This window comes from Hyperoodon ampullatus (genome assembly GCF_949752795.1).
Source record: "Hyperoodon ampullatus genome assembly, chromosome: 12".
Classification (NCBI taxonomy): domain Eukaryota; kingdom Metazoa; phylum Chordata; class Mammalia; order Artiodactyla; family Ziphiidae; genus Hyperoodon; species Hyperoodon ampullatus.
Window position 1 is genome coordinate 4577867 of NC_136925.1, and position 288358 is coordinate 4866224.

The 288358-nt window shown below is 36.2% G+C and overlaps 2 protein-coding genes across 3 annotated transcripts; one reads left to right on the top strand and one right to left on the bottom strand.

Annotated features, from left to right (window-relative positions):
• Positions 1 to 36981: 36981 nt before the first annotated feature.
• On the top strand, positions 36982 to 159264 carry PHIP (PHIP subunit of CUL4-Ring ligase complex; the record flags this gene model as incomplete). Its single annotated transcript, XM_079716072.1, has 40 exons — positions 36982 to 37021; positions 37137 to 37195; positions 37342 to 37371; positions 37561 to 37620; positions 51506 to 51656; positions 51754 to 51852; positions 71419 to 71579; positions 84418 to 84639; positions 85142 to 85242; positions 89284 to 89354; positions 90806 to 90906; positions 91003 to 91043; positions 91823 to 91921; positions 92704 to 92857; positions 93294 to 93428; positions 104905 to 105033; positions 106441 to 106666; positions 110510 to 110647; positions 111397 to 111580; positions 115433 to 115550; positions 120237 to 120377; positions 123061 to 123137; positions 125761 to 125992; positions 130263 to 130382; positions 131827 to 131934; positions 132509 to 132633; positions 132764 to 132846; positions 136031 to 136142; positions 136322 to 136383; positions 138800 to 138955; positions 140019 to 140139; positions 143752 to 143877; positions 147249 to 147318; positions 147657 to 147710; positions 147975 to 148124; positions 152179 to 152331; positions 152924 to 153087; positions 153543 to 153802; positions 154338 to 154535; positions 158627 to 159264. The coding sequence occupies 40 exons, from the start codon at positions 36982 to 36984 to the stop codon at positions 159262 to 159264; spliced, it is 5469 nt and encodes a 1822-aa protein (XP_079572198.1).
• Positions 159265 to 201560: 42296 nt separating this feature from the next.
• IRAK1BP1 (interleukin 1 receptor associated kinase 1 binding protein 1) lies at positions 201561 to 241150 on the bottom strand (the record flags this gene model as incomplete). Of its 2 annotated transcripts, XM_079716173.1 has the most annotated exons (4): positions 201561 to 202009; positions 202117 to 202247; positions 225658 to 225723; positions 240836 to 241150. In XM_079716173.1, 4 exons carry the CDS (start codon positions 241148 to 241150, stop codon positions 201739 to 201741), a joined length of 783 nt encoding a protein of 260 aa, XP_079572299.1. In that variant the 3' UTR covers positions 201561 to 201738. The 2 variants fall into 2 exon arrangements, with proteins under 2 accessions (XP_079572299.1, XP_079572300.1); XM_079716174.1 differs by lacking the exon at positions 225658 to 225723.
• Between the last annotated feature and the right edge of the window lie 47208 nt (positions 241151 to 288358).

Sequence of the window (288358 nt, forward strand, 5' to 3'; positions counted from 1 at the left end):
GTTTTCTGTTATCTCTTCTTTCCAGCTTCCAAAATGTTGTCATTAATGTCGTCTCTTTTGCTCTTTTTGTCTTTGCGACTCCATGGGCTTAAAATACAGTCATTAACTGCTATTTGGTGGAGTTTGAAGAAAGTGCTGAAGGAAATGCATGTGTTCAATCCTCCATCTTCACTTAGAAGATTCAGAGTGTAAAAGGAATATATTTATGAGAAAATGATATTCAAGCTGAAACCTGAAAGCAGTGAGGAAGTAAGCCATGTAGCCATCTAAAAAAAGAGCATTCCAGATGGAGGCAGTTGCAAGTGAGAAAGGTCCTAACGTGGGAGTGTGCTTAATGTGCTCAAGGAACAGCAAGGAAGCTACTGTTGCTGGAGCAGAATTGAGAGGTAGGATGGAGAGGGAAGACGATTAGCAAAGGAGGCTAGAGAGATGGCAAGGGGCCGGATCATTTATTGGAGGCCATGGTATGAATTCTGAATTTTATTCAGAATGAAGTGGGAAGGCCTTGGATGATTTTAAGCAGACAATATTAAATTATGTTTTAAATAAATCACTGTGGCTGCTGTACAATATCCTGTGGGGAGATGAAGGCAGAAACAGAGACATCAATTAGGAGTGTATCGGCAAGAGATGATAATGACTTGAGCTAGAATGTTGGCCATTTTTGTGGTGAGAAGTGGTAGGATTCTGGATATGCTTTGAAGTTAGTTAGAGCCAATAGAATTTTACTGTTGGATTAGGCAACAGAAGAGTTAAGCATATTCCAAGGTTTTTGACTTGAACAAATGGAATTATAGTGTCACTGAAATGGAGATGGCTATAGGTGGATAAATATTTGGGGGGTTGAGGTCAGGGGGACAGGAGCTCAGTTGGACATGTTAAATTTGAGATAACTCTTATACAACCAAATGGTGATGTCAAGTGGCTGCTGGATACCAGTATAGGGTTTGAGGGAGCAGTCAGGTGGAAGATACTGATTAAGGCTCATCAGTGTATGAATAGTATTTAAAGCCACAAGACTTGATTAGATCAACAAGGGAGGGAGTACGGATAGAAAAAGTGAAGAGCTTCAATGATTGAGATCTGAGAGGTTCCACATTTACTGACTGTGAAGGTGAGCAAGAACTCATTGAGGAGACAGAGGAAAGAGCAGCCAGTGAGACAGGAGAACGAAGAGAGGATGGAGCCTGGAGGAGAAATGAAGGTGTTTCAAGAAGCAAGTAATGGACTCTGTTAAATCTGCTAAGAAGTTGAATAATATGAAGTCTGAAAAATGATCATTTGATGAACAGTGTGGAGGTTACTGATGACCCTGACAAGAATAATTTCAGTGGAACTGAGGGAGTGGAAGCTTAAGTAGAGTGCTGCAGATGCTGACTGATGACACAGGAGAGACCGGTGTTACCTTTTGGAGCAATGCTCATAATTAGGCAAGAAAGACGGGATCCAGAGTTTAAATGGAGATGGTGGGCTTAGGTGGAAGACCAGACAGTTCATCCATAGTAGTTGGGGGAAGGGCAGAAAGGGTCATTTTAAGTAGGTTGGCAGATGTATCCAGAGGCATGAAAACTCACTTTTCATTGAACTAGAAAGCAAGGTAATGATTAGATGAGAAGACAAGAATGGAGAAGTAATGGAGGTTAGACACTGCCCGGCCCGCAGAGCTGAGGTGTCAGTGCAGCCATTTCTCACTAGGCACTCTGATCTGAAGTGCTGGGTGTGAGGCCTCTGCATGAAGCACCCTGTGAACAAGTGAAACTAGATGAAGCACAAAGAAAAAGAAAAAACAAAAGGGGGACCTTCAAGATGGCGGAGGAGTAAGACATAGAGATCACCTTCCTCCCCACAAATATATCAAAAATACATCTACATGTGGAACAACTCCTACAGAAAACTTACTGAATGCTGGCAGAAGACCTCACACTTCCCCAAAGGCAAGAAAATCTGCACATACCTGGCTGCATGGCTGACAGGGTCTTGGTGCTCTGGCCTGGTGTCAGGCCTGAGCCTCTAACGTAGGAGAGCTGAATTCAGGACATTGGACCACCAGAGACCTCCCGGCCACACATGATATCAATCGGCAAGAGCTCTCCCAGAGATCTGTCTCAGCGCTAAGACCGAGCTCCACCCAACGGCCAGCAAGCTCCAGTGCTGGATGCCCCATGCCAAACAACTAGCAAGACAGGAACACAACCCCACCCATTAGCAGAGAGGCTATCTAAAGTCATATTAAGTTCACAGACACCCCAAAACACACCACCAGACGCAGCACTGCCCACCAGAAAGATAAGATCAAGCCCCACCCAAGAACACAGGCACCAGTCCCCTCCACCAGGAAGCCTACACAACCCACTGAACCAACCTCACCCACTGGGGGCAGACACCAAAAACAATAGGAACTATGAACCTGCAGCCTGAGAAAAGGAGACCCCAAACACAGTAAGTTAAACAAAATGAGAAGACAGAGAAATATGCAGCAGATGAAGGAGCAAGGTAAAAACCCACCAGACCAAACAAATGAAGAGGAAATAGGCACTCTACCTGAAAAAGAATTCAGAGTAATGATAGTAAAGATGATCCAAAATCTTGGAAACAGAATGGAGAAAATATAAGAAACGTTTAACAAGGACCTAGAAGAACTAAAGAGCAAACAAACAATGATGAACAACACAATAAATGAAATTAAAAATTCTCTAGAAGGAACCAATAGCAGAATAACTGAGGCAGAAGAACGGATAAGTGAGGTGGAAGATAAAATAGTGGAAATAACTACTGCAGAGCAGAATAAAGAAAAAAGAATGAAAAGAACTGAAGACAGTCTCAGAGGCCTCTGGGACAACATTAAACGCACCAACATTCAAATTATAGGGATCCCAGAAGAAAAGAAAAAGAAAGGGATGGAGAAAATATTTGAAGAGATTACTGTCGAAAACTTCCCTGACATAAGAAAGGAAATAGTCAAGTCCAGGAAGTGCAGGGAGTCCCATATAGGAAAAATCTACAGAGAAACATGCCAAAACATATATTAATCAAACTATCAAAAATTAAATACAAAGAAAAAATATTGAAAGCAGCAAGGGAAAAGCAGCAAATAACATACAAGGGAATCCCCATAAAGTTAACAGCTGATCTTTCAGTAGAAACTCTGCAAGCCAGAAGACAGTGGCAGGACATATTTAAAGTGATGCAAGAGAAAAATATACAACCAAGATTACTCTACCCAGCAAGAATCTCATTCAGATTCGATGGAAAAATTAAAATCTGTACAGATAAGCAAACGTTAAAGAGAATTCAGCACCACCAAACCAGCATTACAACAAATGCTAAAGGAACTTCTCTAGGCAGGAAACACAGAGAAGGAAAGGACCTACAAAAACAAAAACAAAACAATTAAGAAAATGGTAATAGGAACATATATATCGATAATTATCTTAAATGTAAATGGATTAAATGCTCCAACCAAAAGACATAGACTGGCTGAATGGATACAAAAACAAGACCTATATATATGCTGTCTACAAGACACCCACTTCAGACCTAGGGACACATACAGACTGAAAGTGAGGGGATGGAAAAAGATTTTCCATGCAAATGGAAATCAAAAGAAAGCTGGAGTAGCAATTCTCATATCAGACAAAATAGACTTTAAAATAAAGACTATTACAAGAGACAAAGAAGGACACTACATAATAATCAAGGGATCAATCAAAGAAGAAGATATAACAATTGTAAATATTTATGCACCCAACATAGGAGCACCTCAATACCTAAGGCAAATGCTAACAGCCAAAAAAGGGGAAATTGACAGTAACACAATAATAGTAGGGGACTTGAACACCCCACTTTCACCAATGGACAGATCATCCAAAATGAAAATAAATAAAGAAACACAAGCTTTAAATGACACGTTAGACAAGATTGACTTAATTGATATTTATAGGACATTCCATCCAAAAACAACAGAATACAATTTCTTCCCAAGTGCTCATGGAACATTCTCCAGGTTAGACCATATCTTGGGTCACAAGTCAAGCCTTGGTAAATTTAAGAAAATTGAAATCATATCAAGTATCATTTCTGACCACAATGCTATGAGACTAGATTATCAATTACAGGAAAAAAGTCTGTAAAAAATACAAACACATGGAGGCTAAACAATACACTACTCAATAACCAAGAGATCACTGAAGAAATCAAAGAGAAACAAATGACAATGAAAACACGGTGAACCAAAACCTATGGGATGCAGCAAAAGCAGTTCTAAGAGGGAAGTTTATAACAATACAATCCTACTTCAAGAAACAAGAAAAATCTCAGATAAACAACCTAGCCTTACACCTAAAGCAATTAGAGAAAGAAGAACAAAAAATCCCCAAAGTTAGCAGAAGGAAAGAAGTCATAAAGATCAGATCAGAAATACTTGAAAAATAAATGAAGGGAACAATAGCAAGATCAATAAAACTAAAAGCTGGTTCTTTGAGAAGATAAGCAACATTGATAAACCATTAGCCAGACTCATCAAGAAAAAAAGGGACTCGAGTCAAATCAACAGAATTAGAAATGTAAAAGGAGAAGTAACAACTGACACTGCAGAAATACAAAGAATCATGAGAGATTACTACAAGCAACTATATGCCAATAAAATGGATAACCTGGAAGAAATGGACAAGTTCTTAGAAAAGCACAACCTTCCAAGACTGAACCAGGAAGAAATAGAAAATATAAACAGACCACTCACTAGCACTGAAATTGAAACTGTGATTAAAAATCTTCCAACAAACAAAAGCCCAGGACCAGATGGCTTCACAGGCGAATTCTAGCAAACATTTAGAGAAGAGCTAACACCTATCCTTCTCAAACTCTTCCAAAATACAGCAGAGGGAGAAACATTCCCAAACTCATTCTACAAGGCCACCATCACCCTGATACCAAAACCAGACAAAGATGTCACAAAAAAAGAAAACTACAGGCCAATATCACTGATGAATACAGATGCAAAAATCCTCAAAAAAATACTAGCCAACAGAATCCAACAGCACATTAAAAGGATCATACACCATGATCAAGTGGGGTTTATCCCAGGAATGCAAGGATTCTTCAATATATGCAAATCAATCAATGTGATACACCATATTAACAAATTGAAGGATAAAAACCATATGATAATCTCCATAGATGCAGAAAAAGCTTTCAACAAATTCAACACCCATTTATGATAAAAACTCTCCAGAAAGTAGGCATACCGGGAACCTACCTCAACGTATTAAAGGCCATATATGACAAACCCACAGCAAACATCATTCTCAATGGTGAAAAACTGAAACCATTTCCTCTAAGATGAGGAACAAGACAAGGTTGTCCACTCTCACCACTATTATTCAACATAGTTTTGGAAGTTTAGCCACAGCAATCAGAGAAGAAAAAGAAATAAAAGGAATCCAAATCAGAAAAGAAGTAAAACTGTCACTGTTTGCAGATGATGTGATACTATACATAGAGAATCCTAAAGACTCTACCAGAAAACTACTAGAGCTAATTAATGAATATGGTAAAGTAGCAGGATACAAAATTAATGCACAGAGATCTCTTGCAAAATATACAAGTAGCTCATGCAGCTCAGTATCAAAAAAAAACCAAACCAATCCAAAAATAGGCAGAAGACGTAAACAGACATTTCTCCAAAGACGATATACAGATTGCCAAAAAACACATGAAAGGATACTCAACATCACTAATCATTAGAGAAATGCAAATCAAAACCACAATGAGGTATCACCTCACACCAGTCAAAATGGCCATCATCAAAAAATCTACAAACAATAAATGCTGGAGAGGGTGTGGAGAAAAAGAAACCCTCTTGCACTGCTGGTGGGAATGTAAATTGATACAATCACTATGGAGAACAGTATGGAGGTTCCTTAAAAAACTAAAAATAGAACTACACTACGACACAGCAATCCCACTACTGGGCATATACCCTGAGAAAACCATAATTCAAAAAGTGTCATGTACCACAATGTTCATTGCAGCTCTATTTACAATAGCCAGGACATGGAAGCAACGTAAGTGTCCATCAACAGATGAATGGATAAAGAAGATGTGGCACATATATACAGTGGAATATTAGCGATAAAAAGAAACGAAACTGAACTATTTGTAGTGAGGTTGATGGACCTAGAGTCTGTCATACAGAGTGAAGCAAGTCAGAAAGAGAAAAACAAATACCATATGCTAACACATATATATGGAATCTAAAAAAAAATAATGGTTCTGATGAACCTAGGGGCAAGACAGGAATAAAGACGCAGACATGGGAAATGGACTTGAGGACATGGGGAGGGGGAAGAGTAAGCTGGGACGAAGTCAGAGAGTGGCATTGACATATATGCACTACCAAACGTAAAATAGCTAGCTAGTGGGAAGCAGCTGCATAGCACAGGGAGACCAGCTCGGTGCTTTGTGACCACCTAGAGGCATGGGATAGGGAGGGTGAGAGGGAGATGCAAGGGGGAGGGGATATGGGGATATATGTCTACTTATAGCTGATTCACTGTGTTATACAGCAGAAATGAACACAACATTTTAAAGGAATTATACTCCAATAAAGATGTTAAGAAAAAAAAAAGAAGTAATGGTGGTTAAAGGAGAGATAAGAACGTGTAAAATGTTTACCGAGGAGAGCAGGACGGTGAATTATCTAGGAAATTATAGTAGGATTGCATGGCAGGACAAAGGCCCACTTGAAGTTTGAGGTCCTGAAGTGAGATCAGTCAGCTTGTGCATGTGCTTTTTCTCCATCCATGTTTCATTGCTCAGGTGCAGATGAAGAGTCAATGGAGATATATTCACCAGGTTTGAGGTTTTGCCAGGCAAATTTGATGGAGAGGTGCAAGGGAGCTGAAGGTGTGGCAATGTGGTGGTTATACAGTGATGTGCCATCTCAGCAAATGCACTCTTAATTGCTTGGTTGCTCTATACTAAGACATAGGAGTCAACTTTGATTTTTCCCTTTTTTCATTCCCCACAACCATTCCATCAGCAGATCCTATTGTTACTTCCAGTATATATCTGGCATCTATCACTTTTTCTCAATCCCCATGGTCAGCACCTTGGTTTAGCCACTTGCCTCCTTTCTGTGCCAGGGTCTTGGCTGTCTAACTGGTCTACCTGCCTCATTTCTTACTACCCAGCAATCCATCCTCTACACGGCAGCCAGAGTCACCTTCTAAGATCTTCATCAGATTATACAGTCCCTTATTGCAGCCTTTAGTGACTTCCCACTGGACTTCTGTTTTAATCCAAATGGTGGCCACCAGGGTCTTTGCTCCTCTGCCCAGTTCTCCAGCCTCTTCTAGAGCTGCTTTCTCTGATGGCTGCTCTATTCCAGCCACACTGGCCTCATCTCTGGTCCTCAAACATGCACACTCTTTTTGTCTCAGATTGATGAAAATTTCTCACTCTACCTGAAATGCTCTTCCTCTGACTCATTTATTGGTCACTTTTACTCATTCTTCAAGTCTCAGATCTAATCATAACTTTCTCAGAGAAGACTTCCCTGAGCTTCATATTAAAAGCTATTTTACCCATGATGTATCACATCACCCCATTTGTTTTAGAGCCTTACACATCTGAAATCATGTTTATACATTTGTTCACCTGCACACCCCAACTAGAATGAGGTCACAGACTCCGTCTCTTTACTCTCCTGCCTAGTCTTAGAGCAGTGGTTCTCAAACTTATTCATCTCAGGGAATTTACACTCTTAAAAAGCATTCAGGAACCTGAGCAGCTTTAGTATATGTGAGTTACATCTATTATTATCTACTATATACCAGAAATTAAAGCTGATAAATTTAGAAAATATTTACGTATTTTATTCCTTTATTTTAAAACAATAATACAAGGGGGAGGAGATATGGGGATATATGTATATGTATAGCTGATTCACTTTGTTATAAAGCAGAAACTAACACACCATTGTAAAGCAATTATACTCCAATAAGGATGTTAAAAATAAATAAATAAATTATAATAAATCTATTACATGTTAACACAAATAACATTTTTATGAAAATAACATTTTATAATTCTATTTTCTAGAACAGAAAAAATTGTGAGAAGAGTGGTATTATTCTTCATTTTTGCAAATATCTTTAATGTCTGGTTTAAGAAAAGAAAAGTGGATTCTCATATCTCTTTCTGCATTCAATCTGTTGTGATACATTGTTTTGGTTGAAATATATGAAGAAAATCTGTCCTTACACTGACATGTAATTGGAAAGGGAAGAATATTTTACAGACTTTTCAGATACCTGTGTACAGATCTTCCTCAGCTTACAATGGGGTTATGACCTGATGAACCCATCGTAAATCGAAAATATCATAAATCGAAGATGCATTTACTACACCTGACCTATCAAACATCATAGTTTAGCCTGGCCCACCTTAGATGTGGGCAGAACACTTACAGTAGCCCACAGTTGAGCATAATCATCTAACACAAAGCATATTTTATAATAAAGTTTGAATACCTCATGTAATTTATTGAATACTGTACTGAAAGTGAAAAATGGAATGGTTGTCTGGGTACAGAATGGTTGTAAATGTATTGATTGTTTGCCCTGATGATCATGTGGCTGACTAGGAGCTGCAGCTGCCCAGCCTATCTAGAGAGTTATTATAGGGCATATCACTGGCCCAGGAAAAGATAAAAATCCAAACTTCAAAGTACAGTTTCTACTTGTGTATCACTTTGCACCATCATAAAGTTGAGAAATTGTAAGTTGAACCATCAAAAGTTGGGGACCATCTGTATATGTTTAAAGAAGTTCCTTAAAGGCTAGTTGCAACATGGAATCTGAAATCATATCAATTAAATTTTCCACTGTGCACTGAAATTCATTGGTCTATTTTGAAAGTTGAACGGATCAGTGCCTTTGCATGGTTTTGTAACTTCATGCATTTGTCATTTGGTAACTAGTTTATGCAGATTTTTCAAATGTTGACACATTTTATTAGGCAATATAAAAAAAAAACACATTTTTTCTAATCTCATCAGAAAAGTCTTTAAATATTGGGAAGTCATCAAGCCCATGGTGGTGGATAAAAATTCTACCAAACTCTGATTTTTATTTGGAAGTTTTAGTTTTTTACTAGCATCATCTACTGCTTCTTTTCAAATGAAATACTCACTTTTTGCATTTTTGAGAAAATATTTGCCAAATGCCCAATTCTGATAATCGTAGATTGTCAGCCATTTTTTCAATTATTAATGATGTTCCATGAAAAAACTAATTCAGTTTTTAAATAACAGCAAAAGTCCTTTTCCTCAAGATGACCATTGTACTTCAGTATGCATACTTTCCATTTTATCACAAAATATTAAAAAACATCTTCAAGGGTTAGATCTGACAAAATTAATAATTTTATTGCCTCAGCAAGGAGATTCTTAATATAACTGGTGTTTTTTAATTTTTTCACTATGAATGCATGTTAGTGAAGAACACAATGACTGTTGCACAGTTTTGTGCTACTGCCTTGATTCATGCTAAGACTCCAGCAGTTTTACCCACTATTGCTTTTGTACCATCCATGTAAATGTAAACAGAGTGCAAAAAGCAAATAAATCTTAGAATTGTTATGAATATAATCTTATCTCACAGACATCTTGGAAGGGTCTCAGGGACATAGGGATCCACAGATCATACCAGAACACATGATACCAGATCACATAATGGTAGGAAGTTTTAATAAAAATTTTTAATATAAATGAGGGACTCGATAATTCTACTAGAGTCCATTATTATTGGTTCAGCAACTCTTTATTCTAAAAATAATTAGGCCTTAGAATTTATCATTTTTGAGGCATTTTATAAGGGAAAAAATAAGAAATCATTTAATCAAAAGTACCCATCAAGGACTTCCCTGGTGGCGCAGTGGTTAAGAAGCCGTCTGCCAATGCAGTGGACACGGGTTTGATCCCTGGGAAGATCCCACATGCCACGGAGCAACTAAGCCCGTGTGCCACAACTACTGAGCCTGCACTCTAGAGCCCGCAAGCCACAACTACTGAGCCTGTATGCCACAACTACTGAAGCCCGTGCACCTAGAGCCCAAGCTCCAAAACAAGAGAAGCCACAGCAATGAGAAGCCCGCGCATCACAATGAAAAGAATCCCCTGCTCACCGCAACTAGAGAAAGCCCGCGCACAGCAGTGAAGACCCAACACAGCCAAAAATAAATAAATAAATAAATATATTTAAAAATATATTTTTTAAAAAGTACATATCAATATCTATCTTTACATGGAGCTGTGTAGACAGTGCACAGATGAAGTTAAACAGACTTTGTCTTGAGGCGTTTATAAACACTACAGACATAAAGGGCATAAACAGGGCCAGTAGTGAACATGTACATTAAATTAGTTAATAATGCCAATTTGTAGAGGGATAACTACATATTAGATGAGATATTAATGCTTTAGCCCTCAAAGGAGAAAATTTTAAACTCTACCAAATGGCATTAAGGATCTGAATAAATGGAGATCTACCCATGCATATAGATGGAGTGACTTGACACTCTCCCTGAATTACTCTCCCTGAATTACTCTCAGTCCCAATCCAAATGTCAGTTGTAACAGACAAATAGATGAATGGAATAGACATAAGAATAGATAAAGAAATAATAGCTATAGCTATACTATTGTATAAAGGGAACTCCTAGAATCAACAAGACTGAAAACCCTAGAGAGATGGAAATATATATGAATAAATAACAAGTATATTATCTCAGTAAGTAAAGAAGAAAATCAATGAGATACTACTTTACACCCATCAGACAAGGGAAAATTGCCCAGTTCTATAATGCTAAGTGTTGATAGGGAAACAAGAATTCTTTCACACTTGAACACTGCCATTTTGGAGGACAATCTGGCACAGCAGTTGCACATATACCAATTATGTATGATTATCCAATCACACTCCTAAAGGAAAAAAGGGAGAATCCTTACCAGAAAAAGCATGTAAAAGAATATGTTTTTCACAACATTGTGGAAGCAGGGAACTGGAAACAACCTCGTTGTCCACCACTAGAAGAAGAAAGCGGTGGGTGCACGTTCCTGAAGATGACACAGCAGTTAGAAACAGCATCTTGATTGTGTTGATGGTTTCATGGGTATATGCATATGCCCAAACTTATCAAATTGTAGACTTTATATATGTACAGTCTATTTTATGTCAATTACACCTTAATAAAGATGAAAAGAAATATATGGATTAGAAATGATAAGCCTCCTTCACTCTTCCCCACCCATAATAAACCTCTTGGGAGATTATTAGGGTGTCAACTCATAATTCTTAAATTTGCTATAAAGGTAAAGAATCCAGCATTTAACTAGACATTTCTGCACAAACTGTATTTGAAGGTAATCAAATAGTTGGTGAAAGAAAGTTCTTTATAGAAAATCACAACTAATAAATGCAATAGGAGAAAAGAATTATAAAATACCTATTTTCCATCCTACACTGAAATAATAGATCTATAGAAAACTATCATCAATGGTCTCTAAACCATGAGGGGAGAGGTGGATGAGGAACTTATCATAATTGGCAAGTCAGGCCAACATCATCTGAATGCACTGATTAATCTAACCAAAGGAATATCATGTGCCTCCCATTATGTTACACTAGGAAATACATGGTACTATTCATGAAGTATTCTTACCAAGAAAACAAACAAACAAATGAATCAAATCAAGCCTTTAAATCTAACCACTAGGTTAAACAAGAAACATTTAAAATGATACCTCAAGGACACAATCAGCCAAAAGACAAAATGTGGGAAATTATTTAGAAGAAATAATCCAGTTTCTACAAAGAATGAAATATATATTAAAAAAAGTGGGGTGGAGGGTTGTCAAAAAAAAAAGAAAGAAAGAAACAGCGTAGCTCGTAGAAACATAATGCTTGGTGAAAATGGAAGAAAAAGAGTGAGATATATTTATGTAAGTTTAAAGTGTATACACACAAAATGACACTACATATTTCCAAAGATGCATTTACACTTAAGAGTATACATTAAACACATCAGAGCAGTTACCTGTTGGGGAGGGGAGGATGGGAGTGAGGAGTTTGATAATAGGAGGAAATCCATTTAAAATTGCTTTTTTGCCTTGCCTAAATCAATGATGATACTGTGCCATGAACCAAAGAATAAGATTAATTCACCCTCTACATGTATCCCTCCCTCCTCTAAAAAAGACACAAAAGAAAACTATATATATCATAGGATGGTAACAAATTCACATAGTCTGCATATTTGGACAAGGATAATTAGAAAAACCTACCAATTTTATGATTAATCAGGAAAATTAGCCAGAGAGCTGTAGAATTCTTGAGAGCTGAAAGAAGATCTCAGTAAAAGCTTTTCTAGTTCCCGGATTGCCAGTATATCTCTTGCCTGACCATACCAAATTGATTTGTGTCTATTCTTCTTTGGAAAAGTCATCAACAAAGGAGACTCCACATCTTCTAATAGCCTGTTTTAATATTTAACAAACAACCCTCTCAGGAAATTCCTTCTTATCTCTGTACTGTATTTTCACAGTTACTTTCCAGTTAGTTCTCAGAGAAGAAGGATGAAAGTTGGTCTACATTTTCCTTATGATAATGCCTCATGTATTAGGAGGTATTATGGTCTCCAGACTAATTAATTCCAACTCCTTCTACCTGTCCTCTTGGGTCTTATTTATTCACCACTTTAATCATATTATTAAACTACTCCGAACTTCTCCACTTCACAGCATCCTCAAGGTAAGGAGACATAAACTGAATGCAATACTAACTCCACGATGGCCCAATGTGTGACTAATTGAGAGAGAAATTATTTCCAACTATTGCTACCAGGAATCCTTAAAGATAATAACTAGTGGCTGGGAGATCTCATCAACCTTTTTCTTTATGCATTTTAATTATAACAATTCCTTACATGTATAAATGTTATTCCTACAAAGAACTGTCTAATTTGACCTTCCAACAACTCTATAATGACAGGAAAGATGTCACGATTCTCACTGCATAGATGAGTAATGTAAAGTGCAAAGAGGTTAAAGTAATTTGCCTGAGGTCACTGAGCTCTTAGGTGTTGGAGGTAGGACTTCTGATTCTAAGCATCTAGGAAGCAAGCTTGATTTCAAGCCTGTGAAGAGCTTGAATGGGAGGCAGTACAGAGCAAGAGAAAGAATATTAATTTGTTGCCAGAGGACTTGGATTGAGACTCCAGCTCTGCCACTGGCAATGGTGTGACCAAACAGGGATAATAATAGGGTTGATGTGAACATTATGGTTAAGGCATAATGCACTCTATAAACTTTTTGTTTGTTTGGTTTTATAAATTTATGTACTTATTTATTTTTGGCTGCATTGGGTCTTGATTGCTGCACGTGGGCTTTACTCTAGTTGCGGCTAGCGGGGGCTACTCTTCGTTGCGGTGTGCAGGCTTCTCATTGCAGTGGCTTCTCTTGTGGAGCATAGGCTCTAGGCGCGCGGGCTTCAGTAATTGTGGCATGCGGGCTCATTAGTTGTGGCTCGTGGGCTCTAGAGTGCAGGCTTGGTAGTTGTGGCACATGGGCTTAGTTGCTCTGCGGCATGTGGGATCTTCCCGGGCCAGGGATCAAAACTGTGTCCCCTGCATTGGCAGGCAGATTCTTAACCACTGTGCCACAAGGAAGTCTCTAAACTTTGATTTTTCATGTTTTCTTTGTTCTGATGATTTGAATACATCTGCTTTAAGAAGCTATTCCAAAATAACTTTCCTTTTCTTCTTTTTAAGAAGTTATTCCAAGGTAATTTTCCTTTTCTTCTCTGCTCCTGCATCACCAGTTTAATTCTTCTTGAAAATATGTTTTTTTGATGTTATCAGTTGTTTGGTTTTTCTTCCCCTTGCACCTGGAGCAACATTCCCTTGCTCCTCTTGTATTTTAGATATTTATTAACAAAATTGGGAAATAAGAAACACATTCACTCTGACACTTTTGTCCTTCCTTAGATTACATAATCAGCCTCAAAATATTAATCGACTATGGACAAAAAGTGAAAAGCAATAGATATTTGTGCTCCCTTATATTTGTGGGTTTTGAAGCAGTAGAAGAGGGAGCAAATGACCGCAGGCATTAAGGGAAAAATAATTAATATCATGTAACTTATGCAAGTCGGATGACTCTTTAAACCTTTAAAAGTTAGTGCTGGAGAGCAAAATCTCAGAATGTGTCAATGATCCACTACTGCAACACTTGTAATTGTAGTAGTTATACACCAGATTTTCCCACCTAGAGTGTCACAAAGTCTTCACAATTATAAACAATGCGTAAACTTTATTTCTTGCTATGTAGGGAATTTCTGGAAGTATCTGATTAACACTCCACTTCTAGAAAAGTCCCTCTTTTCATCCACATAATTAATTGGTCCAGGGCCTCTGTCCATCTTTCCAAAGTTTCCAGAGAGTCAGTGATTACTGACTTACTTATGATTCGGTTGTTCAATACTTCCTTGGATTACATGAGCCAGTTTATTTTTTCTTTTGCCTTAATGTGGTAAAAACTGATACCTCTCTCACCATCCAACTAATATCTGCTACAACTAATGTTTACATGGTTGAGGTGCTGTCTGTCAGATGGGATGCTGAGCTGAGCTGGTCATGTGGAAATGTGTAGAATAGAAAGTAACATTAAGCTGGCAACAAAGAAAAAATCATGCAGCATGGGAACATGTAAAAACTTTACCTAGTGAGTATTAAAGAGTACACAGTCAGGGCATCAGCAACATAGTACTGAAAGAACCATCAAGTGAACTGTCTGATAACTGTCTCTGCTTTTATAGACACTGTGAGATATTATTATACAGTTGCCATTGATTGTGTTGTAATTGTTGCTCACTTTAGCTTTGCTTCAAGTCTTTAACTGTTTCAATGTGCTGCCATAGCTAATATTAAAAAGTGTGACAGGAAAATAGAAGGTATGAGGACTCAGACTGACATACAAAGTAGAAAAGAAAGAAGTTGAAACATACCATATTTTCTCAGTCCTAGTCTTTTCTCTCTTCACATATAATGTGTCTAGAGTTGGAATGTATTTTACAGTGATAATTTCTTAAAACCCGCCAGTCATCAGGGAAGAAAAAAAAAAGTACGTTGTCTTGTCATTGTCTGCGTATGTGCAAACCTGTGTTTCGAAGGAATCTGTTCAACTTGTTATTTACTATTGAATTTTAAGTTAAATGGGGATCTTTTTGTGAAGTGAAAGCCTTTCACTAAAGCATTGGACATTTATCTGTCAAAAGCTCCCAGATGGCTTCTAAGAGAGGTAACTTTTCATTTACATAAAAACCCTGTGATTTTACTGAAATAGAAAGTGCAGGAAAAACACTGGTATTCCTCAACATGCCTATAAATTCTCCTGTCAAGTCTTAAGATGTTAAAGAGGTAAAGGTTTGAGCACGAACTATGAAGTGTAGTGGGTCACCAATGCAGACCTCTTAGATGTCAGCCATGCAGAAGATTTACCCTCAAATTCTGATTTGCTGCTGAAAGAAAAAATATATATACATGTAAATATGTGGATAAAAGAATGATATTATTGGCAAGTTAAAATAAACTATTTTCATTTAATATAGTTTTTTTCCCCCTTGAAAGCTACTGTAAAATGGGTGAGGTGGCAACTTATAATTTGAGGGATTCATGTATTTTTTTCTGTGTTTCTAACAGATTGCTAGTTGTGACTCGAGTATCTGTTTTTCAAATACATGGGTCTAAAAAAAAATGTGGTTGAAATAAATACACCCAGCTCCAATTGTAATTGCTTAACAAATAATTTTATTCTCTTCATCTTCTAAAACTTCCAGGGCATCATTAGTTAATATACACTGAAGCTTGAAGGTTTTGTAAGTTTCTACTACCATATTTTTTAAATTATCTTTTTTAGAAAAATTTAGAAAAGTTTTTATGAGAGGTTTTGACCAGGAAGTTTACTGAAAACAATTGGTGATGATTAAATGTTTCATTGCCGCTTTAGGAATTCTTTTTAAGCTCTCACAGAGATTGGAATTAATTGGGATTGAAACAAGAATTAATCTCCAGCCTCAAAACATTTGAATGACCTGGCTCTGAAAAAAAACTGAAAACTGTATACTTACTTTGAGGCTAGTGATAACTGAGATGGAGGAATCATTAGTAAGGCAAATAGTAAATATAGCTGGCCATGCACTGGGTCTTATATACCCTTGCTTTTCTTTCAGTATCAATGGACCTGACTGTGAATATTTAAGTGATCTTTAGCTCAGAGTTGCAAAAGTGTTGAGACTTTTTACTTTAGAATCTCTCACTTAATTGAATTCTATAGCCTATCTAGAATCTGTGGTCTATGTCAAGAATACATAGCTTTCTTAGATCTTTCATATTCTTGTTTTATGAATATGTGTCTGATGTTAATGTTAATACACCCTTTTGTAAAGCAAATTTCATTATGTAAAGATGTTTAATTTTTTTTTAAGTAATTGAATACCTTTGTTTATCAGGGCCCTAGTAGAAAGCAGTGTGGATTATTGTAGCTTGATACTAACAGATCAGATTCAGTGCCTTTGATCAGCTTGAATTTCCACAGGGATGGATTTTAAAATAGTCTCCATATCATGCTAAGATACTGCAACTTGTCGCTTTTGCCACCTGTGCCACCAACTGCCCACAATTGTTCGAGGGAAGCCACATGCAAGCATGACCAGACTTCATTATCTTTATCATTGTTATTATAGTCCATAAGTTAAGAGAATACATTCAAAGCATTTCCTACAATCATATATTACCTTTGAGATTACAATTGCTTGTATTAGATTTAGCTGTTTTTCAGCTGCCACATTTTATATCAATATTGCATAGGTAAATGATCATTTCCTTCTAGGGAGAAAAATACTTTACCCAACACAATGGGTACAATGGACAAACTTAAATAATGATTTAAATTAATAACTATAGAAAGAACATATACGAAAGGTGGGTTTTCATTTACAAAAAAAGACTTGGTATTTTTTAAAAAATCAATATTTACTCATTATATTTATAAAATTTTTTAAAATGTAGTTCTTACCAAAAAAAAAAAAAAAAGACAGAGAGAGAAAGGGACTTAGTAGAAAAACTCAGAATATATAGCTCTATTTATTATATTGGATAATTGGCAAGTAAGATATATCCTCAAATATTAATGCAGAAGATGCTTCAGTGATCAAAGAAAGCACTTCCCTCTTTAAATAAATTTTATTTTGGTATATTACTGACTCTGTTGTTATGGATGAACTGCTTTTTAGATATACACTGCTTAATTCTTGAATTGAAGAAACCGAAATGAGAAACTGCCAAAGGGAGAACTGAGTATAAGGTGAGTCTGAGACATGACAGGAAAATAAAAAGATGAACGGATGATGGAAAATATTTTTAAAGTATGACTTCATTGTTAATGATTCTTTTCACCAGAGGAACATTCCTAGGTATGAAAAATGAAACTAAATGGAACTTTAGATCAAAAGATGGTGCTTAATAAGCATAATTAAAAAGTAAGGAAATGGACTTTCTCATGAACATAATCTGTTTTGGAGGTTTTGATTTGTTAGAAATGACATAGAAATAATAATACTTCCCCTATATATAAATCAAGATAGAGTGAATTATTCTAGAATGATTAAAATGACTAGTCAACATCCTGAGACCTAGTGTTGCTTGACTGGAAAGAGGAAAGTAGCAAATAAATGGTTTACTGTGAGAAAGAATGATGTGACTTAAAAAAAACTTTCAAGTCTTGATAGATAATGCAATTAATCTTATCAAACTGGCTTCATGATTTAGCATAGCATTGGTAAACTTAACACCTCATTGCTTTCACTTGAAAAGTTGATGATGTGGATGGGCAACTTTTTCTTTTTTCTTTTTTAATGTGAGTTTCCTAGAAATATTTTACAGCCTTAAATAAAAGTTTTGCCTGAATATATATTTATTTATATATTTTTAACATGACAGAAAAACATAAAAACCAAATACAGGACAGTCATATTTTTTAAGGAACCAAAAGATCTGATTAGCCTGGTGTTAAACCACCAGCTATAATTTGGTATATGGCAGTTGATCATTGGGGCAAAAATGCCCACTCTGAGGCCTGAGTGATCTAGATTCCTAGTTTATCCTCAGAGGATAATTTTATGGGGATATCTTTCTCCTGTGCTTTTACAACGGGTCTGATTGTTCTGTTCTACTCTGCTATACGAGTACATGGAGAACTCATTTAAAAACTCTCTGTGTATCAAATAAAAGTTACAGATTCCACGTACAGAAAATATGAACACATATACAAACGTGTGCACACAGTTACAAGATGTTCACAGATTCCAAAGCTCTGTGTACCTGATTCCAGGTTAAGAAACTATTTTGCAATGTCACGTATACTATGAACTTGCTGTAAGCACAGCCTTTCCTCTGTCACTGAAGTCTATATAACTTCCATAATATGATAGTCTCGCCTGCCAGTAGGTAAAATTTTTGCTCGAGAATAGAACAGCAAAGAAGAGGAGCTTTGTCTGCCAGTAGTAAACTCCAGAGGGGTGCATACCAGTACACAAAAGGAATGAACAAGCCTTAAATATTAGACAGTCTGTCGTCACTGACAGCCCCACAGAAGTCAAACCTCAAATTTGTCTAAGGCTCAAAGTTTAGTTCTTGATTTTATGGTAGATTTGATAGACAAATGTATGCTTTACATAAGTAACTGTAGAATAATTTATATTTTTCTTCTTTTAAATGGTTAAAGATATATGTCTTTATGACATTCCAACAACTAAGTAACCCTAGGGACAAAAAAAAGGACACAAAAAAGAGTATGGCTGGTTTCCAAGCTTTTCTGCAAAGAATAGTGCAGTGATGAAGAAGAATTAGCCACAGCAGTTAAATCTCTTGCTTAGATTTTTTTTTTCACCATTAGAGAATGCACTCATCATACAAAGTCTTACTGTCAAATTGATCCCAATAGCTTACACTGAAGACCTTTTATGAAACTGATGGGTGAAAATTATATAAGTCAAGCACCAAGATGAATACAAAAGTGAAAAGCTTTTATCCCCCTTGGGGAAAAGTCACGGTTTTTACAGTGTCAAAGTTTTAAAATATTACTAAAAAATTAGCATAAAGTAAGAGAGGTAAGTTAGTCAAATTTGGGTGAGTTAAATATTTTAAAAGTTGAAGAATGGACTTCTGCTTTCAGCCAAGATGGAATAGTAGGGACTAGATTTACTTTCCTGACCGAAACAAATTAAAAACTGAATAAAACATATGAATCATTGGTTTTTTTGTTTGTTTGTTTTTTTGTGGAACGAGGGCCTCTTACTGTTGTGGCCTCTCCCGTTGCGGAGCGCAGGCTCCGGATGCGCAGGCTCAGTGGCCATGGCTCACAGGCCCAGCCACTCCGCGGCATGTGGGATCTTCCCGGACCGGGGCACGAACCTGTGTCCCCTGCATTGGCAGGCGGACTCTCAACCACTGCGCCACCAGGGAAGCCCTGAATCATTGGTTTTAAAGAAACTGGACATCATGAAATGAGTGATAGTGATTCTAAAAAACAGGAAACAAATGAGATGAGCACCAAGATGGTCTCAGCTTATTGCCTACAAACAGTTTCTAGATCGTAGCACAGATTAGAAGAATTCAGGTGGATACTGGGTAGTATCTCTGAGTTCAGAAAGCATAGTTGGAGTCCAGGGAGGCCAAGGCTGCTAGAGTTTGCAGGGCACAGAGGAGAGAACTTTGTAAATGGAGATATCCTACACATACAAACAAAGCTCACTCAAGAAGAAATGTATCATTTTAAAGGTCATCTATCTATTAAAGAAATGGAATTTTTATAGAGAAAACCCCAAGTCCAGATGGCTCTATTGGTGAATTCTACCCAAATATTTTTTAAAAGATAACAATCTTACAAAAGCTCTCTCAGAAAAGTAAAAAGAAAAAAAAAATACTTTCCAACTTATTCTATGAGACCAGCTTTACTCAGATATGAAAACCAGACCAAGACTTTACAGGAAGAAAACTACAGACTAATATTTTTCATAACATAGATGCAAAAATTCTCAACAAAATTTTAGTAATTTGAAGCAAAAAGTGGGTTCCAAGTGGGGTGTTTTTTCCTCAGGAATGCAAGGTTGGCTTAACATTTTAAAATCTATCAATGTAATTCATCACATTAACAGACTAAAAAGGAAAACCACATGATCATCTCAGCTGGTGCAGAAAAGCATTGAACAAAATCCACATCCATTCCTGATTTAAAAAAACAAAACAAAACCTCTCCACAAACTAGGAAAAAAGGAAATTTCCTTAATCCAATAAAGGGCATTTATGAAAAGCCCACAGCTAACATCAGACTTATTGGTGAAAGACTGAATGCTTGTTCCATAATGTCAACAACAAGGCAAGTATGTTAGCTCTCAATATCTCTATTCAACATTTCATTGGAGGCTAGGGTAAGCAAAAGAAATAAAAGGTATGGAGTTTAGAAATAAAGTAAAACTGCCTTAATTCATAGGCAACATGACTTTCCTATCAGGAAAATTTTATGGAATCACATAAAATGTTTTAGAACTACTAGAGCTTAGTGAGTTTGAAGCATACAAGATCACTATACAAAATTCAATTGTTTTTCTGTATGCTAGCAATGAAAAATTAAAAATTGAAAAAAAGTTTGACAAAGAAGCAAAGGCAATTCAGTGGAGAAAGGATTATCTTTTCAACAAATGATAATAGAAAATTTGGATATGCATGTGCAAAAAGTAAATTTGATCAGCATCTCACATCATATACAAAAATTAATTCAAAATGGATCAGAGTACTTAATAAAATCTAAAACTATACAACTTCTAGAAAAAACAGACTAGAAAATCTTGAGTTAGGCAAAGGTTTTATAGATATGATTCTAAAAGCATTGGTCTATGAAAGAAAAAATTGAGCTTCATCAAAATTCAAAATTGCTCTCCAGAAAACACTGTTAAGAGAATGAAGAGACGAGCCACAGATTGGGAAAAAATATTTGCAAATAATCATTACATATATCTCATAAAAATTTATATCCAGATATTTAGAAAAACACCTCCCAGGTCTCATTAGTAAGAAAACAAATAACACAATTTTTTAAATGGCTGAAAGATTTCAATAGACCCTCCACCAAAAAAGATATAAGGATAGGAAATAAATACAAGAATGATGCTCAATGTCATTAGTCTTTAGGGAAATGCAAATTAAAACTATAAGATACCACTCTGTGCCTATTCAAAGGTTAAAATTAAAAATAATGACCATACCAAGTTTTGTTGAGAATGTGGAGCAACTGAAACAAACAACTAAAAAAAAAAAACTAAACTAAAGTTAGGCATATCATTTTGAAACTACAGCAATCAAAGATAAAGATGCCGCAAGAAGTCGGAGGAAAAAAAAAACCTTACCTGTAAAGGAAAAGGGATTATAATTACATCTGACTTCTCCTCAGAAACCAAGTAAGAACAGGGTACAGTACAATATTTAAAGTATAAAGAGAAAAAAACTATCAACCCAGAGTTCTGTACCCTGTGAAATTGTCTTTCAAAAGTGAAGGAGAAATAAAAACTTTCTCAGATAAACTGATATTGAGGATATTTGTTGCCAGTAGACCTGCCTTTTTTTATGCTAATATATGAGTGAAATGAATGTTAGTAATGATACAAGGGACAAGAGGGAGGAATTAGGATTATTAGGATTATTTTGTTATTATAAGGTATTCACACTACCCATGAAGTAGTGTAGTTACTTGGACTTGGATTAGTGGAAAATGTATATTTCCAACTTCAGGGCAACCACTAAAAAAAATTAAAAAGATGTAAAATTGATACGCATAAAGAAAGGAGAGAAAATGGAATCACATAAAATGTTCAGTTAGAACCACAAAAGGCAGAAAAAGAGTGGAAGAAAAAAACAGGAACAAAGAACAAGGGCAACAAATAGAAGACAACAACAAATATGGTAGACATTAATCCAACTATAGCAACAGTCACTTTGAATATCAATGGTCTAGATGCACCAATTAAAAGACAGAGATAGAGTAGATCAAGAAATAAGACCTAACTATATGTTGTACACAAGAAACCCACCTTCAATATAAAGATACACATAGATTAAAAGTAAATGGATGAAGAAAAATATACCATGCTAAGGCTAATCAAAAGAAAACAGAAGGGACTTCCCTAGTGGCGCAGTGGTTAAGAATCCGCCTGCCAATGCAGGGGACACGGGTTCAAGCCCTGGTCTAGGAAGATCCCACATGCCGCGGAGCAACTAAGCCCGTGTGCCACAACTACTGAGCCTTCGCTCTAGAGCCCATGAGCCACAACTACTGAGCCCACATGCCTAGAGCCCAACACAGCCAAAAATAAATAAATAAATAAATTTATTTTAAAAAAAAGAAAGTAGGAGCAGCTGCATTAATTTCAGAGCAGACTTCAAAGCATGGAAAGTTATCAGAGACAAAGATGCGCATTACATGATGATAAAGGAGTCAATTTGCAAAAAAAAAATATCCTTAATGTGTATTTACCTAACAGCATAGTGTCAAAGTGTTAATACATGAGGCAAAATTGACAGAACTTCAAGGAGAAATAGATCCATTCACTATCACAGTTGGAGATTTGAACAGCCCTCCATCAGAAATGGACATATCAGCAGGCAGAAAATCAGAAGGATATAGCTGAACTCAACAACACCAAAAATCAACTGTGTATAATTGACACCTATATACTGCTTCATCCAACAACAGTACACTACACATTCTTCTCAAGCTCACATGGAACATTCACCAAAATAGTTCATATTATGAGCCATAAAACATACGCTAATTTAAAACAATAGAAATCAAACAATGTCTGCTCTCAGACCACAATGAAATTAAACTAGAAATCAATAACTGAAATATAACTGGAAATTCCCAAAATATGTGAAGTTTAAACAACATAAATAACATAGGAGTCAAAGAAGAAATCTCAGGAGAAATTTTAAAATATTTTGAACTAAAGGAAAATGAAACACATAACTTAAAAATTGTGAGATGCAGTGGAAGTAGTGCTTAGAGGGAAATTTATGATATTGAGTGCAGGTATTAGACAATAAAGAAGGGCTAAAATCAATAACCTAAGTTTTCACCTTAGAAAATTATAAAAAGAAGAGCAAATTAAATCCAAAGTAAGCAGAAGAAAAGAAATAATAAGAATTAGAGCAGAAATCAAGGAAACTGAAAACAGGAGTTCAGTAGAGAAAATCAACAAAATCAAAAGCTGGTTCTTCGAAAAAGATAAGACATAAATCACTAATATAAGAAATGAAAGAGAGGACATCACTATAGATCCTATAGACATTAAAAGGATAATAGAGGAATACTATGAGTAACTCTATGCTCATGAATTTGACAAACTAGATGAAATGGACCAATTCCTTGAAAGAAAATTTGCCAAAACTCATACACGAAAGAGACAATCCGACTAGGCCTATATCTAGTAAAGAAATTGAATCCATAATTAATGACTTTCCAAAACAGAAAACACCAGGCTTCACTGGTGAACTCTACCAAACATTTAAGGAAGAAATTATGCCAATGGTCTGCAATCTCTTTCCAAGAAGCAGAGAAAATACTTCCTAACTTAAAATATGAGGCCAACATTACCCTTATACCAAAACCAGACATTGTAAGAAAAGGACAGACCAGTATCCTTAATGAACACAGATGAAAAGATCTTTATGAAAATATTATTTCCTATGTACCAATAATGAACAAGTGGAATTTGAGATTAAAAACACAATACAATTTATATAGCACCCCAAAACACAAAATATATAGGTATAAATTAATAAAATATGTACATGATCTAATGAGGAAAACTACAAAATTCTAATGAAAAAAATCAAAGAACTAAGGAAATGGAGAGACATTCCATGTTTATGGACAGGAAGACTCAATATTGTCAAGCTGTCTGTCCTTCCCAACTTGATCTACAAATTCAATGCAATCCCAGTTGAAATCCCAACAGTTATTTGTGAATATTGACAAACTGATTCTAAAGTTTATACAAAGAGGCAAAAGACCCAGAATAGCCAACACAATAATGAAGGCCAAGAAATTGACACTACCCACCTTCAATACTTACCATAAAACTACAGTAATTAAAACAGTATGGTATTGGTGAAAGAATAGACAAATAGATGGATGGAACACAATGGAGAGCTCAGAACCATCTTCCCCCTACCCAGCCCTCGCAAACATAGTAAACTGATCTTTGACAAAGGAGCAAAAGCAATCCAGTGGAGCAAAGATAGTCTTTTCAACAAATGTTGCTGGAACAACTGAACTTCCACATGTAAAAAATTGAATCTAGACACAGCTCTTAGATCCTTTACTAAATTAATCAAAATGAATCATAGACCTAAATGTAAATTATAAAACCTAAAAATCTTAGATGATAACGTAAGAGGAAGTCTAGATAACCTTGAGTATGGAGATGACTTCTTAGATACAACACCAAAGGCACAATTCATGAAAGAAGTAATTGATAAGCTGGACTTCTTTACAATTACAATGTGTTTGCTCTGTGGAAGACAATGTTAAGAGAATGAAAAGACAAGCCACAGACTGGGAGAAAATATTTACAAAACACAATCTGATAAAGGATTGTTACCCAAAATATACAAAGAACTCTTAAAACTCATTAAAAAAACAACCCAATTAAAGGGCCAAAGACCTTAACGGACACCTCACCCAAGAAGATATATAGATGACAGATAGGCATATGAAAAAATGCTCAACAGTATAAGCCATCAAGTAGATGAAATTTAGAACAACAATGAGATACCACTATAAATCTATTAGCATGGCCAAAACCCAGAACACTAAGAACGCCAAATGCTGGTGAGGATGTGGAGAAACGGGAACTCTCATTCATTGATACTGGGAATGCAAAATGGTACAGCCACTTTGGAAGACAGTTTGAAGGTGTCTTACAGAACTAAATATACTCTTATTATATGATCCTGTCATTGCACTCAAAATTAATCAAAAAATTTGAAAACTTATTTCCACACAAAAGTAGGCACACAGATGTTTGTAGCAGCTTTATTCATAATTGTCAAAACTTGGAAGCAACCAAGATGTCCTTCAGTAGGTGAACAGATAAATAAATTGTGGTACATCCAGTTAATAGACTATTATTCAGTGCTTTTAAAAAATGAAATATCAAGCCACGAAAAGACATGCAGGAACCTTAAGTACATATTTACTAAGTGAAAGAAGCCAACCTGTAAAAGCTACATACTGTATGCTTCTGACTATATGACAGTCTAGGAAAGTCAAAACTATGGAGGCAGTAAAAAGATCAGTGGCTGCCAGGGGTTGGGGGTAATGGCGTTAGTGACTGTTCCAGATTAGAGGAGAGTTGAGAGTTACATTACATAAATGCAATATGAGATATCTGATTGGACTCTGGATCAAAAAAAAAAAAAAAAAAAGAGGAAGGAAGGAAGAAAGGGAGGGAGGGAGGGAAGAAGGGCAAGCTATAAAGAAGATTATTGGGACAATTGGAGAAATCTGGATATGTGTGTGTATTATATGCTATATTATAGTACTAATGTTAAATTTCCTAAGTGCGATTAATACATGTGATCCTGCAGGAGATTCCCTTTCACTTGGGAGATACATTCTGAAGAATTCAGGGGTTAACAACAGCAACAAGGTACTTGCTGGTTCTGGAAGTCTAGAATTGTTGAATAAGTTTGTGTTCATACTACTTATTTTCATCCTGACTTTATTATATTATAGCCCTTTTCAGTTTTCAAAGGTATTAATATTTTTAGTCGATTTTCTGGCAGCAAATTTTCTGTATCTTTATGTCATTTTAATTATCTTTCTTTAGATGGTTTCTAACCTCATGGCCTTATGTCTTCCTTGAGGTATGGTGACTAGAACCACAAAATATTTCTAATGCCGATGTGCAGTACCATGGATAATGCTTTCTGATACTCTTCCTTGCATAACTTTGCATTAGTGTTTGGTACAAAAGCTTTTTTGGACAATGTTTTACAGAGAATAACCTAAAATGACAATAGATCCCCTGTCTAGCAGTCCATTTTAGGTTCCTGCCATTTGATATCATTGGCTTGGCTCTTTTCTCCCTATAAAAGCTTACTATCAACTGAAAATTAATCAATTTTTATGTGTATTTGTATGCCCCATCACGCTTTAAAAATAAAACTTGACTAGCTCCAGTGTTGACTCTGGGGACAGGAGCCATTAGGTTCTGCTCTTCAGAAACTTACTAAATTCTTCCTCTGTTACTTTGTTTCTTCCTTACTAAAATTTACTCACCTATAAGTCAAATAAAACATTGATTTTATGTGTATATGTGCCTTACATCTTGGATACATACCTACCCATATACCTAAGTGTGTTTTTGGTACAAGAGGAATAACAAATTAACAGTACAGGCTGGAATGTAGTAAAAAGAACATGGGCTTTGGAACAAGACCAATGTCCCCCCGAATCCCAGTTCTGACTGGTTGAACCATGATATCTCTATGGGCATCTATGGCCTCCCAGGCTGGTTGTAAAGAGAATGCGTTACACTTAAAGTAGGTCTTCAGTCAATATTAGGCCTCCTTTTCTTCTTCCATCTGAGAAAGTATAAAAATAGTAATAACTAAACTTACTAAGCCCTTATTACGTACCTAGGCTGTGCATGAAAAGGGATTTGTGCATACTAATAGCACAAGTGTCAGGAGACTGGCTAAGAATAAGGGCTCTAGAACCAGCCTTCCTGGGTTCAATTCCTGACTTTACCAATAATTAGCTTCAGGACTCAGGACAAGTTACTTCTTTACTCTGTGCCTCAGTTCTCTCATTTTTAAAGTGGTAAGATAACAATGGTATTTTCCTTGTGAGGACTAAGTGAAATAAAATGTGTTATTACTTAACAAATTGTACTTAATATATGTTAGCTTTTGTAATAAACAGTATTATTATCTCATTCAATCCTCAGAGTAGCTCAGTGAGTTAAGTGAAATCACTTTTCTTATATTATTTGTGGGAAAATGATAAGTGAGGCAAAATAATTTGCCTAACAACACTCAGTAAAAGCCAGAAATAGGACTTGATTCTTTATCAATGATATTAACTCTCAAATTTCTCCTTATTTCTCTCCAAGCCAATTTCTTATGGGGGTTGTTTAAATAGTCTGATATAGGAACTTGTCACAAGGCTTTTTGAAAGTTTAAATATAAATTTTCTCTCTAAATCTCCTTAGTCATGCTTATTTTTCCCCTCAAACAACTCTAGTAAAACCAACAAACATCATTTCTAGTGCAGAAATCATGTTGACTCCTCCATGCTAAATTATTCTCTTTTTGCTATTCAGTTATCCTACCCTTTCACCAATAACCTCAGAAAGACTGCAAGGCTGACTGAAATTTGAAAAGGAGGGTGTGAGTTTGGATAAATCATTTAATCTTTGAAAAGGTATTTGGACTAGATAATCTCTAGGGTCCTTCCAGCTCTAATTCAGTGATCCTACATGCGGCATTGCCATAATTATGGATGTAGTAACACAGACCCTCTTTTCCACTTGCTATAGGGGCCCTGCTGATGCACTATTCCATTTATTTGATATCTTATTTACATGTAAGTTTGTTTTCCATCTGATTCTTTAGGGCACAAGATATAAGATGGAGACAAAAGATACATAAGAAAAATGTACTAAAAAAGACAAGTTAAAGTTAAGTGGCGAGGAGGGGAATGACCTAAAGTCATTCACTTTAGGTTAGGCTTTCTTTTTTTTTTTCTTTTTGTCATTATTTTGGTATTGTGTGACCTTCTTTTTTTTTTTTTTTTTTTTTTTTTTTTTTTTTTGTGGTACGCGGGCCTCTCACTGTTGTGGCCTCTCCCGTTGCGGAGCACAGGCTCCGGATGCGCAGGCTCAGCAGCCATGGCTCACGGGCCCAGCCGCTCCGCGGCATATGGGATCCTCCCAGACCGGGGCACGAACCCGTATCCCCTGCATCGGCAGGCGGACTCTCAACCACTGCGCCACCAGGGAGGCCCGTGACCTTCTTTTAGTGACCATTTTATCCACTCATTTTACATTCAAGTAATACTGTACTAAACATTCTGAAAGGGCAGAGCTGATATCCAAATATCACATGATATTCTGGTGTTTCTTTAAATACAACACCTACTTTGTTTGCTTCCTTTCAGTGGGAAAACTATCAGTGGTTCCATGGGCCTCTGCTAGCCCTGTGAAGTCATGGTGAACTGGGGTCACTGTTGGGATCCATCTTAATATACCTCCAGAAATGACCATAGTTTGTTTATCTGATAAACATATTCCAAGAAAAATACCACTGAATTTATTAAGTACCTGTTGTATATTCTGATTGTTACACATAATGGGGATACAGAAATCCAAAATTCAGAGCCTGTCCTAAAAATTCTTAGTCTAGTCAGAACAACATAAAACTATGATATACCTGAAAGCTGTGCTACAATAGCGACACACAGAAGACGTTCTGTGCTACAATAGAGGATGAACACCTAGAGGTTTGTCTTCTTGGAGGAGAGGTATACAGGGTTACTCAAAGAAGTGATGATTGGGGGTGTCTTGAAAACTGCGTCACAATTGGTCTGATTTTGAGATCAAGATTCCAGAAAGAGGGACCAGCATGTACAAAAAAATGAAAGAAAGGCATATTGGGGAAAATATTTTCATACAGGAGTTTAGAGTGTTCCTGGTCCAGTGGGTAAAGGTAAGTGTGGACAGGTTGAGGGGGTTAGATTATGAGAGATCACACATGTCATGTTAAGGATTGTCCAGGAGTTCATGATACATCACTGGATGGGGTTTACGTAGTTGAGTGGTATGATCTGATTTCTTAACAGCATACATTTCCAATTATAAGAGAACTTCTTAGAAATGGTCCCAAATGACCATATCCAGCCAATCAAGTTCCAGGGCTTAATATGGCATCTAGAATATGGTAGATGTTCTACAAATGTTTAAAATATGAGGTGGTAAATAAGTGAATGAATCAATCAATGAAAGCATTAAGCTAGTCAGAATTTGTTTCTAGACTATATGCTAAATTATTTACAGGGGTAATGATGACATTTACTTTAAAGCAAGGAAGGGGGTGGTTGGAGGATAGATAGTAGAGGATTGTCCAAATGTGGATAATTATGAATGCTGGGAATCTGGTACCTGGGGATCATACTGCCATTTTCTTTACTTTTTTTTGAATGTTTGATATTTTTCCACCACAAACAGGTATTAAAAACTTCTCCCGAGTTAAGGAGACTTGATTTCTAGACTTCAAACATTAATGTGTTGAAACATAAATATATTAGTTAAAAAGAATCAAATTTTTAAAGAATGATAATATATGTATGTAACTTTAAGAAACTAAAAGGAAAAGGAAAACCTGGAGCACCATAAAAACTTTTGGCATCAATGCAATTCTTGACCCTACGTTTGTAAATTTTCAATCTAATTTTGACTAGAGATCTTCTTGACTCAGATCTCTTCATAGTTTATACTGTAGAACTGAAACTAATCTGTCAGAAATTAGTTAAATTTTTTAAAAATATGGAAATCATACACTCATTTCAAAAGGTGTTTCCAAAAATGCTTTCACATTAATCTATATCACACTTGATTATTTCACAAAATTTTATGTTACTTTGTATTACTAAAAATAATAGTGGAATTTAATCCTGCTAGTATGTATCAAATATGAATCCTTTATACTAAAAGCAATTAGGTTAAAACACAAAAACAGTCTATAATTGCTCTTTGTTTTTAGTTCAGGAATGTGAATTCCTTGTAGTTAAAATTTGAATGGTATGTATAGCCATTGATTCATATCTCTTGTTGTCCATTCAATAAATTGTTATTGCTGCTAAATAAAGTCAGGTTTTAATAACTGATAATATCTGGAGATTGGCCAGACTATCACAGAAACCTCTGCTTTCCAGGTGTAGCCATCAGAGGGGGTCTCAGAGGCTTCAGATTAGCTCTTATCTCTACCGTCAGCCTCTAGTGAACAGGGCATCTCCATGTGTTGGACTAAAAGTACACAATGAGGGTCAAGCTGTAAGCCAGTGTTTAAATGATGATTCTTCAGCTGATGCACAGAATGCTGTAATGAGGGTACTATAGCAGTAGAAATGGCACATGGAGACAAGGGAGAGATATTAAAGGTAGACTTTGGGTCCTTGTGTCAACTCAAAAATTTTTGCCCAGGAAACAGAAAGATGGCTTCACAGAAGTAGTACAGGTCAGTGGAACTTGTGACTGAAGTTCCTGTTTCTTTTTCATATTTTAAAAAATAAATTTCTATTAAAATATTCTCTTAGTAATAAAAAGAAAAAGAAGAGGCCACATGAGAAACTGGCTGATTGAAAGGGGAAATGACCTTTGTAATTACTATCCTAATAAAAGAATGCAATATTCACAGGCATTAGGGAAAAATATCTTACCGTTGTGCCAAGGAAATTTGCCATTGTGTGTTCATCACGGATTTCTTTTTTGAACATTTTTATGGGCATGATGGGATCTGGCTCTGAAAATGAAGTGAATTTCCATCCTAAATATTTCAAAGAGGTGAAGTTATGCAGTACTGACCAGAGAGTGCTTTGAGTCAATGGCAGTCCTCTTCAGTCACTATTTAGACTGGAAACTTCACAAACTAGGGTTGGAAAGATGCATTAATTACTTCAAAAATAACTTCTAAAAAAATTAGTAATTCCTCTAACTCAGAAAATCTAATGTCTAAAGAGGCCACACTTACCTTGACTTTGGCAAAAAATATTGAAATAGGAAAAATTTTGTAACACAAAATTGTATATATACTTCACAAACAGAAAATGCTTATTGCTTGGCACTTCGTTTCTTTCCTTATGAAAAAGTAAAGGAAGGCTTTTTCTTCCCTCCTTTTCACACCAGGTATGTAAATTGTTTCTCTAGTCTTTTGTAAAATAACCAGGAGGCTGAAAATAAGAGAGGTGGAAGATTTTAGTGTGCAACAGTTTCAACTATAAGAAACGAAGAATAGATTCATCTTCATATTTTTAGAGCTTTTAGGATATATCCAAATTAATTACATATCTTAATTCCTATATTTGGTTTACCATTAGAACGAAAGTTTCAATGATGGAAGAGAAGGAAAATTTTATAGAGACACTGAAAAAACTGAAAAGGTGAGGAAGCAGGGAAAGGTGAAACTCTTATACATACACTTACCCCAAACCCCAAAACAATGAATGACAAAACAAGTATAAAGTGTAACATGTGCAAACCAGAGAGGTGAGGATGGCAAGACAAAAAGGCAACATATTTCTTCATTCTCATATGATACCACTTACTCAGTATTCTTAAGGAAGATGTTTCTTAATGATATTCAGTGACAATACTTCTAATAACTGTTGAGAGGAAATAATACATATATTCTTACCAGGACATTCCATTTAAAGGCTATATTCGTTTTTCTATAAATCACTGTCAGTTGGAAGTTTGGATAAGCATGAAAAAAATCCACTATAACCACTTAATATGCACCTTTATTTGTACGTGTTCAAATGTAAGCATGAAAACTTTGAATGCAATGGAATTTGTAGGTGTAATCTCAAAATCATATTTAAAGGTTCTCTTTTTTCTCTTAAATTTTTAACACACACATCTCATTTGAAAGATCTACTTGGTATCAATATTATTTTAAATTTTATAAATGTGTAACAGAACTCATTCTTTGGGCTAGTTAGTTAATCACCATTTCAACAAATAGGTATGAATATATCCATTGAAGGAAATAAAGCAACAGATGCATGAGTCAAGGGGATCTCTGCCAAGTATGTGTGTATATATACATATATACATAGATATAGATATATACATATATACATAGATATAGATATATATATATATAAATGAAGGCAATTTACAAATAAGGTGGTATAATGAGACATGCCTTTCTATAGGAATTTAGAAACACCATTTTTGATTACAAAGTCAGCTTAAATCTAAATTGGCTTCATTCTCAATTTTGAGTTGGATCTTACTTTTTGTACGTCTTATTCTCATATTTGAGTCTCAAGGCAGCCTTGTGGGCACTCTGGTGGTCAGATCTTATTCTTTTAAACAACCATTCTCTTTCTTCACCAACAGTGTCTGCTTTGGTGTCCCTGATTCTGATTATGTAGAAGTTCCTCACTTACTCGTCAGACAAACCTCTCCCTTTCCATGAATAAAATAATTTTTCTTCTTGGAGGTTCTCAAAGTTTATGAATTCAGGTACATATGAATGCAAGTGGCTACACTTTCTGTCCTCAAATTCCATCTTAGAATCACATTGATCATATATGCTTTATTTAATACACCATCACTAGCAACTTTTCAAGTCTCTGCATCCCTTCTCCTGAGTCTACCTTCACTTCTCCCACTGTTCCCTGTTCGATAAAGCCCACTCTCAATCCATCAGACATCATCATATAATAGAACATGCCTACAGACTTCTCCTTTAAGTTTCCTGCCATCCGGAACAGCTCTTTCTACTTCATCCACTGTGTTGCTCCAAATCTTGGGGGAATGTGTTCTAAAATTGTTTTTCTCCTTTAATCTTTGTAGCTGTACTGTGAACTCATGAAGTGATGTGTGTGTGTGTGTGTGTGTGTGTATACATGTTTTTTTTTCAATGAAGATATGTATTTCTCCTTATCATGCAAACTAAGACATTTAAAAATCTAAGCTACTAGAATAATTTAATTTGGAGGAAAAAAAGTTGAGTGGTAAATTACTAATAACATTTAAATAAGTAAGGGATTATATGATTGTTGATAACCAGCTAATCTTTGTTACAGATTAAAAGGAATGGTGCTCTATCTTCAGTAAAAAGGTTTCTCAGTGAGATATAAGGGAGACAATACAAACTGTTAAATAATGAGTTGGCTTACTAAAGTTGGTCCTCTCTATTCTTTCTGTAGCAGCCAAATAGTATATCTACTTACATGGTTCAAATCTGATATATATTCAAGCTTTGTGAAGGAAGGAGAATATGTGTGTAGAGAGGGAGAAAGTCAGACCAACATGGACAGAACCAATACTGGGGAGCAATCCAGAAGGAGGAACGTGGTGTGTAAAACAACACTCTTTCGACAATTGTATTTGGTTGTTAGGGCAGATGAGGATTAAAAAAGAAGGTGGTTTTTGAAGAAGAGTGTTTTCTACTTTTCCATTTCTACACTTTACAGGACAAAGCTTTTGCTATTCAAAAAAAAAGCATAATATCACACACACAAAAGATTTAATTTATAATCTTAAAAGTTGTAATTGTAAAGTTTTTTTGAGTTCACCATACTAGTGGGAGCAAACTAAATTTCATAAATGTGGTTGAATCTTTTTATTTATAAACTATCCTATCTTGTTCCAGAAAAAACTTGAATGGCAGCATTTGATTATTTCATTAGAATAGTAACTTATCACAATCAAGACAGACTTTCTGTTAAATGTTTATCTTGTTTCATGTGATGCCAAGTGAAGCCATGAATTTCACAGGAGCTTTTACATTTCACGAAGTTTGTAATCTCCTAGAGACTGTATTATAGAAAAACAGTAGTTGTTGGCTTTCCAAACTTTTACTAGTTTTTTAGCCTTCTAATAAAAAAAAGGTATGAAAATCTTTTTGAGTTGACATTTTATTTTTGAAGTCCATGAAAAAGTTAAAATAAACAAATAGAAAGGGATATAGATGGAATTTGAACTATCCTTACATGCAAAAGTTAGCTGAGAATGCCACTGCCCTGGGAACTAAAATTTAGGACTTCAAAGCAAGATTTTCTTCCTATTTGATATGTGCTGACTTTTTTGTGTACACATGCACAATACATGACATAATAAACCCTATAGTTAACTGATGATGTCAGATTCCAGAAATGTTTTATGTTTAAAGAAATTAAAATGTTATAAAGGAGTATTTGTCACATTTGAAGAACTTAGTAGAATTCAAATTAACATCTATTGTTAAAAACAAATAATTTATTTGGCTGAAAAGAAGTTTTAATTTTTAGCAGGTAACCTATATTTTCTTATAACAGACTGATAGTTATAAATTAGTTCAAAGGCAGGCTCACAACTATCTTCAAAGTAGGTCTTTGAAAAAGAAACTATAAACATTGTGAAAGGTTAGTCAAAATGACAGGAACATCATATTCAGAAAATTTAGAAGGAAATTTTTCCTTAAAAATTTTTTAGGAGCTAAGTACTAGTAGCATACTTAGGAAAAGCTTCTAAATGAAAAGCATATATGAGATATTCATACTAGCTTTCCATGTTTACATACTACTCACAAGATATATATAGAAAACTTTACTCAGAGTAATTTTATATTCCATGTCATAATTTGGTTTCTTTTCCTTAGCAAGGATAAACATCTATTAGTAAGAATCAGACTAATGCAAACATTTTAAAAGTCACAAAATTCTAACTATAATGTTTAGTTCCTAAGAAATCTGTTTATTTGAAGAACATCGTAATGTAAAAAAAATCACAATTATTTGAAGAATATGATACTTTTTTAAAAGTTAAGATAAAATAGAAAGCATGTGTCACGGAAATAAACAGAATTGCAAAAAGGCCTATTAAATGTCCATCTTTTCAAACCTAACCATCTAGAAGCAAGCTACTTTACCTATTATAGTTACAATGGAACTAATGTCTTTAAAAATGCAAATATTTTTAGTACTTGAAGGATTGCCATTTCAATAAATAACAATGACTCTGATAACCCTACTGCAATAGGACAAGTCATGGTAACTTCTCTTTTTAAAAAAATTTGGTTAAGATCGTTATAAAAGCAATTTTTACATCCTATGACTCCAAATAGGTTTAGGTGTTTTTTTCCTCTTTCTCACATGTACGGTGATTTCTGGCTGTTTCAGTACAAGGCATCACACCGGTGCAGTCTTGCAATGCAGCCCAAGGCAGTTGCAGCAAGTATTTCCCACTAGGAATGTAAGGCGCTAGGAGGGTACAAGGTTTGAGGAAGCAATCTAGAAAACCACAATGCAGCTTGTTGGTCCTTTCCCCATGAATAACCTTTCTAGACCAGGTCCATAAAATGCAGATAATTATCTGAATTTTTTAAGGAGACTCTTTTGTTAAATGTTAACAAAAGAACGACTATCCTAGTTCCCTTTAAAATGCAATCCTTAAAAGAAAAAAAATCAACTCTCAAGTCTTTTTGAAAAGTGCTTAAATCCTCTGGAGATAAATATCACTTGGTGTCCTTGTTTCCCAACAAATGGCTTTTTCCATTGTTTCCATTAATTTCACCCATATTCGTTTTTTAAAAAACAAGGCCCTTATCCTCATCAGCAAAAGACAGATGTATGATTTAGCATATAAAACCGGTAATTACATACTAATTTACGAAAGATTAATTTTTTTCTCTTTTCCTCAGTCTCCAAGAAGTCTTCCCGTGATCAACTGTAAACAGGAATGGTTTACACCTCAAATTAGAAGCCATTAATTAGCATGACGAAGTCAACTGCAATATACACAGATAATTTAAATTATTTAATCACCAATCACCTTGGCTAAAAGCGTACTATACTCTTTCGTTATCCTTCGGTACGTTATTGATCTGTCAGTATATTACCTCTAGATCAGTTAGAGATAAATATTAACGTTCTTTCCTTTCGCTCAGGTTTACATTATTCCTTCTTGTAAACACTTAGAAAAGCTTTAAGGTTCTTTAATCCCAAATCCCTAATTAGCCATTACTAGCCTTTTTGTAACGAGGAAAAAGAGTATCTGAAGTACAGATCAGGAGTTCGCTTTGCCCATATAACAATGAAAAACATTTTTAAAATGTACGCTTAAGGCAATGGCAGTAATAAAAGACACGAAGAGGTGGCTTCAGCAAATAACGGGCTTGCAAACGCAAGTGCTCAACAAAAAGCCCCTGAACCTCTATTGCAATATACAGCACGCCAATAAATTACACAACACTTTGCATAGGCTGCAGAAATAACGCAGGACAAGACTTACACAGATGCCAATCCGCAGCATTTATACACATGCACATGGCAAGAGAGAAACCAAACACTATCATTCAACTCGGGTAGGGTAGCGCGATCCCGAGTTTGCCCAGCGTGAGAGTGCTCTCGGCGTGTGTGTCTGTGCGCGCGCGTGAGAGTGAGACCCATCCTCGGGGCATTTCCCCTCTTTGGGCAGTTTTGCTTCATTTGTTTCCTATTTCTGCTACACAGAAACTAACTTCCATCTCAGCCCCAGCCAGCGCCGCTGAATAGAGCCTGTGCTGCGGCTCCGTGTGCGTCAGATCCCTCCGCGGAGCCGTCCCCGGCCCCCTCCCTCCCGAGGTCGGCCTCCACAGAGAAAGCGCCTTCCAGCCAACCGGCGGCTCCGGCTCCGACATCTTCGACTGGAAATAAATAAATAAATCGCACCTTCGGTCGGGGAGCCGCGGGCGGGGGTCTCGCCGCGCCGGCTGCGGGGTCGCCGGGGCCGCGGGGTCGAAGGCACTCCTTTTTCTGCGCCGGGGGCGGGGGCGCGGGCGCGGGCCGAGGACAGGCCGAGCCCGGGGCCGCGAAGGCGGCGGACTCCTTTCTGCGGCGGAGGGATCCGCAGCGGAGGCGGCGGCGGCGCCTGTAGCCGCTGCCTGAGAGTTGTTGTTTCCTCCTCCTCCTCCTCCGCCTCCGCCGCCGTTGCTTGAATGGTGGAGCCGAGGCTCGGCTCGTGAACACACAGTGACAGCTATAGGGCAGGCGGCGGCACCATCCCCGCTTCCACTCGGCGGCGGGGTGTCCCGCCGGCGGCCCCGAAGTGACCCATAAACATGTCTTGTGAGAGGAAAGGCCTCTCGGAGCTGCGATCGGGTAAGTCGGGGGGCTGCCGGGGCCGCTGGCACCGGGCGATTCCGCCCGCGGTCCCCCGCCCCCCGCCGCCCGGCCGCTCAGCCTGTGTGTCTCCCCGTCCCTCTCTCCCGCGCAGAGCTCTACTTCCTCATCGCCCGGTTCCTGGAAGATGGACCCTGTCAGCAGGCGGCTCAGGTACGGCGGCGCGCGGCGCGGGCCGGGCCGGCGCTCACCGCTCGCGGGCGTGGGGGAGGGCGGCGGCGGCGGCGGCGTTGGCGGCGGCGGCGGCGGGGCCGCGGCCCGGGGCGCGGGGCTCAGCTCTCCCCGCTTTGTTGTTGCAGGTGCTGATCCGTGAGGTGGCCGAGAAGGAGGTAAGGGCGGCGGCGGCCCGCCGCGTCCCGCCGCCGCGCGGCCGCCCCTGGGCCGCTGCGCCGCCGCCGCCGCCGCCGGGGCGCGGGGCGCGGGGCTCGGGGTCCCCGGCGGGGCGCGGGGAGGGCGGGGGAGGGGCGCGGGCGGGCCGGGGCCGGGGGCCGGGCTCACGGGGCGTCCTCTCCCCGCAGCTGCTGCCCCGGCGCACCGACTGGACCGGGAAGGAGCATCCCAGGACCTACCAGAATCTGGTGAGACATTCACGTCGCGGAGCAAAGAAACTTTTCCCCGAGTCGAATAAAAATTGAATTTCCCGCAATTTTTTTACAGAGACAAAAACTTGGCCCCAGAACCTGAAAGCTCCGAAGGCCACGGGGAGGGTTGGGAGGCCGGCGCGGGGGTTGCGGGGGGCAGTGGCCGGGGAGACCCACACCCCGGGGCCGCAGGGGCTGCCGACAATTTATTTGTGATATTTTGTTAATGTGCTAGAAATAAAGATACGTCATGAGTGTTGTGCAGTGCAAGGCCGGAGGAGGAGGGGCCGGCGCGCGCGTCCGTGCGGGCGCGGGGGCGCGCGCGAGGCGGCGGCGGCGGCGGCGCGAGGAAGGAGGGCGCGCTCGCTCGCCTGCTTGCTCTGCACGCGCGCTCGGCTCGGCTTTCTCCTGCCGCACACAATAGCTGGTGACTAACTGCTCCGAAGTGGCATTAGCATTTCACAAGCCGCCTATTCAGCCGCCGCGGAACCGTGGCAAGACGTTATTTTTTTTTCCTCTTCCGTTTCTGTGGCTTTCCTTCACCTTCAGAGCTAGGTTTTTTTGTTTTTTTTTTTTCGTCGGAGGGGTTCGGCCGGCTTGATGGTCGTTGGCCAGCGGGCGCATCTTGCATCTACGGAAGGTTTTTTCGCAGAAGTGTAAAGCGTGTAACACCCTAAAGCCAGAAGTTTAACAGGCTTTTTTTCATTTTGCTAATTTTCGCGTAGGCCCCTCGTTAAATTAAAAGCTGCTATTGGAGGCCCCTGAAGAGTTGATTTTTTTACACGTACACTTACTGTGGAGTGGCGATTGGCAAGTAAAAGTTTTTCAGTTTTACAGCGGGATGTATTTTGTTAGTCGCTTGAAAAATACCTCTCTTAATTTTGCGGGTTTCCGAATTGAGTATTTTAGTCATTTCTGAAAATTGGTTTCTGAAAGTGGTCCTGATCCCCTTGAGTATTGTGAATGGAACAGTGGGGTATTTGTATTCGGGAGTTCTGTTTTCCGTGTTAATTTCTCCTCCTCCTCTGATTTAGGTTGTACGCGTATGTGTGTGATGTGTGTGTTAAAGCAGTCACTGGGGCACATCGAGCCTTTGAAATTTATGCAGTGCATTGATTTTTCGGAGACATGTTTGCAGCTGATGTTTTAAGATAGTTATAATGTTACTTCAAGAGGGCTTCTGAAAGCATCAGGAAGTTTCAGCTAGCTTTGAACGCCTTCAGCGAGATTGAAGAAGGCATGACATGATTTTTGATGGCTCCTGTTTCATTTGCATACAGAACATCTAACTTTTGTGTCTAAATGTGTTATGATTTAGTATAGGTTGTTGGTAAGTGCTCACAGCTATTGAAATAAGCAAGCGTACTTAGGTCTAGTTAATTGACTAGAGAGTTAACAGCGCGTTCATTTCCATACTGTTAGTTTTTCAAGTACGTAGTGATTTCAACTAGTCTCATTCAGGACTTGGCTAAAATGAATGGAGTTTGAAGCAAACTCCAAGATTCAATAGCAGCAATGTTTAATTTTTAGGTTTGTAAAACTTGACAAAATCTTAAGTGGATTTCCATGTATTTCTTGTTATTTAAAGAATTATCATAAAGATTATAATATTCCATTTTTAAGAACTGGACAGACAGAACTCATCTGTGCCTCTCTTTTAACCACACTCATCTTTGCGTTTTATAAAACCCCACAAACCCCAAGTCACTGAAGGTTGCTGTGTTCTTTTTAATGTGGAAACTATTGGTAACGCTATTTTTATGTTTTTTAAATGAAGCGGCCAGTGGTATCTGGCCAAATTATGAGAATGTCTAGTCCTTGTAGGAATATCATTTTATTTTCCAATAAAAACAGGGTTACCAGTGTTTTTCAGCTTTTTTTGAGCGAGTTTCTCACCTCTCAAATATTAGTAAAATGAGTTTATATTCCTAGTCTCTTTATCAGACTTGATTTAGGATACCATAAGCAGTGTCTTTATCAGTGTGTTATTTATCAGAATCCACCTATTTTGCATGTAAGTGTTTTTTCTCGCTTAGAGTGTTTTCAGACCTTTTTACCAGAGCAGTCATGTTGGCACGCTCATGAGATAGTTAAGAATTCTCATTAGACTTCAGGGTTCTCTGGCTCATTTTCTCATTTCGTTCGTTCAGCATATTACTCACTCTGTATCAGCTGGATCCGAGGCACCATTTGAGGTACTTTCATACCCATCGAACTGTATATCTAAGTGTGTGGTATTTGGTTTAATTTTGTTTGACTTTTGGTTGACATTTAGTTAGCTCTAAAGATATTTTGGAACACTAGGTATTTAAGTATGTTTTTGTTTAATAGTAGGATTTTGAAATTTTATGGTGAGCTAGGTGAGCACATGCATAGTCTCTTGTACATCATTCTCTGTTGTCTTAATTTATTCCTAAGACTGAAAAAAAGTTTTATTTTGTGTCCTATCAAATTTAATTTACATAACGTTGGTTTGAAGATTATTTTGGTAAGCGAAGCCAAAGTAATAACTATTGTTTGTGGTTTCAGTAGTGTTTACCTCTACCTGGAAATTTTGTTGCTTACGTTAGCCGATAAGTTGGGGAACATTTTAAATGGGAGAATTCGTATGTCAAATTGAAATTTCTAGAGAACCTCAAATTACAGCTATTTAGGATGGGGTATAATATTTGTATTTGTGAGCTTAAAAACAGGCATAGATCAGCATCTGCAGTCAGGCTGCAGATAAAATCACAGTGGTTGAGTTTTGAGCAAGCAGAAAGTGGAGTTTCAAGAGCAGTTTAAAAGTTTACAGAGTTGAAATAAACGTATTGTTATTTTTTTAAGTGTCATTGGTAAAGGTATTGTTAAACAGGATTGTGGTTATTACTGTCTATCTTAAGACTTAAAACATTTTAAAAGTGGATGGAATTTGATAGGAAGTTAAAGGGTTTAAAAACTTTTTTTGGCTCAGTGGTATACGTTTAATCAGATTTTCTATTTTTAAAAAGTATGAGTTTGCTTTTAAAGTAAAAGGGCATTTTTTAAGCTTTCATTAGAATTCTTATTTTTTTAAAAGGAGTCAAGCGTAAGGAGGCAACTTTACAGAATAAGAAAACAACTAATTTTTGGACAAAGAGAAAGCTTTGTCATTTATTTCTTAGTTTGAATAGTGAAATTAGTTGGTTTATTAAGTTTCGCTCTCTAGTTGTCACCTTAAGTAGTGGCGACATAATTTAAGTTGCATATTTATGAGATCTTGAGGTGGAATTTATAAGCGTTTTTGGCCAGATTTGGGACTCTGATTACATTTCTTGCCTACGAGGCATTATTTTCCAAAACTGTGTTCTTGTTTTGCTAACCTGTTATGATATAATAATTATTATTTTTTTGTAGTGGTATTTGCTTTTTAAAAAATGATTCCACTTTATTAGAAATCTTTGTATTCAAGGGAAAGGATTGGGAATCAGGAGACTGCTGGTTGTGATCTTAGCCCTGCCTACAGTTAGCCTGCAGGTTAACCTCTGGCAAGTCAGGAATTTCTCTGGGCCCCTGTTATCTCATTCTTGTCAGATAAGCGAATTGAAATCTGATTTTTGACTAGAAGTCACAGTGCATTGTTTCTAAGAGCTCAACTTTTTCATTTTGGAGTTGCATTATCTAAAATACAGAAAAAGTAGACTTAGACAAATCATGGATTTTAGGAAATTGTATAAATGCTTCTTGTAGTGCTGTTCTTAGTTTGTAGAATGATTTCTCCTTGAAAAGATGAAGATTTTTGAGACACAACCACTTTGTAGACTACCTCTTTATAATTAATATGTTTTCACCATGGTTTAAGTACTGGTTTTCATAAATTATTGGCGGTCTTAAATTCAGAGATGAATAGGAATCATAAGTAGGATTTTCTTAAGTGTGTGTTTATTTCGAGTATGCTGATTAATGTGAAAGTTAAGGTATAAAACCTAGGAGACCAGTTTTAGAAAAAAAAAGATAACATTAAATGTTTTTGAATCAGGGATTCTCATTCTGTATTAAAGATAACATAGTACTGTCAAAATTTAACCAGTATCAGTTTTGGAGGGGGGTGGCATATAATGAATTAAATGTGTAGTAGACTTATCATTTCCTTTTTTAGTAGAGTATCAGTGAAGTAGTAAGCTTTGCTTGGTAGCCTCCATAACATGGTTTTCACGTCTCATAATCATTATAATGAAGAAAAAATGTTAGGCGTGAAGGGAATAGCACACATTGAAGGGCTGAAGTAGGCAAATCTTCATCCTTTCTTATATATGCAATTATTCTATTGATACTTATACCAGTATTTTAAAGAGTTTGAGGCATTTACAAAAATTTTAAAATAAATACCTGTTAAATTCTTAATACTCCTGAATAATTGTAAAGTGGCATGAATATAAAGGGGGAGTTGGATTATCCCCTCCCAAACTGCACAGTGGTGTTTTATGATTGTTACGAGGCAGAAAAGTACTGTTGGAGTCTGTTTCCCAATCTGTACAATGGGTTAGTAATAGCTCCTACTTTGTAAGATTATGAGAGTAAAAACTGACTGGTACAAATCAAATACTATGTAAGGGTTTGTGTTTGCTATTATCAGAACTTTAGTAGTAGTAGCAATAAAGGTTGTTCCAACTATAGCTTTCTAACACTGTATAAAAATTTAAGAAAAAACATTTTTATTTCAGAAACAAGTATGCATAACTTTCTGAATATAGTAGTTGCCGTATAAAACCGGCTGCTTAAAACTTTAGAAGGTACTAGTAGTATAGTTACTTTGTAGATTCAAGAACAAAATAATTAAGCCTAAGATACAAAGAAAAAAGTATAGTAAATATCAAAAATAAATCATTTTTAAAGCATTGTGGGTAGATTTATAGAAAAATTTTGTTGGTCTGTATAGTGATTCTAACTATGACTGTATTTGTGGAACAGTTAACATTAAGAAATGTTTGGGCGGTTGAAATATGCAGAATTGATTAGAGGATATATGAAGCTCTTTCTTTTGGTAATGATCAGATGGCACTTAGGAATATGTGAAGGGAGCTTGGCTGTTGCATCTGGTTCCTTCTGTACAGAGATTTTTGTAATTTAAAATCATCACAATAGTTTGTATTCTTTTTGGAAATAGGAGGAGATACTTTGTTTTGTAATGTGGCTTAAAGGTATTTCTGTTTTAAGCAGAGTTTTAAAAGGACCGTTTTGAATTTATTCTTAAGTGAGTATTTGGTTAAATAAATCCTATGAATGTCAGTCTTTTAGTCCATACAGAATTTCTTTGTCAGATAGACAAGTTTTTTGTTTCTTTTGTCTAGAAACTTCTGTCACCTCTTGCAGCCATTCTTCCTTTTCCTCAATTTTGTGCTTATCTATCATGTCACTACAGAATTATAGCAAATAAAATTGTATTTTACACAACTTATTTTGGACAAGTAATACCAGGTAGGTGAATTTCCTTCTTACTAGAAGTTTCCACATATAAGTTTTAGAATTCATAGAAAAATATCCCTAGTACTAAGCAAAGTGGCCATTAGTTAACAGAGTACTAAGTATATACATTTAGAATAATTTCATATTTTAATGTACTTTCCTTTCAGGAAAGAAAGTCAAGCATTAAAATGAGTGTATTAGAGGAAAAGATTTTAACAGCAAATTTGTTTAGAATATTTAAGTTGCTTTTGTAATTATCCTTAAAAGTGATAAAGACTATTATATAATAGGAACCAAATTGAAAATTCTGGAAGTTTTAAACGTGTAAAGTTTCTGTCTTGTTTGTGAGAACCTCTGTTGTTGACATGAGTGATTTGTGAAAACAAATTATTTTGGAATTAATAAATACGTTGTTGAGTATATGGAATATGGAGGAGGGTAAGCATTTTATAACAGGTTAGGGAAAATGACAGTTTTTTTTTCATTATGGCATTAGAGAATTCAGGGTACTAAAAATAAAAAATTGTGGTATTGAGCAGTGAAATACAAAAGTTTGAGAACCTTTGGTCACTACGGAGGAGGGAGACATCAGACGTGAAGCCGGTCCACCTTTAGTTATTTGCCTCACGTGCACGTACACACGTATATGCACATACACAAAAGCGGCCTTATTTAAGCTCAGGGATCACAGATAATGAAAAGGATGGTTGGATGAGAAGGTTTTGATATTAGGAAAATAGGGGTAGCAACATTGGTGTAATGCAGTTTCTGCTTTAGTTAAAACTCATTTAAATTGTAAGAGGAGTGAGATTTGTAGTATAAGGCTTAAGTAAGTTATTCATGGCAACATGGGTGATAGCAGCCTGCTGCAAAGGAAGCACATAAGGAATCCGTTTATTCTGGGCTCCAGATGGCTGTGGTCACAGTAGCATGACCCATTTGGACTCTGTCTGGATAAAGAACAGGCACATAGCCTGTCTTGGCAGAGGTTATAGTATAAATGCAAGAAATACTTACCTTTACTTGTGTCACTTGATTCTGGTTTAGTTTTGGGGTGTGGAAGTACTAAATTCTAGTCAACTTGGAGAAATATGCATTTTCTGAAACAACTTTACACTGCCGTTATATGTGTGATGTTAGTTATTTTGAGTATGGTGTTTGAAACTGAAACATTACTAAAAATGAAACTGATTGTTCTCAAGATTATTTACATTGGCATTTTAAGAATAAACAGTTTAAGAATTTTTAATCTTAAAATTAATGGACAATAACTTTTTCAACAGAATCATAGGTTTAAGTTTTAAATTATACTTTACTAAGTAAATAATGTTTTAAAGAAGATTTCTTATTGCACAGATTTTGCTTAGCAAATTTGATTTGATTTAAAAACAAAACTTCAAAATGTTATTTTAAAAAGTTAAACTTTGTCATTCTGTTGTGTTTTAAGTTATTTTTTAGAGAGCATCCTTACTTTGTGGTTAGTGGAAACCTTAATTCTGGATAGAGTTTTGGTTTTTTTTTTTAAAACAAATATAGTCAGATTGTAATGAATAAAATTTGGAGGAGCAATATTGCATTTTATTTATTTGACAAATATGTATTGATAATTGCATTGATAATTCTAACTGAATTATTATCTAAATGAATTCTTAGGTGGTTGACCGAATTCTGAATATAAGACACAGTCTTTCGAGCATGTTTATTCATAGTTATTAAGAGTAAATAGACCACCAAGATTAATTTTGAGACTTAGTAAGATTCTATATTAATTTTATTATACTCTAAGTACAAGTAAGTCATAAGCTTGTAAGGGTCCTTCTAAGAATTGTTACCCAGCTTAGAAGATTTGACTTGAAAAATGGTTACATGGGTTTTATTTAAGTTTGTAATCATAGAGCCTGTTTGACAGTGAGGGGGAAACTAAAGTTTAGAGAAGGAAACTATAGTGTTATAGAAATAACACTAAACTCAGAATCTGAAGACCTCGGTTTGATTACTGTTTCTCCTACTTTCTAAATGTGTGACCTTAACCTTTGGGCCTCAGTTTTCTTTACCTGTGAAATGAGGAAAATACTTAACCTTATTTGCTTGTGAAGATAAATAAATTTTGAGCATACTTGGCACAGAGTAAGTATTCCATATATTTTTTCTATGTGGAAAAGCTGTTACAGTTTAAAAAAATGCTCAGAAAATGTAAACTTGTTTTAAAAAGTGTAGATATAATTTAACCTGCACTTTGTAATAATGGTAACAGATTTATAAATTGTAAGTTTAGAAGTTTTAAGAATTTTAGGGGCTGGATTTTAGTAATAGGCCTTATAGAGTGATTAAACAGTGAATAGGGTTTTTAAAAATTTATGATTTTGTTTATATGCTAGAATAGACCTAAAAATAAGAACTATATTACATTAGAGCTCAGAACCATAGTAGGAAGCAGAAGCAACTAGCCTATCAAGTCTGAAAAAATTGTGAGAAAACAGATGTGGGAGATCTGAAAAACTGTTTTAGAACCAGTCAGGTGTTTGGGACCTAGGGATAAAGTGAAGAGCCTGGTCAAATCAGATCGTTTTGGTGCCAAACATTAGGTTGATCTTATTTTCATTAGGACTTCTTAATTACATCCTAGAGGAAGGACTGGCATTTCTAGGTCTCACAGGTAAATCAAGTAGTTGGAATGAATATATTGATCTACGCTCACTTTTAAAAGGTCCTTAAAAAGATATCCGAGTTTTTTTTCTCTGTTTAGGTCTAGAAGGTCAACTTTTAAAACATGTTTTTTTTTCAACATGAAAAGTCAACTTTTAAAACATTTCTTTCTGGCTCAGTTTAATGCATATGTTGAAAACTATTCAAAATGTCTAATTTATAGCTTGCTTGCCCACTGATATATACATATATTTGAGGCAGTAGGTACTTTGGAGGGGAGGTAGGGGACAGGCTGTATGATTGTGGCTCTGGAGTTCGATTGCCTTGGTTTGTCTCATCTCTGCCGTCCACTAAATGTGTGTGACCTTGGGAGGGTTGTTTTATCTTTTTGTGCCATCATTTCTTTATTAATGGGAATAATAATAGAACATACCTCTTACGGATATTAAAATCATTAACTCAGCTTTCTCATGTAAAACAACAATTACCACAAGGCCTAGCATTTACTGTGCAGCCAGTGTGTGTTAGCTATGTTAGTATTATTAATATTCATCACACGTTGCCATTTGGTCATACTTTTTATGTGTTGAATATCTTTAAGAGCTTGAAAGCAGCTCTGGTCCTGAAAAGTAATGGGCATATTAGAATTGAGAATGTCAAGTTTTGTTTTGTTTTTCCTTAATAATAGTGTATGTTCAATTACTGAGAATCCAGATATAGACATTTTTGGATAAGGGATTTTATTACAATATTGTTTTGACTTTACCTTTTAATTATTTCCTAGTAAAATAAAAGTTCATTCAGACTAAAAAGCTTAAGTTAATATTAAAACTACAGGGTTCTTAATAATTTGAAAATTAAAAATTACATATGTATAGCCATGAATGAGCTATTTTAATTTTTTAAAATTTGTTTTTGTCTTTACATTTTAAATATTGACCATAAATACATGGATTAATATTACGAAGAATAATGTTGAGAAAAAGATAGTACCAAAAAAAATTTTTATTCATTTTTTAAAATATGTATTGGGGATGTGTGTATGTATATGATGCATCTAGGAATGAAAGCTGATGGTCCCTGTTCTCATGTAGTTTACGGTAAAGTTGAGAAGAAAAACATTAAATCATTACATTGTTAAAGGTATAATCACAAACTGGTACATAAGTTAAGGAAAAGTCACCAAAGACTGTTCACCCAAGATAATGTACCTAAACTGAATAGGGTGAAGGAAAACAAAGGAAGTTCATTGAAGGGAAGATGTGAAGCAAATAGAAGAGTTGTCTGGGCAAGGGGACGTGGGGAAATGCTGAGAGTATATACCACATGGAAAAGCCTGACAGGAGAGAGTGCAGGTAAAGAACCTGAAAGAAAAGCCAGTGTGTCTAAATGTGGAAAGAAGTGGAGTCTGGAGAGTGTAGGGCTGGGAATGTGCCAGATGAGGCAGAGAAATAGTAATGGACTGTACATGTACTTCAGGGCTTGTAGACCATGTTAAGGATTTGGATCTCCAGAGAGCAAGGAAAGCCTCTGGAGTGCTTTAGGTAGAGGTGACCTGACCAGATCTCTGTTTTGGAAAGAGCATTCTAATTGCAATATAGAGAATAGATTTGAATGAGGTTGTAGAAGGCATGAGTGGATGTGGGAAAGATGGGAGTTTATAGCAAAGATGATTTGAACTTGGATTGTTATTATGGAGATAGAGATGGGTAGATGGGTTTAAGGCTAGGAAGGAAAAATTCAATTGGAGTTGGTGACTGCTTGGCTATTTAGAATGAGGTGGGAGGGAGGAATGAACAGTGTGAAAAACATGACTTCTTGATTTTAGGTTGGTTAGATGGTGTTGCCAGTCACCACGGTAGGGAACTTTTTTTGGTGGTGGGGGGTTGGCGTGAGCATCATGAGTTTACTTTCGGATATGTAGAGTTGAGGAGGCTTTGGGACGCCAAGGAGGGGAGTCTTTTAAGAAAGTCTGATGTGCAAGCCTAGGCTATAGGTACAAATTTGGGAAGCTTTGCATAAAGATTGTTCAGGGAGAGAGTATAGAGTGAGAATAAGAGAGGGTCTGGAACTGGGCTCTGGGATCTCAGACCTTAAAGAACCTCACCCTTCAATGGCTAGATAGAGAAGTCAGTTTTTTTTTTTTGCACATTTTCATATATTCATTTATCTAATAATTAAACACTTACCTGTAAGTACTATGTTAGGTACTGGGTAGACAGGTAAACAAGTTCTAATCCCGTGTGTTCTTAGGTAGGACGTGGATAAAGTAAATTGGCAATTTTAGTATAGTGCAGGGTCTTATGAACCCCAAAACAGGGCAAGATAGTGGTAGGGCCTATATGTGTTTTGGGGGGAGGGGAAGGGGATCATAGCTATCATTAGATTCCTCCTGAGGCCTAGGTATCAAAATATATTAAGAACACTCAATATGGTGTGATAAGTACTACAGAGTTCCGGGGAGTCGGGTAAAGGAATGTTTGGGAAGGAGTTTAATGTGCTGTGGAGACACAAAGGTAGAATGTCCCCAAAGAAGAGGCAGGGGCAGGTCATGGAAGACAGTGAGGCATAGACGGACATGAAGGAGAGTGAGGTGTGGAGCTGCAGGGGTAAACATTTCTAGCAGCGGGGTCAGTTTGCACAAGGTCTCAAAGCCAGAAAGCATGAGGCATTTAAGAGCTGAAATTCTCTCTCCCAACTTTAAAATGAAAGTTGATTTTGAACAATTGAAATGTACTAGATAATCAAGGAAAGATTTAGTTGGAAAAAGTGGATTCATAATATTTTATTAAAAAGATACAGTTCTGGGCTTCCCTGGTGGCGCAGTGGCTGAGAGTCCGCCTGCCGATGCAGGGGACACGGGTTCGTGCCCCGGTCCGGGAGGATCCCACGTGCCGCGGAGCGGTTGGGTCCGTGAGCCATGGCCGCTGAGCCTGCGCGTCCGGAGCCTGTGCTCCGCAACGGGAGAGGCCACAACAGTGAGAGGCCCGCGTACCGCAAAAAAAAAAAAAAAAAAAAAAAAAAAAAGATACAGTTCTGCAGTGAAGATTTTCAGGTTCACTACCTGAATTGTATTTTGCAAGAAGACCCTAAAACAGGATCATCACAAAACTAAAGTTAACAAGTAATGAACTTTCTTGTTAAACACTTTAAAAAGAATTCCGATCAATTAAAAAAAGTCACATTACAATAATTATCATGTACAAGTTTGAGAGTCGAAGGGACCCTATAAATATTGTAGACTTTTACTTTAAATTTTTAAGTAAATTATTTTAGGGAAGATTAAACTATAAATACAATTGTAAAATTTTATATTCTGCTGTAGTTTCTTCTGAATGCTTTTTCTGTTTAATCATACTAGTGCTTGAAAAAGTATGTTTTGAGTCAAGATGATGATATTTTTAGGGAAAAAAGGGTTCTGTAACTAAAGGAGTTTGTGAAATAGTGCAGTAAACAAAATTGAAAAGATATATCAAGATTTTTCAGAGGCTTTAATGTCATTGTGCTTTTGTGAATCTCCAAAGAGAAGCGTTCTCCAAAGAGACGTAGTCTGTAAAATTTGTATTAGAACTTCTTTTCCAGAAGTATTCATTCTACCAGTAATTATTGACCATCTACTATGTGCGAGACTCTTTATTATTTTAAATTATCTTTTCGAAGTGTGGCAATATGGCTACATATTGTCTCTGTGACAGTATATTATGATAAAAAGTAAGGTAGGTTCCTCTTAATTGGCTTCAGCTTAGAAGAATGAATATCAACTAATTTTTTAAAAAATATCATTCACAGTCTTTTGCAGTTAGAGTATAACAGATACTGCAAGGTGGAATGAAGTGATTTAATCCCTCACTTCCCCCCAAATCTGTCTTACCATAAGGAATTCATACTAAAATTGCCATTACTAAGTGGACTTTTCTTTTACGTTGTCATGTCTTTTTTAGGCTATTCTTGGCTATGACATTTTCTCAGACTTTCCTTGTTATTTATTTATTTATTTATTTATTTATTTTTAATTGAGGTGAAATTGACATACAACATATTTTAGTTTCAGGTGCACAACATAATGATTTGATATTTGTATATATTGTGAAATGATCACCGCCACACTAGTTAATGTCTGTCACCATACATACTTCAAGCATTTTTTTCTCATCATGAGAACTTTTAAGATCTTCTCTCTTAGCAACTTTCAATTGTGCAATACAGTATTATTACCTATAGTCACTGTGCTCTTCGTGATGGCTTGAATGTTTTATAACTGGGAAGTTTTGTACCTTTTAACTCCCTTCATCCATGGGAGTGGACGAAATGGGTAAAGGGAGTTAAAAGTTACAAGCTTCCAGTTATTTTTTAAAAAAGAATCTAAGTGAATTTGAGTAGCATTTTTCAAACTTCTTCACCTCAGCACCTCTTCACATTAGTAAAAATTATTGCAATCCCTTTGTTTATGTGGATTGTAATCTATTCATATTTACCATTTAAAAATTAAAACAAATTTTAAAATATTTTTATTCATTTAAATGTAATAAACTCATTCCGTATAAGTAAAATTTTTTTATAACATAATTATGTTCCTAAACAAATTTGTGAGAAGAGTGGTATTGTTTTACACTTTTGCGGATGTTTAGCGTCTGGCTTAATAGAAGGCAGATTCTTACACCCACATCTACATTCAGTCTGTTGGAACATCACGTGTCATGTGGCCTCTGGAAAACTCACAGTACACTCATGAGAAAATGAGAGTGAAAAAGCAAATAACATCTTCATATTATTCATAATTTTTTTAAAAAAATTTTTGGCCACACCGCGTGGCATGCAGGATCTTAGTGCCCCCGACCAGGGATTTAACCCGTGTCCCTTGCAGTGGAAGTGCGGAATCTTAACCACTGGACCGCCAGGGAAGTCCCTATTCATAATTTTTACCTGAAAAATCCCTAGGGGTCCCCAGAACACACTTTGAAAACGACTGAACTGGAATATTTCGGTACTACACTGAGAAATTTTTTGTAACTTGATAACCTAAATATAAAGTGAAAAAATAGTGTACTTTTTTTTCTAATTTAATTCTCTTTACATTATTATGCAAATATTATCTATTTCCTAAAGACTTCCAGGATGGATAATAAAAATATAGCATTTTATACCTTGGTTTTGAATGTTAGCATAAATTAAGCAGTACTTTGAAGTTGTTCCAAAAAGTGCTCAAACTTTGTAGTCGGTAGATTTATAGTCAAAACTTGTTTCATTTAACAGTTGGAATTTGGCCTTTCTCTCTGTGAGGTTTTTGGTATAAATAAATTATAAAATTCAGCATAGAAATCATGTAAGTGTTTTTAGATTTTGTAATGAGAACATGAACTATCAAGTTCCTTTAATCCTGAACTATTCTGGAGATTTTTTAAAAATAATATCAAAGATACAAAACATTTATTATACTTGTAGTTAGATGATTTTTTGTTGTTTGAAGTTTTTGAAAATTGTTAAACTGAAACATACCATTTTAGGTTATAATGCTGTAGGTTTTTTCATTGTTCAGTATTTGCTCTGACTAGCATCTGTTAATTTATAATTTGCTGTATTTAGGTTACATTAATTCTTTAGCATTTTTCCTCCTCAGTGGGTCAAATCATGGTTGGGTAGCTGTTTTATTCTGTGAGTCAAGTGGTTTCACAGAATAAATATGAACTTTTCCCCCAAGTAAAATGAAATGTTGACTAGCTAGAACAAATTACCATATTTTTTAAAGTTTATTTACTGTAAAGAATTGTATCACTTTATTTAGCAAATATTTTATATGTCTTTCACATAATAGGTGAAGTATTACAGACATTTAGCACCTGATCACTTGCTGCAAATATGTCATCGACTAGGACCTCTTCTTGAACAAGAAATTCCACAAAGTGTTCCTGGAGTACAAACTTTATTAGGAGCTGGAAGACAGTCCTTGCTACGCACAAATAAAAGTATGAAAAATTTCTATTAGAATTTAGATGTTTTTTTCCTCACTTTTCGTCTTTATGTCTTATCTTTGTATCTATTAAAAATGTATGTGTTTAATAGGCTGCAAGCATGTTGTGTGGAAAGGATCTGCTCTGGCGGCATTGCATTGTGGAAGACCACCAGAGTCACCAATTAACTATGGTAGCCCACCCAGCATTGGTGAGTTGTTTGAGTTCATTACCAAGTTGATATCCTCTCGGTAAAGAGCTTTTGAAAATAAAAATGTTTTTACTTGCTGCGAAGTCAGAGAATTTCATATTATGTACGTTAGCATTCAAAGAGGAAAAAGCTCTCAGATTTTTTTTCTTATGTTAGTAATCTATTGTGAAGAAGTCATAATAATGTGTAATTATGGATTGTATATATTGTACCTATCAAAGCTAATTAGCTCATTGGTATTTTTACAAAAAATTGTTTACTAAGATGTATATCATTAGGCTGATTTAATGGGCAACTGTTACCATAATACAGATTAGTTGTACTGATGGAAAACAAAAATAGTTTTGTTATTTTTATGAATAGTTATGTATTTTTTTGGCTTTAAAATTTCAAAGGAGGAAAACTGATGCAGATAGGTCTTCCTCTTGAAATGGCCTCTAGATTCATCCCTTTTACCTCTGCTACTAAAAGGCCCTTGTCTTTCCCGAATTACTATAGCATCCTTCAAACTAGTATTGCTTCCGGTGTCTTCTCCGTCTCTCCCTTTCAGGTCATACTGCATAACACTGTAATTTTAACCTTACTTAGCATGTCACTCTTCTCCTCAAGGTGGTGTATGAGGTAGCTTATGCTATTTTAATGGTGTTGCAGTTCCTCTACCACCAAATCTACACTTCTGATTTTCAGAGACCTTCATGTTTTAATCATAGCCTCCTCTCCTGTCTCTACCCTCCTGCCTAGCCAGAAATGTTATTCTCCCTCTTTCTTCCACCTATCCAAATTATACTTATTTCTTCCTTTTCTGGATACTTACAGTCAGTATTACTGTTTTATAATTCATCAGTATTACAGTTTTGTATAACTTTCATTTAATGTTTATATAGAATATCTTTTTCTGTTGTTTTATTTTCAACCCTTTTGTATCCTTTTATTTTCCATATCTTAAAAAATAGCGTAGAAGTTGTTTTTTAAAAATACAATATGACAAATTTTGTGTTTCATCTGGGACATTTTGTCCTTCATATTACAATTATTGATATATTTGGGTTTAAATCTAACTGTTGCTGGGAAGATGATCTCTTTTTCTCTGGTTGCTTTTAAGATTTTCTATCTCTCATTGGTTTTCTGCAGTTTGCCTGTGCTGTCTTAGTGTCAATTTTTTCTATTTATCAAGCTTGAGATTTATTAGGCTTCTAGAATCTGTAATGTCTTTTGTTGGCATTGGAAAATTGTCAGCCATTATCTTTTAAAATATCATGTCTGCTTCATTCTCTGTTCTCTCCTCTGGGACTCCAGTTAAACAGATGCTAGACTTTCCCACTTTTTCTTCTCTCTTAACCCCTCTTTTACGATTTACATCTTTTTGTCTCTGATGCATTCTGGATAGTTTTCTCTAACCTGTTTTCCAAAGGTATGCTATGTTTGTATGGTGGGTAATCATGGATGATTTTTTTTTTAAAACATACAATTGTCCTGGTTAAATAATGATTTCTGTATAGTCTTACTATAACGAACAACTATTAAAACAACAAAGGATTTGAGACACTAGAGTTTATTTTCACTTGGAACATTATGCTAGGAGGTTGAACAGTTTTCTTGAAAGAAGGGGAAGGTAAATTTAATAGGAGCTTCCCCTCTAGGGAAAAGTTTATCCTCTTTATGAAAAAATGCATATAGTAAGGGGAATATGTTACGTTGTTCTTTCAACACATTGTCAAGCAGCCCTGTGGTAGGCAATGAAAGTGCAAAAATGGTTGATAGTAAATAACTTCCCTCTTAACATTTGCTATGTGAGTTCTCTGTTCCAGTCACTACTCTAACCATTTTCCATTTATTTTCTTTTTTAAAACCTTAAATGGTCTGTAGGTAGGAAATATTCTTACTTTACAGAGAAGGAAATTGAGGCACGAAAAGGTTTGGTGACTTGACCAGGGTTACACATTTAGTGAGTCGTGAAGCCACAGTGACTCCCATTATGCTATGCCTTATTCTCAGTTAGCTAATAGTAACACTTGGCTACTCAAGAAAGTTGGTATTAGTCACTTTTTGGAAAAAGATACCAAATATTTATAAAGTCAGATAAAAAATTTTAGGCCAGGTCATTAATGGTCAGATCAGTAAATATTGCTGACATGGATATAGGGGATGTAAATATGGCAAAAATATCTTGAGTATTGTGTCACATCAGAGTGACACAACTGGTATATTGAGGTGATGTATTGAGGTAATAGAATTAATTACGAAGCAGGTAATTGTACCTTTCTGAAAGAGTTTTATTTCATTTTTAAAGTTTATGATAAATTTTCTTCCCATTCAAATGTTCAGGAAAATGTTCTTTATATTTAAAAAAACACCTGTACTAGAATGCCAATTTTACCTGCTTTCTTTTTTTGTACTCACACATAGTTTTTGACATCTCTAAAGAGAAGCTGGACTAATCAAAACGACTCTACTTATTAATAGTTATAGTTTAGTGTCGTGTCTTGTCAGTTCACCTTGGTGACAATCTTGGATGTCCTGTCATTGCTATAAAAGTGTGACTAGGGCTTCCCTGGTGGCGCAGTGGTTGAGAGTCCGCCTGCTGATGCAGGGGACGCGGGTTCGTGCCCCAGTCCGGGAAGATCCCACATGCCGTGGAGCGGCTAGGCCCGTGAGCCATGGCCGCTGAGCCTGTGCGTCCGGAACCTGTGCTCCGCAACGGGAGAGGCCACAACAGTGAGAGGCCCGCGTACCGCAAAAAAAAAAAAAAAAAAAATGTGACTAGATGGTAATGGAAAGAAAAATTCAGTAGGCTTTTTGGCAGGATAGTTTGCCTGCATAGTGATACAGTGTATCATTTCAAGTTATCACAGAGTATGAGTCAGAAGATTTTTTTTTTTTTTTAATATGAATGTTCGTATCTTATTTTGTTGATTCCTCTGCCATTTTCTGTCTGGCTACCTCTAAAAATTTTCCTTGCTCTTTCCTTGGTCAATTTAGTATTACCAAGGATCAATGTAAATAAGAAAAAAACCTTAGCTTTGTAGTTTTTCATAAAATATGGGTTGAAATGTTTAATGTAGATTCAGATATTTAAGTTTTGATACATTTGGGAAATAGGGTTTTGTTTTTTTGTTTAACAAACTTTTAATTTTGAAATAAGAGATTAGTTGCTGAAAAGTTGCACAAAGAGCTCCTGTATACCCCTTATGCAGTTTTCCCTAATGTTATAGACCTATATTACCTGGTATTTCTTAAAACTACTCCACCAACATTGGTATGTTATTATTAACTAAACGCCAGACCTTATTCGTATCTCACCACATTTTTCCACTAATTACCTTTCCTTGTTCCAGGATCCAGTCCAGGATACCATACTGCACTTAGGGTTTGCTCAGTTTTTTAAATTGAACTTTTTGTTGTAACTCAGAAGATCATTTAAGTTCAGGGTGATGGTAAATTAGATTTTCCTTTCTTAGATTTTTTTTCCAGTAAGGCCTATATATTCTGTTCCAGTCTTTTGAATCTGTTTTCCATTACCATGGCTATAGCCACATGTTGGGCCTTGGTACTTTTTGCCTGGAGCTCTACGTCATTCATTCACTTACCAAGTAAATATTGAGTCCCTACATTATATCTGGTACTGGGTTAGATCTGGAGTTGCAGGATAAAGAAGAACATGGCCTGTGCTTTCCTAGAACTTAGAGATGACCTGATCTCCTGCCTCCAGTCTTGTTCCTCTACCCTAGGATTTAGCTTTAAACCAGGGTTTCTTAACCTCAGCACTGTTTACACTTTGGGCCACATAATTCTTTTTTGTAATGGGCTGTCTTGTGCATTGTAGGATGTTTATCAGCATCCCTGCCTGTATCCATTAAATGCTAGTAGCAATTCCTTTCCTGAAATCTTGACAACCAAAAATGTCTCCACATATTCCCAAATGACCCTGGGGTAAAATTGCCTCCAGTTGAGAACCACTGCTGTGAACTTTATAAAATGTAAATGTGGTCATGTCATGCCTCCTTTTCCCCAGTGACTTTGAATAGTCTCGACTCTGTAATGTGGCTCACAAAACTGACCTTTTCCCACTTTTTCCTCACCTATACTTTGTGCTATAGCTTTGTATAACTATTGGGCAGTTCTTAAAGTCAGCCATTTCTCTTGATCCCTTTCTCTCTGCAATGTCCCTCATTCTATGAACAGTTATCTATTCATCCTTTAAAACCTAACTGTAACCAGGTAGGATTAAGTGCTTATACAAATCTCTACTGTAGCGTTTATCACATAGGCATGGCTATTTATTTCCCTTTTTTCTCCTACTATACTGTTAGGTTCTGGAGGTTGGAAATTATGTTTTAGTGCTCCGTATACACCCAACGCCTCAGCATTAGGAAGTAGTAAATAAAGAGGCACTAGGTAATGGATGCAATTGGTGAACTGCAGTGGGACAAGAAAAGTTCAGAAGTGGTAGGGGGTAAAAAACAATAGGTGGTTGGAAGAAGAGCGACTTGGTCCAAGGATAGCTTTGAGGTAAGCAAAACCCCCGGACACTGATTTTTAGGAAATCAAGGTTTATTCGTGAACTGGATTATTGATTCATTACACTTGGAATATTAAAACCCATACCTGTATAATTTCAAAACCAACTCTTGAGTTTATCTCAGTGCTTTCTTATCGTTTTGTTTTGTTACCTGTTTATAAATCCTGACTACTTTGTACCTCCTATTATTTGACGTAAATTGTGAAAATTGAACTGGAATTCAGTCTCAGGGCAGGAGAACCAAAGTGGTTGGCTCCTTTCCTTTACAACCTCCTTTAATAATGTTTTTTAAAGCAAAAAACCCAAAAGATACTATTAGTCCGTTGTTATCACTAGTTTCTAACAATTTTCTGTGGAAGATTTGTGAATGTGTACTTGGCATGGCCACGTTTATTTTCAAAGGTACTAACAGATCTCTGGTACTGCCCTTTCTTACCTCCTTACCCATATTATGCCTGTTTTCAGATATAGTTTATTCTGTATTTATTTGCCTGTGATAAACAACCCTACTTCAATAGTAAGTGACATGGTGGGGGGAGAAAATAGGAAAGGAGATACCTAGATACATTAAGTCTGTTTTTAAAGTTAAATGTGGAGATTCATTTAATGCATGTTTATCTTGTGGAAAAGATTGTATTAAATTAAAGCAGTCATTTGCTAATTGCCTTGTTTGCACGGTTTTTAGGTTTACCATGTTAGCAAAGTAAACTTTTTGTCTCTAGATTTTCCAGTTTTCATCTTCTATGTTGTTTTGCCTAGATACTTCCATATGTTTGTTATTTTACTTGTTGCTTCTGCAGCACGGTTGCAGTCTTGGTGAGTGGAAGTAAGGAGTATTAGGGAACCTGCTTCTTAAAAATGTATGCGTGTAAGGAAACAGCTTTGCCTTGAAAAACAGCTTTACTACACAAACATCCAATCAATGCTAAGAAGCCTATACAGTAGTTCCCCTTTATCCATGGTGGGTGTGTTCGAAACCCTCCAGTGGTTACATGAAACCGCAGGTAGTACCCATCCCTATATATGCTGTGTTTTTTCCTATACATACATACCTGATAAAGTTCAATTTATAAATTAAGCACAGTAAGAGATTAGCAACAATAACTAATGATAAAATAGAACAATTACAACAATAAACAGTTGACCCTTGAACAGTGCAGGGGTTAGGGGCTCTGGCTCCTCCAGCCCCTGCAATTACATAATACTATAGTAAATATTTATTGAAAAAATCCTAATATAAGTGAATCCATGTTGTTCAGTGGTCACCTATAATGTAATGAGTTTTGTGAATGTGGTCTCTCTTTCTCAAAGTATCTTATTGTACAAATTTAATGCCTTTTTTTTAACCTCAACCAAGCACTTCTCACACAGTGTGGCTATAATTTTTGTGGTTTGAAGTGCAACAGCAAAACTAGCACAAATTTCTTTTTCCTTCTTCACGATTTCATGGATAGAATATTGTTACTGTAGATTTTAGCAACCTCAGCATAGGATTTTTTCTTTCTTTCTTTTTTTTGCCCACGCCACTTGGGTTTGCAGGATCTTAGCTCCCCCCGATGAACCCAGGCCCCGACAGTGAGAGCACCGAGTCCTAACCACTGGACTGCCAGGGAATTCCCAGGATTTTTTTGTTTTTCTTTCCTTACTCACTTGAGAATTTTCACCTTTTCACTTAAAGGAAGCACTTTACAGCTTCTCTTTGGCTTATCTGAATTGCCTGCATTACTACTCTTGCGCTTTAAGCCATTAATAGTAAAATAAGGGATACTTGAACATAAACACTGCAATACCAGGGACAGTCGATCTGATAGCCCACATGATCAGATAACTCAAATGGTTACTAAGTGACTAAATGGCCAGGGTATTCTGGGTAAAGGGATGATTACATCCTGGGTAGCATGGACCTGGAGGGCAAAAAGTTTTTCATCACGCTACTCAAAGTGGTGTGCAATTTAACACTTAGGAATTGTTTATTTCAGGAATTTTCCATTTAATATTTTCGGACCGTGATTGACTACAGGTAACTAAAACCATGGAAAGAGAAACCATGAATAAGGGGGGACTACCGTACATTAAAAGGAGTTTTAAAGCTTGTCCACATTTCTGGTTTTCTCTGAGGAAAGTAGTTTGAACAAAGACAGCAAATATTCACTTAAAATTAGGTATAAATCTTGACTCTGCTCAACATGTGTGGCCTTAGGCAAATTGTTTAACTTTTCAGCCTCTCAACCTTCTCTTCTGTAAAACGGAGATAATATCTACCATATCCAGTTATTTGGAGGCTTAAATGAGTTAGCAAAGTGAGGCACAAAGCAGGTAACAATAAATGTTACTTTCTGCCCTTTCTTTCTGCAATTATCATTTAGCAAAATGAATTATTTTGCTGATAAGTCTTGAGTACGTTTTTAAAGAGAAGGTTCTTTTCCCTTCTCATTTTCACTGTTATATTTTGCCATATTTCCAATATTGTATTTGACTTACTCTGCAACTGCTAATTTCTTAACATATCTGGCACTGGGCTAGGATCTGGAGTTGCAGGGTTAATTTTTTACTTATGTGGCTATATTTCTTGCAAAACTATTAGATTGTTTTATGTTATTATAAACCTTTGAGCTTCAGCGTATAATGTCTAATTTAATATTTGGCATATAATTCAGTAAATCATAAGATTCTAATCATCTGTGGTCTCTTTCCTGTTCATTTATTCTTTCCCTAGTATTCTCTATTCAGTCTTGTTCCTTTTCCTGCCTTCTGTACGATCCATACGTTAATCCTTAGTTAGGTGTTCTACTCATCACTTATTTGAATATGTTTATTTCAATCTGTTATTTTCTCAGTAATCATTTTTTCTTCCATAACTCATTTTCTTCTGTGATTTTAGTCTTCTGCTTTTCTAGTTATATAGTTTTATAATTTGTGTTGTTCTTTAACAATTTCTGACTTAGCTATATATGTATACATATTTTGGGGGGTGGGTGGGAGAGGGTCTTGGTTTTTGTTTTTTAATCTGTCCCTTGGATGATACGCATTTATTTACATTTGTTTTCCTGACTACTTTTAGGGTCTGGAGGGTAGAGGTTATGTTTTATTGTTCTTTATAGACCCAGCTCATCAGCATTCGTAAATATTAAATGAAGAGGCAGTATGTAATTGCTGTAATTGATGAACTGGGGTAGAAGAAGAAAAGTTAATGACATTCAGGTTTTCACTTGTCACAGGTTTTTGTTTTGTTAACTCTCTTCTCCCTACCCACTCCCCTGCCCACCTCTTCTTTGCTTCCTAAGAACAGGTAGCTGTGAGAGACTACTAAAATGTATTTGCATTTTTGGTTTTTAAGGGAAATAAAGCTAATGTTTATTATGCCAAAATACCAAATATATAAAATAGACATTATTATTTACATTTTTTTCTTTTGCTTAAATTTCTTTTCAAATTATGATTGACCAAAAAAGGGAAGGCACTTTGAAGAATGACAGTTTCCTTGGGTGAGTTTAAATTGTTGCTCTTGTAGCTGTGTTTTATTTTCTTCTGTAAATCGTAAGGTGAAATTTGTTTTTAGGTTATAGATGTGATGAGAGGTCTTCTCCCCCCAACCCCCACCCCCCCTTGTGATGTGTCTGGCAAGTAATTTCAGTAGTAATTAGGAAGCACTGGCCATTGCCTTTTTTAGTTTGCATCATATATTTTTCCAGATTGATTATTGGGTTTGATGTTAAATTTCACAGCTCTATAAGTGAAGCAAGTTGTTATATTTTCTTCATAAAGTCTCTGTTTATTTTGAATTCCTTCAGGGAACCTTTGAAGTTAAGCATTAAACATCTTCCTAGACATCTTGAAAACTGGGAAGTCCATGATTAAGCTGAGTAGATATTTACATAAACAACAGCAATTTGTTCAGCTCCTTAGGGGAGATGTAGGTGAAAAATGATCTCCCACAAAAGTCTTTAAAATAAAAGAAAAACTGTTCAGTAAAATTTGCATTTATAACATCTGAAGATTTGACTGTTTAAGGACAGTAAGTATAGATGTTAGTACATAGTACCTTTGAGTTTACAAAACATTTTGTTTTATTTGCTTTTCACAGTAACTCTGCAAGATACCCCTACTTTATTAATGAGAAAACTGAAACGTAAGAGAGGTGGTAACTAACTGAGTTATATCCCTGGTTATTTTGTTTCTGATCTTATACATTGAACTTTATATCACATTTATATAGCACCTTTTTACCTGTTCTGTGAAATTCTTTTTTTTTTTTTTTAATTGCGGTACGCGGGGCCTCTCACTGCTGTGGCCTCTCCCGCTGCGGAGCACAGGCTCCGGACGCGCAGGCTCAGCGGCCACGGCTCACGGGCCCAGCCGCTCCGCGGCACGTGGGATCTTCCCGGACCGGGGCACGAACCCGTGTCCCCTGCATCGGCAGGCGGACTCTCAACCACTGCGCCACCAGGGAAGCCCTGTGAAATTCTTTATCCATTAGTCTTGTTACCATCTGTGTCCATTTGTTGATTTGGGATAGGAGCCTTTTGAATTATGCCCCAGTATAAGAACTCTAGAAACAATAAAACATGGTGTGTTCTCTCAAGTTTATATCTTGCCAGATAAATACTTAAATTTGAGAGAAAATAGTTCCATGAGAAAACCTTTGTAATCTTGTTGGCGCACTGATTTAAGTTTCTCTAAAATGAAATTTTGTTTTTGGAACCCTCTGATTTCTTTTGTAAAATCACCTTCTGCTTTTATTTATATACCTTCTGAACTGTTCTCTTTGTAGTCAAGAGATAAAACTGCAGTTACACCAAAGCAAATCTTTTACTATATTACTCCCACTTCTTTCTCCCTAAAAAACTTCAACTTATTGTCCTTGGGAAATAGCCCAAAATGCCTGGCATAGCTTAGAAAGCACTGTGCAGTCCGCCTTTGACCTTCTTGGTCTCTCCCTTTGACGCTTGCCCCTTTGTGCTCTGTGTGCTTGTCACACCTGACTTCTTTATGTAGCTTGAGTGTTATGCTCTTTGCAGCCTCAGACCATTGCACATGCTTTTCCCTTCACCTAGGTAGAATATTCTCCCCTCCCACCAACATTCTCTGGCTGTTCATTTTTCCGGTCTTAGTTTAAATGTCAGTGTTTTAGAGAAGTCTACCCTGACTCCCTGATATCCTCCTGCCCTATGTGTTTAGGACCCTCTGCTGTATATTTCAAGATTTCCCTGTACTTTCTATTTGATGACACTTATCATTGTTATAAGTCCTTGTTTCATGTCTTTCTTCCCTGCTAAACTGCAATCTCCATGACGGTAAGTTCTGTCTTTTCTTCTTCTGTTATATCCTTTAGCTCATACTTGGCCCATATAGGTGCTCTATAAATGTTTGTTGACTCAAAATTGAATGATTAAAATGTTTGGGGAGAAAAAAAAATGTTTGGGGAGAAAAAAACAAAACTAACTTTTTAAAAAATGAATTTTTATTGAAGTAACTATTAAAATATTTTAAAATATTTGAAACTGAAAATACTATACCATTGTAGTATTTTCTGTATCATCACACTAGTTTCCAGGAAAGAAAGGAGGAGGAAGAATAATACAAATCACGCAATTGTAAAATTCTAGTAAATTACCATCCTAGTAATTGTAATGTCTGTTCTTTTGTTTGGTTTGGTTTTTTAGTGCTTATTTTGGTATTTGGTTTATGATATTTTTTGCTTAACTCTTGAAATCATTTTTTCACTTTCTGTATTTTATTTCAGTTACTATTTGAGTTCTCCTTTTCGGACATTATTCTTATTTGTGATACCCGCTAAATCTTAAGAAACACGGTGTCTTTCAAATGGGAGTTACAGCTAAACATTGAATTGAATATGTAGAGATTCGGAGGGCAGCTACTGTGCATACTAATTATTTTAGATACAGTTGTAAAATAAGGAGAGAGGCTCTCTTGGGTGTTATGTCACCCAGGTAATTATTTCCCTTTACTCTTGCATTCTCTCTTGCCTCCCCCCCCTTTTTTGTTGTGGACAGAAAAGCTAATTACAGGATTTTCCTTCAAATGTTGCAACCCCTTGTACTTTAAAGTTGGGACTTCTGTTCATTATAGTTACTGTTACAACATTTTATTTGTCTTGTTCATATGTTGCTTGTTACTAGTTACTGGTGTAGTATGATAAGGAGACCAGATGGTGCTGTAGAAATAAACCAACCTGTGTTGAATTATTTCCCAGATTATCTCTGGCCCTCAAATTATGAATATTTGGTTGTAATTTCCTACTAATATCTATATTAGTAACCCCAGAAGAATTATTGTGGCGAACTTTTCAGTTGTGGCTCTAAAGAGAATTAAATGTTAGAAGTTCCTCCTTATATGATTCCTTCCCAAATAAAATTGAACCTAAACTACTTTGACATCTTTTACTTTAAAAACTTAATGGGAAAGATTTTAGAAACAGAACTTATAAACAAAATTGATGGCCCTTTGTATTTTATGGCTTTTGAATCAGACTAGATGTGAATTCTTTGTAGCATGTCTTCAGTCCATTGTCAGATAGGCAATGGTTATTCTCTGTAGTGTAGTATACATTCAAATACTTTGATATACTTAGTCTTTAGGGTTTCTTTTTTTATGATTAAATGAGTTTAAATTCCTTGCATCTTTATCCCTGGACCTGTTTTTATCAGTCTTGAATTTAAGTTAATCTCCTTAGACAGTTCATATTTTTCATATTGCTCTTTTGACCTCCTCGAGGTAGATTGAGCTATACTTTATTTAATAAAAAATTAATCAGGATGTATATATGCTCAATACAGAAAACTTGGAAAATAGAACAGCTCAAAAATTAACCAGTCTCACTGGTTGTCTGTTATTAATACTTTTGCATGTTTCCTCTCAGTCTTTTTTTCTAATATTTGTCTACCTAGCCAGCATGGTAAGAGTGCACTCTTTGGAATCAAACAGCCTGAATTCAAACCTGGGCTTCACCTCTGGGAAAGTTACGTTTTGTCCTTCAGTTCCGTTATTGGTAAGGAATATCCCCAGTAAGGGGATAATACTAGTAGCCGTGTTAAAAGATGTGTGAGGATTAAATGAGAATATATGTAAAGTTCCTTGAACAGTGCCTGGCATGTAGTAAAGCACTCAGTAAATATTAGCTGTTATTTTCCAGATCTGCTACACATCATAATAGTTTTCCACAGCTTTTTTTTCTCCCCACCACAAGCACAGCAGATAAAACTTTTTTTCTATCAGATTCTTGAAGTCCCAGTAAGAACCTCTCTCTCTAGCTTCAGTCCCTGGTGACTTTTGTCTTCCTTTATATGCATTTTCTCAAGATACGTGATTCTTGGCTTTAGCATAAGTTCTTTTTTAGAAAATTATGTAGCTGTTTTTTGTGATCTGCACGGTTGCATCATCTCCTTTTCATTCCAACATTTTTGTGATTCTTTAAAAAAATAAAATTTTATGTAATTTCATGCGTTAGCAAATACCTTATACCACACAATACTTTATTTAATGGAAATCACCAACACCATATAGAGACAACTTTTTGGACTTGTAGTGAATTTGGAGGTTATTTCTATAGAAATTGCCCTCTGAGTGCCTGATCGTGGATATATGTAGCATTATTTTGTTGGGAAAACTAATTATTGTCTAAAGAGGTAAATCATTTTGGAATTTGTTTTCACATGGTCTTGCTTACCTGTTTATCATTATTTTTGTACAGGCATGCCTCAGAGATATTACGGGTTGGGTTCTAGACCACCGTGATAAAGTGAATATCACAATAAAGCAAGTCACACAAATTTTTTGTTTTCCCAATGCATATAAAAAGTTATGTTTACTCTGTACTGTAGTCTATTAATCGTGCAGTAGCATTATGTCTAAAAAAAAATGTCGATGTCTTAGAAAATAATGCTGTTGGAAAAATGGTGCCAGTAGACTTGCTCAATGCAGGGTTGCCACAAACCTTCAATTTGTAAACAAATAAAATGCAGCAGTATCTGCAAAGAGCAATAAAGCAAAGCACAGTAAAATGTTTGTAGTTCACTTAAGTTTAGTTCTGTAGGTTTCCAAAGTTTGGAGAGCTTTTATTAACACAGATTGTGGAGATTAAAATAAAATCTAGGTACTGATTATCCAGAATCCACTCTATCTTTTTTTTTTTTTTTTGCGGTACGCGGGCCTCTTACTGTTGTGGCCTCTCCTGTTGCGGAGCACAGGCTCCGGACGCGTAGGCTCAGCGGCCATGGCTCACGGGCCCAGCCGCTCTGCGGCATGTGGGATCTTCCCGGACCGGGGCACGAACCCGCGTCCCCTGCATTGGCAGGTGGACCCTCAACCACTGCGCCACCAGGGAAGCCCCACTCTCTTTTATACTTTAATTTAGGAATTGTTTATATGGTTATTAATTATAAGTTACAACTACTTTTGCATTTTATTTACAGAAACTCTGGGAGCTTTCCAGGTGTTTTCTTTAACCAGAATCAGAGAATAAAATTGGTCAAAATATAGTACAAAAATGAATCTAATGAAAACATTTTTTAAAAAAATCTTCTAGTAAAATACTCTGATGTTTCCTATCTGAGTACCCTTTTTTCTGTTATCAGAAAAGGGTCTAGGTTCACCTTCTGAAATTACATACTCTTTCTTCTTTTTGCCTCCCCATTTAATTCTTCTACTGCCACAAACATTAATTCTCCAGGTTTTGGCGTCTACAGCCACATGCCTCTCCTTGCATTCATTATGCTGCCAGCAGGGCTCTGCTTTCATGTGCTGACAAAAGTTGTAGGCACTAGTCCTGGGCCCTGCAGTTCTGATTGTTAAGGCGAACAGCTTTCCTACACTGGTCTAGATATTGTATAGCATGTTATGTTGTTCGTAAGAGTTAAAACAACAACAGCAAAAAACCCTAACTTGTGCATTTTTGTTAATTCATAGTAATTTTAGTATTTTTTCCCAATTTATCTTTTTTAACAATGGCTAATTTTGATCTTGGGTAATTTATTGCAGTTGCACCATGTGCCCTTGTCAATTTTTATTGATTGATTGATTGATTGGCCACGCCATGCGGCTTGTGGAATTTTAGCTCCCCGACCAGGGATTGAACCTGGGCCCTCAGCAGTGAGAGATTGGAGTCCTAATCACTGGGCCGCCAGGGAATTCCTCTGTTTTTTAAAGTACTTAGCAGGATGGTCTTGGAGGGTACTATGCTAAGTGAAGTAAATCAGAGAAAGACAGATACTGTGTGATGTCACTTATATGTGGAATCTAAAATAATTGAACAAACTAGTGAATATAACAAAAAAAAAGTACACTCACAGAATAAACTAGTGGTTACCAGTGGGGAGAGGGAGGGGGAGGGGCAATGTAGGGGTAAGGAATTAAGAGGTACAAGCTTATGCATAAAGTAAGTTATAGGATATATTGTACAACACAGGGAATATAGCCAATATTCATGATAACTATTAAATGGAGTATAGCCTTTAAAAATTGTGAATCACTATATTGTACACTTGTGACATATAATATTGCATAACAAGTATACTTCAACTTTAAAAAATGGAAGAGGGGCTTCCCTGGTGGCGCAGTGGTTGGGAGTCCGCCTGCCGATGCAGGGGATGCGGGTTCGTGCCCCGGTCTGGGAGGATCCCGCATGCCGCGGAGCGGCTGGGCCCGTGAGCCGTGGCCGCTGAGCCTGCGCGTCCGGAGCCTGTGCTCCGCAGCGGGAGGGGCCACAGCAGTGAGAGGCCCGCGTACCACAAAAAAAAAAAAAAAAAAAAAAAAATGGAAGAAAAAAAAGTACCTGTCAGAAGGAGGAAACCTTTTGGAGGGAGGTGATAGTATTTCTGCTTTAGTTCTTTCTTATTTGCAGAGATTTTGTCACATATTTTTCTAATATGCTCAAAAATGTAATCACTAAGGTTATTGCAGATGCTCTTTTCTGGCAGCTACCCATTTTTTCCCCCATGAAACTTGGTTCAAGTGATACAGATTTGTATAGTGAGGAAAACTGAAGTAAATCTGCTTATGTTTATCTTTTTCTAAAATCATCTGCAGTGAAAACTTCGGTCCAGCTATAGGACCAAAGTACCGTGTTCCTGGATAGACAGGTGTCAGTTGTTTATAAGTGAATGAAATTAAACTTATATTTCCAACAAATTAGTTTTTTTTTTAAACTTTTCAGTAGTCTTCAAATTAGATAATAATAAGTCAGGAGTAAGATTTTTTAAAAGGACACAAGAAGAATAGCCAGATAAAAGCTAAAATGCCATTAATTATAAATTAAAAATTTTGGCACTGGCATATAAATAGACATGCCATCAGCAACCTAGCACAGAAATATATATAAGATAATTTAATAGAATAGAGAAGGATTAGTTAGTGAAAAGACTGGAACAGATAGTTGATTAGGGGAATCTTTAGAGACTCACCCAGTAACATACTAAAACTCCAAATACATTAAGTAGTTAAGTGAGAAATTTAAACCACAAAAAAGTAAAAGTAAATGGGTATTTATTGTACTATTGGCTGATAGAAGAACCTTCATATTAAAGTACTAGAACAAGTTACAGAAGAAAAGAAAAATATTGATAGAATTGGCTATATAAGTGTGAAATCGTGAGATGTCACAGAATAGCATAATATGAAAACCAAGTATATTTGTGGAAAATGTTTCTGGAAGTATAACTTGAGAAATCGAAGTAGAGAGAGAATAACTTGCTTAAAATCTGCACAGTGTCAAATTTAAATACAAGTCTGTCAAACTTAAAGCCTAGCTTTTATTTCATTAAGGAATATGGCGTAGCTATTAAAATGCTGTTTATGAGGGAAGTCTCTGCAAAATTTTATGTGACTGCTTTAGGTGGTAGAGTTACGTATACTTTATGTTCTTATTTTCTACATTGAGTATGCATTAGTATTATGATTAAAGACATAAATCAATTCTTGAAAAATAATTTGGTGTGAACTAGGAAGAAATGGCTTATGGGGGAATTTTATTTATCATTTTATTACCTAGAATGTATCCACAGAAGCAATAGTTAAGACCCTACTGGCTAGATATATCTAGTTATATACAGTAGTTACATCTAACTTTAAGAAATCATGGGCCTTTTGTTAATCTTCAGTAATCAGTTCTATAGACTTGTGCACATAGACTTTGTTTCAAAGACTGTTCTGAGTGATTTGCTACAAATGACACTGTTCACAATTTTGCTCCTTTTCTCTCTTCAGAGAGAGTGATACTTCAAATGGATAACAGTGATTTCTGGAAGTTTTATTTCACTTTACTGGTCTGTTCCCTCAGAAGACATTGAGTAAATATTTTTACGTATCCCTTTGCCTCCAAATTAAGTAAATTTAGCAGGGCAGTTGAAATGAAGAACTGTTTCAAGATACTTTGAATCTATAATCTGTCCAATAAAGAAATCCATTTTTGTTTTATTTCCTAAACCAAATTGTTTTATTGATGTGTAATTAATTTATTAAATCCACCAACTATATATTATCAACAAAGTGCCAGCCACCATTGTCAGCTTTTGGGCTAATCAAAGAACAAAGCAGATAAAAAATCCTGCCCATGTGGAGCTTATTATGTTGAAGTGGGAGGAGGCAGGAAATAAACAGTGAACATAATTAGCAAATAAAAGGTGATAAGTGATGGGAAAAGAACAAATACTAAGCTACATAGAGGGGGATCAAGAGTAATGGGTGGTGGTAGGGGGTGGGTTGTAATTTTCAAGAGGCTGATCAGGTTCTGCTTCATTGAAGTGACATTCTTCTGAGGACAGATTTGAAGGAGGTCAAGGAGTTAGCTATATGTGGGAAGAGTTTTCTGGCCGGGGGAACAGCGGATGCAAAGACCCCAAGTCAGGAGCATACCTGATGTGTTGGAAGAATGGGGGAGATTAGAATGGTTGGAGCAGACCAAGTAAAGGGGTCAGAGAGGTGTAATGGGGGACAAGATTATACAGGGTCTTGGTAGGCTGATGCATAAGGAATTTGGTGTTTATTCTGAATCAAGTGAAGAACATTGCAGTTTTGAACACAGGAGTGATACTATAGGGCAACCGGTTAGGTCGCTTTTAAAATTAAACATTTTAAGTTTAAAATTAAGATTCACTCCTTAATAGAGGAGATGACATTTAAAGTGGCCCTGGAGGGTAAGAAAGAATTTGCCAAGTGAAGAAGGTAGAGATTTGCTTTGGCAGGCTTAATTTAACAATATTTCACATCACCATACTTACGAAAATAAATGTACTTTTAAACCAAAGTCATACATGTTACTTGATATAAGGTTAAAAGTGTAATAATGTCATATAAAGAACTTATTCCTTTATGACCTCTTATATCTCTTTAACCATGCTCGTTTTAAAAATTGATGTTCTAGTTTAATAAAATTTAAGGAGTTCCTATAATCCAAGAGACATTTCCTTTTCACTCAAAAATCCAATTAGTCTATTAAGAGTTTCTTTTGAAAGTAAATGATTGCCATTTGCCTTTCTGCCATAAAATTGTAAATTTAATTGAACCATCTTGTGTTTCTTATTATTAACTGAGATTCATTTATATACTTTTTTATTTAAAAGGCTCTACACTCAGTTGTAGGAAATACGAATAAGACAGAATTTCTGCCCTTAAGGTACTTAAGATCTGGTAGGGGAGATAAGACATTATGCAAATGGTATAGCAAAAGAAAATGTGAGTTCATTGAATGGGAGTCCTACAACATCCTCCTCTCTTCCTTTATAAAAATTCTCTACCTATTTGACCTGGTCAGGGCATCTTCAAATCCAGTCTCCTCAGTTGAAATTCAACTGTTGAACCATACTTATATTTTCTTCTCTAAATCCCTGTATCAAGTTTGAACCACCAACTTATTACCTGGGAACTCTACATACTATATGTCATATCTTTTAGTACTGTTGTACAAGTTTGTAAATTGGTTGGGAGCAAGGACTCTGCTAGGTACCTGTTCCCTTAGGATGCAGTCATAGTATAGATATCTAGTAGTTAATTGGTAACCAAATATAACATAGAGTAGCGTGGAATATAGTTTTAACTATAAATGTATTTCACTTAATGTTTCTGAAAAGTTTTACTTGAAACGTTGACTGTAAAGTAACTTTTTGAAAGGGATGTTCTTTTTCTCTGTCGATTCTTAAAATGAAAATAAAGATTTAATCCGAGTTTAGGTAAAGATTCAGTAAAAACTATGTTTAAGAGAGTAGTAACATTTTCTCTTGAAGGAAGTATTTTTTGCTTTATCAACCCTGAATTATAAATAGTCTTTATAACAAATTCATCTAAAAAATTCTGACGTATGTAAAAGTGCCTGATCATCATTAAAATAATGGTTTTGATTTGGTGGTTATCTCCAATAATCATTTTTATTCCTGAACAGTGTTAAATATTTTTTTAAAATTTGACATTTTGAGAATTTTGTAAATTTTGTATGGAGGGAGTTAAACTACGTCTTGGTAATGCAGCAGTGTCAACATTTGTGTTACATGTCATCACTTATTTTCTTATAAAACAGACAATAAGTGAGATGTCATTGATCCTTAGTGTTTGGATAAGATCATTTGAGTTCTCGTTTGGCAGGACAGTTGATGCCTGTGGTTTTGTGTGATCTTTGCTCCAAATCAGTTTGGAGCCAAAGCACAGGAGGATGTCTTTCACCAGGCCATTTCTATGCATAAGCAAAAATATATCAGGGTTTATTAGAAACTTATTGAATCACTGTTATTATATAACTAGTTTAAGCCTAAATATGCTAATTAACAACTTTCAACATTTGTCTTAGATATTGCAGATGTTGAAATAGATTGTATCATAAGACTTGTATGCTAACAGCAAGAGATGTACTCTATCAGAATATGAAATGATTGATGTAGTAAAAGAACATATAAGCATAATGTAATTATTCCTTGAATTATTATTGCTTTAGAACCTGCAAAGTATTCTTCTACGTATCTCCTCACCAGTCCCCAAGATTTCCCTTTTTGCTTGCAAATGTAGTGTAAGCCAAACATTTATTGTCTGTGAATAAAATAATAAACACTGAGATTCTTTATGATACGTCTGAGATATTCGTATTTCATCAACTTTAGGGCATAATTGTAGGCTCTAAACCTAGGTTAAATAGTACTTTGTACATATATTTAGTTTTCTTTGGGACTAAATTTAAGTGAGAAACTAGTGTTTATTCTGTCCAATGTAGATGGCAGTCACAGTCAAAAAAAGCCTTGTATTTAAAGATAATCTACAGGTGAATAATGTGCCTGCAGATCAGTCAACATGTATTTATTGAGTGCCTTCTTTGTCTATAATTATTGGTATAAAAAATAAGTACAGTAGTAATTTAGGTGGAAAAGAACATTTTGGGCTGGAGTCAGCATCTCAGGCTTTGGGACAGAAGATAAATTTCAGTCATGTCTTGAAAGATGGTTGAAATGGGTGAGGTGAAAAGAGAGAGCTCTAGGTTCTAGAAAACGAATCATTATGCAAGTCTTTGGCAAGATCCCCAGTTTAATTATTTTTTTAAATAATGCAACAGATTACTCCTCTGTCTTCATTTGTTGCAGAGTTTTTAAAAACATCATTCAGTATGTCATATTTAGAGTGTTCACGAATTGCTGGTTGATGAAAAGTAAAAATCACTGGATCCAGTTTTAACTGCTTTTGTAAGAAAACCTATCTCATAGGGGCCTTTGAAAGAAATAATGTCATATAAAGTGATTGGTTTTTAAAGAGCACTAGCCAGAGAGTATAGTCTGAGTTTTAATCCTAGCTTCATGCCTTACTTTGTGACTTCAGACAGGTCGTTTAACTGAATTTTCTTGTTTGTAAAGTGAAGATAATAGTGCCTGACTTATTTCAGGTGAAATAATGGGCTCTTACTGACTATTTTGAAGACTTTTAACTAGGAGCCGTATACCTTAGAAAGCATCTTTATTTTTACCAACATATGAGAAACTGAAATATGTGAATTCATAAAAGAGGATGATTAAGAAAATTAATTTCTGAATTATACTTATTTCCCCCCGTTTTCTTGGTAGCGGATACTTTGTTTTCAAGGAAGCTGAATGGAAAATACAGGCTTGAGCGACTGGTTCCCACTGCAGTGTATCAGCACATGAAAATGCATAAAAGAATTCTTGGACACTTGTCGTCTGTGTACTGTGTAACTTTTGATCGAACTGGCAGACGGATATTTACTGTAAGTAGTTTTTGAAGTATTATCTTAATTCATATATGGAATTGCAGAGAAACATTGCTTAAAGTTGAACTTTGAAATAAAACCTTTGTTTTTTCTTTTAATGAAAAACTAGAAATTCAGGTAAATTAGCTTACTGTAACAAGGTTTTACTTAAGGTTGGACTTCAAGTTTGGAACATTCTTGAAAGACATGTTGTAGCACAGTCACAGTTATATTATGGTCCTCATGGATAAGTGTAATTCCCAGCATTATATGAAATAATGCAGTGTGACCTTTTTAAAAATGTCATACAGTAGTTTTAATTCTAAACCAAGGACATTTCACCCAAAGTGTGTTAAGCAAATTAGGGGAGTCTGAGAAATTTCCCTTAAAGCAGTGATAGAAAAAATTCTGAGCATATGTAACATTTTCTCCTTTTACCTTTTATCCTTAGCACCTCATTCTTCAGTGTATCTCATGTGTTCAGAGTCTCTTAGGTTTGTTACTGTTTCTTTTATTAACTTGTTGAACAGAGAAAACAGCTTTTCAGCTTTAAGGGAGAAAATTGCTTTTGGAAATATTTCAATTTATTTTTAGGTGCCTTAACTATTATATCCACTAAGGGTAATACTACACCATTATGATCGTACTTACCATTAAATACTACTTATATTAAATACTCTGCTGAACGTATGCACGCATTCACAGGATTCCTAATTTTAAATGGGAAATGGAAGTTAACATGGAAATTCCTATCTCAGTCTTCGAAGAGAGCAGCTGTGAATTTTATAGTCACAACAATTATAGATTCCTCTTTTAAGTAAATATGCTTGTAAACTGAGATTTATTTATGTCTACTTTCTCTCCTTTACCCGTTCACCCAGTCCTCTATAAAACAGCTAAATGGCAGGGTGTGGGAAAGGATTTCCATACATATCTTTTCCCCGGTTCTAGAATCCACTTCAGGCGTTCGCAGATTATTTCCTACGTTAGTATTCTCCCTTTCACCTTCTCTTTTATCTCTGCTGTTCTCTATGAAGCAGAATAAAACTGAAATTTAAAAAATTTTCTGATGGGTTATTGTTTTTAGAGTGGGGAATAGTTATCCCTGTATTGGCTAAAGTCCTTGATATACCTGCAACAGTAATTTGCTCTCAGATGGTAATGGAAAATTACTTACAGCCTTTTTGAGTTCAGTATATTATCATTTAAATTTAGCTCTCAAAACAAAGTAAATTTGGCGTCTCTAATGTTTAAAAGAATTCTTTCAAAAATAATAATAAATTGAAAGAATGAGAGAGACACGTTACATTGTGTTTATACTTCATTTTGGTGAGTATTAAGTTATGCCGTTGCACTGAGATTATAAAAAATATATAACTTCTTAATTAATTTTTGATGTCTGTACTTGGTACAAGGTACTTACCTTGTGGGAATTCCTTCTTTGAAAATGAGAGGGATGGTAAGCATTTGATTGTCGTACTTTATGAAGCACTGTGTATGTGTTGATTTGAATTAGACACATAATCTCCTACAACTTTTTGAGGGAAAAATGCAGTGAGACAATACACTGTTGCTGGCTCATGAATTTAGTAGAGTAATAGGCATAGAGTTGGGCGAGCGCTCTGAACCAGGGGTTAGTAAACCACTTCCCGTGGGTCAAATCCAGCTTGCCACTTTTTTTTTGTAAATAAAATTTTATTCAAACACAGCCACGCTCAGTGGTTGCCTTTGTACCACAACAGCAGAGTTGAGTAGTTATGACAGAGACTGTATGGCCTGCAGAGCCTAAGATAATTGTTATCTGGTCCTGTACAGAAAAAAATTGCAGCCCTTGTTCTAGATATTTAATTCCTACTTTTAAGAGCATTGAATGATATGTGAAGAGGGAAGCGATTTTCTGATTGTTTTCCTTTAGTTGAAGATACATAAATAAAGGCAGAAAATTATCACTGTACTATTTTATATGGTCTTATCAAGAGTCTAAAAATGTTGATGTTTTATGTATGTGATATAATTTGCTAATTGTGCCAAACTTATAGTCTCATTTGTAATTTTTTACCAGTGATTTGCAGTTACAGATTCCAAAATGTTGCCTTGTGACAAGAAATGCAAAGATATGAGATCACTGTTGCTTAAAATTTCTTTGTATTTTTATGATTATCACCTCGAGTTAGAGTACATATGTGTTTACTATTCATGTTATTTTATTCCACTGGGAACACATTAGCCACTAACTAATGCTTTGAAAACCAATCTTGAAAACTGATAGGATAAGACTTTAGGATAGTAGATTATGACCGAACAATGAAAGATTCCTGTGAGAGAGTGACACACTGTTGTTATTTATTGGAATAACATTTCAGTAATGGACAGCTCAGTATTTCCTTTTTATGTATTCGGTATCTGAAGACGTTGCACACTTATTATTAAGTCCTAGTGTTAGATATATTTGAAAGCTTTTTCCAAGGGACTCATTCCAAGGGACTTTTGAGTCCTTTCTGGGTAGGCACAGCTAGAGGCAGTATAGTCCTGTGGTTAAGAGCATCAGCTTTGGCATTAGGGGGCTCTTAGTTCAACTCACAGCTTTACCACTTCCTAGCAGTGCAGCTTACAAAGATTACCTCACCCTTTTAATCTACAGTGTTCTCAGCTGTTAAAAAAAGAAGAAGGGAAATAGATAATAGTAGTACCAATCCCACAGGATTTTTGTGGGATTGCATGAAATGATGCATGCAGTTAGTATAGAACAAGATAATACAGGAAGCAGTTATTAAGTTTCACTTGCTGCTTTTAATTTTATAGATGGATTTAAATGAATTCTTTCCATTTTATTTTCTTACCTAACTAAAATCTTATTTATAAATGATATACAAGATTGAAATCATTGTGATTGATAAGTGAGATTCTGTGTTAGGAAAATTTTCCAGTATTTTGGACTAGAATATTTTAGTAATGGACATTTCCCAGTATAATAATGAGAAGAACCCAGGGAGGAAGGTAGCATAATTACCAAGTCAGACTGCTCCCTAATTCTTTCTCTTTCTTAGTTTTCTAAATTTTTTTTACTTGATTTCAGAATCATTGCGTCAAATAATATTTACCAAAGAAAAGCAGAATTAATGAATTCTCTCAGTAGTAAGCCATTCACTCATAAAAGTATGTTGAGAACCATACAAAAAGATTTCCCCTCTTTTTTCAGAAACATAAAATGTACCTCTTAAAATTAAGGCAAAAGAGCATAAACTGTTTATATAAATTCAGTAATTTATAATAAAGACTATGAGTTTATGCACTCCTTTAATGAACTTCAGTCTTTTAGGAGGCGGACACTGCTCTAAAAGCTTAGGATGTAGAAATGACAGACCTAGTATCTGCCACTGGAGAGTTCACAGAGAGTCAACACACAATATTGATACAGTGTGATAAGCTTGCTAGAGGCAGCACAAGATGCTGAGGTGTACTATAGGAGAGAGGTACCTAATTCAGTGTGTGGTAGGAGATGGTAAGAGAAGCTTCCTAGAGAAGTGCCACCTCAACTGAGCTAGGTATTCCAGAGTTAGGGAAAGGCATTTACAGTCACTGGGAGAACGTTATCATGCAGTCGTGTATTACTGGACATGGCAAAGAATAAATATGGACCACTGCTAAGCAAGAGCTAGAGATGTTGTTGGAGGACGAAATCATTAAGATTCTTTTGTGACCTGAAGGGATGTCTTTCCTGAGGGCCTGGAGCAAAAGTGATGGACTTAGACAGAAGAGGGAGCAGAACTTCTCTTTTTAATGATCTCTTTGGCATTATTGTAGAGGATGGATTGAAACTAAGTCTTTATACGGAGGTATTGGTGAAAAGGTTCTAGCAGTGATCCATGAAAGATTCACAGTGGAAGTAGGGATGGAATTAACAGATTAAAAATAGAATCTCTAGGATTTAAAAGGTTCATTTGAATGTAGGGAGGAATTGAGAGGGAATAGTATGGAATGACATGTTTTTTAACTTGTGTGACTGGTTAGAAAGTCATGTCACTTACTGTGGTAAGGATTTAAGTGGAGAAGTTTGTGAAGGTTGGGACATGTTGAATTTGAGATACTTATATAGATTGCCAAGTAGAAATGCTCAACAGGTTGTGGGAGCTCAGGAGAGAGATCTAGGCTAGAAGATTGAACTGGGGAATCGTTGAATATGGAAATTGATTTTTTTACCTCATATGTGTAATGTACAAAGGCTGAAACTTCAACTTTAAAGCAAACTAAAGAGGAGAGGAGTCAATAATTAAGACTGAGAAAGAGCTGCCTAAGAGGCCGGGAGAAAAATAGAAAAAGAAGCGGTGTCTTAAAAGCCAAAGGATTAGTATTTCATGAAAGGTAGAAAAACCTAAAGTAAAATTAGTAAAATTAGAACTGAAAGGCATCTTTTGGATTTGGCAAGGCTATTCATGAACTTAAGAAAAAATGTTTTATTTTAGTTTTAGGGGTAGAAGTGAGATTGCAATGCACAAAGGAAGGATTGGGAATTGAAGAATTAGAGACGGTATAGATTAATCTTTCAAAACTTGACAATTAAAAAAATAAGCTATTTTCTGAATGTGGTGTATTACCACTGAACATACTTTTATTGTATTGTATTGTCCTCTGTGTTGCAGTGAATTTGTTTAGAGGTCTGTCTCTATTAAGTTGTGAGCTTCCTAACAAAGCCTTTTTCTTAAACCTTTTTAGGTCTGCAGTGCTTTACGGAGTGTCTGGTGCATACAGTAGGCAAACAACAAAAAGATGAATGAATGAACCAGTCAGTTAGAGATACAGAATTGAATAATGTCCTTTCTTGTAAGAAACTTCTGTTAGGGAAGATATATACAAAAATGTCTGTAAGACGAATTCCCTTCTTCTACTGTGCTTCATTTACACTGGTCTTTTTCTGTGTTTCAAACTCGCAAAGCCCATTTATGGCTTAGAGCCTTTGTACTAGCTATTCCTTTTGCCTGGAATTGTCTTCTCCAAAATATTCCTGTGGCTGATTCCTTTTTTAGCAGCTCTGTTCAAACACTGCTTTCTTAGAGACTTTTCCCTGACTACCTTCCTTCCTCATACTCCATCATTGTCTATCACATTACCTTACTATATTTTTCTTATAATATCTGTCACTGTCTGAAACTCTTATTTTTTAAAATTAGCTTTTATTGTATTTTCTTACTAATAAGCTCCATGAGGACGGATAGGACCTTGACTGAGTTGTTTATGACCACTGATTAAAGTAGGCATCCGTGAGTTATACTGATGTAAATAAGTAAATAAACAATTAAGTGAGAAAGAAGGGAAAACTCCTATTTACAGTGGAATGCCAACTGATAATTGTAGAAAGAATGGTGGTTTGGCGACTATCATAGTGGTGGTTGATTCATTTGTGCGTCATTGCCGGAGGCTAAGACTGGTAGATGCTGGTTTGAAGATCTTAGCATAATCTTGTATGTCCCCCAAGATACCAAGTTAATTAATTAAAAGGGGAAAAAGTGCAACTTTGCAGGGGAGAAACATGGGAAACATTAACAAGACAAAGTTACTAACTTTCCTAGTGGCGGGATGGGTTGACATTGTGCGTCCTTGGAAGTGGTACACTGAGGACAACACAGCGTCTTGTCTGTGGGGCTCCTGCCAAGACAGGATGATCTGGGTCTGGTCATTACTGAACATTGGACAGACTGAGGTTCAGGGTCATCCTATAGATGTAAGGTCTGTATTCTTTATTAACTTCTGAGGACATGAAACACAGAGAAAGCCTCAGGGAAATACTCCAGATTGAAGAGACTTAAGTGACAATGCAACTAAAATTTAACATGTTGCTGTATGGGGTCCTAGGCCAAAAAGGAAAAGGGAACGTTATTAGGATAGTTGACAAAATTTGAATGGGGCCTGTGGATTGGATGGCAGGTTTATCAATATTGATTTCCCAACTTAGGTAGACGTGTGTCTTTGTTTTAGAGGAATGCACACTGGGATATTTAGAAGTGACGGGGCGTCAAGTCTGCAGCCTACTATTAAATGGTGCAGAAAAAGACTAATGGGCAGGTGTGTGTGTGTGTGTTATATGGAGAGAAAGGAAAGAAAGGTGGTGATGGAGCTGATGCAGTGAATTGTTAATAGTTGATGAATCTGAGTATGGAAGACATTGGTACTGCTCTTGAAACTTCTGTAAGTTTGAAATGCAAAATTACTTTTTAAAAGTACATGGGAGGTAGCGTAGGGATGATACTGTATATTCAGTAAGTTTGGTAGTAATGGAAAGGAGAGCTAGAGTACAGTAATTTATAGGAAGGTAAATTTTTGAAAAACTGGGTCAAGAGTTACAATGAACAGATTCTGCTTTTCAAAGTGAAATATTTTACCTGATAAGAGTCTTGGTTAGGGACTGGGACTGGGTTCTAGAGGTGAGTGATCAAACCTGGTGATAAGAAAGAGTGATGAATGGGGGAAAAGGATTGCTGATTAGCCTTAGCCTTCCAAATAAACAGGAGTTATGAATTTGCAGTGTTGCAGATTTAGTGTCCTTGTCTTCTTTTCCATAACGGTACTTGGCATCTGGGAGCAGGATAAGATCAAGTGATGATTACATTGATACAAGGTTAGTCATTGGTGGTTTAGGTGGGCAAGGGAGTGAGAAAATTTGGCGTGTGTTGAAATGATTGACGCTGGAGTTTAGGGTAATTTGTAAGGGAAATGAAATAGGGGTCTGATAGATGGGTAAGAAAGAAAATCAATAGCCTCTTCTTGAAAAAAACATTGAACTAAATTTAAATTACAAGCACTTTTAGCTGCCTGAATAGGCTACTTTTTAGTTTGAAAAGAAAATGACATTATAGTATGCATAACCATATACACGGTGTTTTTAACATTTAATTCTGTTTGTTCTAATGACATCAAGAGGTGAAATCTGATTCATAAGCTGTGCAGCAGTAGCGAGAAATGAGAATTCTCTTTGTTGATTCTGCCAAGGACTGCCAAATTCTCCAAGACACTGTAAGATTAAAAATCACCTAATTTATCTTTATGTCAAAGTAGTAATCTTTGGTTGGTCTCTTCAATTGATGCTTCTCTTTTAGCAGGGAAAGCTTTACAGATCTACTTTTTAATTTTAAGGTCGTCTGAGCAGAATCAACCTGCTGTACTGTTTCCAAATGTGTGCAGTTTTCTGCTCACAGAAGTCCACAATTCTTTGTCACTTACTGTTCCATCCTGTAAAGTAGTTTTCTTCATCATGAATGGTTCACATAGTTGTTACCTCTAATCTTCTAGCTGTAGTTTAAATAAATAAATACATATATACATAAATAGTTCAATTAAGCTCTTTAAAACTTGTCTTCCAGAAACTTTAAATTTGACCTTAGGTTCTGCTTTAGTTTTTACATAGAATTTAAGTGATTGAGGAAGGCCCTGTGTCTGAAGTTGTTTCATAAAATTTTCATATCAATAGGTAGGACGTTTTTTGTAGATTTTAAGGAGCATTTTAATACCCAAGCGCATGACAAAGTAGAAAGCCATGTCACAGAGACCTGTCGAACTTCCTTTACCAGAATACCAAAAGCAGATGTATACAATACATTTATTGCCTGGGCTTATCTATAGAGAATGTCAGTGTTTGTTTTTATTTATCTGAAGTTTGCCTCTCACACTTTATTTTGAAGAAACTTTGAGTTTCCAAAAGGGATTCACAAAATAGGAACCTCTTTTAGATAGACATAAAATGAGAATTACCTGCAGTGTAAGAGATCTAGTTGTACGCTGGAAGGAAGGGTCATTAGTGCCACCAGTCTACTTAAAAGTATTAAAGAAATAATGATTCCAGAGTAAATGTCTGATTCAGTTTCCTTCCTGTTGTCCTAAGCTACAGAGTATGTTGATAGTTTTAAAGGCACTTGCCTTAATCATTTTGTGTGTGTGTGGCTTTAGGTGTGGCTGTGGAATAAGAAAATTTATAGGATACTTTAAATTTGTAAGTTTAGGCAAATCTAAATTTGTTTAAGTTCCACCCTTTATCAAGCCTTTTCACAAATAATATCTACATTGTTGTTTATTCAGGATAGAGATAAGGTGCTCTTTCAGCTTGGCTTTATCTTTGCATTGATGAGATGTCTTGACATTTAAGAGAAAGCAGTGTAAATTTGATATATCTCATTTGTTTGGGGATTTATGTAAGCTAAAGCTACTTGTTCTTTTTGTTATCTTTATACTAGGTTGGATGTAAACAGACAAATGATAACATATTAATGAGTACTCTTTCATGGTAATTATGACAATTTTACATGATTGAAAAGTGAAACTAATGATCCACTACTGTCTTATATTTGCTTGGCATTAACCACTAGCTTAATATTATAATTTGATTAAAAAATGAATTCCATAAAAGCATCTTCAGTTTTCACCCGTTCGTGTATTTCTTAAAACTTATCGTGGCAAAATATTATAGTGACTATGCCTTGTCTGCTTAAAATTCTTCAGTAGCTTCCTCACCAGGTTAAATTCACACTCCCTAACAGGCATTTAAAACCCCTACCTTCTATTACCTTCCTCAGATAAAACCTTTCCAGCTTAATTTTTGTTTCTAGTTTCCCACGTATACTTCGTACTCCCAACTTTTCTCACCTTGCCAAATCCCCAGTCCTAGCAGCAACATCTAGATGTTACTGAAAATAAATGAATACTTCGTTTTCCCCTAGGCATTAGAACTTTGCTTAAAAAACTTGTCAGTTGAGATTTTTTTTCTAAAATCATGCTATCTAATTTTAGCAGGAAGTTCACTGTTGCTTCCAGGTTTTTTCCCTTTTTCTTGTTGCTCTTAAAATTCCACCACATTTTCAAACTTTGCTCACCTTTTTTTGGTTCCTTCTTTGTTTCCCCCTTCTCCACTTGAAGGAAATAATCTTCAGATATTTGTCTTACTTGCTAAGGTTAGAATCATCTCATTTCTTCGCTGCTTGCTTTAAAATTGCTATCTCCACCATACCTCTTCCCCCTTCATGCAGCCTAGGAGCCTATATGTCCCTCCTACCAAGGCTGACCCCTGTGCCTGTGTTGTCCATCACTTTCTTTTCACCATTTAAATAACATTACTTTTGCTTTAATGTCCGTACTGTCTTTAATGTTTTGATTGAAAACTTATAATGTCCTACTCTTTGGTTTATTATTGACTTTACTAACATTTGAGGTAGGCTTCTGGGAAGAAAGATCATTTGTTCAAATTCTCTGCATTTTGGTCTTTTTAAAAAGAGTAGTTTTATCAAAGTTTAGTTCATCCTTCCACATTCAACTTAAACACATTTATGGTGCTTTAAAAAATGTTTTTCCAGTAAATTTGATTTTTCTTCTTGTCTGCAGTCCTTTTCAAACAATTATTTATGTGTACTTGTATTTCTGATAGTCATTTTAAAAGAATTTAGTTGAATTTTGTCAAATCATATTTAGTTTCACATTTCCATAAAAACAGATGAATGATCACAAGTAATGAATGATGAAATAGAAGTTGCCTGAGGATGCTTTAGGGTTTGGTTTGAAATTCTGCCAGGAGTTCTGTGAGCAGGGATAAGGGCTGGGGACAGTATACTACTTTATATCATAGAAGAGGATAGTGAAGAGAGTGAAAGTACGATGAAAAATCTCTCTCCTGCAATTTAATGGAAGAAAAGAAAGGTTAGTTGGGATACTACACACTAGGGGGAATTGTGTACAGTGGGGTTTTTTTAAAACAAAAAAGTTTTGGTTTTTGGTTTTGTGGGGGTTTTTTAGTACTTGTCTACATAAAGCAGAATTATAACGTAATATTAAATTAGTGAACTTAATAAACTCAATGAGAATATAGTGGAACTTTTTGTTCAATTTTAATTAGTGAAAAGTCACTGGAAGCTGAGTTTAGATAACAGGTTGCCCCTGTCCTTTTCATTAAAAGCTGGCATTTTGGTCAAAAAGATGTGTGGGTTTTGTTTGTTTGTTTGTTTGTTTTTTCTGTTAACATGGAAAATATGTGATACACCTTCTATAGTAGAATATACAGCAGACTCTTAATTCAGATACATAAGAAATAATGAGATGACATGATTTTACTCTTTTCATATATTCTGCCTGTATTAGCATACTTAAAATTTTATTTTGTGAATGTAGGTCAGAGGCAAATATTGCCTTAGTTTTTAGAAGGTAAGCAAATGAAGTGAATAAATTGACTTAATTTGTGGAATTTAGAGAAATTGAGGGTTGAATAAATGTTTTAAATCCTTTTTTGGTTGTCCAACAAGTACCTAGTGCACTTCCTTGTGCCAGGTGGTATTGTAGACCAGCTTTCTGGAAATCACAGTCTACACACAGGCTCCTTCTTCATTTCCCACAGTTGGCAGGGATGTAATCCTCATCCTTTTTGTTCCCCCAAATACCTGTTGTAGCCATCTCTTCTGATCCTTCTCTTCTATAATAACAATATTACCATTCTCTCCTGCCTGTACTATTTTAACAACTTTCAGCTGGTCTCCTACTTTCTCGCCTGATTCATACTGATTCCGGGATGATCTTTGGAAAACAAATCTGATCCTGATATTCACCTGCTTGATCACCTTAAGTGATCCCTACTACATACCATATTCCTTAGTATCCCATAAAAGGTCCTTCACAGTTTTTCCCTGACTTCATCCTCTTACCTTCACCTCACACTTTAAGTTAGCTTACAGACTACTTGTAGTTCCCTGAACTTCTCACATTTTCATGCCTTTGATCATACTTTTCTCTCTAGTTGCCATCTGGAATATTTGTTCTTTTTAAAATAATAAGAATATTATTAAAGTAAGAATAAGAATACTACCAGCAACAGAGGCAGTAATAGTAGATAGTCCACATATATATATAAATACGTGTATATATAGCTTTTACTCTATGCCAGGCGCTCCGCCTTCATTTACTCATTTATTTTTTGCGACAACCCTATGAGGTAGGTGTAGATTAGAAGAATGAGGCAAAGAGGGTACATATAACTCTTCCGAGGTCAAATGTGTAGGAAGTGGTTGCACCAGGTCCCATTCTCTCGCTTAATGGAATTCTAGATACGGTTGGATTTACTTCTACCTTTTTACTATGAGTTTCTGTTCGTCCCATCTCTTTTTTGTTCTTCTGCTTCTCTTTTACTGACTTGTGTTAGAGAGACATTTTTGATGTAATTTTAAATTCTTTTATTGATCTTTTAACCATTTTTTTCTTGACCTCTAGAGTCTGTGCTCTTAAGCTACTACATTGTATTGACTGTCCAAGCATCACTGCTTCTGGATTCCTTTCCAGATTCTACCTCTCCACGTTTGAGGAGAAACAAACTGCTCTCCTTTTAGATCTCTACTGATTAACAGTATAGGACTTAGGACATGTTATTGCATTTATATTCATCTGCCTTGCTTCTTAAGGACAGGAATACTATGTCTTTATTCATCACCCTTGAATCTCCAGTGTTTGGCACATATTTAATTGCAAGGCAAATGGATAAATGAATGCATGAATCACTGAATTTTAAAAAGGAACCTTGGAGATCATCCAATTTAACTTCCTTATTTTATAGATGAAGAGCCTGAGATTAAGTGAACGTGATGGGAATACCAGATTTTAATGTGAATAATTCACCAAAGTTAAGTTTTATTACTAGTCTTCAGTGGTTGGTAACCCATTTAATTTGCTTCAAAGGTCAGTCAGAAGACCTGGTTTTACAGTTAATTGAGAGTGCTCTAGGTAGTGTTGGCAGAGTGTGGTTTAAGGTACAGCATTTAACATATTCTGTTAATACTGTGTTTGTGATCATTTATATGTCATGTCTGTCATCAGTATGAAGCAGATACTTCTCTGTGTCACTTGCTTTTGTAGATCCTCTAAATACTTTCTAATATCAGATAAAATTGTGTGTGTGTGTGTGTATTTTTTTAACAAATTAGATTGGAAGATGGTAAAGAATTCTAACCTACAACCTTTGCAATTTTTTGATAAATTTTGAATCTGGGGAATGGCTATATGAGGTTAATGGTAATATTCTCTACTTTTTGTGTGTTTAAAACTTTTTAATAAACACTAGGAGAAAATAGGGAGAGGTTGGTAAAAGAGTAAACTTTGAGCTATAGGATGAATAGGGAAAATTAGAGAAGAAAAAAAAAGTCAAAGGTCTTACTGCTGCATTGGCTAAGTGAAAGTGAAATGTTTATTTGTAAATATAGGAATTCATAGGAAACTCTGTATTATTTACATTTTCTTCCTGAGCTTATGCTGCTGTAGCAAGCAAGTAATGTATGTATTTTTATTGACTTCATACAGATAAAATTAATTTTTTTCTTATAACTGACGGGTGATTTTATATGTAATGTATTTAGCTGAGGATCAGTGATGGGAAACTCATATGTATTATAGATTTTGGCTTCTTAGGAGAAAAAGCTTCAAATAAGCTTCCTTTCATTTTTATATTAACATAGATAGGATTAGTCACTGTTGTGTATTACATTTGTTTTGCAGTTATAATTTTGTTATTTTAGATGTTCAGATTCTTTTACAAGGTTCTGTATAGAGGCTACCATATAGGTAGTGGGTAGGGGGGACCATAGGTAAATGTTAGCTATTGCTAACATCCTACGTTTCCTGTTAGATGATGGGCACACGAGTATTCTTTATAAGTGAATAATTTAATAAAATAAAGAGTCTTATGTAGAGGAAAATTTGTAACACAAGTATTTAACACTTTTTAGTACTTAAAATTATAATTTTTGGGAAGTGGATGTAACAGATATGATTTTTTAAATCTGTGTTAAGAATTCCAGTTAAAATTTACAGAGTTAATTCTATTAATATCCATTTTCATTTTAAGGGTTCTGATGACTGTCTTGTGAAAATCTGGGCAACAGATGATGGGAGATTATTAGCTACTTTAAGAGGCCATGCTGCTGAAATATCAGACATGGCTGTAAACTATGAGAATACCATGATAGCAGCTGGAAGTTGTGATAAAATGATCCGAGTCTGGTGTCTGCGAACATGTGCGCCTTTGGCTGTTCTTCAGGGCCACAGTGCATCTATAACGTCACTACAGGTAATCGTTTTAATCTCTGCAAAATCCTCGTTGGTTATAATTTAAAGTAAATTTTTTTTTTTTTTTTTGCGTTATGTGGGCCTCTCACTGTTGTGGCCTCTCCCGTTGCGGAGCACAGGCTCCGGACGCACAGGCCCAGCGGCCATGGCTCACGGGCCCAGCCGCTCCGCGGCATGTGGGATCTTCCCAGACCGGGGCACGAACCCGTGTCCCCTGCATCGGCAGGCGGACTCTCAACCACTGCGCCACCAGGGAAGCCCTAAAGTAAATTTTAAGAAGTCACTTTTATAATCCATTGTATAAAGCCAACTAAAATGAAAAAAGGAGTATTTCTCTTTTCTTTATAAATACATGGACTTTAAATAACATGGTAGCCGTGACCTTTGTCAATTCTGAGTGTTCTCTAACTGTTAGTGTTAGTTGCTGTTTGTATGGTCAAGATGGGTTTATTATCTGGACTGTGTTACTCTTCTTGTAAAAAATTTTTTTCTTTGTTTTTCAGTTCTCACCATTGTGCAGTGGCTCAAAGAGATATCTATCTTCTACTGGGGCAGATGGCACTATTTGTTTTTGGCTGTGGGATGCTGGAACCCTTAAAATAAAGTCAGTTGCTCTTCTATTTCATAGAATAAATGTGTATAATTTAATGGTTAAAATCACAAAAGTATGAAGTAGTCAACAATAGGAATAATTTTACTTTTTTTTCTCCTTGAGTAAGTAACAAACTCATTTTGTCTCTTCACTGACCTCTTTCATTTTTATGCTTTTCTTTTTGTTTTCATGCTTTAAAGAAAGATTTTTGTTAACATGTTTATTTCTTTTTTCTCTTATCTTTTTTCCTAGCCCTAGCTCTTTCAGAATATACCTGTCTTATTACCACTTCTGTTTTCTATGCTGCAGTTACATATCAGTAACTCCTTTTGGTACTGAGAACATAATCTTCAGAGTTCCTAGTTCTGTAGAAGAATTGTAATTATTTCTGTTATCGCATCTATAGACTGGATTTTATTGTAGACTAGGGAAATTTAGGAAAATGGAATCATTAAATTTTCACTAAACTACATCAAGGTAGATAGATGCACCCTTCCCTCTGCCCCATAACAGCATTTTGCATTTGTGCTTTCACCTATAATAATATCTTGGTTTATCAAAATAAGTTGTCTGGACAATATTATGTTTAGATTAAGGACACTGAGGCAAAGAAAAGTTAAACAACTTTCCCAGAGTTAAAAGTTTTTAAAAATGGCAAGGCCAGGACTGTAACATTTCCCTGCCCTCTGGTTCTGTGCTGTGTCATGCCACCTCTCAAGTGGATATAGTGGGAGAAGTGCTGTATTTACCCCATGGAAATCTGTGAATGAGGAGGTAGTGCATACAGTGATTCCATAGTGTTGAAATGACCATCTCTGAGCTCTCAGGGTAAAAAGTCATTCAGATTAGATATATCTCAATAATTGTCTCTGACATCTGTTTATAAACTATCAACCCAAGTTGAGTTATTTAATAAAATAATTTGTGCATGTCTTTGTTATTTCGAAACAGTAATGTTTAGATAAACCTCATATGTGTGAACATTCCTGAATAGTGCCTCTTATGGCAGGGCATTTAGGGGGCTGTGGCAGCATGGGTAGCATAATACAGCAAACTATACTTCTTTTGCAGAAAGGATTGTGATCAAAGACTTGGTTCTTGGGAGAAAGCAAGCTGATTTCACTTTAGTTGCATTCTTAATATTTAGAATAGTAAAGGCTTTCCGTAGGCATTTAGATAAAAGTTGAAATGAAATGTTTCACTCGTGTATGGACAATAGCGGTAGTTAATTTTTTTCTCCTTTGAGTATTCTTTACCTCCTTATGGATCTGATTTTGATACCTTCGTCTTTTCCTGTCTTGTTTTTGAAGAAAAAGTGATCAGCAATTTTCGAATCAGCATAGGAAGAAAAAATGTGTTTACAAAATTAAGCTCTCACTTTGTGCTTCTAGAGGATTACATTTCTAAGTACAGTAATATTTATTTGGAAGTGAGAAGTGATGTATTCCATATAAGTGATTTTTTTCAGAACCTTTATGTAGATTCACTCATAAACCCACTACCCTAACAATTTTTTTCACATAATTTTAATAGCTACATTATATTCCATTGAGCTGTTCCATACTTTGCTTAGTGATTTTCCTATTTTTGGACGTAAAAGTTTTTTCTAGTTACTTATAAGTAATATTCTTTTCTATTTGTTATTATAATTGTCCCATGAAAACTTTTAGGTTGAGTTCAGACATAAGAGTAAGAGTAATTTTCCTCACACGCAGACTTTGAGATGCCCGTTTTCCTTTCTTTATGTATACATGGTTGATAACTGCCGAAAAAATGTGGCCTTAATTACAAATCAGAGGCAAAAATTGTATTGAACGGTAATGCTTTTGAATAATCTTTGGGGTAAGTGACTTCAGCAACCCAGTCTGCATTAATTGAAAGAATCAGCTCTATCAGTAAATGAAATCTGTTTTGGAAACCCAAATCTCTTAATAAATTCACTTTTATATAGGGTTTATGTGTATGGTAACAACTCCCACTCGTAAAGACGCTGCTTCTTAGATGAGTAATTTGAGTGGCTGGTTGACTCGAAAACTGGCTCAAGAGATCTCTGAGTAGGAGGAAGGTGTCCAAGCCTAGACAGATGTGAGAAAAGAATTGGAATCCTAAAATGTGCAAATGATAATAATGATTACAAATTCTTATTAAGCACTTAGTCTGTCAAGTCTAGTATTAGGCACTCTATAACTGTTATCTCATTAATTCTTATGACACCCCTATGAGGAAGGTATAATTATTATCTTCAGGACAGATAGGAGAGAAAACTGAGGCAAGTACTGGAAGTGCACTGTCAGGACCTCCTCTTAACCACTAGGCCAAACCAAATAGCAGTTATTTCTTGATGGACCATCTTGAACTGGTTGAACCTAATTAAAATACTAACAATGCTAATAATAATTTACTGAGTGTGCTGGGCACAGAACTAAGCACTTTATGTGCATTAAACTCATCTAATTCTCTCTGGGACTCTGAGATACGTTCTCATGTTTACCCCCCCGCCCCATTTTACAGATTAGAAGACTGAGGTACAGAAACGTTAACTTGCCTAAGGTCACACAGATAAGTGGCAAAACTGGGAACTGAACTCAGAGAGTCTTGAGTTCTAGGCCTTGTCTTGAAATATTTCCTCAAATGTACATTTAAAAATAAATATGTGTACCTGCTTATCTGTTTTTTTCTCTTTAAAAATACTAACATTCGTTTGAAATGACAATCTCATGATTGTATGATTATTTGCATGTTCTGGTTATGAGTGCTAACTGGTTGTTTGGCACATGTATGAGCAGTTGTGCCAAAACTTAATAAAAACGCACCTCCACAGTCTACAAGGAACTAATGGAAGTAGTGCATTTAGTTGCCTTCATAGTTTCAGATAAATTTACTTAGAGTTAATTTTCCTCTGAATAAATGTTTAGGTTTTAAGAGTGTTTTAGTAAGTTTCTCTTTCTCCATATCAGTTATGCTCAGGTGTATCAGAGCCTGTGAATATTAAGAAAATTTACAAATTTATTTTTAAAAATTTTAGAAAATACTTTTTGTTGTGTTCTATTGTTCAGAATATATAATGGAGAGATCAGAAGTATTTTGTACTTTTTTTCCCTAAATGACCACAAGACTGAAACCGTTCTGTGTTCAATAGTTGTGGATTGTGAAAGTTATGCAGTGCACTCTGGTTGAAGGCTCTGATTATTTTTTAGTTCTCTCTCCTAATATTCTGAGGAAAAACTTGGTCAAAGTATATGTTAAGAAGGGCTTTAAATATGATCACTGTATTGGAACATTACTTATACATTGTACATATATTGGAGCTGGTATGGGTAAAATCTGTAATTTAATTTTCTTTAGTATAGTTGGCACTAAGCATTAATGTCAATAGCATTAATATAAAACATATAATCTGTAATATAATTATACAATTAATGTAAGTATAGTTGAGTGTGACCTATTTTCTATAGATCACTATTTTAAATGAGCATTATAGTTGATGTGAGAGTCAAATAGTCTTCAGATTTTCACTAGAATGTAAGATTCTTAATTTTTGGAGTCTTAAAGGGCATATTTTATAGAAAGTAAACAGAGGGAGATGTTTAATTAACACTGTCTAATATTGAAAAAGTTTATTGATTGATGGTGTATATATGCCAATGAGACAGCACCTATTTTGCTAGTTTGTTCATGTTTACAAATGACCTGTATTTCCTTATATATTTGTGCATTGCTATTCTGCTGTGTGAAACTGAGAACCTGTTAAATTGGATTAGATGATTAGAAGTGAGTGTAACCAATAACTACATGCCAGGTGTGACAGTGGCTTTGTTTCATGTGTGGATGGATTGTTGTATAATCAGGAGCTCCTGCAAAATCTGTATCTGAAGTTTCCACAAGATCCTGCTGATCATGACACATAATGATGTTGAACTTGTTTTTAGGAAGGGAGCCCTCTGTTGCTTCTTATTTAATTTTGTCCTTCTGTAGTTATTTTTTGAGACAGCTGAGTTCTGGTGTTGCTGGTCCCTTTGAGATATTTTTAATTGGTTATTTTTTGTATTACAGTCCGAGACCTGCAAAATTTACAGAGCGCCCTCGGCCTGGAGTTCAAATGATCTGTTCTTCTTTTAGTGCTGGTAAGATTTTTTTTCTTCCTAATTCTCCACTTAAAGTTGTATAAGTTGTATTCCCCACTTAAAGGGTTCTAGTGGAACACATAAAATTTTGGAAAATACTTACTGTTGTAATATAAATCATATTCTCATGCGCATACCAGGGGATGATCGTAAATTAGTTTATAAGTATTTGAACTTTGCTCGAGTTTAGCTTATATACTTATTTGATTGAGTGTATAAATGATTAAGATTTTTCGTTAAGAAGACCATAATTCTTTGGTAGGAGGGATAAAATAGTTTCAGAATTGACTGTTAAAGAATAAATCTTTGAATAATTATCTCTTTGAAAGAATAAATCTTTGAATAGTTATCTTTTTGAAAGAAAAGCATTTTTAAATCTGTTTTATATTTTTATGGATTTTGGAGGCACACATAGCTAAGTAAAATAGGTTGATAGGTATTTGTACATCTTTATTAATTACTTTGCTCCAGATTATTCTTATTCGCTCTTTAAAAAGTAGCGGTATAGCAATGCTAAGATTCCAATTATGTTTTGAGTTTATGTAACAGCATTTTGAATGGATATTAGAGTCTTTTTAAACAAATTATGATCCAGAGATTTTAAGCAAATTGATGAGAAAATGAAACACGAATTAATATTCCTAATACCAGTTCCTTCCACGTTTATTTCCGGTTTTACCTTTTCTTTTCCTTTCGTAATTGTGGAGAGCCGTAGTACCTGAGATAAGAGATTGCAAACTGAGGACATGAATCTATTTTTGCCATACTAATATCTAAACATCTGTGATTACTAGCTTCTAGATTTCCACTGCTACTGCCATGAGGACAGTTTTACTTCTAGTAGTAACATAATTATGGGCACTACATATGCTTCAGAGTACTCTAGATGCAATTATATATAGCACTATCTTCAGCACTATGGGAGGGTATTGATTCCAAGAGGGAGTAAATTGCATATACAAATAACTGTAATGCAGAGTAGAATGTATTTGCTACAAGACAAAGTCTGAGTGAGAGGTCAGAGGAGAGCAGGCTTATTTGATTGCAAGTCTGTAAAGCCTGTAGTGAAGGCACTGGGCCCTAAAAATTTGATAGGATTTTAACAGATGGGAAATGAGGCAAGAGAGGGATTTCAGCAGAATTAAAAGACATGTTTTCTAGTAACGGTGACTGATAATTTTAACGTGATTATGTAGTTACTTGGTGAAATCATTTGTTAGAAGAAAGCTTCTATAAATATTGAAAAATTCTTCCCAGGCAAAGCTTATGTTAGCAAACTTTCTTAATTTCAGGTTAGATGTATTATATACATTAGGATAAGTATGAAGAGTTTTAGAATGAAATATTAGTCATTCAACATATATTATGATAATGTTGCTTGCATTTATTATTTAATTCCCAGAGATTCTGACATTGTGTCTTACTCATAAATGTTTGGTGTTATTCCTCAGGTGGAATGTTTCTGGCCACAGGGAGCACAGATCATATTATTAGGGTTTATTTTTTTGGATCAGGTCAGCCCGAGAAAATATCAGAATTGGAGTTTCATACTGTAAGTATTGCTGAAAAGAGTTAGATGAGTACAATTTAAATGAGTCTAACGGTTTATATTCAGGATTCTCTTTTTTGTTCATCTGTTTATATATAGGACAAAGTTGACAGTATCCAGTTTTCCAACACTAGTAACAGGTAAAATAATTATTTTTGTTTGTCAAATTTAATTCCAGTTTTTAAATTATGAAATAAAGACAATTCTTATGGTCAGGTTTTAGTTAGATTTGTATATTAGCCACCTCAAATAAAGATCTTGACTAGTTATAATGAAAAGTCAATATAGCCTTCACATGCCTGTGAACACATCTTTATGTTTTATCTGTAATAATGTTAGTTTATTTGGCCACTGTTTTTTTAATAATAGGGACTTTTATCCACCCCACATATTTTCTATACATATCAAAGTGTAAAGAAACTTAGTAGAGATTGGAAATGTATCATAATGTAATATTTGAGGCAGAACTGTTTTTTGGATGATAAGCTTAGATGACATTGTATAAGTTTTCTCATGTTCTTGTTTTAAATTAAAAAAAAGAGATTTCTACGCCTGATTAGAATGAGTCAGATTCTTTAATGTTGAAAGGAAAATCTGTGTTTTTCCATTGGAAAATATCAATTCTCTTTCTAAGGTAATAAATAGTGGCCTTGAATCACTTTTGAATGTTATTTGTGAGACCTAGCTGTGCACATTAGAATGTGTATATGTATCTAAAATTTTTAAAGCCCATGAAGTTTCAGAAATTCTTAGATTCGCAGAGAATATCAGATAGAGTAATTTCTATTATATTAGAATGCTGTGTAAGTAAAGATGAATACTGTCTTTTTTAGCATTTTTAAAAACATAGCTCTGTTGGAAAGTGCATTTTGGTAGAGCACATATGATTTTTTTATTTGGGGGGTGGGCTCCTTTGCAGGTTTGTAAGTGGCAGTCGTGATGGGACAGCACGTATTTGGCAATTTAAACGAAGAGAATGGAAGAGTATTTTGCTGGATATGGCTACTCGTCCAGCGGGGTAAGAGATCAAATTTGAAATATTACGTAGATATAGCTAGAACATTTAAAGTTGTAAAACTATATTACAGGTTGGTGTGACTCTCAGCCTATAGATGTATGTATCATAAACCATGTTAAAATGATTACTTTTCTGTAACAACTAGAGGTGCTTTTGGAGATGAAGATGTTGATTTTTATAAAATGAATCTTTGCCCTGTTTGAGAAGACCTGCTGCATTAATGATTCCTTTCAGTTCAGTTTTGTTAAGAGGAGGATGATAGTACTGTAAGAAGAGCTGCGAGTTTTACTAGTTTTTTCAGAAAGCAGAACATATTATAATGCTCCGTCTGATACAGGGATGATGTGGTATATCCACTGGTTGTCTCCAGCCAAGAGAAATTATACTACACGTTGTAACTGTTATTTTGGTTTTAATATTTTATCATTTTTCTCTGTTTGTACTTGTGTGTAGTAGTCTCGGATGGGAGAGCAAAGTAGTTAGCAGGGCATGACAGCAACAGTAAAAGATGGCGAGTGAGCAGCATGGCACAGAGTTCCTGGATCCAGAAAGAGTTAAAGCCAGTACTATTTCCTCAAGGTCCTCTATTGCTAAGGACTTAGGAGCACTGGGATCCCTGACTTCGTGCAGTGATTTTTGCCATCGTTCTTTGTTGGTTCAACAATAGTTAGTTATCCATGTTAATAAATGTAACCTATAAGAAAATACATTTAGGTTTTTGTCATATTGGTATTGTAATAAATAATATCAGTGTAAACAAATACTGCCTCCATCACTTTCAGCCAAAACCTTCAAGGGATAGAAGATAAAATCACAAAAATGAAAGTAACTATGGTAGCATGGGATCGGCATGACAATACAGTTATAACTGCAGTTAATAACATGACTCTGAAAGTTTGGAATTCTTACACCGGTCAACTAATTCATGTCCTGATGGTGAGGAAAAAAGACTAATTTTTATTTGGTATAAACTGAAGCTGATTGTAGAATAGAATATTTTCATTAAGAAATAAAGTCTTTTATATTATCTGAGATCTCTTACTTGTTGGCTGGGTAACAGGTCTTTGTGGGAGAATGGAAATAATTTTAAAATGCACTTAAACAGGTTTGCCTTAGAAATATACAACTTGCTATTTTTTTAGTATGTAGGGCCGGATCAGTAAATAATATTCTCAGGTTTCATCAAATGATAGCAAATCCCTGGACAGTGATACTAGCTCAGCTTTGTTATTATACATCGATAAATTTGAAGATTTTTACCACTTTAATAATTCTTAAAACTCATATTTTAGAAATGTTGTCCTGTTGGTGTTTGAGTTTTGTTTTTGTCTTTTAATATTTGTAATGCTTTGCCACTTAAAAAATATTTCAGGGTCATGAAGATGAGGTATTTGTTCTTGAGCCACACCCGTTCGATCCAAGAGTTCTCTTTTCTGCTGGTCATGATGGAAACGTGATAGTGTGGGATCTGGCAAGAGGCGTCAAAATTCGATCTTATTTCAATATGGTAATTATCAGTCTCTTCATTTTATGGCTGTTAAAGACCTGGGGAGTTCTTGACACAGGTCCCCTGCATATCACAAAGGAAATCCATTTAAGAAACGGCTCAGACATTGTTTCCACTTTAAGTTTTAAAAAAGAGTTACTATTTATTCCATACTTCTATTGAGATACTAAATTTAAAAGAAAATTGATGTGTGTGTTACAATACTTGTATATTGTGATAACTAGTTTAGTTTTTAAAATACTTTTAATAGTGAAACTTTGATGAGAAACTCACAAGTATGAAAAGACAATATAGAGAAGAAAAATGTTTGGAAAACCATGTGAAGAAATCATAAATAAATATTTATATTGTGTTATTGTATTTCATCAGCAGTCCTCCAGTGCAACAGAATTTGATTCAAATATATCCATTTTAAAATTAAAGCCAAAGCAACAGATATTCTTGCCTTTTATCAAGTTATGGTATGTTAGGTATTTATTTGGGTTAAGCCCTTTTCCCTCCACATTTTGTTTCTTGTATAGATACTTAGCATATTTTGCTGAGTATTTGAATTGCAGTGGTTTAATATCACAGACAATTCGTGCAGTGTTTCCACTCTAACTACTGTATGAAGGCAAAAGCGCTCCGCTCCTCAAATGCTGCTGTTGTGTATCTAGGCATACTTTTTTTGTCTACTTCCTATATATCAGGGCTGCCTTTCAACAAAGAAAACAAAAAGGAAGGCATGTGTTTCTACTATTACAGCATTTTTAAATTAAAAAAAAATCAATTATAAAAACCTCTAGTAATAAATCATAAAGCAATACAATGAATAGTGTGTGGCCAGAATTATTTTGCAAAAAAACTATTTGACAAAAAACAAAAGTCATTTGTAAAATATAATGGCTTGTGAAAAATTTCATAAAAGTGACACTACTTGATTGATAATCATAATAAAGTGACTTCTATGTAGTAAGCAAGCAGAATATAAAAGGAATTTTTATTAGTGAAGAAATAAACTTTAGCTGTTGTCGTGGATATGCCTTAGTATACATAAGGTAAGATACAATTGGTCAAATTCTTATTTTTCTAAAAAGACAGTGTTAATTATTTGGGGTACAGGTGTTACTGATAGATGGATTTCCTTAGTGATTATGTGTATAGAGAAGAATTTTTAAAAAGCGAATATTTAAATATGCTCGTAAAGAATTTTTTCTTTTCTCCTCCTCTGTCCTTGCATTTCTGATTTGCTTCTTTTTGGAACATCTCTGCTGAATAAGAAAATAAGTCATATCTCAGTTTGGCTTTATAGCTTCAAAAGAACACAGATGGCGGGCTATACATGTTAGTTTCATATTTTCAAAGGTCATTGATGTATTAGTAGAGTGTTTGGAGGGAAAGTGTTCTCTCATACTTGAATATTGCTTTCACCTTTAAGTTATAAAGGTGAATTTTTCCTCATCAGGTAAGTTGATCACACTAATATTCCACATATCAGTAGATATAAAAATTGCAGCACCTTGAGATTGAAGTGACTTGCTCTTAGACCAATAAAAATTAGTGATATAACCAGGAGTAGAAGTCAGCCATATTATGTTGTATGCTCTTTGAAATTAGGTAAGGGATTAGTTACATTACTGCCTTAAAAAGTATTATTTGCTTAATAAGAGTTTTAGATAAAGCTATTTTCCTGTTCTTTCTATGAATAAGAGAGAGGAAAGACTCTAAAGGGTGGAAGAAACCAATTTTTGTAATAGTAGAACTGGATGGTATCTATTGAATCTTCAAACTGTGAGAAAAACAAAACATAGACTAAAAAGGATTAAAAATATATCTTGCATTTAAAAAGCTGGAACATAAGCTACCCCTCATCACATTAAAATATAGATACTCACTTTAATTTTTTGCATGCTTTTTAATAGCTTCCAAAATCCTTCTACTTCAAAAATACTCAATACCTCATTTGGGTCTCATGAAAACCTTGTAATATAATTAGGGTAGATTTTATTGTTACTGGTTTTATGAATGGAGAAACTGTATAGAGATGAAGTGATTTGCCCAGGTTTACGTAAATCACAAAGCTATCATACGGGCATTTGGGGTTTAAACCCATGATTTTTGTCCCCTGCTAATGTGTTCTTAATGCTATCTCTAGTTGTGGTTGGTCATTACATAGCTAATTCCCCAGCTGTGTCCAGTTAGTGATATGTCCAGGAGGAAATTGTTTTCATGATGATAGTAACTTTGAGTAGATCTTTTGAGATCTTATTATGTAGCTTGATGATTTTTCTGTCTCTTAATTTACAAGTTGCCGAAGTGCCCTACTTTTTGCTCTTCACTCCTTTGTTCATTTCATTTTTTTTTTTAATCTATAGGCAGATAGAAGATAAAGCATCCAGCATTGCTATTAAGAAAATAAAAACCATTTGAGGGAGAAGTAGAAGCTTGTGTTCATTGTCTGCTATCATGAGTGTTGAGTTTTGGCTATAGTTATAACTATTTAGCTGTGTGTAGCTAATCAGTAAGTTTTTGAGTTACTAAAATAACAGAAGTTGATCAACTACAAATTCAATCCATGATATTAAATTGTACTAGTAATCATAAGTTCAATTTAATAAGTACCTTTCGATCACCATGTAGAGGGATTTGTTATAGTATCTTGGATGATTTAAAGATGAATAATTCTAGTGGAATATACCCCATTTCTAGACTAGAAACTGTAAAAGTTTACACAAAGTATTGAGATTAAGTAATATTTCATTTGAGTTTTTAGACTGAAGCTTATAAGTATTGAATAAATTCACTATTACACCTATGGCCAGAAAATAAGGAATGTAAACTGTACCTTTAAAAGAGCAAAAATTCTATATACAAATTCTTAAAAATACAGGTTTTTATCAAGTGTATTTTGAGAGTACTGCTTTAATATTAGTCTTTTTATGATAATTGAATTTTCTACTTGAAATTTATAATGCTTTGCGAAAAGTAATGAAACCATGTAACAAATAATTATTTTATGTTAATCAGCATTTTACTGCACTTTCCTTACCTATTACAGAAATTAAAAATCTTTAAAAAAATTTTTAGAATAAAAAATATATCTTCAGTGGTTTCAAAGGTTGAATGTTTTAAAAGTCCATGTTTGACGTATGGTAATTGCATTTTAATAGATTTATTAATAAAGTTAATAAATTTTAAAATATTTTGAAACATTAACATTTTATTGTAGTATGGTGCGTGATATTCATCATTCAGATAAATTTTCTAATTCCTTTTTTCTTTTTCCTGTATCAAGTACAGTTTTTAAAATATTTTAGCACCACCTAAATCTGTAAACAGATTAAAAGATTTAAGATTGAGAGTTGAGATAAAAATATTTAATTTCTTATATGCTTACATAATCCCCTAATTCATTTCATTTCAAAATCTTATAAATTCTCAACTTGCTGGTAGTGTTGTCTAGAAAAACTGATGGGGTTATTTTCCTCATTTTTATTGCTAGCTTTCCTCTTAATAGAGGATCTGAATGATTAAAGCAGTTGGGGGTGGGTGCTCGGTTTGTTTTTGTTACTTGCAAGAAGTGTATGATGAGATGATATAACTCAGGGTATCAAATGGGATAGACAATACATGCTCCTTGCACTCCCCTGCCCCTCTGCTGTTTCACCTTTAACTAAAAATAAAATAACGTAAAATTTCAAAAGCATTTGTTGGAAAAGCATAATATGTAAGGTGGAAGGCTCGAGCCTTTCTTTCCTTTTCTTTTAATGAACCAGAGAAAGAAGCTAAAGAGAATATTGTAGAGAACGTTGTGAACATAAGATAACTTTATTGTTTTAAAAAACCTAAATTCTAGGCCTTAAGCTTTACTTATTTACATTCGTCTACTAACTCCGTCAATTATTCATGTTTCAGCTGAATAGATCCTATATAGCTTGAGTATTCAGGGCAAAAGTTGAGTATTTGGGGATATTTTATTGAAGACTGATAGTGTATATTAAGAATATTTCAAACTATTGACGTATAGTTGAGCAAGCCCATGTTCTGTCTTTGGATGTGACAGGAGGTATCTTGTTTTGATAAAGAGTTGTTCTAAATTCTAGTTTAAAGGCTGTAAACTCCTATTAAATGCTAAGAGGCAGATAAATTATTTCACAGAATAACTTGAAAATGTGTGCAAACTCTCTGAACTAAAGTTGAGGGTTTTTGTGTTATATTCCCCATTCCCCCAAAAGAGGTAGGCAAGTTTAGAAGTTTAATACAACCATAAATGTTCCTAAAATACAAAGTTGTTTTTTATAGCCTTTTTTCCCCTTTAAATTATCACAGTACAGCTAAGTTTTAACTACAAGTTTAATGAAATGAGTATTAACTTAATTTGAAAAGATATGAAAAGTGACTTTGAAATTTCTTAGTACTATGCCATTTTATTATTAGGTAGAAAATAAAGATGTTTGGAGTGGGATTTGTAGCTTTCCTCGTGTCTCTGGCACTTTTGCTTTATCTTTTCTGCTCTCTTTTCTCTATTTCTATTGTTCTAGCCGTGTCTGTCTGTCTGTCTCTTTCTCTCCATATCGTTCTATTTCTGTAATGTTATTCAAAGCTCTAGTTTGTTGCCTTTTGTCTGGTTTTGATTTTAATTGAAGAGTACAGTGTCTCTGGCTAGAAAGCAATTCTACTGAATTTGATTTTTGCTTTGCTTTTGTTGTTTCATGGGTAAATTCCAAATAACAGTTTTCATTTATTTAATTAAAATTTCCTTATTTTTTATAATTGTTAACCTTTCTTTTACTTGAGATTTTAAAAAAATGTTCCAGTGTCCACTAATCCAGAACAATATATTTCTCCTTGCAACGTTCCAAACAAGCAGAGGCTGCCAATCCACCACTCAGAATTTTTGCACATGCATACTTCTGACATTAACATGTTCTCAGTGTGACCTCTAGTTTAGTTTTGGACAGTTGTAGCTGCATGTATCTAGGAAAGGGAGAAAGAAGCTCAAAATAGGTATATCTTGTATCGTGTTCTCTTGTGAATCAAGATTTCAAGACCTTTCTTTCTCTTCCTCTCTCTTCCTCCATCTTTCTCTTTCCTTTTTTCTTTTTCTTTCTCTCCTTCCTTCCCTCTTTCGTTCCTTCCCTTTTATCTCATTACCTATCTATCATCATCTAACAAGATGTCATATACCTGCACTCTGTTTGTTAAAAGGATTTTTCTGATGCTTCCATTCTTTGTTTCAGCCTCTCTGCATAAGAAATTACCTTCAGTCTTCTGATTATAAACTTCAGTTATTGTCATTTTCTTTCAGGTTTCTGGGGTTCTTTAGATTCTGTCTCTTTCTCATCTATATCTTGATATCAAAAACATATCTTAATATTTGCTACGAATGTGAGCTTGTCATACTATATTATATTTGGTGAATTACTTTTTTTCATGTAGTAATTTTGACATGTTCCATGAGTTGCTATCACAAGGATATTTTGAGATTTGATAGTTATAAGGGAAAGTATGTAAAATTACAGAATGTAAACATGCAGGTGAAAACATTTTGATTAGCAGATACTTGAGTGATTTTGTACATAAACACAGAATATGGGAAGAGTAAGATGTGGTCCTTTTTTTGTTTTTGTTTTTAATCCAGCTTGCAGTTAAGTTGGGGAGATAAAATATACCTGAAAAGATAAGTATGGCTAAATAGCTTGAAATGGTAGTGTGGCATATGAGAAAAGATAATTGGTATATCTAAAGATGTAAGGATAACTTCAGGGCGGATGGTCAGAGAAGGAAGAATTGGAATTATGCCTTGAAAGATAAATAACAATTGTGTCAGAAGATAATTTTATAAGTAAGAGGAATATTATATAAATAGCCAAATAAGAAATGTTAAGGCATGTTCATAGAGTAATTTGGAAAGTTTTTCTGGAATAGACTTTGAAAAATGGGTGATAAAATGAAAAACATAAATTGAAGTGGCTTGTTGGTGCCCTCAAATTACTTGTAAACATAAAGAATAGCTAACCTAGTGGGGGTTTTGGTGAATTACTTTATATTCTAGAAACTTAAGAGAAAAATATTTTGGTTGCCAGTGATAGTGTTTCAGGTATGAAATTGGATAGGTGGGGGAGATCTGCTTTCATCAGTGAAATCATGATGAAACATTGTAGCGACAGGTAGTAAATTTGTGAAAGCAAAACATACATAGGACTTGGTGTTCTGTGATGACAGAAGGATTAGAGCTAGAGAGTGACAGAAAATTTAATAAATGTGTTAAGAGTATTGAGCCTAGGTGATCTTGACAACAGTGATCCTTTTAATGGAAATATGAGAGATGTGAAAGAAAACGGATTTTTTAAATATGTTTATTGTGACGTAGTGTTGGACTTTTTGTGGAAATGGACAGCCAGCACTTGGAGATAGACTACTTGGAGAGGCTAGTTGTAGAGAGAAAGAAATGTAGTCTTCCGTGTAGAAAGATGTCTACCTCCTCATGGAGATAGAGAGGACAGTGTAGAGGGCTTAAAACCAAACATTTAGAAATATAGTTGACCTTTGAACAACATTGGCTTGAGTTGTGCAGGTCCACTTACATGCAGATTTTTTCAGTAGTAAATACTGTAGTACTACCCAGTCCACGGTTGGTTGAATCCATGGGATGCAGACCGTGGATACAGAGGAACTGCGTATATATGGAGGGCTGGCTACATAGTTATATGTGGATTTTTGACTGTGCAAAGGGTTGGCGCCCCTAACCTCCTTCATTGTTTAAGGGTCAACCTTAGTCATGTTTAGCAGAATGGAGAAGAGATTACAATCTCCAGAAAGTGTGTTGGGAAGACACCATGCTATGTCAGAGAGGCCAAAGGAGGAGAATCAGTTTCAAGGAGGACTTGATTAATAGTATTACTTCCCTCAGAGAAATCAAAATATGGGTAAACAAAATGGTGTTAAATTTGAAGATGAGTTATTTATTTTAGTAATACATTTTTCTTTTGATGAACGTTAGAGTTGATTCTTCAGAATCACTTTTATATATCTGCTGGTTTTATTAAGTCAGTTACAACAGTTTACTTTTTTATATAAACTTATTTATCTTGGCACCATTTATTTTAAATAGCTATCTTTAATTCATATGTAATAATGTTACCATTAATTAAAGAATTTTCAATGTTAAAGTAAACATTTATTTAGGAATAATCTTTTAAAGTAACTTGATGACACCTGGACTGTTGGAGTGTGGATAGCTTCCCTTAAGATATATTCTTGGTTTACACTGTTACTATAGTAGTAATTAGAAGGTGACCTAAGCATACTTTAATCATAGGTATGACAGTGTCTATCTCCAGTTTCTAGTGTACATTCTTAATTAAGTTTATTTTCCCCTAGGTTGATAAGCTTTAAAGGTTCTTTATACATAAGGAAGACTTTCTGAGGGTAATTCTTAGCATAAATTTAGTTTCTCAGCTCTTTTATTCTTGGGATATGAATCTATCCCATAAAATTATTAGGATATTTTGAAAGGTTCCTAATTTGAAATTGTGGAGTATTTTCTAGGTGAGATACTTACTCCCTTCTAATCAATGGTGTATTTTAAAAAATGAATGAGACCCCAAAATTGACTGTGGTCATAGACGTGGAATAATTCCATAAAAGGATGATTCTGCCTAAGAAAACCAATATTTTTAAGCATCCTGATTTGTGTTGAGTTCCTTTAGGAGTACATACTTCTCATATTCATCTCTGTGTGTTCCTCACAATTGATGTTATCTAGACCTATAATTTTAGTTTGCATTCTGGTGCTTTTAGCATACCTCATTTTCAGATTGTCCAGCTCTTCCAAAAAAGGCTTCCTGAATATTAGGTGTTAGGATTTTAGAAGTGGGTAGGACTCTAGTGATCATTTAAATGACCTTTATCATTTCCCAGAGATATTAAGTGATTTACCCATTACTAGAGGAGAGGTCTCTTCAGTCTTAGGCGTCACCCTTCTGTCTCCTTTAATTATTCATCTTTCTACTTCACAAGAATTATATTAGAAGTTGTAGATTGTATTCTGCCTTGAAAAGGGTACTAGTATTCTTCATTAAATATGACAATTCTATCATCACCAGAGCTCTTAATGCGTAAGTTTTTGCATTGATTTAATTTTTTCCAAGTTCAGTGTAAACTTCTAAACTAACAAGATTGTGCTGCTCATTTCTTGGAAATATTTCTAGAATTCTTTAGTCAGTATGAGAATTTTCCTACAAAGGAGTCATTATTTTAACTTGTCTGGTCTTTTCATCTCTTACTTTAAAAAACAAAACGAAATAACCTTATCATAGTCGCTGAATGTATTTTTCTATTTTCTTTTAACTCCTATTCTTGAGATTTTTACACTTATTAGTGAATATTACCTCATGGGTTTTCTCAGCTTTCTTTACTGTGGTTTAGCAAGTATGAGTTTTATTTTGTGGTCTTTGTTTACATATGTCCCAAATAATGTTTAGCAAGCATACTTGATATTATTAGGGGAATAATTCATCTAAAATTCACTGATTTTGAAAATTTGTTATTATTCATTTCTTTCTGTTTTTAAACTTACTAGAGCATGCTATAAGTACTAGCATAAGTTATGTACAATGTTAAATTCTATGTTGACTTTCTGTTGAGCATTTAATTTTATGATAGGTTCATATACCTTTTTATCTAAATGTATTTTTTAATTGAAGTGTAGTTGATACATAATATATATAGGTTCATATAACTTTAATATGAATAGAAAGGATACTTTCTTTTAGTTTTTGAACGTAAATCTCATTGCTTTCTAGTTATACATGCATATTCAAATAGTGCCTTCATTATTAAATTTTTTCTTTAAGAATTCTTAGTCATAAATATTCTGACCCTTGTTTAAGAAGATGAAATCCTTTTCAGAGAGAAGTATTTAACTATCTTTAATGGTTGGCTTAGTTAATTATCGCATAAATCATAAAAATAGCTAGGGTATATTTAGCTATATAGGAAAGTAAAATATTTTCCTACTTTGTATCAACTGGAAAGGCTAGACAGCATTTTGTAGTTAGGGCTGTTTATTATCTGAGGAGCTTTTTCTGAAGATAAATTTGGCATTTTACATAGTAAGGTTATGGGCACCTTTTCTAATTGGTTTGTAAGTAAAGCAGATCCATTGTCTTCCTTAATGAATAGTTAATCCAAATAATGTACTTTTGAAATACACTTTCATATTCTCCATATAAAAGTCACTCTGGAGTTAATACAGATGGCTTATACCAAGAGAATTTGTACCATCCTGCCATATTCACAGTGGCATGTGTTATTGTATAGCAACACAGTGATCTTCAATAGGATTGCTATTTTTTCTTTGCTTTTTTAGAGCTTTAGAAGTTCTGCCTCTCCCAAGTATTCTCTCAGAGATCTTCTACTAACTGTAAATGTGGCAACATTGGTAGGTAGCATGGGTATAGGGTTGATTAATTCTCACCACCACTCCCCCCCGCCACCTCCCCAAAAGAAGAATGTAGAGCAAGATTGTCTAAACATTATATAAAGGATACCATGCTTATGAACATCCATCAGACATACTTTGGCATTGCTGAGTCAGACTCTCAGATCTCTTCCTCTGTTCTACCATATACTTAGAATTGTAAACTTAGAATAGTATTACAGTTCTGGGAGCATTTATTATATTAGATTTATAAAGTAGTTGGGGTTTTGTTTTGTTTTGTTTTTTTCTCTGTCTTTTGTGAAATTTTGAGTGAACTGAGGTAAATAAAACATCTAACAACACATGGCCAAGACACTTTTAATTCTTTGGTCTTGAGTTTTTTATGTAAAATTCTATATAGAGCTAAACTTTGTTCGTGTGATTAGGTATTATAACAGTTCATGTAACTTTTTATTTCCCTAGACAACACTGAAAAATAGAGATGTGAATCCTGACATTTCTGCTTATATTCTTTCATTTTTGGAAAATACAAAGCTATATAGCTACTAATGCCCTTAGGTTAATCTGGAGAAGTAGTTCTGTTCTTTCTTATTTTTGAATAGTTTTAAAGTAGACTTGGAATCAGTTCCTTTTCTCTGTTATCTTATCCTCCAACTTTCTTCACAACCAAGAAATGATCCTGTTTCACTTACTCGGTTTCTTGCTTTTATGTTATGTCTTTTAGTGTATTAGACGTTAGAGTACTTCACCAGTTTTCTTTCATGTGATTAAATTTTAAGGAAAGTTATTCTTATTTCTTTTCCATTATTACCATTCAAAACAGCATTAATAAACACCTGTGTGCTCATTACTTCTTTTCAACAAGCCAAAGGAAAAATTAGTTTTCTTTTTGAGGTAATCCCATTTGTGGTACTATATAAACTTCTTAGGCAGAGCCCTTTCTTTTAGAACAACATTTTCTCTTTTGACCAAAATGCAAACCTTCCTTGAGAAATCAACTATTCTTCAAAATTTTAATTTCACTTCTGTACTTGGTGAACTGTACATTCATCCCTGTGCCATATTTTTAACACTAAAGAAAGAAAATTACCACTTCTCTCTTTTCCAAGCATTTACTGGGATATTGAGATATTACTAATAAAACCAATTTGTTCTAGATCAGTGGATACCGGAACAGAGAGGAGGTATTTCTTACCTGATAATGTGTGTGTGTTCCGATTCTGCTAATCCAGAAATCCAGTCACATTTGTTGAAAATCATCCTTAGTTGTTATTTGTTAGGGAGTCAACTCCCTATTTTAGTTGTTTTCTGAAATTCAGTCCCTAGTTGTGCTTTAGATAGGGTAGAATTTTTACCTCTTTCAGAACACTGCTAAAGAAGTTTTCAACTGGAACATAGTCTGAAGAAGCACTGAGAGCAAAAAAATTCAGAGTGGTGATTGGCCACCTCTGTTTGATTGACAGGTTGCAGGGAGAAACCCATTCGTTCTGGATTAATGGAACTGGAAAACAGAAAACAATTATCAGGTAAAAAAAACCTTTTCTTTAACCTTTGAAATTCATCATTTAAAAAATGAGTCAGACCATCAAGGGAATTTATTACCAAAAAGAAAAAGTTAGTGTCTTGTGAGCAGTGATCTCTGGCTATTACTTCAAGAGTTACCAAAAAATTGCTACAGTTACTCCACATTGTCAGCCTTTGCTGAAAGGGCTTGATTAAATGCAGATGAGATGGACTGTAAGGTGCAATTCCATTTTAAATCCGGGTTACAGACATGAAGCAGAACTATGGGTGGGGGAGAATGGTGGTGTTTTATTTCCTGACTTGTGTCTGGTCTATGGATAAAGATAATACGTTGTTTTTCAAGGCTTTTAATCTGGCACTTTCATGAATATTCACAAATTTTGTTACTGTACTGTGTTTGTTATATCTTCACTTCATGAGGCTATATACTTACATATCTTTTATCATAGAATTTTAGTAACAATAGTGACCAGCCAGTTCTTTATATTTTAATGGCAGTTTTCTGATTGTTGGTTAAATACGTTTCAGATTGAAGGCCAAGGACATGGTGCAGTATTTGACTGCAAATGCTCTCCTGATGGGCAGCATTTTGCATGCACAGACTCTCATGGACATCTTTTAATTTTTGGCTTTGGCTCCAGTAGCAAATATGACAAGGTAGAGTACGATGACTGTATATCTACTCCTTATAGTTGTTTGTTTGTTTGTTTGGTTTTAAATCCATAGATGTTTAGGGGTTGTATTTTGGGGAGGGAAGTGATAATAATCTTTATATTTCAGAAGAAATAACCTTTTACTTAGCCCGCTAGAAAGGTCTAGATTGCAGTTCTTAGGTTGGGGTATATAAGATGGGTGTTGGAGATGTCCATAGAGGGATTCATTGAAATTCTGTAAAATGTTTTACTTATATGGAGAATATGCATTTGTCTGGGGTACAATTCTGTGGCTTTTATGTGGTTCTCAAAAAAAATGTATGGCCTACTGTGATGGTAGTTAATATTTTTAAATATTCAAGACCCTGTGTGAGATTAGTGACTAAAAGATTTAAATTGTTTATCTGTGGTAGAGTTGTTTAAAAGGTTGTCATAGTAAAAACTGAAGCGTTCAGGTTTAAGAAATTCCAAATTAAATGATAAAATTTAAAGTTACAGATGTGTCAGGTATGAGTTCATGTTAATTTTTATATTCAGAAATTTTAGAGAAAATGCTTATTCTCTTAGAAAATCTGTCGTTAATTTTTTATATTATTATTATATAAACCATGCTTACTGTATACTTACGGATTTTCTTAAATTGTATGAGTGGTTTCATTAAAGAGTTTAATTCAGAGAATAAATTGATTTCTCATTGCAAAGTGCTAAAACAAATAATTACCATATTTAGTAATTTCAAAGATAAGATAAAGCATGATAGCCCTGGGAAAGTAAAAGTACTGCTGAAAGATTCATGCCTAGATTTAATTTTACCATTTAATTTGAAATTATGTAACTTATTTTCAATGTTTTTTTAATTTTTTTATGAATACAGTCTCTATTCCAGGGAAACTTTAAAGCAGCTACTTTTTTTTTTTCTTAGTATCTTCATTGGAGTATAATTGCTTTACAATGGTGTGTTAGTTTCTGCTTTATAACAAAGTGAATCAGTTATACATATACATACATCCCCATATCTCTTCCCTCTTGCATCTGCCTCCCTCCCACCCTCCCTATCCCACCCCTCTAGGTGGTCACAAAGCACCAAGCTGATCTCCCTGTGCTATGTGGCTGCTTCCCACTAGCTATCTACCTTACGTTTGGTAGTGTATATATGTCCATGCCACTCTCTCACTTTGTTCCAGCTTACCCTTCCCCCTCCCCGTATCCTCAAGTCAAAGCAGCTACTTTTCTAATCGTAAAATTTAATGTAGAACATACAAAGATTTATTTACAATTAATTCAAGAAAATAATATTCTTTTATATTGTTGTTTAATACCATGATTTATATTAAAATGTTTACCTTCCATTAGAAATCTATAATGATAAATTTTTCTTTGTCCATTCTTTTATGGGCCTTTCTTTTTATAGATAGCAGATCAAATGTTCTTTCACAGTGATTATCGGCCCCTTATCCGTGATGCCAACAATTTTGTATTAGATGAACAGACTCAGCAAGCACCTCATCTCATGCCGCCGCCTTTTTTGGTCGATGTCGATGGTAACCCTCATCCATCAAGATATCAGAGATTAGTTCCTGGTCGTGAAAATTGCAGGGAGGAGCAACTCATCCCTCAGATGGGGGTAACTTCCTCAGGTATATGCTCATTTTAATTCCATGCTAAATTTTCCTTTTCCTATTGAAACTTATAAAATTGATAATTGGGTAGAACTTTGTTTTTAATTGTTTTGAACAGATGAGAAGTAAAATGATTTTTATACTTCTTTAAAGTTCTTTGAATAATGCTTAAGTATTGCAAGACAGTTAAGAAGCATTGGAGGTTTAAAGCAATAATTTTCATCTATATCTATTTATAACCTTCTGAGGACTAATAGGGTAAGTCTATATTTGGTATGAGATGAGTCAGTTCATTTATTTATTCATTCAGTAACATACATTGTGAATCTCCTCTGTCGCTGACACTTGCTAAGCTGTGGTATTCAGCAGTGAAGTAAACAAATGCAATTCTTGCTCTCGTGGAGTGAGTTAGATTAGTAAACAGTTACAAACAAATACATAGTTAAAAATTATGAATAATTATTAAAGCAAATAATAGTATGATGTGAGAGAGAGAATAAGACTAGATAGCCTAGGGGACTTCCCTGGTGGTCCCGTGGCTAAGACTCTGCGCTCCCAATGCAGGGGGCCTGGGTTCAATCCCTGGTCAGGGAACTAGATCCCACATGCCACAACTAAGAGTTCGCATGTGGCAACTGAAAGCTCCTGCGTACGACAAACGGAGATCCCATCCCGCATGCTGCAACTAAGACCTGGCACAGCCAGATAAATAAATAAATATTAAAAATAAATCAGTAAAAGACTAGATAGCCTGTTCACGTTAACAATTGTTTTAAGAAGTGATCAACTTTTAAAAGTTTAAGAAAAGTTAAGATAGGAATGAAAAGTGTTGCTGTTTTGGAGGGTGAAAGTTGAATTAGTTGAAGAATCGAATGGGAGTTGAAATGGAGACAAGGTCTACAGGCTTCTTCCCTGCTTTTGGCAAGAAGAACAGCACTAATTTATTAAGTGAAAATAAATGGAAGGACTGTAAAGAAAGTTAAACCAGTTTTGCAGTTATGAATCTTTGTTATATTTTAGACTAGAAAAATGTTTATGAAAATAGTTTAGGTTCTTGACTAGCATAAATGGACAAAACTTCTAAGTAGATATGAAAGACATATATGGGATGTAATATATAATGAGTTAACTTTTAAATAATGAATTTAGAATCTGTAAGCAGCACAGAAAAATCAATCATCTCTTATTTTCTTAAAGGATTGGGCATGTGAAATTATAATAAAGACTCTAGAGTATGTGAAACTAAAATGTTTCAGTACGTGGACACAGCATGAACTCAATCTAAGAAAAGGCAGGATTTGAGAAATCTAGGCAGGCATTAGAGACTAGAGAATTCACAGTTGTTAGAGAAGTCTTGGTCATAGGACTGAAATTAAGATAAATGTCTTCATTCCCTTAGTGGGGAACTGGCAAGAATCAGGTCTTTCCCAGGCTTCAGTCAGGTACCTAGGCTGGGATTTCAGGCACAGGGAAATAAGAAAATGACTCATTTATTAAAATATCAGTGCTACTTAATTATCGTGATTATTCTTCCCTTCATTTAACAGTTTTTAAAGGGCTTTCATAAATAACACTCATTTAATCCTTTTATCTGTGGTATCCCAATTCTAAAAATTGAAAAAATGAAAATTTAACAACATTATGTCTTGTTCAAGTTAAAGTACACGGAATTGTAGGGACTCAAATCCAGCTCTGACTCCCAGTCCATTGTTCTTTCTTCCATGCCAAGCTGCCCTTAGAGTAACAACTGGACTTGATCTTGAAAATGAAATAGACACCAGTTATAGTACTGGGCTACAAGAGAACCCAGAGCAATAATTATGGCTTCAGAGTGAGTCACAGAATTTTTAAGTGTTCTAGTAGCTCACAGAATTCAGGGTAAATATCATTTCCTTCATTATTTTAGACTTGCCAGGTACAAAAATAGAACAAAAGAAAAATACTTTTTGAAAAAAACTTTAGCATCATTTCTAATTATGTTTCTATTTGCAAATCTAGATCTGTAGTAAAATTTATTTGGGGAAATAGAGTTAGGTAAACATACACGTTGGATATTGTAATAAGTTGCTTTGAGTGCAGTTTTGTTATATCTGCACTGAACAATACACTTTAAATGTTTTCTCAGTTGTAAACTTGAGCTATGTCAGATTCAAACATGAGATGTTTTCTCACCAGTATACCAGGAAAGAGGCATCCATAGGCATTTTAATTTTTACCTCTGTTCACTTTTACCACTTTCTAGCTTTGTGACCTTGGTCAAGTTATTTTATCTCATTGAATTTTAGTTTTCTCTTATAAAATGAAATAACCTTATGTGCTTAATACATGTAATTTCCTCTTTTCTTATACCTTCATACTACTACTACTTCATTTCAGAATATACTTTGTATCTTACTAACCCACTCTAAAAGTCTGATCTCATCAAGTCTTTGCTTACGTTCCCACACACCCGATATTAATTGCTGTTTTCTCTCCTCTTGTGGCAATGCCTTTCATATATCTCATAACATACATTTTCTTATTTGTTCAGCAGGATTGAGCATCTTTATATGCCTAGCATTGTTCTAGATTTAGAATTAGAATATTAAGATGGATAAGAAAATTCATGCTTTTGAAGAACTAAGTAGTGGGCTTCCTTTCTATATTGGGCTGAGTACTAAGGTATGTACACAGTCAGTCCTCCGTATTCCTGGATTCAGCATCTGTGGAGTCAACCAACCCCGTATAGAATATATTCGGGAAGAAAACTCCAGAAAGTTCCAAAAAGCTGAACTTGAATTTGCTACTTGCAGGGAACTATTTACATAGCATTTACATTGTATTAGGTGTTTCAGGGGTAGTCTGGAAAGATTTCACATAGGAAATACGGAGATGCCATTTCTCTTGGTGCTTGAAGGATGTTAGCATTTATCACATTTGTACTTGAAGTGGTCAAAAGCTCCAAAGCATAAAGGCGTATATCCTATTACGAGAGTAAAAGAGTCAGGTAGTCTCATATCACTGGTGTGGGTGAGAATTGATGTTGGAAAAGCAGGATGGGTTAAAATACACCAAGTTCCTCCCTACTTCAGAGCTTTTGTACCAGCTCTTACCTTCTGTCCAGAGTGTATTCTAGCTCTTCACATGGGTGACTATTTCTTCTTTTTCTTCAAGTCTCACTCAAATGCTTCCTTTTCAAAGTGGGCTTCTTTGACTTTTCTGACTCACCATAGGTAGTTCCCATTTCTCTCCTTCCCCGTTTTCTCTATCTCATCACCTTCTTTATGTTGACAACATTTTTTCCCAATCTTCATTTGTGTATGGGTTTATCATTCAATTTCCCCATTAGAATGTTAACTCCCTGATGGTCAGGGACCGTGATGTATCTCGTTCACCACTGGATCCTCAGTTTCTTGGCGTAGTTCCTAATACATAATGGGCACTCAAGAATTTGTTGAATGAAGCAGTAAAGCTTTTTGAGAAAGTGGGTAATCAGATTGGCCTTTTTTAAAAGAAGATCTAAGATGAAATCCTTCTTTTGCCACTTACTAGATATATGACTTTGAATAGTTATTTTGATTTTCTTATCTATAAAGTAGAATTAATAATACCTATGGGATTGTGGTATTGTAATGATCATATGAGTACCTGAATCATGGTAAACACTAAGTAAAAGTTATGTCATCATCATCATCCTTATTTTTAATGAAGATTGAAGGGGGCATGTTTCCTTTTTTTTTTTTTCCCTCTCTCTCCCATCATTCACAGTTGCTCATTTTAGGTCTTTTACTCAAGCAAAATTTATGTTTAATTCTGGACTCAAAGTGAGGTTGATAAGTAATATGGTTTGAAATATCCTTAGCATTTTTGTGGTTCACATAGGACTGAACCAAGTTTTAAGTCAGCAAGCAAACCAGGAGATCAGCCCACTGGACAGTATGATTCAAAGACTACAACAGGAGCAAGACCTGAGACGTTCTGGTGAAGCAGGTATCAGTAATACCAGCCGTTTAAGTAGAGGTAAGCAGTGATTCTTAAGTGAAATATTTTAAAAATTGAAGCAGTCTAAACCTACAGCAGTAGAGAAGCGATTAAACAAATATGGTAAATCCATTACGTGAAATATTAGGCTGCCAAAATGATCATGTTTTTGAAGAATATTTAATGACCTAAAAAAATATTCTTAATATAAGGTTTCAAACTATGGACAATGAGTTTTTTAATGTATATATTCTTCCAAATTTCCTATAATAAACATGAATAATTGAGAAAAATGTTAAAAATAAATTTATTCAATAGTTTATGGAATACATTCAAAGCCACATTCTCAAACATCTCACCATCCTTATTGTTGTATATTATTAAACTTTAGAGAAAATTTAAAGCAAATTTATGAACCATAAATGTCCTTGGGTTTGTGTCTGTTTTTGCTTCTTATATAGTTTTCCCAAAAAATACACAGTGGGCAATTTGTTTTTAAGTAATATTAGGTTTTACATCTTTGGAGCTTAATGGTCCATAGTCATGATTCATTAACTTATCTAGTCAACTGAATAACCATGTTCTGTTTTCATTAAGCTTTTGCTTGTGGTTTAGCTCCTAATTTGGTGATGTGATTATTTGCCACAGCACTATGAAGTTTCACGTGGAGGATAGTATGGATTTTTCCCCCCTGGTGTGTGTGTGTGTGTGTGTGTGTGTGTTTTCTGTTAGAAGCTAATGGAGAAGTGTCTCTAAATAGAACTTACTGTATTAATTTTTTAACTTAGGCTCTACAAGTTCTACCTCAGAGGTTCATTCACCACCTAATGTAGGACTAAGGCGTAGTGGTCAAATCGAAGGTGTACGGCAAATGCATAGTAATGCACCAAGAAGTGAAATAGCCACAGAGCGGGATCTTGTAGCTTGGAGTCGAAGGGTGGTAGTACCTGAGTTATCAGCTGGTGTAGCCAGGTAAGGAAGGGGAATTATGAATCGTTATGTACCACAGTTGTTTGTATTCATTTTGAATTACAGTCTTCAGAGCACCTTTTTAGCTCTAATTTGTTTTAATTTTTTTTTTTTGACAGTACATAGTGTTTTATTCAATTGGGTCTTGATACCTAAGTGTGACTCTTTTTTTTTGGAGTATAATTGCTTTACAGTGGTGTGTTAATTTGTTTTAAATTTATCTGCAGAGCTAATGTTTTAAACTATTCATGACTCTGGAGAAAAGTTAAATTTCAGTATATGTCCCTTTCTAGGATGATTCATATAAATGATATGGGGGGAGTGTTAAGGTGAATGGGGGGGGAATTATAAACTTGGCTTGAACAAATATGAGATTTTACTGAGTAGCATATTTAAATCTTAGTTTGCCTTGTTTAACTGTATCTTAAAACACATTCATAGTTTGTTGTAATTTAGTTTTTTGTGGATTTTACTAATCATTCACACCACATCATTCAGAGGCATAGTGAAAATACATTATATTTTTTATCAGTAATAGATTATATAAATATTTTTAAATCTTTTTTATACTTAAAAGTATACATATGTAAATTAAAAAGTATTGATTTTATGTAATCCTATTCTCAAGGTCATTGCTATGAGGGACGTTTATATTCAATTCCTTTTGATTCTTTATTAATGAAATACTCATGAATGAGGTCCATATGAGCCCCAACTAATACTGACTATATATTATAATACTGTACTATAACAAAAAACATAGGAAGATCAAATTTGATTTTAGGATTTCCTAGTTCTTAAAAGATAAGAGTAATTATATAATTAAAAATATTTGTAATCTGAATGTTTATATATATTATGCTTTTTTGATTGGACCACACCCAAATTTGTGTTAGGTTTTAGGATTATACACCTAAAGCTTGAATTTGAACCATAACTTTATCTGATGACAAATATACCCAGATGTTCTTTAGCTGTGTTCCTGTCTACTTTTTAATTCTATTGTTAAGGTTTGAAGAGGGTGCAATAAATAATACCCATCATTTTAAAAATAGTTCTGAAGGAGTAAAAAATAACACAAAAGAGTAAGACAGGAAATGAGCATATTTTATTATTCATACGGCTGTGAAGAACATGACTTTTATCTGCATGAATGAGTGCTTCCTAATACTGAACCCCAGCGAAAGGTACCACTGGGCCATGGTATTTCTCCCCACGTGAGGCAGCTGGTTTGCTTCTTTAAAGTGCAGAGAAGAATGTATACATGGACAGGGCATAGAACTGGGCCATGCTAAGCTGGATTTTCCTTCTAGAGCATCCTAATTAATTAGTTCACTCCTCCTCCCCTAGAGAAGAATGAGTAAGGAGGTGAAAAGAGTCCAGGAGTGGGTTGCTCGTTGGTGGTGGAGGTCCCTGCACACGGAACAGTGGGGAAGATTTGTTTCTCTCCAGATATTCGTCACCTTTTTATCTCTTTTCTTTGAGCTTGACCATTGAGAGTATGGTCCAGCGAGGCTGTGGCCATTACTTCAAAGGGTATTCGGCCTTCCTGGAGCTTTGCATTAAAATTAAATCCAATCCCATAACCAACAAAGGATTAATATCTATTATATATAAAGAACTCTCAAAACTCAGCAGTAAACAAAACAATCCAATTAGAAAATTGGGCAAAAGCTATGAACAGACATTTCATCAAAGAGTATATAGAGATGGCAAATAAGCACGTGAAAAGATACTCAACATCATTAGCCATTAGTGAAATGCAAATTAAAACTTCAGTGAAATAATCTGTACCTATCAGAATGGCTGAAATACAGTGACAGCACCAAATGCTGGGAAGGGTGTGGAGAAACTGGATCCCTCATGCATTGCTGGTGGGAATGTAAAATGGTGCAGCCACTCCGGAAAACAGTTTGGCATTTTTTTTAAAACCTAAACATAAGACTATCATATGATCCATTGAGTGCACTGTTTGGGGATTTATCCCAAAGAAATTAAACTTATTTTCACACAAAAACCTGTACACAAATGTATAACAGCTTTATTCGTAATAGCCAAAACCTAGAAACAACCCAGATGTCCTTCAGTGGGTGTATGATTAAACAAACTATGGTATATCCACACCATAGAATAAGACTGCATTAAACAGGAACAACCTGTTGATACACAACTTGATTGAATCTTCAGGGAATTATGGTGAGCAACCAGTCTCAAAGGTTATGTATTAATCCATTTATGGACTACTCTTGAAATGACAAAAGTGTAGAGATGGAGAACAGATTAGTGGTTGCTAGACATTGTGAAGAGAAAGGGCTGAGGAGGAAGAGAGGAAGGTGGATATGATCATTAAAAGGGCACCGCAAGGGATCTTTGTGGTAATGGAAATGTTCTTTCTGTATCTTCACTGGGGCAATGGATACACAAACGTACACATGTGATAAACTTGGAGAGAACTAAATACACACACAAACACACACACATGAGTGGAAGTAAAACTGGGGAGTTCTGAATATCAGCGGGTAGTATCAATATCCAGATCCAGGTTATGATGTTGTACTATAGTTTTGCAAGATATTACCATTGGGGGAAGCTAGGTAAAGGATACAAGGAACCTCTTTGTATTATTTCTTAGAACTGTATGTGAACCTACAGTTATCTCAATAAAAAAGTTTAATTAAAAAAACAAATTAAGAACAAACGAAATTAAATCCAAGGGCATTCTTTTCACAAGATTCAAGTTCAACCAAACATAAAATAGATAGCTAGTGGGAAGCAGCCACATAGCACAGGGAGATCAGCTCGGTGCTTTGTGACCACCTAGAGGGGTGGGATAGGGAGGGTGGGAGGGAGAGAGATGCAAGAGGGAAGAGATATGGGAACATATGTATATGTATAACTGATTCACTTTGTTATAAAGCAGAAACTAACATACCATTGTAAAGCAATTATACTCCAATAAAGATGTAAAAAAAAAAAAAAAGATTCAAGTTCACTCATTTCCATTGAGAATCATGACCAGCCACATTAGAGATTCTGCAATTAAGCATAAAATGACAACATTGATATACCCAAGTAATAAAATATCAACATTATAGAGCTCTTCCAGGTTCGAATATTAACTCCCTTCCAACTGTGATATCTCCAGGGAAAAATTAAAGTTCAAAGATTAAATACCCTTCCAGTTCAAAAACTTTAAAGTTTTAAGGAATTAAAAAATTTTTAAGAATTCTCTTGTCCTTGTGAGTTCAGGTTCCATGAAATTAAAGTTGACAGTTAATGTTCCTCAAAACTTCTGTTGCTCAAATTCAGCTTGGTATCTGGATAGAGTTGAAGTTTTTTCAGTGGCTGAAGCCTGACCTGCCTTTCACTGGAGAGAATGTAGTTCTTTCAGGGCTTCGGGAGTTAATGTTAGTTCTACCTCAAGGGTCTGTTGTGCCTTTATTATTATTTTTTTAAATTCCAGCTATCTGTATGGCACATAAGGTTATCACAGCATAAGCCCAACACTGACATAATTTTTGAAGAATAAATAAATTCTGTTTTTAATCCTTGGAGCAGTTACCTTAGGAGTAACCGTGTTCCCAGATCCTAAAACTTTATTTGCCAAAGACTATAGTAGAGACGGTAGTATCTAGTTCAAGTGGACGGAGTCTGTCTTTCTAGTATTCCAGTCATTTAGTGCTCAATGTCCAGAGCTCACAATCTATGAAATTAAACTCAGAAATCTTTATCACATGCCTCATCTGAAAAGAAGGCATCAGGAGTAACATCCCCTCTCTGATACCTAACATTCCCTTTGGGGAGAAATCAGTTATAAACATTACAGATTATATGTGGCTTTTAATTCTCTTTCAGTAGGCAAGAAGAATGGAGAACTGCAAAGGGAGAAGAAGAAATAAAGACATACAGATCAGAAGAGAAAAGAAAACACTTCACAGTTCCAAAAGAGAATAAAATGCCCACTGTCTCAAAGGTAAATAGTAATTACTTTGATGTTTAATATTTGCTTCATAAGTACAGTGACCATTTTGTAATTAAAGGCCTTTTTGTAATTAAACATGTTAATATTGTGGACAGGATATTTAACTAATGAAATAAAGTTAACATAGCTAATTCTTGATTATCTTTGGATTATCTTTAAATCTTTAATATTACATTTCCTACTTTTTAGCATACGTTTTCCCCAAATGCCAATTGTAATATGCCTGTTAAATCTAATAAATTACACCTTAAGCCTAAGCAAGATCTTTTGTTTAGTTCTGCCATTGGTGGCACACTGTAAAACAGTGTTCTGGTTTTGTTTTTTGTCCTACACATTTTTTTTTTTTAACTGTTTTGCACCTATTTGTTATTGCAGGAAATTAAGTCAGCTCTGCTGCTATAAATAATAGTTCTCATTTTCTCCATTAAGATAGGTAAATTGTCCCTACTAGTTTGCCCTGTTGGTTTTTCTGTCATCCTACTCTGGAAAAACTTTTCAGTCCAGTGGATTTCAACTGTTATGCCCTAATCTGGGAGAGATATGTACTTAACCTTCTTGAGTGTCAAGGGTTGACTGGTCTCTAGACCCAGCTTTGTGCTCCTTCCTCTTACTTGAGTTCCTCAGACCTTCTAAAGTAGTTTCCTGTATTACAGCTCCCTTTTCTGTTTTGTGACTCTTCGAAGGACTCAAGTAGTCCTTTGCTATTATTTTATGTTTTCCTTACTAAGGGTATCATACCTTGGCATCAGTAGGACCCTACACTGCTACAGTTTCTGTTGTTATAATCAGAAATAATCTTCTCTTTTTTAGGTTTTTGTTGTTGTTGTTGTTGGTTGTTTTTTTCATGGTGGCTGGAAAGCATACCCTTTTTTTGGTATCCTTTGCTCTGAATCCAAGGATGTGGGGACATAATTCATATAATGATTGTGAGCTTGTATTGCTACCACTTTTATGGATGGAATATGGTAATATCTGTAAAAATTAAAAGGATGTGCTTATCTTTTAATCCAGTAGTGGTACTTTGAAGACTATTTTTTTAGAAAGAAAAGAATTGATGTGAATGTATATATGTGTGTGTGTGCATGCAGATATTTATAGTGTCTCTGGTGGCAAAAACTGGAATAACTTTAGTGTTTATTGGTGGACAAAAGGTAGGATGTCATGACATATATATACCCATGGAATACTCTACAGCTTTTTAAAGAAATGAGTTAGAACTCACTCCATTGCCTTGGAGAAACGTTCATGATGTATTTGTTAAGTGAAAAAAAGCAAGTGGGACAGTAGTGTTTATAACACTACTGTATTGCAGTATTATAGGTCTTGAGGTACACAGCCCCATCCCCCCACACACATACAGAATCTTTTTTATGAGACAGGGCAAGACCTAGATTTTTTCTTTTTCCCTCCCTTCCCAAGTGCCACCCAATACACTTGGGAAACCAGAGCCAAACATATTCAGATACTCAACACAGCATATTATTCTGAGAGAGATAAGAGAGGGTATTAGAAACATGATGTAGCAGCAAGCTGTTTTGGAGAGGGTTCTGTTGGAGAGATTGGGATGAAACGTCTTTGAAATGGAGAACTCGATGGATGGGTTGAATAGAGGAATACAAAACACTGAAAAATAAGTTAACAAGCTGGAATGTCAAGTTGAAGAACTCTTCAGAATGCATCAACAAGGGATAAAATGATGGAGAGTATGAGGGAAATGTGAAAAACATGTATGTGTATGTTTATGTAATGTGTATGTTGTATATACACATATATACACAGAGATTAGAAGTACATAGAAAAAAAAAGCTTTATTTGGTAAGAGTCTTCAAAGAAGAAAAAATATACAGAGGGAGAAAAGAGTTGGAAAAATGATCCAGAATTTCCTAGAATTAATCTCTAGCTGAGCAAATGCATAGTGTGCCAACTAGAATAAGGAAAAGAATAATACAAAATTAAAAAATTTAAAACCTCAATTAAGCACATTATAGTGAGATTTGAAAATATCTAAAACAGAGAGTATTCTGAAAGTTTCTGTAGAGAAGAAGGGAACCACATGAACTTGAACTTGACTAATACTAGACCTTTTCTTTGTTGTTAACAAAATGGATTCCACTGAGCGCCCTACAGCTAGAAGAGTTAAGAGGAAATTAAAGAATCAACACCCACAGGAAAATTGTCTGCAACCCCAACACAGTAGTGTTTATGCTGATTTCCTACTGGAATGGTCACAGCATGCTGGGGCCAAGTGCTAACATGCCTTGGTTCAAGGGATGGAAAGTCACCTGTAAAGATGGCAGTGCCAGTGGAACCATGCGGCTTAAAGCTCGGAATGGTATCCTGCCACCGACTTGTCTAATGGGCAACCCCTTGGTGCCTGCCCCTCCAGGTAGTATTGGTACTGTCCCTGTGGGCCAGTGGAGACTGGGGTTCTCAAATCTGGCATGTGATCACCTTTGCTCCAGTCGTCATTACAACTGAAGTTTAAAAAAAAAATAGTCTGTTGAAGTGCACATGAAGCCTTGGGTGAAGCTCTTCTGAGACAATGTAGACCTCAGTGTCAAGAACGTGTCTGTTAGAGCTGCTAGCCATAGTAGCTTTGTGGTTCCTGACAGCAAGAATAACCCATGAATGATGGAAGCAGCCGGCTTCACAGCTCAAATGATTATCCTGAGCCATCCAAGCTAAGTCAGTGCTGGCTATGCACCCGTTCTGGATTGTACCACAGCTCAGCTCACACAGCTTGCAAGGTTGCTGACCTGAAGGAGAAGATTGGTCACTGTTCTGGGAAGGGGCTTCTGGAAGATGGCCTCAAATTCTTGAAAGGTGGTGGTGCTGCCTGCCACTGTTGATAGGTTCCTGGCAAGCCCCCTTGTGTGTTGAGAGCTCCTCTGACTGTCGCTTTGCTGTTCGTGACATGAGGTGAGATAACCGGGAGAGAACGTCCTCCTTCCTGGCTGCAGTGATCCTAAGGGTCCTCACTTCCCTCTTGCCAAGAAAACAAAAAGATCTTTGGAGTCATTGAAAAGATTCTCTCCATCAATCATTCTCTGCATTATCCCTGGATACCAAGTTCACATCTCATAGAATATGGGGAAACTTGGGCTCTCCAAGTATTTCACAATAACTCCTCTATCTTTTCTGCCATATAGTTATTGTGCCACATCTTGCTTACTTGAAAAAACCCAGTGCCTTGCCGAGTACTGTGATATGATCCAATTTTATGCATATGATGGGGACAGATGTTTCTCTGATGCAAATGGAAATTCAGAATTAGGTATTCCTTTCCTTAAATTAGAGTTGGGATCTTGACTCGGTGTCATCAGATCAGTGGACAAGAGGGCAGCTGGAGCTGGCAAGGTCACCACGTCTGCCCAGAAAGTTCAGAAGGCTAAATGAATAGTATCGCCAGTACTGGGCACCCCAGTCTTAACCAGTGGTGGAAGAACTGTCTCAGGACTGTTTGTCTTGATCAGCCATTTAAGCTTAATAGTAAAAGACTGATTGATAACAATGCATCATAAAACCTTGAAGAAACAGAATATTTTGTGGACCGTTTGTTTTTCTGTATGTGGCAGTTTTAACTTACTAGTTTTTAAATCAGTACTTTTTAATGGAAACAACTTGACCAGAAATCTGTCACAGAATTTTGAGATCCATTAAAACAAAGTTAATGAGAAAGAAAAAAAAGAAAGTGAGGATATAACTATAGGTTCAAAGGACTCAGGATATAACTAATAGGTTCAAACTTATTTTCTGTCCACACTTTAAAGATAGTGCTCCTTTTTCTTATTGTATGATTTATTGCATGATATGTTGTATGTATAAGTCTGATGTCAGTCTCTTTTTTCAAAGGCAATTTTTAGTATTTTCCTTCTATTTTTTTTATATTCACAAGTTGTTTTTTTTTTTTTTCAGGTGTAAATTCTTCTGTTTGTTGAGTTTTTTCCATCTCTGTAACCATGTTGGACTATCAGTTATTTTGATCAGTCTTAGTTGTTTTCTCATCTGCTGCAGAAGACTTTTTTTTCTCACATTTGCCTGCAGCAGAAGAGAGAGCTAGTCACCTGGTATCCAAGTCTCATAGTGATTGGTTAGCTTTGTGATCACCATTTTGTTTTCTAGTTTGCCTCTGCCTTATTATATATGCCTCACAGTCTGTGGTCCTCTTTCTTATATCTGTTCTATAGGTTTGGCGTAGGTACAGGAGAGTTCAGTGGTAGGCTTAGTCTGTTATTATGAATCCTCATCAGAAAAAAAAGTTTTTATAACGTATCAATCAGCAAGTGAATTTCAACATATCGTAAACCTGTGTTTTAGCTTAATGTTAAGATATTTGAGCTGGTACTATAGTCTAGTCTACTTATGGGATATCTTAAATACGAATGGGTTTTTTATCATTAAAAAATACAACTTTTAGGGCTTCCCTGGTGGCGCAGTGGTTGAGAGTCCGCCTGCCGATGCAGGGGACGCCGGTTTGTGCCCCGGTCCGGGAAGATCCCACATGCCGCAGAGCGGCTGGGCCCGTGAGCCTGTACGTCCGGAGCCTGTGCTCCGCAACAGGAGAGGCCACGACAGTGAGGCCCGCGTACCGCAAAAAAAAAAAAAAAAAAAACAACCTTTAAAGTAAAAGGCGTTCTTTAAGCATACTCTAAATAAATTTAATTTACTTTTTTCCAGAATCATACTCATGAACATTTTCTGGATCTTGGAGAATCCAAAAAGCAGCAAGCAAACCAACACAATTATCGTACGAGATCTGCATTGGAAGAGACTCCCAGACCTTCAGAAGAGATAGAAAATGGCACTAGTTCTTCAGATGTGAGAGCTCAGCACATTCATAGATTTCTGTTTCCATTTTTGCTTGTTTTTTTTAATGTAACTTTTATTCTTTGCATTCATTGTTATATTTATAGATGTAGCTCAAACATGGTTTGTCTAGGTCTTAAAATGATAGTGATAGTTGAAGGACCGTAGTGTGTATTCTGGGCATGGCACAGATGTTCATAACCTCAAGTCCACAAAACAAATGCATGTGAATTAATTATTCCCATTTTGAGGGCTCTGAAGTTCAAAGATGTTTAGATTACACATTTACCTAACTATTAAATGGTAGAGCAGGGACTAAACCCACGTTCCTTTCACTCCAAAGCCAAGTTTTTGAAATGGTACCATGAAGCTCTAGTCTGTAACTATAACTGATCAATAGACATTTGACAATTTTGGTTAGTTTTTAATCTCTGTACCAATTTATAGCTTTCTCAATGTAAATTTTTAAAATATTCCTTATGTACAATTATTTCCATAAATATCATTGTCCCTACTAAATTATATATTCTTTCAGCAAAGGGAATCCATTTGCAGTCACAAATCAGTCTTATTTAGCAATTACAATGGTCTTCCTTCCCCTGTCCCACTCTCCCTATTACCCCTTCACTCACAGTTAAGTCAGAGACTCTGTGATCTGAGATGTTGACAGCTACACATTTTTGAAGTCATGTTACGTTTTGCAGTGTTAGACATGTGTGGGGATTCTCCACATATATTCTCTATGGACAGGGCAATATTAGCACAAACCGAGAGTATTCTAACCATAATTTAAAAGTTAGTCTCCAGTGTTTTCAGGTCCTTGTATGGCCAGAACAAAATGATACGTTCAATCTGGCAAAAAAGATAAAATATACTCATTATATAAACTTGATACATTAACAATTTAGATATGCCACAGAATGTAAAATATATGTGTGCTATTTATTTGCATTATAAAATATTTATTTTTGAAAGATTTATAGTATTACTCTTAAATACTAAGTTTCTATAATATTTTAAAAATATTCAGCTCAAAATGTATTTCCAGGTATGTCTGTTACGTAAGAAAATTCTACCAATTCTTTGATTTGTCTTCAAAACTAATTTATTTATGCCTTAAATTTGTAGAGGAGAATAATAAGAAAAGAATATCACCTTTGGCACAATATATTAGTTAAAAATGAAAGGATCCGGGCTTCCCTGGTGGCGCAGTGGTTGAGAGTCTGCCTGCCGATGCAGGGGACATGGGTTCGTGCCCCTGTCCGGGAAGATCCCACATGCCGCGGAGCGGCTGGGCCCGTGAGCCATGGCCCCGCTGAGCCTGCGCGTCCGGGGCCTGTGCCCCGCAACGGGAGAGGCCACAACAGTGAGAGGCCCGCGTACCGCAAAAAAAAAAAAAAAAAAAAAAAGAAAGAAAGAAAGAAAGAATCTTGGGTTTTTGGTTCAAATAATTTGTACTTCCATATAGTACCTTTTTATTTTGTATTTAGAATGTAGAATTATGTTTCTGTTCTCCCCCTTTAAAGAAGTAATATACTAAGAGTGGGAATAATCAGATCACTTGTTTAGATTTTTTTTTCAGTTATATTGAGCAAAGGTTAAATTTGCTAAATAAAATTTACTCTGGATTTTGATCTTTTCATATTTGCCTAGTTTTCAAAGCCCTGTGGAATAGTTATGTAATACATTCTTCATTTTTAAGCCATCAAAACAGGAAAAATTTTCTCCCCAAGATATAACATTTAATTAGGGAAAAAAAAACATTTCATTATCCTGCAAAAAATGATCTGGATGTGCCCAGCAGTTAATGACACTGAACCAGTTCTTGTGTAGAGTGGGTCTAAGCTTTGAAGTAAAATGACAGGAGTTCAGAATAGGCTTTGCTGCTTATTAATTGTTCTGCCTTGGGTAAATTTCTTAGCCTGTTTAAGCTTTAGTTTCGTTTATTTAAATGACTCATTCTTATCACCAGCACTGTTTGTCTAGATCAAATGGGATGATATATACAAAGTGCTTAGAACAGTTTCTGATGTATACTGAAAGCTTAATTAATGTGAGCTGGTATTTTTATTGGAGCAAGATTTTGTGACCAAAAAAAAAAAAAAATACCAATTATTATAAAGAAAATGGCTTCACAGGTAGTATCCTGTGTTAACCAGTGAATATTTACTAAAGAGAAATCGGAGTGTTTGGGTAGTTTTTAATCCTCTCCATTTGTATAAAATAATACCTGAGTTGGAATATCCTTTTTTTATATGATAAAGCTATTTTAATAATAATAATAATAAAAACATAAAAGTTCCTAAATTTAAGTTTCTCAATGCATCTATAGAAAAAGAAAACTTAAATTTTAAAAAAGGCCCAAGAAGTAAAGTTGATATCAAATATTAATTTGGTATCACCCAGTCTAGAAGATGTGTTATGAGGCTTTTTAAAAAAATGTTAATCCACCCAAGAGATGGCTCTGAATCCAGTATTAATAAGTATTTTATCTTTGGCTACACTTAATATTTGGATACATTCAATAATTTTTGTATAAAAATATGAGACCTGTGTTTTACAACTAACTTAAATCAGGTTTTAATATAAATATCCTAGTATGATTCATACTATTAGATATCACTGATATTTTCTGTAATCATAGAATGTTATTCTGTAAAGCTATACAATAAAATATGTATTAACTATCTCTTAGGAAGGTGAAGTTGTTGCTGTCAGTGGTGGAACGTCTGAAGAGGAAGAGAGAGCATGGCATAGTGATGGCAGTTCTAGGTAATTTAATGAATTTTTATTCTTCCAAATGTAATGTAAATTCTTTGGAAAGCTGCCTTGATTCTTAATGTTAAATTCTTTTCTATCAGAAACATATTTCAGAGTCCCTTTGGGTTTAAAATTGATCTTTCTTCAGAGTTTTTTTGTAGTTGTCCAAAATTTAGATTTCCTTTGACATGTTTTCTCTAGTAGAAAAAAATTTTTGGATATTGTAACTGGATCTACAAAATGATGCTTTTAACTTTTTCTTAGTTGATATTTTATCTTCTGAATGCTGTTATATTTGTAATACTGAACCACAAGCTAGCTTCATTACTGGCTTTGAGAAATACTTATGCATTAAATCATGAAAGTAATGCAATTTTGTAGAAGTAACTGTCTTTTTTAATGGAATTTGTTGAATGCTAATAATATTTTCTTCCAGCAATGAGAATAAACTTTCCCTTTTTCCTGTTGTTCCCACCCCATTTGATCACGTAAGCGAGGATTCCTTCAGCTCCTTCTACTTACTGGTGATTCACATTGTTACAGGGCTTAATGGCCTTGGCTGACCTTGTGAGGTCTCAGTAGCAAGAAGTAGAGCCTTTGGGAATGGTAATTATGTTTAGCCCCTGATACTTATTCCCTGGCAGCACTAGCTCTTAAAATTGCCAAAGAAACCAAGAGGCTGTATTTAAGAATTCTTCACCTCTTTTTGTCATGGACTTTCCTATTTCCACAGTAGTTGCTCCCAGTAATGATATGCAAGTGTTCATTGTTATGTCTGGTGGTTTTCTGTATTTGAAACAAGACAGTAGAAGAAAAACTCACTTTCTTTTGGCTCAGCAGTGGAAATAGAGTATAGGCATATATTGGTGATATCTCAGGTTTGACTCCAGACCACCACAATGAAGAGAATATTGCAGTAAAGCAAGTCACACGAATTTTTGTTTTCCCAGTGCATATAAAAGTTATGTTTACTCTATACTGTAGTCTGTTAGGTGTGCAGTGGCATTACGTCTAAAAAAAATAATTAAACATTTTAAAACAGCATGAATCTGAAAATAATACTATTGGGAAAGTGGCACCGATAGACTTGTTCAGTGCAGAGTTGCAACAAACCTTCAATTTGTAAAAAAACACAGTGTCTATGAAGCACAGTAAAAACAAGGTATGCCTGTATCTCAAACCATGAAACAACATAGAGGTTCTTGTTTTGAAAAAGCAGTGTTGGCTTCAGCAGTTGGGGAAATTGTTGTAAAGTACATAGACCTCTGGGGTTTGTAGTCCGTGCTGGTGGCAGCAGATTTTCTGTAAGAGCTGAGTGCTCCAGAGAGTAACAACAGTGAGTATTTGGCGAGTGCCATTTACAGTGACCATGGCTGGGGTTAGAGTAAATAAATGTTCCTAAGTTGAGGATAGCCTAGGTGGCTATTTGCCCTGAAGATGTGTTCCCACATATCCAGAGTAGTGTCAGAAAATATTTTTTATTTAAGTTCTTCAAAATCATTTTAAGCTTTAAAATGAAGTCATGAAATCATACTAGAAAACACCTTAATTATTTGATTCTTATCTGTGATGATTATTCTTAGGGAGATAATGGGTAAATTACCCATAAAGGACACTCGGACCAGAGGGACAAGGTAGTAGCATAAAACTCCAGAAAAATATGCCTTCAGTGTTATCAGCAATGTGTTTAGAGGAGTGAGGATATACATCAGTAAATCTAGACAACCTGATTATTGATTTTAACACAGGATAATTTAGATTCCATTAAGGTAATTATATTTATAAAGCTATAAAATCAAGTAATGAAATATTCTCATGTACTAAAATTAAAACAGAAGATAACATAATTGGATTCTTTATTTTGCAGCATCAGTTTAGTAAAACTTAGGTCTGTTGAAGGTAAACTGAAAAGAAAGCTTGAGTTTCCAGTGAGATACAGCCAATGGCAAACACGATTGGTAGTGATACATAAAATATTAGGCCTGTAAAATATCAGGCCTGTATTTTTCTGAATCTTACTTTGCTTTGAAGCATAAGATACACCTAGGGTGTACACTGGAGATGCCGTGCAAAGTTGGCAGGCACAGTCTTCCCGCTGGGTAGGAGGACTTCTGGCCCTGCCAATTCAGTATCTAGCTACCATGAAGGCACCAGGGCTCTACCATGGTCGTTCCCGTGTCAAGGGGCCCACCTCCCCTCAAAAAGGAATCCCTATGCTTCTTCCTCAGTGACAGTACCTCCTATGCTATCTCGGGCTATCTTTCTGTTGTTGCTAGAACTGAGGAAAGTGACGCTGTGCTCCTCATTTTTTTATACTCCACAATATTTTGAACAAATGCAGCACTCAGAAATCTGTATGTTTGCTAAAATCATAGAAGGTACTTAAATTCATTGTTTAACTAGCACTACAACCTTATTTATCTTAAAATTTTTTGGAGGTACTTAAGTAAATTAAGTCTACAGACTTTTAAGAAACTATTTAGAAGGTGAGTTGAAAGTTAGGAAATATTTTTAGTTCATTTAATATGTACTGTTCTGTCATTACTTTTTATGATGATCTTTCTTTACATTTGCATACAACAAAGTCTTAAAGTGTATCTTATCTGTATTTTTTAAATCTCTTCTTTCCTTCTAGTGACTACTCCAGTGATTATTCTGACTGGACAGCAGATGCAGGAATTAATCTGCAGCCACCAAAGAAAATTCCTAAGCATAAAACCAAGAAAGCAGAAAGCAGTTCAGATGAAGAAGAAGAATCTGAAAAACAGAAGCAAAAACAGATTAAAAAGGAAAGAAAGAAAGTAAATGAAGAAAAAGATGGACCAGTATCACCAAAGAAAAAGAAGCCCAAAGAAAGAAAACAAAAGGTTGATTTATATATATATATGTTTTCTATAAAAACAAAGCATGCATTTTAAAAGTGCAGCTGATGAACATAAACATTTTTCAGGTGTACCAGCAAGTAATAGAAAAAACTCAGAAGTACGCAGTAGTAAAATAAAATATATTAAGATCTCTTTAGTTTCCTCAAGTTTTTAAATGTTTAGCATGTGAGAGTATTTACTTGTAGAATTACCATATTGTAAATATTGAGCATTTAATCGTATAACATGAGCAGATATTTTTCTTGAGACTCCAGTGGGATTTGTTTATTTATGTAAAAAAATAATGCTACAAAACACACAGTTTATTAGTCTTTTAATTGCCTTTACTTTTCAACCATCCTTACTGTTACTGCTGAAAATACTGTTGTGGTAACAAGCCTTCATTAATTTACAAAGCATGTGAGCCATCACTAGTCCTTAGGTCGGTAGTACTGGTTTGATTACTACATCTTTAGTCTGTGGATACTTTGAGACAGATCAGAGAAAGCAAGAGATGAATGTTATGTGAATAAGATCTGTTAGCTGTTACGGAGTCGGAATTCTTTAAAAACAAGAACTGTTTAAATTTTGCTCTAAAGTAAATGAAGTGCAAGGGACACGTTTTGTATTCCCCAGAAGATTGTAAGTTCGAGGCACATTTGGTTAAACAAATGGAAGATTTTTTTAAAACCTCTGCCATTTTTGGAATCAAATAGAAGTTGTTATCTGTAGAATTAAATACTAGGGAGTTGGTAGGGTCTCTATCTTTAGAGAGCTTTGAAAAATTTTAGGACTACTTCTGTCTTAAGTGTTTATTTTTTCTTCATCCATTGAGCGCTTGTTTGTTTCAGCTTTATAATTATGGATTACTTTAATCTGCATTCCTCAGCCTACTATCCTTTTTGTCACCTCCTTTGCCTTTGTCTAGGGGATATTTACCAAAGAGAATACCACACATTAGCCACAATATTTCTCTTCTTCCTTGTCAGTGATGATAAATGTAGGCTGACCCATTATTTTACATAGTAGACAGATAAAACCGATTTAGCCATGTATCTGGCTAATGGGGTAAACTTTTTTTTCATCTCAAGACAGTTTTGATGAACTTTTGAGGTTTGCAGTGTTACCTCACATAATTCTTTTGTCCCAGGAGTGCAGTCTACTTCACCTGGTCCCCTTTTATTTGATGATTATCCATAAACTAATACCTCAGGCTCCTTCACACATGCTACATTTGGATCCACTGTTACTGTTCGGCATATTTTCATTTCACTGTTTTGCTTAAAGTATTACCCCAGGGTCTGTCTGCCACTAAATTTATGTGGGACAGATTTTAAATAGCATAAGGTTAGGATGTTACAGGCTACTCCCTGTAATTTGGTTTTTGTTCACATGGTTTGTTGTTAGCCTATCAGTGAATCTAACAGTAGATAGAACTGTTCTTATTCCTTAGTCATCTTATCTCAAGTAAACACAATATTTCCCTTCTTACGCATAGAGTTGTAGAGCTGAAAAGTAACTGAGACATCATTAATTAGTTGGTATTTATTGCGTCTATGAAAAAATGAAAATATTTTCCATATGATTGTTTGAAGTAAGCAAAGAAAAAAAAAAAACCCAGTTAGGCAAATACAGAAAATGCTTATTAAAAAATAGAATTCTCGAGAGATACAGTAAAGTTATCTCAGATATTATCTGACATATATCCCTTATTCTGTTAGGAGCTCTGGAAATCAGAGCGATGAATTTTTATCTAGTGCCTGCAGTTTATAAAGCAATACAGTGGATAAAAAGAAGTGTAAGATGTAGTACTTGCTCCAGAAACAATGTGTGACTAACAAGTTGTTTGAATCCCGCCCCCCCCAAAAATAGAATAAATATCACATGATAAAATATGTTTGATTGGCAAAGTAATTTTATAGATAATAACTCAGAAACCAAATGGGGCCATCTTATCTTAGAGTTTCACATAAGCTTTCCAGAAGAAATAAGATTTTAGGTGGGCCTAGAAGAATATCCATGGATAGAAAGGAAATAAATCAGTTAACCTGTATCTCCAAAATTAAAGAAATCGCAATTCATGAGGCTGGAAATTTAGAGACATGTTAATGCATTTTATCCCCTAAGTGGTTGTAAGTACTAACTGACAGAAATCTACTATAACCAAAACTTCTAGGTTCCCCAAGAATTGTTGAGGAATTGTCATAATGTTTATCATAATGATTCTTGTCTATGCCACAGTCTTACAGTTATAAATATGATTACTTCTATTTAATATCCAACTTACCTGGCTTCAGGTAAGAGTTGTTAGCTATCCTAATCGACATTCTGGGAAGAAATGTTTGCCTTAGTATATTAATAGTTCATATTGAGGCTGGAATAAGTAATTTTTAGACTTTTCCTACCTTTTTTCCTTTTTACTAAGTCAAAGGAAACCTTTTTTCAAACACTTTAACTGAACACCTCATCATATGTAAGACTGATACGATCTGTGGATCTTACTCTGTGATGTGCTCAGTGCATAACAGTAGTGGCTACTCAGTAACTACGTGTAGACAAAATAACTGTTCACATGTCATGTGGCTTAACATCTTAAAACTAACACAGAGCAAAATTTATTTTCTAAGCTTTCCCCTCTAACGTACTGCACTTCAGCCTTCCTCATCTCAGCAGTGACAACTCCAGTTGTTTACACCAAAACCCTGTAATTCTCCTTTTTCTCTCATTCCACATTCAGTCCATCAGGGAATTATTATCATGGCTCTGTCTTCTAAATACATTCAGCACTTGACTGTTTTCACCACTTTTGCTATCATGCTAGTGTCAGCTACTGTGAACTCTCACTTGTATTACGGCAGTACCCTTCCATCTCACTTCCTGCTTCTACCCTCATCCCCCTAGGCTCTGTTTTCTAAAGCAGGGATCAACAAACTTTTTCTGTAGAGGGCCAGCTACTCCACCATTGTAGCCTAAAAGCAGCCCTAGACAATACATAAACGAATGGGTATGGCTTTGTTCCAATAAAATTTGATTTATAAAAGAAGATAGTGGGCTAGACTTGGACCATGAACCATAATTTGCAGATGCCTGCTCTGATGCATCCAGAGTGATCCTTTTAAAATATGTCAGATCCTATCACTCTTCTGCCTAAAATTCTCCAATGGATCCATCTCACAAATAGTAAATGCCAAAGTCTTTTACTCCTCCCTTATTCTCCAGGGAGAGTTCTCCTGATGTGCTTAACTGAGAAAAACAAAGGTGGTTAATAGGAAGAAGAGTTAATAGGAAAATGAGTATTAAGTAGCAACTATAGCATACCTGCTGCAGATGGTGTTCTCGACACCCATTATGACCGTTTTTCTTTTCATGAACTTTCATTAACTCACAGTGATAACTACCTTATAACCAACTTCTCTTTTTTTTAACAAACGCAAGAGAATAAAATTTAGCAATCTTAGTTTACAAACACTGAACCAAAACATTTTTAATCAGCTGCATGAAGTTTCTGTCTCTACTTACATACGTTAGGTTTCAGCTCTTAGAAAGTCCATTTTTCCAGAGTCTAAGGTAACAATATCCAGACTATGATGGCCACCTGTAGGTGACCAGAAAATTTTAACTTTTTCTCAAAGGCCTAGTCACAAAAGTAAGAGACCTGGCTTGACAGCATTCTGTTTGGAAAAAAAAAAAAAATCTGAAAAAAAAAATTTTTTTTAGAAGCTTGTGTGTGAAATGGCTACTTTAAAAGGAGTAAAGGAATGTTCTTGGGCTACGTGGAAGTATAATGCCCAGCCCTTGGAAACAGTTAGCCTTCTGTATCTTGGCACTGGTCAGCCCATATGAGAATATCTTACTTAGTTCTTACTAACACGCTTATGACTAGGATTTTTTTAAATAAAATCTCGAATATGCTTCGGTCTGTTACATGGAGTGTTTATGAAACTGATAGGATTTTGAGAGGAAAGAAAGGTGACAGAGCTTATACTTTGGTGTTTTGGGGAATATCTTGTCACCTAGTTTTGTTTTGAATATTGTCTGTAGAGCTTTGGTTTATCTAGTTCTTTTTTTATGGAGTGATTTGGAGAAATCGAATATAACTATACTGCCACTGCTGCCATCTTCCCAGAGTAAGGTTTTTAATGCTTAATATACATTTTTGTACAAAGATCCCTTCCCCTTTTATTTTTTAAACTACCTTCGTAGTTATTTTAAAGGGCAGATTGATGGATTAATGCTTTCATGATAATATTACTTTACATTGTTTTACACTTAGAGATTGGCTGTGGGAGAACTAACGGAAAACGGTTTGACGTTAGAAGAATGGTTACCTTCAACATGGATTACAGATACTCTCCCCCGAAGATGTCCATTTGTGCCACAAATGGGTGATGAGGTATTTTTTAACTTCTAAAAAATATCCTTTGTTTCATTCAAGTAACTTTAAATACTTTTTATAGCTCTTGAAACAGAACTCTAGAAAATTGCAGCAGTTTTATAAAGTATCTCATTTTACATATTTGTAGCTGTATGTGGAAAAAGGAAAATTAGGAGGAAAGCTTTACTGATAATCTTTTTTGAGGCTACTGTAAAAATTGCAATAGCAAATTAAATACTGTAAGAGAACAGAGGTTTCGTTGACATTTTAAAAACTAATACATATTTTTTAATAAGAGGATTTTATGGCCAGTTTTCTTTTTCCTAAATTAAAATATATTTATATGGTAAAGGAAAAACAAAATTCAGCCTTTTATTTTTATTTAATTTTATTTCATATATGTATTTTATTTAAATAACTATAATATTCATAATATGTTTCTTAGATCTTAAAAAAATCTATTATATTCGAAATATCATTTCATTTTTAAGAAAATATGGTTGGCCATCATTTTGGACTATGTTCTTGTGAATTTGAAATGAAAATGTAAGATTAGACCAAACTTTTCCACTCAGAAGTTCATGTCTCCTTGTTTTATGCATCAATGTTAAGAGGCAGCGTTATCTGGTGTTCAGTAGATTCATAGTAATAAGTTAGGAATTCAAATAGAGGCTTCTTTAGCGGAGCACTCTAACAGTAGAAGGTGACAGGTGGCAGTTGACAGTTTTAAAAAAAAAAAGGAAAACAAAAACTTTTTAATGCAGGAGTAATAAGTAGCTCTAAAGTTCCAGGCAGCTGGAGCAATAATGATATTAATGAATAGAATGAATGTGTGTAAGCTAATGGGTATCGCAAAATATTGCTAAGAACTTAATAGCATTTTTTGAAATTCCAGCAGCATTTTTTAACAAGCTCAACTATTTATCGTGGGAAGAACACTTGGGGTCAGACTGCTGTATTCACATCCCGGTTCTCTAGGGTGGTAGTCAGGAGTCACTTAAATTTGACCTCCATAAATGAGTATAAATATATGCCTTGTTCTCCTTATAATGATAAAATATATGTGAAAATATATTTTTCATTTTAAAGTTTCCTGCATTTGTACAAACTGCTTGCTATAAAGGTAGGTGAATAATCAACTAAACATGACCCCTAGTTACAACTTACTTTATTATGCAACATAAATTAACTTATTTTGAATCCAAAAATAAAATGGTGAAACCAAAAAGCCAAAAAGTAACTGCTTATCCTAACCTCTTAATGTTATTTAGAACACTATGGTTATGATTAAGTGACAGTAGGACAGCTTGAGGAAAAGAAGGGGAAAAAAAACCCAAAATATTAGAATTTCTTTTAGTTTAAGGGACATTAAATTCTCTATGCAGTTTCAGCTGATACCGTGTATCTTGTGTCAAAGGAAACACATTCAAGTTTTAAAATTGTGACTTTATTTACTTTTTAGGTTTATTATTTCCGACAAGGACATGAAGCATATGTTGAAATGGCCCGGAAAAATAAAATTTATAGTATCAATCCCAAAAAACAGCCATGGCATAAAATGGAACTACGGGTATGGTGTTTATAATTTAATAGTCCAGAAAGATGTGATGATAGAGGAAATTGTATTGAGTGTTACTATTTTCACTATAAGAAACTGTATCATGAAGATACCTTTTTTAATTGAAACAATCTGGGGAGTAGAAGGTGTTTAATTTCTAAAGAAACATAAGATTGAATTTATATATTCCAGTAGTTTATAAGTTGGGAATAAAATGTAATTATGGTGAGAACTGGACAATATTAACATCTAAGGCAAACTTCATCTTTGTAAATTTCGAAGTATTTCTAGGTTTATCAGCAGTAGTTTAAAATTATTTCCATGTCCTTGGAACTGTGTTAGAAAACTCCTATTTCAATAAAGTTTTCCTTTTTCTTTCTTTTTTTTCTTTATTTTGTTTTCTCTTTTTTTAATTGAGATATAACTTGCATCCTATAAAGTACACCGATAAGTACACAGCTCAGTGGATTTTTACATATACATACAGAGTAATCACCTAGATCAATATTAAAATGGATAACTTTTTTTATTATGTTTAGCAGTTTATTTTGTGAAGATGGCTTCCTATTTTCTGTATCTTCCTCAGGAACAAGAACTGATGAAAATAGTTGGCATAAAGTATGAAGTGGGATTGCCTACCCTTTGCTGCCTTAAACTTGCTTTTCTGGATCCTGATACTGGTAAACTGACCGGTGGATCATTTACCATGAAGTAAGGACTGTTGAAAGAGGCAATAGTTTCTTAGTATTGTAGATTATTTTTCAAGATCCAGATAAATTTGAACGCCTTTTAGATATTTGTAAGTATATGACCTAATCAGTTTGTTTCTCTTTGTACTTAGGTACCATGATATGCCTGATGTTATAGATTTCCTAGTCTTGAGACAACAATTTGACGATGCAAAATATAGGCGGTGGAATATAGGTGGGTAATTTATTTAGAAGCTGTAATGTTTGCTTTATCTAATAAGTAACTTACTATTTTTCATAATTTAGGTAAAGATAATCAGAAATCTTGCCATTTGCAGGAATGTTAATAAGAGAGTAAGATATTGTGTCAGGAAGTTATTTATTTATTTTTAAGAATGAAAATACTTTTAATTTAGATGATGCTGAAATTCCAGACATTTTCTCTCTTGTATTTCTTAACTATGTATAAAATTGTTTACAGCTATTCCTTCTGCTGTTTTATGTGCTGAATTAAATTTTTATCCAAAGGAATTAGTGACAGAATTCAAACTTGAAGCAAAAGCAGTCTTCCAGTTCAAAATGTTTAATAATTTGGACTGGGACTAAAACTGAACTGACATTTTTCTTTTATTGGTTAACTCTGTTAAAATTAAAGCTAATATTGTAATCAAGACTCAAAAAAAACTTCTAAAATCCTTAGAAGTCTCCAGGCATTTAAGGTGCATTAATTTATGTACAGATGGATGTGCTATTTTCTAGAGTACTCCTTTTAAAAATTCCAAACAGGGCCACTCTGTCATCTTGGAGTAGACTCTGGTGCCTATATGGCTTATTTGGTTTGAAAAAGCACATCAGTTGACGTGGCATTTCATCCCTCTACCAGTGCCATTGGAAGGCCTTTGTGTGGTGATTGTTGTCTCTTGTTTGGTCTTGGTAAACGTAGAAATTTACATGTGTGCTGTAAAAAGAAAAATTATGGAAATGCAAGTCATTAAAATTAGGGACATGCAAGTTACAGAAAAAAATTTACATCCCATGTACCCGTTTCTCTGGAAGCTTTGAAAGATGTGTTCCATCAAATAAGGGAGTAAAGAAAAAGACACGGAATCTCCGCAGGAGACAGGAAATTCAGAACAGGAAAGCACTAAAAGGAATTCCAAAATAACAGTCAACAGAAGTCTCAGGATAGCATCTGTTTAGCAAGTCTGTAAAACGAACAGTCCAGAAAACATTGTCCTCTAAGAGTGAAATCATCAGGGACAAAAAAGTGAAACGGATAAATTGTATAAGATGTTTGACTTTGTGGGAAATTATATATTGAAGAGTGTTTTATAGTTTGAGCTATTAGAGAATGTGGGAAGACATAAATTCAGAGAAAACCAACCATAAGAAAATGAAGCAATTATACAAAATTATATAGGAAAGGAATTGTGTGCTATTTGGCTCATTAGCAAACAATATTTATACAGTGTAGTCATGACAGGAAATCTGAATATGGATTAAATAAAATGCACATACCCTTTATATACAGTTATATGGAGAGAGACCAATATTTAATGTCTAAAATTGAAGAGTGAAGAAATAGCTATATACTCATATTTAGAAAACCGTAAGTAAATTCAAGAAGAAAGAGTTAAAAGTTCTTGCTTTTAGATGTAAGCCTTTGGTACATATGATTTTTAAAATTATTTACATGGGGGCCTCCCTGGTGGCGCAGTGGTTGAGAGTCCGCCTGCCGATGCAGGGGATACGGGTTCGTGCCCCGGTCTGGGAGGATCCCATATGCCGCGGAGCGGCTGGGCCCGTGAGCCATGGCTGCTGAACCTGCGCATCCGGAGCCTGTGCTCCGCAACGGGAGAGGCCACAACAGTGAGAGGCCCGCGTACCACAAAAAAAAAAAAAAAAAAAAAAAAAAAAAAATTATTTACATGTGTTAGTTGATAAGATCAATTTCATCTCTTATTTTTGAGGACATGCATCCGCCAGTAAATTGGCGGAACAAATATTAGCAGTCAGAGTCCAGGAGAACATTCTAGAAATGCACTGACAACCTAAGCAAAGAAATACGGCAAGTATTGGACAAATCAGAGAGATATTTCAAATGGATGTACATCAGAATGTTCTCATTTGGATCTTATCATTTTTCTCCCCTAAATTTATACATTACTGTTTCTTCTAAAGTTAATACTAGTTAGTCTTCTATTTCTGAAGATATTTACATGTATCTACCAACTGCCATTTAAAATTACATCAATAATAATTACTTCAGCTTGTCCTCAGGTATGTTTAAGGCTTGCTCTGTTAGACTGTTCCTTGCTTAACTTTATTGTCATTAGCCTGCAGTATCGCTCATTGTGGTCAGGCACACATTATCCAGTTCCAGTTCTTCCTCTTTAGCGTACTGTCATCAGTCTGGGTACAATAGGATTGTAAGAAATAGCTTTGTGAAACTCATTATTATGTTTACTGTAAGGTGTCGGAGGTGTCAATAATGCTGTTTATTAAATTATATATTAACTTCTCACTAAGGGTAGTGTCACTAATATGCATCTGAGGAGCAATTAGAGACTCATAGTCTAGTAATAGATCATGTTTCCCTCTTAACATTGGCTGTTAGAATGCTTGAATTTGAATCTAAATTTGATCCCAGTGTGTACCCACTCAGAGTATATATATACACATATATATAACTCAACAACATGCAATTGTGTTCTGTTAATTTAGCCTGACTCCAGCTTTCTTTTGTGTCATTAAATTTCTTTTTTTTTTTTTAATTCATTTTATGCTATATAGTTGGCCCTCTGGATCCATGGGTTCTGCCTCCACAGATTCAACCAATCTTGGATCAAAACTATTACAAAGATTAGTTGTTTTTGTTTCTTTTTTATTTGTTTCTATAGGAAAGGGAAAGTGAGTGTATAGATGAGTGTTAGTAACTTAAGGGTGATTGAGTCAAAGGAAAGAAGGTTGGATTGTTGTTGTTTGGTTTGTTTTTAGGCTGGACTCTTAATTGTTGGTTAGAGGAACTTCCCTACAGAAAGTAAGAAATTAAAGATAGACTATAAATATTTTTTGGGAAGAAGTTATCTGTGTTTTTATTTGAATGAAAAATTTGTGCGTAGTCCTAATGATGTGCTAGATTGGTAAAAATGTTTAAGATAAGAGTGAATTTCTCTTACCATAATAAAATGTAAAAAATGGTGCTGAAAAGTCAGTCACACTTCATGTGTGCTTATTAAATAACTTATTCCCTCAGTATTGCTGATTTTATTTATTTACTTATTTATTTTGGAGTGTGTAGGTTATTTTTCATAGGTCTTTTAAAATCATACAGGCAATTTAAGTATCTTAAAGGAAAGAGGAGTAACAACAGCAGTGTTTCATTTCAGAGTAATGAGATGGCTTTTATTCTTGTCCAGGTGACCGTTTCAGATCAGTCATAGATGATGCCTGGTGGTTTGGAACAATTGAAAGCCAGGAGCCTCTTCAACCTGAGTACCCTGATAGTTTGTTTCAGTGTTATAATGTTTGGTAAGGAAGTATTATATTTTTGTTCAGCCTAACTTGTTTTGAATGTTTTCCCCGTCTGTTAATAAAATGATAAAGATACTACTTTTAAACACTGAAGTAATTATTTTTACAATGTGATTTTATTAAAATTGCAATGCAATGTTTAGATTTTTTAATATAAAGGTTTTCCTTCCTTTAAGCTGGGACAATGGAGATACAGAAAAGATGAGTCCTTGGGATATGGAGCTTATACCTAACAATGGTAAGTGTATGTTAAGCTTTTTGCGTCTGTATTATGGAATTAATTTCTTAACTAAAAATCTGATTTGCTAACTTGCAACTACAAAGAGTTCTTAATGAAGACCAAGTAGAAAATATTCATTCCACAAATATTTATTACACACCTATTATTGACCCTGGAGGTAGGGGAGGCATAACAGTGAAAAAAATTAGACATAATCCTTGCCCACTTGGAATTTGTAGTTTAACAGAGAAGGCTGAAATTAATTACAGCAAAATATGATACTGATTTGCTAATTATTATCCACTCTAGAACAGGGGTCCCCAACCCCCGGGCAGCAGACCGCTACTGGTCCGCGGCCTGTTAGGAACCGGGCCGCACAGCAGGAGGTGAGCGGCGGGTGAGGACCGAAGCTTCATCTGCCGCTCCCCATCGCTCGCATCACCACCTGAGCCATATCCCAGTCCCACCCCCAACCCCCAACCCCCACCTCCCATCCATGGAAAAATTGTCTTCTATGAAACTGGTCCCTGGTGCCGAAAAGTTTGGGGACCGCTGCTCTAGAAGATGAGCACTTGGGATCAAAGATATTTTTGTAACTCCAGCAGAATACATAGAATACAGTGTAATACTGAGAGTTCAGGCTTTTGAGTAAGACTTAGATTCCTATCCTAGCTCTGCTGTCTTTTATCTATGTCATCTTGACAAGTTCCTTTAAATCTCAAAACTCCAGATTCTTAGGATTCAGCTTTTGAAACTATGTAAACTAATACTTTCCTTATAGGGCTGCTATTAGAATTAAATGATATCATATGTGTAAAGTGCTGATTATAGAGCCTGACACATGTAAGGGCTCAATGAGTAGGTAATTATAATTAATAATAATAACCATCATCTTGCATATGGCCTGATGCATTGCCTTAGGATTTGGGAGTTAGCCTTAGGCAGTGAGTATGACATCTTCCTGGAACTGAGAAAAGACCAATGTGGCTGAAGCCTGGAGATTGCATTTTCTTTCTATTTCATTGTCCATGTTTGTTTCAGTTTTAAAAAAATACAACACACATAATTGTGTATGCCTAAAAGGGTTTAAAGGGATATATACCAGATTATTAATAATGATCATTTATAAAGGGTGGAGATATGAGGACTTCCACAAATTATCTTTTACATTATTCTGTATTGTTTGATTTTTTAATAGTATGTTACTTTTACTATCATGTAAGAATAAAGATTTTAAAAAACAAAAAGAAAAAAAAGCCTGACTTGTAACATAGTAGAAATAATCATTTATAAATGGAGCTCCTCACTAGTTATTGTATTCTAAAAAAGCAGAGAAAAGACAATGTGGGAAAAGTAAACCCAATCTGGTAAATCTTAGAAATGAGAAAATGGTCATGCTGATTTTGTTCAAAACTAGTACTTTCTAGAAATTATCACTTTGAGATACCAATATCAATAATGTCTTTTTCATCTCATTGCTAAATTAGAGCTGTTTAAAATATCTTAATCAACTTGTAAATGTGTTACATGGCTTATCTTCTGGTTTTATTTCCTTTGTGAAGGTTTGAATTTGAAGTCACATCAGACTATTGTGAATATGAGAGAAATGAAGCTAATCGATGTTGTAATGCTTGGGGTATTTCTTGAAATGAATTAGTGACAGTAATATACTGCTTGTCTCCTACCTGAATATATTGCTATGTGGAGGGGGTGGTTTTTGTTCCTTTTGGATACACGTACATAGGCCCTTATAGAGTTTAGTTACATTTTGGGAGGAGGAGAAATTTTGTAAACTAATAGTAGCATATTTCGAAATGTTTCTCTCATGAAGTCTAGTTCAAAGAAAAAATTGCTTGGCAGATTTGTAGATTTTATGTCACCACCCCCCACTAAAGATTCTGTTAAAGATTCAGGCATGCAGAAAGCATACCTTCATCATTTAAGAGCAAAAAGCATAAGAATCATCTGTCAGTGTTCATAATTCTCTCTGTTCCCACATTTTAAAAAACTGAGCCTTTGATTGAAGCATTTCTGAAAGAATACCACTTTTGCTCAGTTTCACCTGTGCGTTTTATCAAAGTAAACATGGAGATTATACATTATGAAATGATTCAGAAAACTTTTAAATTTGCATCATTTTATAGGAATACTTTCTCCTTCACCTGTAACTGATAATAGAACAAGTTGTCAGGTATAATTTTGGAGAAGTAATTATATGCTCATCTAGAGAATTATGAAATTAATGTTTTAAAGAATAAATTTTATTGACCCTTGAAACATACTTTCCTTTAATGAAAATAAAGAGTATACTTGCCAAACATTTACAAAATTATACTTTAATTTTATAACAATATTAACTCTGATTTCTAAAGGTAACCTAAATATTAATAAATTACCACATATTTTCACTAAATCTTCTTTCTTTCTATTTCAGCTGTATTTCCTGAAGAACTAGGTACCAGTGTTCCTTTAACTGATGTTGAATGCAGATCATTGATCTATAAGCCTCTTGATGGTGAATGGGGTTCCAATCCCAGGGATGAAGAATGTGAAAGAATTGTTACAGGAATAAACCAGTTGATGACACTAGGTAAATAATAATAACACATGAATATAGATAGAAGATGTTGCCAGAAAGCAAAGGAAAGGAAAAATACTATTATTCAAGCAAAACTTTTTTCCATAATATCATGTCATTGTTTTCAAACATTTTTAAGTGGTATTTTTTTTTCAATGCAATTTTACACAGGGCTTAAATATCTAAAACAGTTATAAATGAGACTGCTCTAGCTGAATTTCAGAGTGAGGGACCCCAGAAACACCAGGGGTACCGTTGAAAAACCTAGATCCTCCAGAACCTAATTTTAACATCCTTGACATACTCAAGCTGACATGATGTGACTTGAAAGAGGAGGGCTGAAAGCTGAATTATATGGGTAACTGTACCAGTTTTCCTCTTAACTTGATATACGTATACACAATAGAATATTTGTAAAGGGAAGGGAGAGGGTATATGAACTGCTTTGCTTTATTAAAAAAAAAAAAGAAAAAGAACAATGACCACAAAGCATGATTATCTGAACTTTTGGTGCCCAAAATAACTCTAAACTAGTGTGGTGGTTTGTATTATCCTAGACTTCCAGTAAGGAATGAGCTTTAAAGAGTCTAAGGGAGAAATTAACATGAATAAGAGCTGAAGATATTGGAGACACATGTTGGATGATATTTTCATCTGAAGTCTTTTAAAATATGGGCAACACTTAATTATTGTCTCAGATACTATCTTAGGTAATTTTAGTAATTATGTCAAAACAGTTACTGTCAAACACATAACATAGATTCAGGAATGGCCTGGTTTTAATTTTAGAAATACATGTAGATGTTCTTTAATAAGTCAGTTTTATATATTGTCTGTCATCTCTTTTCTTCTAAGGAATCCATAAATAAATACTCCTAGAATTTTGCAGTATAAATGTAGACATAATAAAAAGTGAGACTGTGTGTTAGCTAAACTGTATGTATTTTCTATCAGAAGATAGTGGTAGACTAATGGTTATGTGGATTAGAACTTAAGGCTTAATTCAAACAGAATTTTGAAGTATTTTAAGTAATACAAAAATAAATTTATAAACGTATTTGTTTGTTTATCTTAGATATTGCTTCAGCATTTGTGGCTCCTGTGGATCTGCAAGCCTATCCCATGTATTGCACTGTGGTGGCATATCCAACGGATTTAAGTACAATTAAACAAAGACTGGAAAACAGGTTTTACAGGTTAGAACCATTTGCTGTAGCTACTACCAAAAGAAAGCTAAGTGATTCTTTCACCATTTTACTGATCCTCTCTAGCTGTGTTTCTCAAACTTCAATGTGCACGCAAATCACCTTGGGGATCTTGTTAAAATGTAGGATCTGGTAGTAGGTTTAGAGTAGGACCTGAGATTGCGTTTCTAGCAAGTTCCCAGTGATGCTGGTGCTGCTGGTCTATAGACCACACTTAGAAACAAATATGAATTGATGGTCACTGTCTTTGTAGTGTATTTTATGAAACAATCCAACATATTTTATTTTCTCCTAGATATCCCATTGAAATATTTGTTCATGGATTGTTTTCATAGAATAATGTTAAAAATTGTTCTCTTATTTATTTAGCTTATGAATACTTCTGAAAAATGAAATTAGGAAAATTTGGGGTACTTTTTATAGTTGTAGCTTAGTTTGAAATATAACTAGAGTTTTAAAAAGCTGTAATTGCAGTTAATTTGCATATGCTGGTTAACAATTTTGGTAAACATTGAGTTCTAATGTTGGGCAGGCTTTGTAGGTTTATTGCCTAAAATGTCTTTTCAAAAAGTGAGGTTAAGGGCTTCCCTGGTGGCGCAGTGGTTGAGGGTCCGCCTGCTGATGCAGGGGACACAGGTTTGTGCCCTGGTCCGGGAAGATCCCACATGCCACAGAGTGGCTTGGCCCGTGAGCCATGGCCGCTGAGCCTGCGCATCCGGAGCCTGTGCTCCGCAACGGGAGAGGCCACAGCAGTGAGAGGCCCATGTAATGCAAAAAAAAAAAAAAAAAAAAAAAAAAAAGTGAGGTTAAGTCCATTGTTTTCACATAATGAAATCAGACTTTTAGCTTTCACATTTCTTATGACTTTTGCTTATTAGCAGGCCAACAACATTTTAACTTAAATAATAATTGCATTAAAACTTTATTTTTGTGACCAGTTTTATGGTACTGCAGTTCTTTACACTACTATTTATTTTAACTTAGGGAAGTTTGTTTTTGTTTTTGTTTTTTTGCGGTACGCGGGCCTCTCACTGTTGTGGCCTCTCCCGTTGCGGAGCACAGGCTTCGGACGCGCAGGCTCAGCGGCCATGGCTCACGGGCCCAGCCGCTCCACGGCATGTGGGACCTTCCTGGACTGGGACACGAACCCGTGTCCCCTGCATCGCAGGCAGACTCTCAACCACTGTGCCACAAGGGAAGCCCCTTAGGGAAGTTTTTAATCATATTTTGTATTCATATTTTTCTGTGTAAAATGTGCCTTTAGTTCTTTTTAATACTTAAATTATAATTCTAATTTGATACTGTGTGTACCTGGCACTGAAAACACCATTTGTTATTCCTTACTGACTAGGGTAGGGTTTCTCAACAAAAGCATTACTGACATTTAGGGATGGAAAATTCTTCATTATGAGGGGCTGTCCTTTGTCTCTACCCTTAAGTGCCAATAGCAGTCCCTAGTTGTAAAAACCAAAAATGTCTCTAGACATTGCCAAATGTCTCCTGCTGGGCAGAGTCACTTCACCGAGAAACACTTGGAATAAAGAAAACTAAGGCATTGGACTTTACGTTCTGATCTCGTTAGGTATTTCTGCTGCTGCTTTATTAATATTTGTCAAAAGCATTGAGATGAGGAGGAAATCACCTGTGATATGTGCCTCCCAGCCATCTTCCTCTCAAAGCACACTTCTTTAAGTAAATCATTTTCAACATTACACGTTAAAGGTTTAAGACAGGAAATGGAGAAGAAATTCTTAACTATATCCTTATTTCTCTCTAAGCCCCTAAGTTGTTAAACCTTAGGAGTTACACCCCGTGCTTCAGAGATGGAACAAGACGTGGGAGGATAAAAGGGAGAGAGAATTTTTTTCTACACAGTAGTAGTTGGACTACATCTAGATAGATGAACTTCTGCCATCTCTCACCATTGTTAAAAATATACTTTCTCATAGAAATACTGCTCCACATGAGAATTGCTAAGGTGTACTGTATTTCAATATACATTACAGCTTAATTAGGCTTTTTGGCATTAGCCTAGCTTAGCTAACTTAACCAACTTAGGAAAAAAATCTTTTGGAACAGAGTCCTTACATAAATTAGAAACTGCTTGATTTTTAACTAAATAATGTAGTTGTAGACCTGAGTTATGTTCTTATTTCATAATAATGATGCCTTCATGTGCTATTTCACTGTTGTGAGCTTTTTTGCTTCTCCTCTACTCATTGGCTTCAGACTTCTTACAGTTTGTAGTTTTCCTCTTTGATACTTCTAGTTCAGTCTTAAACCACTGTCAGTTTGCCCTACTGATATTAAATCCTCATGCCTTATCTTACACACAGCTTCTATAGGGTACTGTGAAAATGGCCTGTGATTCTTTTGTTAGAATGAGCCTTGTAAATGCTATTGGAAATGCACAGAAGCTTTTCTGTATGCTTCTGTATCCACAATTATATATAATTATTTTAAAATTCCATATAATTGTTTTCTCTTCACAAATCAGTAACATTTCCTGAGTATTTTCTTCCTTATCATTTTAAGTTGGATGATATTCTAGAATCTGCCTTTGGATTTTTCTTTAGTTACTGAAATAAAATAATAAAACACCAAAATTTTAGTACATTTGATTCTTGAACAGCATGGGTTTGAACTGCACGGGTCCACTTATACACGGATTTTTTTTTCAATAAATACGTACCTGTAGTACTACATGATCCATGGTTGATTAAATCCATGGATGTGGAACCTCGGATACGAAGAGCCAACTCTAAAGTTGTATTCGGATTTTAGACTTCAAGGAGGGCCAGTGCCCCTAACTCCTCCATTGTTCAGGGATCAACTGCATTGTCAATTTAGCGTAAAAAAAAAATTAATTTTCATTTCGTTAGGTTTCTTAGTAAACTAACATGTTCACCATATTTTTATATTTTTGTATCTCATGAGCAAGCTGTTAGTTAGCTTTTCATTTTTATGGTACGCGGGCCTCTCACTGTTTTGGCCTCTCCCATTGCGGAGCACAGGCTCTGGACGCGCAGGCTCAGCGGCCATGGCTCACGGGCCCAGCCGCTCTGCGGCATGTGGGATCTTCCCGGACCGGAGCACGAACCCGTGTCCCCTGCATCGGCAGGTGGACTCTCAACCACTGCGCCACCAGGGAAGCCCAGCTTTTCATTTTTAAATGTCATTTGATTACCAGTAATAGAATTAGATTGAAATTGCTTGGTTTCCTTTTTTAAGTAAAAGCAGATATGCTTATTACCAAAAAATGACACCATACATGAAAGGAATATGTAAAGCAAAAACTAAAACTCCACTGTTTCCCTCCTCCTGCTACTCTCCTTATAGTCTTTCTCCCTAAAAGAAGGCCCTGTTGATAGACTAATGTGTCAAATCCAGACATCTTCTATGCCAGTACATAACGTTGCTACTCTTTCCCCCTCCCAACACAAATGACGTTCTATTTTTTTGAAAACAGCTTTTTAAGGTGTGAGTTTTGTAATTGATTTAAGACTGCAAATAAAGAGTCTGAATGTCTTGGTTTTAAAATGTGTGTATGTATTTCTAAGTATAAAGAGATTAATAAGACTTCTGCATTTTGTTTGTTTAAAGGCGGATTTCTTCCTTAATGTGGGAAGTTCGGTATATAGAGCATAATACACGAACATTTAATGAGCCTGGAAGCCCTATTGTGAAATCTGCTAAATTTGTGACTGATCTTCTTCTACATTTTATAAAGTGAGTATTTTTCCACACTTAATTATATTACTATAACAATTAATGGCAGTATTTTAAAATGTAAAATGCCAAAACATAGAATACAATCATTTTTTATTATACATCATGTCACGTGCTGTGCTATAAGCATAATTCAACTCAAAATAGGAAGCGTATGTCTGTCTAAAGAAGCAGCGTTTAGTTTACTGGCTGATAATAATTACAGAGTCAAAGAGATTGTGTTACAGTTGTGTTCTGCAATTCAAGTAAGAAAATATGGATCTTTCTCTAAATCCAATGTTCGATAATAATAATAATAGCAAGCTTTTACTGAACGTATAATATTTTACCTAGGGCCTCCCTGGTGGCGCAGTGGTTGAGAGTCCGCCTGCCGATGCAGGGGATACGGGTTCGTGCCCCGGTCTGGGAGGATCCCATGTGCCGCGGAGCGGCTGGGCCCGTGAACCATGGCCGCTGGGCCTGCGCGTCCGGAGCCTGTGCTCCACAACGGGAGAGGCCACAACAGTGAGAGGCCCGCATACCGCAAAAAAAAAAAAAAAAATATTTTACCTAAATTAGCTCTTCTAAGTCAGATAAAAATCTTACAGGTGTGAGAGATCATTATCTGGAATTTACAGTTAAGGAAATTTAATCTTTTAGAGGTTAACTTGTTTAATTTTCACAGTAAATGAGTGTCTGCCATTTGATTTGAGAACCTTTCACCTTAACATTGTATTGCCCCTATCACGTTTATGAACAAGTATTCAGATACGTCAGCAGGAAACTGAATTTAACTTTCAAGGTTTTTCTTCTTCAAAGTCAAGTTTACTTCCTCATTCATTAATCCCATACCAAGAGTGATGATAACTACAACTTCTTAAGACAGCAGGACTTTTACTTCCTTGTCTTAGGGATTTTATGCATTCATAGAATGAATTGAGTCTTCTAAATTGAAGCCAGAGGAATGAATCATATGTATATTTTCTACAAAATACAGCTCTGAATTCATACTAAGTTTATTTATATTGGATAATTTTTTCTCATTAAGAGGAGAATTGGGTATTTTATAATTTAAGTATTCACCTGTTATCAGCTTTCATTTTTACATGAAGGGATTATTGAGGCTTTTTTTTTTTTTTAAACATCTCCAGCTTCATTCTCATTACTCAGCATAATCATAGGGTCCCTTTTCTTGGTATTAGGTGAGTTTGTTTTTGTTTGTTTTGCTAAGGAATGTAGGTAATTGCAATATAAAAAAACCACCAAAGAAAATTCATAAGATAAACTTTATGCCCTTCCTCGACCTTATTTCTCTAAAGAAAGCTGTTGCCTTCCAAGTAGTTTCGGGGCTGTTATTGCTAAGCTTTTGCTGCTTTTCAGTAAAATTGATAATCAAGAATTAATAATCAAGATAATAAAAATTAGTTATCCTCAGAAAACTATTTATATAACTTGGTTGTAAAAGTTTATAGTATCTTAACTATAAAGTTTTTAATCTGTAATTTTGTGTGTTTTATATATGTTATGTACGTCTATTTTTCCAAAGAGATAGGAATCAATAGAATCACATGATAGAGTAAATTCATATTTTAGTGAAATAATTTAGATGAAACAATTATTTTTACATTTGGAATAATCTGTGAAATTGTATTTGTTTCAAATAGTTATTTTGAAATGCCTTATAAGAACAGATTAAAATAAAATAATAAAGCATTTACATTGTATATATCTAAAAGTAAATCCCTGGCATTTTTTAGAGGTATACAATTTGTTAAGACCCATTTTTAGCTAGTGTTACTTTTCAAGATGTCTAGTATGTCTTGAAATTTTGGTAATGGTACGTTTTAATTGAGTTATTTGGCCAAATTTCAAGCAATAGGTGTATACAAAGTGTTGTAATAGATACTTGGAGATAGAAAGAAATGCATAATTATCCTCTTAAATACAGTTTTGTAGGGTAGATAAATCTGTAACTATAATATAAGGAAAAAGTAAAAGGAGTTTGTATGAACGTTTACATGAGGGATAGGGTCACTTCTGGTTATAAGGGTGGGATTTCAGGTACAGGGAGAAGTATGTTAAGATGTTCTGGACAAGGTAGATACTGATTCAGAAGTTAGATGAAAGGAAAGCAATTCCAGGGATGAGGAATGGCATGATGGAGGAAGGTAAAGATTTGTTAAGGGAATCGAGTAACTGAAATCAGGTGAAGTAGAGAGTACATGAGCAGAAGTAATAGGGATACAGTGTGCTAAACTCGAGTTTGGACCATATCGTGGAGGGCCTCGAATGCTGACCTGAGGAACTAAAAATATGAGCACAGGGAGCAAGGAGCTATCGAAAATATTTGTACATGAGAATAGCATGGTGCTTGCTATGCCTTAAGAATATTAATTTGACTGCAGTGTCTAATGTTAACAGATAGGAGACAAAAGGCAAGGGACTGTTGAAAATTTTTTAACATGAGAATAACATGATGCAAATTGCCTTAAAAATATTAAACTGACTGCAGATTGACTTCTACAGCTGACCGAGTAAGAGGTGATGGAGGCTTAATTTATGGAAGTGAGAAAGAGGCAGATGCCAAGAGATTTTGAAGGTAGAGTCACAGAACTTGTCCAGTGATTGGGTTTACAAGGAGGAGGCAAGGGAAGGAATAGTGAAAAGCCCTGCATTACTGTAAGGAGGGTTGGAAAAAAGAAAGTTAAAAAGAAAAGGGAGAAAGAGCGGAAAACAACAGTTAGTGTTAGACGTGCAGAATTTTAGGTGGTGTCAGGAATCTCAGGAGAAGAGTCAGACCAAATTATAGGAACTTGGAGTTCATTAACACAGATGAACTGCAGATATATAAGATTATCTGGTCAAAAGGTATAGAAGATGGCTAAGGACAAAATTTTACGGAATGCCTACATGTAAGAGTAAAAGGAAGAAGGAATTAGAAGACAGGAGATATACTAGCTATTCCTTGTAGACTGAAGAATGAAGGAAGGCATTCCAGGCACAGTAGTGAACTTATAGAAGATGGCTAAGGACAAAATTTTACGGAATGCCTACATTTAAGAGTAAAAGGAAGAAGGAATTAGAAGACAGGAGATATACTAGCTATTCCTTGTAGACTGAAGAATGAAGGAAGGCATTCCAGGCACAGTAATGAACGGAGGAAAACCTGGGAGATGGGAATTGGGCTTGGTGTAATGAAATAGGCCAGAGTGGAAGCTTCACATAGAATGGAGGGGCAGGGGCAGATGTGTGTGCATAGGGTTTTGGAGTCAACTGATGAATAAGCCTTCAGCTTCAAGTTTTATCTTAAAATCTTGTTTTACTAACAGGTTTAAAGGACAAAAATCTCATGACTCCCGTGTCTTGTATACTAACATTTCTTTGTTATTTAGGGATCAGACTTGTTATAACATAATTCCACTCTACAATTCAATGAAGAAGAAAGTTTTGTCTGACTCTGAGGTATTTAATATTTCATTATGATTATTACTACATTGGTTATGTTCCATATATAAAAAGAAATTTACACATGGTAGTTTTCAGGTAAATACTGTTATGAAAATTATCTTTGCCTAATGTTGTTGCTAACTTTTTTTAAAAAAATGATTCAGAATTGTTATAGTTATGATTTTTTTTAAACGGTGGGTGGAGGGAGACTTTTTCATGAGTCAGTAAAGTGTTCCAGCATCATATATACTATGGGTTTTCCAAAATGTAAAGGAGATAATTGGTATTAAAAAACTATAGAATATGGTGAAACCTAGAATATTTTATGAATCTGATACATTCTTGCTTCAAAGGAAGAAGAAAAAGAAGACACTGATGTGCCAGGAACTTCTACCCGGAAAAGGAAGGTACTAAGTTCTTTGTTTTAACAGAAGTGCTTTATATGAATTAAAATGTATTAAGCATTTTTTTACTCTTACTATTTTTAAAGACAGATTAAGTATTAACTTCCAAATCAGTTTCCGTCACAACAATGCATGGTTTTCAGAGCTAGGTGAATGATGTTTTCTTTTATTTGAATCACTGTATATTACCTAATTGTCCAAGATTAAAAATAAAAATTTTATTATATGTATTATTTTATTAATATTATTTAAACATTTTAATTTTAGGACCATCAGCCTAGAAGAAGATTACGTAACAGAGCACAGTCTTATGATATTCAAGCATGGAAGAAACAGTGTCAAGAATTGTTAAATCTCATATTTCAGTGTGAAGATTCTGAGCCTTTCCGTCAGCCAGTAGATCTTCTTGAATATCCAGTAAGTATTTTTTTTAATGTGTTTGCACATAGCTTTTTTTATTATTATTATTTATTTGTTTGTTTGTTTTTGGCTGCGTTGGGTCTTCGTTGCTGCACGCAGGCTTTCTCTAGTTGCGGCAGGCAGGGACTACTCTTCGTTGCAGGGTGCAGGTTCTCATTCTCTTGTTGTGAAGCACCAGCTCTAGGTGTGCAGGCTCAGTAGTTGTGGCTCATGGGCTCTAGAGCACAGGCTCAGTAGTTGTGGCGCATGGGCTTAGTTGCTCCTCATCATGTGGGGTCTTCCCAGGCCAGGGCTCGAGAGCCCGTGTCCCCTGCATTGGCAGGCGGATTCTTAACCACTGCGCCACCAGGGAAGTCCCCCAGTAAGTATTTTTGAAAATACTTTCTTTATTTGTCAGTTTGATTTTGATATATATATAAATGCATATATATCTCTTATACATGACAGTTTACTATTTATTTTTATGATTATAGTTTATTTCTTTTTTATTTCATACACCTTCTCATTATCCATTTGGCTACACAGAGCATCTAAATTGAACAGTGTGGTAAAAAAAGAAGTAACCCTGAACTAAGACTCCAAAGAATTGGGTTATTGTCCCAGCTCTGCCTCTTACCAGTTCTGCAGTTTCGAGCAAGTTATTCAGTTTTCATATCTGAGTATATATTTACTATTTTCTTTTCCACACTAATACTGTGAATTTACTATGGAAATTATTTAGGAAGCAAGAATAATTATACCTGTCTCTAACCTTTCTTACAGGGTTATAGAAGTGGAATGAGAATATTACTAGTTATTTATTAAACATTAAAAGTTTTTACACTGAAGCACTATATATAAATGTAAGGTGGCACTACTATATATGTAGGTTATGCCAATTTATGATCTTTATGGAATTCATGGTAAAAAATTTGAGTAAACATGTTACAAGTATTTATTTTTGCGTGAAGTCTTAGCAATCTAAATTTCACTTCAAGTGATTTTTTTTATTCCTTTTTCCAGTTACTAAAGATTGTATATCAGATAACATTCATGGTTTCAAATTAAAATTAAACGTTTTATAAGAGATCATGACCTGGATGTGGTATCACCAAAGTCTTTATTATCTGTTTCTTTATGTATGTGTTCTAATTTGCAATGAAAATAGAGAAATTTCATCAATAGATAAATATCATAAATGACTTGTCATTTTAAAAATCAAGAAACATGTAATCTTAAATGTAGAAGATAAATCTTTAATTCCAGCAATGTGATAAACTGGTCTAATTCAAACCCTACCATCCAAAAAACCTCTTAGAAGAACTGAGCTAATGCTAAAGTGCTCTGGTTTTCATTTCTCTTTGTTTTTGAAACGTGTGGATTTCCCTTTGTTTCTTGCAAGCCCAAGTATGTATTTTTTAATCTCTAAGTCCAGGAGTCTTCACTGGAAAATTCTACCAGATGTTTAAAGAACTAACACAAATTCTACACAGTCTCTTCCTCAAGATAAAGAATGCTTCTACACTGATTCTATGAAGCCAGTGTTACCCTGATGTCAAAACCAGACAAAACTACAAAAGAAGAAAGTGCAAAAATTCTTAGTATCAGCAAATAGAATTCAGCAATATATGAAAATGATTTTGTACCCTGACCAAGTGGGTTTTTTCCCAGGGATATAAGGCTGGTTCAGTATTCAGAAATCAGTCAATATGTCAATAATTCATTGCTAAAGAAGAAAAATCACATGATCATATCAGTGCAGAAAAGGCATTTGACAGAATTCAGTACTCATTTCTTTTAAGAATGTACATGTTGGGTATGGTGTGGTAATCATTGTGGCCACAGGAGGAAACAAGAATGAGTCTTGGAAGAAAGAAATTTATTACACTTACAGGTCCCAGAGAGGGGTTAACCAAATACCACTTAGGGCCACAGGGGAAAGCACAGGGTCTTAGTCACGCTGCAGAAGACAGGAGCAGGGGCTTCCCTGGTGGTGCAATGGTTAAGAATCAGCATGCCAAAGCAGGGTACACAGGTCTGATCCCTGGTCCCGGAAGATCCCACATGCCGTGGAGCAACTAGCCCGTGTGCCACAACTACTGAGCCTGCGCTCTAGAGCTCGCAAGCCACAACTACTGAAGCCCGCACACATAGAGCCCGTGCTTCGCAACAAGAGAAGCCACCACAGTGAGAAGCCCGCGCACCACAACGAAGAGTAGCCCCCACTCGCCACAACTAGAGAAAACCCTCGCACAGCAACGAAGACCCAACACAGCCAGAAAAAACAGGAGCAGAGGACAAGCTTAGGCCAGAGCCTTTACTGAGGTTTGCATGAGAAAGTCAAGGCAGGGCATAGTCAACAGCTTAAGATTGGCTACCTTGAATTACTCCAGTTGGTTTTGGGGCATAGGGGTGGTCTCTGGTTGTCTGATACCTGACCCTGGGATGATTCAGGGCAGAGGAAATACTGGCTTGGTGTGTGAGGGTTGCTTAAGGACATGGTTGGTTTGCATGTGAAAGTTGTATTCCCAGCACAACCCTTTGCCATCTCTAAGAATTGCCTAGCCCTTGGGAGGGGGCAGTCTCTCCTTAGGTCAGTTTGGTCCCCAAAATGCCACAGTTTCAAGAATAAAAAAATAAGAAAATTAATATAGTTGGCCCTGTGCTGAATGGATGCCAAAAAGACAAATACATAATCTAAGAGAACAGAACACCATTAATAATAAAAACAGACTTAAGAAAACTAAGAATAAAGGGGATCTTCCGTAACTTGGTAAAGAACATCTGTTTAAAAACCTATAGCTAGGGCTTCCCTGGTGGTGCAGTGGTTGAGAGTCCGCCTGCCGATGCAGGGGGGACAGGTTTGTGCCCCGGTCCAGGAGGATCCCACATGCCGTGGAGCGGCTGGGCCCATGAGTCATGGCTGCTGAGCCTGCGCGTCCGGAGCCTGTGCTCCGCAACGGGAGAGGCCGCAACAGTGAGAGGCCCGCGTACCACAAAAAAAAACAAAAAACAAAAAAAAAACCTATAGCTAACATCATGCTTAATCATGAAAAACTGAATGCTTTCCCCCTAAGATCAGGAGTGGAGTAAAAATGTCCATCCTCACAGCTGCTATTTAACATAGTACTGCAAATTCTAGCCAGTGCAACAAGACAAGAAAAGGAAATAAAGGGCATTGCAGATTGTTATGGAAGAAATAAAACTGTCCCTATTTGTCAAAGGCAGTAATACTGTTTGCTTTATGGTCAAACATATTTGATCATAATTTAAACTTGATGGGGCAAAGTCAAGTTATTGTATTCTGAAAAATACAGTTACATACTCTGGGGCTATGGAAAAGGTATAGTATTATTTACTCCTTTAAAGATACCATATTTGGATCATTTTATACTATTCTGTTGCTTTTTTCTCCTTTCATTTGCCTGTTTTTATTGCTTTATTTTATACACAATTGATGAGGTGGAGACTTTGGGTGACTGCACTTTTCTTCTGTGGAATGGAGTGCAAAGGCTTTGTGACAGATATTTACATTCATAATTCTTGATTACTACAAAGTTCCCAATTATAGTACTTGTAGTACTGAAGTTGAGGTTACTAGAGCTCAGGCCTTCACATACATGGGATGTTAACATATTTTTATTGTTTTTATCTCTTAATTTTAAAGGTACAACTATGTTTCAGTGAATTAGCAGCCTTTAGAGTTCATGGGTAGTATAAAGTTTTGGGTTTTTTATATCAAACTTGTAGTTGTGGAACTGAGTTTTTTCGATATTCTTTTAATCTCCTTTTTCGAACACAACTCTACCCTTTACCTCTTTCTGAAGGAAAAAAAAAGCAGAATTTATAGGTGCTTGAATGAGAGAAATCCTGTGTTGATTGCAGTAAAAGGTAGGGGACATGAAAAAAGTAAAAATGACTTGGGGAAAAAAGGGAGCCTTGATGAGGGAAACAAGGAATGATTATTAATAGTTCTAGGACTTGCAGTCATCACAGAAATTGAATGTGAATCCCTGTTATGAGAAGTAATGCATTATTATATTATTAATATGACCTGTTTTCCCTCTCTTAGGACTACAGAGACATCATTGACACTCCAATGGATTTTGCTACCGTTAGAGAGACTTTAGAGGCTGGGAATTATGAGTCACCAATGGAGTTATGTAAAGATGTCAGACTTATTTTTAGTAATTCCAAAGCATATACACCAAGCAAAAGATCAAGGGTATATAATTGAATTGCTTTCTTTTCTGTTTAAATGAAATGAAATTAGTAGAAAAGTATGTTGAGTAACTAAATGCTGCTTTTATTTAAAATTTAAAGCAAAATTGACAAACTTTCTATTAGGTTCTTAATGGTATTCTAGTAGAAAAAAGAACTCACATGTTTCTGTTTTATTCCTTCTATGAAAAAACACTAATGTCACTAATATTTAGGAATGGTTACTTTTCTTGAAGGTAGTGTAGTTGAATAGACATCATGTACACATTGTCCTGATATGTGTTAGAGGTACGTGTGCTTAACTTTTCCAGCTGTTTTCTGCATTAGTGGAAAGGAGCATTTTTTTCCATATAATGCTCATATGAGTCATAAAAATGAGTAAAACTGTAAATATCATTTACCTTTCTTTGTCCAAGAAATACAAAAATAATTTAATTGTAATAATGTTTCAGTTTTAGCCTTTGTCAAAAGAGATTGAGAAAATGCAGTGTTTTAAATTCTAAAAACTTTTTGTTAGAAAAATATTTAAATTATTATCTCAAAGGAACAGGCATTTCCTTTCAGGAATGTTTGAACAGTTCTTTTTCTTTCCATAGATTTACAGCATGAGTTTGCGCCTGTCCGCTTTCTTTGAAGAACACATTAGTTCAGTTTTATCGGATTATAAATCTGCCCTTCGTTTTCATAAAAGAAATACAATAACCAAAAGGAGGAGGAAAAGAAATAGAAGCAGCTCTGTTTCCAGTAGTGCTGCATCAAGGTATTTGATTTCTTTTAAATATCATCAACTGATCTATAACTTTGTCATCTAAATGATAGAACTTGGTGTTTTTTAATACTTCCTTTACTATTCCCTATATTGCAGAATGATATATTTGACATGCAAGTTCCTATGATGTGGAGGATTTTTAATCTTTTAACTAAAGCTATACTAGTGTAAGTGCTTAAATTCAAACTGCTAAATCTGTACAGTAAAACAGCATTTTTAGGATAGTGATGGCATCATGCTTTCTGTCATATAACTATAGCATTTACAGCGATCCTTCACTAAATATTCACTTTTCAAAGGCTCACAACCATATGAAATCCACTACAAATCTCATATTTTAACATATTTCATAACAGTACAAATATTGAATCCAACAGTATTATAAAACTGTTTTATTCATCCACATAGAGCAATAAGAATGACTAATGATACTATTTTATTTACAGCCCTGAACGGAAAAAAAGGATCTTAAAACCCCAGTTAAAGTCAGATATTGCTACCTCTCCATTCTCTGCACCTACACGATCAATACCACCAAGGCACAGTGCTGCTCAGATAAATGGTAAAACGGAATCCAGTTCTGTAGTTCGAACCAGAAGCAATCGAGTGGCTGTAGATCCAGTTACCAGTGAGCAACCATCCACTTCTTCAGCAGCGAAGACTTTTATTTCGAAAGCGAACACATCTGCAGTGCCAGGGAAAACAAGTAAGAATCAGCTACAGTTTCTAAATTGAAATATTTATAACGACTTTTGTAATTTAAGCATTTACTTTGCCAAATGGAATATATTGGATTTAGTAAATTCCATCAGACACTGTTGGTTTTGCTTTTTTATATTGTTTTTGCACGTTTTTCTTTTAATTTTTTTTTTTTTTTTTTTGATAAGGAAAAGAACAGTTGAGGTTTAGGAGTGTCAATATAGGATAATGCTCAAAAATGGCAACTCTGATCCAAACTGCCTAAATTTAAATCGTAGAACCCAGACTTGCTAGCAGTTTGCCAGCACTTCCCTTCATAATCTTGCAGTGACTGGACAGCTTCTGAAAGGTCTGAAACTATTATGTACGCCTTTTTCCTTTTTGAAAGTAGATTTCTTACGGAAGCTTTAAGCATCCCCCAGGTTTTGTCCTGTTGGCTAATTCAAACAATTCACTTTAGAAGTAATCCCAACCTTCTTGCTTGTTTTTTAAGGTTAAATAATTTAACTCTTAGCTTTTAATCTTTTGTATGTGTGTTTTAGTTCTAGAGAATTCCGTGAAACATTCCAAAACCTTGAGTACTCTTTCAAGTCCTGGTCAGTCCAATTTTAGTCATGCCACTAGGAATAATTCTACAAAAGAAAACATGGAAAAAGAAAAGCCAGTCAAACGTAAAATGAAATCGTCTGTGCTCTCAAAGACATCCGCTCTCTCGAAGTCATCAGCTGTCATCGAGCAAGGTACCGTAGATCTTACAAATGGTGGTTCTATTGAAGATAATATTTATATCCACTTTTTAGGTTGCTCATTTAAAAGTCACACATTCTGTATTAGTTGATAAATTTATTGAGACATCTTTTGATTTGTGCCAAAAGCAAACTGTATTGTTACTAAATTTTAGAAGCCAAGAAAAACTTGCCCTATGAAAAATAAAAGCATTTTCTGTCCTATGAAAAATAAAAGCATATTCTAAAATCACAGGCTTTTAATGATATAAATTTAGTAGTTTTTAACTTCAGTATTACAAAACCTACAAAAGTATATCCAAGAAGTTTAAATAAAGTTGAATTTAGTTAACCCAGTATAGCACTTCTTTAGAAAAATTTGAGTTGTTTTTATATCACAAAATTCAACACACTGACCTTTAAATTCATTAGGATTGTCTATAGCCAGATATCTATTCTAGCATACAACTTTTGACCCCTTAGAGTTATGCTTCCAGAGTTCTTTTGTCTTCAGATTTTCATTGTAAAAGTTTTCTGTTTGAAAGATGAAGAAAGTAACTGATGAAATACACCCTACGACATGTTAAAATAATTACGGCTTCTTGACAGCAGACATCTCAAGAATAAGCATTTTTCGTCATGACTTCCAGAGTGTGTCTAGACCATTTCCTTTTCAGTATTCCCCCCAGAAACCTCTCACAATTTAATTTTTCTACTGAAACAACCTCATTTTGACTAATGATATTGGGATCTTCCCACCTCTATAAGTTTAAAATCATCATCCAAATCTACTTATTTCTTTCTGCCTCCTTAACATCTCTGAGATCCATTTCCTCCTCTCCATTCTTACTTCCGTGGACTGTCGCACTCTCCTAACTGGTCTCCCTGCCTCAGTTCTCAACTCTACCTTATTCAGTCCATCTTCCACACTTCAGTCAAAGTGACCTTTCTGATCACGTGCACACAGACACACACACACACAGAGAATTAAGATCCTTCCCTGCCTTCGAATCATACATGGAATCAGAGTTTAATGTTTTTGCCTGTTACACAAGACTCTTCATCGCTTGGCTGTTGTCTAACATTCAGCTGTCCTTACTTTTCTGGCTCCCTTTTATGTCCCAGCCATCCTAAACCACTTGGAAGTCCCTAAATATTGTTGTCCTTTCTTCCTTCTTCGGAATTTCTTTTTTCCTACTAGTTTAATAGTTTCCAGTTCATTGCCTTTTGTGGCCCTTATAATGTTGATAGAACTATTCTTTTTTTATGTTGTCTATCTCCAGTAGAATCTGAACTCCTGTGCTTGCCCATGCTCATTTTTTAATTGCCTATACTTAGTATATAGTGGACAATCAGTGTTTGAATAAGTAAGTAAATAATTTTGTATGTGATTGTTTTACATTTTTATATTTGCTTCCTTTCTGAACTGAATTCAAAGTTTTGAATGGTATATTGGCCTTGCTTCTGTTAGTCCTGAATCCTAGGGAAATCAAATGTATATAGAGAATTGGTTCTAGCATTATGATAGGGGAGGTCCAATAGCCAATTTGATTCATAGTTTTTGAGTATTACAAATACATAGGAATACCAGTGCAGTATAGAAATATAATAAGCTACTATGTAACTCATTAATGATGACTTATCATATAAATATTGGTACTTGAATTAACTATTAGAAACAAGAGCAGTGCTGTGCAATTGAAATATAATACAAGCCACGTATGTTCTAGTAGCTACATGTAGTAACAGCAAACAGGTGAAATTATCAGTTTTAATACTGTATTTTATTTACTCCTTTATATCCAAAATATTATTTCAGTGTGTCATCAGTGTTTCAAAATGTACACTGCTTCATATTCAAATTTAAACTTAATTACAAATTCATTTCCTCAACTGCTTAGTTACATTTCAAGTGCTCAGTGACCGTGTGGTTAGTAGTGACCTCATTGGATAGTACAGGTCCAGATGAGTGATTTTTAAAACTTTTTAACTCTTGAACTCCTTTTTAAAAGAACTGCATTAGTTCTGAACCTTTTTAGGTTACATATTGCTTTGTAAAGTTGGCCAACCCTGTAGTTTTTTTCCCTAAAAAAATGCACATAGGCATATCCACACAAAATTTGGACCATTTCAAGGAGCCCCTGGAGTGGAGTCCTTGAAGCCAGTCTGTAGAACTTTTGTAGGGTATATGAACTGGATATTTATTTGCCAGTAGTCTTAATGTAAAACAAATTAAAAGATGCACAGAATCTTACAGAATCCTCAGGCAGGTTAAGGGTAATTGTTTGTTAGAAAATACTTTTACTACTTTATGCACACACACGTTTCTCCCCTGCGCCCCTCCCCTCGTCATTATTCAAAACCACTAATCTGAAGAAAGTCATTTGTACTGTGGGGTCAGGAAATGAGGGCTTTGCCTTCTTCCTCTGCTGTTGGCTCAGAGACTCCTTCTCTGAGTCTCTTGACAGTTATTTCCTGAAGTTTGCAAAGCACTGTACAGTTCAAGCCCAAGACATTATGAAGAAGCATTCTCTTTAACAGCACTTTCCATCTCTTTATGGATTTCCTGTAAAATACTGCATTGCAGATCTCCCACCACAACCAAAACAAAAAACTTCAGAATTTTGGAGGAAAAAGAGTTAGTGGTGGGCTTCCCTGGTGCGCAGTGGTTGAGAGTCAGCCTGCCGATGCAGGGGACGCGGGTTCGTGCCCCGGTCTGGAAGGATCCCACATGCCGCGGAGCGGCTGGGCCCGTGAGCCATGGCCGTTGAGCCTGCGCGTCCAGAGCCTGTGCTCCGCAACGGGGAGGCCACATCAGTGAGAGGCCCGCGTACCGCAAAAAAAAAAAAAAAAAGTTAGTGGTAATGCGTGTTTGTCACCTTTTTCGTCATCTGAAAGGGTAATAGCTTTTTTTTTTCTTTTTAAACCATAGAAAGGCAGTTCATCATGATGTCCAGATCCTACAGATTTAGAATTTGATCTTAAGAATTTTTTTTATTTTTTAATAAAGCGTAATGGTCTTTATCATGGAGTTTGTTATAATGGGATTTTAATCCTGATAATAGTTGCACACATAGTGGATTTGATTGATACATGCAGCCAGTATTGCTTATGATTAAAAATCAGTCATTTGCCATTCAGTTACATACGGAGATAGGACTGTTCCAAAAAGAGCCTGTGAAGAAAACTGCCATTTAGTTGTTTTTTTAACCCTTTTTAAAAAATTCTGTGACCAAGAGTAACTTATTTCTACTGTTGTAAAAAGGATAGATGAAGAATATCAAAGCCATGGTAGTGTTGATGGAGAACAACGGTTATGAATTATTCCAGTAGATGTACTTCCAAACCTCTTGCATAGGAGTTAGTAGGAAAGGAGATCCTTTTTACTTCTGAGGAACATAAGGAAATATTTAGACTATGAATTCTTCTCTGATATCAGAAAGGTCATGATCATCATCACATCCAAGAGAGGATTAAATAAGAGAATCATTCCAGTCTTGATAGCCCCTTTTTCCTCCATCCATAATAGAAAAAAATGATTAGAGGAAAGTAGAGGGGGATGATAATGCTTATTTATTCCGATTACCAAGTTTAAAGGTCATGGATTTTATGCTAAGATTATTTTCCATGATGGAGCTGCTTGAAGGTAGGAAGACAGGAAAATTCTGTGTTAATGAGGGAAACAAAGGGCTTTGTGGTGGTGAAGTTCCATACGAGTAAACAGGGTCATTTTGTGTAATGAAAACAACGCTCATACGTTAGGATGTATAGTAAAGGTAGTAGGAATAAGAAACCTTGGCTAATCCCAGCTCTATCATAATTTACAGTATTAACTTAGACAAGTAATTTATTTGCTCTGAGTTTCATTTCCCTCTTGTCAAGTCATCAGTGACTTCATTAAGGATGCTTCTCTTCTGTGAGTTTTAAATAGAAGATAAATAATATCATTAAACTGTTAGCCTTTTGTCAGTTCTTTTTCTCATATTAGTTAAAAAAAATTTGGATTATGTCATTATGTATAACTATAGCAGTGGACTTATTGACTGGTTTGAGGGTCAAATAAAAAAGCAGTTCCGTATATTAAGTGCACTGTTGTTCCCTTTCAGCAGATTGTAAAAACAATGCTCTTGTACCTGGAAGCATTCAAGTAAATGGCCACGGAGGGCAGCCATCTAAGCTTGTGAAGAGAGGACCTGGAAGGAAACCTAAGGTGGATGTTAATACCAGCAGTGGTGAAGTTACACACAAGAAGAGGGGTAGGAAGCCCAAAAAGCTACAGTATGCAAAGCCCGAAGATTCGGAGCAAAATAGCATGCATCCCATCAGAGATGAAGTAGTTCCTTCTTCAACCTGCAATTTTCTTTCTGAAACTAATATTGTAAAGGAGGATTTGTTACAGAAAAAGAGTCGTGGAGGCAGAAAACCCAAAAGGAAGATGAAGACACAAAAACTAGACTCAGATCTCATAGTTCCTACAAGTGTTAAAATGCTAAGGAGAAGTAACCGAAAAAAGACAGACGATCCCCTGGATGAGGAAGAAGAGTTTGAGGAACTTAAAGGCTCTGAACCTCACATGAGAACTAGAAACCAAGGTCGAAGGACAGCCTTCTATAACGAGGATGACTCTGAAGAGGAGCAAAGGCAGCTGTTGTTTGAAGACACTTCTTTGACTTTTGGAACTTCTAGTAGAGGACGAGTCCGAAAGTTGACTGAAAAAGCAAAAGCTAACTTAATTGGTTGGTAACTTGCATCAAAATATTTTACTTCAAAATCTATAAAGCAGGTACAGTTAAGGAGTATGTAGAACTATGCCTTCTGCTTCCTTGCTGCTATGACGGATTAGGGAATGTTATGATTTGATTTGCAAAAAAAAACAAACAAGACACTTCACTTCTTTAAATGAATATATATATATATATAAATATATACATATATATTTTAAATGTTTGCTATTTATTGCCCTTAGATAGGTTATGCATTTCAACATTCATTTCATTTACTGTTCAAAACAAAGGAAATTGAGGCTCTATAATGAATTCCCAATTTATTTCTGAAGAAGACAGTTCTGCTATACTCTTAAGGAGCATAATATTCCTAGTGATAGAGCATTTTATGTTAAAATGAATTATTTTTGACCAAGCCAGGTACATTTCTGTTGATACAGAAGTCTTGTCCCTAGGAGAACAGATGTTACCAGAGTAGCAGTAAATTAAGAAATGTGTTTCCTCTAAAGATAAATATAAAATTCCCACCATTTGATACCCTGAAAAGTTTAATTTTAATTATAGAATGTTCATCTACAAAGAATCTAGAGGAGGCTTTTGCTGTATTCCATTTCTGCCAAACTTAAGAGAAAATGTACTGATGAAAAGGAAACATATCCACATTGGAAAACATTTGACTGTCTAATTTTTCAGACCTTGATTCTTATGTCAATCACTCAATCTCTGTTTATTGTGCCAAAGACTGAGAATCAGTGCAGTGGAAAGCCTGTTTTTGACTGTCAGGACAGCATACACTTTTTCAATATTGGAAAGGCTATATATTATTCTAAAGAGCAAGTTATTAAAGAGTTATGCTGAGGTGTATCTTTTTTTGGTACTAATAGTAGAAAATAATGCACTGGTGGGTCCTTTGACAGAGATGTTTTAGAGAAAATGTTTAAGTGGTTAAAGGATTCAAGGAAAATACAGGAAAAAGGTATGGGATTTGATGTTTACTTGTTAATCCGGATTAATGTCATTTCTAAACTTTAGACATATCTAATAGGCTAAAATGACTTACAAAGAAATGTGTCTGTGTGTGTATGTGTATATATTGATAAATGGGTATAATTAAATATATATACAAACACATACTTATATACTATTACCCAGGTATAAATTCTTTTTTCAGGATTTTTTAGATAGTGGTAGAATAAAAATAATTTTAAAATGTCATACTTTATAGTTTAATTTTAAGGGGAAGATTGGTTATTTTCAATTATTAAAGGTTTAAAAATAGGCCAAATCACTTTTTATGCAATCATGTTTTATACAGTGGTCTCATTGCACATTGTGTTTTTTCTGCACTTTTTACGGTATCCTTATCACGCTGGTATGTCAGTATACACCCTAAAGAAAAATTCCATTTAATGATTGTGCCTTGTATTCTATTATTTTTTGCATCATTAGTAAAATTAAGTTGTCTATTGTAAATGATAACTATATGACTTAGGAGAATGTATTGCTATATGTACTGCTATGGAAAAGGAAAGCAGTTATTTATTTGTTTATGGTACAGTTAGTTATTTTATACCTTAAAAACCAACATAAATACCATTTCTATTGTTTAAAGATTATTGTCCATTTTTTTAAAAGTTTAAAGAATGTAGTATTTTGTGAGGACTGGTATGGTACAAAAATGTAGCCAAAATTTTCAGATACTACATTTTTAAAAAGCGAGGTTGGGGAATATATGTATCAGCATGACCCTGATATAGAAAAATAAAGTCTTTAATTGAACCTTGGCAAAATACATTACATAATTATTTCTATAATATTTCTGGTAGGGATAAATGTTAGCTGTCATTTGTCTTGAAAAAGGATGGAAAGTGATGCATTTGGGCTTTTTAGATTGTTTGTAACTAAATTTGTACAGAAATCCTCCTATGAAATTAAGTAAACCATTTTCCAGATCTTAACTGGATTGCTGTGATTTTGCAGTTGAAAATAATTTCAAAATTTTCAGGTTTTTTGTATATTTATTTTTTTCTAACAAATATATTTAACTATATAATTAAAATTCAGTAGTTAAACTCTTCATAATGCAGAAATGGATGGCTTGGTTGTATAGTAAAATGAGTCTCTCAGTTACACCAGTATTGAAAATAATAGTGTGTATGTTTGAAATTTAAGTCATTAATTTGTTGCTTTTGAAGGCAGTCTATTTGAAACATGTAATTTCCTGATGTTATCTGCATTGTGTTAGAAAATAAGACTATAAAATCCATTTTTGTAAAAAAAAAAGTATGTGTACAGTTTTAAGGTGTGTACAGGAAAAGGAAGAGCGTACACAGTCTTAAGAGTGAAATATACCGCTAGTAGGGTGTATTAATTCTAACTCGAGCAAAAAAATGAGTATTTACTATCTTACCTGCAACAAGTAAATGTATTATTCCTGTTCTAAAGACACTATATATTTATGACCTTATTTGGATATTATTAGACACTGGTTACTTAGTAAGGCAGAAATGACTTGGATCAGATTCTTTGTAATTGAAACACTTAAAAATGTTATTAGTAATAACCAGATATATCTAGATTTTAGTTTTTATAATTTAGCTTCTATACGTTGCAAAAGTTGCATTGAGAAATTTAAGTCATCACCATAGTTTTGTTCTGTTTTACCACTTGGAAAATATCTTCTTTGAGACAGTAACACCGTATATATACTGTTTATAGGTCAAAAGGAAATGTTGGCAGTTGTTTTAGGTGAGCAATAAAAGAATTTTAAGTTTCCTGAAAGTTTCAGAAATATAACTTGTTATTACGTTCGTAGAAAATGTAAATCAATTTATGTATTTTTAAGTACCTAGCCCTAATATTCTCTCCCTCCACCCCAACATTCTCGAGTCCCAATCAAATCTTATAAAATTACAAAATGTTGCAAATGAGCAGATTAAACAGTCTAATTACAATCTCGTAACTCTGGGCAGTAGACATACTTCTTAAAAATGTTATTCTTTGCAATCTGCTATTATGGCATTGGACTGTTCTCTGCATATATTCATGAACTAAAGATTTGGCCTTGCTTTCATTGTTTTTATTATTGTACAACATCACAAATTTGAAGACTATTTGGTAGCATTGTAACAACGATCTTCCTCCTTAAGTAGAATAATTGTATAGAATATTTGTGAGCATGTTTAGGTCACATCTGAGACACGAAGTTTGGTTGAATCTAGTATCACTTGGAAATGAAGTATGTAATATACACTGATCAGCAAAAAGATCCTTGTGCAGCATGTATGTTAACATCTAGAACTGTCCCTTATCTGCAGTACAGTAGATTAATCAGACATTTTAACAAAAGTATTCAAATAACATTTTTACCTTATATGATATTAGCAACATTTACATGTTTTGAAATATGATTTGTAATATAAATTAGTTTCTCCAGTTTATAGCATTTAATTCTAGCATTCCATTTTATACATGCAAACATACCTCTCTCTCAGATGTCAACTGGAAGCAATTTTGACTGTTTTCTACCTAATGAAAACAAATTGTTATTCTGAATGTTTTTGTCCACCTGAAATTTACTGTTGAATAGGTTGAAAGGACCAAGATACTTGAGTGTTTAAAAGGGCTATAAGTGTTCTCATATGCAGGAAATATATGATTTTAAGAGTCATAATAGGGGAAGTACTTTTATGTTCTGTGAATTACACCTATATTTACTTGTTTTGGTTTTGTTTTTAAACAGGTTGAGAAGTGGTTTAGTTAAGCCTAGGCAACAATTTATTTTACTACTAAAGTCAGAAAATATACCTTTTCTTCACTTCCCTCCTTGCAGTTCCCCTCATTTCCCAAATTTCCAAGTGATTTGAACTAAATACTACATTTACTAAGAAGCTATTTTTGTTCTTAATTATACTGAGCTAAGGACTCCAGATGGAAGGTCATTTTGTACTATGTACAATACCCAAGAAGAGGTCACATTGAGTCAGAAGACTGTAAGTACCGCTTTTGACGCTCCAGATATAAACCTTGTACACACTGTAGTAAAACAATTAGAAAATATTATGAGCTATAAATATTATTTTTAGTTTTGGTAGCTCTGTGTTGAAATACTTTTTTAATGCAGATAAAATCATCAGGAAATTAACCTTATATGGCACAAACCAAATACATCATAGTGGGTGGCTATGAGTTTCTACATTTAAGGAGCTAAGAAAATAGGTTTGAGATGACATATAGTACACACACCTATGAGGCAGATGCACACACGTTACTGTTAAGATTGTACGTGTTGACTGATCACGATGAAAGGCTACAAATTGCGACAAAATACAAAGTTACATTTTTGGACCATATTAAAACTGCAAGAAGATGGGGTCTTATTTAAAGATCTTTTAGAAAACTTAAATCCTGTCACACGATATTTAGACGTGTAGAATGTAGCTCAATTTTAAAAAGTAACTGACCTAGAGAGTTAATGTTGAAACTGACACATTTGCAAATTAAAATGCTTATTTTGTACAGAAAACAATGTTAAACACAAGCAAATCTGTTGTATGTAATAAGTAACAGAGTTTAAAAACAAATTATTTAGCTTTATTGAAATTTTGGTTTTTTTCTTTCTGGAAACCTGGAGTATCATGTTATAAACGGCAGTCTCACACCAGAATAGCAGTGCCCTTTGTTTTTGTACATATTGATTGGACCTTTCTTTACTGTTAGGTGGACACTTTCTATGTTAGTTTTGAAGCATAATTCTTTGAATCCTTTTATACAAACTAGAATGTATGTGTAAGAATTCCTGTCCCTGCAATGTAGTAACTACAAACTTATTTTTAAATAAATAGAAAACTTGTTTTTCTAAGCTATTTTGTAGAGCCTCATGATTTCTTTATTTTTTTTGGTAACACATAAAGCACTAAGTACATAATTTCAAGAGGTATTATGTAAATGCTGGTACATTAGTGTCTCCAATGCCCTGTCTACTTGGCAAAAAGTTAAAATACATTAGCTAATTAAAGGATTGTGGGTACCCTAATGTAATTTAATTCCAAAATAACCAAAGGTTAAAAATGTCATTTGCTTTTCAATGTGTACACTTAAAACTATATTGATTTGCTGCTATGCATAAGTTAGTTACTGTACTGGGTATAATACTTCAATATTCAGACTTTTTTCTCTAAGATATATTTCAAAGAAACAGTTTATATAAGTATTTTCTCAAAAGTGTGAAGTGAAATTTCTGGGAAAATTAAATGGAAGAATCATGAAAACGTTTCATTTGTTAAGCAGTTACACAAAACGAGATTCATAAGGCTATTGCTGTTTTTCTAGAAATTTGTTCAGATTGGTATACATTTTTATTGACATCCTGAGAATCCCAATTTTAGTATAAAGAGTGCATAAGGCTATGATAAATGAAAACTCCAATTAAGCACGTGAAATAATTTGTGAATTTGTAGCTATTAGTGATCATTTCTCCTTAAGAAATTTTGTTTAAATGACTTTGTATAAATTAAATTTCTAAGTTGAGGAAAGCAGGTAAGCATTCCCAGGTACCTTTTTTCTTTCTAAAGTATGCTGATACTAATACCTACTTTATACTTAGGAGAACCAGCAAAGAAAAAAATTATTTTTAGCAACCACTTTTTACTAGTTTCTCTTTTGTAATAACATCAACTTTATGTTCTAGGCTAAGCATTTCCATTATCTGAGAACAATAAGATTGAAAGCCACAGCTCAAAATGTCTGTTCTTTGCAGTAGAATACTTTGTATTTGTAATCTTTTTGCATTTAACATGTTTTACCATATATAGATTATTCCTTTTGGTTTTGTTTGGGGAAAAAATAGTGGAAAAGATTCATTTAAGTACCTTTCTGCCTAATATATTAGACATGTTGACAGCACACTGTAACGGGATGAACTGAGGTTGGAGTTGAGTCATTTCATCTCTGAGTTTCACTTTCCTCATCTGTAAAGTTAAAAAAATTGATTAGATAATCTGCAATGTCCAATTCAAATAATTTATTATTATTTCTCATGTGTATATTGTCTTCTGCACTCATGACTCAATCTTGGCTTTTCTATTTAGTCCCTAAAGAAAATATGCCATTTAATGTGTAGCTTTCAGGCAACCTGTGCCTTGTGGCCATGACCTGATTGTAGTTATGAGATCTTCTGAACCCTTAGTTTCAACTGTGCTGTTGCAACACACCATAAATTGTGAGTTGAGTTGAAATATTTGTTTACTGGTAATAAAAAGTACTACAGTTTGTGATTTTCCCAAGGGCCCTGTAAGGAATCTCAAAGATAGTTTTAGTGTAAAACACATCCTGAAATTTTTATTTAAGGTCCAGTCTCAGGAAAGCAAAGCCAAAAGAGTTTGAGAAAATTTAATCATGGGTGCCTGAGAATAACAGTTGGTTTCCCATTTAATTAAAAATGAAATAAAATATTGAAATATAGAAGGCAGAACTATTTTAAGAAAACTTAGATCTTTGGCAAGTGAAAAACGTTTGTTCCTTGTTTTGGTTTTTATTTTAATAAAAAGGACATTATAAAGTCAAAACAAAGCAAAGCAAATTACTCTGATGAGATATGGAGAATCTGAGCAGATTATTCAGAAGTTAAAGAGCAACTCAGTCTTCTTTCAAGCTCTGAAAACAAGATTATTGTTGTTTTTGTTTGATTATTATTGTAACAGAAAACCAAATTCTACTTTGGTATTGACATAATACTTAGCAATAAAGGTTTTACAAGCTCTTCCCTCCCCCTCTTCTTCACCTGAATAAGTGCATCAAAGGGAGGGTAACTTAAATTTTTAACCTACTTTATAGTTTCTTTTCAGGCTCTTATTCTCTCTGCTACTTGTATATACTTGTTTTTCATATTTTGGAACAAATAGACACTTCAGGACAAAACTCTTTGTCCTAGAAAAACTCATTCCATTATCCTGATATTCAGTTTTATTTCTCTGTCACTATTTGTTCTTGGTCTCAACTACCTACATGAATTACAAATTTCAACCAAAGTAACTAAATTCGATTTCAGAGAAAATTGGAAGGAAAGTAATTTGAAAACTGTCAGGTGCAAGCATTTTTGTAGAATAGCAAACTCATGAATACACATAACTTCTAAATCTTAAAATTGCAAAAATAAACATGTTCATTAAATACATGACCCAAAGATAGCCACTCATAGTATATAAATATAAGCAGATGTATATAAACTTGAAATTATCCTTAGCAATATTTCAGTATTGAATTTTATAATTAAATAGGTACCCAATGATTAACCATTAATTCCATTTAATATTAGTCCAAAGTTTTAAGTTACCTGAAGATCTTGGAAATTATGTTCAAGCTGACATACTACAGAACATAATTACTGTTACAAAAACATTTGTCAGAATTATGATTCAATTAACTTGAACACATATTTTATGTTTTTAGCTCTTCCAAATATGTAAGAGTACTGTTAGCTTATCTAGTCAGTACACCAGCATGAGAAATTTAGGGGCTTCAGATTAACTTGTCTCTTCTTGAGATAGCAGACCCAGTTCTCATTTTTAAAAAAAGCAAAATAGGGCTTCCCTGGTGGCACAGTGGTTGAGAGTCCGCCTGCCAATGCAGGGGACACGGGTTCATGCCCCGGTCTGGGAAGATCCCACATGCCGTGGAGCGGCTGGGCCCGTGAGCCACGGCCACTGAGCCTGCGCGTCCATATCCTGTGCTCCGCAATGGGAGAGGCCACAACAGTGAGAGGCCTGCATACCGCAAAAAAAAAAAAAAAAGAAAAGAAAAATATTCTTGCACTATACTCCATATTTATATAGAAAAGACAGACACTTTTTTTAAAAACCAAAGTTATTAAATAAGTTTAATTTGTCCAAAGATTCATAATTATATGAATTGAAATTCTTTAAATATTTTTGAGCTTGTTGCTTCTGTAAGACTGTTTTTAATGTCTCTTACTTAAAATACTAGAAATTTAGTTTCTCTATTTTCTGTGAATTTGGGAAATGTTAACTTTATAAAAACACATTTATCTCTATAAACCAATCAGAAGAGAGCTCCTTTGAAGTCCTTTAAGAGATGCTTCAGTTCAATTTATTAATACTTTATGGTAGTAGGAAACTGTTTCATACTTAAGAGGGTAAAGACTTTTGTTGGTTACAGACAGAAACACAGATCTTATAGCTTCATTTCTACAACTTCAGTCAGTAACAAGTCAAACATAAACGCTGTCAACTGAAAAAAAAAAAAAAAAAGCACAACCTAAAAGTTGACAGTGGTGTTTTATTCAGTGGACAAAACTGAGGACTTAACGCCTAGGACACAGGATCTCAGATAACTGAGAAACTGCTCAGAAGAGATAAGGGAGGAGTCAGAATATATAGGAGTTTTTCCAACAAAAACCAGGTAGAGCATCATAAGATTAAAGAAAACCAGACATCTCAAGTTTCAGAATGTAGTGCTTTTCTATGTATGGGAAGATGCAAGAGTCTGGGCTCACTGAAATCATTCCTTTGAGATGCACCTCAGCTATCTGGGGCCAGTATCCTGTGCTTTCTCATCCTGAGTCTCCTCAGGGTGCACCGCCGGGGTGGCTGCAGCAATCGACTGCTAGATGGGGGGGCATCCTGCCTCCACCCTGAGTTCCCTCAGGGCTCACTGCCAGGGCAGCTGTAATGTGGTGGCTTAATGGCTGCCTTTGTTTACTGATATGGCAGGTGGCATTCTTAGTTCACAGTGCTCCCTCATGATCGTAAATTCGACCAATGTTTGGGAGGCATTTCATAAACAATTTTTGTCCCATGGCACTGAGAAATTCATCCCAGATCAGGTGAAGATTTTGTTTTTCCGCACTGTGTGGCACATAGGATCTTAGATCCATGTGGGATCTTAGTTCCCCAACCAGGGATCAAACCCAGGCCCCCTGCATTGGAAGGTGGAATCTTAACCACTGGACCGCTGGGGAAGTCCCCAAAGTTTTTGTTGATATGCCATTCCAGGGGCTAATTTCTGGATTAGGCCTGGTTGATAATTTAAAATTCTCTGGGTGGTGGAGACATGAGGACCTGCTGTCTGCACAGCATCTGGCTGCTGGGCTTCTTCCTGTACCTCTTCTCGCTGCAAACCCCACATATCAGAAGACAGGCTGCCTAAAGTCATACTGAGCTCACAGCCACCTCAAAACACACCCCTTGGCAAGGCCCTGCCCATTAGAGGGACAAGACCCAATTTAACCCACGAGAGAGCAGGCACCTGTCCCTCCCACCAGGAAGCCTACACAAGCCCCTGGACCAACCTTGCCCACCAGGGAGCAGACACCAGAAGCAAGAACTACAAGCCTGCAGCCTGTGGAAAGGAGACCACAAACACAGAAAGTGAGACAAAAAAAGAAATATGTTGCAAATGAAGGAAAAAGATAAATACTCACAAGAACAACTAAATGAAGAGGAGATAGGCAATCTACCTGAAAAATAATTCAGAGTAATGATAATAAAGATGATTCAAAATCTCGGAAAAAGAGTGGAGGCACAGATCGAGAAAGTACAAGAAATGTTTAAAAAGGAGCTCTAGAAGATTTAGAGAACAGAGATGAACAATACAATAACTGAAATGAAATACACTAGAAGGAATCAACAGCAGAATAACTGAGGCCGAACAACGAATAAGTGAACTGGAAGACAGAGTGGTGGAAATCACTGCCACAAAACAGAATAAAGAAAAAAGAATGAAAAGAAATGGGAACAGTCTCAGAGACCTCTCAGACAATATTAAATGCACCAACATTTGCATTATAGGGATCCCAGAAGGAGAAGAGAAAGAGAAAAGTCCTGAGAAAATATTTGAAGATATAATAGCGGAAAAGTTCCCTAACATGAGAAAGGAAACACTCAAGTCCAGAAAGAGCAGAGAATCCCACACAGGATGAACCCAAGGAAGAACATGTCAATATACATATTAATCAAACTGACCAAAATTAAAGAAAAAATACTAAAAGCAACAAGGGGAGACTTCCCTGGTGGTCCAGTTGTTGGGACTCTGTGCTTCCACTGCATGAGTTCAATCCCTGGTTGGAGAACTAAGATGACACATGCCATGTGGTGCAGCCAAATAAATAATAAATAAATTTAAAATATAAAAGCAACAAGGGAAAAGCAACAAATAACATCCAAGGAAATCTCCATAATGTTATCAACTGAGTTTTCAGCAGAAACTCTGCAGGTGAGAAGGGAGTGTCACAATATATTTCAAGTGATGAAAGGGGAAAACCTACAACCAAGAATACCCAGCAAGGCTCTTATTCAGATTTGGTGGAGAAATCAAAAACTTTACAGACAACCAAAAGCTAACAGAATTCAGCACCACCAAACCAACTTCACAGAAAATGCTAAAGGAACTTCTCTAGGTGGGAAAGAGACCAACAACTTAAAACACTTCTGTATACATATAGACTGCTAAATTAAAACCTCTTGGGAACAGCAAACCCCAAAACTACAATAGATACACACAAAAAAGTAAAAGCAACACAAAACACTAAAAATGGTCCTCAAACCACAAGAAAAGATAACAAAAGAGGAAGGGAAGAAAAATGACTTACAAAAACAAACCCAAAACAATTAAGAAAATGGCAATAGAAACATACATATTGATAATTACCTTAAATGTAAATGGATTAAATGCTCCAAGCAAAAGACACAGACTGGGTGAATGGATACAAAAACAAGACTTATATATATGCTGTCTACAAGAGACCCACTTCAGACCTAGGGACACATACATACTGAAAGTGAGGGGATGGAAAAATACATTCCATGCAAATGAAAATCAAAAGAAAGCTGGAGTAGCAATATTCATATCAGAAAAAAATAGACTTTAAAATAAAGACAGTTACAAGAAACAAGGAAGGACACTATGTAATGATCAAGGGATCAATCCAAGAGGAAGATATAACAATTATAAATATATATGCTCCCAACATAGGAGCATCTCAATATATAAGGCAAATGCTAACAGCCATAAAAGGGGAAATCGACAGTAACACAATAAGAGTGGGGGATTTTACAGCACTTGCACCAATGGACAGATCATCCAGACAGAAAAGTCATAAGGAAACACAAGCCTTAAATGACATATTAGACCAGATAGACTTAACTGATATTTATAGGACATTCCATCTGAAAGCAGCAGATTACACTTTCTTCTCAAGTGCACATGGAATATTCTCCAGGATAGATCACATCTTGGGCCACAAATCAAGCCTTGGTAAATTTAAGAAAATTGAAATCATATCAAGCATCTTTTCCAACCACAATGCTATGAGATTAGAAATCAATTACAGGGGGAAGAAAACTGTAAAAAAAACACAAACACATGGAAGCTAAACAATATGTTATTAAACAACCAATGGATCACTGAAGAAATCAAAGAGGAAATCAAAAAATATCTAGAGAAAAATGACAATGAAAACACGACAATCCAAAACGTATGGGATGCAGCAAAATCAGTTCTAAGAGGGAAGTTTATAGCAATACCATTTTACCTTAGAAAACAAGAAAAATATCAAATAAACAACCTAACCTTACACCTAAAGCAACTAGAGAAAGAAGAACAAACAAAGCCTAAAGTTAGTAGAAGGAAAGAAATCATAAATATCAGAGCAGAAATAAATTGAAATAGAGACAAAGAAAACAATAGCAAAGACTAATGAAACTAAAAGCTGGTTCTTTGAGAAGATCAACAATGATAAACCTTTAGCCAGACTCATCAAGAAAAAAAGGGAGAGGACTCAAATCAATAAAATTAGAAATGAAAAAGGAGAAGTTAGAAGTGACACCACAGAAATACAAAGGATCAGAAGAGACTACTACAAGCAACTACATGCCAATAAAATGGACAACCTAAAAGAAATGGACAAATTCTTAGAAAGGTTCAAAGTTTCAGGAAGGTTTCTTTTCTATTTCAGGAAGAAATAGAAAATACAGAGAGTCAAATCAGAAGTACTGCTATTGAAACTGTGATTTAAAAAACTGCCAGCAAACAAAAGTCCAGGACCAGATGGCTTCACAGGAGAATTCTACCAAGTATTTAGCGAAGAGTTAACACCTATCCTTTACAAAATATTCCAAAAAGTTACAGAGGAAGGAACACTCTCAAGCTCATTCTATGAGGCTACCATAACCCTGATACCAAAACCAGACAAATATATCTCAAAAAAAGAAAAGTACAGGACAATATCACTGATGAACACAGATGCAAAAATCCTCAACAAAATACTAGCAAACTGAATCCAACAACACATTAAAAGGATCATACACCATGATCAAGTGGGATTTATCCCAGGGATGCAAGAATTCTTCAACATACATAAATCAATCAATATGATACACCACATTAACAAACTGAAGAATAAAAACCACATGATCATCTCAATAGATGCAGAAAAAGCTTTTGACAAAATTCAACATCCATTTATGATAAAAATTCTCCAGAAAGTGGGCATAGAGGGAACATACCTCAACATAATAAAGGCCATATATGACAAACCCACAGCAAACATCATTCTCAATGGTGAAAAACGGAGAGCATTTCCTCTAAGATCGGGAACAACAAGGATATCCACTCTCTCCTCTTTTATTCAACATAGTTTTAGAAGTCCTAGCCAGGGCAATTAGAGAGGAAAAACAAATAAAAGAATCCAAATTGGAAAAGAAGAAGTAAAACCGTCACTGTTTGCAGATGACATGATACTATACATAGAAAACCCTAAAGATGCTACCAGAAAATGACTAGAGCTCATCAATGAATTCAGTAAAGTTTCAGGATACAAAATTAATACACAAAAATATCTTGCATTCGTATACATTAACAATGAAAGATCAGAAATAGAAATTAAGGAAACAATCCGATTTACCATCCCAATAAAAAGAATAAAATACCTAGGAATAAATCTACCTAAGGATGCAAAAGACCTATACTCAGAAAGCTATAAGATGGTGGTGGAAGAAATAAAAGATGACACAACAGTTGGAGAGATATACCATGTTCTTGGATCGGAAGAATCAATATTGTGAAAATGACTATACTACCTAAAGTAATCAGTAGATACAATGCAATCCCTATCAAATTACCAATAGCATTTTTCACAGAACTAGAACAAAAAAATTTACAATTTGTATGGAAATACAAAAGACCCTGAATACCCAAGGCAATCTTAAGAAAAACGGAGCTGGAGGAATCAGGCTCTCTGGTTTCAGACTATATTACAAAGCTACAGTAGTCAAAACAGTATGGTACTGGCACAAAAACAGAAGTATAGATCAATGGAACAGGATAGAAAGCTCAGAGATAAACCCATGCACCTATGATTACCTAGTCTATGACAAAGGAGGCAAGAATATACAATGGGGAAAAGACAGTCTCTTCAATAAGTGGTGCTGGGAAAACTGAACAGCTACATGTAAAAGAATGAATTAGAACATTCTCTAACACCATACACAAAAATAAGCTCAAAATGGGTTAACGACCTTTAGGTCGTAAGACTGGATACTATAAAACTCATAGAGGAAAACATAAGTTTTGGTTAAAAAGGTTTTAAACACAATAGGATCATAGGACACTGTGAAACAATACTTATTCATTTAATCAAAATAATAAAAAGATTTCAAAAATCAACTACAAATCACTTAAGGGCATGGAAGCTCAATCTGTTATCAAATAGGAGCACTCAAGAAACTTTGTTCTCTTAAACAAGAGAGAAATCAAATTCCAGTCTTTTACTAGCTTACTTTTAACAAGATCCATTTACTAATTTAAATTCAATCTAAATTTAGCTAATCCTGACCATGCTTAAAACTTTCTCAGAGTCCCTTTCCACAACCTTCCATCATTTTCTGTAACCATTAGTTTGTCCCTTATTTTTCCATCCAAAAACAAACAGCTCTAAACTTACTTTTTTTTCCCTTAATAAAATGCAATTCCGTTCCTCATACCTTCTTTACTGAAGACACACATCCTACTTTCCTACTGTATACTGAAATGTTTCCTTATTATTTCTATTAGCTTTAATTACATGTTTAAATTAGAATCTTCAACTCTTACAAACCTTAATTTCTAGTGAAAACTAAGAAGCAAGCAATTATTAACTCTTTTACATTAGCATTCTGTAGATTGTGAACATAATACCAGTGACAATTTCTAAAAACATTTGCTTTCTTATAGAGAGCACCTCAGGATAGCACCAAACATATTCATTAATAATCTGAAATACCTTTAGTTTCTCTGTTTAGTAATTGATGTCTCAGTATTTTATATTTTTGGGAAATGATCTAGCTATTCAATAAACTTCCATCATTTAACTTAAATTAGTGTAACTCTAGAATTTTAAGTTACCAAGTATCTGGAGAGATCATTTTAAGTAGACATTTTAAAAACATAATTATTTTTAAAGAGTTCACCCAAAAGCTCTTCTTATTTGCATTTAATTTACTTATAAGAATTTTACATATTAAACTGGGGTAAATAGAGCAGACTTGTTTGGCCTTTAATGTTGGGGACCAGTAGGGGATCCCTTTTGGCTCATTTAACCTTAGGTACTGTATGTAATATCAAAACCTTGGTTTTTTAATCCCATAAGTGTTCATTTTATTTAACCCATTTCAAATAATCATCTAAAGATTTCTTTATCCGTTTGGGATAAATCATTTTAAAATTTCTACATTGTTGGGAAAAAATATCTAGGCTTTCCTTACTTTTTTTCCTGTTAACATTAATTATTTTAATGTTTTTATTAGCATCTGTAATACCCATTGAGGGAAAGCAAAGACTGCAAGTAAAGCTTCCCAAACCAGTTTTTTTTAATTTGTGTTAAACTAAGGAAGTTCTTAGGTTAACCATTAGATTTCTTTTTTCCACCTTTAATTTGATTTTTTATAAGTACCAATAAAGCTGCTGTTTATAGTGAGAGCTCTTTAAACATTTACAAATTTAGAAGTTTCTCCAATTTAAAGGATCCATCATCTGGCTATTAATGAGATATATATTCATAGTGATTCAAACCAATAGGAGGCAAGAGCCTTCCCCATAAGAGAGTGGGGAGGATACCACCTAAATAAAACCCAGAAAGTTTACTCCCCAAAATAATATGGCAGAGGTCAAGGTTTCAATACACACACACACACACACACACACACACACACACACACACACACAAGATCAGGTAGAACATTTATATCTCAAAGACACAGGAGGAGAAAGGCAAGTTCCCCTTACAAGGCTTTTGTTTAAGGTCAGAATTCTGAAAAGATATTTTTATCAAACTGGCTTTCTAAATTTAACTGTATATGCAATAAAAGAGCCCCCTTATTTTCAGGGTGAGATTTCCTTTAATTTCCAATTAAGTAAGTACTCGAAAGTCTTGTACGTACATAAATTTGGCTGGGGTATTAATTGGAGGCTGGCAATATGTCGCTCCTTTTTCTTTTGTTTTGAAAGTTTTATTCCCCATTCAGAGGTTGGTTTGTCAAAATAAAATCGCTAGTGTAGTCAATTCAAGGGAAAAGAAGGGCCAGTCTTCCCTTTAATAACTCAGTCCAACCCTACTCAGTGTTTAACTTAGGAAAGTGTTCCCAGTCCTTCAACTGAGGATAAACCCACTCAGTGTCTAAATTGAGTGAAATCTTCCCAGTGCCTTTCACTGAGGATAACCCAGGTACGTCTTCTTGAAACTAAGTTTCAAAGATAACCTACTCCTCCAGAGAGGAGTTTAACACCACCAAATAAAACTTAGGATTACCAACCAATAATGGGAGATGCTAGAACCAGGACAAACTCACCCAAATTTGTCTGGACTCTCCGAGGAGGTGGATGGGCACAAGAGGCCTCTGCTGGTACCAAGGCTCTGGATCCCCGTAGAGTTCAGGCAAAGGGGAGAAGTCCTCTCTGAGTCCCTTCATAATTAGTCACCAAAACCTTTGACCGAAAAAAATGCACAACCTAAAAGTTGAGTTATGTTTTATTCAGTGGACAAAATTGAGGACTTAAGCCCTGGACACTGCATCTCAGATAATTCTGAGAGACTGCTCGGAAGAGACAAGCGGGGAGCCTGGATATATAGGAGTTTTTGCAACAAAAGACCAGGTAGTCGGAACATCAAAAGATTACTGTTCGTTAAACAAAACCAGATACCTTATGCATCAGAAGATGCAAGGGTCTGGCCTCACTGAAATCATTCCTTTTACATGCATGTCAGCTATCTGGGGCCAGTATCATGTGTTTTCTCATCCTGAGACTCCTTAGGATACGCCATCTGGGGTGGCTGCAGCAGTTGACTGCTAGATGGCAGGCATTCTTTGTTTCCATCCTGAGTTCCCTCAGGGCTCACTGCGAGGGCCCCTGCAATGTGGTGTCTAAAAAAATTGCAGTTGTGTGTTTTGACTGGTCTAGTGGCTCCTGGAAGGATCAGGTCAGGGGCTTACCTTTGTTTCAGCTACCTTTGAACTTTCACAGGGCTGAAGTGGGCCCCTGGGTGGCGTTTGTCAAAAGGATTTAAAGAAAAATGTACTAACCACAGCTGCCTGAAGCAAGGCAGAACAGATGGGGTAAGCAGCAGGCAGACTGAAAAGCTTGGAAGGAAGATAATACATGGGAGAATAAAGGCTTTGAAAAACTTCTATGTATACTAGATGGTCTAGGAGGCAATATGCATGCCAGGGCTGCATGCACGCTCAGAAAGGACCTGAGAAGATGCTAAACTTTCACCTGTGTCTGACCTTTAGGCTCCTCACAACAGAAAGTAAAGGCTATGGCAGAATTGTAAACAGGCCGCCTAAATCATGAGTCCATGTCCCAACACAAAGCTAATCTGGGAGGTACATCTTCTGGGGAGAGTGAGGGCCCTAATTGTCTAAGAAAATCCGTTAGATCAACAGCTGACCCCTAAAGTAATGGAACGGAGACTTCGGTGGCTACACATGACAAGGAATACAGTCTTTACAAAAATAGTTTTAAAAACTAACTAAACAAACAACTATGACATTCAACAAACAGAAACAAAAAGCCCCGGGGGCTGGGGGGAAGAATCTGATTTCCAGTTACTAGATTAGAATATTCAAAATGTCCAATTTTCAACAAAAATTGAGGCATGAAAAGTAAGAAAATATGGCCCATTCACAGGAAAATAAAATTGCTGGGTTAGATACAAAACTGGTAAATGTTTAATAGAGCAATATCACAACTTTGTAGTTATGTTTTCCATTGAACAGAAATGTTATTTAACTCTATTGGACAAAATCTAAAAGTTAACCTGTAACTTCACTTAACGTGAAATCTTTAAGCAAAATCTTAAAAGTCATATGAAAAGGACTTCATATACTCAGCTGAAACTCCCACACCCAAAGACTTGTGAAACGAATAATTTCATCAAGCTTTCTGGTGTTCTCATAATATAAGGACACCCCTATTAAACCATGGAGGCCATATTTATCCCAGAGAAATAATGAACATATATGGCCACTTTGCTCCTGGTTACAAGCTGTATCCTAAAGACTCTGAGGCCCCAGTTTTGTTTTTTCAGATGAGTCACTAATTTTGCTAATCCCCATGGCAAACTATTTCCTCTTTAACTTTAACCAGTCCCCTCACTTATTAAGACCACTTGAAAGATCATCTGGAATATATTTCTCTTATCATTATTATGAAGGAACCAATTGAATGCTAATAAGTTCTCATAGTGGTCAGAGTAGCCATATTGTTTTACAAAATAAGCGATATTAGTTATTTCACTGGACACCAAGTTACAATAAAGTTTGCTGTATAAAAATAGTGTAAAACTTGGAGCAAATGGAACAAGTTTCTCCTCCCCCTGTTCATATATGCCATTAAATAAACAATTTTAGCTTTTCTAAACACTCTGACCATTTCTTTTCTGACTCTTTGTTCACTTAAATGTAAATTTTCTGTCCTAGCTGTCTTTGCAAACTACATGTTCTCAAGCGCCAAGCTCATGCTGCTATTAATAATGATGGTTAACATGTGGTGATTAAACCCTTGGGTCAATATACATTATTTATATATATATTAGTTCATTTAGAATGCACAACTTTGAGGTAGGTACAATTATTATTCCTATGTTAAATTAGGAGAAACTAAACACCCAGAGATTAAGTAATTTGCACCCCCTACCAAATGAATTGACTGGATTAATGAGTGATTTCCATATATGATTTATAATATTGGTTCTAAAGGCAATTCTGCCTAAGGTTGGGTCTTATTATAAAAGGCCAGTATACAGACCAGCACAAGGACCTTTTTTGGACTACCCATAATCCTTTTCTGATATCTAGGATTTAACAAACTTCACCAGTCTGGCATAGATCACTTTACTCCTGTTACCAAATCCAAGCTGGTACTGCTCGCCAGTACAGCTTGACATCAGTGTCCACTAGAACATGAGGTAAGCCTACAGATGGTGCCCATGAAATCCCCAGGAAAGGAGACAGATATATATATATATCTTCCCCCTTCTCCAACCCCAAGGTCTATGAAATGTTAAGTCCAGAAGTGTGTGGTGACAGCACCCCAAGGAAGGCCAATACGGATCGCATTAAAAAAGGGACACTGGGACACCTGATCTAAAACAATAGCCTCTGAGGCAAGAGGCCCAAAAGGGAATTCAGCCAATTCTTAAAGTTTTTGAAAACAGGACTGATTAAACAATGCAGGTCCCCATGCAACACCCCTATTCTATTCTCCTGGTCAAAAAGCCAAACTCAGTAGAGTGTCACTTTGTCCAAGACTTGAGGGTTATTAATGAAGTCGACCAAGACTTGCACCCTGTGGTACCTAATCTGTATACAGTGCTCACAGCTATTACAGGAGAGTACAGCTGCTTCTCAGTTCTGGACTTGAAAGATGTTGTTTTCTGCATTCCTATTGCAGAAGAATCACAGCAGCTGTTTGCTTTTGAATGGCAGGACCCAGAAACACTGGTAGCCCAGCAGTATTGTTGGACAGTCCTGCCTCAAGGATTTAAGAAGTCCCCTACCGTGTTTGGGGAAATGTAGGCTAGGGACCTTAGAAATTTCATATTGAATGAAGGATTCTGAGTCCTACATATGATAAATGTCTACAAGATACCATCAGAACCCTGAACTATTGTGAATATAAGGTCTCCCAGAAAAAGATCCAGATACATAAGCAACAAGTCACATATCTGGGCTTTGTCCTTTGCCAGGAACAGTGGGATATTTTGCCTGACAGAAAAAAGGTGATTGCATGCTTGGGAACACCCAAGACCCGCAGACAACCGAGGGGGTTTCTGGGAATGGCAGGATTCTGTTGGATTTGTATCCTGAACTATAGGCTCATGGTAAAGCCCCTCTATAAGCCTTTAAAAGGGACATGATCTTGAGACCCTTACTTGAACTAAAGAACACCAAATAGCTTTTGAAACAATAAAAACAAAATTAGCCTCGGCCCTGGTTTGGGGACTACCAGATTTAAAGAAACATTTCAAATTGTATGTTCATGAAAGACAAAGCATAAGTCTTGGGGTTTTAATTCAAACTCTAGGGCTAAAAATAACCCCAAGACTGCCATCAGACCTCCCCAGAGGGGCACTCAACACAAAGGAACCTGCCCCACCAACGACTGGCAAATAGACTTTACTCAAATGCCCGATATATGGACATGTTTTCAGGATGGGTGGAAGCATATGCCACCAGACAGAAAGTCTCTGAAGAGGCTAAAGCTCTCCTTAAGGAAATTATCCCCTGATTTGCATTAAGGCATTGAAACTACATTCATCCTGGAGACCGCATTCCACAGAAAAAACTGAGAAAATGAATCATACATTAAACAGGAGCATTGCTGGACTTCCCTGGTGACGCAGTGGTTGAGAGCCTGCCAATGCAGGGTACATGGGTTTGATCCCTGGTCTGGGAAGATCCCACATGCCGTGGAGCAACTAAGCCCATGTGCCACAACTACTGAGCCTGTGCTCTAGAACCCACAAGCCACAACTACTGAGCCTGCATGCCACAACTACTGAAGCCCGCGTGCCTAGAGCCCATGCTCCGCAATAAGAGATGTCACCGCAATGAGAAGCCCATGCACCGTGACGAAGAATGGCCCCTGCTCGCCGCAACTAGACAAAGCCCACGCCCAGCAACGAAGACCCAACACAGCCCAAAATAAATAAATTTATATAAAAATAAAAAGGAGCATTTCTAAAATATGTCAAAGACTAATTTAACTTGGGATAAGGCCTTGCCAGTTGCCCTGCTATGGATCAGAGTGACTCCCAGAAGCAGGCTTAAATTAAGCCCCTTTGAAATATTGTATGGTAGGCCATTCCAGGTGTCTGCCTGGGCAGGAGAACCTATAAAGTCTTTAAAAGACCTAGCAGTTGCCAATTATGTTAAAACTCTGGGCACTATACCAATCTCTGTTCATGAGTTTGCCTCCTCACATCCTTTCTGACCTGGAGACTGAGTTCTCCTGAAAACCTGGAGAGAAAAAGGGCCTGAACATCAGCTGACTGCAAGGTGGACAGGACCACATGTGGTATTACTTACCACGCTCTCATCTGTCAAGTTAGCTGGGTTGAAGCCATGGATTAAAGCAGCACCACCATCATCAGAAAATGACTCAACTCCCGAGAGGCCTGGGGAAAAATGGGCTTGTGAACGCTTTTAAGACTCAGGGTTGCTCTTTTTTATACGTATTGAGATGGTAATTTCACTGTAGCTGGAGAAGGGTCGACCTATTTAATTTTGTCCAAATAAATAGCACAGGAATTTAGTATATGTATTGGGAACTGGAACCCAAACCCCGAGATTAGAAACTAGACCACAAAATGCTCAGGGATTTCATCAGGTTAAAGTAGTTGTAGATAAAAAAAGAAAAAGGATTGTACTATCGACTAAAGATTCTAAGGAATATTTGTTGCCCCCTTTCAACAGGAAGTAGCCAGAGTAGGGTCTTCATCCCTTTTCCCACAGAATTGTGGAATGGATCACTGACAGTGGGGAATTGTAATAGGGAAGAACCTGTGTATTCTATTACTTGAGCATTCAGTTACTTGAGCATTTAATTTACAAAGGAGATCTTAGCCCCAAAGAGGGATTGGACATTCTGGCATATATGAGAAACTATGGGGCTTCCCTGGTGGCGCAGTGGTTGAGGGTCCGCCAGCCGATGCAGGGGACACAGGTTCGTGCCCTGGTCCGGGTAGATCCCACATGCCGTGGAGCGGCTGGGCCCGTGAGCCATGGCCGCTGAGCCTGCGCGTCCGGAGCCTGTGCAAAAAAAAAAAAAAAAAAAAGAAACTATGTTTCAGGGTGATGTCTATCAGAAAATTAATCAGCTCATTCCCTACTGTCAATTTTACTGGAGGCTCCTGTGGGGAAATTGAAGTTGGGCACCTCAAGCCCAAGGAAGCCCCTGGGTCTGTTCATTCATCAGAATGAGGGGCTCTTGTCTTTCTCTTTTTGTTTCTTCTTCTGTTTTAGCCCAGGGCGATCTTTTTTCCAATTCCCTTCTTCCTTACAGTGTTCCCTCCCCAGTGGGTTACTTGCCTTCCAGGAATCCAATGATGCTGCCAGAAAAGTGTCCTTTCATGTGACATCTTCTTTATTCTCTTGTTGTTCCCTGTTGAACACTTTAAAAGCAGCATCTACCAACTGATAAGGGTTCATTCCAAAAGCAGCATCTAATTGTTGCAACTTTCTCCTGATATCTGAGGCGCTTTGCCCTCCAAAAAGGTCAAATTTACCATTCTAGTATGTTCAGGGGCCTCAGGATCTGCACTAATATAATGTCTGTAGACATGATAGATCTTTTCCAAAAATTCAGAGGGGTATTCTTTTGTTTTTTGCTGAATTTCTTGAATTTTTTCAGACTCTTTTGCTTTGGTTCCCCCTTTCAAAGCCCTGCCGACTAACAAGGAGGGCTCTAATAAGGGCCTTGTTCCCTCCCTGGGGTCCCAATTTGGTTCAGCTGTGTGGACTGCCAAGTGAGCTTCAGATGTAGAGGATCCTGTCTATAAGGAGGGTTGCAACTCTTCCAATTAAAGAAGCCTGAGAAACCCAGCCAGCTGGCCGTTTACATTTAGGCCCCCTAGGAGATAACAGTGTAAGAGAAATTGGCCTGCTTTGGGAGTGGCTCCTGGCCCAAATTGGGTGCCCTGTTGGATCTTAGATGGTGGCAATAGCAGATCAGGTCCCTGTGCCCCAGAAATGAACACAGGCTTTTCTAATTGTTCCCTAGAAGGAGAGTGGAGTCCTGAGCCCCAGTGTCAGGAATTGGGGCTGGATAGGAAGGGGAGGTGGTGCAAGGGGTGGATATATTGGCCCAGCGGCCAGAGCAGCTGAGACAGTCAGCTTGGCTGGAGGAGTTAAGGTCTGAAGCAATATAGCCTCACTCTCATTCCCTTCCTTTTCTTCTTTTCCCTGATGTAACAGCACAAATGCTCGCACGTAAAGGATTTCATCATTCTTCTCCACCTCTTCACAGAATAGCTATAGAGCCATTCAAAAGCCACTGGAAAACCATAAATAGCAACTGGTCATCTCTAACCATTCGAAGTGTGCCTTTTTGCCTTGCCATCGACCAACCGGGCTGAATTCTGGGATGGGGCTTTTGTTGATTTTAGGAGCCTAGCGGAATCTTTCTTTTCTCTCTGGGAAAACAAACAAACAAGGACAGGTTTTTTGGTTTGTTTGTTTGCTTTTTGTTTTTGTCCTGTTCCTTTCCTCCATTTGACATCAGTAGAAGTTTTAAATGTCATAAAACTGACCTGGCTGTAAATGGAGAAATGTCCAAGACAAAATGAAACAAAATACCCAAAGGACAAACAGGAAACCCTAAATAAATCCTCAAGTTTGGTCTTGGGGTTTTACATATACAAACGACACAGGAGACCACAGATGACGTAATTAACACAGCAAGGCTGAGAGTACACGGTGCACAGGGTCCCAAGATAACCCTGCGTAAACCCCTTGTGGAGAACCTAAAAAGTACTGTGGCCACACAATCTTACAATAAAATATCATCTTCCACTCACTCATTAGTTCGAAGCTGTAATCAGATCACTTATCCAAAATGGGCCTCAAAGGACTTTCTTCAGGGATAGTTGAAACATTCCCCATTTTTTAAAGATACAAATACAAGACAAACAAACAAACAAAAGGCACACACAAATGCTAGCATCCAAAGAAACAAACTGGTACACAAACTGGGTAAAAGTCCAGCAACTATTTCCTCTCTGTAACAGGGTAACCTGCTGAAATTAGGGGAAAATTGGCTTATTCTGGAGAAAAAAACCCAAATGGAGCAGACACAAAGTTTCTGGCTGTACACACAGGAGTAACTTACCCTACTGCATGGAACTCGTCAGCTCCCAGGTGACAATTCTTTGCTCCCACTGCCAAGTGCTGGGGCAACTGGTGTCACTTTGGGGAATTTTGAAGGGAAGATCCACAGGACAAGTGGTCCTGGCCGCTGCTTGGGCCTTACCCCAAAATTCCCTAACTGGGGCTGGCTGGCCCTGAGTAGCAAGGCTTCTAGCTGGCTTTGCCAACATTTGTTACCAGGTCCAAGCTGGTACTGCTTGCCACAGGACAGGCCAATAAATTGAGAGACGTGTTGACATTTATCCAAGTGATACTAAGGACGAGGCAAGGAATATAGCAACTTTAGTGGCACAGCTAGCAGACCCAGCAGATGGTGGACTCACGTCTCAGAGGACCATCTTGCCTGAGTTAGAATTCAGGCTTCTTTTATACTAAAAGGGGAGGGCACAAATTCAAACATTTCCTGGTTCCCATCAGCCTCCAGATGTGATGTGTTTAGTTCTTCCTTCTTGCAGTCATTCACAGGTGGGCCTGGTCAGGATGTTTCCTGTGAGCTAAACAAAGGTATTTTAGCTTAATGCTCATCACCTGGGAGGCAGGGTTCCCAGATATGGGTCATTATGTGTAACTGAAGCATATAGGCAACATCCCTTTAGTGATTAACTTGTAATAGAATACAAATGTTCTTCACTATTACACTTAATTGAATACCCAACAGATATTTCTAGACATATGTATTAGTCCAGGTCTTCCAAGAAGTAGATGACAAGTTGGGATTAAACATACAAGGATCTGAATAAGGAAGTGCTATGAAAGAAAATTGGGAAGGAACCAGGAGAGGCTGGGAGATCCATCGGACTGCAGTGTAAGTCTGACCCCAGTGAAGCAGAAAGGGAAGTAAGGTGGGGTGAAGGCATCCCAACTGCCGTGCAGTCTAAGAAAGGTTCAGCTGGACAAATCGGAAGTCCTTGTGTCAAAGTGGCCCAGGGAAGTGTGAATCCATGGCACAAATGCAGCAATGGAATTCAGAGTGCAGCTACTGGGGCTCCGGTCTAGGTTCCCTGTAGATGGAGTTCTTCAAGCCCCATTCTCATGGCTACTGTGACATGCTTAAGAGTTTTTGGCTTTATTTTAATCATGAGGTCAATGTAACATTTCTGCTTACATGATTGCCATTGATTCTAATCGCTTGATGTATTACATTGTCACGAATGCTGACTGGCAGTCCCTGAATAATTTTCTCTGCCTGTCTCAGTTGTTTTTAATGCATGATATGCAACCCAGTATACAAGGATCCATATGATATGGCCAGAAGGAAACATGTGGAGCATGATGACAATTCTGCCAATAATAGCTAAGCTATGAAAACTGTAACTTAATTGTTAGAATTAATTGGTACCAAGAAAATGTGTTCAGCTTCTGAAGCCAAATGTCATAATCACCTGGCAAGAGAGTTTTCCATTATCACAGAGAGGTAATGGGTGATTCATTGAAAATCTTGAAAGTAGTTCTATATATGCCATATTTCACAGCAAGCTTTGTAATTGTTAGGGTTGTTGCCTTGAATTAATTTTTTACATGAAAGAAGTCATCAACCAGAAGACTGCAGACAGGCAATTTAGGCAAAATGGCTCCACTGAACATAAAACAGAAATATCAGATTCCAACTTCATAAACACAGCTTTTCAGACTGAGAAACATTATTATTATTATTATTATTTTTCACTCAGTGTGGATGCCTGCTGTGGTGTGCAAAAGCCAGACATTTTATTTTGGTAACATGAAGGCTTATAATAAATAACTTTAATGTGATGGATATTGGCAATACCAAAACTCAGATAATGGCTTATCTATAAACTTAACATTCATTTCAGTCAAAACTTTACAAGAAGCTACCCTCTGGGTCACCCTTTTCATAATTCTTGTTATTTGAGAGGAAAGTTAAGAGAGACACAATTTTCCTTGAATTTTGAGAAAAATAATTTTCTCTTACAAGTTATTAAAATTACCTAGGAGTTAGATAACAAATATATTAATTAGTTGATCTCTACTTAAATCAAGTTTCTTTTCATTTAGAAGAATGGTTAAAATGTCTTATAGTACAAATGAAATTTTACTTGGGGACATTTCATATGACTCAGGCTTTTTGGCATAGTATATAGTGTTACAGTTACAAATATAGATTTTAACTTTTGTCACTAAGGAGCAGGTAGAAAATGTCAAAAGACATCAGGTTATATCATCTGCTCACTTCCTATTTACTTCTCCCTATTTTACTTACTATTTTACCTAATGTCAGTTTTTTCCCCCCAAAATCTAAGAAATGCTATTTTTTTACTCATTTGACAGAAATCATTGAAATATTGCTAGAAAAATGAAGGGGCCATTTCATTTAACTATGTCTTAGTCATTCTCATCACTTTTTGATCTATTTTATCTTTAAACTCTATTTTATTTTTTATTTTAAATTCTTTTATTTTTCCCAGACTTATTAAAGTATAATTAACAAATAAAATTGTATATATTTAAGGTGTACAAAAGGATAGTTTGATATACACACTGTGAAATGATTACCACAAATTTACTCATACATCCATCACCTCACAGAGTTATCTTTTTTCTTTTTCTTTCTTTTTTTTTTTGGTGTGGTGAGAACAGTAAAGATCTACTCTCTTAGCAAATTTCAAGTATACAACACAATATTATTAAGTAGAATCGCCATGCTGTACGTGAGATCCCCAGAACTTATTCATCTCATAAATGAAAGTTTGTACCCTTTGACCAACCTCTCCCCATTCCCACCTCCTCCCCAGCTCCTGGAAACCACCACTCGACTGTCTGAGTTTAACTTTTTTAGATTCCACATATAATAAGTGAGATCATACAGTATTTATCTTTCTTTCTCTGTCTTATTTCACTTAGCATAATGTCCGCCAGTTTCATCCATGTTGCCGCAAATGGCAGGAATTCCTTCTTTTTGGTGGCTGAATAATATCCCCTTGTATATATGTACCATATTTGCTTTATCCATTCGTTGATGGGCACTTATGTTGTTTCCATATCTTGGCTATTGTGAATAATACTGCAATTAACATGGGGGGGGTGCAGATATCTCTTTGAGATAATAATTTCATTTCCTTTGGATATATACCGAGAAGTGGGATTTCTGGATCACGTGGTAGTTCTGTTTTTAATTTTTTGAGGAAGCTCCATATGGCTAAACTCTATTTTAAAGATGCGATCACCTCCATAGTAATAACATTTGTGCCATCCATCATGTTTCACAGTCCGTTGTATACCAGTTGTATAATGTGCTTATATAGCATGCATATACATGTGCTTGTAGAGGCATTGTGAGTTATAAACATCCAAATATCTGTGAAATCAATTGCATATACTGTATGCAAGTATATATACATGGATATCACATTTTTGTTTAACGAACAAGGAGCCTGCGTGCTCTCTAATATCTTTTATTCCTACATTTTTGGTGGCTCTTTTTTTCCTACATTCTTTGGCTGTTTCTCCATACGACTGTAATTTTGTAATACTTCCAAGATTTATTCATGTTTTACACAAGGTAGAACTCATTCATTTCCACTTACGTATAATATTTATTGTGTGAACATCACAACTGAACCATTCTGTTTGCCAGTGGACATGGTGGTAGTTTCCAGCCTTCTGTTGTTATTATCAACCCTGCTATGGGCATCATTTCCTGTGTTTGCTTCTGTCCCTGGACAACCCATCCCCTGCACTGTTGCTGGTGGGGTGTGTGTGTGTGTGTGTGTGTGTGTGTGTGTGTGTGTGTGTTCAGTAAATCCAATTCTGATGTTACTCTTTCACTTAAAAAATCCTTCAACCTAGAGGCTTAGCAGAACCACCTGGAATAATATTCCAGATGACCTGGAATGATCTCGAGATAACTCCAGTAACTGAAGCAATTCCTTTTAAGGATAAACATCCTTAAAAGAGAACGATGTTGCTCAGGAAGGTCGTTACTCCTCTGTCTTTCCGGCAGCGGAACCTACCCCGTCCCTTTGTACTGTGGCACGACAGATGCTCTAAATCTGATCAGAGGTGAAAATAAATCTCTTACCACCAAAGTTTTCCAGGAAGAATCAAAAGGAAATCTTTCTTTGGGAGGCTGTCCCAGAAAAAGCTACGATGGTGAAAAGAGCCCAGGGGAGTCAGATGTTCCTAGTCTGGAACACGCACTGCCATTTATGAACTGTAAAGTCACTCGACTTTCTGGATCTCTTTGCACATCTAAAAACAAGGCAGTTATGATTTCTGAACGGGCCTGCCTTCTAGACTGGTGCCGAGGATCAAATAAACCCTCCATTCATTCCACAAACACCTACTGCGTCTCAGTCACTGTGCTAGGTCCAGAAGCATGGATGGCCCCCTTGTTCTAAAAGACCTCACAGGCCACACAGTGATTCTCAATCATGGCTGCATACGGGCATCACCGGGAGTGTAAGTTTAAAAAATATGGATGCCTGAGCCCCCTGCGTCCTGGCCATGAGAGATGAGACACATTTCTTAAGCTCTTAGCCTATGCTGCATGTGTATGATGGGAATAACAGAAGCTACTTCATAGGGTGGTTGTAAGTATTAAATAATTCGTAACATCTGCTTAGCCCTGTGCCTGATACAAAGTAGCAGGTGATGAACTGCTGGGAGTGGGGTGGGGAAAACCGGTAACTACGTAGCTGGAGTAGTGATGTCTGCTACCATGGAGAGAAGCATGCAGGTGCTCTGAGGGTCATCTCACTCTGCTGGCTGGGATGGCAGTCCTGGAGGATGTGATGTCAGAGGCGACTTTTTAACACAAAGGTGAGTAAATTAGCCAGACAAGCCTGGTAGGCATTGGGGGTGGGGAACATCGCAGAGAAGGGAGTCTGTGGAATTCTTCTGGAGTGCGCCAGGAGGAGGAGGGATGAGATTGAGGAGAGCACAGGGGTCAGATCTTGAGGGGCCTTGAAACCGCGCAAGGGGGGTGGCCTCTAATGCTGCTGGCCACCAGGAGCCCCCAAAAGGTTTTAAGCTAGGAAGAAGGCGATCAGAGTCGCGTTTACGTTCGGTCACTGCATCCTGGCGTGGATTTGCGGTGATTTGAAGCCAGAGGAGGGTGATCAGTAGGGACGGTGGCCTGGGCTCAGGCAGCTGCAGTAGAAACGGAGTAAAAGGCCTGAGAAGAAAGGGCGAAAAAGAGGTAAAAACCACGGCCCTTGCCGGCGTTAGGAGGGTGAAGGATGCGGAGGACACGAAGGCCATCCTGACCTTTTGCGCGAACAGTGGGCAAAGCAGGGAAATGGCACGGCCTAGGGCTGGGGGTCCCAGCACGAGACGGGGGCTGTGGGTGGACTACGGCAGATCCCGCCGAGGGCCGGTGAGTCTGAAACGCCGGAGGCCTCCAGGCGCGGCGCATGGGAGCGCGAACGACCGGGCAGAGCGGGGGGTCCCAGCGCAGCGCGCCCCCAGCAGCCCTGCCCACCGAGGGCCCGCCCGGGAAGCCGACCGCGGGGGCGGAGCGCGTCGCCCCGGGGGCTGATCCCAGCCCGGGAGGGGCTCGCCCGGCACGCCGGCCGGCATCCCGGCTTCCCCGGGGGACAGGCCCGCGCCGCTGCGAGTGGATGGAGAGCCCGCGTCGCAGCGCGGGGACGCCCGGGGCGGAGCGCGGGCGGGGCCGGGGCCTCCGCTCCGAGACTGCTTGACGGTAACCGGATTGAGGCGGAACCAGGGCGAGGGCGGCTCCTTCCCTTCGCCTTGCGTCATTTTAGGTGTTTCGGGGGCGAGGAAGAAGGCGACGTGTATAATTTATTGCTCTTTTTTGGACCTGGGGAAGGGCAAGTGTTTGTCGAGGTTAGTTTTGGTTTGGTTTGTCCTTTGTCGTCTGCATCTTTCTCTCTCTTTCGTTTGATGTCATGTTTCCTCCTTTGCTATGACCCATTCTTCACGTTCTTTAGGTGTCTTGGAGCTGTTACACAACCTGTCTACCCCTGTCGATTTATGATTCTTCAAACGGTAACTATTGATTTTACCAGAAGTGGATTTTTTTTTTCTGTCAAATGTTGTCATCAAACTAACTACTTTACATGTAGTTAGTTTACTCAGGCGATTATGTTCTGATGCTGATTCATGAGCTAAATTCTGGGATTTGTATTTCTCTAGAATGTTCCATAATGCCCAGGAGTGTGGTAGGCACACAGTTGCCTTTCAATATATTCTTAATAATCTGTTCATAATGTAATTCTTTTGTAATTCTTTTGCTGTTTATTTTTATTTATCTCAAAAGATTCTGTGTTCTGATTCAACACACCATTTTACCTTAGAAGTTTTCAACACTTTTTTTTTTTTTTTGCCGTACGCGGGCCTCTCACTGTTGGGGCCTCTCCCGTTGCGGAGCACAGGCTCCGGACGCGCAGGCCCAGCGGCCGTGGCTCACGGGCCCAGCCGCTCCGCGGCATGTGGGATCTGCCCGGACCGGGGCACGAACCCGCGTCCCCTGCATCGGCAGGCGGACTCCCAACCACTGCGCCCCCAGGGAAGCCCTCAACACTTTTTAATGAAAATCTTTTATATTACTCACGTTCACTTATTTGCAGCAGCTAGTGATTAAGATAATGAAGTTATCTCAACGAATAAGTGAAGATCATTTTAATTGATCGGTCACTTTTGTATGCAGAGAGAAAGCAGTATCCTCTTCTCATTCCCCTTGTGACCTGATCAGAAAGCCCCCCACCCCCAAGCATGCCCTCATCTCCTCTCACAGATCCTGCCCTGCATCCTAACTAGCAACTCCAGTTTCTCGCATTGTGGTCTAGCAACCCCTCTCCTGAGAAACTCCTCAGGCCCATCCTTAGTATCACTCGGATAAATGTCAAGGTTGGGGCACCTGGCTTTTCAGCCTGCCTTTCAGACTCTGCATGTCCATCCTTTGTGACCCACCCAAGCCTTCTCATTCTTTTCGTTCTCTTTTCTTGTGTTGTTACTGGAAACAGGATGCAGTAATGGAAAGATGCCATTTTAAACAACCATATTATGAAAAAGAGCAAACACATAGAAATAACATCAAACATCTGGTCAGTATTTAAATTTCCAAATGTCTCCTGCTATAGTTTTGTTTAGTTTGTTTGAATCAGGATCCAAATAAGCTCCAAATAATTGGTTAATATATCTTAAGTAATTCCTAAGTTCCCCTCCATCTGGACTTCATCTCAGCCTCTGGACCACTTTCTGCTGTTACTGAAGTAAATTATTCGTTTTTTAAGGACCTTTTCCTAGAGGGTGAAATGGACTCACCAGTGATGTCTGGACTTAGAGTTGTGGAATTCCTCGGCATTTTGTATGCCTTTAAAAGCCCAGCATTTTGGCTTGGAATCAGAAAGTGGAAAAGAGCATACAGAGACAAAGCTCATTCAGCGGCATCCTTGATGTACTTTAAAAACATACACATGTGGGACTTCCCTGGTGGTCCAGTGGTTAAGAATCCGCCTTCCAATGTAGGGGACACGGGTTCAACCTCTGGTCGGGGACCTAAGATCCCATATGCCAAGGGGCAACTAAGCCCGCGCGCTTTAGAGCCTGAGCGTCACAACTAAGACCCGATGCAGCCAAGTAAATAAAAACAAAAACAGGGGCTTCCCATGTGGCGCAGTGGTTGAGAGTCCGCCTGCCGATGCAGGGGACACGGGTTCGTGCCCCGGTCCGGGAAGATCCCACATGCCGCGGAGCGGCTGGGCCCGTGAGCCATGGCCGCTGAGCCTGCGCGTCCGGAGCCTGCGCTCCGCAACGGGGGAGGCCACAACAGTGAGAGGCCTGCGTAACGCAAAGAAAGAAAAACAAAAACCAAAAACAAAAACAAAACACACACATACACACAGTGGATTTGCTGCGAGAAGCTAGGTTAGAATCTTTACATTGCAGGGATGTGCAACCCCTCAGCCAGGGGTTATTTGCCTGCTTTCCCTTCTTAAGTCAGTAGTTTTCCTCCTCTTCAATATACACTTTTCCCTCTTCCCATTTCATATTTTCTCTCTCGTCCCCAAACTGGCCTTCATGCTATCATTCTTTATAATTTTCTACCAATGCTCTAATACCAAAGACTGGCTGACCACTCATCAAAGATGCTGTAGAAGAAGTTTGGGTTTAGGTAGAAAGCGGACCCAGAGTTGACCTTTATGGTCCAGCTCTAGAGTGCATGTAAATCAGGAAACAAACCTGATGCTGGGAAAGAAATTGAAAGGAAGAAAAACCAGTCAGACCTCTGTCGGTGAAGAGTCAGCAGATGGCAGCTTAAAAATTTAGTGCACATTGTTTCTGCCCCACGACGTGTCTAAATCCAGAAGTTCTTCTGGTAGATGTACACACTGCAGTGGTAATGTAGGCACCTGCATTACACTGATCAACAACAAGTGCTAGCTAACTCAGACTGAGAATAGCCCAATTCAGCAAAAAAGTCCAAATTAGGCTATCTCAATATTTTTTTTCTGTATGTGTGTGTTCTACACATATACAAAATAAACATTCTCAGTGCCAACTTCTAACCTTTTATTGTTTTAACTGTGGGTTAAATTGGTCTTAGGAATTTCAATTTACCCTTAAGAAAGGATATTCTTTTCCTACCGAAGGAAGCTTTTCTTGCAGTCTAAGATTTCTCTTTAAACTACTTTTACCAAGTTTATCAAGTGAGCTTTTATCTGGGCTCACAAATGTAAAAAACCTGTTAAATGAACCCAAGTTTTGTGGAAAGCCGGTGCTTGAATTAGGGGAAATAAATTATGCTATTTATCATTCATTTTAAGAAGAGTAGTTGTAGCTGGGAAGAAACTTAATGACTTGGTAATGCTTCTAGTTAGCTTTCAATCCAATACCCCAAAATAAAAAGTAGTCAGTTATTGAGTTCAGAGGTAGTAATTAAAAAACCTCTAGTGTTTCATATGTAAATCTTGCTAAAGGAGTTTGCACAGTGAAGGTGAATGAACATATTTTTCTTTTTGCCTGATACACTACATAGAGAAGCATCTTGGCAGACTTCTCACTGTGGAGATTCCTGAAGTTGGTGTACTGATGGTTCTGTAGGCTGAACGCCACTAGAAACTCTACTGACTCAGGTATGCTAATGGTCCTGCTTAGAGTCTTCAGGGAATCAAAGGGTCGTACTGTACTGTAATTCTTGTATTTTCTTTCATCCTTAAAAAAAATAGCTACTGTCCTTCAGGGGAGAACTTTACACATCATTTAAGATAATATTTTGGGATTGTGGGAGCAGAAAATGGGTTACTCAACATAGTGGCTTTTGGCAAATAAAAGATATTAAACAACATGTGCACAAAAATGTTGAAAAGTAAAGTCCAAGAATAGAAATCCCTTAACACAATGATATAGTCACCCTTCTGTAAATATTAAAAAAAACCCAAAAATGAATAAAGATCAATACGCATTCTCCTTTTGTAGTGGAAGCTCTGTAATTAAATCTTCCCTACTTATCTTTTTCTTGGAGGTGGGGGATTGGGAGGGTGGCTCAATAAATTATAACACTACCTCTACTTATTGAGATTAGCACAGTACTTTTCAATAACATTTGATTGATAAGAATACTTGAAAATTGCAATTAGCTTTAAGAACAAACAGGAACTCTTCTTAAAATCTTTTTTGATAACTAGCTTGAGCATGGATGGGCAAATGGGGGCTCAAAACAATTTTGGAGAAAAATAAAGTCAGGTGGTTACCTTGGATGACAAAGTGTAACTTCTGAAAAGTATTTACTTTTTAGCTTTATCTCAAGGAAAATGAAGCAAGACTATGAGGGTAATGGAAACATGATCTTAGTCTGTTCTTTGCCCACTTTCTTTCACATGTCATTTCCCTATATAGTTGGGAAAGAAACCAGATTATTCAGTAAAAAAAGAATGTTTAGCATTCCATATACTCGAGGGTAGTTTATTCCAGCATACATGTCTTACTCTCAGCTTTTTATTGGTGTATACTCTCCTTACCTTTTGGGGAAGAGAAATTACTGAGTTACTCTCCCTATTTCAGACAGATCCTGTATGTCACATCAGTGAGGGCTGAGGTGGGGATTGCAGTCAGTTTTTTGGCCCCGCCAAATCTGGATTTTACCCTGAGTTTTCTTTTGCTTTCTTTTTCCTTTTTTTTTTTTTTTTTTTTTTGCAGTTTTGTGAACTCTTGGGACATCAGAGAACTGTAGTAAAATATTATTATAAAATCACATATCAATGCTGAATATTGGTATATAAGACTTTAGAATTCCTTTTTACTATTAGCTCAATTTTGACCCTACAGGGTGAAAATCTCCACAGTATTCCAGAGGTGACTGATTGCCCCATAAGGTATATTACACCTTTTAAAAATAGTGTGCTCATAAAAGTTTTTTTCTAAACAATAAATTTTGTCTGATGTATATTCCTTTTAAACATGTACAAAATGAGAAAAATATCCTTTGTGGAAAAGAGAAATTGGCTCTAATGAATAATGAAACTGTAATAAAACTGTAGAAAAAGACTATGTAGCTAGATTACACTTTTCTGATTAAAAAATTACATTCTTAAGATAAAATAACCTATGGTTCTGACATCTGATTTCTCACACAACAGAAAACTTACTGGGCATGATATGGAGTGTGTGTGTGTGTGTGTGTGTGTGTGTGTGTGTGTGTGTTTTATGTATTTTAATACTCTTGTTTCATGGAAGAGGTCTATTTTCTCTAACTTTTACACAGATAAACTCAACATGGCTGGATAAAAGACAAGTTCCTCTCTCAGACATGATAGCTAGACTTAGGTGATAAGAAACGTCATTTGCTATATATTAATATGCATTATGTCATTTGTTGTTTTAAAAGCATTCTATTTATTTCTTTTTAAGGCTTTGACTGTTGGAATGGTTTTAGATGGTCATCCCAGAGAATGAAGGCATGGATGACTCACGTGAAGCCCTGGTTATTAAAGACAAGGTGGGAGCATTTATAAATCTGCTTTCAAATTTTGCCTAATCTGACTCCTGATATGCACATACCCTTTCCAAAATATATTTTGAACTAAGATATCGTGTATAAAATAAAGGAAGTTAGGAATGGTCTTTTCTGACCATCTAGAAGATTCACCAGGCTTCTAGTAATCTATGTAAAACTTATTAATTCCATGTTATTCCTGAATAAATATTTTAAAGGCCGGGGAGCTAAGAGTAGGGATAATTACTTTCTATTTAAAAAGAGGAGGCAGATTCATTTTTTAAATAAATTTATTTATTTTTATTTTTGGCTGCATTGGGTCTTTGTTGCCGTGCGTGGGCTTTCTCTAGTTGCAGTGAGCGGGGGCTACTCTTTGTTGCAGTGCGTGGGCTTCTCATTGGGTGGCCTCTCTTATTGCAGAGCACGGGCTCTAGGCGCGCAGGCTTCAGTAGTTGTGGCACTTGGGCTCAGTAGTTGTGGCTCATGGGCGCTAGAGTGCAGGCTCAGTAGTTGTGGGCGCACGGGCTCAGTTGCTCTGCGGCATGTGGGATCTTCCCGGACCAGGGCTCGAACCCGTGTCCCCTGCATTGGCAGGCGGATTCTTAACCACTGCACCACCAGGGAAGCCCCTCATTTTTAAAAAAAAACTATACTGTTAGTAGTAATAGGGAAGTGGCAAAGGAGTAATCCCTTTTATTTTGATAATTTATATATCTATATATCTACATCTTTATATACAAATGTTTATAAGATTTTTCAGGTAACAGTGTAAAACCATGAATTTAAAAGCATCCAGGCCACTTGAGAATAAGAAGTGTTCTAAAAATAGTAATTGGCACAGGGCTATAACTGACCACAGACATCTAGCAAACAGAATGGTTTAAGGGATTCTACAGGTGTAAGATTATCCAAAGTTCATTTCAAACCTTGAAAATAAAAGTCATTTATTTTTGACATTTTCATGCTGATTCAATACTGATTTTTTTTTTTAATGAAAAAGAATAAGAAAAACTGTAAGAAATAATTGTAACTTGACATTTATTCGAACATTTGTCCTGGATTATTTTAGGCTTGGCTGGAAAGGGGATATATTTTGGACAGGGTATGAAAAAAGAATTATGATGCAGGTAGCAAAATATACCCTAATATAACTGTTATTAAGACTTGATAAAAGTTTTTTTAACATATAATCCACTTTTCCCCAAATAAGTCATGAAAACCTCACCATCCATGATAATTCATCTTCTCAGTGGCAAAAATGAAAAGATGTCAGGCTTTATTTGCGATATGCAGACTCAGTTAAGGGCACTTATGTGCAAGATTTTGGGCTGTTTATCTTGACTATGTATGCCTGGAGAGAGAGCATTCATGGGAAGTACCAGTTTGTTTGCGAGACAGGGTAGGAAGGGGAGAAGAGTATTCAGAATTCTTTTTTTTTTTAAGATAAAATCCTAAACAAAACTTTGATTTCTTATATGTTTTATTAATGTCAAGCATTTTAATTTTAGCTTTTGTCCCTTCTTCTTAAATGATGTTGCTTGCAAGTATAGCATTACAACTACACACATTCCTGATCATGATTTAAAAAAATTCTTCATATTCAGACTTTACATGTTTCTTTCTAGTCGTAATAAGCTCTGGCAGGTAGCAGGCTGCAAACTGCAAACTAAGCACTGAAGGAACTGCCTCCGCATATACTTCTGGGAGTGATGTGACAGCCCCTATCATGCCTGCTATCTTCCAAGAAGTTCACTATTCTCTCAACTCCCATATTCCCTTTCTGAACACATGGAGAAGCAGGAGTTGGGTGGCTCTATAGACACTGCTGGGGTTTCTGCTCTTCCTGCCATCAGGGCTGCGGTGGTGGAGTGAGGGCTAGAACCTCTCCAAGTCTCAGAGCTGCAGGTGTTCTCATAGTTATTCAGTCGTGTGGTTATTGCAGGGTTATGTTTCCAGAGTTGTCACCAAATAATATGAAAAATGATTAGTTAATATTGGACAATGAAATGTCTAATCATTTAGATAAACTTGTCTAAAGTGTTGGATTTAATGTGAGATCATCAATTCTCTATTTCTTATTCAAACGAACAGCTGAATATTTTATTTATTTATTAAAATACGTTTTATTTGTTTATTTATTTGGGTGCACTGGGTCTTAGTTGCCGCGTGCGGGATCCTCATTGCAGCGTGCGAGATCTTTTAGTTGCAGCATGCATGATCATTTTAGTTGGACATGCAGGATCTTTAGTTGCAGCATGTGTGATCTTTTAGTTGTGGCATGCGGGATCTTTTAGTTGCGGTATGCAGGATCTTTAGTTGCAGCATGCAGAATCTTTAGTTGCAGCATGAGAACTCTTAGTTGTGGCATATGGGATCTAGTTCCCTGACCAGGGATAGAACCCAGGCCCCCTGCATTGGGAGTGTGGAGTGTTAGCCACTGGACCACCAAGGAAGTCCCTGAATACTTTAAATGAATGTAACGTTTAAGAGTAGTAACATTTGGGGATGCTATGAATTCTCAACATTCCTACAGAATGAAACAAATATAGTCATTCCTCAAATATATGCCGACCTCTGTGGTTTGCAAAATTTTCAAAGGTTTCAGCTGCATATTCATAATGGATTCTTTGCAGAACACATCAGTCTGTATCACTGCATCTTTATCATTTTAGGAATAGGTACAATGAAGAAGAAATCTATGCTTTCCTTGCAGGTATTGAGCTAATGAAACATTTGCTATATTAAAATAATTTTCTATTGTATTTGATTGACATTCAACTTTAAGTTAATTATACCTCACCTCCTACGCCAATATAGAATGTAAAATTTTAGACCTTTCATTATTAGTTTAGCATAAACTAAGAAAAATTTTCTTTTGATGATATTTACGTATTTGGGCTAGACTTGATTTATCTGAATCATTATACTCACTCTTTTTTTTTTAACATCTTTATTGGAGTATAATTGCTTTACAATGGTGTGTTAGTTTCTGCTTTATAACAAAGTGAATCAGTTATACATATACACATGTTCCCATATCTCTTCCCTCCTGCGTCTCCCTCCCTCCCACCTTCGCTATCCCACTACAATAAACATGGCTGATTTGGTAAAAAGAAAAAGCATAAAAACTGTTTTTTTATGAGATACAAATTCATTATTGCTATCAAGTACAAATATAACCTTCTAAAATAGGTTTTTGAAAGTAAAATTAATGGTAATGGAAACATTCAATTTAAGCATCTGTTTATTAGAAGTTGTAAGTTAACTGAATTTATTAGATGCAGTTTTATAGCGGTTGCAGTCAGAATTTCAAAGAAAGTAACTTTCCCTGAGAGTTTGTCATGGCCTGTTGGTGAGCAATGTGTGGCAGAAGTATAATCACTCTCAGTGGTGACAGGAGGGTAGGGCAAAGGTCCTCACTTAGAGCTGATCCAGTAGAAAATGTGCAAACGCAGCATGAACCCCATGTGGTAACTGGCCACTGAGAAGACCCTCCGCAGAAGAAAACGGAACAGGATGGTCACCAACAAGGCATCTTTGCCTTAAGTTTTGCTAATGTTGCTTGTCTGGGAGAAAGGTGGTTATGTAAATAAAAACAGTGAACTAGAGCCAAAAAAACCCTAAAACAACAACTGAAAACAAAAAAACAGCCCATAACACACTCTCAGGGAAAGTTGCTTTTGAAGTTCTGACTGCAACCACTATAAAACTGCAACTAATAAATTCAGTTAAAACTTTTAATAACTAGATGTTTAAATTGAATTTGTTTCCATTACCATTAATTTTCAAAGCCTGTTATAGAAGATCATATTTGTACTTGACTGTGGAATCAGTGCCCTGCATTTCCCTTCCCCACTTCCATGTGTACCAACATTGAGGTACTCTGCTATAAATGCTATCCTTCTGATTTGGGAATAAAGCAGAATCACTGACAACCAGCTTTTCCTCCTCTTAGCCTTTTATTAGCCAGGTACTAGGAAAAGAAATGTTTAAGACATAGCCCTACCCTTGAGGAGTTCATAGTCTTGTATAGAAACTGATGAAAAATTAGGATGTCATGAATGTGATCAGTGCAAATTTTTCTGTTTGAAGTATTGGAACTATTTACCTGTTTTTGAGTCTTTTGTGCAAAATCGTTTGTAGAAGGGTAGGAGCAGAGGAAGACAGAATCTCTATATTTAAACAAATGGACACACACGCCCCCCCCCGCCACTGCCACCAGATGGCACCGTGATATTTGGAGGATTGTTTAAAAATTCAGGGATCACTGCCTTGTTTCAGGATCATTTAGATTAGTACTTTCTCCTGCCACCTAGGCTTTTAATCTCTTAGTGTGGAAACTGATTTTAGTTTTTGGTTCGCTTATTTGCCTTATTAATTGTATCAAGCATATGAAACCCTGATAAATCAAACTCTGGGTAGCAAATAATATGTTTTTGATGAGCTGTTTTGTTTTTTCACTGTTACAACAGTACCAACTTACATCTGAAGTCCAAAGCCAGCATTTGCTCATTCTGAGGTGGGCCTGGTGACCACCCATAAGTGGCACGGCTATTTGGGAGTACTTTTCGTTGGGACACTGAAGCCAGAGCTCCAGAGAGTGGCTGAAACAGAATATCCCCCTGCTAAACAGGTTATAAAAGGATGTTATTCTTTTTAATAAAATAGTACAAATAATTCCTCTTGAAAAGTATCTATTACCTCACCCTGAGAAGTGTTTGACTTGGGTAAGCCACTGTTAATTCTAGTCTTTGAACATAACTGAACATGTTAAAGTGATTTAGGCCACAGGAGATTTTATGGCTGTGAGAAACTAGGTAGCTGCAAATATCATATGAATAAAATAATAAATGTCTGTTATTTTGATTAAACCAATTTATATAGTTTTTTTCTGTAATGAATAATAATACATTTGTCTTCCACATAATTTTGTAATGTAGATAATATGTTAACTCCCACTTTTGACCTCATAATTCATGTTTTTATTGTTTTTAGGCCAGTGAGAAGAATTCCTCATTATCAAATTCTCATCAACAAGTCTGACAGAATTTGCATCTCCTAAACCTGCATTTCCAAGGAGGTCATAACAATATTTATGGAATATGAGGCACAAAATCTTCAGTTAAAAAATATTTTTCCAGGTCTTATTTACATTGAACTCAAATTAACTGTCAAATAAGAATACTGATATAAGTAAGGTAAATCACTCCTACAAAAAATGTAATCTTTAGCATGTAGCTGAATGGAAGCCTAAATTTTATCAGTAATATTCAGAAACCTTATTTTAATAGTATTTCCTTCTAAAAAGGAGCTTGGAACACAGTGGGTCTGTTTCAAATATCCTAATTAGAAAGAAATTTTCTTTGAGAAAACAACAATTACAATTTTTTGCTTTCTTGAAAGATTTTCTTTAAAAAGGGGTTCAGAAGAAAGAAATTCTGTCAGGATTAAGTTCTGGATAATCGGTTTATTCTAGCAGGCTTTGTGGCACAGGTCCCCTAAGTAGTTCATTGTGATACTCCAGTATCTGCCATGTGTCAGAAATTAACTTGCCATTAACTGACAACTAAATTTGATACCCTTAGTCTTAAAGTACACAGGATGTCATACATAAACCAGTCCACTCTTTGAAGGATTACTTCTCTTAGATGCTCTACAGAATTGTAGGACTGTCCATTTTATAGGATTTTTTTTGAGGCAACATCTTTTTTTTTTTTGTGGTATGTGGGCCTCTCACTGTTGTGGCCTCTCCCGTTGCGGAGCACAGGCTCCGGATGCGCAGGCTCAGCGGCCATGGCTCACGGGCCCAGCCGCTCCATGGCATGTGGGATCCTCCCAGACTGGGGCACGAACCCGTGTCCCCTGCATCGGCAGGCGGACTCTCAACCACTGCACCACCAGGGAAGCCCGAGGCAACATCTTTAAAAATGCCTGTAAATTCTAAAAAGTGTTTGCTAACTTAAAATTTGTTTTTAGGTATTTATTGCTAAGTTGAAAACCTTCTTTACCAAATATGATGGTACCAAAGATACAACTAAGCCATGGCTAAGAAAAATCAGCCCCCATGATTAAATTTTATTGAGTATGAACAATTTTTTTCTTGATGTACACTCAATTGTACTTTTCTACCCAACTGGATAAATAAAAGCTAAAATATAATTTATTTAACTCCTTTTGGAAATAAAACATCAACATACCTTAAACTGGTTTTCTGATAAGTTTATTTTTAATATGACTATTTAAAAATTCATCTTAATGATAGATTTGGAAAAGCCAACTTGGGTTGACAATAATCAAAGAATGCAGCTGGTGTAGTGGCTACCATTTACCAAGTAACTGCTATGTGCTAGGCATTATTCTTGTGGTCTTACAGTTATCGACTTTAATCCTTATAGTAACACTGCAGGGTAGGTATTATTAGCCTCATTTCATTGGTGAGGAAACAGAAGCTTAAAGAAATTAAAGTGCCTTGCCAAGTTTCTATAACCAGTACCTTGCTCAGCAGATATTTGAGGCCTCTGTTGGCCCTGTCACTACGCTAAGACTGAGAATGCAGCTGTGAATGAGAAAGACAAGATCTCCATTCTAAAGGAGCTTACATTCTAGTAGTAAAATCAGGATTTTAAAATAGCAGTGTTGGATTCTAAAATTTTTCTTCTTAGCTTCCAAACCCCTTCCCACCAAGGATACTACAGAAGAGATGGATTAAGCGATTTTAGTGCCACTTAAGAAAGTGAGTGGGGATGAAAACTACATACTGGAATACGTTATAGGAAAGAAACATTGGTATATGAGTGTCAAGCTATGTCAAAGGAAAAACCCTAGGGCTTAGCTGTATGGCAGGGAATGGAAAGCCTGTGCTGCATAACAGACTTGGCTTATGTAGACACAGCTGCAGATGGTGTATAATGCAATAGCAGTGATATGTACTTGCTCAGATAGCCTTAAGGATCAGTATTTTCTCAGTGTATGGCCCTGCACTGTCCAACACGGTAGCCATTACCTACTTATGGCTTTCGAGTCCTTGAAATGTGGCTAGTGCAACTAAGGAACAGAATTTTAAATTTAAAAAAAAAATTTAATTTAAAAACTGACACGTGATCTGGTTACTAGATCTTTCAAGAATGTCTGGAACAACTGGGTGTGTGAATCTATTTTTTCCGCCTATATTTTAAGAAACTTAAATACAGATCAAGTATTTCTGATGAAAATTTAGCATCTGAATTGAGATGTGCTGTAATATAAAATACACATTGGATTTTGAAAACAGTATAAAAAAGAATATAAAATATCCATTAATTATTTTAAGAATAATTACATGCTGAAATGATAATATTTTGGATATACTGGGTTAAATAAAATATTAAAATTAGCTTCAACTGTTTTTTACTTTTTTTTTTTTTGCTTTATAACAAATTTAATCAGTTATACATATACATATGTTCCCATATCCCCTCCCTTTTGCGTCTCCCTCCCACCCTCCCTATCCCACCCCTCCAGGCAGTCACAAAGCACCGAGCTGATCTCCCTGTGCTATGCAGCTGCTTCCCACTAGCTATCTACCTTACGTTTGGTAGTGTATATATGTCCATGCCGCTCTTTCACTTTGTTTTTTACTTTTTAAAAAACGTATCTACTAGGAAATTTTAAATTACATATATGGATTGCATTATATATATTTGTACTGGAGAGTGCTTGTATAATCAAAGGAGCCCTAGTGAAGAGAGTCTGGTCCATATATTATCTTTTATTTCTGTCATCAAAATATTTTCTTAGTATGTCTCATTACCCTTTTATCAAAAGTTATGTATTGCTCATCATTCTTTCTATGAATGTTAAGAATCATGTTAATAACTGTGTCAATATTTTGTCCTGTAGTAGGAATATAAAATTATTTACACATACACTTATATGATCTGTCACTATGCAAGTGTGCACATATAACACATTTATTTCCAAAGAGTATTTCCCATAGTAAGTTTTCAAAAACAGAAAGTAAACATAAGTATTCTGTGGAACTATATTCAAGGATTGACAGGCTTGAGAGAGAAACACTTTATATACTACACAATATATATATATTCAGGACAAAAGCAAACATTATAAAAAGTATAAAAATAGACAAAAAGATACAAACACAATATATTTTGGTCAGAATTTCAGATATGGTTTTTTTTCTTCTCTCTCCCCTTTACTTCAAAAGTTATAAATACTTTGGAAGCAGCATGTATTGTTGCACTTTTGATTTTTTGTTGTACAGTTAACGAACCTGAGAGTCTGGATGACTGGTGATCATCTATTTGGCCTTCCCATTCTTTCATTTCTTCTTCTTTGATTAATAAAGGTTTTCCTAGAGTTTGGCCAACAAGATTACAGACTTCTTGAGCTTTGCGCCATGCATTTTCTACAGCAACAACACAGGCTTGCCGTCTTAGGAATTAAATGCAGAGATTATTAATACAACATTCAACAAACCGCAGCGCTGAACAGTTTTGTTTAATTAGTTGATAATTAATTTAAAGATGTGCTTAACTTACCGAAGGTTCTCAATAGAACCTGGAGTATGATAGAACTGGGGTTGGCTGATGACAACAGAGCTATCTAGCTTTTCAACAAGAAAGTTACAAATATTTTGCATTTTTCCGAATTCAGTAAATGTAATGCAGACCTGTAAATGAAATGACAATTGAATTTATTTTCATGTCTGATGCATTATTTCAAATCTTTCTCTAAATGTGAGTTAAAAAAAGTAAAGCCAGGTTACAATGAGGTCATTTTATAGTATGTAACAGATATGAAAGACCTACTTGGTACTTATAACTAAGTTTTGTTATTAAATTTATTTTTGCTTATGAATTTTGTAATTTATCTAATGTTGACTTGAACATTTAAAACTTCATTTTATTTATTTATTTATTTATTTTAATTTTTTATTTTTTATTTATTTATTTTTTTTGGTGATTTTTTTTTTTTATTAGTTTCTGCTTTATAACAAAGTGAATCAGTCATACATATACATCTGTTCCCACATCCCCTCCCTCATGCATCTCCCTCCCTCCCACCCTCCCCATCCCACCCCTCCAGGCGGTCACAAAGCACCGAGCTGATCTCCCTGTGCTCTGCGGCTGCTTCCCCCTATCTATCTACCTTACGTTTGGTAGTGTATATATGTCCATGCCTCTCTTTCCCTTTGTCACAGCTTACCCTTCCCCTTCCCCATATCCTCAAGTCCATTCTCAAGTAGGTCTGTGTCTTTATTCCCGTTTTACCCCTAGGTTCTTCATGACATTTTTTTTTTTTTTAAATTCCATATATATGTGTTAGCATACGGTATTTGTCTTTCTCTTTCTGACTTACTTCACTCTGTATGACAGACTCTAGGTCTATCCACCTCATTACAAATAGCTCAGTTTCGTTTCTTTTTATGGCTGAGTAATATTCCATTGTATATATGTGCCACATCTTCTTTATCCATTCATCCGATGATGGACACTTAGGTTGTTTCCAGCTCCGGGCTATTGTGAATAGAGCTGCAATGAACATTTTGGTACATGTCTCTTTTTTGAATTATGGTTTTCTCAGGGTATATGCCTAGTAGTGGGATTGCTGGGTCATATGGTAGTTCTATTTTTAGTTTTTTAAGGAACCTCCATACTGTTCTCCATAGTGGCTGTACCAATTCACATTCCCACCAGCAGTGCAAGAGTGTTCCCTTTTCTCCACACCCTCTCCAGCATTTATTGTTTCTAGATTTCTTGATGATGGCCATTCTGACTGGTGTGAGATGATATCTCATTGTAGTTTTGATTTGCATTTCTCTAATGATTAATGATGTTGAGCATTCTTTCATGTGTTTGTTGGCAGTCTGTATATCTTCTTTGGAGAAATGCCTATTTAAGTCTTCTGCCCATTTTTGGATTGGGTTGTTTGTTTTTTTGCTATTGAGCTGCATGAGCTGTTTATAAATTTTGGAGATTAATCCTTTGTCAGTTGCTTCATTTGCAAATATTTTCTCCCATTCTGAGGGTTGTCTTTTGGTCTTGTTTATGGTTTCCTTTGCTGTGCAAAAGCTTTGAAGTTTCATTAGGTCCCATTTGTTTATCTTTGTTTTTAGTTCCATTTCTCTAGGAGGTGGGTCCAAAAGGATCTTGCTGTGATTTATGTCATAGAGTGTTCTACCTATGTTTTCCTCTAAGAGTTTGATAGTTTCTGGCCTTACATTTAGGTCTTTAATCCATTTTGAGCTTATTTTTGTGTATGGTGTTAGGGAATGATCTAATCTCATACTTTTACATGTCCCTGTCCAGTTTTCCCAGCACCACTTATTGAAGAGGCTGTCCTTTCTCCACTGTACATTCCTGCCTCCTTTATCAAAGATAAGTTGGCCATATGTGCGTGGGTTTATCTCTGGGCTTTCTATCCTGATCCACTGATCTATCTTTCTGTTTTTATGCCAGTACCACACTGTCTTAATTACTGTAGCTTTGTAGTATAGTCTGAAGTCAGGCAGCCTGATTCCTCCAGCTCCGTTTTTCGTTCTCAAGATTGCTTTGGCTATTCGGGGTCTTTTGTTTTTCCAAACAAATTTTGAAATTTTTTGTTCTACTTCTGTGAAAAATGCCAGTGGTAGTTTGATAGGGATTGCATTGAATCTGTAGATTGCTTTGGGTAGTAGAGTCATTTTCACAATATTGATTCTTCCAATCCAGGAGCATGGTATATCTCTCCATCTATTTGTATCATCTTTAATTTCTTTCATCAGTGTCTTATAATTTTCTGCATACAGGTCTTTTGTCTCCTTAGGTAGGTTTATTCCTAGATATTTTATTCTTTTTGTTGCAATGGTAAATGGGAGTGTTTTCTTGATTTCATTTTCAGATTTTTCATCATTAGTGTACAGGAATGCCAGAGATTTCTGTGCATTAATTTTGTATCCTGCTACTTTACCAAATTCATTGATTAGCTCTAGTAGTTTTTCGGTAGCATCTTTAGGATTCTCTATGTATAGTATCATGTCATCTGCAAACAGTGACAGCTTTACTTCTTCTTTTCCAATTTGGATTCCTTTTATTTCCTTTTCTTCTCTGATTGCTGTGGCTAAAACTTCCAAAACTATGTTGAACAAGAGTGGTGAGAGTGGGCAGCCTTGTCTTGTTCCTGATCTTAGTGGAAATGGTTTCAGTTTTTCACCATTGAGGACAATGTTGGCTGTGGGTTTGTCATATATGGCCTTTATTATGTTGAGGAAAGTTCCCTCTATGCCTACTTTCTGCAGGGTTTTTATCATAAATGGGTGTTGAATTTTGTCGAAAGCTTTCTCTGCATCTATTGAGATGATCATATGGTTTTTCTCCTTCAACTTGTTAATATGGTGTATCACATTGATTGATTTGCGTATATTGAAGAATCCTTGCATTCCTGGAATAAACCCCACTTGATCATGGTGTATGATCCTTTTAATGTGCTGTTGGATTCTGTTTGCTAGTATTTTGTTGAGGATTTTTGCATCTATGTTCATCAGTGATATTGGCCTGTAGTTTTCTTTCTTTGTGACATCCTTGCCTGGTTTTGGTATCAAGGTGATGGTGGCCTCGTAGAATGAGTTTGGGAGTGTTCCTTCCTCTGATATTGTTTGGAAGAGTTTGAGAAGGATGGGTGTTAGCTCTTCTCTAAATGTTTGATAGAATTCGCCTGTGAAGCCATCTGGTCCTGGGCTTTTGTTTGATGGAAGATTTTTAATCACAGTTTCAATTTCAGTGCTTGTGATTGGTCTATTCATATTTTCTATTTCTTCCTGAGTCAGTCTTGGTAGGTTGTGCATTTCTAAGAATTTGTCCATTTCTTCCAGGTTGTCCATTTTATTGGCATAGAGTTGCTTATAGTAATCTCTCATGATCTTTTGTATTTCTGCAGTGTCAGTTGTTACTTCTCCTTTTTCATTTCTAATTCTACTGATTTGAGTCTTCTCCCTTCTTTTCTTGATGAGTCTGGCTAATGGTTTGTCAATTTTGTTTATCTTCTCAAAGAACCAGCTTTTAGTTTGGTTGATCTTTGCTATCGTTTCCTTCATTTCTTTTTCATTTATTTCTGATCTGATCTTTATGATTTCTTTCCTTCTGCTAACTTTGGGGGTTTTTTGTTCTTCTTTCTCTAATTGCTTTAGGTGCAGGGTCAGGTTGTTTACTCGAAATGTTTCCTGTTTCTTAAGGTGGGATTGTATTGCTATAAACTTCCCCCTTAGAACTGCTTTTGCTGCGTCCCATAGGTTTTGGGTCGTCGTGTCTCCATTGTCATTTGTTTCTAAGTATTTCTTAATTTCCTCTTTGATTTCTTCAGTGATCACTTCATTATTGAGTAGTGTATTGTTTAGCCTCCATGTGTTTGTATTTTTTACAGATCTTTTCCTGTAATTGATGTCTAGTCTCATAGCATTGTGGTCGGAAAAGATACTTGATACAATTTCAATTTTCTTAAATTTACCAAGGTTTGATTTGTGACCCAAGATATGATCTATCCTGGAGAATGTTCCATGAGTACTTGAGAAAAATGTGTATTCTGTTGTTTTTGGGTGGAATGTCCTATAAATATCAATTAAGTCCATCTTGTTTAATGTATCACTTAAAGCTTGTGTTTCCTTATTTATTTTCATTTTGGATGATCTGTCCATTGGTGAAAGTGGGGTGTTAAAGTCCCCTACTATGATTGTGTTACTGTCGATTTCCCCTTTTATGGCTGTTAGTATTTGCCTTATGTATTGAGGTGCTCCTATGTTGGGTGCATAAATATTTACAATTGTTATATCTTCTTCTTGGATCGATCCCTTTATCGTTATGTAGTGTCCTTCTTTGTCTCTTCTAATAGTCTTTATTTTAAAGTCTATTTTGTCTGATATAAGAATTGCTACTCCAGCTTTCTTTTGATTTCCATTTGCATGGAATATCTTTTTCCATCCCCTTACTTTCAATCTGTATGTGTCTCTAGGTCTGAAGTGGGTCTCTTGTAGACAGCATATATATGGGTCTTGTTTTTGTATCCATTCAGCCACTCTGTGTCTTTTGGTGGGAGCATTTAGTCCATTTACATTTAAGGTAATTATTGATATGTATGTTCCTATTCCCATTTCCTTAATGGCTTTGGGTTCGTTATTGTAGGTATAGTCCTTCTGTTGTGTTTCTTGCCTAGAGAAGTTCCTTTAGCATTTGTTGTAAAGCTGGTTTGGTGGTGCTGAACTCTCTCAGCTTTTGCTTGTCTGTAAAGGTTTTAATTTCTCCATCAAATCTGAATGAGATCCTTGCTGGGTAGAGTAATCTTGGTTGCAGGTTTCTCTCCTTCATCACTTTAATTATGTCCTGCCACTCCCTTCTGGCTTGTAGAGTTTCTGCTGAGAGATCAGCTGTTAACCTGATGGGGATTCCCTTGTGTGTTATTTGTTGTTTTTCCCTTGCTGCTTTTAATATGATTTCTTTGTGTTTAATTTTTGACAGTTTGATTAATATGTGTCTTGGCGTATTTCTTCTTGGATTTATTCTGTATGGGACTCTCTGTGCCTCCTGGACTTGATTAACTATTTCCTTTCCCATATTAGGGAAGTTTTCAACTATAATCTCTTCAAATATTTTCTCAGTCCCTTTCTTTTTCTCTTCTTCTTCTGGAACCCCTATAATTCGAATGTTGGTGCGTTTAATGTTGTCCCAGAGGTCTCTGAGACTGTCCTCTGTTCTTTTCATTCTTTTTTCTTTATTTTTCTCTGCATCAGTTATTTCCACTATTTTATCTTCCACCTCACTTATCCGTTCTTCTGCCTCAGTTATTCTGCTATTGATCCCATCTAGAGTATTTTTCATTTCATTTATTGTGTTTTTAATCGATGCTTGATTCATCTTTAGTTCTTCTAGGTCCTTGTTAACTGTTTCTTGCATATTGTCTATTCTATTTCCAAGATTTTGGATCTGGGAAATAGAATCTTGGATCAGCTTTACTATCATTATTCTGAATTCTTTTTCAGGTAGACTGCCTATTACCTCTTCATTTGTTAGGTCTGGTAGGTTTTTATCTTGCTCCTTCACCTGCTGTGTGTTTTTCTGCTTTCTCATTTTGCTTATGTTACTGTGTTTGGGGTCTCCTTTTTGCAGGCTGCAGATTCGTAGTTCCCGTTGTTTTTGGTGTCTGTCCCCCGTGGCTAAGGTTGTTTCAGTAGGTTGTGTAGGCTTCCTGGTGGGGGGGACTAATGCCTGTGTTCTGGTGGTTGAAGCTCGATCTTGTCTTTCTGGTGGACAGGTCCACGTCTGGTGGTGTGTTTTGGGGTGCCTGTGGCCTTATTATGTTTTTAGGTATCCTCTCTGCTAATGGGTGGGGTTGTGTTCCTGCCTTGCTAGTTGCTTGGCATAGGGTGACCAGCACTGTAGCTTGCTGGTCGTTGACTGAAGCTGGGTGCTGGTGTTGAGATGGAGATCCCTGGGAGATTTTCGCTGCTTGATATTATGTGGAGCTGGGAGGTCTCTTGTGGACCCGTGTCCTGAAGTTGGCTCTCCCACTTCAGAGGCACAGCACTAACTCCTGGCTGCAGCACCAAGAGCCTTTCATCCACCCGGCTCAGAATAACAGTGAGAAAAAGTAGAAAGAAATAATTAGTAGAAGAAAGAAAGAGAGATTGAAAGAAAGGAAGAAGGGAAGTAAGGAAGGAAGGAAGGAAGAAAGAAAGAAAGGAGGGAGGGAGGAAGGATGGAAAGAAAGGAAAGAAAGGAGGGAGGGAGGGAGGAATGAAAGCAAAAGGAAGAGTGAATGGAAGAAGAGAGGGAGGGAGGGAGGAAGGAAAGAAAAAGAAAGACAGGAGGGAGGGAGGGAGGGAGGAAGGAAAGAAAAAGAAAGTGGAAAGAAGAAGGGTGGGAGGGAGGGAGGGATGGAGGAAAGAAAAAGAAAGAAGGAAAGGAGGAGCGGAGGGAGGGAGGGAGGAAGGGAAGGGAGGAAAAAAAGAAAGAGCAGGTAAAGTAAAATAGAATAAAGTATGAAATATAGTAGCGTTATTAAAATTAAAAAGTAATTATTGAAAAAAAACACGGACCGAAAGAACCCTGGAACATATGGTGGAAGCAAAGCTATACAGAGAGAATCTTACACAGAAGGTTACACATACACATTCACAAAAAGAGAGCAGGGGGAAAAATCAAAAATCTTGCTCTCCAAGTCCACCTCCTCGATTTGGGATAATTCGTTGTAATAAGAGGAAAAGGGCGAAAAGTCTGAAATCTTGCAAAGTCCACCTCCTTAATTTGAGATAATTCGTTGTAAAAAGAGGAAAAAAAAGGGGGGGAAAGTCTTAAATCTTGTCCTCAAGGTCCACTTCCTCAATTTGGGATGATTCGCTGTCCATTCATGCACTCCACAGACGCAGGGCACATCAAATGGACCGTGGAGCTTTAATCCGCTGCCTCGGAGGCTGCACAGAGAGATTTCCCTGTCTCTGCTCTCACAGCTCCCGGGTCTCAGCCTTGGACCTGGCCCCGCCTCTGCGCGTAGGTCGCCGGAGGGCGTCCGTTCTTCGCTCAGACAGGACGGGTTTAAAGGAGCCGCTGATTCGGGGGCTCTGGCTCACTCAGGCAGAGGGGAGGGAGGGGAATGCCCTCTCCTCGCGCACCAGGCAACAAAAGGGAAAAAAGTCTCTTGCCTCTCCGGTAGCTCCAGACCCTTTCCCCGGACTCCCTCCGGGCTAGCACTAACCCCTTCAGGGTCTCTTCCTGCCGCCAGCCCCAGACCTCTCCCTGCGCTCCGACTGAAAGCCGATACCCGAGCCTCAGCTCCCAGCCCCGCCCGCTCTGGCGGCCGAGCAGACAAGTCTCTCGGACTGGTGTGTGCCTGAGGGCACCGATCCTCTGTGCCAAAATCTCTCTGCTTTGCCCTCCACACCCCTGTTGCTGTGCTCTCCTCCGCTACTCCGAAGCTTTCCCCCTCCGCCACCTGCAGTCTCCGCCCTCGAAGGGGCTTGTAGTGTGTAGAAACCTTCCCTCCTTCACGGCTCCCTCCCACTGGTGCAGGTCCCGTCCATATCCTATTGTCTCTGTTTATTCTTTTTTTTCTTTTGACCTACCCAGGTATGTGGGGAGTTTCTTGCCTTTTGGGGGGTCTGAGGTCTTCTGTCAGCGTTCAGTAGGTGTTCTGTTGGAGTTGTTCCACGTGTAGATGAATTTCTGATGTATCTGTGGGGAGGAAGGTGATCTCCGCGTCTTACTCTTCCGCCATCTTCCTCCGGCTCCTAAAACTTCATTTTAAATCAGAGACTTTTTATGAAAGAGAACTGGAGGGTTTCCCCTTCAACTTTATTATTCAGCTAAATTCTAACCCTGATAAATGTTTCATGACTCTTTAGTCATCTATGCCATTAGTTAGCTTCCTGATTAGCGGTAATTACTTCATACTTCACTGCTGTCATTTGAGGTATGTTTCTTCTTCCAAAAGTTATTTTCAGATCTAGATGCAGAAGTTCATCTATTTCACTATGTCCTCTGCCTTTAAATATGTGGAAGCAGCAAAGAGAAAGAGAGGGATGAGGTAACCTCCTGAGTCATCTTATACACTGAAGAACAGTTGCCTTTAATCATAAATGTTATCCAGGGAAGACTGATGTTCTATCTGGTTTCAATATTAAGTGAATAATGTCTTTTATAATCAGTTTGTCAATTTCAAGTTTTGTTTTTTTTTTTTTTAAAGCTGACTGGGATTTTGAGTGGGATTGCAATGACTCTAAATATAGATTAAGGAAGACCTGATACCTTAATGACACTGAGTCTTCCAAATCAGGAACAAGGTATGTTTCTTCATTTATTTAGGTCTTCTTTAATTTCTCTTAGCAATATTTTGTAGTTTTCAGCATACACAGTTAAAAGATCAGATTTATCCCTAGGTATTTTATACTTTTGATGTTTATTAGTTCTAATAGTTTTTTTGTAGATTCCATTAGATTTTCTACATTGATGGTCATGCTGTCCATGAATAAGGACAATTTTACTTCTTACTTTCCAGTATGGATGCCTTTTATTTCTTTTTCATGCCTCACTGCACTGGTTAGAACTTCCAGTACAACGTTGGACAGAAGTTGTGAGAGTGGATACGTTTGTCTTGTTCCTGATTTTAGGCACAAAGCAATCAGTGTTTCATCAATAAATATGATGGTTAACTGTAGATTTTTCATAGGTTCCCTTCATCATTTTGAGGAAGTTTCCTACTATTTCTAGTTTGCTGAGAATTTTTATTAGGAATGGATGTTGGACTTTGTTAAATGTTTTTCTTCATCTATTGAGATCGTCATATGTTTCTTTCTTGTTAATATGATAAATTAGATTGACCAGTTTTTGAATGTTGAACCAACCTTTCATTCCAGGGATGAACCATACTTGGTCATTATATATTATCCTTTTTATATATCGCTGGATTTGATTTGCTGAAGTTTTGTTTATAATTTCTGCACATAAGTTTATGATGGACACTGGTCTGTAGTTTTCTTTGCTTATAATGTCCCCCCGCCCTTCCCCCCCACCCCCCGGTTTTGTTATCTTCTGGTTCCAAATAATGAGTTGGAAAGTATTCCAGCTTGTTCATTTTCTGGAAAAGTTTGTACAGAAATGGCATAAATTCTCCCTTAAATGTATGCACTTTTTAATTTCTCTTTTAACTTCTCCTTTGACTCATGGGTTATTGAGAAGTATGTTATTTAAATTTCAAATATTTCAGTTCTATCATTTTTGCCTTAAGTATTTTGAAGCTTTAATATTAAATGTATAAGTGTTTAAGACTGTTATATTCTCGATTGACCCATTTATCATTATAAAATCATCTTTATCTGGGTAATACTCTTTGCTTTGAAATCTACTCTGTCTGATATTATCATAGCCACTACAACTTTCTTTTGGTTATTTTAGCATGGTATATCTTTATGCACCCCTTTGATTTTTTTTTAAAGTCAGGTTTATTAAGGCATAACTTACAGAGAGCAAAATACACTCCTTTTAGTATACGTTCTATGAATTTTGACAGATGCATTTACTCATGTAGCCACCATTATGATCAGTCCCATCAACTTCCTCAAATTACCCTGTGCTCCCCACATCCCAGCCCCTGAAAGCCACTGATCTGTTTTTTTTTTAATAGTTGCACTTAATTTTTTTAATTTAATTTTTTATTTTTTGGACAATTTAAAAGGTTACTTTCCATGTACAGTTACTACAAAATATTGGCTCTATTCCTCATGTTGTAACTAACTCTATGTCCTTGAGCCTATCTTATACCCAAGAGTCTGTACCTCCCACTCTCCCACTCCTATATTGCCCCTGCCCCCCAACACTGGTAACCATTAGTTTGTTCTCTATATCTGTGGGTCTGCTTCTTGTTTTATTCACTAGCTTTTTATATATTTTAGACTTCACATATAAGTGATATACAGTATTTGTCTTTCTTTGTCTGACTTATTTCACTTAGCATAATGCCCTCCAAGTCCATCCATGTTGCTGCAAATGGCAAAATTTCATTCTTTTTTATGGCTCAGTAGTATTCCATTGTACACACACACACACACATATACCATAGCTTCTTTATTCATTCATCTGTTGATGGACACTTAGGTTGCCTACGTATCTTGGCAGTTACAAATAATGCTGGATGAACACTGGGGTGCATGTATCTTTTATCATTTGTAAATATTTTATCCCATTCAGTAGGTTGTCTTTTCATTTTGTCAATGGCTACCTTTGCTGTGCAAAAGCTTTTAAGTTTAATTCGGTCTCATTTGTTTATTTTTACCTTTATTTTTACTTTAGGAGACAGATCAAAAAATATTGCTGTGATTTATGTCAAAGAGTTTTCTGCCTATGTTTTCCTCTAGGAGTTTTATGGTATCCAGTCCTACATTTAGGTGTTTAATCAATTTTGAGTTTATTTTTGTACACGGTGTTAGAGAATGTTCTAATTTCATTCTTTTATATGTAGCTGCCAGTTTTCCCAGCATCACTTATTGAAGAGACTGTCTTTTTTCCACTGTATATTCTTGCCTCCTTTGTTGTAGATTAATTGACTATAAGTGCATGGGTTTATTTCTGGGCTCTCTATCCTGTTCCATTGATGTGTCTGTTTTTGTGCCAGAACCATACTATTTTGATTACTGTAGCTTTGTAGTATAGTCTGAAGTCAGGGAGCATGATTCCTCCAGCTCTGTTCCTCATTCTCAAGATTGTTTTGGCTATTGGGGATCTTCTGTGTTTCCATATAAATTTTAAAATTATTTGTTCTAGTTCTGTGAAAAATGCCATTGGTATTTTGATAGGGATTGCAATGAATCTGTAGATTGCCTTGGGTACTACAGTCATTTTCACAATATTGATTCTTCCAATTCAAGAACATGGTATATCTTTCCATCTGTTTGTGTTGTCTTCAATTTGTTTCATAACTGTCATATGGTTTTCAGAGTATAGGTGTTTTGCCTCCTTAGGTAGATTTATTCCTAGGTATTTTATTCTTTTTAATGAGATGGTAAATAGGACTGTTTCCTTAGTTCCCCTTTCTGATACGTCATTGTTAGTGTACAGAAATGCAACAGATTTCTGTGTATTAATTTTGTATCCTGCAACTTTACTAAATTAATTGATGAACTCTAGTAGTTTTCTGATGGTATCTTTAGGATTTTCTATGTATAGTATCATGTCATCTGCAAACAGTGACAGTTTTACTTCCTCCTTTCCAACATGGATTCCTTTTATTTCTTTATCTTCTCTGATTGCTGTGGCTAGGGCTTCCAAAATTATGTTGAATAAAAGTGACAAGAGTGGACATCCTTGTCTTATTCCTGATCTTAGAGGAAATGTTTTCAGCTTTTCACTGTTGAGAATGATGTTAGTGGTGGCTTTGTCATATATGGCCTTTATCATGTTGAGGTATGTTTCCTCTATGCCTGCTTTCTGGAGGGTTTTTATTATAAATGGATGTTGAATTTTATCAAAAGCTTTTCCTGCACCTATCGAGAAGGTCATGTGGTTTTTATTCTCCAATTTGTTAATGTGGTGTGTCACATGGATTGATTTGCAGATATTGAAAAATCCTTGCATCCCTGGGATAAATTCCACTTGATCATGGTATATGATCTTTTTGATGTACTGTTGGATTTGGTTTGCTAATATTTTGTTGGGGATTTTTGAATTTATGTTAATTAGTGATATTGGCCTGTTATTTTCTTTTTTTGTGTGTGGTATCTTTGTCTGGTTTTGGTATCAGAGTGATGCTAGCCTCACAGAATGAGTTCCGAAGTGTTCACTCTCTGCAATTTTTTGGAATAGTTTCAGAGGACAGGTGTTAACTCTTCTCTAAATGTTTGGTAGAATTCACCTGTGAAGCCACCTGGTCCTAGACTTTTGTTTGTTGTGAGTTTTTAAATTACCGATTCAATCTCGTTACTGTAATTGGCCTGTTTATATTTTCTATTTCTTCCTGGTTCAGTCTTGGGAGATTGTGCCTTTCTAAGAATTTGTCCATTTCTTCTAGGTTGTCCATTTTATTGGCATATAGTTGTTCATAGTAGTCTCTTATGATCCTTTGTATTTCTGTGGTGTCAGTTGTAACTTCTTTTTCATTTCTGATTTTATTTATTTGGGCCCTCTCCTTTCTTTTCTTGATGAGTGTGGCTAAAGGTTTACCAATTTTGTTTATTTTTTCAAAGAACCAGCTTTTAGTTTCATTGATCTTTTCTATTGTTTTCTTCATTTCTATTTCATTTATTCCTGCTCTCATCTTTATGATTTCTTTCCTTCTACTAACTTTGGGTTTTGTTAGTTCTTTTGCTTTAGGTGTAAGGTTAGGTTGTTTACTTGAGAGTTTTCTTGTTTACTGAGGTAAGCTTGTATTGCTGTAAACTTCCTTCTTAGAACTGCTTTTGCTGTGTCCCATAAGTTTTGGATTGTCGTGTTTTCATTTTCATTTGTCTCTAGGTATATTTTGACTTCCTCTTTGATTTCTTCGGTGATCCACTGCTTGTTTAGTAGCATACTGTTTAGCCTCCACGTTTGTGTTTTTTGCAGTTTTTCTAAATAGTTGATTTCTAGTCATATAGCATTGTGGTCAGAAAAGATGCCTGATACAATTTCAATTTTCTTAAATTTACTGAGACTTGTTTTGTGGCCTAGCATGTGATTTATCCTGGAGAATGTGCACATGGAACCATGTGCACTTGAAAAGAATGTGTATTTTGCTGCTTTCTGCTGGAATGCTCTGTATATATCAATTAAGTCCATTTGGACTAATGTGTTAGAGAAGATATAACAATTGTAAACATATATGCACTCAACATAGGAGTACCTATATATATATAAGGCAAATACTAACAGACATAAAAGGAGAAATCAATGGTAACACAATAATTGTAGGGGACTTTAAAATCCCATTTACATCAATGGACAGATCATCCAGACTGAAAATGAATAAGGAAACACAGGCCTTAAATAACACATTGATCTGTTTTTTTAAAACTTTATTTTTTTAGAGAAGTTTTAGGCACACAGTAAAGCTGACAGGAAGGAACAGAGGTTTTCCATATATACCCTTCTACCCCACACACACATAGTCCCCCCTCACCATAATCAACATTCCCCACCAGAGTGGTACATTTGTTACAATATGTGTACCTACTGGGTTGACCAAAAAGTTCTTTCAGGTTTTTCCATAACACCTTTGGCCAACCCAATACACTGACACAGCATGATGACCAGAAGTCCATAGTTTACATTAGAGTTCATTCTTGGTGTTTTATATTCAGTGGGTTTGTACAAATGTATGCTGACATGCATCTATCATTATAGTCTCATACAGAATACTCTCACTGCCCTAAAATTCCTCTGTGCACCCCCTATTCATCCCACCCTCCCCCTAACTGCTGGCAACCATTGATCCTTTTACTGTCTCCATAGTTTTGCTTCTCCCAGAATGTCATATAGTTGGAATCATACAGTTTGTAGCCTTTTCTGATTGTCTTAGTAATAGGCATTTAAGGTTCATACCTATTTTCATGCCTTGAGAGCTTATTTATTTTTAGTGCTGAATAATATTCCATTTTCTGGATGTACCAGTTTATGTATCCATTCACCTACTGAAGGACATCTTTGTTGCTTCCAAATTTTGCGATTATGAATAAAGCTGCTATAAATATCCATGTGCACATTTCTATGTGAGCATATATTTTCACCTCCTTTGGGTACATACTAAGGAGCATGATTGCTGCATCATGTGGTAGGAATATGTTTAGTTTTATAGGAAACTTTGTCTCCCAAAATGACTGCACCGTTTTGCATTCCCACCAGGAATGAGTGAGAGCTTCTCTTGTTCCACAACCTCGTCAGCATTTGGTGTTGTCAGCATTCCAGATTTTGGCCATTCTAATAAGTGTGCAGTGACATTTCATTTGTTTTAATTTGCATCTGCCTAATAACATATGATGTGGATCATCTTTTCATATGCTTACTTACCATCTATATATCTTTTTTAGTGAGGCATCTGTTAAGGTCTTTGGTTTATTTTTAATTTTTTTTCTTACTGTTGAGGTTAAGAGTTCTTTGTGTATTTTGGATAGCAGTCCTTTAAAATACGTGTGTTTTGCAAATATTTTCTCTGAGTCTGTGAATTTTCTTATTATTCTCCTGACATTGTCTTTCACAGAGCAGAAGTTTTTAACCGTAATGAAGTCCAGCTTACCAATTACCAATTATTTCTTTCATGGATCAATGCCTTTGGTGTTGTATCTACAAAGTCAGTGTGATACTCAAGGCCATCTAGGTTTTCTCATATGTTTATAGTTTTGTGTTTTACCTTTAGGTCTATGATACATTCTGAGTTAATGTTTTGAAGGGTGCAAGGTCTGTATCTAGATACTTTTTATTTTGTATGTGGATGTCTAGTTGTTCCAGCACCAATTGTTGAAAAGATGATTGTGCCCCATTGTACTGCCTTTGCTCCTTTCTCAAAAATCAGTTGATTATACAGGAGTCTATTTCTTGGCTCTCTATTCTGTTCCATTGATCTATTTGTCTATTCTTCAAACACTACTACACTATCTTGATTTCTGAAGCCTTTTAGTAAGCCTTGAAGTCAGGGAATGTCATTTCTCCAACTTTGTTCTTCTCCTTCAATACTGTATTGACTATTCTGGTTCTTTTGCATCTCCATTTAAACTTGGATCATTTTTTTTTCAATATCACCAAAATAACTTACTGGGAGTTTGGTTGGGACTGCATCAAATCTATAGATCTAGTTCAGAAGAACTGACATCCTGACCATACTGAGTCTTTCTATCCATGAACATGGAATATCTCTCCATTTATTTGGCTCTTCTTTGATCTAATTTATCAGTGTCAAAGTTTTCCTCATATAAATCTTGTACATATATGTTGTTAGATATACACCCAAGTATTTCATGTTTTGGAGTGCTATAGAAAATTGTTTTTAATTTCAAATTCTACTTGTTTATTGCTGGTATGTAGGAAATATTTTGTTGAAGATTTTTGCCTCTATATTCATGAGAGATTGGTCTGTAGTTTTCTTATCTTGTAATGCATTTCCATAGGATTTGTAGTGATGTCTCCATCTTCAGTTCTGATATTAGTAATTTGTTCTTTCTCTTTTTTTCCCCCTTTAGTTTGGCCAGAAGCTTATCAATCTTATTGATCTTTTCAGAGAACTAGCTTTTGGTTTCACTAATTTTCTCTATTGATTTCCTGTTTTCAGTTTCACTGATTTCTGCTCTAATTCTTATTATTTTTCTTCTGCTTACTTTGGACTTAATTTGCTCTTCTTTTTCTAGTTTCCTAAGGTGGAAACATTAGATTATTTATTTTAGATTTTTCTTCTTTTTACTATATGCATTCAATGTTAAAATTTCTCTCTAATCTGTTTTCACTGTATCTCACACATTTTCATTTTCATTTAGTTCTAAATATTTTAAAATTTCTCTTGAGATTTCTTCATTGACCCATGTTATTTAGAAGTGTGTTGTTTAATCTCCATGTATTTTGGGATTTTCCAATTATGTTTCTGTTATTGATTTCTAGGTTAATGCCACTGTGGTCAGAGAGCGGACATTATATGATCTATCCTTTTAAATTTGTTAAGGTATAAATTTTGGCCTAAAATGTATTTTTTGGCAGTGGGGGTGGGGGAAGTAAAGGTTTACTGCAGGGCCAAGCAATGAGAATGGGTGGCTTGTGCTCAAAAGACCCAAACTCCAAATGTGTTCTATCTTGGTGAATGCTCCATGAGAGCTTGAGAAGAAGAATACTGTTTTTGGAGGAAGTAATTTATAGATGTCCATTCTATCCAGTGAATTGATGGTACTGTTAAGTTCAACTAGGTCCTTACTGATTTTATGCCTGCTGAATCTGTCCCTTCTTGATAAAGGGAGTTGGAGACTCCAACTATGATAGTGGACTCATCTGTTTCTCCTAGCAGTTCTATTAGTTTTTGCCCCATGTAGTTGGGGAATGCACGTTAAGGAGTTTTTTTGTTTTTTTTGTTTTTTTTTTTTTGGCTGTGCCACCATGCAGCATGTGGGATCTTAGTTCCCCAACCAGGGATCGAACCCATGCCCCCTGCACTGGAAGTGCAGGGTCTTAACCACAGGACTGCCAGGGAAGTCCCCAAGGATTGTTATGGCTCTGGGAAAATTGCCCCTGTATCATTACATAATGCCCTTCTGTATCCCTGATAACTCCTTGTTATGAAGTCTGTTGTGTCTGAAATTACAATAGTGACTCTTGCTTTCTTTTGATTAGTGTTAGCATGATTAATTTTTCTCCATGGATTTACTTTTAATCTATATATGTCTTTATATTTAAAATGGATTTCTCATAGATAACATATAGTTGGGTAGTGGTTTGTTTTTTTTTTGCGGTACGGGGGCCTCTCACAGCTGTGGCCTCTCCCGTTGCGGAGCACAGGTTCTGGACGCGCAGGCTCAGCAGCCATGGCTCACGGGCCCAGCTGCTCCACGGCATGAGGGATCTTCCCGGACCGGGGCATGAACCCGTGTCCCCTGCATCGGCAGGCGGACCCTCAACCACTGCGCCACCAGGGAAGCCCTTGGGTAGTGTTTTTTGATGCAGTTTGACAATCTCTGTCTTTTAATTGCTGCGTTTAGACCACTGATGTTCAAAGCATTACCGATATAGTTGGATTAATATCCACCATATTCTTTACTGTTTATTTGTTGCCCTTGTTCCTTTTTCTAAGTTCTGTCTTCTGCCTTTTGTGATTTAAAAAAAAATTTCATTTATTTATTTATTTTGGCTGTGTTGGGTCTTCGTTGCTGTGCGTGAGCTTTCTCTAGTTGCTGCAAGTGGGGGCTATTTTTTGTTGCAGTGTGCGGGCTTCTCATTGCAGTGGCTTCTCCTGTTGCAGAGCACAGGCTCTAGGTGCACGGGTTTCAGTAGTTATGGTACACAGGCTCAGTAGATGTGGCTCATGGGCTCTAGAGCGCAGGCTCAGTAGCTGTGGCACACAGGCTTAGTTGCTCCGCGGCATGTGGGATCTTCCCGGATCAGGGCTTGAACCCATTTCCCCTGCACTGGCAAGTGGATTCTTAACCACTGTGCCACCAGGGAAGCCCTTGTGATTTTAACTGAGCATTTCATGGTTCCCTTTTTCCTCCTTTCTTAGCATATCAGTTATATATTTTTAAGCTTTTTTTAGTGGTTTCTCTAAAGTATGCAATACGTATTTACAGCTAATCCAAGTCCACTTTTAAGTAACACTATACCACTTTATGGGTTGTGTGAGTACCTTATAATAACAAAATAATCCTAATTCCTCCATCCCATCTCTTGTATCATTACTGTCATTCATCTCACTTATATATCAGCATACACAAGTATATATATAAGAAACATGCATAAGCATACAAAATTGAATATATTGTTGCTATTACTTTAAACAAACTGTTATTCACTAGATTGATTAAGAATAAGAAAAATATCTATAATACAGGGAACTCTGCTCCATATTATGTAACAACCTAAATGGGAAAAGAATTTGAAAAAGAAGAGATACATGTATATGTATAACTGAATCACTTTGCTGTACACCTGAAACTAATGCAACATTGTTAATCAACTATAGTATAAAATAAGAAGAAAAAGAATAAGAAAAATAAAAGTATTTTACCTTCACTTACTCCTTTTTTGATGTTCTTCTTTTCTTTACATAGATCCAGGTTTCTGATCTGTATTATTTTCCTTCTTTCTAAAGAACTTCTTCTAACAGTTGTTGCAAGGCAGCCTTAATGGTAACAAATTCCCTCAATTTTTGGACTTCCCTGCTGGCCTAGTGGTTAGGAGTCTGGGCTTTCACTGCAGTGGCCTTGGTTCAATCCCTGGTTGGGAAAGATCCTGCAAATTGCATGGTGCGGCCAGAAAAGAAAAAACAAAAAACAAAAAACACCCCCACCCCCCAAAGAAACAGTCTTAGTTCAAATTCCCTCAATTTTTGTCTGAGAAAGTCTTTATTTCTCCTTCAATTTTGAAGGATACTGTGTAGAGAACTCTAGGTTGGGTTTTTTTTTTCTCTCAACACTTTAAGTGTTTAACTCCACTCTCTCTTTTCTTGTATGGTTTCGGAGGAAAAGTCAAATATAATTCTTATTTTTCTTCCTCTATAGGTAAGGTGTTTTTACCTCTGGCTTCTTTCACGTTTTCTTCCTTATCTTTGATTTTTTGTAGTTTGAAAATAATAAGCTCACCAGTAGGGGTCTTTTTGGGCATTTATTGGGGAAATTCTCTGTCATTATTGCTTCAAATATTTCTTCTGCTCCTTTCTTTCTTCTCCTTCTGGTACTCTCATTATGTGTATGTTATACCTTCTATAGATGTCCCGTAGTCCTTGGATATTCTGGGTTTTTTTTCCCCCAGTCTTTCTTCTCTTTGCTTTTCAGTTTTTGAGGTTTCTATTGAGATACCCTCAAGCCTAGAGATTCTTTCCTCTACTGCATCCAGTCTACTAAAAAGCCCATCAGCATTCTTCATTTCTGTTACAGTGTTTTTGATCTCTAGTATTACTTTTTGGGTCTTAGGATTTCAATCTCTCTGCTTATGTTGCCCATCTGTTCTTTCATGGTGTCTACTTATCCATTAGAGCTCTTAGCACATTAATCATATTTGTTTTAAATTCTCAGTCTGATAGTTCCAACATCCCTACTATCTCTAGTTCTGATGCTTGCACTGTCTCATCAAACTGCATTTTTTGCCTTTTGGTGTGCCTTGTAATTTTTTCCTTGATAACTGGACATGATATATTGAGTAAAAGGAACTGCTGTAAATAAGTCTTTAGTAATGTGGTGGTAAGATATAGGGAGAGGGAAAGTGTTCTACTGTTTTATGATTCTCAGTTTTTTAGTGAGCCACTGCCTCCAGACTGAACTTCACAAGTATTTCTGAGTTGTTGTTGTTGTTGTTTTCTCCTCCTCTTTAGGTAGAAGAAGATGGCTAGAGTGGATTGGATTTCGGTATTTCCCTTCCCTCTGGTTAGTTAGGCTCTGATAATATACCAGCAGGTTAAGGTCTGCTTACCTAGTTTCTCCTGAGGACAGACTTTCTTAAGAAGAACAGAGTCCTCTGGCATATTTCAAAATGGTTCCTTTTCCCCTCCCTCTGCCAGACACACTAGGGAAGTTTTTTCACATATTCACAGTGAGAACCTAGTCGAGCATGTGGAGGTAAATCTCACAAAACTGTGGGTCCCCCTCTATGACTGGATTCTCTAGAGTTTTAATTCTCAGAGTTGTCCACACTGAGCCTCCAGGAATTTGTCAATTATAGTTCAGATTTTCCTACCCGGGCACCATTTCTGGAGGTGGTTTCTGTTGTCTCTGCTCTGGTAAGCTGTGACTCACTGTGTTTGTCTGTCTGTCTCTCCAGTTTTGGGGGTAGCAGTGTGCCCTGTATGCTCACCTCTCTTATGGATCCTAGAAGAGTTGTTGATTTTTCAGGGTTTTTTTCAGCTTTTTACTTGTTAGGATGCAGTGGTGACTTCTAAGCTCCTAACACGTAGACTAAGAAACTGAAAGTCTGCCATTACTTTTAACCAGTTGGTGCCCTCATATTTAAAGTACACTTGTTTTATGTAGCAGCTTCCCACTAGCCATCCATTTTACATTTGGTAGTGTATATATGTTAATGCTACTCTCTCACTTCATTGCTGCATAGCACAGGGAGATCAGCTCGGTGCATTGTGACCACCTAGAGGGGTGGGATAGGGAGGGTGGGAGGGAGACGCAAGATAGAGGAGATATGGGGATATATGTATATGTATAGCTGATTCACTGTGTTATACAGCAGAAACTAACACACCATTGTAAAGCAATTATACTCCAAAAAAATATAAAAAAATAAATTCTATTAATAAAAGAAAAAAAAGTACGTTTGTTGCAAGCAGCTTACAGGTGAGGTGTGTTTTTTTATACAATCTGAAATATAAGCCTTCTAATGGAGGTATTTAGAATATTTATATTTAATGTGATTATTGATATGGTATATTTAAACCTCTGATCTTGCTATACTATTTGTCTCATATTTTCTTTTTTCCCCCTCCCCATTTTCTGCCTTTTTTGGGGGGGATTGAGTATATTTTTATTATTCTATTTGATATCCTTCATTGGCTTCTTTGCTATAACTCTTGTTGTTGTAGTTAATTTAGTGTCTGCTTTAGAGTTTATAGTATATACATGTTTATCACAATCTACCTTCAGGAGATATACCATTTCATATATAAGAAACCTACAATATTATACTTCTATTTCTCCCTTCTTGACCTTCATGCTATTGCTGTTGTATGTTTTACTTTTACATATGTTAGAATTCCTAAAGTTCATCATTACCATTTTTGTTTAAACAATTATCTTCTATATAGATGTATCGATATAGAGATGATATAAGAAAAATATCATATCTACCTGTGTAGTTACCATTTTCAGTGCTCTTCATTCCTTTGTGTAGATTCCTATTCCTTTTTAGTACCATTTCATTCCACCTACCCAATTTCATTTAGCATTTCTTGTATTGCAAGTCTACAGGTAATGAATTCTTTCAGCTTTCTGAAAAAGTCTATAGTTGGCCTTTAATCTTGAGCAGTATTTTTGCTCAACACAGGGTGATAATAACAAACTATAAGATGATAGGAGAAATAGGATTTAAAAGCCCCAAGTGAGAAAGACACTTTTTTAGTTGTAATCATTGTTTATGACTGTAAGGTCAACAGAAGGGAACAATGTGATGCAAGTGCCAAAATGTTCAGGCGTGTATGTGTTATTAGAAATAAACATTCCAGAATAAGGAAGATAATCATCTTTCTCTAATATGGAATCACAATTAGGACACTATAGTTGTAGATGCTTTAGGAGGAAATTGATTAACAAAAGAGAGAGTCTGTCATATAAGAAATGACCAAAGAAACTGGGGATCCTTACACTTGGTGAAGAAAAAAGTAGCATTAATATGATACTGAACCTCAAGTATATACTTCTAAGAAAAAATATTTGTTTTGTCCTTGGAGAGGTACATAATTAAAATGGATAAGTACTAGTAAGTCAATTCTTGGTTTAATGTTAGAAAATTGTATATTGATTAGATGTCTGAAGGTGGAATTGGCCTTTTATATTCATACCTATCTATGTATAAAATATTTCACAACAAAGATGAAGAGTTAAAATTAGATGAGATAACGTATGGAAAACACCTGACACATGGAAACATGCAAGGAAAAGGAGGGGGGAAACTGGTTATACTACTTTTTCTATTTAATAGACTTTTACTGAATGCCTACTATATCCCAGGTTTTTAAAATCCCTCCAACACTGAAACTGTAACAGGAAAACAACATGAGAAGTGGAAAGAGTAGAGATATAAGAATTGCAAAGCCAAGGTTTTACTCCAACCCCAAACATACAAACACCCACCCACCCTTAAAGAACTCACTTAGATAATTTCTAACTTTCAATATCTTATCTTTAAAATAAGCTGAAGCAGCAGGGTAGGCGGGAGGTTAGAAAAAGAATCTCTGAAGTGCCTTTCGGGATGAAAATTTCAGATATTATGTGAAAAGTAATGTTCTACCATCTAATCTCAGTCTGTATATTTAAGTACCTGTGAGAATATTGGTATACATCAGATATTAGGTTTTGGTGTTCACTATAGCCATAGCCATAAAGCCACACATTGTTCTTGATGCACAGGTTGGCATACTTTATACCTCATGACCCTACCATCCTGGTCTCTGCCGATGCTGACTTAAGGGCAATCGTGTATTAGACTACACTATGTAAGAGTTCTGGCTTCTGGGGAGCCCTATACAAAATATAATCAGATTCTCTCTTAAGAAATTCAAATATAAGACATTAAAAAGGTAAGTACAGAAAAAGGACGAGGAGCAGAGTTTAGCCAAGTCCTCACTTAGCCATGTCTTACAACAAAATAAGCAGCTCGAAAGCACACTCTGTACCTGGTGGGTCAGTCACTAGAATAAATCAGTCTGAAAAACTTGCCAGTTTTCCATGAAGCCTGGTTGAATGTTTGCTGGGACTGTTCCTTTTCCTCCTAGTGTACTTACTAGTGTACCCTCACAACAAGTCACATTAACTAAGATAACCAGAGCCCATCTATGTTCACTACAACCTGAAGTCCGAACAGGTAATAACTACTGGAGGAGTGCTAGAACAGCTCCCAGTCTTTGACTTCCATAATATGGAATCTTACCAGACCACTCTTCATCCTGTTTTGAAAGGTATGTTTTGGTCCCCACTACTACAGAATACATTTGCCAAATGGAACCCTAAAATCATCATAAGATGATTAAATTTTAAGTGAAGAAATTATAAATTTATTAAAGTAAGTGTAGGGACAACAGTGTGTTGTGGAAATTACTATCTCAAGAGGTAAGAAGCCAGGATCCTAATTTCCATTCTAATTCTTTTTTTTTTTTTTTTTTTTTTTTTTTTTTTTGCGGTATGCAGGCCTCTCACTGTTGTGGCCTCTCCCGTTGCGGAGCACAGGCTCCAGACGCGCAGGCTCAGCGGCCATGGTTCACGGGCCCAGCTGCTCTGCGGCATGAGGGATCTTCCGGGACCGGGGCATGAACCCGTGTCCCCTGCATCAGCAGGCGGACTCTCAACCACTGTGCCACCAGGGAAGCCCTATTCTAATTCTTATAATATGGTCTTTGAAAAATCTGAGCCTAAGCTATCTAAGCCTAAGGTCACACCCTTAAAATTAGAAAAAATAATTTATTATCTGCCTGAAGGTAGGACTAGGTGATTTCTTGAGGTATTTTCCACCTCTAATGGCAAAGATTCTCTGATTAGATAAAACAATATTCCATTCTAATCTCATTCCTGTTTGTTTCCTGTGGCAAAGGAGGCAGCCTGACTGCCCCAATGTACCCCAAGATGTTTGGAGCCAGGAAGAGAGAGCAGTCTTGTAACCTAGCCACAAGTACATATAACATACTCTGATGTCATAAAATCCTGATCATACAATCTTTAAAGATAAGTAAAAAGCTCGACAGTTTTAGGAACTAAATGTTTTCATTAATTGAGTGTACAAAAATATTTTGTTCTTTTTAATTTGTTCTTTTTAATTTGAGTAGTTTTTATTTTTAAATAAACCTGAACAGAAAACAATAAAATTGCATTGTGAAACAAAAGAATGTTGAAAAGTCTTTCCATCCTTTATTCTATGACTATTAATTTGCTATTTATCGGAGGAGAAGAAATTTTTCTTTTGTAGTGCTTCCTGCTCACTAGATGATAACATTACTAAAATTTTATTCAGGTGGCAATTAAATGCTAATTCCCTCTGCTATTTTTATTCCATTTCAAAACGATTTCTCTTAAATCTCATTAAATTTATTTTAAAAGCTCACCCAGATATGTAACACCAAAAATGATTGAGAAAAATGATCTTTTATCAATACCATGAGAAGCATTTCTCATATACACTGAGTTTCAAGAATAAAATTAAATGCAAACTGTCCCCACAAAGTCGTGCTGTTTCCAATTATTTAATATAAGTACATACCTCTGCTTCCATGTGATAAGCATTTTCTACCCTTTGAAAATCCTTTGTCACAGTTACATTTTCTGACTGAAACAGAAGGTACAAGAGAATAATTACTAAATGGTTACTAAATGCAATTACTCTAAAACATAAAGTATAAACCTGAACTTATTAAAATCAGAATGACAAAATATGCAGAAAGAACTGGTTTGCCTGGTGTTTTAAAACTTTCCTAAAAGTAACATAAAATAAATTCAGAAACTTACACATATTTGCTGAAATTTCATCATAACTGAATTTCATCACTACACTTGTAGTAATTTTTACATTAGCTAGTACAAAAAGTATGAACTTAGGGTGCTGTATACATATATATATGAAGAATTATTTGTACATAAAGCATTCTGAATGTTGTAGGGATGTTAGAGTTTTAAAAATGTTTAATATACAAATAATACAAATTTACTGAACATATAGTACACAACTTTGGGCAAGTTACTCAACTTTTTTGAGATTTAGTTTCCACATTTATAAAATTAGGTTACACTACATGTGAGGTAGGAGGTAGACTGGCCCCAGGCTGAGCAGCTGGAGTGTGTCAGACTGAGCAATTGGAGCTTGTCTCCCTACCACACCCTGGCCCCTGACGACATTTCAAGGAAAAAGATAACAGTAGGAGCAGACAGGAACTAAGCTCCGCTGCAGTGAAAAGATAAGATGACCACATCTTTCATTCTTCAGGTCAAGGAGACCTCCCCAACTGCACGTGTACAGAAAAGTTCCTAGGGGATCAAAAAGGGAGGGGGCGCTAACCCATAATATGTTCTGCCAGTCTCCTAGAGACCCTCACACTGGAATCCATCTTGGCCAAAAGATGCGCATGCACATTAGACAGGACCCTGAGTCAGATCGGATATGGGGAACAAGCAAGATGATTGGCCAGAGGAAAAAAGACTCGGAAGATGGCCCCTACATAAGCAATTTAAACCACCCCTTTAGCGCTCTTTATTAGCGAAGATGCCTACACTCTTCTCTGAGTGTGTAGCTCTGCTTTGCTTCTGTCCTAAATAAACTGCTTTTCTTTGTGCTCTACCACACGTACTGTGCTTCTAATAAACTCTGTGTCTGCTTTACAAACTTGGTCTCTGTAAAATTCGTTTTTCAAAGAGGTCAAGAGCCAGGGCTCTACTTCTAGCCACTAACCCCTGGTGGCCTAGTGGTTAGGATTCCTGGTTTTCACCCAGGCAGCCCAGGTTCGATTCCCAGGCAAGGAACTAAGATTTTGCTTCAAGCTGCCATTCACTGCTGTTACCCCAATATCACATGGGACTGTTTTGAGGATTTAATGAAAAGTTGTAAATAAAATGCTTGACACAGAAGGCACTCAGTAAACACACATGCTATACCATTATGATATAAATATTTCCTGCAATACTGGACCCAAGCCAGTCTGTTCTTAGAAAAGTAATATTAATGCTTTTTGATTCTCTGGGTAAGTATAGGTTATATAATTCTGATTAAAAAGTTAAATTTCTTATTTACATTTCAAAAGGGTTCTAAAATTTAGTGAAATGAACTCTTGACCTACTCCCATCCTTGGGGATAGACAGAACTTATATTTTATAAATTTTTGTATCTTTAAAAATATATGCTAAATAAAGAATATTATGCCCAATAATGATTTAATTATAAGTTATTTGGTAAGGGATTTAGCTGCACCTGAATTTTAAGATATACACTAATTTCAAGCCATTATATGACCTAGAAAATTCTAAAAAGCTTTAACCTGAAAATCTGAACTTAAGTTCTAATTATAGCTCTGATGTCTGTTACCATGAAAATATTCATTTTTTATGATGAATGTAATATTTACTAATTGTGGAAAAATTACAATATGGATATAGATAAAATAAACCAGTACTTTATACACTGCTTGAAGTTGAAAACATGAAACTTGAAACAAAAAGCATTTCTGTCATTTAATATTCTCTTATGACATGCAAACATATCTTCTATTTTCTTGGATGTCTTTTTTTCATTTTTCCCCCACTTCACTTGATAAATACATATAAAAATTCTGATTAAAAAATTATTAGAGAAATAATCTTAGGAAAGTTAGCTGAAAAGAAAGTATCTTTTACTGTTGCACTTAACAATGTTATTGCTTTTATAAAAATAATATATGCTAATTAATGAATATCTAATACTAGAGAAAAGAACAAAGAAGAAAGTAATAAGTCTCTAAACCCAGTACTATTAAAATTTCAGGGCTTCCCTGGTGGCTCAGTGGTTGAGAATCCGCCTGCCGATGCAGGGGACACAGGTTCGTGGCCCGGTCCAGGAGGATCCCACATGCCGCGGAGCGGCTGGGCCCGTGAGCCGTGGCCGCTGGGCCTGCGCGTCCGGAGCCTGTGCTTCACAACGGGAGAGGCCACAGCAGTGAGAGGCCCTTGGTGTTCACTCTTGGTGTTGTATGTTCTGTGGGTTCGGACAAATGTATCATAATATGTATCCACCACTATTGTAGCAAACAGTATTTTCACCACCCTAAACATTCTCTGTGCTCTGACTCTTCATTCCTCCCTCTCTCCCAAACCCTGATCTGTTTAATGTCTCTATAGTTTGCCTTTTGTAGACATGTCATACAGTTGAAACATTACCATGTGTAGCCTTTTCAGATTGGCTTCTTTCACTCAGTAACATCCATTTAAATTTCTCCCATGTCTTTTCATGGCTTGATACCTCATTGCATTTTGGCACTGAAAAATACTCCATTGTCAGTTTATTTATCCAGTCAGATTCTGAAGGACATCTTTGTTGCTTCCAAGTTTTGGCAACTGGATTGTCTTTTCACTTTCTTAACAATTTCTTTCACAATGCAAAAGTTTTTAATTTTGATAAAGTTCAATTTACATTTTTGTTTGTTTTTTCATGGATTGTGCTTTTGGTAATATAACTAAAAAGTCATTTTCAAATCCAAGGTGACATAGATTTTCTCCTTTACTTTCTTCTTCTTTATGTTTTACATTTAGGCCTATGATCCATTTTGAACACATTTTTGTATAAGATGTGAAGTATTTGTTGAGGTTCACTTTTTGCATATGGACATTCAACTATTATGGCACCATTTGTTGAAAAGACTCTCCTAACGCTCCTGAATTGCATTTATACCCCTAGTGCTTTTCTCTCTGAGAAAGAAAAAATTCTTAGAAGCAATTTCATTTAGTTTATCCCAGTGACGCTTAAAGCAAATATGTTTAGTTTAAAAGCAATATATGTAAGATAGTTACCTTGCTTATAAATGTAGTAACATATTTAATAAACATTGAAATTCCAAATATTATAGGGAATGAGGAAATAAAAATTGCCTCTTGGCAATCAGACTGAGAAGTTCTAAGCACAATATAAACAGTTTTCAACAGGACACAGAACCAAAGTTTCTAACAGAAACTAACTGAACTGCAACAGCAAAAGTGATTAACATTCTTCCTCTGCTTGACTGCTGCCTTTACAGAAGCCAGCTCTATCCTAACTTTAATCCTCTGGGTTTCCTGTGAAAAAAGTGAATAAAATAGCCAATCACCAAACTGCCCCTTCTTCACTGATCCTTCCTTAGAACCACTCACAGCACAAGTCCAAAACCTATAAGAGGTCTCTCCTTACTCCCCCTTTTTGAAACACTCTTAAGGTCCTTTGAGATGCATTCTTGTTTGCTACATCATGCTAAATAAACCTAAATTTGTTTCACTATAGATATATTCCTGATGTGTTTAGCTGGTGGGATCCCAGACAAAGCATGAGATTTTTTTGTTTATCTATAGGGCAGTGGAGCTCAACCAGAGGGTGCTTTTGCTCCCCACAGGACATTTGCTATGTCTGGAGATATACTTGATTGTCACAATGGGCTGGGAGAGTACACTGCCGTGATGCAGTGATTAGACAAGGTGAACAAGTATCCTTGTTTACCAGGAACTGAGATTACTGAGACATGGGGCTTTCAGTTGTAAAACTGGGACAGTCCCAGGTAAACTGGGATAAGTTGGTCACCTTATAGGTAGTGGCCAGGAATGCAGCTAAAATATTCTACAATGCACAGGACAGCCCCTCCCAACAAAGAATTATCTAGTCCAAGATGTTAATAATAGTGCTGAGATTGGGAAATCCTGCCATACTGGTGATAAACTAAAAAATATTAAAATATACAAGCCTAGTCCATTAAGTTTTCCCAAGTAACCTACCGATATTTTATATTTAAATACAAAAGACAGAGTTTTAAAATACAAAAGAGTCAATATAAGAATAATTATTTAAATATATGAAAGAAGCAAGGTAACATTCTAAATAGCCATAAAAAACCCCATGTCATTATAGGAATAAACTTAAAAAGGGTAAACAAAAGAAAACCATAAAAGTTTACAGAAAAACAGCTCGAATGGACTAGGACAAATACTGTAAACTCAGCAATTCTCCTGAAATTAATATATAAACAATACAAAATATGAACAGATCTTTCATTTATAGAATGAAATGTAGAATTTTCCACTGTCTGGATTTCCTGATAACATCCCCATGGTGTCATTTAACATGTCCCTTGCAGACAGGAAACCTTTTCAGTAGAAGAGTAATGAGGGGAGAACTTGCCCTACAAATGTTCTACAAAGATGTAATAAGTTAATGTGGTTCTAACACAACAAGGTGACCAAAAGAACTAAAATAATCTGAAATAAAGAATGTCTGAATACCACAAATATAATACCAGTAACATTTCAAAACAATAGGCACAACAAACAATATGGAATCCTCATGTCTACATTCTGCCCTTACTCTCTCGGAGCAGCAACTATGTGGTTCAGGGTAAGCCCTGACAGGTCTAAGCCATTCAGGATTACACATCTAACTTGCCACAGAATTATGTTAAAAAATGGGCAGAAATCAAATCTAATCTAATTAGTGTATAGCATTTCTCTGGCCACAAAGACAAGTTGAGGTTGTCCACTTAGAGTGAACTACAGGAATTTTTATTTTTATGCGGTTGCAGGAAATAAGAATCATTGTCTTTCTCTTTATGGTACCGTATGTCATGAAAGGCTTGGGAGTGGTGCAGTCATTTTGGTATCATACAGAAAGCTGCAGGTAAAGCCAAGAGAACTACATCAAAATAGAGCCTTGACCATTGCATAAGTGAAAACCATAATACAACTTGACCATAAGGTCAAAAAAAGCAATAATATTTATTTTTAAGGGCAGTTGAGTTACATTCTTGCACATGCAGTAAGGGAAAGACAGACTTCAATAAATGATTTCGATAAATATTTTCTCCTAAATGGCTAAGTACAGCAACTTACCCATTTAGGAGAAAACAAAACCCTTTTCCTTATACCAAAATAAATTCCAAATGTAGTAAATATTTAATGTACTGTAATGGGTCCCTAAAATTTCTAGGAGATATTAATTAATGGTTTTATGGCCTCAGGCTTGGGAAGGACCCAATAAGCATTACACCAAAGTCAGAAAACATACTGAAAACATTAATGAATTTGACTAAATAAATCTTTAAAATTTTCAATGTTTAATACTGTAAACAAAGTTACAGGGCAAATATGAAATTGGGAAAATTTTTGCACTATATGAGAGCTACTGATAATCTTAATTTTTAAAGTTCTCATAAATTAGTAAAGAAAAGATAAGAGAAAATTGGCAAAATATTATGAACTGACAATTTACATGAAAAAATTTTAACCTCAAATGTAAAAAAAATAAAGCATAAGAAATAACAACATTTTTTGGACTACTGAACTGGCAAAGTTAAGAAGAAAATAATGCCCACTGTGCCAAGGATATATTTCTAGTGAAGAATATATTTCTTCCTTGAGTGTAACTTTTCATAAGCCTTAAAAATATACATAAACCAGGAATTACTGTCAAAAGAACATAATGAATAACGTGTATAAATACCTAACAAGGATATTCATTTTGTCACCATTTTTAATAATAAAAAACTGAAGCCAACTCATATATGTTCAGTCTATTCATACCACTCCCTATCTTTATTTGGGTGCACCCAGAAAGACTCTGAGACAAGGATTTGGAAACAAGCAGTTAATTTTTAAGATGATTCCAAGAAACACCACAGCGGAGTAGGAAGTGAAACAGAGAAGGAAAGAAAGCCATTGAAGGCTGTGTTGTCAAGCAGTCACTACTGTGGGCAACTGAAACTTACTCCTGCAGAGAAACTCTGGGAGCTGGGGTAGAACACGTGCCTTAGAGCTATCCTCCCCAAAGGTGAAGGAATCTGGGGTCTCTTTCCACTCACTCCCCTCAGCTGTTAGTGGAAGGCTGCTGGAGCAGGGGGAGAGGCTGTTAATTTTCTGGTAGTAGTTTCGGGCCCACCTGTAGGTAGAGTGGCTTCCTGCAGCCAGGGAAAGCTGTCAAAGAATGCACAAGTGTTGGCAGATATAAGGTGGGCCTGCATGCACACAAATGTGAAGAGCCAAGGGATACAAATGTAGGGTATCAATAGCATCTGCTGCATCCCCCACCTGAAACTCAATCACCTGCTGCCAAGACAATAAAGCAGCAACATGCTATCGTGGTTAAAGAGCATGGGCTCTGAGGTCAAAGTTCTTGACAGGAGTCTAAACTCGATCACTTCCTACCTGTGTGATCTTGGTCAAGCTACCTGCTAATAATCACTCTGGTCCTGAGAGTTCTCATCTGTAAAACAGCCACCGAGATACCAGTCTCATATAGCAGGAGCGAATATCAAATGAGATAACATTTGTAAAAAGTCTAGCAATAGTAAGCAGATTTTATTATCAATAATATCCAACCCCTCAGTACGGCACACAAGGCCTTCCTCCATGCTCTGCCTACAGCTTTCTTCCTCAGTCTGATCTCTTAATTCCCCTCCATTTTCTCCAGGCACTCCTGTGTTCTAGCCATGCTGAACTGCATATAGTGCTCTGAACACATACACTTGCTGCATTCTAGGGTGGAACTGAAATGCTTTCCTTTCAGCCATTGTTTAAGACTCGATACAAGTGTCACTTCCACTATGAAATCTTTCTGGAATTCCTCAAGTAAAATGAACATTATTTCCTTTCTTACACTGCTGTACTGTATCATGTACATACTTTCATCACACCACTACATATTAGTCTAGTCCGATAATGAGACTCCTTCAGCACAGTGCCTAAGTTTTACTCATTCTCTATTTCTGGTGTCTAGCAACATGCCTGAGGCATCCATTACACATTTATCAAAAAATACAATTATGAATAGGCAAACATTGGAGCTTACAGCCTATGGGGGGAACATACAAACCAGAAAACAAAATAATTACATGTTGTGTTAAATGCTATTTAAAAATGAAGTGATAGGGAATGCTTAATAAATGTTTTATGGTTGAATGGTAAATACTGCTTAGAACTTTAAAACATTTTTCCATGAAAACAACACTAAAAATGAGGGCTATGCCTCCACATGTGAAACTATATATTACCATAAAACTATATGATCTACACGACTGTTGAACTAATAGTTCATTCATTTAGTGCTTCATTCATTTTTTTCTTTTATTCATTTAAAAACCATTTTCTAAGTACACATTATGTGATGTGTATGAAACATAATCCATCAATACAAAGCAAACAAGAGACAAAATGGTCTGTGCTCTGGAGAGCTTCAGAATTTGGAGGAGAGACAAGAAGAGCAACAATTATAGAGTGATACGTTTTATTCAAGGTGGGGAATGGAGTGTGGTATGGCAGGGACTAGTGTTACATTAGGAAAACGTGCTAAGGAGGTGAACTTGGGCTGGATTTTAAAGGAAAAAAATGGGAGTCAGTTAACGAGGGGAGAGAGATGACAGGAAATGACAAAGTTAGGCTCCATCTATTAAGCAAAAGAATTTGGAATATGAGGGGCCCTTTAAGCAGGGGAGTGATGTTTATAAACCCAGATTTTAAAGTTTAAAATGAATAAAGACTTTGTGAAGACACATTATAATTCATCCTGAAAAGTAATATAAATTAATTTTTGCATATCTACTGAACAAATTATTTACATGACTGCTTTCCTCCATCAGCAGAGATAACTGGGAGATTAATGACCTTTGTATGTCTTGTCTTGAGCACTAAGTCTAAATGTAATTATAAATTGGATGTAGTGATTTATTTGGTTTTACATATTAGAAGTTACAGCCATGTGAGCTCAGTATACATTTTAAGTAAATAACTTAAGAATTAGTTATATTATTCAAACAGGCCTGTAGCACTGGCAGCAGTTTTTGTGAGAAAATATTTTTCTATATATTAATTCACTTTATTCACATAATTTATAATTAGCATTAGAATTCTTCTAAACTGTAAAATCATTTAGAGACATCTTTTCAAAATGTCTTTTTAAATAACTCTATGTTTATAAATGCAGTACAAATGTATTTTCTCCTTAAAATAAAGACTTGCTTTTCAGGGTGTGTCATTTCTAACAAAAGCACTTTTATGAACTCAATGTTGGGAGGGCATAAATCACAGCTCTGGCCTTTAGAGTCCTCCTCTTTAAAATGAGTGAACTGAGACAATGACCCATGCTGTGCTTTCTCATTCTCTTTCATTCTAATTATCTGGAGCCTAGGCTAGTTGGAAGAAACCTAGATTTTGGTTTCAGGAACACAGAAGTTCAAATACAGCCCTGGCTGAAGTTCACAGCATTACTTAACCTCCTTAAATCTGGAAAGTGGGGATATTAAAACCTGCCTAACAGGGCTGTTGTGCTGATTAAATAAGGCTGGTTCATTTTTTTCTTCTTTTCTTAGAAGTAGGCTTAAAGCAAGATTTATTTAGCTATGTGTCTCATGGACATCTCTGGTAAGTAGAGGTATTTCATATATGTGGTATCTACAATATACTGGCTTAATTTTCTTTTTAAGCTAGAAAGAAAAAATTTGGAGAAATTTTTTCAGTCTTTATAAAACGAAAATGGGTGCAATTCCACACCCCCTCGCGGGCCCCACGTTATTGTTTGCATAAAAATACTGAAGTATCACTTCATGCAAAGCTTTACCAGGGGGAAGACCTTCAAGATGACGGACGAGTAAGACGTGAAGATCACCTTCCTCCCCACAAATACATCAGAAATACATCTACATGTGGAACAACTCCTACAGAACACCTACTGAATGCTGGCAGAAGACCTCAGTCTTCCCAAAAGGGTCTTGGTGCTCCGGTGGGGAGTCAGGCCTGTGTCTCTGAGGTGGGAGAGCCAAGTCTGGACACTGGTGCACCAGAGACCTCCTGGATCCACGTAATATCAAAGGACAAAAGCTCTCCCAGAGATCTCCATCTTAACGCTAGGATCCAGCTCCACTCAACAACCAGCAAGCTACAGTGCTGGACACCCTATGCTAAACAACTAGCAAGACAGGAACCCAACCTCACCCATTAGCAGAGAGGCTGCCTAAAATCATAATAAGTCCACAGACACCCCAAAACACACCATCAGACGTGGACCTGCCCACCAGAAAGACAAGATCCAGCCTCATCCAACAGAACACAGGCACTAGTCCACTCCACCAGGAAGCCTACACAACCCACTGAACCAACTTTAGCCACTGGGGGCAGACACCAAAAACAATGGGAACTACGAACTTGAAGCCTGAGAAAAGGAGACTCCAAACACAGTAAGTTGAGTAAAATAAGAAGACAGAAAAACACACAGCAGATGAAGGAGCACGGTAAAAACCCACGAGACCTAACAAATGAAGAAGAAATAGGCAGTCTACCTGAAAAAGAATTCAGAGTAATGAGAGTAAAGATGATCCAAAATCTTGTAAACAGAATGGAGAATACAAGAAGCATTTAACAAGGAGCTACAAGAACTAAAGAGCAAACAAACAATGATGAACAACACAACAAACGAAATTAAAAATTCTCTAGAAGGAATCAATAGCACAATAACTGAGGCAGAAGAACAGATAAGTGACCTGGAAGATAAAAGAGTGGAAATAACTACTGCAGAGCAGAATAAAGAAAAAGTAATGAAGAGAACTGAGGACAGTCTCAGAGACATCTCGGACAACATTAAACACACCAACATTGGAATTACAGGGGTCCCAGAAAAAGAACAGAAAAAGAAAGGGACTAAGAAAATATTTGAAGAGATCATAGTTGAAAACTTCCCTAATATGGGAAAGGAAATAGTCAATCAAGTCCAGGAAGCACAGAGAGTCCCATACAGGATAAATCCAAGGAGAAACACACCAAGACACATATTAATCAAACTATCAAAAATTAAATACAAAGAAAAAAATAATAAAAGCAGCAAGGGAAAAACAACAAATAACATACAAGGGAATACCCATAAGGTTAGCAGCTGATCTTTCAGCAGAAACACTGCAAGCTAGACGGGAGTGGCAGGACATATTTAAAGTGATGAAAGGGAAAAACATACAAGCAAAATTACTCTATCCAGCAATGTTCTCATTCAGATTCAATGGAGATATTAAAACCTTTACGGACAAGCAAAAGCTAAGAGAATTCAACACCACCAAACCAGCTTTACAACAAATGCTAAAGGAACTTCTCTAGACAGAAAACACAAGAGAAGGAAAAGACCTACAAAATCAAACCCCAAACAATTAAGAAAATGGTAATAGGAACATACATATCGATAACTACCTTAAATGTAAAGGGATTAAATGCTCCAACCAAAAGACATAGACTGGTTGAATGGATACAAAAACAAGACCTGTACATATGCTGTCTACAAGAGACCCACTTCAGACCTAGGGACACATACAGAAAGTGAGGGGATGGAAAAAGATATTGCATGCAAATGGAAATCAAAAGAAAGCTGGAGTAGCAATTCTCATCTCAGACAAAATAGACTTTAAAATAAAGACTATTAGAAGAGACAAAGAAGGACACTACATAATGATAAGGGGATCAATCCAAGGAGATATAACAATTGTAAATATTTATGCACCCAACATAGGAGGACCTCAATACCTAAGGCAAAATGCTAACAGCCACAAAAGGGGAAATCGGCAGTAACACAGTCATAGTAGGGGACTTTAATACCCCACTTGCACCAATGGAGAGATCATCCAAAATGAAAATAAATAAGGAAACACAAACTTTACATGATACATTAAACAAGATGGACCTAATTGATATTTATAGGACATTGCATCCAAAAACAACAGAATAAAACTTTTTCTCAAGTGCTCATGGAACATTCTCCAGGATAGATCATATCTTGGGTCACAAATCAAACCTTGGTAAATTTAAGAAAATTGAAATCGTATCAACTATCTTTTCCAACAACGATGCTATGAGACTAGATATCAATTACAGGAAAAAATCTGTAAAAAATACAAACACATGAAGGCTAAACAATACACTACTAAATAACCAAGAGATCACTGAGGAAACCAAAAAATACCTAGAAACAAATGACAATGAAAACACGATGACCAAAAACCTATGGGATGCAACAAAAGCAGTTCTAAGAGGGAAGTTTATAGCAATACAATCCTACCTCAAGAAACAAGAAACATCTCAAATAAAAAACCTAACCTTACATCTACAGCAATTAGAGAGAAAAGAACAAAAAACCCCCCAGAGTTAGCAGAAGGAAAGAAATCATAAAGGTCATATCAGAAATAAATGAAAAAGAAATGATAGCAAAGATCAATAAAACTAAAAGCTGGTTCTTTGACAAGATAAACAAAATTGGTAAACCATTAGCCAGACTCATCAAGAAAAAAAGGGAGAAGACTCAAATCAATAGAATTAGAAATGAAAAAGGAGAAGTAACAGCTGACACTGCAGAAATACAAAGGATCATGAGAGATTACTACAAGCTACTCTATGCCAATAAAATGGACAACCTGGAAGAAATGGACAAATTCTTAGAAATGCACAACCTGCCAAGACTGAATCAGGAAGAAATAGAAAATATGAACAGACCAATCACAAGCACTGAAATTGAAACTGTGACTAAAAATCTTCCAACAAACAAAAGCCCAGGACCAGATGGCTTCACAGGCGAATTCCATCAAGCATTTAGAGAAGAGCTAACATCTATCCTTCTCAAACTCTTCCAAAATATAGCAGAGGGAGGAACACTCTCAAACTCACCCTATGAGGCCACCATCACGCTGATACCAAAACCAGACAAAGATGTTACGAAGAAAGAAAACTACAGGCCAATATCACTGATGAACACATATGCAAAAATCGTCAACAAAATACTAGCAAACAGAATCCAACACCACATTAAAAGGATCATACACCATGATCACATCGGGTTTATCCTAGGAATGCAAGGATTCTTCAATATATGCAAATCAATCAATCTGATAAACCATATTAAAAACTGAAGGAGAAAAACCATATGATCATCTCAATAGATGCAGAAAAGGCTTTCGACAAAATTCAACAGCCATTTATGATAAGAACCCTCCAGAAAGCAGGCATAGAGGGAACTTACCTCAGCATAATAAAGGCCATATATGACAAACCCACAGCCAACGTCATTCTCAATGGTGAATAACTGAAACCATTTCCTCTAAGATCAGGAACAAGACAAGGTTGTCCACTCTAACCACTATTATTCAACATAGTTTTGGAAGTTTTAGCCACAGCAAACAGAGAAGAAAAAGAAATAAAAGGAATCCAAGTCGGAAAAGAAAAAGTAAACTTGTCACTGTTTGCAGATGACATTGAGAATCCTAAAGATGCTACCAGGAAACTACTAGAGCTAATCAATGAATTTGGTAAAGTAGCAGGATACAAAATGAATGCACAGAAATCTCTGGCATTCCTATACACTAATGATGAAAAATCTGAAAGAGAAATTAAGGAAACACTCCCATTTACCACTGCAACAAAAAGAATAAAATACCTAGGAATAAACCTACCTAAGGAGACAAAAGACCTGTATGCAGAAAATTATAAGATACTGATGAAAGAAATTAAAGATGATACAAATAGATGGAGAGATATACCATGTTCTTGGATTGGAAGAATCAACATTGTGAAAATGACTCTACTACCTACAGCAATCTACAGATTCAATGCAATCCCTATCAAACTACCACTGGCATTTTTCACAGAACTAAAACAAAAAATTTCACAGTTTGTATGGAAACACAAAAGATCCCGAACAGCCAAAGCAATTTTGAGAAAGAAAAACGGAGCTGCAGGAATCAGGCTCCCTGACTTCAGACTCTACTACAAAGCTACAGTAATCAAGACAGTATGGTACTGGCACAAAAAGAGAAATATAGATCAATGGAACAGGATAGAAAGCCCAGAGATAAACCCATGCACATATAGTCACCTTTTTTTGACAAAGGAGGCAAGAATATACAATGGAGAAAAGACAGCCTCTTCAATAAGTGGTGATGGGAAAACTGGACAGCTACATGTAAAAGAATGAAATTAGAACACTTCCTAACACCATACACAAAAATAAACTCAAAATGGATTAAAGACCTAAATGTAAGGCCAGACACCATCAAACTCTTAGAGGAAAACATAGGCAGAACACTCTATGACAAAAATCACAGCAAGATCCTTTTTGACCCACCTCCTAGAGAAATGGAAATAAGAACAAAAATAAACAAATGGGACCTAATGAAACTTAAAAGCTTTTGCACAGCAAAGGAAACTATAAACAAGACCAAAAGACAACCCTCAGTATGGGAGAAAATATTTGCAAATGAAGCAACTGACAAAGGATTAATCTCCAAAACATACAAGCAGCTCATGCAGCTCAATATCAAAAAAAGAAACAACCCAATCCAAAAATGGGCAGAAGGCCTAAATAGACATTTCTCCAAAGAGGATATACAGACTGCCAACAAACACATGAAAGAATGCTCAACATCTTTACTCATTAGAGAAATGCAAATCAAAACTACAATGAGATATCTTCTCACACCTGTCAGAATGGCCATCATCAAAAAATCTACAAACAATAATTGCTGCAGAGGGTGTGGAGAAAAGGGAACCCTCTTGCACTGTTGGTGGGAATGTGAATTGGTACAGCCACTATGGAGAACAGTATGGAGGTTCCTTAAAAAACTACAAATAGAACTACCATATGACCCATCAATCCCACTACTGGGCATATACCCTGAGAAAACCATAATTCAAAAAGAGTCATGTACCACAATATTCATTGCAGCTCTATTTACAATAGCCAGGACATGGAAGCAACCTAAGTGTCCATCGACAGATGAATGGATAAAGAAGATGTGGCACATATATACAATGGAATATTACTCAGCCATAAAATAAAACGAAATTGAGTTATTTGTAGTGAGGTGGATGGACCTCGAGTCTGTCATACAGAGTGAAGTAAGTCAGAAAGAGAAAAACAAATACCGTATGCTAACACATATATATGGAATCTAAAAAAAAAAAAAAAAAAGGTTCTGAAGAACCTAGGGGCAGGACAGGAATAAAGAGGCAGACGTAGAGAATGGACTTGAGGACACGGGGAGGGGGAAGGGTAAGCTGGGACGAAGTGCGAGAGTGGCCTGGACAGATATACACTACCAAACGTAAACTAGATAGCTAGTGGGTAGCAGCTGCATAGCTTAGGGAGATCAGCTGGGTGCTTTCTGACCCCCTAGAGGGGTGGGATAGGGAGGGTGGGAGGGAGACGCAAGAGGGAGGAGACATGGATATATCTTTATATGTATAGCTGATTCACTTTGTTATAAGGCAGAAAATAACATACCATTGTAAAGAAATTATACTCCAATAAAGATGGTTAAAAAAAAAAAAAGCTTTACCAGGTTGGGAGGAAGCCCTGTTTTTCACTTGCTAATTCCGTGGTGCAGAATAAAAACAAATAATGATTTGGTGTCTAGCACACTACTTAGGCAAGCATTTACATCTAATGTTTCATGTTTAACACTTCATTATTTCAACGTTAAAAACAAAATTACTGCAGCAAATATCGCCAAATAAAACCCCATTCAATTTGAATTCTTTTATTTTACAAGTCTCTGCAGCTGATAATTACTTTCATCAAGAAGGATGGGCCAGAGATTCACTCTGCCAGGTCCTTGCGCCTTCTAATGCCACCGATGACACAAAAGTGTCCCAGACGCTCCCCACCCCCCAACCTCCACCGCCGGGTTTTCTTGGGCAGGCTAGAAGCTCCTCGCCCGCGGAGCTCTCACCTGCACGCCCTGCTGCTGGAGGGTCTGCGTGATGTAGTCCAGGCGGCGGCAAACGCTCTTCTTGGCCTCGGCTGCCGCCTCCTTGGTGCTGCTCATCTGCACGACCACCTGCGCCCGGTCGGGGGTCGCAGACACCTCCGCAGTGCCGCTTACATGCACCTCGCGCGTGGCAGTCTGGGCCTGCGCTGAGGAAAGAGGGCGGCGGAGGACGGGCAGAGTCTCTCCGCCCGAGAGCAGATAGTTCTCCCGGCCCCGGTCAGCCCAGGGAACCAGTTCCACGAATACCCGGGACTGAGGGGCCTGTTGCACCGACATAGTGAAGGCAGCTGGGTTTCCATAGCAACTCAGAGCCTACGGCGGCCGCAGGGGCCCAATCGCGTCAGGGCTTGCTCCTGCGCGGCGCAAAGAATGCCGGGATGAGCTTGGAGGTCCAGGAGCTCGTGGCGCGAGGAATTTAAATCCTTGCGGAGCGTCTTAACGCGTCTCCTTTACAAGTTGTTGGCTGAGCGGGTCGCTCTGGTTTTTAACTTGTTTACCTTACGGCCTTCAAAAACCGTAGCGAGGTTTCTCTGCGGCCTCCCTGTCAGTGAGCTCCCATTTCCACACGCTCCGTCTGCCTCGGCCGGCCACGTACCTTGCCTACCTCGGAAGTTTCCTGATAGGCCCCGCGGCGCTTTTATCTTTCTCTGATGCCAGTCTGGGATTGTCAGAGCTTTGTCTTTCCTTTTGTCTGACTTTACCATTTCACTTGGGCACAGCTTTTTGGACCGCGCAGCACCATGGATCGCCGGAGATTTGTGTTGGAATGAATTGCTCTTTACCAGTTTGATCTTGGAAGTTTATGATTCCTCGAATCTCAGTTTCATCGTCTATAAAGTCGTGTTGATAATACATTCACATTTGCAGTGTGGTTATAAAGTGTTTGCCATATGGAAAGCAGAAAATAATGGATAGTAGTAATAGCTAAAGCTTTGGCGTGCTTTTCAAGTCTCTTGAATTTTCTCTAAAATTCCTGAATGGTTCTGGCCTTGAATAAGTACAGGCGAAACTCAAGCGGTAGCAAAGCACATACAACATGGACATTGCAGGGCCTGTACTACTTAGTTCTTGTCTATACCCTTTGCTTGGCACAACAACAGAATCCTTAACCCAGTGACCTGCATTAAGTAGGTTTTCTTCTTACCAATAAGTAATGATGTACAAAAGTAGCCCTCCTATACCATGAGGAAAAAAAAATTTTTTTTTTTTGGGTAACTAATTAAAAAAAAAAAAGGACAACCATTCTCTTGAAAGGAGCCTGAACAAGCCAACTGACAATCTTCAGGTAGTTTCTTCTCTATCATTTTTCTTTTATTTCTGATTAGTATAATTAAATTAAATCAGATGGTACCCCCCCCACCTTCATTTGGCTCATTACTGGGTAAAGTAGTTTTGTATATATTTATTTTGATGTTTATTATTAGCTAAAAACAATTATATGGTAGTATTTTAATTTAAAAACTTTCCCACCATAATTTTTTAAGTAATTTGGGTCACCCGAAATAATGTTTCTTGAATTTCGTAGAAAATTCTATTTCTTTAATGATAAATGTGGAAAAATATAATCTCCAAAATGAACTATTGAATGAATGAATGTCATAAGTAAGAAGCAATAGGAGATTTAAGTGCATATAAATATTTAGGGTATGATAAAAGTAGATTTTAAATAAATGGGAAAACGAGTAAGTGGTACAGGGATAATTGGTTGGCTATGTGAAAAAAGAATTGATCTGGATCTTACATCATGCACTAAAAATAAAATTCAGATGGGACAAAAAAATAGTAAGAGAACATGGGTGAATGTAAATATAATTCTGGGAATGAGAAGAACTTTCTAGGCATGATTTCAAATGCAGCAACTGTAAGAAAAGGTCTGAAAAATTTGACTACACTGAAACAACTTCAGTATGTGAAACAAAACAAAAAGATGAGGGGGCAAATAAATTGGGGAAAATATTTGTGTAAAAAGCGAATAGTCAATGTTTAGTGAGCTCTTACCAGAATAAAATGAAAGAAAACTGAAAAATGAACACAGAGGCAAACCGCTGGTTAGTCAGGGCTGCCATAATAAAATAACATGAAGTGGATGGCTTAACAGAAATTTGCTTTCTCTGGAGGCTAGAAATCCAAGATGAAGGTGTTGACAGGTTTAGTGACTCCTGAGGCCTCTCTCCTTGGTTTGCAGACAGGCTTCTCACTGTGTCCTCACACGCCTTTCCTATGTGTGCAAGCATCCCTGCTGTTTCTTTGTCTTCTTATAAGAATACCAGTTCTGATGGATTAGAGCTCTACCCTAATGACTTTATTGAACCTTAATTTCCTCTTTAAAGACCCTGTCTCTAAATATAATCATATTGGGGGGTAGCACTTCAACGTATGAATTTGGGTGGTGGTGGGGACACAATTCAGTCTAAAACACAAGCTAGTAATGCAGAAACACCAGTAGTCTATAACGAGAAAAAAAAATTATCTTTAGTAGTTAAAAAATGCAGAGTTTACAATAAATATCCTTTTTTTTTGGACTGTCATTTTGGAAAATGATAAAGGAAGTAGGAATGGAGATGGAGTAGATAAAACATTAATTTTGAAAGAAGAATGGAATAGTTCATGGTGAAAGAACTATATAGTAAATAAAAGAGAAGGATAAACCAAAGCTGACTAAGGTTTCTAGTCAGGAGAACTGGGAAGATGAGAATGATAGAGTTTGTCTGTTGTTCAGCTAACAATGACCTAGTTCTCCTTTAGAGTCAGTGCTGAGCCTCTCACAATCATTTTTAATAACATGGCTCTTGACTTTGTACTTTACACAATTTGATTAGATGCAGAATAGGCACTTGATTCCAGCTAGGCCAGTTAGAGGTTTTTTGTTTTTATTATTCATGGGAATCTATATTTACACCAAATTTTAAAAATTCAGTCTCTCAGATGGTGGACCATGACACACACACACACACACACACACACACACACATACACATATAACTTTGAGAGAGAATAGATTTGCCATTTTTCACATACCATTTCTAGTAGAGAAGCAGAAAATGTCAGTGTGTCAATGTATAGAGAAAAGGAAAGAAAAGAGAGAGGAAATCACTCAGAGAGGAACAGAGATGAGATTAAGAACCCAAACGCAGTTCCAATTTATGTTTATAGAATTTTCCTTAGTCCTGTCTTCGTTCCTGGAGTTCTATAAAATATTCCTGTATCCTTATCGTAAAATCTTACCTGCCTTTTTAAAATGCATAAGTAGGTTGATAGAGTTTTATGTTATCTTAAAACTAAGCATTTTGACTGATAACAGTGGATAATAGAGGAGAATACAAAGAAGACTTATATAGCTTTCAGCCTTAAGGAATTTATAGAGCGCCACACAAAGTGGATCATTAGGTGCACAGTTCAAAGCTTCACTCTTGGAGAAAATTTTGCTTTTCACTGTCGTTCAGTTGAATGATTGTCATGCAGCTATTTTGCATTTCCAACTAGAACCTGTTTATCTAGGCAGCCTACCCATAAACCTATCCATAAAACCACAGGCTTTTCCCTCTTCCTTTAGCATTTTATACGAGAAGCCCTATGTAACCATTGGTATGAGCTGAGAATGGTGTTATAGTGCAGCCTTAGTGAGTGGCATGGGAGTCTGAGTAACCTCTTCACTGAGCTTGCTTATGTCCTGTGGTCCTGCTCACCCTTCCTTTTGTTAACGTGGTGTGTCACATTGATTGATTTGCAGATATTGAACCATCCTTGCATCCCTGAAATAAACGTTGTCCAGGCCTGAATTCTGGCAATGGATTGCTGGTTGGAAAGAAAAAACACCACTTCCTGCTTGGCTTATAAAAATCCCCCAAGTACGCTCTTCTCTTATTTTCTCCATCTGCTGGCTTACTGGGGAGGACTCCAGAGACCTATGAGAAACAAGAACTTTAAGACAGAAGAAGCCTGGAACAGAGACTGCTGCCACTCCTTTGCCACCCCATCCGATGTAAGCAAGAAATAACATTTATTTTGGTAAGTCACTGAAACTTGGAGGATGTTTGTTTAGGCAGTTAGCCTACCCCAACTAATACACCTTTAGGATTATTATAAAGATTACACGAGGAATCTTTATAAAGTATCTGACATAAATTAAGTGTTCAGTAAATGACAGTTATTGTCACCATCATCCTTTACATGTATAAGCATGTGAGTATTCAGGCATTGCAGGTACCAGGATTCCCCCAAATGATCAGACTGACAGGATCTGAGTTGGCAGGACTGACTTCTTGCTGCTACTCTTACAGTTAGACCCATTGGTATTTCTCAGATTCCTTGGAATTATAAGTGATTAATTCATTTAGTTATAGATTTTTAAATTCAGTTATAGTTGACATATAACATTATATTAGTTTCAGATATACAATGTAATGATTCGATACTTGCATTTATTGAAACAGTCACCACGATACATCTAATCAACATCCAGTTATAGATTTTGACATCACATATTTAATCCTTTTGTTGGCCTGTTCATTTTATTCTCTGTCATTGTACCATGTGATACCCCTAACTTAAGTCACATGTTTTATACTGTGACTGTGTACCATTTAGGATCCAGGGGAGAGAGACTAGACTAGTGCTGTTCAGTAGAAATGCAATGCAAGCCACAAACATAATTTAAAATTTTCCAGTATTGATAGTTACATTAGAAAAGTTTAATAAAACCCAGGTGAAATTAATTTTAATAATTCATTATCTAACCTAGTATATCCAAAACATTAAAATTTCAACATGTAATCAGTATTCTTTGCATTCTTCTTTTCATGCTGATTCTTTGAGATCAGTGTGTATTTTACACCAACAGCCTGTTTTGATTTAGACTAGGCTGATTCCAAGTGTTCAATAGCCACATTTGCATAATGGCTGCCATATTAGACAGCTCAGGAATGGGAAAATGAAAAGACCTATCACCACTTCTGAAAAAAAATCTTCAAAGTCATGTGCTACATTTTCTTTGCAGATAGAGGATAGCATTATTCTTATTGTTCTGGGAGACTAGACATAGGAGGGCAAACATTCAGATCATCAGGTTCAGGAGATGGACATTTTACTTATAGGTGTCATTTATCTGGAGATACAAGTCAGGAACCTTCTTTGTAGCTCTATCTTCTGTGGTACTTTGTACATAGAAGGCTCTTACTGAGAGTCTTCAATGGGATAGTCAATGTTCGTACAATTATGTATTCAACATTCATAAATTTATAATAAAAATATTTATAACTTTTACAGGAAAACTAATATTTTGAGCTTGTGTGCTAAGGGAAGCCATGCAAGATCCTGGTATATGGTAACCCCCAATGTCTAAGTTAGCGATAAAATGTTTATTTTTCTTAAGGAAAAGCTAATTACTCCTGGCCTCAGTTTTCAAAGGAAATTTAACTTTTTTGTATAAAACATAGACTTCAGAAATCCATTACTGTATATTGAAATGCACGTCTATCCTTGTTTAATGAAAGCATAGGAATTAGTCACTTTCCAGTGTATAAAAAAAGTTTAGTTCAAAGACATTGGATTTATCAAAGTAAACAGTATTTGAATAGAATAGTTACTTTAAAGATGACAGGCAGTCACTCCTAGGAAGGAAATAATATTTTGCAAGTTTGAAAGAAAATGGTTTGCTTAAGATGTCATTTCATGAAAAGGAAATAATGTCTTTGATATTCGAAGCACCAAAAAAGAATTTAACACACTGTGCTAGAGAAACCAGAGATAACATTTGATGGTTAGAAAAGATAGGGTTTTAAGAAAAAAATGTTACCTTGTTTTCCTCTTCCATCACAGAAAGGAGATTAGATATATGAGGCAAATTGGGGGAGTTAGGGGGAAAGTAACATATACAAATCAGATGGTGTAAGGAAAAATTAATAAAGCTAAATACAGATTGTTAAATGATAATGGAAAGGGGTCATTTTTAAAAAAAGATTTATTTTATTCTTTAATTAACTTATTTTTGGCTGTGTTAAGTCTTATTCACGGCACATGGGATCTTTCGTTGTGGTGCATGGGCTTCTTTCAAGTTGTGGCATGTGGGTTTTCTCTCTAGTTGTGGCATGTAGACTCCAGGGTGCATGCACTCTGTAGTTGTGGTGCGTGGGCTTAGCTGCCCCATGGCATGTGGGATATTAGTTCCCTGACCACGGATCAAACCCGCGTCCCTTGCATTGTAAGGCAGATTCTTTACCACTGGACAACCAGGGAAGTCCCAGTGGTCATGTTTAACATAACTATATTTTTTAAAAACTATAGTCATTATGTTGTATAACATATCCCCAGTACTTGTTTATCTTATAAACATACTGTATATTAAAATTAGAGTGCACTGTTGGTGGCAGTGTAAATTGGTACAGCCATTATGCAAGTTTCTCAAAAAATTAAAAATAGAGCTACCATTTGATCTAGCAATCATACTTCTCCACTGTCATTTCCATGCTACTCCTTACTCACCACACTACAGAGAACTGAAGACTAGGCTTGCTCTTAATGCAAAAGGCATGGCTTCACAGTCATAAACTAGGAATAGAGGACTAGCTCAACTGTTTTACTTCTGGTAGGAGACAGATGGGCTTTAGATGAACTATCCAAAAGCAAAGCCATAGGTTTGGGGAGATGTTCTCTGGCCTTCAACTTGCATGTAGTTATCAATTTAGTAGTTGACTCATTAGGTGACTTAGAATACATTTTGCAATGTTTTATTCTTGGAAGATTTATCAAGAAGTTACATTTATTAATTTTTTAAGGTCAGATGATTCTGACCTTAAAAAATTGCTGATTACAATTATTACAGCCTTGCTTTATATCATTGGATTGTTTACTTTCAAAATTGATTCTCTCTCTCTCTCTCTTTCTTTCTCTCTCTACTTTTGAAGGGGCCAGGAAAAGAAAGTTTTGGGTAAGAAAGTTTTAAACAAGTTTTTTGTTACGTGAACTTAGGCCTTAAGCACTGTAGTTATAGTGCCTAATGGATAAAATTGCCTTGCCTTTAAGGAAGATTCATAATAGTTAAAAAAAATTAACCCTTATAAGAAAATTTCAGCATAAATTGTTTGAGCCAATGAAAAATTCAGTTCTTTTAATTCATCTTTTCGTATCTTACTCCACTGGCTTTAACTTAAGAAGAATAAAGATATGTAGAAAATGAAGCAATATGATTTTCAGAAAGATATTGATAAGTAAATTCTTTTACTTTCATTATCAAAATAAGTACTTTTCTTAAGTAGGATGAAAATACTGATTCACCTCTGTAAAACTTCAATCACTACTTTGGGTGACTAGTACCCTGGATTTGCTGTGGGTCTCTTGGAAGTCTGAGCTGTAATGGCCCTTGACACAAGGAGCAGCAGACTGTACAAGTCTCCTGACAGACAAAGTAGGGAGAGCAGTGAAAAACTTTGATTTCTAGAGAGAAGACAGCAATGGAACTGTTCCTTGACTTCCGTGGTTGTTTGCCACAACTCTTCAAAAGTTTACAGTCAGAACATTTATTCATAAAGCATGAAATATTCAGTCATACCTTTTGCTTCTAATTGTGGATACCTAAATTATGCATTTTTGGCCTATTATGGCTAATCTGGAAAATAACAGTTCCATTATATAGTATCATCTACAGACTCCTTGGACGGTTCTAGAATTATATGACATGAATGCTAAATTTTTATGACATTTAAGTATTGATGCTCCCCATGCTATTTAAAGCTAGTTTAACCATAATAATCCCCTAAATTCACATTTTAATGAAGCAAAAAAAAAACAAACTGATTAGGTTCAAGTGCATAAATCTCATGCTGCAGGAAATGTTGTTTACTAAAAAATTAAAAATGGCTCTCTTAAGGAGCCATTTGTGCACTGAGTATGGAAAGGCATAGATACTATATTAAAATTTAGGATAATGCATATGTTTAAGTTTTGTTGTCTCCAAAACACTTTGGTATTGATTGGTTCATGTATGAAAAACATGAGTTTCTATGCCATCATGCTGACTAGAAACTTCTTCAGATTGTCCAGTGGCTTGAGAGAACTTGAAGTAACATTTTAAGCAGTAGTTCCCAAAAGTGTACATTACTTAGTAAGTTTTGTACTTAAATATTACTGTTTTTCACATGATTTTAATAGGTATGTTTCAAAAAACTTGCTCCCCCTTATTCCCCGTCCTGGGTTGTATTATTTTTCCCAACTCTTCACGGCCTTTCCTGCAGGAGAATTATACCTCCAAGCCCCAGGCTTGGCTGTGTGCTTTTCTCTGTGAGCATGAATGATAGATATATGTTGGCGAAGCAGAAACATTACTTGCCCTCAGTCATTCCACTGTTGTTCTTTTCCCTCTGTCACAATAAGTGTGCATCATGGATAGGGCTTGTTCATTCAGCTTGGATCCTGGAAAGAAGATGTGTGGGACAGAATCACAGCCAATCTGCAGTCAGTTTATGGTGTCATGTGGGCCAGACATAAACCTTCATTCTTGTAAACAACAAGATTTGAGGGTTGCTTTTTAACCACAGCAGAAACCAGCAAAAGCTGACTTCTCAGACTATAATTATAGCCCTTGTTGAAAGAAAAAAAAGGGGGAGGCTAAGAGGATATATAACTCAACTCTGTTCCACCAACCTCCACTTCAGCCTACAATTGCTTGGGTCCAATCCACCTTTTTTGTTTTTTTTTTCTTGAGAATTTGAACAAAGAGACATAGACTGTTGTGTTCAGTTACGGTGTACTTGAGTTGAAAGGTCTTGTAGAGCAAGGGTTAGAGTTGGCTCCACAAGCTAAAGTTATGAGGCAGCAGAAGGTATTAGTGGAAGCTAATGCAAATTATTATAACAGTTAACATTTACTGAGAGCTCACTTTGGGCCAAACGTTACTTCAAGCACATTCTATCTCTTTTAATCCTCATATCCATGCTATGAGCAGAGCCACGTTGAAACTTAAAATTGCAATAAGCACTGAAAAGATTATGGTGCTTTGTCACCACTCCCCTAATGCAAGCACACACCAAACGGAATTTCAAATAACTATTAGTTGTTAATATCACTACTTTGATGACCATTTTGATCCTTTTTCATATCCATTAAAAATGCTTTATCATTTCATCTTGACAACCCTGCTTTACTGGTACAATGAGTACATCCTTATTCTGCCTATGGGGTAACATATCACTGCTTTTGAGGTAGGTACTAATTATTATTCCATTTTACAAATAAAAGAGTGAAAGCTTCAAGAGGTTAAAAGTTTGTCTATGGTCTTATAGATAGTAAGGGTTAGAACTGGGTTTAGAATTGAGGTTCAAACTCAGATTTATTAGCTATCAAAATCAGTGTACTTAGCCATAGCAGGGGAAAAAAAAAGAGATTAGTGGCTAGGCAGCTCCTGAGAGACAGCAAGAAGGATCTATGCTCTTAATTTTCCAGTTTCTAGTTCCCAAGCAGCCTGGCTCTACTTAATATACTGCCCTTATATGTAGATGGGGGTTAGGGGATGGGAGGGGGAAGGGAAGCCAAGAAAAGTGCCCTCATCCATTTGCTTTTTTTTTTTTTTTACATCTTTATTGGAGTATAATTGCTTTACAATGGTGTGTTAGTTTCTGCTTTATAACAAAGTGAATCAGTTATACATATACATATGTTCCCATATCTCTTCCCTCTTGCGTCTCCTTCCCTCCCACCCTCCCTATCCCACCCCTCCCGGTGGTCACAAAACACCGAGCTGATCTCCCTCTGCTATGCGGCTGTTTCCCACTAGCTATCTATTTTACGTTTGGTAGTGTGTATATGTCCATGCCTCTCTTTCCCTTTGTCACAGCTTACCCTTACCCTTCCCCATATCCTCAAGTCCATTCTCAAGTAGGTCTGTGTCTTTATTCCTGTCTTACCCCTAGGTTCTTCATGACATTTTTTTTCTTCTTAAATTCCATATATATGTGTTACCATACGGTATTTGTCTTTCTTTTTCTGACTTACTTCACTCTGTATGACAGACTCTAGGTCCATCCATCTCATTACAAATAGCTCAATTTCGTTTCTTTTTATGGCTGAGTAATATTCCATGGTATATATGTGCCACATCTTCTTTATCCATTCATCCGATGATGGACACTTAGGTTGTTTCCATCTCCGGGCTATTGTAAATAGAGCTGCAATGAACATTGTGGTACATGACTCTTTTTGAATTATGGTTTTCTCAGGGTATATGCCCAGTAGTGGGATTGCTGGGTCATATGGTAGTTCTATTTGTAGTTTTTTAAGGAACCTCCATACTATTCTCCATAGTGGTTGCACCAATTCACATTCCTACCAGCAGTGCAAGAATATTCCCTTTTCTCCACACCCTCTCCAGCATTTATTGTTCGTAGATTTTTTGATGATGGCCATTCTGACTGGTGTGAGACGATAATCTCATTGTAGTTTTGATTTGCATTTCTCTAATGATTAATGATGTTGAGCATTCTTTCATGTGTTTGTTGGCAATCTGTATATCTTCTTTGGAGAAATATCTATTTAGGTCTTCTGCCCATTTTTGGATTGGGTTGTTTGTTTTTTGTTATTGAGCTGCATGAGCTGCTTATAAATTTTGGAGATTAATCCTTTATCAGTTGCTTCATTTGCAAATATTTTCTCCCATTCTGAGGGTTGTCTTCTGGCCTTGTTTATGGCTTCCTTTGCTGTGCAAAAGCTTTGAAGTTCCATTAGGTCCCATTTATTTATTTTTGTTTTTATTTCCATTTCTCTAGGAGGTGGGTCAAAAAGGATCTTGCTGTGATTTATGTCATAGAGTGTTCTGCCTATGTTTTCCTCTAAGAGTTTGATAGTTTCTGGCCTTACATTTAGTTCTTTAATCCATTTTGAGCTTATTTTTGTGTATGGTGTTAGGGAGTGATCTAATATCATACTTTCACATGTCCCTGTCCAGTTTTCCCAGCACCACTTATTGAAGAGGCTGTCCTATCTCCAGTGTACATTCCTGCCTCCTTTATCAAAGATAAGGTGACCATATGTGCATGGGTTTATCTCTGGGCTTTCTATCCTGTTCCATTGATCTATATTTCTCTTTTTGTGCCAGTACCATACTCTCTTGATTACTGTAGCTTTGTAGTAGAGTCTGAAGTCAGGGAGCCTGATTCCTCCAGCTCCGTTTTTCGTTCTCAAGATTGCTTTGGTTATTCGGGGTCTTTTGTGTTTCCATACAAACTGTGAAATTTTTTGTTCTAGTTTTGTGAAAAATGCCAGTGGTAGTTTGATAGGGATTGCATTGAATCTGTAGATTGCATTGGGTAGTAGAGTCATTTTCACAATGTTGATTCTTCCAATCCAAGAACATGGTATATCTCTCCATCTATTTGTATCATCTTTAATTTCTTTCATCAGTGTCTTATAATTTTCTGCATACAGGTCTTTTGTCTCCTTAGGAAGGTTTATTCTGAGATATTTTACTCTTTTTGTTGCAATGGTAAATGGGAGTGTTTTCTTGTTTTCACTTTCAGATTTTTCATCATTAGTGTATAGGAATGTCACAGATTTCTGTGCATAAATTTTGTATCCTGCTACTTTACCAAATTCATTGATTAGCTCTAGTAGTTTTCTGGTAGCATCTTTAGGATTCTCTATGTATAGTATCATGTCATCTGCGAACAATGACAGCTTTACTTCTTCTTTTCTGACTTGGATTCCTTTTATTTCCTTTTCTTCTCTGATTGCTGTGGCTAAAACTTCCAAAACTATGTTGAATAAGAGTGGTGAGAGTGGGCCACCTTGTCTTGTTCCTGATCTTAGTGGAAATGCTTTCAGTTTTCCACCATTGAGGACGATGTTGTCTGTGGGTTTGTCGTATATGGCCTTTATTATGTTGAGGAAAGTTCCCTCTATGCCTACTTTCTGCAGGGTTTTTATCATAAATGGGTGTTGAATTTTGTCAAAAGCTTTCTCTGCATCTATTGAGATGATCATTTGGTTTTTCTCCTTCAATTTGTTAATATGGTGTATCACGTTGATTGATTTGCATATATTGAAGAATCCTTGCATTCCTGGAATAAACCCCACTTGATCATGGTGTATGATCCTTTTAATGTGCTTTTGGATTCTGTTTGCTAGTATTTTGTTGTGGAGTTTTGCATCTATGTTCATCAGTGATATTGGCCTGTAGTTTTCTTTCTTTGTGACATCCTTGTCTGGTTTTGGTATCAGGGTGATGGTGGCCTTGTAGAATGAGTTTGAGAGTGTTCCTCCCTCTGCTATATTTTGGAAGAGTTTGAGAAGGATAGGTGTTAGCTCTTCTCTAAATGCTTGATGGAATTCGCCTGTGAAGCCATCTGGTCCTGGGCTTTTGTTTGTTGGAAGATTTTTAATCACAGTTTCAATTTCAGTGCTTGTGATTGGTCTATTCATATTTTCTATTTCTTCCTGATTCAGTCTTGGCAGGCTGTGCATTTCTAAGAATTTGTCCATTTCTTCCAGGTTGTCCATTTTATCGGTATAGAGTTGCTTGTAGTAATCTCTCATGATCTTTTGTATTTCTGCAGTGTCAGTTGTTACTTCTCCTTTTTCATTTCTAATTCTATTAATTTGAGTCTTCTCCCTTTTTTTCTTGATGAGTCTGGCTAATGGTTTATCAATTTTGTTTATCTTCTCAAAGAACCAGCTTTTAGTTTTATTGATCTTTGCTATTGTTTCCTTCATTTCTTTTTCATTTATTTCTGATGTGATCTTTATGATTTCTTTCCTTCTGCTAACTTTAGGGGTTTTTTTGTTCTTCTTTCTCTAATTGCTTTAGGTGCAAGGTTAGGTTGTTTATTAGAGATATTTCCTGTTTCTTAAGGTAGGATTGTATTGCTATAAACTTCCCCCTTAGAACTGCTTTTGCTGCATCCCATAGGTTTTGGGTCATCGTGTGTCCATTGTCATTTGTTTCTAGGTATTTATTTCCTCTTTGATTTCTTCAGTGATCACTTCGTTATTAAGTGGTGTATTGTTTAGCCTCCGTGTGTTTGTATTTTTTACAGATCTTTTCCTGTAATTGATATCTAGTCTCATAGCATTGTGGTCGGAAAAGATACTTGATACAATTTCAATTTTCTTAGATTTACCAAGGCTTGATTTGTGACCCAAGATATGATCTATCCTGGAGAATGTTCCATGAGCACTTGAGAAAAATGTGTATTCTGTTGTTTTTGGATGGAATGTCCTATAAATATCAATTAAGTCCATCTTGTTTAATGTATCATTTAAAGCTTGTGTTTCCTTATTTATTTTCATTTTGGATGATCTGTCCATTGGTGAAAGTGGGGTGTTAAAGTCCCCTACTATGAATGTGTTACTGTCGATTTCCCCTTTTATGACTGTTAGTATTTGCCTTATGCATTGAGGTGCTCCTATATTGGGTGCATAAATATTTACAATTGTTATATCTTCTTCTTGGATCGATCCCTTGTTCATTATGTAGTGTCCTTCTTTGTCTCTTGTAATTGTCTTTATTTTAAAGTCTATTTTGTCTGATATGAGAATTGCTACTCCAGCTTTCTTTTGGTTTCCATTTGCATGGAATATCTTTTTCCATCCCCTTACTTTCAGTCTGTATGTGTCTCTAGGTCTGAAGTGGGTCTCTTGTAGACAGCATATATATGGGTCTTGTTTTTGTATCCATTCAGCCAATCTGTGTCTTTCGGTGGGAGCATTTAGTCCATTTTTATTTAAGGTAATTATCAATATGTATGCTCCTTTTCCCATTTTCTTAGTTGTTTTGGGTTTGTTATTGTAGGTCTTTTCCTTCTGTTGTGTTTCTTGCCTAGAGAACTTCCTTTAGCATCTGTTGTAAAGCTGGTTTGGTGGTGCTGAACTCTGTCAGCTGTTGCTTGTCTTTAAAGGTTTTAATTTCTCCAGCAAATCTGAATGAGATCCTTGCTGGGTAGAGTAATCTTGGTTGCAGGTTTTTCTCCTTCATCACTTTAAATATGTCCTGCCACTCCCTTCTGGCTTGCAGAGTTTCTGCTTTAAGATTAGCTGTTAACATTATGGGGATTCCCTTGTGTGTTATTTGTTGTTTTTCCTTTGCTGCTTTTAATATGTTTTCTTTGTATTTAATTTTTGACTGTTTGATTAATATGTGTCTTGGCATGTTTCTCCTTGGATTTATCCTGTATGGGACTCTCTGTGCTTCCTGGACTTTATTAACTATTTCCTTTCCCATATTAGGGAAGTTTTCAACTATAATCTCTTCAAATACTTTCTCAGTCTCTTTCTTTTTCTCTTCTTCTTCTGGAACCCCTATAATTTGAATGTTGATGCATTTAATGTTGTCTCTGAGGTCTCTGAGACTGTCCTCAGTTCTTTTCATTCTTTTATCTTTATTCTGCTCTGCAGCAGTTATTTCCACTCTTTTATCTTCCAGGTCACTTATCTGTTCTTCTGCCTCAGTTATCCTGCTATTGATCCCATCTAGAGAATTTTTAATTTCATTTATTGTGTTGTTCATCATTGCTTTTTCATCTTTAGTTCTTCTAGGTCCTTGTTAAATGTTTCTTGCATTTTCTCTATTCTATTTCCAAGATTTTGGATCATCTTTACTATCATTATTCTGAATTCTTTTTCAGGTAGACTGCTTATTTCCTCTTCATTTGTTTGGTCTGGTGGGTTTTTATCTTGCTCCTTCATCTGCTGTGTGTTTTTCTCTCTTCTCATTTTGCTTATCTCACTGTTTTTGAGGTCTCCTTTTTGTAGGCTGCAGGTTCGTAGTTCCTGTTGTTTTTGGTGTCTGTCCCCAGTGGCTAAAGTTGGTTCAGTGAGTTGTGTAGGCATCCTGGTGGAGGGGACTAGTGCCTGTGTTCTGTTGGATCAGGCTGGATCTTGTCTTTCTGGTGGGCAGGTCCACGTCTGGTGGTGTGTTTTGGGGTGTCTGTGGACTTATTATGATTTTAGGCAGCCTCTCTGCTAATGGGTGGGGTTGTGTTCCTCTCTTGCTAGTTGTTTAGCATAGGGTGTCCAGCACTGTAGCTTGCTGGTCGTTGAGTGAAGCTGGGTGTTGGTGTTGAGATGGAGATCTCTGGGAGATTTTCGCCGTTTGATATTATGTGGAGCTTGGAGGTCTCTTGTGGGCCCATGTCCTGAAGTTGGCTCTCCCACCTCAGAGGCACAGCACTGACTCCTGGCTGCAGCACCAAGAGCCTTTCATCCACATGGGTCAGAATAAAAGGGAGGAAAAGTAGAAAGAAAGAAAGAAAGAAAGGAAGAAAGAAAGGAAGAATGAACGAACGAAAGAAAGAAAGGAATAAAGAGAAAGGAAGGAAGGAAGGAGGGAAGGAAGGAAAGAAAGAAAGAAATAAGATAAAATAAAATAAAGTAAGATAAAATAAAGTTATTAATATAAACAATAATTATTAAGAAAAAAATAGAAAACAAAAAAAAACGGACAGATAGAACCCTAGGACAAATGGTGGAAGCAAAGCTATACAGACAAAATCTCACACAGAAGCATACACATACACACTCACAAAAAGAGGAAAAGGGGAAAATATAATAAATCTTGCTCTCAAAGTCCACCTCCTCAATTTGGGATGATTCGTTGTCTATTCAGGTAGTCCACAGATGCAGGTACATCAAGTTGATTGCGGAGCTTTAATCCGCTGCTTCTGAGGCTGCTGGGAGAGATTTCCCTTTCTCTTCTTTGTTCACACAGCTGCCGGGGCTCAGCTTTGGATTCGGCCCCGCCTCTGCGTGTAGGTCGCCGGAGGGCGTCTGTTCTTCACTCAGACAGGATGGGGTTAAAGGAGCAGCTGCTTCGGTGGCTCTGGCTCACTCAGGACAGGGGGAGGGAGGGGCACAGAGTGCGGGGCGAGCCTGCGGCGGCAGAGGCCGGCGTGACGTTGCAGCAGCCTGAGGCGCGCCGTGCGCTCTCCCCGGTAAGTTGTCCCTGGATCCCGGGACCCTGGCAGTGGCGGGCTGCACAGGCTCCCCGGAATGGGGTTGTGGAGAGTGACCTGTGCTCTCACACAGGCTTCTTGGTGGCGGCAGCAGCAGCCTGAGCATCTCACGCCCGTCTCTGGGGCTCCTTTAAGCAGCGCTCTGAATCCCCTCTCCTCACACACCAGGAAACAAAGAGGGAAGAAAAAGTCTCTTGTCTCTTCGGAAGCTGCAGACTTTTCCCGGACTCCCTCCCGGCCAGCCGTGGCGCACTAACCCCTTCAGGCTGTGTTCACGCCGCCAACCCCAGTCCTCTCCCTGCGCTCCGACCGAAGCCCGAGCCTCAGCTCCCGGCTCCGCCCGCCCCGGCGGGTGAGGAGACGAGCCTCTCGGGCTGGTGAGTGGCGGTCGGCACCGGTCCTCTGTGCGGGAATCTCTCCGCTTTGCCCTCCGCACCCCTGTGGCTGCGCTCTCCTCCGCGGCTCCGAAGCTTCCCCCCTCCGCCACCCGCAGTCTCCGCCCGCGCCAGGGGCTCCTAGTGTGTGGAAACCTTTCCTCCTTCACGGCTCCCTACCAGAGGTACAGGTCCCGTCCCTATCCTTTTGTCTCTGTTTTTTCTTTTTTTCTCTTGCCCTACCCAGGGACGTGGGGAGTTTCTTGCCTTTTGGGGGGTCTGAGGTCTTCTGCCAGCGTTCAGTAGGTGTTCTGTAGGAGTTGTTCCACGTGTAGATGTATTTCTGGTGTATCCGTGGGGAGGAAGGTGATCTCTGTGTCTTACTCCTCCGCCATCTTCCCCTCGCCCTCCCATTGGCTTTTAGTGTTACTGTCCATTAGAGGTATCCTTAAACAGTACTAAATTTTACTAGATTTTAGTGAAATGACTGTTCAGTTTTTGCTAAAGCCCCCTTTCACATTAGGCCACAGACATGAGTGCAAACAGGTAGGCTGGAGCAGATTGAATGACAGCTACTCAGAATGTGTAAAAATTTGACAAATAAGACTTTGTTACTTGGTCAAACTTATTGTGCCTGGTTCTTCTACTTCTTAGAATAAGTCCTGTCTTCTGTTGTTTCTGTCCCTCATGTAAAAATTTCTGTCTTGTGTAGTGACTCAGTTTCCCAGATATGCCTGTACATTTCTGACCCCAGATGGTAGTGGTAAGAGTGTTTATTCTCTAATCAGACTGCTATCAATAGCATCACCTGCTAGGCATGACCTTGGGTGAATTACTTTTCTAAGTCTCTGTTTAACAGTGCCTGCCACATTGGGCTATTGAGTGAGTGAATACATATAAGTTTCTGGCACAGGCTGAGTGATGAATGAATGTTGACTGCTTGGTTATTTATTGTCTACATACAGGGCCTAGTGTGCTTACCAGCTGGTAAACCTTTGAAATAACTTTGTGGCCAAGAGTTTCCAATCCAATAGTTTAGAAAGCCCAGAATCTAAGTTCATCAAAATGGAGTAAGCCTTTAAGGTATTTGGAGTTTTCTCTTAAAAAGGAGTTGAAATATTGAAAAGATCTTCCAAAGTCAAGTCTCCCCTGAAGGCCCCTGTGTTGCTGCTCTCTCTGGTCAACATTATTCAGTCTCACTGCGGGGCATGGTGCAAAGGAGTTCCTTACACTAATTGTAGCTGGATTGATCCTGGTTAGGGATTCCCTATATTCCCTATAGGGACTAAAATTCAGGACCTTCAGCTGTTTAATTATGATCTGATGTCTTAAGACTTGAAGTTTTGCTGTATCCTTCGCTTCTGCAATTTATGGGCTTTTGGTAATTGGTGATGCAGTAGGGAGCCTCTCCCTGTGATCTCAAGGCATGGACCAAGAATTCTCAGTTCTCTATCAACTGTAGGCACAGCGCCTCAGCTGTTAAGAAGCTTCAGCTAGGGGTATCTATAGCATGCAGTCATACTGACTAGAGTTTAGACCAGTGATTTTCAAACTTCAGCATACATCAGAATCACCTGGAGGGCTTGTTAAAATGTAATTTTTGGTCTTTGTCCTCTGAATTTCTGATTCATTAGCTCTGGGAAGGGTCTGAAAATTTGCATTTCTAACAAGTTCTCTAGGACATGATATTGCTGGTCCAGATACATAGAAATATTCCTATAATTGTTATGCTAAAAAGTGTTTAAAAATTTAAATTGTCTTCTCTTCATAGGGATTTTGCCATTGAAGAATCTTTTTATAAACCAATATCATATCAGATATGGATATATTTGACTGACAGACACAACTGTATAAAAGTTATTGATAGGGACATACTGAATTTGCTCTCAAACCAAGGCATATAGTTACAGCATTCATTTGTATGCTGACTGCTTTTTATTTTGTAATTATAAAAGTTAAACAGAAACATATTTGGGTGAAGTACAAAGATAAGAAAAATTGGATTTAATCATATGAAACAGATGTTTTTTAGTGATTGAAATTTTTTATTTAAAAGTATTTTTTCAACTTTACTGAAGTATGATTGACAAATAAAAATTGTATTTATTTAGGTTGTACGAGTTTTTTAAAGGTATACAATGTAGTATAGTGAAGTGATGACCACAATCCAGTTAATTAACATATCTATTATATCACACAGTTACCTGAAACAGATTTTCAAGAAGTATAATGCAGTTTTACTTTTGGGGGCTATATTTTTATAGAAATCAAAATAGGTTTTGACCTACTTTGAAAGGCCTAAAATAACACTGCTGAAACTTACATTCTTTGCTGAACACTGATGAATGAGACTTAAACATATTTACTCCTAAGAAGTCAATGTGCTCAAGAGGTATGTGAACTGATATTAATAACAAACATGTATTAACTGTTTATTTTATGCCAGGCATTGTGCCAGATTCTTTCAATATATTAACTTTTCATTCTCACACAGTTGTTTAAGATAGATATTAATGTTCTCATTTTAAAGATGAGAAGACTGAGGCTCAGAAAGTTTGAGTGACTTGCTTTGGTCATATATCTAGGTATTATTTGAGGGAAATTCTCACCCTCAGGTTTTAGCTTCTAATCAGTATTCCATATAGATTTTAGTTCAGGGCAGAATTGAGAAGTCTCTGCATTGTCACTTTTTAACAACCTTTCCTCCTTCAGAAAATACACTCTTACCCTTAAAGTACGCAGGTTCTTCCTGATTTCTAGTCATTTATCTCTATCAAGAGGTTTCATTTTTCATTTGCATGTGAGAACACTCACACTAATGTGTTCACTCTGGCCTTTTAATCTTCTCTGTTAATTAAAGGCTCTGTTTCCTATTGAAATTTTAGGCAATATTGTGCAGGAGACTTGTTTTTTGAACAAAGTAAAATTCTTATCTCTGAAATCACATAATTCCTGAGGTTATGTCTAAAAGCTGACCTGCTTATGTTATATTAGGATTCTTTGGAGTTTAGGAAAGAAACAGTGGGATTCTTGCTTCTGTTGCATTCTTTCTTCTAGCTCTACTTCTGAGGAGCTCTGTGAAATTGGCCAAGTCACCTATCCTACTTACATTTCAGATTCCTCATCTACCTTTTATTCTGTGCCTTCATATTTTGATGCTTCTGTAGCATGATCTTCTCTCTGAACACAATATTTAAAAATCAAAAGTGCCAATGCTTTCAATAATCAGGCTTATTTAAAAAGCAAAGAGACAGTGTTGGGGACTAGAGTTGCTTTTCATGCATCTTATGCATACCTCTAACTTACTTTAGAGCCTAATTTATTGTGTTTATTTCTTATTGTAGGGAGGTAGTTTTTGTAAGAACTATTCTGTTCTGGTGTTTCCTTTTTTCTTCTCACCAAGCATTCTATGAACATTACTCTTGAAACGCTTGATCTGAGCTAAGTTGACAAGTGCAGACTTTCTTTCCTGAAGCAAAAGCCCATTAACACTTCGTGAGGTTTCAAACCATAAAATTCCCAATACTCCAACTATTCTCTCCAATTCAGATTGACAGGTTTCCCACTCCATCAAGTGCTTGGTAAAAGTGCATGATCATCCGTGTCTTCAGAAAAGTATGACACAGAAAGTGTAAAGCAATACATATATAAGTTTTATTTCCAGAGTAGCAAAAACCAAAAAACAGGAAAATTGCATTATGTGTTCTTTCACTAATCAATTTATTCATGAATTCCACATTTATTGAGGGCCCACTATAGATGGGACACTGATGCTGCGAGACTCAGACCATCTGTTATAACATTTGAATGTACACGATTTTTACCTTGGCTTTCTTGGTAGCTATACAGATATTTTCATCAGGATAAAAAAGTGAAAAATTTATCAAAGTAGTTTGAGATAATATTCTCTCTTTGTATTGCAGTCTCCTTCTATACCTCACTCTAAAGACCACACCTTCCACACTCATGGAAGTTTATCAAGGCATTTGCCTAAATGATGACAGTTTCTTAAGTGGAACTCCAGTACCAGTGGTTAATAATATTTTCTGAGATATATACACATATGTATACAAATATTTCATTTAAAAAATAAAGCAACTGGTAAAATCCTCTGTGTTCTGCCTATTCATCCCTCCCTCCCCCCAACCACTGATCTTTTAACCACAGTAAAAACTATGGAGACACCATACTTTTGCCTTTTCCAGAATGTCGTATAGTTGAGATCATACAGTATGTAGCCTATTCAGATTGGCTTCTTTCACATAGTAATACCCATTTAGATTTCTTTCATTTTTTTTTTGGCTCAATAGCTCATTTTAAATTAGTGCTGAATAATATTCCATTGTCTGGATATACCAGTTTATTTTTCCACTCACCTACTGAAGGATATCTTGGTTGCTTTCAAATTTTGACAGTTACACAGGCCTCTCCCTAAATTAGCAGGTCACCTTAGAAGAACTGCGTATGAATTGACGGCTCTGAAAAGTTACTATAAACATCTGCATGCAGGTTTTAGTGTAGATTTAAGTATTCAACTCCTTGGGTAAATACCAAGAAGTGCATTACTGGATTGTATGGTAAGAGTATGCATAATTTTGTAAGAAACCATCAAACTGGCTTCCAAAGTGTCTGTATAATTTTGCATTTCTGTCAGTAAGGAGTGAGAGTTCCCTTTGCTCCACATTCTTGTCAGCATTTGGTGTTGTCAGAGTTTTGGATTTTGGCCATTCTAGTAGGTGTGTAGTGACATTTAATTGTCATTTTAATTTGCATTTCCCTGGTGACTTATGACGTTGAGCATCTTCTCATATGCTTATTTGCCATCTGTGTAACTTTTCTGGTGAGTTTTCTGTTAAGGTCTTGGGGCCATTTTTTAAATTGAGCTGTTTATTTTCTTATTGTTGAGTTTTAAGAGTTCTTTGTATATTTTGGTTAAGAGTCCTTATCAGATGCATCTTTTGCAAATATATTCTCTAGGCCTGTGACTCATGTCTTGCTGCCTTGGCATCGTCTTTAGCAGAGCAGAAGTTCTTAACTGTAATGAAGTCCAGCTTATCAATTGTGTTTTTCATGGATCATGCCTTTGGTGTTGTATCTGAAAAGTCATCTCCATACCCAAGGTCATCTAGGTTTTCTCTTATGTCATCTTTTAAGAGTTTCATAGCTTTGCATTTTGCATATACATGTGTTTTTGTGAAGGGTGTGAGGTCTGTGTCTAGATTAATTTTTTTGTATGCAGATGTTCAGTTGTTCTAGTACCATTTGTTGAAAAGACTAGTTACTATACTTTTGGCTTTACAGTTCCTGAAGCTTAAGTACCTCTGGCTTTTCAGTAAAAGTGGACATGGTAGCATGGATCGTAATAATAATGATGAAAATATCAATATAAATAATTAGAATAGTCAACATTAATATAAATGGTAGGAATCATTATAATGATATTAATATCTAATATTATTATAATAGCTACTATTAATGGTATTAATAATTGACCTATGTATTAATAATAAAATAGCTGCTATCAATAGCCCTTACCATATGCTAGGCAATGTTCTGTGCATTAAACATGCGTTCAGTCATATGGCTTAAAAGCAAAATGCAAGAGAAGCCAGATGGAGAGTTCTTGAGAGGAATACTGAGAAGTTGTAAGGCATATTTTTTACCTTTTAAATAAAGCACTGGTGATGAGCACTTGTGAATTTTTGAAAATGAAAAGTTTACTTTTAAACTTTTATTTTTATACTTGAGTTCTATAGATATAGCTTTGGTATCAACTAAATGTCATCCCAAATGGCAGTACAACCAGGTTGTTATCACATTTGATTCCCTTTTGTCAATAATATATCAGGAAAATAGTGAGAGAGGATATAGGACATTTGTCAGTAAATTGTATTTGCCTTTCACTGACTGATTTACTGAAAGCTTAGCTTAGGAAAATATTAAGTATTTTAATTTAGATTTCACTTGGGGGCTTGAAGAAGTGTCACTCTCCAAAATCAAAGTTATTGCATCAAGTCCTTTTCTTAGATTAAGTTATCTACTATACAAAAAGTGAGTTGTAATGTATTCTTATTAAGACTGCTTCTTCTATCACAATGTTATATTGTTTTAATAATATTTAATTGTTAAAATATACATTGTATAAGAAAGGTGAATTTATAGTAAAATAAATTTTTTTTCTATTTTTTCCCTGATTTTTTTTTTCAGGTGAATCTTCTGTCTTATGTCTTTACTGATAATCACTGTTGTGGTTCTTATGCTTTATTGGTTATTGACCACCTGTTCATGTCTGCATGTTGGAGATATGTTTGTTTAGCTACCTAAGTGTAAGACTGAGTTAGGCACTCAGGAGTCCAGTGGTAAATCATCTGAGTCATTTACAGTTTGGTGTGAATGTGCTTATCATATCCTTCTCTCAAAGAAGGTTTTTATAAGGGAAAGAGGAAGAAGATCCTGGATATCTTTAAAGGGTAAATAGAAGACAGCAGTGGAAGTGGTGGCTAAAGCTGAAGACAGAATTAATCTTCTTTGTAATTTTGTTTAGCACTCACTGTACTAGAATGTTAGTTTTGGATGAGTCTGCCATTAAACCTTTAGGTAACAAAGTGATTCACAAATTCTGAATTTTCAGAAAGAGTATTTTAAAATATAGTTTTGATTATTTTGAATTCTGCTCAGTGTCTCTGCATAGCTTAATCTGCATTTTCTATTTTGATGTTTTGAATAATCCATTGCCTCTCTGATTATTTAAATATTTAACTCTGGTTTATGTCTAATAGCATCGTAACCAGGATTCTTATCATTCATGCTATTATTTTTTCTGCTTTCAAACATTCTTTACTGTAGATTTTCCTTCAGAAATTTTAGAAAGTACTTTTCAGGTAAAAGACTGAATTCTTTTGTTTTAACTTTTTATTTTGGAAAATTTAAGACATGTACAAAAGTAGATAGAATATCATAGAGTATATCCATGTACCATCACCCAGTTTCAACAGTTACCAACTCATGCCAATGTTATTTTTTTTCTACCCTCACCAACTTCCTCTGTCATATTATTTTGAGTCAAAAGCTAGATATGTTATAGTTTCATCGACACATATTTTGATAATAGTGGCCAAGTAGTTTTTAAAATCATGATGAAGTCCTGATTTAAACATATTTGATGTCTTTTAGTCCACTACAGTAAGTATCTTTATTGAGGCTTAAATTATTCTATATTTGACTGGTAGGTGCCTCTCTTTGGGTTTTCAAGCTTTTTTGGTAAGTAGTCCCCCTTTTCAGAGTCTTTGATCATTTCCTTGCTATCTGTTATGACAGAATGTCCAGACTCATACATTTCCTACTCCATACTTTTGGTCAATCTTTCCTTCACTGAGTTCTGGTTCTTTACAGTGAAGCATGGAATTTCAAGACAAGAATTTGGGTGCAAAGGGTGCTCATTATTCCAAAAAAACCTTTCATTTTGATACTTATAAGCTTTACTTTTTGTATTCTCTGATTTATAGTATTTATTTTACATATTTATGTGCAAATGAATTACTGTATTTCTTCTGTTATGTGAAGCCATGATGTATACTATGAACTACCCAGTTAATGGCAGGTTTTTTGGAAAAGAAAATCACCTAAAAATATTAAATGTCTGTAGAATAAATATCCATTTAAAATATTCATGCTTCTTTTTTCAGTATCCCAATGAAAATTTGAGTTAAGGGAGTCTTCACATTTATACTCTAAAGATTCTTCTTCATTAATTTTTCCTATTAGTTATGCATAGCTTTGTGGTGTCACATTGTTCTTCATAACTTCTGTGCATGATCTTGCCATCTTTTTATCTTGCCTCCTTATCAGCACTCAGAATTTTGAAGGACTGGTTTGAGGCTCGGAGCTCGGCAAGTCTATCTCTTTGAATAGTAGGGAGGAGACATGGCAGGTAGAGGCAGAGATGCTAATAGAATCTTGGTCTGCTGGTCTGCTGATCTGGTGTCTGAGCTACATCAGGGAGGACTCTTTGCACCTCCTTCTCTTTGCCGTATCCTGTCCACTGCTAAATCAGGTGTAGAGGCAAGTAAACACTAAAATGTAACTAGATGATGAAGTAGTTGGCATGGGATGGAAGTCCAAATAGTGCCACTCTCCAGCTGTGTGATTGGGTAGGTTAGTCTCTCCAAGTCTTAGATTGCACTCTTTACCCCATTACTCTGTAATACTTTCTTTAGAGCACTTATACTACATGAAATCATCTTTTTGAAAAAGTATTTGAGGTGTATCTTCTGTTTATAAAATTCCACGAGAGCAGGAATCTTTTCCTCTACTGACTCCTCCGTGCTTTGAACAGGCCCTGGCACAAAGTGGGTGCTCAATAAACATTTCATGAATTATTGCTGAGTTTTTGAGAAGGTAAAATAAAATAATGAATGTAAAAAGTTTGGCACTATGACTACCACCCAGTGAGTGCTTGATAAATACTTAAAAAAGACTCTGGAGGACATACAGATACTTCCATTCTGATTCATCATCCTAGCTCTATAAATCTAGCTTATGACAACATAAAATAGTTAATAAATACTTTTAGTAAATGAATGGAAAGATGAAATAAATGAATACTGTTGTTGCTATTGGAGCTGATTTATGGAATAAGCAAATGATATTTAGAAATATAGAAAGATGTCCCAGTATTGATCCAAGCATCTGGTATTTTTCCTTTCTAAATATGATCAGTAGGTCATTATAAATAATAGGAGGAATCCCTTTATAGTGGACATATTTCTCCCTTTATAATAGTAATTTTCCATATAAATATTTCAGAATTGAAAAAAATTATAGTCTGAATTGTGTAACTTCTGCTTGTTTACTATTTATACTTGTTGATTTTTCCTTATGGATTACATTATTTAATGGATAAAGGACAACAAACTCCTTTTGCCTTAGCATATTTTCCCATTTTGATATATCAAGGGAAAAAAAGACCAAATAAAACAAGCCTCTGTGGCTCAAGTTAGCTATAAATTAAGTCCCTCTCATTCTCCTTATAGAAAATGCTCTGGTAGATCTAGAATCTCTGTGTCAAAGTATGGCCAATACTTATGGCTGTGAATGGAAGAGGGGTCAGGTGGTTCCCTCACTTTATTCAGTTGTCAGGCGACCTAGTTGCTCAGAGAAGCCCGAAGCCTGCTTGTAGAGGCAAGATTTCATTGGACGACAGGATTGTTAGAATCCTTACTCCTAGTTGAGTTAAGATGGAGAGGGGAAAGAATTTACATTGAAAAACCATGCTTCAACCTAGTTGTCCTGTGGTACTTGAAGATTGCTCTGCCACTATAACCTGAATAGAGAAGATTGATGACACTGATAAACATTAAAATTAAAAACTTAGGTACATCATAAGACACCATAAACAAAGTGAAAAGAGAAGCCACAGACTGGAAGAAGATTTATGCAATGTATACAATAAACAAGTGAGTAGTATTTAGCCTAAGTAAAGAATTCTTACAAATTAATAAGAACAAGATAAACAACCTTAATTAAAAAGTGGGCAAAGAATATGAATAGGCTATGATGGAAGAGAAAATCTGAATGGCTTATAAACATATGAAAACATGCTCCATCTCACTATTAATCAAGGAGTGGCAAACTAAAACAATAGAGAAATACATTCATGCTATTATACTGACAAAAATCATGGTGTCTGACGATATCCAGTGTTGGTAAGGACGTGGAGTGGAGCAATTAAGTCTCTTGCAGATTACTTTGAGGATTATAGACTGGTTAAACTGTGTTGGAGAGAAACTTGGCAATAGGTAGCAAAGTTGTAGACGTGCATGCCTTTCAAGCCCGCAATTCCACTTCTAGGTATAAAACACCCTAAAGCAGCACTTCTGAAACTTTGAGAGAGAAACAAATCACCTGGGGATGTTGCTAAAATGCAGGTTAGGATTCATCAGATGGAGCCTAAGATTCTGCATTTCTAAAGAGTTGCCTCCTGGTCCTTGGACAACACTTTGAGTAACAAGACTCCAGAGCAGTGCTGTTCAATAGTCCAAATTTATGAGATGATGAGAATGTTCTCTGTGCTGTCCAGTAACTACTGAGCACTTGAAATATGGTTAGAGTGGGTGAGGAACCACATCTTTTATTTATATGAATTTAAGTAAGTTTAAATAGCCACATAAGGCTAGTGACTACCATACTGAACAGGGTAGCCTAGAGCAGATCCTGAGAACTTGTTAGCAGTGTAGACTGTCAGACCCAATCTCAGACCTGCTGAATCAGAACCTGCATTTTAACAAGATCCTCAAGTGATTTATATGCACATAGAAATTTGAGAAGCACTGTCTGGAGAAATTTCTGCTATTCCAGAGTCATGTGTGAGAATATACATTTCAGTATGTTACAGTGGACAAACTATGGTACTATTTAACTACTATACGGCAGTTAAAATGAATTACTATGTATATGAACATGGATAAACCTTATAATAATACACTATTGAATAAAAAAGCTATCTTTATGTGAGAAAATACATATATTATGATACTATTTTTATAAAACTTTAACATAAAAGAAACCATGCTATATATTGTTTAGAGATTTATACATACATGGTTAAATTATAAAAACATTCTTGGAAATGATAAGCACCAATTTTAGGACAGTTCCATTCATTTAGAAAGGGTTGGTAAGAGTGGGAAAGGTAATGGGAGAGGAAGAATGCTGAAGACTTCACTGTATTTTACTTAAGCTTCATAATGAGTATACAAGTGTTATTCTTTATACCTTGTTGTTTACCTGAAATATATATTTTATATCTCCACCCATAATGGTTAAATTTTAATTTTGCACTGTTGATCCACTCTAAGTTTGGTTATTCTGAGGGTCATCAGAAAGTTGAGAAAACTTTTTGTGAAAGTTCAGTCATTAAAGTTCTCTTCCTAATTTTTCAGGCTAAAAAATAAATCTTATTGGCAAACAGATTTAGGGTTTCTATATGACCCGAATTTGGACGAATGCCTTAAAAATTGCTTATATAGTTGATTCCAAGGCTTTTTACTTTGAGGTTGGTAACAACACCCAAAGAACAACAGATGTATTAATTCTGGAAACACTTTTTTTTTTAACTGCTGATTCTTCCTAGCACAGAAGTACCAGACGCTTAATAGCTCCACTGCTTGATTTTATTAGCTATTTGTACTCACAGCCCTTGAAGAGTAAGGGCACCAGAACGAATTTTAGCTTTATTTTCTTTCAATATTTCAGCAATCAGTCCCTCAGATAATTTCTTGGTGCCCTGGCTACTATAAATTGTCATCTTTGTGTTCTGGAGGTTCAAAAATATCATTTATGTTATTCCCTTTGGAGTTGACTCTTGGTTTGGAACACAATTCTCTGTTTCGGATGCATTCAATCTGAATATATTGTTTTCTTGATATCATCTATCGCTATGCTTTTTAATACTTTCTCTGTATTAGAATCATCTGGTGATTTTTTTTTTTAAAGCATGGGCTCAAGTTTTAAAGATTCTGCTTTAATTGATCTGGTACTTTAAAAAAAAGCTCATGAGGAGATTCGAATTTGTAGCCAGGTAGAGAGGCACCAATTTCTTGTATGTATTTTCTTCTTTGTTGTGCAATATTTATTAACTTTCCATCTCTGAATTCCAATATCTGTGTCCCTTAGCACCATGATTAGGATGACATCAAAGTAGAATTTCCTCAGCCTAGTCCTCTGAATTCAGTACTCTGAATTGAGGTTAGGAAGTTCAGGCCAACCTTGCAAAACATAGAATTAGAGGAATGACTTGGTTTATTTAGTAAGTAACCCTATTAGCTCTAGGAAACTAAGGGAGCCTTACGTGACTTTAAGCCTAATTTGGTTTAAATTGACTAGGTCATTAAAATTGATTTAACAGTAATTTGTATAGTCACTTTTATCCTAGGAAACCAGGCTGAAAATTGATCTGTTATGTATGTGTATTCCTGTATGTGTCATTGTCTTAGCAAGAAATGTTATATATCACTATGACTAAACTTTGTTTAGTTTTTATGTGGTCCATTGCTATTTGTGGAAGAGTTATTTTATTTATGTTCCTTTGTTGATCAACTTTTATAGTTTACTATATAATGAAGAACACAGTCATTGTTCAGAATCTATTCCTGTATGTTCATTGTCTTACTTATTTCTCTCTATAAAAAATTATTTTAAAACTTGGAAGGTGAGTATGTGGGACAATTGTTATTATTTTCCTTTTCTTTTTTTCCCCTTGAAATGATTAGTACAATGTGGTCTTTTCTCTTTTAGACTTTTTCTTTTGAAAATTTTTATTTTGAAGGGCGAAGCTGTGGCTCCTACCTTCTCTACCATCCGTACCTCTTGCTAAAGAAGTTAAGTAACAGTCAAGTGATTGAACAGTTAAGATCTTAATAATTATCACTTAGATGTTGAAGAACTGATTGAATATATTAACATTTCTAGATTTTGTATTAATATAATTAATACTCTAACAAAAATTATTGACACAGAACCTAATTTGTGGAAGGACTTTTTCCTTATAGAATAAAAGACCTAGAGGGACTTGCACGTCTTCTCCACCCTCATTTTTCCAGCAACCGACGATCCAAACTATGTTAGTTAGCATTTCAGTTTTTACTTTTTGATATTATTTTATTTTAAAAGGTAGTACTGACTTAGACAATCCAGCAAGATACAGAGAAGAAAATGAAAATCACCCATCATCCCATCAGGGGTTACTCTTAATAGACATCTAGAAATGGAAGTTAGTTCCTGACCTGATTTCAGGGGTTATTATCTTGAAAGTCATAGATTCTACTTTTTGAGTATCATTCCTGTTCCAATTTTGATCTTTTTTCCTCACAATAACTTAACTTCCTCTTAAACAATAACTTAATTTCCTCTTAAAACCATAAATAGTTTGAAAGAAGAATTTAAACATGATGCTTGTGTATGTCCTATGTGAAATGAAGCAAATCCATTCAATCTTTGCTCCTAATACTGATATTCCCCATCTACTGGGCAAATCTGTACATCTTTTGGATCTTTCCAGTTTCTCTAAAACTCATTTAAATTTGTGATACAATGAAATTAGGACTGGACACAAGCCTGTGGATAGAGAAAGATGAGTCAGCAGTATTCTGCTAATTTGTGTCTCTTCCCCAGCCCTACAGATCTTTCAGAATTCAGTTGAAAATTCACCTTGTTGAGGATGCTTTCCTTAGCTGATGCCCTTATGGGGTCTACTACTTTCATCTTTGTGAGGTTGTTTTGGAGAGCTGCAGGGATAGGGAGTGTGTCTGCAATTTTCCATTGTACGACCTCTGCTCTTTATACCTTAACTGTCTAAAATTCCGTTGGTTTTATATTGATTTGTTGTTGTAAATGACTCTGTGTCCTTTAGCCCTTCCATTTTTTTTTTCTCTGAAGGACATGTAAGCTCATTTTAGGGCCACGGGAGGAAAAGGGCAAGTCAAGTTTTCTGTTTCTTTAATATTTTTTCTTGTTCCCCTTTCTTAACTCCCCAGGAGCTAGTGTGGATTATGTTTTTGGCGCTTATTTATTAAAGTTGAAAGAGTCTGACAAAGACCAGCTTTGGAAAAGACCCTTTGAGCCTGCTCTGTTAACAGTGGCTCCCTGGGCATGATTTCTCCCATTTGTCGTGCCACTCATGACATTTCTCTGTGTTTTTCCTTATTTGCCAGCAACTTCATCTTTTGCAGCAATTATCTTCTGTGTGCTCTGGGTTATGGAAGTGTTCCTTTGAAGAGGTTTTACAGATGCCAGTTACAGTGTACTACAAGGTTTACCCGTTCTAGACCATTCCCATTAGTTATCTACTGGGATGTTTACTCTGGGTGGGTTGTGTGAGAACTCAGGCTCTACATCTGCATGCAACACAGGCCAGGTGCTCTGATTTCTTACAAAAGATTCTGGTTTGGCCTGGGCCTGGGGTACGCTGCCCGTATCTGTGTGGGTCTTCTTGCCTATGCATTGGGTCTGGCATCTCCACTTCTGCCTTCTGGGTATATTCATTCCAGTTACTTCTGTGAAGTGTTCATAAGCATTATTATTGGTTCTCTTTGTCTATGGCACTTGAAGATTTCCCTTACTTGCTTCAAGTATTTATTTTCTTCTCTAACATTTTACCTAGTATTATTATGTGTTTGGAAAGAGAGGGAAGCTTCCACTTTCAGCTTAACCTACCATCTGAACTTAAAGTCTTAATTATAGATCAATGTTAATCTCATTCCTTATGGTAGATATTGTTTGTTTCTTCCCACTACAGATTTCTCCCTTGTATCTTGCTAATTTTGTTCACAGTGACTGTGCTGAACTAAAAACTCTTCCCCAGCTTCCCTTGCAGCTAGAAATGGCCATGAGACTAATAATGAGAATATGGAGAATAGATGTATCTAGCACTTTCTTTTTTTACTTTGTTCCAATCTTGGTGCTAATTTATTGTTTGGAACTATAGCAACGATTTTGTGATCATGATGTGACAAGCATGAGGATGAAGGTCAGTGTACCAAGGATGGTGAAATGGAAATCTAGAAAGAACTTTAGGAAGTGATGACATTGTTGAGAAGTAGAATCAAAGTTAATATATCCTGCTTGTGTAGACAAACTTTTAATTGTTTAAGCCATGGTTAATTGGCATTTTTATTGTTACTTGTGGATAAACACATTTCTACTTGTTATATTTCTCTAATAGTTGGGATATTGGCATTAGATAGTCAAATAAGAGTGGGGAGACTCTCCTACTGACAACTTTCTAAATTGCACTGTGTTATATGGTCTTCTGAATAGTAATTGACTAGTGATGTAATAAAAAAGAATTGTCAGGATTTATAGAAAAAATTACAAATTTGCCTACTTGCATTGTTATTTTTACATTAAAATGCTGGCATATGTTTGTAATTACACATTAAATTAAAATTCTTCTATATAAAATTGGTGGCTTATTACTTGGCTGGTTTCAGGATAAACTTGTTAAAGTCTGTTGACTTCTGTTGCTTTAAAGGGTAGAACTGTGCTTTGTTTCTGCTTTATTTATACAATTTAATTTCCATCTTTTGCATTACTCATGCATTTGAATAATATATAATGCTACATAGCATTTCAGTTTACAATAAACTATATATGAGATAGTAAATATGACCAGAATAGAAAGTTTAAGAAATTAATAGGAAAGGAATTATAAATAATTTGCTAAATGACGAAACTTAAAAAAATCCTGCTGTAAATAAATGGGAAATGGAAAAATAGATATTTAATTTTTATGTGGAAAATGTGGTTGATATACAACCTCCAGAAAGTGCTTTTATTTTTCCTTAATGTATATTCCTCCTTTTGTGCAGTGACAAGACATTACATAAGGTGGCAGTAGGAGATTATAAATGTTCCCTCTCAGAGAGACACAAATCAGCCAGTGAAGTATAATAAACACAATTATATAATAGCTATTTTGGATTGCCAAATTTCTCACAATTATTACTTTCCTTGGCTGTTCATCCTCCTTTTTAATGGAACGTTATTAAAGGAATCGTATACTGTGTTATATTTTCGTTCACTTTTCTCTGCCTAACTCTCTAAAAATTAAAATTTTGATGAATTTTGTGGAGCTATGATTTACTAGAGTAAATCAGGATTTCTTAGAATATTTTAGCATCTTAAAAATATGAGTATTTTATTGCCCACTGTAAACCCGACTAAAAGGGTATATTTCCAGAGATTAACCATTTCCTTTTTGTTTTTTTCCAAAGGGTTACTGGATTGGATTATTTTTTAGAGTATACCATTATTTTAAATCTTAGAAAATTAACCTGAGATGAGCTAGGTTTTCCGGGGTGTAGTTAGGTATGAGATTGACAATAGGCTTGATGTCCTTTGCTGCTTTCTAAAAGGATGAACAAATTGCTTTGTGCCGCTCTGCATCTGAGAAGCCCACACGTGAAGATGACCCATAATGATTGTGTACTGATAAATAGTGAAGAAAAGTTGGAGGGAAATTTTCTAATGTTAAATTTGCACTTATCTTTTCTGAAACAACTTCATATCCCTAACATCAATCCGTAAGCACCAGGGGATCATCTGAACATGGACCACACTGCCCATTTGTCAGCCAAGTTGGGAATGGAAACATTGAATCTATCTATGTAGAATCTTTATGTGGATTTGTTGTCATCCATGGAGAACTGAGGTCCACAATCCAATGAATAAATTACCGTGGGAGAAACACTTCATAGGTGACAAATGTGATCTTGTTCAACTCTTACTTTTTGATTAAGAAAACTGCCTTTCAATTCTCCGTATTAACTTTCTAGAATACTAAGGAGTATGGCATTTCTTCTAAGCTAATAAACACTGAGGATTTGGGATTTGGTGGACTTTATCTCTTGAGATAAAGTAAGGTGCATAGCTTTGCTTTACCACATCATGTATGTTAAACCCAATAAAATGTGCAATTAAACATATATGAATTTATAGGCATATTACAAACCTGATATATAGCTGGAATTTTTTAAATAGACTTTGTTTTTCTTAGAGCAGTTTTAGGTTCACAGCAAAATTGAGCAGAAAGCGCAGAGAATTCCCATTACCCCCTGGTCTCTCACACAGAACCTCCCCCACTATCAACATCCTGCACAACAGTGGTGTATTTGTTACGATTGATAAACCTATATTGGCTTGTCACAGTAACCCAAAGCCCATGGTTTACATTAGGATTCACTCTTTGTGTTGTATGGGCTTTTTGTTGTTGTTGTTCTACGGGTTTTGACAAAAGTATAATAACACGTCGTTACAGTATCACACAAAGTAGCTTCCCTGCCCTCAGTAGGCTCTTTGCTCCACCTATTCATCCCGCCCACCTCCTCAAACCCTGTCTCCAAAGTTTTGCCTTTCCCAGAATGTCATAGAATTGGAGTCCTGTAGTATGTAGTCTTTACAGATAGGCTTTTCTCACCTTAGTAATATGTATTTAAGTTTCCTCCATATCTTTTCATGGCTTCATGGCTCATTTCTTTTTAGCGCTGAATAATATTCCATTGTCTGGAGGTACTACAGTTTCTTTTCCATTCATCTACTGAAGGATATCTTTGTTGCTTCCAAGTTTTGGCAATTATGAATAAGGCTGCTATAAACATCTGTGTGCAGGTTTTTGTATGGACATAAGTTTTCACCTCCTTTGAGTAAATGCCAAGGAGTGCTATTGCTGGGTCATATGTTAAGAGTATGTCTAGTTTTGGGAGAAATCACCAAACTGTCTTCCAAAGCGGCTGCACCATTTTGCATTCCCACCAGCAGTGAGTGAGAGTCCTTGTTGCTCCACACCCTTGTCACCATTTGGTGTCAGTGTTCTGTTTTTTTTGTCATTCTAACAGTGGTCAGACTGAACTTTGAGACCTGCAAATTGGCAGTTACTAGAGCATGTCAATAAGTAACTATAACAAGCCATAATTTAAGATGAAATTGTAGGGTATGATTGCTATTATTATTTTAAATGTGAAAGTTTTATGTTTATTGCTTTCTGACCATTTAAACTTTATTATTAACCAATTAAAAATATAATAGAGTTTATTTCTATTCATTACATGTTAATTATTTCAAGTGTATGTATTAACATTTTTTGATCTTTTATTTTCTTAGTTACTTAATACTTCTTTAAATATTTCATAGTGTTACAACAGAAATTTATTTTTAATTCAATAGTATTATATTAACATTTTACCAGATTTTGTTAAAGAGTTAGCAATAAAATATTCTTGAATAGGAGTCTAAAAAATTTTTATTTTTAAAAGAAACTGCATTATTATTCTGCTTGTGGTCCTAGTTTCACAATCTTTATATTCAGACCCCTGTCTTTTTCTATTCGACATACCCACAATGTACCAATACTTACCCATGCAGCCTCAATGAGCAACATGGCTCCACTAACAGTTCCCCAGCAAGCTTCCCAGTGAGTATCCTTCAGTATCATTCATAGTTCTTTCCTGGGCAGCTTCTCATAGTGGAGGAATCTATGCCTGTTACTTCAGTCTTAAACTATTTCCACAAATTCTGAAGGAAATCACTGATATTGGACAGTTTCAGCAAACTAATTATGCTTTCATTTTACTAGCCTTAAAAAAGCAATTTCTCATATAACTGTGGAAAAATCTAAAAACTCTGTTTTTTGAGGTCTGAAACTCAAACTCAGCCAGTGCTATCAACCCTGAAAATATGTGAAATGATTAATGTGGTGTTTCCACAGAGTTTGCCTGGGAAGTAAGTAACACTAGGATGCCCCATCTGAAAAGGGCAATGATAAGTTGGTGGTTTGGGGAAATGGCCCAGTGGGTGTTAAATGCCAGGTCTTTAATGTGGATCTGAGGTGCAGAAAATTCCTCAGGCTTTTGGAACTACAAGGAATTGTGGATACTCCTGCTTCCTCAGTCTCCTACTAAGGATATTTCACTTTCTTTATGAGAGGAACCCAACTTAGGGAGCCATTTCATTGAGATCACAGGAGTCCTTTCTTGGGATTTTGATCCCTAGTGGACAGTTTTCTCTTTAGCTTCTGTTTACTTTGCTATACCTACCTCAGTGGGGACACTAATTTGAGTTTTGCCAAAGGAAAAACCAGTGTAATCAAAAGACTGATTCAATTCAACTGTCGTATTTGGGTACTTGGCTTTCAAGGAGTAAGAGGTGTTTTCAGGCACAGAAAACAGCCTAAGGAAAAATTTGGAGACTTGAAAGAATATTCTGTGTCTGACCAATGGAAAATAGTCTGGTTTGTCAATAATACTGGGGCCAGGGCCTTGGAGGGAGGCCAGTAAAAGGAAAGATGGACTTCTAGATCTCAAAAACAGAAGTGTCTTTCAAGTAAAAGTCACCTCCAACTCAAAGACCTTCTCAGCTGTGTACACTTTTGCTCTTCTTTTTCTTCACAATTTCTTCCTGTCAGTTCTATGCAGTTGGTAACTGAATTACTGTGGTAACTCTGGCCTCTAGGGACAGTCTTGACATGGGCCAGAGTCCTGTAAATCATGCCTACACCTGCCTTTCTGTTCCTGTATCTTTCTTTTACTCTTACTTGAGACTCTCTTGACTGAATTCCACTTTGCTCCTCAGATACTTTGATTTCTTCTTGCTTGGCTTCTAATGCCCTTCTGTTTGTTCACTAATGTCTGATTATGTATACTAGATGGACTTTCTTTCCCTGGCTTTCAGCCCTGTCTGGACCAGATTCTGTCTCCACTCTACCTGTACCTCCCCCGGTGCTCTAGCCATAATTCTCTCAGGCAGAACTAATTCCTCACATAACTTGCTATTGACTTCAACTCCCTGTTTCCTGTCTTAGAGTATAATTTCTCCCTCTCCTTCTCTTTCTTAATTTTTCTTTCTCCCCATTTTCTCTCAGTAAGTTTCTCTATGGCAAGACCTAATTTATCTTCATACTTTACAGGATTGCATATAAAAATATTCAGTAAGTGTTCATAGAGTTGAGTTCTATTTAACAGTTGAAATTTTAATTTCCTGTTCTATACAGTAAATTAAATTACCGCATTGCTTTTTTCTCCTCAGGTTAATTAAGATATTATTAACAAATAAAAATTATATATATTTAAGGTGTGCAACTAGATGTTTTGATATATGTATGCATTGTTAAATGATCGCCATAATCAAGTTAATTAGCGTATCTTTCACTTCATATAGTTACGTTTTTCTTTTGGTGATAACACTTCAGGTCTGTCCTCTTAGTAAATTTTAGGTATACAATACAGTATTGTTAACTATAGTCATATTGCTGTACATTAGATCTCCAGAACTTATTAATCTTGCAAAACTAAAACTTTGTGCCTTTGAGACATCTTCCTATTTTCCCACCCCCCAGCCTCTGGAAACCACTATTCTGCTCTCTACTTCTATGAGTTTGACTATTTTAGATCCCACATATAAATGAGATCATAAAGTATTTGTCATTCTACATCTGGCTTATTTCACTTAGCAGAATGTCCTCCAGGTTCATCCATACTGTTGCAAATGGCAGGATTTCATTCTTTTTTAAGGCTGAGTAATAGTCCATATTGTATGTATATACCACATTTTCTTTTTTGTCTTTCCCAGTCTTATTGAGATATAATTGATATATAACACTGTATTATTTTTAAAGTATACAACATAATGATTACCACAATAAGTTTGGTTAACATTCATCACCTCATGAAGTTACAGTTTTTTTTCTTGTGATGAGAGCTTTTAAGATGTACTCTCAGCAACTTCCAAATATACAATACATTATTGTTAACTATGGCCACCATGCTGTACATTACATCCCCAGAACTTAATTATCTTATAACTGGAAGTTTGTGCCTTTTGATCATCTTCACCCATTTCTCCCACACACCACCCCAATTCTTCTGTCAACTACCAATCAATCTGTTCTGTGTTTCTATGAGTTCATTATTTTAATTGATAGATTCCACATATAAGTGCGATCATACAGTTTTTGCTTTCTCTGTCGGACTTATTTAACTTAGCATAATGTCCTTAAGATCCATCCATGTTGTTGCAAATGGCAGGATTTCCTTCTATTTCATGACTTACTAATATTCCATTATGTATATAACATCTTTATCCACTCATACATGAATAGACACTTATGTTGTTTCTGTGTCTTGGCTATTGTATATAAAGCTGCCGTGAACATGGGGATGTACATAGCTCTTATCGCTTGTCTTTTGGATGATAGCCATTCTAATAGGTGTGAGGTGATATCTCATTGTAGTTTTGATTTGTATTTCCCTTATGATTAGTGATGTTAACACCTTTTCAAGAACCTGTTGACTATTAATATGTCTTCTTTGGAAGATTGTTCAGTTTTTCTGCCTGTTCTTGAATGAAATTGTTTGATCTTTTGCTATTGAGTTATATCCATTCTTTATATTTTGGATAGTACCCCCTTATCAGATATATAATTTACAAATATTTTCTCCCAGTTGGTAGGTTGCTTTTTCATTTTGTTGATAGTTTCCTTTGCTATGCAGAAGATTTTAAGTTTGATGTAGCCCCACTCATTTATTTCTTGCTTTTGTTGCATTTGCTTTTGGTGTCAAATCCAAAAATCATTGCCAAGTCCTATGTCAAGGAGCTTACCCCCTGTGTTTTCTCCTAGAAGTTTTATGATTTCAGGTCTTATATTCAAATCTTTAATTCAGTTTGAGTTGATTTTTGTGTTTGGTGTGAGAGAGTGGTACAGTTTCATTCTTTTGCATGTGACTGTCCAGTTTTTCCACCACGATTTATTGAAGAGACTATCCTTTGCACGTTGTATATTCTTGGCTCCTTTGTCATAAATTAATTGACTATATATGTCAAGTATGTTTATTTCTGGGCTCAATATTCTATTCCATTGAGCTATGTGTCTATTTTTATGCCAATACCATGCTGTTTTGATTACCATAGCTTTAAAATATAGTTGAAATTAGGAAGTGTGATGCCTTCAGTTTTGTTTTTCTTTCTCCAGATTGCTTTTGTTATTCTGGGTCTTTTGTGGTTTCATAAAAATCTTAGGATTGTTTTTTCTATTTCTGTGAAAAATGCCATTGGAATTTTGATAGGAATTGATTTGAATCTGTAGACTGTAAAATGGACATTTTAACAATATTAATTCTTCCAATCTTGTTAATCTCTTGCTGTGTGCTAATATGCGTGGCTTGGCCCAACACACTGTAGTGATACCACTAAATTATCCTGGTAGCCATCTAAGCTGGTACCTAGATCCTTGAAAAAGCCCTTTTTCAGCCTCCTAGTTTCAGCTAGTCATGCTTAAAATGCCATTTTTATATGTCATTATGAACATTTGTCTCATTGCTTTGCAGTAATTTGCATACACGGCCACCACTGGACTTCTGAGGCCAGAGTCACAAACAGCCTGTCCATCTTCGGCCATCAAAAACTCTTAGTTATCTGAAGTGTCAGATCTGCTGATTTTTTATTATCTGGGAAAGCTGAGAGCTCCTGCATGTCCCCCAGGATCAGTTTTTGATGCTCAGAGAATATGAACCAGTATGAACATTTACATTAGCTACACTTGATAAAGTGATTCTTTTGGGAATCCTAGGCATGGTATTTTATTAGCCACATGTAAATGGTATCTAACTTGTTTATTTTAATCACCTTATTTCTGCTCTTCTTTTATGATTTTGAAAAGGAAGGAGTAGATCTCTATGTGAAATTATAAATATGTTTTCTTCTTGGCTTAAGTTAAACAAATGCAATAGGAGTTTTCTACTAATAAACTATGACCACCTTTGAGTTCTCAAGTAACATAAATGTGACACAAGAATTCTCTAGAACAGAGGGCTTCATACTTTGTTGACTGCATACACATATCTGTAAAAATAGTTGAACATATATCCCAAATATAAATTTCTTAAACTATTAGTGTTTTAATTTAATTTAATGGTACTTATATAGAATTTACTATGTTGACTGCACTGTTAGAGTTTCACAAATTTTAACTAATTTTTCTTCAAAACAATCCTGTGAAATAAGTACTATTATTATTACCATTTCACATACAAAGAATTTGAAGCAAAGGGAGATTAAATAAATTGTCCATGTTAAAACAGTAGTAAGTAGCAGAGCTTGGCAGTCTGGTTCCACGTTCATGCTGTTAATCAATCCATTAACCTGCCTTTATAATAAATAAAAAATAACTATAATGGGGCTTCCCTGGTGGCGCAGTGGTTGAAAGTCCGCCTGTCGATGCAGGGGACACGGGTTCGTGCCCCGGTCCAGGAAGAGCCCACATGCTGCGGAGCGGCTGGGCCCATGAGCCATGGCCGCTGAGCCTGCACGTCCGGAGCCTGTGCTCTGCAACGGGAGAGGCCACAACAGTGAGAGGCCTGTGTACCACAAAAAAAAAAAAAACAACAAAACTATAATGAATAATGCAATATCTTTTATACATTAAAAAACAAAATAAAAATTTAAAAGAATAAGGCAAAGGAGAATGAAAATGTTTAAAAATGTCAGGTTAATTGTAAGAGCTGTATGTTATCAATGACTAAATATCATAAGAAAGAATATATACACAAAAACATTTGTAATGAATTGCATGTGGCTTGAATGTGGATATAATTTAAATCGTTGATTGTTAATTTCAAATTTTTTGACCAACTCTTCATCTGATCTAATTAGGTCATCTTTGTTTTTAACCTCATTATATGGCCAGTGAAGAACTTATACCAGGAGTAGAACTTTCCATGATGCCATTTTCTTGTTCACTTACATCTTTGTATCACTAGTATTATCTTTAACATGTAGTGCCTTTGTGGGAATATTTTAAGGTAATTTGTCCTTCTTGTGAAGGTTAGTTTAGATAAAACTCAACAATATAATCTGCAAATCCTCCTAACTGGTCTCTTGTAAACCATTCTAGGGTGTGCACACTGAAATCAGAGAATAAATGCATGAGGGCACCACCATTTAGCCCTCTGTGCCTGGATCCTTCACACTTCCTTCAGGACACTTTGCGCACTGTATGAGATTTGAGGCCTCTGACCCTACTTACTGAACAAGGATGCAGTGATAATCCATATATTAAATATAGACTCATTTTAGTTTTTATTTTTAGAAAAAATAGAAATGGAAATTCTAATATTTTTCTTTAGATATCCCCCAGAGGATTGTCTTGTGCTTTTCCTGGGGGTATGCACATCCTCCTCTTGGTTAGAAAACCCTTTAATGCAGATAAAGAGGTCACCTAAATGTAAGGACTCAAATATGAAATCATCTGAATATAAGCATTCAACTATGAAAATACTATTATGGCTCAGAGAGGCAAAGGAGGGCTTGTAAACCTGAAGTACAGTAGAGCTGGAGCAGAAGTCTGGCCTACAAATAAAGATAGATATTGTTAACCTAATAAAACGTGAGAAAAGTTTAAGTTGCCCTAGATCTTTCTGGTAAAAAAATCTTTTTTTTCTTCGCCCCTCCCTCCCTCTCTCCTTTCTTTGTTTCCTTTCTTTCTCTCTTTCTCTCTCTCTTTCTCTCTCCCTTCCTTCCTTCCTTCCTTCCTTTCTTCTTTCTTTGTTTGTTTGTTTGTTTCTTTCTTTCTTTCTTTCCTCCCTCACTCTCTCCCTCCCTCCCTCCTTCTTTTCTTCCTTCCTTTTTTCCTTGTCTGTCAATTCCTTCATGGTTATGTTTAATCTTCAATTCATATCTTTTGGTTGAGCTCTACAGACACATTGTGGAGTTAACAAGATTGGACACACCCCGTTGCTTCTCTCTTTACATTACTGAGCTGGGATCCTTCACTTACTTCCATGCACTAATGAGTCATGAAATATTAACTTCTGCTAATATAATGCAGGGAGGCCATTGGGGATTTGTCTGAACAATTGAGAGAGGAATGGAGTGCTTGGCTTACAAATTAGTTCACTGAAATACATGAGATTTTTCTTCAGGGAAAAAAAGACCGAAACCCAACAGTCAAAAAAGTTGTATGACAAGAAATAATTGCACAGTTTAAACAAATAATTTTTAGATAAGTATGATATTATTTAGTCACTATTTAGATATTAAAGAAGATACCATGTTTTAAAAAATAATAAAATGCTAATTTCTCTGTAAATTGCATGGTCTTTATAGTTTTTCTCTTTCTCACCAATCTGAGCAAAGAAATTTCTCCCTAACAGTTTGATGTTTTTCACTTTCCTAACTGAAGACTTTATTCTACCTTTTTGTGGTTCAAGAAATTTAGCTCAGAGCAATGACTAAGTCTTTCATTATCCAAATGTAAACATATTTGCATCTGTTTGGATAAATCAAAACTGAAAGTATCACAGGGAAACTGAAAATTCTCTTTTGTTTGTTTAAATTTAAATATGGGTAGATAAAATATAATTTCAAAAGGACACTTCCTTAAATCTGAAGTGTTATTACTTCCTCTATAGTGCACAGATATTTTTGATAGATGTTGACCAATGCAGAATGAGTGGCACAATTGAATAAAGTCACAAGTTATACTGTTTTTGTAAAATGTGTTCATCATCCATTTTCACTAAGAGCAAATGGCACAAATATTCCTTGAAAATACAGAGTTTGTTTCAATGATCTATTTGGAAAATACAGAGTTTGAATGCTTGATTCATACTCACGTTTTTCAAAATAATTCATGCATGTGAAAAATCAAATAGTATAATGAACTGTTGTCCTCTGCCTGCCCCCTCAAATCCCCACTCTACTTTTTCAGAGTCAAACATTTTTATTTTTCTTTCAGCTGTTTCTTCTGGCATTTTCCTCCATATTATCTGTTGATTTCCCATCAAGCTAAGGCTCTTAGAATTGGTGTCTTAATTCTTAATTTTTTTCCCCATGCTTTATTTCCCGGCCCAATAACCTTCTTTTTTTTTTTTTTTTTTTACATCTTATTGGAGTACAATTGCTTTACAATGTTGTGTTAGTTTCTGCTGTATAACAAAGTGAATCAGCTATATGTATACATATATCCCCATATCCCCTCCCTCTTGCGTCTCCCTCCCACCGTCCCCATCCCACCCCTCTAAGAGGTCGCAAAGCATGGAGCTGATCTCCCTGTGCTACACAGCTGCTTCCCACTAGCTATCTATTTTACATTTAGTAGTGTATATATGACAATTCTACTCTCTCACTTCATCCCAACTTCCCCTTAACCCCCACCACAGTGTCCTCAAGTCCATTCTCTACATCTGCATCTTTATTCCTTTCCTGCTCCTAGGATCATCAGAACCTTTTTTTGTGTGTGTGTTCCATCTATATGTGTTAGCATACAGTATTTGTTTTTCTCTTTCTGACTTACTTCACTCTGTATGGCAGACTCTAGGTACATCCACCTCACTACAGATAACTTAGTTTCATTTCTTTTTATGGCTCAGTAATATTCCATTGTATATATGTGCCACATCTTCTTTATCCATTCATCTGTCAAAGGACACTTAAGTTGCTTAGATGTCCTGGCTATTGTACATAGTGCTGCAGTGAACATTGTGGTACATGTCTCTTTTTGAATGATGGTTTTCTCAGGGTATATGCTCAGTGGTGGGATTGCTGGGTCATATGGTAGTTCTATTTTTAGTTTTGTAAGGAACCTCCATACTCTTCTCCATAGTGGCTGTATCAGTTTACATTCCCACCAACAGTGCAAGAGGGTTCCCTTTTCTCCACAACCTCTCCAGCATGTATTTTTTGTAGATTTTCTGATGATGGCCATTCTGACTGGTGTGAGGTGATACCTTATTGTGGTTTAGATTTACATTTCTCTAATGATTAGTTAGATGTTGAGCATCCTTTCATGTGTTTGATGGCAATCTGTATATCTTCTTTGGAGAAATGTCTATTTAGGTCTTCTGCCCATTTTTGGATTGGGTTGTTTTTTTTTTTGATATTGAGCTGCATGAGCTGCTTATATACTTTGGAGATTAATCCTCTGTCAGTTGCTTCATTTGCAAATATTTTCTCCCATTCTGAGGGCTTTTTGTCTTGTTTATGGTTTCCTTTGCTGTGCAAAAGCTTTTAAGTTTCATTAGGTCCCATTTGTTTATATTTGTTTTTATTTTCATTACTCTAGGGGGTGGGTCAAAAAGGACCTTGCTGTGATTAATGTCATAGCATGTTCTTCATATGTTTTCCTCTAAGAGTTTTATAGTGTCTGGCCTTATATTTAGGTCTTAAATCCATTTTGAGTTGATTTTTGTGTATGGTGTTAGGAAATGTTCTAATTTCATTCTTTTACATGTAGCTGTCCGGTTTTCCCAGCACCACATATTGAAGAGGCTGTCTTTTCTCCATTGTATATTCTTGCCTCCTTTATCAAAGATAAAGTGACCAAATGTGCATGGGTTTATCTCTGGGCTTTCTATCCTGTTCCATTGATCTATATTTCTGTTTTTGTGCCAGTACCATACTGTCTTGATTACTATAGCTTTGTAGTATGGTCTGAAGTCAGGGAGCCTGATTCCGTCAGCTCCGTTTTTCTTTCTCAAGATTGCTTTGGCTATTCAGAGTCTTTTGGGTTTCGACACAAACCGTGAAAAAATTTATCTCTAGTTCTGTGAAAAATGCCATTGGTACTTTGATAGGAATTGCATTGAATCTGTAGACTGCTTTGGGCAGTATAGTCATTTTCACAATGTGGATTCTTCCAATCCAAGAACATGGTATATCTCTCCATCTGTTTGTATCCTTTTTGATTTCTTTCATCAGTGTCTTATAGTTTTCTGCATACAGGTCTTTTGTCTCCTTAGGTAAGTTTATTCCTAGGTATTTTATTCTTTTTGTTGCAATGGTAAATGGGAGTGTTTCCTTTATTTTCTTTCAGATTTTTCATCGTTAGTGTATAGGAATGCAAGAGATTTCTGTGCATTTATTTTGTATCCTGCTACTTTACCAAATTTGTTGATCAGCTTTAGTAGTTTTCTGGTAGCATCTTTAGGATTCTCTATGTATAATATCATGTCATCTGCAAACAGTGACAGTTTTACTTCTTCTTTTCTGGTTTGAATTCCTTTTATTTCTTTTTTTTCTCTGCTTACCATGGCTAAAACTTCCAAAACTATGTTGAATAACAGTGGTGCGAGTGGGCACCCTTGTCTTGTTCCTGATCTTAGTGGAAATTGTTTCAGTTTTTACTATTAAGAATGATGTTGGCTGTGAGTTTGTCATATATGGCCTTTATTAAGTCAAGGTAGGTTCCCTCTGTGCCCATGTCTGGAGAGTTTTTATCATAAATGGGTGTTGAATTTTGTCGAAAGCTTTTTCTGCATCTATTGAGATGATCATATGGTTTTTCTCCTTCAGTTTGTTAATATGGTTTATCAGATTGATTGATTTGTGTATATTGAAGAATTCTTGCATTCCTAGGATAAACCCGGTGTGATCATGGTGTATGATCCTTTTAATGTGGTGTTGGATTCTGTTTGCTAGTATTTTGTTGAGGATTTTTGCATATGTGTTCATCAGTGATATTGGCCTGTAGTTTTCTTTCTTTGTAACATCTTTGTCTCGTTTTGGTATCAGCATGATGGTGGCCTCATAGGGTGAGTTTGAGAGTGTTCCTCCCTCTGCTATATTTTGGAAGAGTTTGAGAAGGATAGGTGTTAGCTCTTCTCTAAATGTTTGAAAGAATTTGCCTGTGAAGCCATCTGGTCCTGGGCTTTTGTTTGTTGGAAGATTTTTAATCACAGTTTCAATTTCAGTGCTTGTGATTGGTCTATTCATATTTTCTATTTTTTCCTGTTTCAGTCTCGGAAGGTTGTGCTTTTCTAAGAATTTGTCCATTTCTTCCAGGTTGTCCATTTTATTGTTATATAGTAGCTTGTAGTAATCTCTCATGATCCTTTGTATTTCTGCAGTGTCAGTTATAACTTCTCCTTTTTCATTTCTAAGTCTGTTGATTTGAGTCTTCTCCCTTTTTTTCTTGATGAGTCTGGCTAATGGTTTATCAATTTTGTTTATCTTGTCAAAGAACCAGCTTTTAGTTTTATTGATATTTGCTATCGTGTCCTTCATTTCTTTTTCATTTATTTCTGATCTGATCTTTATGATTTCTTTCCTACTGCTAACTTTGGGGTTTTTCTGTTTTTCTTTCTCTAATGGCTTTAGGTATAAAGTTAGGTTGTTTATTTGAGATGTTTCTTGTTTCTTGAGGTAGGATTATATTGCTATAAACTTCCCTCTTAAAACTGCTTTTGCTGCATCCCAAAGGTTTTGGGTTGTTGTGTTTTCATTGTCTTTTGTTTTTAGGTATTTTTTGATTTCCTCTTTGATTTCTTCTGTGATCTCTTGGTTATTTAGTGGAGTATTGTTTAGCCTCCATGTGTTTGTATTTTTTACAAATTTCCTCCTGTAATTGATATCTAGTCTCATAGCATTGTGGTCAGAAAAGATAGTTGATACGATTTCAATTTTCTTAATTTACCAAGGCTTGATTTGTGACCCAAGATATGATCTATCCTGGAGAATGTTCCATGAGTGCTTGAGAAAAAATTTTATTCTGTTGTTTTTGGATGGATTGTCCTATAAATATCAATTAAGTCCATCTTGTTTAATGTATCATGTAAAGCTTGTATTTCCTTATTTATTTTCTTTTTGGATAATCTGTCCATTGGTGAAAGTCAGGTATTAAAGTCCCCTACTATGAATGTGTTACTGCCAATTTCCCCTTTGTGGCTGTTAGCATTTGCCTTATGTATTGAGGTCCTCCTATGTCGGGTGCATAAATATTTACAATTGTTATATCTTCTTCTTGGACTGATCCCTTTATCATTATGTATTGTCCTTCTTTGTCTCTTGTAATAGTCTTTATTTTAAATTCTACTTTGTCTGAGATGAGAATTGCTACTCTAGCCTTCTTTTGATTTCCTTTTGCTTGGAATATCTTTTTCGATCCGCTCACTTTCAGTCTGTTTGTGTCCCTACATCTGAAGTAGGTCTCTTGCAGACAGCATATATACAGGTCTTTTTTTGGTATCCATTCAGCCAGTCTATGTCTTTTGGTTGGAGCATTTAATCCCTTTACATTTAAGATAGTTATCCATATTTATGTTCCTATTACCATTTTCTTAATTGTTTTGGGATTTTATTTTGTAGGTCTTTTCCTTCTCTTGTGTTTCCTGCCTAGAGAAGTTCCTTTAGCATTTGTTGTAAAGCTGTTTTGGTGGTGCTGAATTCTCTTAGGTTTTGCTTGTTTCTAAAGGTTTTAATTTCTCTGTCGAATCTGGATGAGATCCTCGCTGGATACAGTAATCGTGCTTGTAGGTTTTTCCCTTTCATCCCCTTAAATATGTCCTGCCACTCCCTTCTGGCTTGCAGAGTTTCTGCTGAAAGATCAGCTGTTAACCTTATGGAGAGTCCCTTGTATGTTATTTGTTGTTTTTCCCTTGCTGCTTTTAATATCTTTTCTTTGTATTTAATTGTTGGTAGTTTGACTAATATATGTCTTGTCATGTTTCTCCTTGGATTTATCCTGTATGGGATTCTCTGTGCTTCTGGGACTTAATTGGCTATTTCTTTTTCCATATTAGGGAAGTTTTCAAATATAATCTCTTCAAATATTTTCTCAGTCCATTTCTTTTTCTCTTCTTCTTCTGGGATCCTTATAATTCAAATGTTGGTGTGTTTAATGTTGTCCCAGAGGTCTCTGAGAGTGTCCTCAATTCTTTTCATTCTTTTTTCTTTATTCTGCTCTGTGATAGTTATTTCCACTATTTTATCTTTGAGGTCAGTTATCCATTCTTCTGCCTCAGTTATTCTGCTATTGATTCCTTCTAGAGAATTTTTAATTTCATTTATTGTGTTGTTCATCATTGCTTGTTTCATCTTTAGTCCTTGTAGGTCATTGTTAAATGTTTCTTGTATGTTCTCAATTCTGTTTCCAAGATTTTGGATCATCTTTACTATCATTACTCTGAATTCTTTTTCAGGTAGACTGCCTATTTCCTCTTCATTTGTTTGGCCTGGTGGGGTTTTGCCTTGCTTCTTCATCTGCTGTGTGTTTCTCTGTCTTTTCATTTTGCTTAACTTACTGTGTATGGGGTCTCCTTTTCGCAGGCTGCAGTTTTCTAGTTTCTGTTGTTTTTGCTGTCTGCCCCCAGTGGCTAAGGTTGGCTCAGTGGGTTGTGTAGGCTTCCTGGTGGAGGGCACTGGTGCCTGTGTTCTGGTGGATGAGGCTGGATCTTGTCTTTCTGGCGGGCAAGACCACATCCGGTGGTGTGTTTTGGGGTTTCTGTGACCTTATTATTAATTTAGGCATCCTCTCTGCTAATGGGTGGGGTTGTGTTCCTTCTTGCTAGTTGTGTGGCGTAGGATGTCCAGCACTTTAGCTCACTGGTCGTTGAGTGGAGCTGGGTCTTGGTGTTGAGATGGAGATCTCTGGGTGCGCTTTTGCCTTTTGATATTACATGGAGTCGGGACATCTCTGGTATACTAATGTTCTGAACTCGCTTCTCCCACCTCAGAGGCAGAGGTCTGACACCCTGCTGGAGCACCAAAACCCTGTTAGCCACACATCTCAGAAGAAAAGGAAGAAAAAAAGAAAGAAAGGAAACATAAAAGAAAATGAAAGTTATTAAAATAAAAAAAAATTTATTTAAAATGAAAAAAGAAAGGAAGAAAGAAGAGAGCAACCAAACCAAAAAACAAAT